This window comes from Acomys minous (assembly GCF_964271855.1).
Source record: "Acomys minous genome assembly, chromosome: 5".
NCBI classification, from domain to species: domain Eukaryota; kingdom Metazoa; phylum Chordata; class Mammalia; order Rodentia; family Muridae; genus Acomys; species Acomys minous.
Genome location: NC_140494.1, coordinates 113,770,678 through 114,057,959, shown reverse-complemented (window position 1 = coordinate 114,057,959; position 287,282 = coordinate 113,770,678). Strand labels below are relative to the sequence as shown.

Genomic DNA, 287,282 nt, shown 5'->3' with positions numbered 1-287,282 from the left:
GGTAAAGAAAAGCTTAGGTCTAGGTGTGGTGTTTAATCCCAAACAATGGAGGTAAAGTTAGTTGAAGGAAGCACCTATGTTTGAAAGTGATGTCTAACTGAGTGGCAGAAAAGCTAACGAATCAGAGAAGATTTGACAGAATAGGATACGCCCAACTCTTACCAGAAGAAAGAGGAAAGGGAAGCTACTTAAGAGGCAGTCTAAAGAGAGAGAGGAAGCAGTTTTCACCAGGGCAGCAATAAAGAGGTGGGTTTCAGAGAGAAAACTCAGGTGAAGACAGAACAGGCCAGAAAATGAGAAGAAGCCAGAAGATTAGAGCAGACTGCTGAGTTAGTTTGAGACCAAGCAGAGCAATTCTGGGCCAAGAGAGAAGCCACATTGAATAAGTCAGCTGGGAGAAGAGTTTGAGCCAGAAGAGCTGTGTTGAACCAGCGATCCTAGAGCTCAGAAAGAACAAGGGTGAGCTTAGTAAGCAGTAAGTCTTGGAGGCTGAAAACATTCTAGGCCTACATTAGATTGTATGGAGGCTAGGCCAGCAGAAATAGCCTCCCAGATAACAACTGAGCCAGGAGAATGAAATTACTTTTACAGGCTGGGCATGGTGGAGCACACCTTTAATCCCTGCACTCGGGAGGCAAAGGCAGGCAGATCACTGTGAGTTCGAGGCCAGCCTGATCCACAAAGCTAGTCCAGGACAGCCAAGGCTACACAGAGAAACTCTGTTTCAGAAAACTTTTGCACCCAGGGCCAGAGAATTATACACCTTAAATAGTAAAAATGTTAACTGTTATGCCGTATTTATTTTACTACAATAAAAATGGCTTTTAATGTTAATTTTTAAAAAAAGAAAGAAACAGAGGTAATGTAAGAGAGATCCAACTTACTTTTGGGGATTAAAGAAGATTTTAAATCTGAGACCTGAAAGCTAAGCAGAATTCCATTAGGGGAAAGATCTCTTTAGAAGAGTGGGAAAGACCTTGGTGTTCAAGACCAGTGGGAACAAGGCAGAGCTGGGACTATAATAGCCACAGGAAGTCAAGGTGTTGGTGTCAAGAGTTCCCAAAGGACAGTACCTATCTGGGAAGTCAGAGTTCCTGAGGCAAACTAGGTCTGGTCCCAGAAATATGAAAGCCAATCGGGATGTCTTCAGACTAACCCAGGCCAGTTCTGGGTCCTTTGCAGGCTTGCTGGGTTGTTAGCCAAGGTGCAGCAGAGGCCAAACTGGCTCAAAGTCGGATGCTGGGACCAACGTTAATTACTGTGTCCCTAGGCAAGCCCTTCTGAACAAGAGACGCCTCCCCAGACCCTGGGTTCTTTCAGGTCATGGTCTTACCCGTTCTGTTACAACAGCCACACAGAGCCCTGTCTAACTTGAATACCTCCAGGAAAGAGGGCTACTTAATGCCATCATCTGTGTGAGGACAGTGGTGGTCGGAGAAAAGTTCCGTTTCACACTGAGTCCTTTGATACACCCGTGTGGTGCAGAAGGGAAGGACCAAGCAATGAGAAGGGAGCTGTGGAACGCTGTCTTTGGGCACTAAGTGTCTGTCACACTATGAACTCAAAGCAGCTGGGGTCAGTTTGCATAGGACTAGACCCATCCACACTCAGTGATGGATGACAGAGGGGCTCGTGGGGCCTGGCCCCTCCTCCAGCTGCAGTGGGTGCTCATATGTACAGCCCTGCTTAACCCAGTGACCACAAGCACACATACACACACACACACACACACACACACACACACACACACACACACACACACACGATGGTAGGGGGCTAGAGAAATGGCTCAGTGGTTAAAAGCACACAACTGTTTTTACAAAAGTCCCAGGCCCAGTTCCCCATACCCACTGTAAATAATAAAAATTTTTAAATGATAGTGGGAGGGCACTTGTTAAGAAGAGAGGCTTGGGGCAAGGGATGGTGATAAGACATGGTAGGTGGTGAATGTGACCAGAATATATCTATATATATATATATATGTGTACATATATGTATGTTTATGTATGTATATGTGTGTGTTCATGCCTGCATGTGTGCATGTGTGTGTAGTATGTATGAAATTTCTAAGTAATAAATTAATTTAAAAATTAACAATTAGGGGGCTGCAGAGATGGCTCAGAGGTTAAGAGCACTGCCTGCTCTTCCAGAGGTCCTGAGTTCAATTCCCAGCAACCACATGGTGGCTCACAACCATCTATAATGTGATCTGATGCCCTCTTCCGGCCTGCAGAGCACTGTATATATAATAATAAATAAATCTTTTTAAAAAATTAACAATTAGGGGCTGGAGAGATGGCTCAAAGGTTAAGAGGACAGTCTGCTCTTCCAGAGGTCCTGAGTTCAATTCCCAGCAACCACATGATGGCTCACAACCATCTATCATGAGATCTGCTTCCTTCCTCTGGCATGTAGGCCTACATGCAGGCAGAACACTATATACATAATAAATAAATAATTTTTTTTTTTAGAAATTAACAATTAAACTAACTAATTAAAGGAAAAAATAGTCTCCTTGATCCCTGGCTGTGGCCCCTGACAGTGGCATGTATGGAAAACACTTAAGAACAGCGCCAAGGGTATGCTGAGGAAATACAAAGGTCATGATCACAGGAAGGCCATTTGGGCCTCACTCCCCGAACTTCTACTTCCAAAATACCGTCTAAAGAGTTGAGTGGGTGGGCGGGGCCTTACTAATGGAGGCAGATGTTTCATACGGGGCAATACACTGACGCATAGAGTGATGACTTGAATGTGCACATCGTGTGATCAAAACCCAACTGGAAAACAGAAAATGTTCATCGTTCCAGAAAAGTCCTCCTGTCCACGCACTGCTCCACACGTTCTTGAACACCATGTGGGCAAGCCAACACACACTGAATGTTCCCTTCCCCACCTGGCTCTTGTCATACCTTATGCCTGAGATGTCATCCATGCCGTTAAGTGTTTCAGTAGCGCATTCTTTGCTCTGAGTGGTCAGGAGCATTTCTGCTTCTTTGTGTGTGCCACAGGGTGTTCATTTTTTATTCCGCCAAGGGTCCTTTGAGTTTCCCAATTTATTTGGTGTATGTCACACCATCGCCACCGTCCTGAACTGCTGCCTGCTACCTTCTTCAGAGCATGTGTGATTGTACTTAGGGTCCTCTACATAATACAAGATAACCTTCCAGTCCTGAGGTCCTTAATCACATCCATAAAACCCATCCCTCCAATGACGTCATATGCACAAGTTGCCAGGTGATTAACATGTGGATCGTTTGAGAGACATTTCAATTACTATACTGCCCTTGACTGGAGACCTCCAGCCAGTGGTCCTCTCTATGAGTTACTCAAGTGTCCTCACAACAGGATTCCGTGCTGGGAACACTCTGCTGAGAAGTGACCTTCTATGTGCCTTCCCTGCATGATGTCACTGTCATGCCTTCCAAGTAGGTAGATCCATGACATAATAGGCCAGGGATCCAAAGTCACCTATTTTGAGAGAGTGGGGTGGAAACGGTTGCTTTTTCTGACCCAGCCTTGGAAGCTAGGCACTTCCCTTCAGTGCTTGTTAAAAGCGAGGCGTCAGGCTAGCATTTATTAAGGGGTGTAAAGCAGTATTAATTAGATGTCACACACTGATGGAAGCAGTGTTAAAAAAATTTACAGGATGGCCAGGCACGGTGGCACATGCTTGTAATTCTAGCACTCAGGAGGCTGAGGCAGGAGGATTGTAAGCTCAAGCCAGGCTGGGATACCTAGGAAGACCCTATTTCAAGAAAGAATTCGCAGACGTGATTTCAATCTATCACAGCAGGTTTTGTGACAAATCCTCCCATCTTTCATTTGTAGGAAGATGTCGTTGTTTAGCCTTACAGATGTCTCTGGTCTCTATGGTTTCCTATGACATGTGACCAGTCACTTCTGCCTTTGTCTCCTTTATGTAATGCGTGCTTTCTCCCTGTCCTCCACTCCTTTTAGAATAATATCTTTGCCCCTTGTTTTGTTTGTTGGTTTGTTTGTTTTGTTCCAAGGAGTTTGACCATGATGGCTTTAGGTATGATTTTCTTTCCTTTTTTGTGAAAGTCCAGGTGAAGTTCAGCGACATGAAAGTTCTAGATTTTCTTGTGTAATTTGTAGGTTATTTATTTATTTATTTATTTATTTATTTATTTTAACCAAACTTAAAAAAATATAGACATGGTTTCTTCAACTCTCTCTCTCCCTCTCTCTCTCTCTCTCTCTCTCTCTCTCTCTCTCTCTCTCTCTTGGCTCCATTCTCCCTTTCTTCTTCTGAGGAATTACAGGGGGAAAAATGCATCTAGGAGCATTAAATATGTATGATTTATAAATGAATGTTAAAGTGTTTAATAGGCCACTACGAATCTCTTTTTATTTCTAAAAAGATTAGGCTTCATTGAAATACAGTCACATACATAAAATTCACTCATTTAAAGTGTAAAGTTTACTTGGTGGTGTACTCACAGTGATGTGTAGCCATCACCGCAACAGATTTTAGAACATTGTTTCACCTGCACACATCAGCCCTCTGATGCCTTTAATCTGAGGAAGCCATCATTTTGTTTCTTTAGAGATATTATATAAAAATGAGCGGATTAGCCAGACGTAGTGGCACAAGCCTTTAATCCCAGCACTCAGGGAGGCAGAGGTAGGCAGATCTCTGTGAGTTCGAGGCCAGCTTCATCCTCAAATGGAATCCAGGGCAGCCAAGGCTACACAGAAAAACCCTGTCTTAAAAAACATAAAACAAAAACAAAGAACCAAGCTGATATATGACCTATTGCAGTTGACCTTTCATTCATTGTTAATGTTTTCATGAGTCAGTCATGATGTAGGATTTTATTATCTCCTTCCCTTTGTGTGTGGGAAGGTTGTTGAGACAGGGTCTCATTGTGTCAATCAGGCTGACCTTGAACTCAAAGCAGTTCACTTGCCACAGCCTCCCATGTGCCAAGAATAAAGGCGCAATAGGTTTGTTTTTTTAAAAATGTCTTTTATGTCTAAATAATATTTATTTATTTATTTATTTTTCAGACAGGATTTCTCTGTGTAGCTTTGACTGTCCTGGACTCACTTTGTAGACCAGGCTGTCCTCGAACTCACAGCGATCTGCCTGCCTCTGCCTCCCAAGTGCCGGGATTAAAGGCATGCCCAACTTAAATAATATTTCTTTATGTCAACTTGTTTATCCCTTCATCCGCTGGTGGACATCTGGGTGTTATAATTACCAGGCTATTCTAAATATTCATATCCAAGTTTGGGTGTCAACACCTATTTTCACTTGTCCTGGGTATATACCCATGAGGGAGTTGCTAGGTCAGATGAAACTCAATGCCTAACCTTTAAAATGTTTGTTTTCCTTCTTGGGACAGGGTGTCACTTATGTACTCTTGGCTAGTCTAGAATGTTCTATGTTGACTCAGAGCTCTGCCTGCCTCAGCCTCCCAAGGTTTGAGGTTAAGTTAAAGGCGTGCATCCCACACCCAGCTCAACACATAGCCATTTGAGAAGTGGGAGGACTGAGAAGGTTCCAGCGTTTCCACACCTTTGCCAACACACTTGCTCTCTTTGTTTACTGCAATCTGGCAGGTGTGTGCTGTGACCTCACGTGGCTCTGAGTTTGGTGTCCTGATAGCTGAAGACGTTGAACAACCTTTAAAGAACTTGTCCAAAAAAAAAAAAAAAAAAAAACCAGAACTTGTCTGTATTTATGTCTTTTTCGGAGAGATGTCTTTTCAAATCTACTGCGTTTGTTGTTTATTATGTTTATTATTGAGTGGCAAGAGTGTTTGTTTGTTTTCAAGACGGGGTTTCTCTCTGTGGCCTTGGCTGACCTGGAACTCACTCTATAGACCAGGCTGGCCTCGAACTCAGATATCCACTTGCCTCTGCCTTGAGTGCTGGGATCAAAGGTGTGTGACAACACCAGCTGGTATGAGGGTTCTTTACATATTCCAGACACAAGCCTCTTTACCACATATCTGATTTGGACAATATTTCCTTTCAGTTTTCTGGGTTAGGTTTTCAGGTTCTTGATAGTGTCCCTTGACGTTCAAATAGTTCTAATTTTGATTACATCCAATTATCCGGTTTGCTTCTGTTGCTTGTATTTTTAGTGGCAAGTATAGGGAATCTTTGCCTAATTCACAGTTATAAGAGTCACTTCTTTCAATGCTTTTACAGCTTTAGCTTTTGCCTTAGATAATTGGATTCACACTGAATACTTAGATTAAATAATTTGTATTAGTTTGTTCTATCTTAAGTTAGTTTTTTTTGTGACTGGCAGGGAGGAGCTTTGTCTTCGTTCTTTCTCAGCCATCTCAGCATGTTGGAAAAACACTTATTTCTCTGCTCAGTTCTGTTCTCATCTTGGTGAAAATCTGTTCACTGTAGACTCACAAGAAACTTGAACTAATTTCTGAGTTTTGGGCCACCACACTTGTCCATGTGTCTACCCTGTGCTGGTGTCTCATTGTTTTGATTACAGCAAGTATTCAAAATGCTTTGGAACCAGAAAATGTAAATTCTCCAACTTTGTTCTATTCTGGATCTTGAATTTTCTTTTTTAAAACATTATTATTATTATTATTATTATTATTATTATTATTATTATTATTATTATTATTAATGTGTATGGATATCTTGATATGTGCCTGGTGCTCCCTGAGGTCATTGGATCTCCTGGAGCTGGAGTTATGGTTGTGAGCTGCTATACGGATCCTGGGAATTGAACTCTGGTCTTTTGGGAAAGTAGCCAGTTCTCTTCATTGCTGAGCCCCTGGGTGTTTTTTATTTTTTTAATTTTTGCAAGGATACTACCCAGGATTTTTTATAGAGATTATTGACTTTTGGCCAATTTGGCCAATATTGTATCAATTAATCCATCCCGCCCATCCCCCCCACCCCCACCCGCTCTCTGTCTCATTTTATTTATTTTGGAGCCAGGGTCTCACTATGTAGCCCAGGCTGACCTCTCCATCCTGCCAAAGCCCGAGTGCTGGCCTGCAGGTCCACAGGATGGATCATGAAGGCTGCAACAATGTTTTCTCACTCCTAAGGCATCTACTTAGTTAGTTACCCAACTTCTCTCAGTAATGTTTTCTCCTATTGAATTTAGACTTTCTTTTCTCTCTGTTCCCTGGATTGAATACTTTCTATTATTTTTCTTCAAGTTCACTAACACTTTTTGTCAATTTGAAACTGAGGCCATTTGGTAAACCTTTCTCTTCAGAGGCTGTACCCACCTTACACTTTGCTGTTTTGTGGTGATTTCCTCCCTGGGGGCTAGAGAGAAGGCCCAGTCAGTGAGGAACTTGCCATGCAAGTGAGAGGACCTGAGATCTCCAGGTGCCCATGTAAATCTGGGTGGATATGGTGGGTGGATGTGGCATGTGGCGACCTCTTGTCTTATTAGCATTCAGGAGGTAGAAAGAGGGAATCCTGGGACAAGCTGGCTGGCTAGACTCACCTACTTGGTGTGCTCTGGGTTCATGTGACAGACCTGACTCAAAGACCAGGTGTGATGGGAGAACACACCCAGTGCTGATCTCTGACCTCCACGTGCACCCACACACATTCAAGCACACAAATATCCAGACAGACAGACAGAGAGGTAGGCAGCACATACTTGTATAGACACATACACACACACACACACACACACACACACACACACACACACACACACACAGGAGGGGGCAATGGGGGAGGTGCATACTTTTCCCCCTTTAATTTTCTCATTTGTCTTAATGACCGCTATAAAGTTCTGGTATCTTCTCTTCCATATCTGTGTCAATATCAGGGTTTGTTTCTGTTATTGCTGTTCCCCTTTGCTTGTACCTAATTTCAGCCGCCTAGTAACCCTTGACTGGATGGTTGATATCATGAATTGTCTGTTGGAAGGAATAAGACTATGCTAGTTTGAAGGCTTTACAAGCACAAACATATTAAACCGGAACTTTAGCCACCACATCTGCTTTTCTGGGTCAGTTGTTTCTAGGAAATCACATGCTGCTAAGACATATGGAGTAGAGTTGGGGCCTTCATAGAGCTGGGCTCAGGCGCAGAGGTTAGTCAGCAAGCACGAATAAATTATTCAACTTTATTCTATTCCCCACAACCAGAAAACAAAATGTAAAACAAAAACAAAAACAAAAACCCACCATAAAACTCTGGAGTCTGCTAGCCTGGGTTTCAGCTACCCCGGTCACTAGCTGTGTGGCCCCTCAGCAATCTACTTCATCTCCTTGCACTTCCATTTCCTCATAAAATGTGGGTCGCAGTCAGTTATGACCGCTAAATGAACCAGTCCGGGGAAGTAACTGGAACATCATCTACCTCGGAAATGCTAGAGTTTGGAGTCCTCTGTGCTGCTCGGTGGCACTCCAGCCACCCCACAGCCAAACCCCTTGCCTGCCAAGGTCCGAGAAGTACAGATTATGCTCACATGTCACTTTTTTCTCTTCTTTGGCTGGTGTGTTCCTCAAGGCAGGGACTGACGATGCTGAGAGCCAACATCAGCACACAGCTGGGTGCACTGACGGAAGGCTTCTCTCCGCAGTGATGTTCACCTAGAGCTAGAGGAACAGGCAGTGTGCGTCCCTTCCCCCATCTCCCTGGGAGAGAAGCAGCAAATCATCTTTCATGAGAGCGGGGCTTGCCAGCCTACCCATGTACCTATTCTGTAGATGGAGCAGCGGAGGCCCTGCGGAGTAAAGGAGCACACATCCGGCGAGTCAAATAAAAAATGGCAGTCGGTGGAAAACGGGTGATTTTCAAGTCCTCTCTGAGCTAAAATTATTGAGCTTCACACTGCCTCCCCTAGGGTCACCAAGCCCCTCTCTGGTCATCAAGCCCACCAGTTGTATTATCGTTGGTGCCATGTAAGAGATATAGCTCAGGGGGTAAGGCATGCGCAGCCAAACCTGAAAACCTAAGTTTGATCCCTTGAGCCCACATCGTAGAAAAAGAGAAGTTGTTCTCTGACTTCCACATGTGTGCAAATATGCCCATGTATACACACACACACACACACACACACACACACACACACACACACGGGGGTGGGGGGAGAGAGAGAGAGAGAGAGAAGGAAAGAAAGAACACTTTGGAGTTAAAAGAAAAAGATGGCTTCATTAGGATTTTGGAACTTGAGCTCCGACCTTTCTTATTATCCATACCGTTAGTTACAACACTGGATATCGGATACGAAGTCAGGAACCGATGCAGAAGATCATGAGATCCCCCTTCTCTGCTGGCTTCTTGTCCCTGCTCTGTCCAGTTCCAATCACCTGAGGGGCTTGAGATGTCCAGGATGTCGGGCTGGCTAAGGACCTGAGTTCTGGAGCCCACCTTCCCGAGTCTGTGTCTGAGTGTGCTTCTTCATCTATAAAGTGCAGACAGCAGCAAAATTTCTCTGGGCTGTTGTGAGGGCAGATGTGTCCACAGATGTAAAACGCAGAGAGCATTGCACAACAGCCAGTAAGCGCTTGTCACAGTAAAGTTATGAGCACAAGCCATTCGTATTCCCTGGTGCTTCCCCCTGCCCTCTCAGGCTTGGGATCCTGGCATCGGGCAGACTGTAGCCTTCTATCTTAGTACAGGAGAACTCTATCCCAGGCCTTTGGTTGTCAATCATGGTGAAGAAAGAAACTGGGAGGCCCTTTATCAGTGACATCTCAGAATATGGAGTCCCAGGGGGAAAGCCAGGAGTTGTCTGAGGTCACATGGTCAAGGCAAAGCCTGGGCCAAAATCCAAAGGTTAGTGTCCAGAGAAGTCTGTCTTGGGTTTGACCAACGTGCTAGCCAATTCCATTTGTAGTAGACCTTGATAGTTGAAGTACTTATCTCTTTACCCAGACAATGGGATTTGGCTTAAGCAGGTTGAACACTCAGTCTAGCTATTGCCAGCTGGGTGAAAAGTGAACTGACTAGATGGCTGCCCCACCCATCAAGATGGGAACCAAGGTTTAGGAAGGATGAATGCGGCAGGGCGAGGCCTCTCGGTAAACAACACACTCCTGCTAGGACTCATTCGGTTAAGGGCCCCAGGACCCTGTTCCAATATGAACCCTTCTGGTGGCTCTGGGCATATGTTAAATCATGGATGTCTTACCCTAATCCTTTCCCAGAGACTACACATACCTGACAGATCGTTTACGTTGGCCCCAAGGCCCTGCCCATGAGCTGAGAACCAAGACTGGATGGTTCACCACCTGGTGATACCTATACTGGCTTGCCCTGTCCTATCCCTAGTGTTTCACATGAAGTTGTCCTACTGCCAGCCCCACTCAGCGTCCCCTCTTTGCCCTCTCCAGGGCTGTCTCTGATGACCACCCCTTCTCCCAGGAGCCTTGAACACATCATGCTTATTACCCATCAAACCCGTATCGCTAAAGCCACATGCAGTTTGCTTGCCTCTGCCCCAATGGCCCACATGCCATCTGGCTCACAGAAGGTATTAAGTCAATACCCAGGGTAGGAGGGAGGACCCCCACCACCCCCTTCCCCGGGAAGCTGTCGGTCACTGGGGCTGAGAGAGGTTATCCCCATCTCTGGGAATAAGGGCTGAGTTAAAATTTGGTTTCCTAGCAGTTTCTAGTCCCTAATTGCTAAATGCCTTGGACTAGCCACCCAGCTCCAGAAAGAGGTGTGACAACAGGGGACCCCTCTCAGAGTGATTCTTGGTGCTTGGAGAAGTGGGACTCAGCCGGAGGAGGCCCACTGATGGGTTTTTCAAAGGGTTTCCCAAGCTCCCTGAACTTCATCAATCTGGAAACTATGTCCAGCCATCCAAGGGGACTGAAAATTCAGGTGTGAGGCTACCTTTGCCTTCAGGTTAGACTTTGCCATCTGTCCCCCACCGTGAGACCCAGAACTGATCCTAACCATTATGCCACTACCGGGCCAGCACTGGGGGGAGGGGTTGGAGCAGAGGGAGGAAAAGGGGAACCCCATCATTAGCTCTCCAGGTGGGAGGAAAGTCTGAAGGCCTTTCATATGTCTGGGTTGTCCACAGGGCCTGGACTCCTCAGGTCCCTTCCACAGGTGCCTGAAATAGAAAGAACATTTCTGAGTGCAGAAGCCTATGGGTGGGATTCCAAGTGGGCTTCTAGAAAAGTCTCAAAATGGCTCATTACCACATTTCAGAGCAAAGAGTGGTGAAAATGTTCTAGGTGCCGAGGTGACGCAGTGGGCAGGGGCTGCTTGAGAAAGGAGCCGTTTAAGGAGTTAAAACTGGATGAAGGCAGAATTAATTATCTTGAAAACAGGGCGCTGGTACTTATCTGCCACCCAAGGCAGCAGAGGGCCTTCCAACCATCTCCTGGCCCCATTGATGTCCCTGTGTCCTGCGTTCGTGGGTAAAATTCAGGTTTGAACTCTCCCCCTTGTGCTGGCTGGGGAGCCTCTAGGCTCTCATCTCAGCCGGAAGTGCTTTGGGTTCAGATTTGAGCTCCCAGGGGATACTTAAAGATGAAGTTATGATTGAACTTCTCAAAGGGGGAAAAAGGGGATACAGATTTAAAGAGAAACCAGAAGGGGGTGGGAAGGCCTCTCCTGGCAGCAAGGCTCTTGTTTTAAAGGAGCCACAGCAGCTGCAAACCTACCAGTGTCTGGTGCAGTGGGAAGCTGATGGCAAAGTCCATGGGTGAGGGCTTCTCTGAGGTAGGGTGGGTAGAACGGTTCAGTTGGTGGTGCAAGCGCCAGATAAACCTGTGTCCTGGCACCCTGGCATCAGAGCTAGCTGTGGAGAGCCAGCTTAAACATGCTGGCTCCGCCTCTTGCTGGCTGCGTAACATGGGCCTCCAGTCACTCATCTGGAAAATGGGGCTATTAATAACACTGACGTTACAAAATTGAGCAGGGGATACAGGAAACCAGTCCAGCCCATTTGACAAGGTATATGTACTTAGGAACCATAAATCCACACCCCCTCCCAAAAAAATCAAATTGAACAAACAAGTCAATCTTCTGGCATAACTCCAGAGGTCCCAGGATGGGCTCTCTCCCCACCAAGTGTATGGCCCAGTAACAGAAGCAGTTTCTCCAAGGCTCTGTCAGGGATCGCAGCCAACAAGCTGTCTCTAGCACTGTGCTGACAGGTTCCTGTCCTGCTTTCCGCCCCACTTATGTAAGAAGCACATAGGTGGGCAGCTGGGTCCTGTGCCATGTGGGTCAGAGGTGTCTGGGGCCACACCTTGTCAGGAGCCCCAAGGCGGGCTGGGGCGGGTCCCCATTCATGCCCAGCCCTCGTGGCTCATCACCCGGAACCTGGGCCACTGCGGCAGCCAGTTCTCAGATTCACCATGCCTTAGCTGCAGGAGCAAGGGGTATGCAGCCCTGAGTCTGCTGCCACAAGAAAGAAGAAGGTGAGAGGGGTGTTTGGGGCAGAGCCTGCTAGGCAGGCCCTCTGCCGTGAGACTTCTGTGAGGGGTGGGGCAGGGTCTGTGGGATGGGAGTGAGGACTGGAGAGAGTTTTCAGAGGCCTTATCTTTGAGACAAGGCAGTCCATATAGACCAAAAGGAAGCTGGGATGTAAGGTCTAGTGTACAAGGTAAACAGGATTGCGAAGTGTGGACCCAGCCTTCTTTGGGGGAGCCTCAGCATGTGTCTGAAGAAACCATCTTCTTCTCGTTGGGGCTTTTAGGACTCAGGGTGGCACTGAGGTAACACCTCCATTAAGAGCATTCTCAGGCTTGCCGGATGTTGATTGTCTTTTGTCTTTGAGGAGAGAGAGAGATGAACAGTTCACGTAGCAGAGAGGCTAGTGACTAGTGGTCAGAAGTCTTTGCAGAGCAAGAGTCCCGGACATCTAAGTGAATTGCTTTTGCAGGTGAGCAATTGGCAGTAGGGAATCTTGAGCCAGCCAGGTGCCTCAAGGCAGCCACCTCCTGTGAGTCTGTGTTGTTCCCAGATTGAAGGAACGTGTGGGTTTAGGAGGCAGTAAATTGCAGTCAGGTGCCCAGCCCCAGGAGTGGTGAGTCATGCCTCAAAAGAGGGCAACGACGGCCCCTCGCCCTGCTAGGCCTGGGCAGTGACTCATGCTGTGTCTCTGTTGCAGGGCGGTCTGGTCGAGTTGGTCCTCTCTGGGGCTGCGGTGGCTTTCCCCGGGGGACGCTGTGACACACCCTCTGAGGTTCTCCCTCTCTCCCGGGTGAGCTCGAGGGGTGCAGCCACCCCACAGGGACCATGCCAGAGGTGCTTCTTCTCAGGTCTGCCAGCTCCATCTTGAAGACCGTGTAAGGAACCAGGGTCCCACCATCTTCCTGCCTCCCCACCGTCTCTTATGGGGCAGTATTTAGCACAGTACCCGAGTCCCAGGCCTGGGTTTAAGGCTCTTCACCGCACTCACTCACCCTCCCCATCTCACTGTCCAGTCTTCTTCTCAAGAGATCCGTGACAGTTCACCAGGAATAAAGATGACGGATGACCACACTGAGCACTTTTCCTAAATTGTCCTCCAGCAGAGGACGTGTGTTAGGAAATGGCTCGGATTCACAGGGTGATCTGAGCATAGCATGCAGCTTGCGAAGCCAGTCGTGCCCTAGCAGATGGACAGACTCAATGCTAGGTTGTTTCAGGAAGACATTTATCGAGCACCTGTGGCATTACTGCGGGGGGATAACTGGGAAGAATGGGGTGACAAGAATGTGTCGGAAATGGATCGTTGTGAGGTTCACACAGGAGGCAAGGGCTCCCCTTAACTTATATGTCACCCTCAGTGACGGTTTGATGATCGTTTACGGGGCTCCCACAGTGATTACTCATAGCCGAGAGCAGAGGTAAATTGGGAATGGCCCTTACTTTCCAGGAACTCTCTGTGTGTGACCTTCAAAGACCAAGCTAGAGGGTATTGGGGGAATCTAGGAAGGCTTCCTGAAGAGTTAAGGAAGCCAGGGAGCTCTGTGCCCAGATGGTCCCCACTAGTTCTCCTGTGGCAAGCCTGGACGACTGGATGAGGTGGAATTGATGGGATGGTAAGAGGGAGGTGGTGAGCAGGTCCTGCCACACGCCTCTGCTCTGTATGCATCTTATCAAGCTCCTCAGACACACCTTGGTTTTCTTGTTCCTTGCACACCTGGGGAGGTGGCATAGAACCCTGGGTTTGCTTTTGTGAGGAGAATGCTGGGTGAAAGCAGCCAGCCTCCCGCCATCTTGGAATTCTTCCTCCTTGGAATTCAAAACACAGGCAAGTCAGCTCAGGCGCTTCTCCCACCGCCATTGTCATTTTATTACTCGAGGTGACTTCCTCCTTCCTGGAAACCTGCCAGCTCCCAGAGCACTGGTTCCGGGACAAGTCTACTCATCCAGAGTGACAGGCACAAATGACAGGCTCATTACCTCGTTACAATCTGTAGTGTCATCTTACCTGCTAGGCTCAGTCACTGGTCACCTGCCCTTCTGGAACAAGCAGAGGGCCTAAAGGAGAGAACTCATTTTTTTTTTCCCCTTAACACTGAGGATTGACCATGGAGCCCCACACATGCTAGGCAAGTGTTCTACTGCCCCAGGACTCCAAACTGCTTCTGAAGAGTCTAAGAGTAGGGTTTTGAGGAAGCCATGGGCTATTCCATTTGGGGATCTCCCTTCTGGTCTAACTTATAGTTTGAACCCATTTGTTTCCTATTCTGCTCTTAAAAAAAAAACAAAAACAAAAACCAACAACAACAACAACAAAAAGATACCTTGCTAGAAATCAGTGTCAACAGTGGCAAAACGATGTAGGACAGAGTTAAAAACACACAAAACCTGAGCTTCCTCCAGCAACGACAAAGAAGAGAAGCTTGTGAGGCTTGTGGTTCATCCACGGGGAAGGATCTTGCTATCATGCAGCGGAACCCACTTCTGCCACTAGCTAGAACCCTGAGTGAGCAGGAGGGACGTTAACTCAGGTTTTTAACTTAGGTGATCGTCCCTTGAAGGGCCTCAGCTTCCAAGGCCCTCTCCAGGGGAGATCAGCTAATTTGTCTGGAAAATTCCTTTTTGACTTTTTTCTTAACCCAGGTACCCCAAATTCTTTAAGCCCAGGACATGAGGGTTGAATATGACCCTTTGTGGGCCAGCTGCAAGGGTAAGTGAGGTGTCCCCTGGAGGAAGAACAGGGTCCACATAAAGGGAGGGAGAGTAGGCTTGTTAAGTTGGAGGGTTCTCCTGTCCTCGGTGCCAGACCCAAGGAAAAGCTTGTTCTAGGAAGATGGCCTTCCCCTCACTCTGTTACCAGAAGGCTCTCATCCATCAGGACAAGGAGCTTAGCCCTCTGGCTTCTCCAGGTGGCTGTCTCTTAATTTCCTTTGTCTAGCTTTATGAAAGCCAGAACCAGTTTGCCCAAATGTAATTGGGAAGTGCACCTGTACGTTTAATGATGGAGACTTAAAAACAGACCTGTTTGCAGGAGCCTGTTAAGATGGTGGGAGATTATAAGTAATTTTGTGGAGGCTCTCCACTCACTCTGTGACTTCAAAGATGGATCAGTTCTGAGCACAGGGTTTGGCCCTGTTGTCCATGCCCTATTTATTTATTTATTTATTTATTTATTTATTTATTTATTTATTTTTGAGGCTATGGCTCACTATGGGAGCTCATGGGTTTGGTTGGTGGCATTAGTCTTTGTTCCCATTGTGGGATAGCTCCCACCCAGCAGCCCTAGAGGACAGTGGTGTAACAGATACACAAGTCAGTAAATGCATAGTGCTCAGAGACCTCAGCTTCGTCATCCTTTCTATCCTCCCTGGAGCAGATGTGCACAAGAAGGAGCCAATTCAGTCCTTCCCTTCTGTGCCAGGTCGTCATAGCAACAGAGGGGATGCTCCAGCCCTGTGGTCCATGCCTTACTCACAGTGTGCCCATAAAAAGGACCAACTCAGTTCTCTCCTTCTTCCTTGTCCCATCCCTCTCCCTCCATAACTTCCTATGTCTTTTGCTTTAAAACATACCTCAGGTTCTTAAGCAGACTGCTGCCAGGTGGGCCTGGGTGTGTTCGAAAACTTAGTTTGAACCTGCAGTGCCAGCAAGGAATAAGGCCGAATGTACGAAGCAGGTAATTGGCCTGGCTTCCTGGGAACTGGGCAGGGACCGGGCGAACACCACCCTGACAAATAGATGGGACTCCCTGGAGCCAGGGTCATACCCTCAGGGCATCTATGACCAGCTATACAGGTTACCTGCTACACACTTCCCGTAGGTTCTGTTTACATAGCTATGACGATGTTGTGTCCCTGGTGTTGTACAATCTTGCAGCCCCGTGTAGTCCTGAGGGTGTGTATCGAAATCGCTCTGCTCATCTACTCAGGAAGGTGATGTGTGGCCAGGCAAACCCTGGGGAGGAGTGCTGATGAGGGGCTGAGGGACCGTGAGGCTGAGATGATGACAGAAACCCAGCTGATATCTGACACTCAGAGCCACCCTGCCTGGGAGACTAGAGGGAGCTAGGACAAGCAGAGTCCCAGGCCTCCCTGGCCCATGTCCTCTCCATGGGGCACTCCGTCGGCATTGCAGGCAGACACACCGTGGCGGAAGGAGCCTCTTAGGATTCTAAGAGTCCTAGGAGCATCCACTCTGAGCATCTCCTGAACCTGTAGGTGCAAAGGATGATGGGGAGGGAGCTTCTCCCTTAAAGCCTTTCCTCTCTTAGAATGAAAGCTCAGAGTCTCCCAAAGCCAGAGCCCAACCCTTTCTTGTCTGGATGGGGACACCGAGGCTCAGAGGGAGACATGAACCCGTGCACAGAGACACAAAGCAAATGAGAGCACAGCAGGATTTGATTTCTTCTCCTACAGAGGGCAAGGGAGGGGCTGGAGGAAGTGAGACAGAACCCAGGACATGCTAACCAATGTTACCCATCCTCCCCACCAGCTCCTTAATCGATGGTCGGACACTCTCCAAAGAGTCCCCAAGTCATTGTCTTGAGCTCTCAGCTCCAGAGAAGGCCAGGGCTGCCCCGCTGGATGCGGCAGGTGAGTTTGCGCGAATGGAGTGTTTCTGGGGGTGGGGTAGTCGAAGGGGCTGCTGGGAGCCACGAGCAGGGTGTTGGGGAAGAGTACTCAGAAATCTAACTATGTCCGTGTTCTGGGGGGAGGGGGCGGCATCTAGCTCTTCACTCGTGGCTGCCATGGCTGCTATCAGGACCAGGCATGATGGCAGATTGAAGGGGCTGATTTCTTCCTCAGTAAGGTAGGGAAGGAGGCTGACAATGGGAAGACCCTAGCAGGCAATGCCCTGCTTACTTAGGCTGCTGAAGGGAGCGAAGGGGCCAAGCCAGCTAAGCAACATCTTGGGAGTTTGGAGCTAGTTACTGGGGCATGGGGCAGGCAGACGGGTGCAAGCTAGCACGGTTTGTTTTGGAAGCTGGATGGTCACATGCTCTCTTAGCGACCTTCCCCTCAGATAAATGTGCCTCAAGGTAGAGGCAGTTATCATTTACCTTGAAAATTTATCCGGGTGATAATTCCCCCGTTGCAGCATTTGTTCCCGTTTATCAAAGCCAGTGCGGAACAATATTGTAACAAAAGCAGCGTTTCAAAATCAAAAAAAGAAACAATAAGGCTACTCAGCTGAGAGGCTCCCACTTCTCCCACTACCTGTGCTGTCCTTGGACCTAACTAGCCCTGGCCCAGGTCCCTTTCTAGGGCTGAGCACTGTGTTGCTGGTTTTTCCAGCAGAGATTTTGTTGGCTGTACATTCCTCCTAGAGTAGACAGACTGACAGACAGACAGCCTTTGGTGGCCATCCTACTCTGTGCGCCTCTGAGAGGGAGCTGGTTGGAATGGAAGGCAAGTTGCTGTCAGTGTCTCTGTTTTGTCTCGTGGCCTTCCATTTGCGCATGCCTGTTTTCCTTGTGGCTAAAGTGTCTACAGGTTTGGGAGGATGGGTGGCAGTGTGTGAAATGAGACAAGGCAAAGAAGAAGGAGCCACTTCTAAGTCTCTGAACCACAGAGTAATGTTAGAACAAGGGGCCGAGGAAAGAATAAGAGGCCCCTGGCCCCTGTCTCAAATCCTATTTCCTTGTATTTCTGCTGACCGCATTTTGCTGAGACCCCAGAGTGGCTAAAAGACAACAGGGCCCAGGTTTTCCTGCTGTGTTGCAAGTATTGTCATAGGTTAGTCAGGAACTAGGAAGTAACTAAAGCCAGTTTCCTCAGGGAAACTGAGGCATAAAGAGATATTTATTTTAGGCATAATAGCACATACCTTTAGTCTCAACCCTTAGAAGACCAAGGCAGGAAAATCGCTCCAGGTTTAATGCTAGCCAGGGATGTATGGCAAGTTCCCAGAATATAAAATAAAATAAAATATCTGAAAACAGCAACCAAAGGAGTGTATAGCAGAGAGGCCCTAGACCAGGGCTCCTGGGCACTTTGCTCTCCGGTCCCTTCATGGAGTGAGCTTGCAGTTAGCATGTAATAAGCTGCCTCTGGCTGCCTTGGCAAGAGTCTAGCCGGAGGCCTAAGCACGTCTTGTGTGTCTAAGCCTCTTACATGTGTGTGTCTCCCCCACCCCACCCCCACCCATCAGAGGTAGAGGAGAAGAAGCCAGACTGTGCCCTGCCTTCAGAGAATGGTTTGCTAGGCTCCAGAAGAGGCAAAAAGCAGAGCTAACAAGAGACTCAGGCAGCTTTCCCTGCCGTGTGCTGCGTGCTGGGGAAGCCCAGGCACCTCACTGACCTGCTGTCCTCCCTCCAGTGCCCTCTTCCTGAACAAACAGCAAGAAGGTTAATTGCTGCCTGAGGCGCTTGAAGGGCAGGTGTCAGAACCAGTATCTTAGGCCGGGGAAGCCTGAAAGGCTCAGAGGTCTGGGAGGTGGGTGGTAACGCTGGCGCTCTTACAGCTGAAAGAGAAGGAAGGGAGCTAATTTGGGAGAGCCCGAGGGCATCTGGCTCCCCTAGCAAGCACAGGTGATTCTAGCCTGTGGGGCCTCGGTTGCTCAGCTGGAATACAACCATCCTCATGCCTGCACTGCTGGTACAGGAAAAGGCAGGTCTGAACAAGGTGGGCATGGACACCCAGTGAAGGCCCTGTCTGCAGTGCCATCTGATATACGGGGACAGAAAGGATAAGAAGAGGACACTGAAGCTAGTGTAGGGTGGGCACAAAGCCACCACAACTAGTTTACCAGGACTGTGGGGATCTGTCAGGGACAGGCCAGCGGGCCCTGTCTTGACTCTACCTTGTGTCCCTGCCTATGGGGCTCCTGAACTGAGTGAGTGCCGTAACGTTCCAAAGGCCTGGGAGGAGCATCTGTGGGATCCAGACAGGATAGAAAGTCCCATAATCCTCTCCAGCAGCCACATGGGTACGGCTGCCTCTTGTTGAGCAGTTGCTGCGGTTGGACTCCTGCTAAAGTGCTTTTTCATTTTCTTCTTCCTAGCAGCAGACGGGAAAGGCGCATTAATCACTTCCAGTTGAGAATAGAAACCTCACAGAGAGCTTTAGTGATTCCCAAACTGCCTTCTCTCTGTTTCCCTTTGTCTGCTTCTCTCTGCGTGTCTGTCTGTCTCTCTTGCATCTCACTCTGTTGCCCAGTGGTCCTTGAACTTGCCGTTATCCTGCCTCAGCCTCCTGGGTGCTGGGATGAAAGACGTGGGTCTCTACAACCAGAAGTGATTTTCTCTGAGCCCAACAGCTTACTAGAGGTAGAATTCCTAACGGCCCATCCTGTATCTTTGGGCCCTAGACTCCATTGCATACAGGAGTCAGGCCAGCTCCAGTCTCCGTCCACCTAGCTATTACAGAGCTCCCGGATTCTCCCCTGCTGGAGTCAGGGTTCACCAGGGGTCCCTCAGAGGTTCCTTGGTCTCCTTGGGTTCCCAAGAGGTTTGAGGGTCCTAAACTCCAGGCCCCAGGCTGAGCTCCCAGGGAACAGTGGTGCCAAGCCAATTGCTGGAATCTGACCTCCACACAAAGGCAGCCTTGTGCCAGGGCCTGAGACACATTTCTTTCTAGCCCTTTCTAGGTTAAACATGAACCCCAGCTGAAGAAGAGGGGGGAGGGGACCCAGGGAGAACAGCTGCCAGGGACACAGCTGATAGAGGTGCTGACTCGGGTAACTTTCCACCCCCTCCAGCCCACCCGCTTGCCCTCCCGGGGAAGTTCCAAGTTCTACTGGAGGAGCTCCAAGCTGAGGGTTTGGGAAGTGGGCATTGACCCCACTTTGGTCCCTAGGCCAGGGAGGACCTTTGCGGCTCAAGGGTCCCTACCACTCCCTGGTCCCTTACTCTTATCCCGGGGACACATGTGAAGGCCCAGGCTGGAGCAGTAAACTGGAGAGACAGAAGGGAACAATTCTCTTCCTTATCTCAAGGAGCTCAGAGCCTGAAGCTGGGGGCCGGGCAGAGGCCTAGATATCACCTTAGCCTTTGTGGAAATAGGATTGGGTGAAGTGGGAAGGGCTTCCCGGAGGCCCAAAGAGATGGTGGCAGTGCTTCCTCATCTATGAAATGCAAACAGGAAGTAATCCCAGCCCTGTCAGCCAAAGATGCATCTGAACGGTCCTTGGAGAGACCTTTCTAGGGGTCAGGTACTTGGCGCCTCCTAGACATTCTTCAGACACTGATTTCTGTCCCGAGCCTCTGCCCTCTCCTGGGGACTTTCCTTTCAGGGCAGGTAGGAGGGTTCCAGACTTCATTCCTCCCCAGCAGGTACCTACCCCAGGATCTCCTGTGTGTCATCCAAGCTGACTAGAAACCCTAGAGCAACAATTGGGAGAGGCTCATAGGAGTTATGTGTCTCCTTGTTAACATTCAGACAGGAAAACCAAGGCTCAGGGATGGCAGACATCTGCCTAGGGTCACTTTACCCTTGACTCATCACTTGGCAAGCCTAGCAGGGGCTGCCAGCTCCAGGGCTTCTCCTACCAAGTACAGAGAAACAAAATAACTCGTTGGTTTGTTGTTTTGTTTTTGTTTTTGTTTTATAGCAGAATAGTCTACACCGTACCACCAAGGTCTGAACAGGCCACTCTGAATTTCGTGCCTTGTCCTTATCCTTCCTCCTGTTTTGAGGCCAAGGTGATCTCTGCACCTTCTATATCCTTAAGAGTGCTCCCCCATGAGGCCCATAGGGCACCTAGAGGCCCTCTTCATGGGATCCCTGTGTGAGAAGACTTCCTGGGGCTGGTTCTCCACAGGTCACCAGGGGCGGGAGTGTGGGCGCCATGTCTGATATCACTCACTCGGTCTTGGAGAGAACTCTGCCACTGGCCTGAGAGCCCCTTGTCCTCAGGCCCAGTGTGTGTCCTTCCCCTCTTCCCCCTCCTCCCCTCCCTGCTTCTGAGGTTGCCTATTCCCACAGACTACAGAAAACACCCCTATCCCTCACCCCTGCCCCTCACCCCTGCCCCTCACCCCTGCCCTCCACCCCTCACCTTCCACCCCTGTGCTGGTATTTTTCTCCTTCTCAGTCTGCTGTTTAGAAGCCTTTGTTCGGGGGGGGGGGGGGACACGAAAAATCTAGAACACACACCTCCCTCCCTGCCCTAGCACCCTTTAGCACAATGGGTGGATTGATAAGCGCCCTGCCAGGGTCAGGCCAAGATGACGGGCAACATGAAAGGTAATAGAAGAGAAGGGAGGCAACAGGCAGTGTGAGTGGGTCAGGAAAAGCCCACCCCACATGCCCAGGCAGCCTGGCTCTGCAGTAGGCAGTACCCAGCTAGCTGCGGGGCTGTGGCTTCTGGCACAGGCTTCTGTTGGCTTGCCTCCGATTGCGTGGCAGAGTGAGCTGTAGTAGTCACTGTCTGGAGTCTTCCCCTGGCTGCTTTGCTGGGTGATGGTGGTTTCAACTGGCCGCTAGCTGAAAATCATGGCTGTTATGCCAGCGTGAACATTAGCTTAAGGATAGCAAAGAGGCAATGGTTGTGACCCTGTTGAATTTTTGAGGGGTCTTGGAAGTCCCTCATTCTCTAAGTCTTTCTGGTCCCGAGCACCCCAGCCAGAGAGACAGATTACTCAGCCTCTATTAGAATGAGGAGGAGGCCAATGTAATCTCTTCTAGATGCCTAAAGGGCCTGCTCGGTACCTGGCTGCTGATACCCAGGACCCAAAGGGGAGGTCACCTGTACTGGCAAGCAGGGGAGGCAGGTGCAGCTGCGGCTCAGTTCCCACTTAGCTTAGGGATGGTGACTCTCAGCCAAAGGTACCACGTGGGTCTTGACGTGACAGAGAATATGTCCTTATAGCCAAGCGAAGGGTCTTCCTGCTAGAGTCAAAACATGCACAAAGGTATGGAGAGAGGAGGCAAAGGAGACCAGGAACATCTCAGGAAGTGAGGATGGGGTCGCTGAGAAAGAGAGCCTGGCAGACAACAAGGGAGTGGTCAGAGTCCCAGGAGCTTGAAGAAAGGTTTTTGAGCAGATCTGATTTGGGTTTAGAAAAGACACTTTGGAAGCGAGAAGAATATGGGACACGTTATCAGCCAGAAGTCCAAGGTTACCAAGACAGGATTTGGGCAAGAGTCACTGTCTTTTCCCAGAGGAGATATGGGAACACGCTTTACAGTGAAGGCCGCTGTGAGGGATGGCACCTCAGAAGAGAACAGTGTGAGTGTCAGGCAGCGTGGTTCTGGATCCCAGGTCTGTCACTCAGCTCTGCCACCACTTGCCTCCCTGGGACCTATAGCTTTAGCTAGGTGACAGAAGGTTGAGGGCATACAGATAGCGCTCAACTCATGTGATCCTGAGAGAGGATAACTGGGTCTCGGGGAGGGGAGGGGCTAGCCCTTTCCCCAGGTTTTCTTTTCTGGCCTAGCTGGGCCTGAGGACAGGAAGGCCAGGAGATTCGAGCTGCTGGGAAACCCTGTTCTTGCGGCATGGCTCCCCAAGGCCAGGGCTCTGGCCTGTTTCATGAATCAGCTGGACTAGGAGGGGCCTGAGTTGCAGACCAACCAACTTCGCCTCTCACTCCACCTGTCTTTCCTCCTCTCAGGCAGAGGGTAAGCCGAGCACACAAAAGCAAAAGTATAGGCTCCCCGGGCTAAAGCAGGGCCAAGATATAAAAACATTAGATGAATAACTCTGTCCAAAAATGTGCAATGAACATGGCTTAGTGGTTAAGAGCAAATGGCTGCTTTTCCAAAGGACCCAGGTTCAATTCCCACCATCCACATGGCAGCTCACAACTCTCTGTAACTCCTTTCCCAAGGGGATCTGACAACTTCACACCAATTCACACAAAGTTTTAAAAATTAAATAAATTATTAAAAAAAAAATTTAAAAACATGGCTGGGGCTGGAGCCCAGGGGCAGGAACACATTGTTAGAATGTGATCGGGTTCAATCTAAAGTATCAGATTCCCTAGGACCAAAACAAAAATTTAAAAGCACTTTTATTTTTCTGAGCCAGTAATTCTGCCTCTAGAAATCTGTCCTCTAGAGAGGCTGGGATGGGCGATTTGGTTAATGACTACATTTGATCTGCCCACATAATTTTTAAAATAAATAAATAAATAAATAAATAAAATTTAAATGTCCAAAAAAATATAGGTTATATATAGTACATATAGTAAATCTGAATATACACATGTATACAAATTTCTGGTAACTCTGGCTCTTCATTTGTCTTAGTTATTTTTCTATTGCTGAGATAAGACAGCACAACCAAAGTGACTTATAAAAGAGAGCATTTCATTTTGAGCTCATGGCTCTGTAGGGTTAGAGTGTATGATCATCACGGCATCAGGGACATGGAAAGAGGCAGGCAGGTGTGGTGCTGAAGCAGCAGCTGCAAGCTCACCTCTCAATCCACAAGCACAAAAGAAAAAACCAAAAAAACCAAACCAAACCAAACCAAAACCTGAGAGCTAGCTAATTGGGAATGGTGAAGCCTTTTTGAAACCTCCAAACCCACCTCCAGTGACACGCCTCCTCCATCCAGGCCACGCCTCCTAGTCCTTCCCACACAGTTCTACCAACTAGGGAACAAGTATTCAAACACATGAGTCTGAGGGCCATTCTCAGCCAACACACCGCACCTACTGGGCACCAGACCCCGCCGCTGAGGCGTTCTGCCCTCTTTTGTGTGGCATACCCTCTTCCATCTCCTCAGGAGTCCCTGATCCCTGTTACCTCTCTGACACAGAGGCTTTGGGGCATAATTATTGTGCTTGCATTTCTGATTTCCACCTTAAATTTTTTTAATCGACAAATTCAAAACCATGTATTTGCCGGGCGTAGTGGCGCACGCCTGTAATCCCAGCACTCAGGGAGGCAGAGGCAGGTGGATCGCTGTGAGTTTGATTGAGACCGCCCTGGTCTACAAGGCGAGTCCAGGATAGCCAAGGCTACAACAGAGAAACTCTGTCTCGAAAAACAAAAACCCAAAACAAACAAACCCCATGTGTTTATGGCAGACTATTTTAAGACATGTATTTAACGTGGAATGGCTAACATATGCACTACATCACAGACTGAATTTTTTTTTGTGCGGAGAGCACAGTCTACTCAGCCATTTCACAAAGACATGTTGTTAGGAACTGTACTCTCTCCAAGCTTGTGGCTTTCCTCAGAATAGAGATCTATCACATTGTCCAGGGTCTCCATCAAAGGCGAAGAGACTGATGGTACAAGTAGAGGCTCCACATCTGAAAGAAAGCAAGAGGCCCTTCTTTCTCTGTGGGAGTGAAAACTGTGCTGTGGGTTCCATGGCAAGTCGCCAGGCTCTCATCCATTTATTATTTATTACGATGCATTATTTATTATGATGCTGACACATGAGCCACAGAAGTCTCGTGGGCATTTTGAGTTTTCCCTCTGTGGTTATTACTCAAGTGCCATGATCGGTCCCTCTCCTGCCCCACTACTTTTTGAATAAACACCAACCGCACCGCTGAGCTGTGTTTGTGGCTTAGTGTAGGCTATCGTATAGATTGTAGCCCCAGCCGCACACAAAACCAAAAAAAAAAAAAAACCAAAAAAAAAAAAAAAACTGTCTGCAACAGCAGCCAAATAAAAAGCAACTCCTTTCTGCTGCCTTTGAGTAAGGAGGCCCACCCGTTCTTACAGCACAGGCTTCGGAGCCATTACATCTTTCTTAGAGGAAGTGTTGCGATTTTCCTATCAAAACAAGGGATTATACCTGCTTAACGCTAAGCCTGTTGCTTTGGCCAGAGATGCAGGATCGCAGTGGAGCACTCGCCCTGCATGTGCAAGGCCTTGGCAAGGCCCAGTCTGTGTGGAAAAAGAGGAAAGAAAGCGCTTGGCTTGAGGGAGGCTTTAGCAGTGGATCACAAGACTGAAGCTTACCTCTGCTCAGCTTGGCAGCTAGGGGACAGGTGCAGCGAGGTGTGGGCTTCTGGAAGAGATCATAGGAGGAGGCCACTTTTTCTGGTCCAAGCAGTCAGAAGACTCTGTCGGAAAAGGACTGTGAATAAGACAGTGCCCAGCTCCACACATACTAAACACACTGGTTTCTGGGTCCTTGCTCTATTTGGAAGAGCAACATTCTTCTTTTTTGTTTTTTATTTGGTTGGGTTTTGGTTTGGTTTTTCTTTTTCTTTTTCTTTTTGGTTTTTCGAGACAGGATTTCTCTGTGTAGCCTTGGCTGTCCTGGACCCGCTTTGTAGACCAGGCTGGCCTCAAACTCACAGCAATCTGCCTGCCTCTGCCTCCCAAGTGCTGGGATTAAAGGCGTGTGGCACCACCACCCAGCTTACTTTGTTTTTTCAAGACAGGGTTTCTCTGTGTAGCCTTGGCTGTTCTGGACTCTCTTTGTAGACCAGGCCAGCCTCGAACTCACAGAGCTCCACCTGCTTCTGCCTCCCAGAGTTCTGCGATTTAAAGGCATGCTCCACCCCACCTGGCTTTTGTTCTGTTCTGTTTTGTTTTGTTTTGTTTGAGACAGAGTCTCATGTAGCCCAAGCTACCATCAAACTTACTATGTAGCTCAGGATGGCCTTGAACTTCTGACCCTGCTGGCTCCACTTTGTTCGGGTTGGTTTTATAGGTATGTAGTACACACATAGTTTATCCAGGGCTTTGTGCACGATGGATAAGCACCCGCCCACTCGCCACATCCCCAGGCCTCCTCGTATTCATTTCTCTCCTTTAGAAGCTACCTCACTAAGGTATAGTTTATATGAGTATGCAATCCAAAGATTTCTTTTAAGCTTATTTATTTATTACGTGTTTGTAGGTTGAGGATGTGAAGGTACCATGTTATGCAGGTGGAGGGCAACTTGCAGGGGTCAGTTCTTTGTTTCCACTGTGTAGGCCCTAGGAATTGAACTCAGATCCTTAGGAAAGTGTCTGTGTCTGCTGAACCATCTGGCCAAGCCCAATCCAACAATTGTTTGTTTGTTTGTTTTTTTAGAAATTTACAGAGTTGAATAGACTTGACCATAATTCACTTTTAGAATATTTTCATCAACTCCAGAGGATGTTTTATGTCCTTCTTATGGCCCTTCCCAGTCCTACCTTAGGAGGCCAGCCAGTCTTTCTCTAGATTCTTCTTATACTTGGGATCACGAGATTCATCGTCTTTTGCATCTGGCTTCTTTGACGGAACATAGTTTGAGCTGTCTCCACATCAGAATCAGTTCTTGCTCCTTCTTAGAATGGAGATGTATCCTGTCACATGGATCACCCACATTGTGCCTTTAGTCACCTGTCTGTGGACATCTGAGTTCTTTCCCCTCTTGGGTTGGTAAATAATATTCCTATAAGCATCCATGTATACGTTTGTGGCGACACACTTTTTTTTTTTTTTTTGTCTTGGATAGATCCTAGGAGCCACAATGCCGGGTGCTGTAGTGAGTGTGGGAAACTGTTAAGCTGTCTCCCAGTAGGGCCGTCCACTGCCTTCATTCCCCACAGTACTGCCTGAGCACCCAGCTTCTCTGCCCTCACTAACCCCTCCTACCTTCCATGGTCACAGTACAGCCAAGAGGAAGATAACTTACTAGGGTCACGTCAGGGAGTGACAGGGTCAAGGTTTGGAAGCCAAGTTACCCTGACTCTTTACAGTCCGTCCTTCTTCAGCCTTCTAGTTAGTGGACCGAGTATGCAAAAGGCAGAGTTGGAGGCTGGGGCTGCTGGCCTGGGGCTGCAGGATAGGGCTCATTCCTGCACCCTAAGGGCAGTGAGCTCCAGCAATAGCTGCAAGGGATGCTCAGTTGGAAAAGGTGAATGGATGCCAGCCAACTGGGTCTGGCCTCTGCCAGTGCAGGTCCACAGTCAGACCCTTGTTCTGGTGCCTTCCCCTGGCCCAACCTCTATTTCTCACGGGCAGCCATGTCCCTGGCCTCATATTTCCTTTTGACTGCGCCTGGATATGTTGTCCTGTCTCCGGCCTAGGAGCTTTAACTTCTTTTCTGCCAACCTCAAACTCTATTTGCAGCCGAAGACTGTATCTCAGAAAGACAAGGGCATCTCGTCTGTTTTTTTTTTTTTTTAAATCATACAGGATCAGAGGCAAGATACCCTTTTGGTACCAGCCTTGAGGCAAGCAGAAGTTGGCTTCCTGTTGGGGGGGGGAGGGCGAGGGGGGTTACAATTGATGGGGTGTGTCTGGTCAGTAGACAGCAGTGAAGCTTCAGGGATCCTGGACAGCTCACTCTCTACCCACATTGTGCTTCCTCACCCCACCCCACCCTTTTTTTTTTTTTTTTTTAGAATAATCCTCCTTGTCCCAGGGAAGGGAGGCCCAGCCATATATGGTGGCACATACCTAGAATCCAAGTACTCCGAAGGCAGAGTCAGGAAGATTGTAAACTTGAGAGCCTGTAAACAAACAAACAAGACAAAAAAAACCAACCAACCAAACAAACAAAAAGGTCTAAAAGAGTTTCAGATCGCCCAAGCAAACTTCCCATACAGATAGGAAAATGGAGGAGGGTGTGCATTTAGTGAGTATCCAAGTCTCCTTCACATGCATCATTTCTTCCAGTCCCCATCCTCAACGGCAAACGCCTTGCCTTTCCCTCTGAGGAAACAGATGCAAGCTGTAGTGTTTGCCTCAACCCCAGCACGTTAAGTAGCTCAGCCAAGAGGAAGATGCCTTCTTCTGGGCTCTGTTCACCACACACGGTGTCCCAAACTGTGGGGTGAAACCTCAGGCACATGTGAGTTCAAGCCTTGACGCTGCCTCTTCCTTGCTATGTGACATGGAGAAAGTAGCTGAACCTTGTCTGGGTCACAGCTGCCCATCTGTGACATAAGGCTGCCCCGATCCATACCACGAGAATGCAATGAGAAGATCCTGGCAGAGTTTAGCGTCTCGATGGTCTGCTAGCAGTCCTCCACACTGCAGGCTCCAGCGGCTAGGGGTCTAGGCCTGTTGGTTTTCGGTCCCCTCCAAAATTTCTCTCTAAAGCCTTGGCTTTCTGTCCAACTGGATCTGTCCCTACCTGTCCCCAGCAGGATCCAGGGAAGCTCTGAGCCCAGAGACAATCTTACTCTTGTGAGCAGGCGCTAGCTTTGCTTCTGCCCAACCCAACTTTGACAGTGAAGCTCCAACTGGATAAAAGCAGAAAAAGGCCCAGAAGTTTCCATCTCCCCAGATTCCGTCTCACTGTTTTCTCTTCTCTTTCCTGCTGTATCCCTAAGCTTTGCTCCTCTTCCAAAGCCAGCCCAGAGGTGCTCCATCAAGCTGCCTTCCAGCCCACCCCAGGCTGGCCTTGCCTGTTGGCTCCCAAGGTCCTGTCCTGGAGGTGGCAGCGGCAGTGACAGCGGCAGTGGCAGCAGCTGCAGAGAGGGAGGGTCTCTACCCAGGTCAGAACTGCATCCCTTGCAGACAACTCAGGTAGGCTTGACCGGACTGTGGCCATCTTGCCCCCTGCAGAGGAAGCACTATGGACCACTCGGGCCGACGGGAGAGTGCGCCTACGCCTGGAGCCCTTCTGCACCCAGCTGCCCTATACTGTGCACCGGATGTTCTACGAGGCCCTGGATAAGTATGGGAACCTCAGTGCTCTGGGCTTCAAGCACAAGAATAAGTGGGAACGCATCTCTTACTACCAATACTACCTGATTGCCCGCAAAGTAGCCAAAGGCTTCTTGAAGGTAGGAGCCTCACATTGCACATCCTTTCTTCCCCGTCCCCCCCCACCCCCCCCCACCTCCTTTCTGGCATGAGTTCTTATAGGCCTCCTCCCCAACTCTCCACCAGGCAAGGTCCCTAGAAACCATCCCTGTAAAGCCTGACACCATCAGTTGGGCTAATACCATATTCTGGGCCCTGTGCTAAGAATTTTACATTTATGGAGCATTTACTGCAGGTCACCTTCAAGGAGGGCTGGGAAACCAGTAGCCTAGGCTCCCCCAGAAAGCCATAGGAAGGGTCCACAGGGATGCCAGAAACTGATTCCCCAGGAGGTTCTCTGACCCTGAGATGGGACTGGAGGGGTCTCTGCAGTCCACTGGAGAACAGCAGGAGCAGGAAAGGCCCCTTCTGTGTAACTGACCTGCCTATCTTCCTTTGGCCTGGAGCTCGGCCTGGAGCGTGCCCACAGTGTGGCGATCCTCGGCTTCAACTCTCCAGAGTGGTTCTTCTCTGCAGTGGGGACGGTGTTTGCAGGGTGAGTAGCTAACCAGGGCTTCTGTGGGCAGGAGATGGCTTTCTCTCTCTCTCTCTCTCTCTCTCTCTCTCTCTCTCTCTCTCTCTGATTTTAAGTGTGTGTGTGTGTGTGTGTGTGTGTGTGTGTGTGTGTGTGTTGGTTTTGGTTTGGTTTGAGTTGGTTTGTTTTTTTGAGACAGGCTTTCCTGGACTCGCTTTGTAGACTAGGCTAGCTTCCAACGCACAGCAATCTGCCCACCTCTGCCTCCCAAGTGCTGGGATTCAAGGTGTGCACCACCACATCTGGCTTTTGGGGTTATCTCTTTAAAGGGCCTTTTTACCACTCCCCAACTTCCCATATCTCCCCTAGGGCCTTCCAGGCCTACTTTTTCCCATCCCTGCCTGCTGAGATGACTAGGGGCCCCACCTTAAGGCTTTTGGGAGTCCCTGGGGATGGAGGCGGTGGGGAGGGGATGCTTCCACTGAACCTGATATGAATCTTCCTGGACCTCCCACAGGGGCATTGTCACTGGCATCTACACCACCAGCTCCCCTGAGGCCTGCCAGTACATCGCCCATGACTGCCGTGCCAACGTCATCGTGGTTGACACACAGAAGCAGCTGGGAAAGATCCTGAAGGTTTGGTGGGAAGGAGCAGTGGACATGTGGTTAAAGGCTCACACCTACTCTAGTGTAGCACGGATACTTTTACCTCCCATCTAGCATTCGTATCTCCCATATGAGCATACAACACACATGTATACACACATGTATGGTGGGGGGCCGGGTCGGGGTGGGGTAGTGAGCATCTTTCACTCACACTGCTGGCCAGCCCATTGTCTACCATAGCTTTCCCTCTGGACAGGGTCTTACCTAAAGGAAGGGCTGTGGACACTGGGCCCCTCTTTGGCTTGGTTTGTTCTCTAGAAATGTTCCTTGGGCCATAGGCACTCATCTGCTCCTGAGGGCCAACTGGTCAACCTTCCAGAACCATGGAACCTGGGTTTCCAGAGAGACCACAGTAGATGCCTCCCCTCATCTCTGCTGGAAAAGTCTCTTAAGCCAAGATGAAACGAGATGGGGCTTGTAGTTCTCACTTGGCTGCAGAAATCCTCCCTAGGGCAGGCCCAGGCTGTGGGCGAGACACCTAGCACAAGCTCCTGGAGACAGTCCTCTCATGATTTAACATAGCCTCCCTCAGGTGAAGCTGTGAGCAGCCCTGACTGAGAATCACTAGCTCACAGCAAAGTGAGGGGACCTCCAGGAAGTTCCCAGAGTCCGGGCCTACTCAGGTAACACTAGCACAGCAAGGAAGCTAAGCATGGCTCCTCCTTGAGAGAGAGGCCAGGGAGCCACTCAGAGCTGGGAGGCAGAAAAGCTGTGGGAGGGGAGGGCAGGGGGACCGGGACCTCCAACAAGGTCTGAGAAGGGACCTAAATCATCAACTTAAGAGACAACTTCTCAAACAACAGCGTTGGCCTGGCAGGCTGTGACAACACAAGCCCTGTTGAACTTGTCAGTGAAGCTGGCTAAGGGACCCACCTTTGCATCTTATACTTGGCGACCCTATACTCAGGCTCTTCAGACTCCATGGGAGTTTGCTTAGTCTAAGACGTGTAAGTGCAGTCTTTTATACCAGTTTAGAGTGATGTGGAAACTCCATTTCCCAGCCCTTCTGCTTCACTATGAAGGGTTTTTCCAGTGGCTCCCTTGGCTAGTGAGGGATTGTCCTGACTCTTTATGGGACCTTTTTTTTTTTAAGCCTTGTTTTCAGTATATCATTCTGAGCATCCCCCTTTGTCTGGCCTGGATCAGTGTGTAGGATCAGGAGTGGACAGATAGGTTGAGAGTGTGTGGCCTCAACCAATCCTCTGAAACAAGGAGGGCTGAGCTCACTTCAAGCCTCTTTATCCCCTTTTCCAAACTCTTGGTCTGAGGGCCAACTGGTCAACCTTCTAGAACCATGAGATCTGGGTTTCCGGCAAGGCCATGGAAGGTGTCTTCCCATGCCTCTGCTGGAGTAGTCATCAGAGATATTCGTCTATTCCTGGCCTTTCCAAAGCACCTTGGGACTTAGTATTACCCAGAAGTCTTCAGATAGCCCAGGGGCCTCAGAAGCACCTAGGTCGTTAGGTCATTTTCTGAGCCTTACTCATCACAGTCTAATCCAGAACAGTGTCAGGCTCCCCCAGGACCGCTTAAGCCTGAAGGCTTGATGGTTAGGAATCAGTCTAGCATAGGGCTGAGGCCTCATGAGCTCTCCTCACCGTCCATGTTAGCATGTCCACTGGTGGTGTCCTTGGGAACAAGGCCATGTTTGGGCTGTCCTGTTGGTGAGACTTCATAGGTAGAGCTTCTGGCATTCCTAGGAGACACAGTCTCATGACAAACACCCTGATCCTCTGGATCTGAAATCTTTCCAGTACCAAGAACTATGAGCAAACCAGGGAATGCTGGGAGCAGGAGAAATAATCCTCCCCAGGGACAAGCATACCATCTGGTTATCCAATACCAACTGCTCAGCCTTCAAAGCATAATATACAAGTAACTTTGTACAGACTGAACAGGCTGTATATATGTATTTAAGGGTGTGTGTGTATGGCAACAATTAGTGAAAAAAAGAATTCATGAATTTGAAAGAGAGCTAGAAAGGGTCTATGGGAGGGTTTGGCGAGAGGAAAGGGAAAGGGGAAATGATGTAATTATAATCTCAAAAAAAGAAAAGAAAGAAAACAATTTTTAAAAAGAATCAATCTAGCTTGGCCAGGGAGATTGCTTAGTGACTAAAGTGCCTATCAGGTATGGTTGTGAAACCTGAGCTTGGATCAGCAGCACACACATGAAAAGCCAGAACCGTAGCAAGTGCCTGTAACACAGGTGCAAGAGGAGAAAGGAGACAGGTGGATCCAGAAGCTCATTGGCTAAGCTCACTGAAAGACCTCAGAAAATAAGGCTGAGAGTGATTGAGGAAAGACATCTGCTGTCAGCCTGTGGCATGGCACACACATGCACAGAGGGCGGGGGGAAGAACTGTTAGGTCCCAAGCCCCAAAATGGCAGCGCCACTGACAACATCCTAAATGACATCTGGACTCAGCTCAGGCTAGACTCAGATGCATTGCTGGCAGATAGAAACTTACACCCAGTATTCCTCAGGAGTCTGTGAAATGGTTCTCTGTGTGCCAGGAAGAACCACTTCCCTTATCTCCCCTACTGCTACCTCCCTATTAGCACAAACACGTAACATACCAAAGCTCCAAGCTAACCTCTGGGCTCTTTCCTCCTTCCTCACGTTAGCATCTACCTGTAATGCATGTGAAAGCCACATAGGTCTTCCGGCCTGCGCACTTCGTCTTCCCTCTACCCCACACTTCTAGGCCATTTCAGCTTCCACTCCCTCTCTTCCACTGTTCCATTGTTTTCCTTAAAACTGGCAAACATGCCTGGCTCCCCAATTCTCTCTCCCTGCCACCCTGAGGTAGCCATGGCAGCTTTGGACTCCTCCAGATGCCTCCGGTTACTGTCTCTACCACCTGATAGCCAGGGGGCAGTTTTATATTTACAATAAACATTCTTCCCACCCATGCACTGGCCTAGTTCAGTGGTTTCACTGAGCCTTTGCTTACAAGAAGGAAAACCAACTCGACAGGCCCTGTAGCCAATTGGATGCTCTCTCTTAAACCCTCCCATGTTTACATCTGGATCCTGGGTGCGGGAGGGATGGACAGCGTAAAAAGCTGCCTACTAGATTCTGCCAGGGAGACAAACCATCCCTAGCTTATAGCTGAAGAAGGCGAGGTCCAGATCCGGAATCTCGGTTAAACGTCTGCTTTAGGTTTAAGACAAAATTTGTATTAAATAATTTCTTAAATAATAACAGAGGCACTTCCCTGCATTATCGGGTTTCATACTTATCAGTGTGCTCTCACATGCTTCTTACTAAATTTAAAGCAACTCTTCTGACACCATGCTATTTCATTCCCCAAATACTTCATCATGCATCCTTGGCAGATGTGACGTCTTGATGTTTGTTTGTTTGTTTGTTTGTTTTTGAGACAGAGTTTCTCTTCTATTCCTGGCTGTCCTGGACTCACTTTGTAGAGCAGGCTGGCCTCGAACCCACAGCGATCTGCCTGCCTCTGTCTCCCGAGTACTGGGGTTAAAGGTGTGCGCCACCACATCTTCCTTAAATAATCTTTGGTGGCGAAGCCGTTATTAGAACGCTTACAGGAAGCCTTGGTTCCCCCCCAGCACCATATAATGCTGGTGTGTGGAGGTACATGACTGTAGTCTTCACACTCAGAAGATAGAAGCAGGAAGAGCAGAAGTTCAAAATCATTCTCTCACTGCACAGAACATTAGAGGCCAGCCTGGGATACGTGAGAACCTGTCTAAAAAAACAAAACAAAACAAAACAAAAAACTCAGCTGGCAAAACGGCTCAGTAGGTAAAGATGCTTGCTGCCAAGCCTGGTGACCTGAATTTGAGTTCCAGAAGCCACGTGGTAAAAGGAAAGAATCAGTTCCCCCAAGTCATCGTCCGACCTTCACACATGCACATACAGACAGACGTAAATAAGTAATGTAACTTTGTGTCTTTAAATTTAAATGAGTAATTTGCCCCCCGCACCCCACTATCATCAGCCAACATGTGGGTACATGTTCTTTGCCCCTTTCTGACTCCTACATTTGGCCTGTGCTGTGTTTTGGCATCCATTCTCACCCCAGGGTTTGCTCTAGACCCGGCAGTACGCATCTTGAACATATCACATGCATCTTCATCCAGCATACAAGCTCATATGTAACGGGAACCCGGAGTAGCAGCAGGCAAGTAGACCCACAAATCAGTGAGCTTCACAGGAACCACCCAATCTCAGAAGAATAGAGTGAGGGCTCTACATTTGTGTTGAATACGTACAGTGGTGTGTGTGTGTGTGTGTGTGTGTGTGTGTGTGTGTGTGTGTGTGCGCGCGCGCGCGCGTTTGCCTAGACAATACAGTGAACTTAAGCATCCTCAGACCTTGGTACTTTCTGAGTGTGCCGGAGCCAATGCCCCTCAGACGCTGACACTGACTGTACTTCCGTTCCCTACCCACGCTGCCATCTATTCTACTCCTATTTAGGTTATAGATACCATAATACATTGTTGTTGTTCTTGCCGTTAGCAGTTGGGTATCTTTCAAGGAGATTTTAAAAGCATGGCTCCTTTTTCCTTTCCTTTTCTGAGGCAGGGTCTCACGCTATAGCCCAGACTAGCCTCCACCTCCCTGCAGTCTTCCTGGCTTGGCCTCCTGGCTGCCGTGAGTGTAGGTGTGAAAAGTGTCCTGCTCCTTCTGACACTGAAGTCCTTTATATAAATCAAGGTCTCCTCTGGTGTCAGGTCCCTTCTGCCTTAAGTGGCTTCCTCGGCCCCTTTTCTCTTTTACATTTTCTTACGTTATGTGGGGGGCGGGGGGTGGCAGGTGACACATGTATGTGTGCCTCAGTACACATAGGGACATCAGAGGACAGCTTTCAGGAACTGGGTCTCTCCTAAATTCAAGCTTCACAGCAGGCGTTTACTCTTGGGGCCATCTTGCTGGCTCATTCATTCCTCAGCATTTCCTAGGCTTCTGTGGCAATACGTCCTTTAAGCTTCTCTCTTCCTCAAAGGAAAAAAATTACATTTGACTTTATTTGTTAAAAGATTACTTTCAGCTGGGTGCTGTAGCACATGCCCTTAATGCTAGCACTTGGGGAACCACAGGCAGGCAGATCTCTGAGATCAAGGCTAGCCTGGTCTACAGGGTAAGTTCCAGGACAGCCAGGGCTACACAGAGAAACAAACAAACAAAGATCAATTTGTTTGTCTTGAAAAAACAAAACAATCAAAGATTAATTTCATCTGATTTTGAACTCTTGATTGACCTTCCTTCCTTATCCTTAAAGATTCATCCGAATGTTTTCTCTGTGTTGCTCCTAACAGAAGTCTACGGTTACTCTGTTCCTCGTTATGATATATTTATTTTTCTGGCTGCTTTGAATATTTGTTCTTGTTTTCTTTGCTTTTTTTGAGGCTAGCCTTGAATTCCTAATCCTCCTTTCGGGTGCTGTATTATCTTGCCTGACTCAAGATGTCTGCTGTATCACTGATTTTAGCACTTGGCTCAGGCTGTATCTTGGAGAGGTTTTTAAAAATCTATTTGTGTGTGTGTTTATGTGTTTTATCTTGCTTTGAATTCATTAAGATTATTAACCTGGTGGAATTATAGTTGTAATCTAACTTGAATTTTTTCTATCTATCATCTATCTATCTATCTATCTATCTATCTATCTATCTATTTTTTGGTTTTTTGAGTCAGAGTTTATTTGTGTAGCTCTAGCTGTCCTGGACTTGCTTTGTAAACCAGGCTGGCGTCAAACTAACAGAGATGCCCCTGTCTCTGCCTTCCAAGTACTGGGATTAAAGGTGTGTGCCACTATCACCCAGCTCTCAACTATTTTAAAAAAAATACTTAGGGATTTCAATTACACATAAATTACATTTACTTATATTGTGCCGCAACTCATATTTTGTCTGCTCTAAACTTTTTTGAGGGTGGTTTTGGATAGCTTTTATTGGAAACAAATTCAACACTCCTAAGACCTGGCTTTCTGGGTCTCTGCTTCGTGGCCTCCAAGACACCTGTTGAGGCCTGTTTCCTCTGGCTCAGACATTGCTCCATATCAAGTTTCCTGCGCTTTCTTTCATCAGTGAGATGCCTGTCAGCATGGATGAGTTCAACCAGTGAGTCACTGACCCTGTGAGAATGTCTGGAGCTCTGGTTCTGTAGCTCTCCTGCTCCGTTCATCTGAACCACCTTGACCCTCCCCACCCCCCCCATCCTCCAACCCCCCACCCCAACTCATCTCTCTTTCCCTCTTTCTCTTTTTCCCTCTCCTTTTTCTTCTCCATCTTTCCTGCACTCCCTCCCTCCTGCCCTCTCACCTCCCTCCTGCCCCCTCTCCCTTCCCTCTTCACGCATCCCTTTCTCCCTTACCTTTATCCTCCCTGCTCTTTTTCCCTCTCCCCTCACATCTTCAGAAAGAACCCTGAGTTCGTAGAAGCCTACTTCACTCATGTCTCTTCTCCCAGGAGTGTGTGTGTGTGTGTGTGTGTGCACATTTAAACCATGAGTCACAGTGATAGCTCTGATTCAGACATTACACGACGGGGATTAACTTAACTGGTTTTATGTTTGAATTTCTCTTATCTGATCTTAAAAACACTGTAGCAGCTAACATTAATTTAACCCTCTACTACCTATCAAATAATTTCAAAATAATAGCATGGATTTATAGCCAGAATAAGACTGATGAAGAAGCCAGGCATGGTAGCACATACATGGAATCCCAGCATTTAGGAAGTAGAGGGAGAATGTTTAGAAGTTCAAGGTCAGCCAAGGCTACAAGTTTGAAGGTATCCTGGATTACATATCCTGTCTCAAAAAGCACACACATGCTCACACATACACACACACACACACACACACACACACACACACACACACACGCCCACATACATACACATGTACACATAATACACATACACATGTACACACATAGTACACACATGCACACACACATGTACACACATGTGCACACATACACATGTACACACACACACACTACATACACATATACACACAGAGGCAGGGGGAGGGGGCTTGCTAGATGGATCAGCAGATAAAGCACTTATTATATGAGTCTGATGACCTGAGTCCAATCCCTAGAGCTCACATAAATGTGGAACTAGCTCAGCAAGGTCATCTGACCTTCACACATGTGTACCATGACATGCACATATACATACAATAATAATAAATAAAAACATTTAAAGGCAAAATAAAGTGGCAGGGGGCTAGGAAGTGACTCGGTGGGCAACACACTTGCTGTATAAGCATGAGGACCTGAGTGAGCCTAGATATAAAAGTTGATAGATAGATAGATAGATAGATAGATAGATAGATAGATAGATAAAGCTAAGCATGGCAAAGTGTACATATACATGAACACACACAGGATTAAAATAAAGAAAACTGCTGGATGAAGTTTGAAATTCCTTTTAACTCTTCCCCTAAGAGTGAAGAATCAAAATGCAGGTATAAAAGTCCTTGATGAGGCCAGTGGCATATTCCTCTACTCCAAGCACTTGGGAAACAGAGCCAGGCAGATCTATGAGTTCGAGGCTGGCCTGGTCCACATAGTGAATTCCAAGCCCGTCAGGGCTACATAGAGAGAGCTTGTCTTTAAGGAAAAACACCAAACCATGCAAACAAGTAATAAAACAAAACAAAACAAAAAAAAAGCTTTGATGCAATTGAGTGTGCTGATGTGTGTTTCACAGCTTGACACTTAGGTTTCATTTGCATTTGTATTGGTGGGGGTTGGTTGGTTGAAACAGAGTCTTGCTACATAACTCAGGCTAACTTCGTGATCCCCCTGCCTCAACCTCCCTGGTTCTGAGATTCCAGGCAATGCTACCACACATGACTCTTACATTCATTTCTGTCAGGTTGCTGTCAGTACTGAAGAGTCAGCTTTTCTCTTTCGCATACAAATGAGTTTGTTAAATAATTGCAACATGCACATGATCCCAGGATCAAAATGATATGTTCTATTTAAAGAGCTTTCCCCTCCCCTTTCTCCTTTTGCACTTTCTCTCTCTCTCTCTCTCTCTCTCTCTCTCTCTCTCTCTCTCTCTCTCTCTCTCTCTCTCTCTCTCTCTCTCTCTGTAGAGAGTCCAGGGTCCCTGCGGCAAACTGAAGCAGATGCCTCTTGCTTGTGTGTGTATGCATTATTCATGTGTGTTCACACTATAGTCCTTTCTCGGGTGATGACATCATGCTATAGGCACACTACCTTTCTCACCTAGTAGTATCTCCCAGGAGCCACTCTGTATTAAAGCTTAGAGTTCCCTTCGTACCTCCGTCTGCTCGTCATCTGCACTAACCTAATATTCCATTGTGTGACTTGTTCAGACCCCGTTGTCATTGCCCTCCAAGTTTCCATAATGGAGGGCCCTGGGAAGAGATGTCCCACTGGAGACAAGGGTCAGAAAGGGGAGAATTTTATCAGAGACTAACACAGGCTGATGAGGCTCTTCCTAAGATGTGTGACCATTTTCTCGCTGAAACCCAACTTGCCTTCCTGTCAATGCAGATCTGGAAAGACTTGCCACATCTAAAGGCAGTGGTGATCTACCAAGAACCCCCTCCAAAGAAGATGGCCAACGTGTACACGGTATGAGTAGCGGGCCTGGGTGACGAGTGGGGCCTGTCTCTGCCTGCCCAGATGACCCAGACTGACTTCTCTGCCCTACCTTGCCACATAGATGGAAGAACTCATAGAACTGGGACAAGAAGTGCCTGAGGAGGCCTTGGACACCATCATTGATGCCCAGCAGCCCAACCAGTGCTGCGTACTTGTCTACACATCCGGCACCACTGGGAACCCCAAGGGCGTGATGCTGAGTCAAGACAACGTAGGACAGATGCCCAGATGGATGATGGGTGGGATGGGGGCTGACTCTGGGTTGTGGTCCTTCCTCAACAGCATCTTGGGGAAACCTCTCTGGCTACTCCGCTTGGATGAGCTAGATGAATTGGAATGTCCATCCACTCATAGTGCAGACAGAGCTGGGCAGAGGGGAAGCAAAGGGAGCATACGGGAGCCCTGTCCCTATAGGTCTCCAGAGCCTGTAGAAATGCCTAAGAGGACACCTACCCACTCTCGGAAGCTCTCAAGAGGTAGCCAAAGTCCCCAAGGTGACCTCACTTTAAGTACTGCGAGGACTCGGTGTGGACCTGTGGGGCCATTTTCCTTCCCCTCAGATCACCTGGACAGCACGGTATGGCAGTCAGGCTGGGGACATCCAGCCAGCAGAAGTCCAGCAGGAGGTGGTGGTCAGCTACCTGCCTCTCAGCCACATCGCTGCCCAGATCTACGACCTATGGACAGGCATCCAGTGGGGGGCTCAGGTCTGCTTTGCAGATCCAGATGCCCTAAAGGTCAGTCTGTCTTCCTGACTTCCTGCCCTGTATGGGTGTCCAATGTGTGAGCAAGGGCACACCCACGTGTCTGTTCACATCTATGGGCCCTGCCCTGTATGCATCCAGATGTTGCTGGCTCCCGGGGCACATAGCACTCAGATTTCTTTCAGAAGCTACTTTCCCAGCCTTACTCAAATGAACAAACAATTAGGGACACTAATGACATTATACCAAGTCATAGAAACTGTCTCCTTCAATCTCAAACACCATCAAGCCACAGCTTCCTCAGAGTGTGACCACAAGATAGTCAGAGGTAACCACAGCTCAGCTCCCTGCACCCCAATCTCATAAAATACACCTATTCTTTGCATCTTTAGTTTTTTAACCATGAGGAAAATTCCCAGAAGCCCCCTAGCTGGTTTCCCCAACCTGGTAGCCTGGACAGTGTCACATGCCTGTTCTTAAAACAAACACTACTAGGGGAATGTGTCAGCAAGTGCTTGTTTGGTTATTGGGGTGTGTGTGTGTGTGTGTGTGTGTGTTTTATGTGCTCATGTGCTCACCTGTGTGCATGCGTATAAAAGCTAGAAGTCAAAATAAGCTGCTTTCTTCTATAAATTTATTTTAAATTAGATTCTTTAATTTAAATTCATCTTTAAATTTTAAAAAAGTAAAGATTTTTAAAAATTGTTTAATTTATGTATGTTTGTCACATAAATGGAGACCAGAGAGGGCATAAGATCCCTGGAGCTGGGCTGTCAGGGAGTTGTGAGCTCTCTGGTGTTGGTGCTGGGAACTGAATTCTGGTCTCTGATGAAACATCTCTCCAACGTTTTTTTTGAGACAGGCTCCCCTTCTCTGTAATAAATCAAGTGAAATTAGTTTTAATGATATGGAATTTTAATCTACAATTGATATGCTTTTAACATATTTATCTTATTTTGTATGTGTGAATGTTTTACCTGCATACATGTATGTGTATACCTGTGTGCCTGGTGCCCTCAGAGGTCAGAAGATAGGAGAGGCCATTGGATCTACTAGAAGTAGAGCCATGGCTAGAACTTATGAGCCAGCGTGTTAGTGCTGAGAATTGAACCCGGTCCCTTTGCAAGAGCAACAGTGCCCCAAACCATGGAGCCATCTTTCCAGACCTTACAATTAATATTTTTAAGTGGGGGTTTTTACTTTTTTTTTTTTTTGAGTCAGGGTCTCACTATGTAGCCCTGCCTCCCACGTGCTGAGATTAAAGGCATGTCCCTAGTTTATTTCTTAATTTTTGAGATTATAAAATCATCATAATATTTCTCCTTCCCTTTTCCTCCCTCCAAGCCCTTCCTTATAAACCTCCCTGCCCTCCTTCAAATTCATGGCCTATTTTTTTTACTAACTCTTATTGCATGTATATAATTTAAGAATATACATACATATTCCTACTCATAGCCTGCTCAGTCTGTGTAAAGTTATTGTATGTATGTTTTCAGCCCTGACCACTTGGTCCTGGCAAATTATCAGGGTGCTCTTCCCTGGGGAGGGCCACTTCTCCAACCCCCAGATTTCCTCAGTTGCCTGTGGTACTTTGGGTAGGGTTGCAACCTCGCGGGCTTTCCCTGTATGCTTTGGCACGTCTGTTGGTCTCCTCCTAGTTCAGCTCACGGGTGGGCGGTCTTGCTGGTGAGACTTTGTGGATGCAGCTTCTGACACGTCTGGGGGACACAACCTCTCCGAAGCTCCGGGACCCTCTGGCTCTGACCATCTTTCCACCCGCTCTTCCACAGTGTCCCCTGAGCCTTGGGTCGGGGAGTGGTTTGTAGATGTATCCGTTGGGACTGGGCTCCACCGCTCAGCATTTTGATTGCTGGGTTTTCTGTAGTGGTCTCTTCTCTGTCACAAAGAGAAGTTTCCTTGGTGAGGGGTGAGGACTGCACTAATCTCTGGGCATAAGGACAGATGTTAGGAGTTGTGCCGCGTCAGTAAATCGGAGGTGGAAGCTCCTCCTCTAATAGACTTGACTTCACTCACACTGAGCAGTCAGCTAGGTCCCTGTACCAGGCATGGCTCAACCCTGCAGAGCGGTCTTAAGTCCAGCTAGCGAGCCGTTGGCGACTGGCAAGTTATACAAGCCGCTACTGATTATAATGCCTTGCTGGTTGCTGACATGGTGCATTGGTGTCGGAGCTGTAGGGGACAGTTGGTTGCTTCCCTCCTTTGGGAGCCTGCATGGAGCCTTTTGACACCATGAAAGCTAGTGGGAGATGGGGTGGGGGGTGGGCATCCAGGTCAGTTCAGCTCAGAGGTTTCTGAACCCTGTTTCTGAAGTGTGTGGTGTCTTCAGCAATAGGGATCTACTTTCTATCTCCAATGTGTAACCAAGAGCAACCAATAGGGTGTGTTTTTGGGAGTCTACTAGACAGCCCTGGCCAACAACTCAAAAGATGGGGTTTTTGTTAGGTGGCCTTTGGCTCTTAGAAGGAGCGCTGCCGATCCAGATGAGAAAGTTCATTAAAACTATACATGTTTATTTATACATGGAATTGTGTATTCTTGGTTTTTTTAAAAAGATGAATACTTAATAGTATGCTTCCGTGTGGCTTTTTCAAGCATCCTTTTTGTTGTTTTACTCATTTTCTTCTGTATGTACCTCCCTTCCTCCTCCCTAAAGAGCCCTCCCCTCCCGCTTCCCCATCAGACAACTTGTACCCTGCCATTCCCCTCTGTCTTGTCCTCCATGCCCATATCCCAGCAATGGCCCCATTGTACTTTCTGGTTGCTGTAGTAACTACAGGTGATGTGCTCCCATCAGAAAGTTCGGAGCCAGGAGCCTCCAATGAGAGAGGACAAGTGACCTTTGTCTTTCCGGGTCAATCAATATGATTTTTTTTCTAGTTCCATCCATTTTACCCTTCAAAGTTCACGGTTTTACTTTTCTTGACAACTGAATAATAGTGTATATGTACCGCATTTTCATTATCCAAACATAGGACATTTACATGAGACAAGGCCCCTTTCTGTGCCTGGAATTCCCCATTTTGGCTGGGTTTTTCAGTCACTGAGTCTCTGGGGTCGGTTCTCCCAACATGGAGTTTCGGGCGCATGTGCAATGACATTTTTTTTAGATGAGTGCTGAATTCAGATACCCATCCTGCCATGACTGAACCATCTCCCTAGCCCCTTTGTTTTGTTTTTAATTAATTTTAAAAATATTTTTATTTATGTATTTTTTTTTTCAAATGTAGGAGTGCTCTGTCTGCATGTACACCTACATGCCAGAAGAGGGCATCAGATCCTTTTATGTCGTTGCTGGAAATTGAAGAAGAGCAGCCTGTGTTAACTGCTGAGCCATCTAACCAGTCCTTAATTAATTTTAAAATTACACTTATTTGTTTGTTTTTGAGACAAGTGTGTGTGTGTGTGTGTGTGTGTGTGTGTGTGTGTGTGTGTGTGTGTGTGTAAAGAGAGAGAGAGAGGAGATCTGACTGTCCTAGATCTTGCTATGTAGACCAGGCTGACCTCGAACTCATAGATATCCACCTGCCTCTGTCTCCCAAGTGCTGGGATTAGAAGCATGTACCACCACATGCTATATTTATGTGTTTATTTTCCTAACTGTAGGGAGTATAGCAGGAGCCTTCGGTGTCTACAGTGTGCAGGGTGGAGGTCAGAGGACAACTTCCTGGGGCCCATTGTGTCCTTTCGCCGTGTGCGTTCGGAGAATGAACCTGTGTCTGTCAGGCTCAGCCACAGGCCCCTTCACCCACCAAACCGTTTCGCTGGCCCTTGGTTTTGTTTTGTTTTATATGCCTACTTATCTTGAGATAGCCTCTCATTAGGTAGCTCAGGCTGGCTTTGAACTTGCTATGTGCCCAGCCTAGGCCTCAAACTCAGCATCCTCCTGCTACAGCCTCCTGAGAGCTGGGATTACAAACATGCACCCCTTGCACCTGGTGAGATGAGGTTAGCATGCTTGAGTTAGACAGATACAGAAAGATCAGAGGGATCAAGCTACTCCCAAGCATCTGGCTACAGTGGTTGGCAAACGACACCAAAGTTCCATGAGAAGGCGTGCGTGGGGATGCCACTTTTGAACCGTAGCCACCAGCATGTGCCCAAGCTGGGTCCAAGTATGTACACATCCATGGGTGCATCCTCGGATCAGCATTAGCATTTATACTGTGAGGCTGTGTTTGAAAGGCCTGGTACCACCTCTGTTTCTTCCTGGCCTTGAGCAGGGGAGCCTGGTGAACACGCTGCGGGAGGTGGAGCCCACATCCCACATGGGGGTGCCCCGTGTGTGGGAGAAGATCATGGAACGGATCCAGGAGGTGGCCGCCCAGTCTGGCTTCATCCGGCGCAAGATGCTGCTGTGGGCCATGTCAGTCACCTTGGAACAGAACCTCACCTGCCCTAGCGAGTAAGCTGGGGGTGGGGGGTGGGGGGGAAGAGGCCTGGGGAGGCACAGGGCTGGCTCACACAAGCAAGAATCTGATAGGCTACCCTGGTTCCAGAGGACTTCAGTTTGGGGACAACTTGTATAGTAGCCTGTGTACAACTGAGCTTGCACTCTGATACCCACCGCAGAGCTGATGGGGACAGTTGGCGTTTGGGGGCTTTGGCTGGGAGGACTGACTTGTTTCTGCTGAAAAATTCACCTTCCCAGGGATAGATGGCTCTTGCCAGCTACTTGCCTTCAGTAGTTGGCTTTATAAGGAATATCTTAGTTAGGGTCTGTGTTGCTGTGAAGAGACCCTTAAAAAGGGAAACACTGGGGCTGGAGAGATGGCTCAGTGGATAAAAGCACTGTCTGCTCCTCCAGAGGTCCTGAGTTCAATTCCCAGCAAGTACACGGTGGCTCACAACCATCTATATTGGGATCCAATGCTCTCTTCTGGCCTGCAGGTGTACATGCAGATAGAGCACTCATACCTAAAATAAATAAATCTTTAAAAAATAAGTTATTACAAAAAGGAAAAGCTAGGTGAGGTGGTACATGCCTTTAATCCCAGCACTTGGGAGGCAGAGGCAGGTGGATCTCTGTGCGTTCGAGGCCAACCTGGTCTACAAAGTGAGTCCAGGACAGCCAAGGCTACACAGAGAAACCCTGTCTCCAAAAACAACAACAACAACAACAACAACAATGGAAAACATTTAATTGGGGCTGGCTTACAGTGTCAGAGGTTTAGTCCCTCTCATCATGGCAGGAAGCATGGCAGCGTGCAGGCCAACGCGGTGCTGGAGAAGGGGCTGAGAGCTCGACACCTGCATCTGCAGGCAGCAGCAGGAGACTGCCACGCTAGGCCTAGCTTGAGCATATGAGCCTCAAAGCCCGCCTCCACAGTGACACACTTCCTCCAACAAGGCCACAGCTCCGGATAGTGTCACTGCCTATGGGCCAACCAAGCATTCAAACACATGAGTCAGTGGGGGCCATTTCTACTCAAATCACCATGGAGGCTTCAGTGATCCTGTTTTCCCAGCAGCCCGGTTGACCACTCAGATCTCTCCCAAACTTTTTGGTTTTTGAGATGAAGGTTTTTTTGTTTGTTTGTTTGGGGTTTTTGGCTTTTGGGTTTTTTGTTTGTTTTTGTTTTTATTTTTTTTCCCAGACAGGGTTTCTCTGTGTAGCCTTGGCTGTCCTATACTCGCTTTGTAGGCCAGGCTGGCCTCCAACTCAAAGCAATCCGTCTGCCTCTGCCTCCCGAGTGCTGGGATTAAAGGTATGCACTACCACGCCCAGCTCTGTGACTAAGTCTTAATAGGTAGCCCAGGCTAGCCTAAAGTTCAGGATTCTCCTTTCTTGGCCCTCCAAGTGTTGAGACTGTAGGTGTAGACCATCACATCTGGCACCTCTGAATCATGACTGCTTTTCAAGTTCCCACACTATGCACGATCCACAGTAGAGATCTGGCCTTGTTTCAACATTAAAATACTTTTCAAACTGAGGAGCTAGCTCAGTGTTGGAGTGCTTACCCGGCAAGCACAAAGCTCAAGGCTCAGATCCTTTGACCTAAAGAGGGAGGGGAAGGGTAGAGGCAGGGGGTTCCAGCACAGCAGTGTCAGCTCTGTGAGAGATGTGGGCACATCTGTCCACCCACAGCATTAACACACACGATGGAAGGTGACTATGCAGCCAGGCCTGTGATCCCAACACTCAGGAGGCTGAGGCTGGAGGGTCAAGAGTTAAGGTCTGCGCCTGCCACAGAGCGAGTTCAAGGCCAGAGTAAATTCATGAGGCTGTCTCAAAAGGAAAAAAGAAAAAAAAAAGAAAGAAAGAAAGAAAGAAAAGGCAGGGGGCTGGAGCGATGGCTCAGCTTGCTTGACTTCATGAGTCACGACATGCAACCAGGAGCACCCACACCTACATTTGCATACCAAGTCACGTTGCATACAAGGCCGGTAGCCAACATGTTTACAAAGGGGTCAGCGTGGCCACAGCTCATGAGAACGGGGCAGCTTCAGTGGCCATGCTGGCATGCATTCATGAGTGTGTTGGTTTTTGTTTTTTGTTTTTTCCTTCCTCCTGTGGACTATTCCTCCCCCCCAACCCTCTCCCAGCGACCTGAAGCCCTTCACAAGCAGACTGGCGGATTACCTTGTATTAGCTAGGGTCCGTCAGGCTCTGGGCTTTGCCAAGTGTCAGAAAAACTTCTATGGAGCAGCTCCCATGACTGCGGAGACACAGCGTTTCTTCCTGGGCCTCAACATCCGCCTGTACGCGGGCTATGGCCTCAGCGAGAGCACAGGCCCCCACTTCATGTCCAGTCCCTACAACTATCGGCTTTACAGGTAAGGTCTGAAGTTGGGACACTGTCCTTGATGACACCCTTTGGCGCCTTGGGGGAACTGTTCCTCTCGCTCTCCATCCCACACTGGAGCAGTGACCTTGTGTCAGAGACACCATCTTTGGCCAAGCCCCTTGCCTGCCCTGGTGCCTCTAGAGGGGCAGTCTTGGCCACCATGACATGTGTCCTGTGGCTGAAGACATGTTAGATGGCCAGACTAGAACTTCCTGGTGAAGAAATTTCTTCCTTCTATCTCCTCCAGTAGGGCAGGGAATGCTGGACTGTGTCCCAGGAGAGCGGATGGACAGGCTCCTACTGGGGCGGGACCAAGGTCAGGGCCAGGCTGCTGCAGGGCAGGGAGGATAGTCAGTTCCGGGGAGTGATCTGAAGAGTGCTCTGTCGCGCTTTGGCACCTCCCCCTGTATCTGGTATGACAGTGCCCCAGTTTCCCCTACTAGCATTTAGGTCCTTCGTCCATTCATCCCTTTATTCATTCAATAAATAAAAAGTATCATGGCTCATGCCTAAACCTAGTGCTGGAGATATGGAGACAACAAAAATCTCTGGCTAGCCATTCTCACCAAACTGGTGAGCGTCCCAGTTTCATTCAAAGATCCTGACACACACACACACACACACACACACACACACACACACACACACACACAAAGGAAAGAAAAAAAGAAAAAGAAAAGAGAAGAAAATCAAAAGTGATAGAAGACACCTAACATTGACCTCTGGCCTACAGACACACACACACACACACACACACACACACACACACACACACACATAATTATTTCAAGTCTTAAACAGCAATCCTGAGAGGGGACCCCTACCACCAGGGAATACTGAGAGACCCGAGGCCCTGAGCACCCCGCAGGGGGCTGACTCAGCACTTTCTCTGGCTTGTCTTTTATCACCAGCTCCGGCAGGGTGGTACCTGGCTGCCGGGTGAAGCTGGTGAACCAGGATGCAGATGGCATCGGTGAGATCTGCCTGTGGGGCCGCACCATCTTCATGGGCTATCTGAACATGGAGGACAAGACATGTGAGGCCATTGATCCTGAAGGCTGGCTACACACAGGTGACATGGGCCGGCTGGATGCCGACGGCTTCCTCTACATCACCGGGCGCCTCAAAGGTGAGCATCCCTGTCCTGGGGCACATGGGTATCGGAAGACAACCAAAGGACATTTAAAACCTTGAGCTTGTGACTGTGATAACACTACAGTGTTTTGCCAGAGCTAGGTCAATAGCTTACCATAGCTCCACTGATTAACGTTAAAATCCTTAACTTTTGAAGCCTTAATATAACAATAGCATAGGGAGGGAAAGAAATCAGAAACATTTTTACAATCTTAAATCATTTTCTTAGACTTTTATAATTTCCATAAACTTTAAACTTTTTTCTTTTTTTTTTTTAATTTTTTTTAACTTTAAACATTTTTTTTTAAATCCAATTATTTACCATGAGACACAAGCAGTTGGTACCTGAGAACAGTCACTGTGAAGCAAGCTCCTTTAAATAAGGAAATAGTAAAAAGTTACTTTGAAACCTGTTTTATTTCTTTCTTTTTGAGTCTGGTAGGGAGGTACATTGCTATTTTCTCAGCTGGAGGCCTAGGAAAGTGAGGCTTGAAGCCTGATCTTCATCTAGAAAGGAACTGAGAAGGCAGCTGAAGCCTTGAGGGAGGAACTGATGCTTGCTGGTCTTAAAGCTACAGTTTCAACATTGTCAAAGATCGGAGAAGGATACATTCTAGCTGGAAGTATAATCCAAATGGTCCATGTATGCACTGAAATGCCAAAGACTTACCTAGTACCTAAGGCCTTAGGCTCCGGTGGTCGGTCTTCACAGTTTTGTTGGGGGCACTAGGTCATCACCATCATCTGTGATACAGCATAACATTTGTTCAATCTTCAGCGGTTACAGAAGCACCACAGGCCTCTGCCTGTGAACCCCAGGCCTGAGATTTTTCCTGTAGAGGAACTTGGGAAAACTGACGTTACCTTAGTCAGGCCAAGTAGGACAGTCAACCCCAAAGTGTCCCGCAGTTTGAGCAGCGCCCTGGCAGCAAGTGAGGCATGGGGCGGTCTTTCCCAGTGGCTAGTGTTACCGCAATCCAGGTGGAGTCCTCTTTGAGCCAATCTGTTGGCTTTGGAGACCACGGGGCTTCCGTTAGGAAGGGGCATGTCTGTGATGGGAAAACTTACACGTTTTAAATGCCCCAATCAGCAGATCTCTGAATTGTTTAAGGACCATTTATCTATTAAGTGTATTTGATTTTAGGCTTAACCTTGAACGCACACACAGGCTAAATAAAGCTTGTCATTAAATGAGCATTTACAAGTTAGTACCTTAACAAAGTTAGCAAAGGCAAAGAAGCTAGAAAATTACTATGACCCTGGGGAATTGATAAATCATCTTTATTAAACAGACCTTATCAAACATGTTATTTAAATTCTTAGAAGCCTGCTGTTGAACAGTTAGCGAAGACATAAGTAGTTAGACATAGATATTAAATCAGCCTTTGTTAATCTGAGTAGACCTTTATAACCTTGAATATAGTATATTCTAACCAGATGTGAATCATATATTTAGTATGTTGTAACAAATGACATTAAATTTTTATCGTTATCCATAACAATCTAAAATATTGGAGACTTGCTGTTGCTTCCTTATTCTAAAAGCAAGATACAATAACAAGGAGAAGGCTCAGTAGGACTAACAAGTTTTTATAATTGTTGCCTTATACCATGTGGTCACCTTAAAATGGTGAGTTCATGTGGCATATACCCTTTAATCTTAGTAAAGATGGCTGCCAACCATATGGTTGGTGTTTAAAAATATCTATTATTTAGCCAGGTGTGATGGCACACACCTTTAATCCCAGCATTCGGGAGGCAGAGGCAGGCAGATCTCTGTGAGTTCAAGAACAGTCTGGTCTACAAAGTGAGTCCAGGACAGCCAGGGCTACACAGAAAAACTCTGTCTTGAAAAACATTATATATATATATGATGTTATAATACATTAAAATCAATTATGTATAGGTTTTATCTATAAGCCTTTTGTTATAACTTTTTTAAAATTTTTATTTATTGAATATGACTACTTTATCAGCAGATCACATTATAGATGGTTGTGAACCATCATGTGGTTGCTGAGAATTGAACTCAGGACCTCTGGAAGAGCAGATGGTACTCTTAACCACTGAGCCATCTCTCCAGCCCCTTGTTATAACTTTTAAGTCAAATTTTGTTACAGATTTTATATATTTTTAACCATAGCCAACGATTTTATAAATCCTCAGATAGAGTTACAGCATAGTCTTAAGAGATTTTTTTTCTTGACAACAGAGTAATTATAGAGATAAAAGATATAAGAATAGAAAATCATAAACCCCAGAAATAAGAGAATTTGGGATCATTTGCTTCTAGCAGTTGTTATAATCTGCGAGAATTTGCGAATCAAGTGTGCCAAATTTTGGCCACCGATCTGTACTGAGGCCAAGCTGTGGTAATAAAGCTGAGTCTGTGGAGGAGGAGAGAGAAGATTGCAAAATGGAATACCATGTAAGAGGGAGCTGAGAGCCGAAAGTATGGAACTGCAGGCTAGGGTGAGTGACAGCGTCATGGAACTGCAGGCAGGCTGTATTTCCTACAGGAAGGCAAGAGAAAGCTAGATGAGAGAGTAGGGGGACAGAGAACCAGGAAGTGTTTTTAGTAGAGACCCAGACAGATGTAGAAAGTTGTCTGTGTGATGGGTGGCCCAAAAGGGCATAGCAGCAGGGCTGCAGGAGTCAGAGAGACACTTACGGAGCGCCAAGTGGGAAGAAGCAAGGAAGAGTCCCAGGCTGGCATGTGGGGGGTAGGGTGGGGGGTGGGAACTGCAGCTCCTGAGAGAGACCTAGATGGGTGTAGCAGGAGGGGAAAGAACAGGAGAAAAGGGAGGTGTCCATATGGATGTAGAGGCCATAGGGCTAGCAGTTTACAGGAGCCAGAGAGGTGCCCACCTGGAGGGCATAAATACCAGAGCCCAGAGTGGCGAGAACAGTAGTTAGAAAGCAGGTAGAGAGGGCTGGAGAGATGGCTCAGTGGTTAAGAGCACTGACTGCTCTTCCAGACGTCCTGAGTTCAATTCCCAGCAACCATATGGTGGCTCATAACCATCTAATCTGTGATCTGCTGCCCTCTTCTGGCATGCAGACAGTACTGTATACATAATAAATAAATCTTCTAAAAAAAAGAAAGAAAGAAAGAAGGAAAGAAAGCAGGTAGAGGGAGACAGCAGCTAAAGATACAGTCTCTAAAACTTGGAATCAAATTTTGGGGGTAGAAGAAGCCAGCAGAAACAAATGATTCGTACATACCTTAGGAGAGTCAGATGAGCAACTTGGTTCAGAACAGCCCAGTTCCCTAGAAGGGAGTTTATTTATACCATTCCCAGGTTTCTGTACCATATGAATGAAAAATAAATAATAATAAAAGGAAAGAAATGAAAGTAAATGATGGATCCCAGGTTTTAGCACCAAATGACCAAGAAAGAAGAAAAAAAAAAAAAAAGGAAAGGAAAGAAGACTGCTCCTAGGTGTAGTTAGAAGAGTTTATTATAGATATGTGGGAGAGCATATGCTCTGGGGGAGTCCAGACACAACCAAACTGAACTGTACCATGTGAGGAGAGGGGGAGGGGAAGGGAGAGGGGAGAGAGCTAAACCAGATACAGCAGCCAGGAGGCCAAATGTAGAGAGAAAACAGGTAACAAAGGTGTCTGGATTATATAGGAAGGGCAGCCCGGCACTCTGGCCTGGAGAGTTCAGGGTAGAGAGCAAAGCATGCCCACCAGGAGGGCCCTATAACAGCCAGGGAACTGAGGGATGCTGGGAGAACCTGGAGGCCAGGTCCACTTGGATATGTTAAACAGGCACCTCAGCTGTCTGTCCCACTTGGAAACCTACCATTAGGGTTTCCGGATGCTCTCACACCCAGCACAGGATTCACTGGAAATGTTATTGAGTTTCTTGCTACCTAGCCTGGAAATCTATCATAACTCAGAGGACTGTAATCTTGAATGGTGTGCCTTGGCCTTCCCACAGAGACACGATAAATGGTGAATGAGACACGTGCCCTGGGTAGGTAAAGAGATACCTGAGGGCAGCTCAGAGAAGGAACCGGTCAAGGTGGGCTGGGAGGAAGGTGCTGGCCACACGGAAAGGAGAGAATAGGTCTGCCAGAGGGCGTGGCATGAGCGTCGAGGGGCCTCATGGCAGGGGAGGAGGTTGTTACCGGCAGGGGCCCAGAACTGACCTGAACTGGTGTAAACCTTAGGTTTTTACTCAGTACATGCAGCAGAGGACAAGCTCCTAAGCCTCTGGCCTCAGTTTCTCCGTCTGCAAATGGTGATGTGAGAACCCATCATTAGGGGCTCATGGTGAGAGCTGAGTAAACTGCTGGGTGTAAAGTGTTGGTCTGGGCAGCACATGGGCATGACAACTGCCTTAAAGGTGCCAGGCAGTTAGTGAGTAAAAGCTGGGAGGGTACATGTTGCCTGCTGAACAGGGGCAGAGTAAGATGCTAATGAGCATCGTGGCATGCGCTCGCTGAGCAGGGGAGGGACTCAGATAAGAGCCTGAGGAATGGGAAACCCAGTAAGCCCTTGTCCTAAGAGCTGCCAGAAGGCCAGGCCCTGCTTCTTGGCTGCCAACAGGTCATCTCCAGCACCGTGCTTACTGCTCAGGCCTCTCCAGCTGTGGCCTAGGAGTGTGGTTCAGCCAGGGCCTGTCTTTGCCTCCCCAGAATTAATCATCACTGCGGGTGGGGAGAATGTACCCCCAGTGCCCATCGAGGAGGCCGTGAAGACGGAGCTGCCCATCGTTAGCAGTGCCATGTTGATTGGGGACCAGAGGAAGTTCCTGTCCATGCTGCTAACCCTGAAGGTGTGTGTGTCCTGGGCTCTGGCTCTGGGGGGTGTAGCAAGAGGATCACCTGTGGCATAGCCCGAGGTGCACCTGGCATTCACAGCTTTACTCTGGCATCACACAAGCCGCACTGTGCACTCAGAGGGTAGGTGGGCCCCTGAAATGATCCTTTCCACCTGCCAGTACATTCCGGTTTGCAAAGGTCTGGCTGCCCATCCCCATGATCAGGCCCCCAGCATCCCAGCCAATAGGAGTATGGCCCCCGTTGAACAGGTACTGACATCGCCAACTAAGGTCCGACTCAGTCCACTCTTCTGCTACTTCTTGGGGCTCAACACAGCATCTTGCCCCCTTTAGAAGCTCCGCTCTGAAACCGAGTCCACAGGAACTTCCACCTTGTTGCCTATGACATTCTCCCAAACCAGAGTGTGGCTCTGCAGAGCAGGGGCGGGTCCTCATCTGGTCCTCTTTTCAGTGCACGCTGGACCCAGAAACATCTGAGCCAACTGACAATCTGACGGAGCAAGCTGTGGAGTTCTGCCAGAGGGTGGGCAGCAAGGCCAGCACCGTGTCCCAGATTGTGGGCCAGAGAGACGAGGCTGTGTACCAGGCCATCCATGAGGGGATCCAGAGGGTGAACGCGAACGCGGCAGCCCGCCCCTACCACATCCAGAAGTGGGCCATTCTCAAACGTGACTTCTCCATTTCGGGTGGAGAACTAGGTACGTTTTTCTTTTTCACCATTCCTGGGGCTGTATGGGAGGACAAAGGCCATGACAGTGGCAGGGAGGATCCCAGAAGGAGGTAGCTGTGTCAGCAGAAGTTGTCAGGCCTTTGGGCAGCATCTGTGCTGGGCGCACAAGCCTCTGATTCTATTTAGGCTGAAAAATAAGCAGTCACTTCCAGATCCATTGGATGCAACCACGTTGGATTAGAAATATCCTCCCTCAGTCTTTATAGTATTTTTTTAAAAATAATTATTTATATTTACAGTATTCTGCCTGTATGTGAGCCAGCAGACCAGAAGAGGGCACCAGATCTCATTATAGATGGTTATGAGCCACTATGTGGTTGCTGGGAATTGAACTCAGGACCTTTGGAAGAACAACCAGTGCTCTTAACCTCTGAGCCATCTCTCCAGGCCCCCCCCCCTCATCCTTTAAATAATAGAGTGTAACTCCTCACAAAGTATTTACAGTGTCTTTGGTATCAAACACTATCTAGAGATGACTTAGAGCACACAGGAGGACATGTGCAAATACATGCCATTTCACATACAGGGCTAGCTCACTGTTGGGGGAGGGAGCTCCTAAAACTTGTGAACACAGAATGAGTGCATCACACATGTGCCAGAACTTATTGATATGATCATGGGAGGCTTAGTTTTGCCCTGACAATGACACTCTATTCTCTGGTAACTTGTAGTGCACCCATCAGGTACACATCACAAGCCTGCTGGCACTGGGGCTGCACTCATCTAGAGACTACTGCAGTCTGTGATGTCAGCCACATAGCTGTTAAAAAGACAGACCTATCTGGACCACAGTCCAAGCCCAGAACAGCCTGTGGTACATCTTTACCTGGCCAGAAGAGTCTTCTGGCTGTGGCATCTCAGAGTGCTCATGGCACAGAACACTGAATACAGCTCCCTGGTGAGACTCTCAAATCCACTCCCCCTGGGAGTAGTCACACCATCTGCAATAATGCTTTGCTGTATCAGAGATGCTGAGAATATAGAACCAGATTTGTTCACATTAAATACAAGGGCAACCAAATGAAAGATGTCTTCTCCAGGCAATTTATAAAGAACATTCTAATCTTGATGTTTCTAGTTAGGGGTTATATGCAAAAAGACCTTTAAGTTGCCCAGGAAGCCCTTTCAACCTTGTATTAAATGGGAGAAACAAAGGCTAAGGAAAGTGGTTTAAGGAAGATGGTTTAGATATTAGGATGTGGTCCTGACCCATCGAAGCTAAGTCCACAATTATGAACTGTCCCTAAAACAGGACAGGCGTTGTGCATAATCAGTTGCTATGAGACAGCTACTCCCAAGTGGAGGAACTTAATAGGCATGGAACCTATTGTAGGACGTGTCTGTCACCCCAGCACTCAAGAGGTGAAGGCAGGAAGATCAGGACTTTAAGGCTAGTCTCTGCTACACAGTGAGTTTAAGGCCAGCCTATGCTACACAAGACCCTGTCTCAAACAAACAAACAAACAAACAAACAAACAATAAACATTATCTTCATTTTGGTGGGCCAAGAATCAGGGGCAGCTTCTCTGAGCGGCCAGACTGGGAGTTACCCATGATGCTAGTCAGAGCAGGCTGGGTGGCAGGGACCGGGAGCCCTGGGTGCACTTGTTTGCATACTCATGTAATTCATCTGAGAGGGCCTGAGACAGAGGCGGTATCTGATTCTTACAATCATTTACAGTTGATACGCTGCATGCACAGGTCCCACATCTGTGGATCTAATCAACATCAGATCCAAAAATTAAATAATTCATATGAATATATAGATCTCCCTCTCAATTTCTCTACAGTGCTGGGTTGGCTCTAGGACCTCCACCACTGAGCAATCTCCCTGGCTCTCTTTTCAAATTTTGAGACAAGATCTCACTAAATTGCCCAGGTTGGCCTTGAACTCACTGTAACTCAGATAGGCCTTGAACTGTGATCCTCCTGTCTCAGCTTCTCCCTGCAACACCCACTCCCACCCCTGAGTACCTGGGATTACAGGCCACAAAGGCCTGACTACACATTTTTTATTATTACATAAACACTGGTTTATTTACATAGCATTTGTACTGTATTTCATATTCTCAGCAGTCTGGGCTTAAAATAGATGTATTTTCATGGGCTTTGTGCAAATACTACACAATTTTATAAAAGAAATTGAGCGTTTTCTAGCTTAGGTATCTGTGGTGGTTTGAACAGGAGTGTTTTAATTCTTGGTTCATGGGGAGTGGCACCATTAGGAAGTGAGTGTGTCACTGTTGGGGGCGGGCGGGCTTTGAGGTCTCCCATGTTCAAGCCTACCCAGTGTAGCACACAGCCTCCTTACGTTGCCTGCAGATCCAAGATGTAGAACTCTCAGCTCTTTTTTTTATTTCCACCCCGAGACAGGGTCTCTCTGTGTAGCCTTGGCTGTCTTAGACTCACTTTGTAGACCAGGCTGGCCTTGAACTCACAGGGATCCACCTGCCTCTGCCTCCCGAGTGCTGGGATTAAAGGCGTGCGCCACCACGGCCGGCCCTCAGCTCCTTCTCCAGCATCATGTCTGCCTGCACGCTGCCATGCTTCCCATCATGATGATAGTGGACTAAACCTCGGAACTGTAAGCCAGCCCCAACTAAATGTTTTCCTTTATGAGTTGCCATGGTCATGGTGTCTCTCCACAGCAATAAAACCCTAAGACAGTATCTGAAAAGGTTTCTGGACCCATACCCCTGTATTCTGAGAGACAGGGGATGTTCATTCAAGGGAGAATCAGTTGAGGATCATGACCAGGGTCAGGTCAAGGGGAAAGTGAGAACGGCTGTACTTTTATTATGTACTGGGAAGAAATAGGTCACTTGTGCTCCTGGAAGTGACTCCCCACCATCTCCTCTATAACCTATTGGCTGCAGACCAACCTTAGTTCACTGTGACAAGGGGAGGCTCCAGGGGATAATGCTACGGACTCTTGCCTTAGAGGCTGGCTGACAGTGCATCCTGGGGATAATGCTACGGACTCTTGCCTTAGAGGCTGGCTGGCCACGCATCCTGCTTCTCTGGCTTGATTCCTGACTTCCTGACTTTTCTGTTCCTGTGATAAACATCATGACCACGGCAACTTATAAGTGTTCAATGGGCTTATAGTTCCAGACAGTTAGTCCATAGTAGCAGAGACAGACAGCTGGTAACTGGAAAATGGCAGAAACCTTTGGAAACTTCAAGTCCACACCCAGGGACGCACCACCTCCAAGGTGGGCATCCCAATCCTTCCCAAACAGCTCCACCAACTGGGGAGCAAGAGTTCGAACACATGAGCCTGCAGGAGTCCTTCTCACTCAAACCATGCCTTCTTAAGAGGCAAACCTAGGCCTCACTCATCTCTCCCAATGCTTCTTTTAGGACCCACCATGAAACTGAAACGACTCACAGTTCTGGAGAGGTACAAAGATGTCATCGATTCCTTTTATCGGGAGTAAAACTAGTAGCCGCGAGCCGTGCTGCAGCACAGCATGCCAGACATCTTCCTGACGTGTCAGGTGTCTCCCTCTGGGGACCAGAACCTCTGACAAGCTGCTTTCACCCTTAGTTCAGGGCCCAGCATTGACATCTCCAATGTGCAAATAGTCTAGATTCTAACCACTGCTCCTATTCAGGTGTCAAACGAGATAATTCTCCTTCCCAGAGGGAGGGACTGCTCATTTTGGCCTCAAGTCCAGGCAGATTTACAAAGTTCTACCACAGGCCTACCAGGGCTGGCTGTGGGAGGGGAGGGGAAAGGGCTGACAGTCCCATTACTAATGTGTGCTGCAGGCAGCAGTCACAGCTCGCCTAATGGCCTGACTTAGCTCTGTCTTCTTCTTGGAAACTCTACCAACTCCGCCACCTCACGAATAGGCTTGATGCTTAATAAACTGCCGCTGCCTATGTGACTGTATTTAATGTGTAATTTTGACTATTAAACCTTTTAACAGACCTGCAACAAGTACCTGATGTTTTCTGTCAGTTGGGCAGGTGGGACAGAGCGTGTACAGTTGACTCACAGAACCGTGAGTCGCCATTAGCACATCATTAGTGGCCTACAATAAACAAGGGTTCAGGATGGGGTCAGGTGGAACACTCTAGTTACAGCAGCCGAGACTCTATTACTACCTGGTATGACAAGCTAAGCCAAAATGCCCAAGGCACTTGACCAGGAAACTGGCAGAGAATGCAAATATCTCAGTCAGTTTTTAAGTTCTTTATTATAGTGTGAACTCAAAGCCACTGGTAAGGGGAACAATGCAGTAAGACAGAGAAAGCAGCTGTTTAAAGTAGAATACACAGAAGATTGTAAGTCTGAATAAAGGCTTTAAAAAGTGACCCAGACAGGGGTACTTGTTGTTAAGAAATCCCCTTGTGACCTGGGCATGTTACGCAAAGCCACGGGTTTGCAAACTGGCACAAGGCCTAAGGGAAGACAGCTTGACTGTGGTGTGGGCCGAAGGGTAGCTTCATGCTGTGGTGCAGAGGCTGTGGGAGAGGTGGGGGACAGAACCTGGTGGTCAGAAACTGGTAACACAGGCCCCATTGGGCTCAGTTAGTTTCGCCTCTGCAATGAAGTCTGTAACGGGTGCTACCGGGGCACAGGGCGGTGAGTGGGTGCCTTAGGCAAAGTGAAAGGGTAGAAATATAAATCAACAGACAGCATCCTGGATTGCTCAACTGCAGTCGAGCCTTTCCAATGTCACCTGCAGCACTGGCTGGAGTGTCACCCCCTTCAGGGTCACATAGGAGTCAGTCTGCAGTGACTGGCTCCCTGACTGGGAGGGTCAACTCAGGGGTTCAGACAGCTCACGATGCTGACAACATGTCTAATGAAGAGGCATCACCTCCCTTAACTGAGAGTTCAACTCCCCAAAATAGTAAATCTCAAGGTAACAAAATAATAGAAAACACAGCATCTGGAGCTTTGACAAGGATTGCCTATATGCTATTAACAAAATTACATCATTCATTATGTATTTCTTGGAGCTTACATTTTTATTAATAGTAATTCATGTACAGGACAAATATCTTTATGTCCATATTGCTAAGAAATATGTCAGTTTTGCTTTGAACTTTCCCAGTAAATTTTTTTGTGCCCATTTAGTCTTAGAATAATGTTATCTTGTGCAATTGTTAAAACCCTGTTTTATTCTCAGTATGTTTTTCATAAACCAAAAAAAAAAAAAACCAGGGCTTTCATTAAAAAGTTAAATATTTTCTCTTATTAATTCTGTATCAGAATATTTACAGTTGAGGAAAACTTACTTTGCCTGAAGTGTAAAATGGAGAACAATGGTAAATGATTCAGTTCACTCACAGTTTACAAAAGAGGCTTACCAGACAGACAATAAATAATAAGCACTTGGGAAAATCCTTTGAATGAAGGCCTGGGGCCATCACGTGCATCCGTTGCAAGGGTTTTGTTAAGAAAAGGCCAGATTTAAAAATGTACTCTGTCAAGAAGCAAGCAAACCAATGGCGGGCGCTCTCAAGGAGGATCACGGGGCATCCTTCCGGAGTGACTGAGTGCAGCAAATCCACCGGCAGAAGCACTAATCTAAGTCTTTTACTCGGCGACAGATTTCTTCTGTGAAGTCAGAGCACTTTGCATTGCCTCCTAGATCTTTTGTTAAGCTCTGAGAAGAGGAAAAAGCAAAAATAAATATCCATCACCACACTAAATTAAGGCAAAGATATTTTTACTTAAAGCACTGAGTGAAGTAGGAACTGAGCAAGATACCTGCGTACTGACTTCAGTATGAGAGTCCATCACACACTATCTACCTACCCTAGGAGGCCTGGGAAATCCCACGAGGGGAAAACAGGAGAAAGGAAGCCTGGGGCGGAGAGAAGGGCCAGGACGCTAGAGTGAGGGCTTTGAAATGTGTAGCAAGTGCTTATGAGCAGGGACTGAGGGATTTTGATGTGTAACTACAGGAGCATATCACTGGAGAGCCATAAGTCTATTCTGCTGGAGGAAAGAGAAATGACTTTTCTTTCCTTTGGGGAAAGAAAAGTTTCACAATTGGACGTGATGGCACACGCCTTTAATGCCAGCACTCAAGGAGGCAGAAGCAGGCATATCTATGAGGCCAGCCTGGTCTACAAAGCAAGCCCAGGATAGCCAAGACTACAGAGAGAAACTCTGTCTCAGGAAAAAAATAAAGTTTCACAAACTATGGAGGAATGCTGGCTTTTATCTAACCATCAAAAATCCTTCTACAGTCCAACTTGGGACCATTTCTGTATATATATTGACTGCCTGGCATGTAACAATCACCTCTCAAAGAATAAGGCTTATCTAAATAGCAGGGAGGTTTTCCAAAATGTCCCCTTTTCTCAAACTATTGACTAAGAAAATACTGGTTGGTGGGGATAGTTAAGTGAAAGCAAATCTAAGCATAAAGTCTGTGGGGAAATTGTAAAGCTAAAAAAAAAAAAAAAGATCGTAAGACATGTTTTGATCTATTTTGGTATTTGGAGGCAAATAGCATGAAAACATTTACACAGCTAACTCCTAACTTTCCTCTTTAGGAGAAGTCTCTAGTACGACCAATCTGTTTTCTACCAACTCATTTTCTCTTTACTGCAAACAGACATCAATATGTTGATTCTGGAGCTGGAGAGATGGCTCAGTGGGTAAGAGCACTGGCTGCTCTTCCAGAGGACCTGGGTTCAATCCCCAGCAGCCACATGGCAGCTTGGATCATTTGTAGCTCCAGTTCCCGGGGACCTAACACCCTTATACAGATATACATGCAGGCAAAACACCAATACATATAAAATTTAAAAATAAATTATTTAAAAAATATGTTGAATTCTTCTTGCAACTATGTCCTACAAAGCTAAGATCCTGTGTAAGTCAGGCATGCTTCTGCTCAGCTCTAGATGATTGCTCCCCAAATATGGGCTCTGTATAAGTAACAAACAGATGTTAAGCTGCTAAAAACATGTTTTCACTTCTTCTATTTTGGCCACAAGAAGTAATCCCATGCTGTAACTTTCAGAAGGGGCCAGCTTTTGGACACTTGGTTAAGACTACTTGACCAGACCGCACGGCCAACACCTGTCCAGCCGGGCAGGCCTATGCCTGCCTCTGGCTCTCATGCTCCTTTGGTGGCATACTGATGCCCACAAGTGCCTCTGACTCACTCTACCAGAGGATCTTCCCCTAGGACACTGCACGCATGGACACATGCCTTCCTTGAGTTCAACCAAGGGTCCACATTAACAATCTGTTTCAGTCTGGGTGGTGGCAGCAGCAGCAAGCCTTTTTAATCCCAGCACTCAGGGAGGCAGAGCCAGGCAGACCTCTGTGAGTTCAAGACCAGCCTGGTCTACAGAGCGAGTTACAGGACAGACAGGGTTACACAGAGAAACCCTGTCTCAAAACCAAACCAAAACAAAACAAAACAAAAATCTGTTTAAAATCAAACCTTTCAAGGCTCTATTCCCTTTCCACACAAACACATTTCAACCAGTTTGCAGTTGTGTAGATTCACAGATACCTTTCCATCCTTAATTGTAGCAAAACACGCAGACTCGATTTTTGCAGCATGGTCAAAAAGCCCCATGTGGCGCAGCATCATCACAGCACTCAGCAGGAGGGCTGTGGGATTGGCCATGTCCTTGCCTGCAATGTCCGGGGCCGTTCCATGAACCTATGACAGCATGGGGAGACAGCATCAGCAGGAGGGATGGGAACAGGCAGCCCCTGCCAGGTCTTGGCATTTGCTCAATCCCCAACACCAACAACAATGAAAAGACAAAGCAGCCTTCTGGGGAAGCTGATGTCTCTATCCTTTTTCTTGGCCAATAAAAAGATATTTATTGAAAGCTGCAGTATGCAATTCATTAACACAGATCTTAGAAATAAATAAAGATGAGAAGAAACGAAGTGCTAATTATTAAGTGCGAAAACATGGGCCCAAGGCCGGGCATGGTGATGCATGCCTGTAATCCCAGCACTCGGGAAGCAGAGGCAGGTGGATCTCTGAGTTCGAGGCCAGCCTGGTCTACAGAGTGAGGAGTCCGGGACAGCCAGGGCTACACAGAGAAACCTTATCTGGGAAAACCAAAGGAAAACAAAAAACAAAACAAAACAAAACCATGGGCCCAAACTAGGGAGATGGCTGGGTGAGGAAAAGCACTCGCTGCACAAGTGGCAGAAGCGTCTGGAATCCCAGTGCTCCAACGGGGCCGAGCGGAGATGGTTGAATCCTAGAGAGCCTTGTGGGCTAACGAGCTGATGCTTGCAGCAGAAAAACAAGATATCGTGTCTCAAGGTGGGAAGCAAGAACTAACACTCTGGCCTCCACATACACAAGCATGGCACACGCACGCACGCATGCATGCACGCACTCACACATTCATCATACACATACACAAAAAATTGTGAGTCAATAATATTTTTCAGTAAATTTTGGTCAAACTTTTGTTTGTTTGTTTGTTTGTTTGAGACGGGGTTTCTCTGTGTAGCCTTGACTGTCCTGGACTTCCTTTGTAGACCAGGCTGGCCTCAAACTCACAATGATCCGCCTGCCTCTGCCTCCTGAGTGCTGGGATTAAAGGCGTGCGCCACTACCACCCGGCCTTGGCCAAACATTTTAAAGTGAAGGAAGGCATATAAAAAATAATATATATATACACATACATATATCTAGACATGAAGGCAGAGGCTCTCCAGTTTGAGGCCAGCCTGAGATGCATAACAAATCTCTTTCTCAAAGTATATAACAAACAAGTATCTGGAGAGAAATAAACAAGCCAAAGGCTAAAAAAAAAAAAAAAAAAAAAAAAAAAGCTGGGTTTGGCAACACATGACTTCAACGCTAGCACTCAAGGAAGCAGAGGTAGGTGGATCTCTGAATTTGAGGCCAGCCTAGTCTACTTAGCAAATTCTATGCCACGCTTAGAATTTTGGAGTTTTGGAGACCCTGTCGCAAAAATTAAAACAAATGCAACCAAAAAAGTCTAACTTCCCAGACAATGTGCAAAGCTGCAGAGTTAACCAACGATGAGGCTGAGTGCTCAGCTGACAAGGTGTAGTATGGGCAGAAAGCTCGTGAAGCCAAGGGCTTTACAGGGCGGGTTGTAAACTGGCTGAGGAGAAGACAGGGAAAGGGAGAGTGCCGAACAGCGAGCGAGGGCAGGATCTGGTGGAGGAAGGTTCTAGTGGGCCAGGAACTCTAGGAAGCAGGCTCCTAGAGAGACAAGATGGACTGACAGGAAGTGGTGGCCTGAGGTGGCACACCTGAAAAACTGAAAGCCAAGAATGATGGCACACACCCATAATCTCAGTTCCAGAGGCTAATGTGGGAGGAACATGAGTGTGATGCAGCCCAGGCTACATAATGAGACATGAACTCTGTGTCAGTGTCAGCGTCCTTACCGATTCAAAGATGGCGACACCATTGGCTCCAATGTTGCCACTTGGAGTCACACCAAGACCTCCGATCAGTCCTGCGCACAGATCACTGAGGACAGAAAAGGACATTTTGAGAAAGAAAGCAATTCACCTAGCAATGACATTTTAGTGTCTAAATACTGCACTGCACCCAGCTTAGCTCAGCTTTTGTAGCAGATACAATAGCTTACAATATGTTACTAATAACATAAAGCCACAATTCACTTTAGGATGTTTATATATATATATATAAACTATAGGTCAAAGATAAAAAGGGCACAGTCAACTCACCTAAGGATGTCTCCATATAGATTTGGCATGACAAGAACATCAAACTGGGATGGGTCTTGTACCATCTACAAAGAGTAACAGTTGCACACTTAGCAACCTTAATCCGCACACCATGGAAACACAGTGTGTGTCATGAAAACAACCAGGAATATTGATGTGCACTTACATTTAAACACACGGTATCAAGGTACATCTCATTAAATTTAATATCTTTACAGTTCTCTGCAACTTCCCTGCATTTTTGCAGAAAAAGTCCATCTGACATCCGCCTGTATTTAATAAAATAAATAGATGAATTGTTAAAAATGAAGACTTAAGCAAGCAAAGAATCAAAGAAAATTAAGTCCAAGAAAGTTAAGTTCCAAGCGGTTGAAAGATGGTACAGTCAGTGAAGTGCTTAAAGGATGGGGTTCAGATCCATAGCACCCCAGAAAACGGAAGTACCAGCGCTGAGGACCCACTGGACAGCCAGTTTAACCAAGCAGTGAGCTCCAGGCCAATGAGACCCTGTCTCACGAAAGGCAGACATTGTTCCTAAGGGTGATACCTGTGGTTGTCCACCTCACACATGAACACATGCTTACACACAAACCTGCATACACACACACACACACACACATGTGTGTGCATGCATATATATGTATACATATATGTGTACATACATGCACATGTTTGTTTATTGCTATTTGGTTTTTTATGGGTTTTTTTCTTTTTTTTTTTTTGGTTTTTCAAGACAGGATTTCTCTGTGTAGCCTTGACTGTCCTGGATTCACATTGTAGACCAGGCTGGCCTCGAACTTATATCGATCTGCCTACCTCTGCCTCCTGAGTGCTGGGATTAAAGGCGTGCACCACCACCACCCGGCCCTATTGTTATTTGTTTAAAGAAAGAAAAGCCCAGTGTGGTAGCACCGTAGCACACACCTTTAATCCCAGCATTAGTAGACAGAGGCAGGTGGATATCTATGAGTTCCAAGCCAGACAGAGCTACAAAGTGAGACTTTATCTCAAAACAAAACAAAGAAACAACTTCCAGAATATAAAGCGTCTGATTCCAATCACAGTACAGTTATTTCTTGGGCAGCTAACAAACTGGGAGTTGAAAAGTTTTCAGATCGTTATGGATGTGCAAAAGTGTAAAAATATGCCAGGCAGTGGTTCCGCACACCTTTAGTCCCAGCACTCAGGAGGTAGTGGCAGAGGATCTCTGAGTTCAAGGCCAGCCTGGTTTTCAGAGTAAGTTTCAGGACAAAACTACTATCTACCAAGAACTAAGAAATACTTTTTTTTTTTTTTGGAGACTGGGTCTCATGTAGCTAAGGCTGGCCTTGAACACTAAGCACTGGGAGTGGAGGTCCCATGCCCTGGCTCATAGGAAGGTTACTTTAGGAGGGTGCTGGTTAAGTTGTTTACTCTTGTGCAGGTTCAGTCCTTTCTTAGGTTAGGAAAGCCGTGTCTCTGTCCAGTCAGAGGAGCCCTTTATAGCCTGGGCTTGAGAACCTGAGATGTCAGAGGAACACTTCTGACAGTATATGCTCTATTTTAAGCCCCGAGAACATGGCGCTTCAGAAAACACCCCACTCTTCCAATTGGGAAACATGAACCATGTGGCCTCTGCTAACCCAGACATCTCCTCCAGCTCCCTTGACACCTCCTCCTCCTCCTAACTCCCAGGGCCGAATCCCTGCCCTCTTCACTTGTTCCTGTCATTTCCCCAGTGACAACCCAAGGACAAACCACCCTCTCGTTGGTACAAGGTTCTTTCCCAAAATCTGAGTACAAACTGGACACTAAGTCCTGGAAGCCCCATCCCCACAGCAAAGCAAGTCAGCCTGGGCCTCTTGGGCACTCACATGATGTTGGCTTTGTGCACAGCTGTGACATTGCTCCGGTGGTTGTTCCGAGCATACTCAAAGGCAAACTCAGCAATGCGCTTGCTTGCTTCTTCCGTGATGAGCTTGATGCTCTGCACAACACCATCAACGATCTGAAAGAGAGGAGGCCCTGCTTCATTGGAAGAGGAGTGGCAATACTTTGGTACCAGCCAGGTGCATTGTATAGACCACATTATTGTGGCTGGCTGCAGTCAATGTTAATAACTCCAGCCCCATGAGCTAGGCCTAACAAGCCTTGCTGTACAGTGACCAACAGAGATGGTCACCAGGCAAGGACACGCCTGTGGAGGGGGAGTTCGAACTGGGGAGGGCAGGTTTCCAAGCCTGAACCAGGCCTATACCCTAACTATACCAGGCCTATACCCTAACTATACCAGGCCTATACCCTAACTATACCAGGCCAGGATCTTTCTCCCATTTATTTGAGTAGTCAGCCAGAGGCCCACAGCACAAAAACAAACATCCACCAACTCCTTGTGAGGGGACAGTGAGCTGTTGAGATATTTTTCAACTGAGAATTTGAACAACTGTCTCAAATGCGCAGAACATCCCACAGGGGACAAAAACCTCTCTCAACCAGGTGTGGTGGCACATGTCTTTAATCCCAGCACCAGGGGGCAGAGCAGACAGATCCCTGTGAGTTTTGAGACCACCTTGCTCTACATAGTAAGTTCCAGGACACCCAGAGCTGAGAGACCCTGTCTCAAAACACAAAAAATAAAAAAAGCACCTCCCAAAACACCATCAACAACAAAACTCCCCCCCCAAAAAAAAACAAACCAAACCAAAACTCTGAGATGAACATACCACATGCTCAATTCCACTGTATTCTCCCTCCGTGTTCTCTCGGATGGTGACAATATTTACATCTGTGTAAGGGGTTTTATAACCTTCAATTGAGACACATGGCCGGACATTGGCATAAAGGTCAAATGTCTTACGGAGCAATAGGTTCATGGATGGATGGCCAGCTGCTATTGGGGTCTTTAGGGGGCCTGTAAAAAAAAAAAAAAAAAAAAAAGAACAATCAGATGGCACCAGGATACACTTGGTCTCACAGGGAACCCACTAACCCACCTGGCTCCTGTAATATGTGTTCTGCCTTCAATGTTACCTCTTCCCTCAGACCCAAGAGGAGGAACATCTCATCCAGGGAGGTTTCAGGAACATGAGCTGCATTTCCTGTCTGGAGAACCTCTGAGGACTGAGCACTGCATCAGGTGCTTGGCATCTTCTAACCCTCATTACCCACAAGGGACATTTACAAATGAGGGAAAGAAAACAAAACAATCCCAGAGTAAGAACTCGGCCTAAGCTTACCAGCCAGTGGCCTACAAAAGAAGATTCAAATTTGGATCTGAACATGGTTTTAAAGCCTTCGCCAAATGCTAAGTATTCCGAATCATGGCCTTAAGCATGTATTAAAATAACAAAAACATTGAAAATTTGATGAGAGGGTAAATGGAGTTGAAAATAAGAGACAGAGTAAAGTTGGTATCAGAAGGCTAAGGTACGAAGAATCAAGTTTAAAGCGAGTTCTAGGCCAGCAGCTGGGTTATTCTGGGAGACCCAGTCTCAAAAATACAAAGCATTCAATGAATAAATACATAAAGTTCCATAACACATAAAAGGAGGTCTTTACCGTTGACAGACTGTGTGATGCCTGGAAGCATCCACAGCCTCCTCCCTCTGCACTGTACCTTTCAAGCCCATCTTGTTCTTATCCATGGACTCTTTGGCTTCTGGAGGGATCATCCACTTTCCTCCTGGTCCTTGAATGGCTGTGACATTCCGCTCCTCCCACTGAATAGGCGCCTAGAAGCCACACAACAGCACAGTGAACTGGACAGACTTAAAACTACTCTGGCATTCAGACTACAGCGACAGTTCATCAGGACTGGACGCAACTAGTAAAAATATGCCCCGTAAGGTCACGAAAGTTCCTGACACGCTGTAAGTGATACTCACTAGTGTGCCCCAAGGGATTTTCTCTGCGTTACCCTGGCCCAGTCATCACGGCCAGCTGCCACCTGCTCACTTATTTTCTTCACAAGGACTCTTTAGGTGGCCATTAACTCTTAAGGTTAGTGTAAGAAGTGAAGATAGGAGGGTTCACAGAAACGATGCATGGCACTGGCCCGTGGGTGAGCCTTGAAAGCACAATACTAACAGCAAAAATCCACCAGAAATGACCAAATAGAGTCTATTGATATGAACAAGCCGGCAAATCTATAAAGAGAAAGCACAAGACTGCCTGGGGTGGGAAGGAGAAAAACCTGGAGTGACTGTTATGGGTTAGGGGCTGTCTTTTTTTGGCAATAACATTGTTTTGAATTAGACTGTATGGGTGGCTGCACAACTCTGAATAGTCTAAAAATCACTGGACTGGATTGTATGCTTACTTTCAGTGTTACAATGAATGTGCAGGGGTTAGAGGTCAACTTTGGTGTTGGTTCTCACCTTCTACTTTGTTAGACAGGGTCTCTTGCTGTTTGCTGCTGTGCATGCCTCTACAAATTATGTAGAAACTTAATTCATCGTGGCTAATAAAGTCTCTGTAGAGTATCCTTAAGAGAATTTTAAGATCACTTACTTTGGCAGCATCAAAAATCTTCATTACTGAGGCTGAAATTTCTGGGCCAATTCCATCTCCAGGAATTAAAGTTACTGTCTGAACCTGAATATGAGAAATCATTGAAGAAAACAATAAGAACTGGTTTTTAATGAGAGCATCCCTCACAGAGAGACTCCCTTCCCTGAGCATGTCTGAAAGACCCAAATGCTTTAAAGAAACAAACCTCCCACTGCCACCACGACAGAAGCAAAAGCCAGCTCATGATTCTCCCTGTCTCTACTCTCAACTGAGCTTAGCAATTTAAACAGCAACGCAAATGATGCTCTTCAGTAAAACAAAAACCAGCTGCCGACTGCACTTCCTGACTTGTATTTCTTTTCAAGACAAACTTCAACAACTAGCTAACATTCAAGTCTGTAAATCCCAAAACAGCAAAACATTTTCTGCACTGTTCTCACCTACAGCTCAGGGGCCTGCACGACAGCCCCAGCCTCTGGTCCGTGGAGCCCTAGGGAGTTCTTAGAAAACAGACAGGCTCATAAAACTCCAACATACTTCCAGAATCTTAGACCCTCCGAGAAAAACCGCACTGCTTGTCTGGAGGGCTTCTACTTTCCTTAGTTCCTCTATAAAACTGGCTCCACCCTGTGATCCAAGTGAGCATGGGGCGTCAACAACAACCAATAACATGATCAGACCCGCAAGGCCCCAGTCAGAATGACAGTGAATGTGTCTACAGTGTGACATCAATTACGTGTTCCAAATGATCTGGGCAACAAACAGCAAGCAGGCACTTCAAACCCTGAGGAAGTTAAATATGTCAGAAGAAAAGATAAGAGGTCCTGAAGACTCACTCTTCATGAGGAACTGCATTCTACCTGGCTTCAACTATAAATGTTTTAAACTTCACTAACTGAAGGGAAAGAGTGAGGTAAATATAATTAAAATACATTGTGCACATACATGAAATTCTCAAAGAATAAATGAAAATATTCCATATATATTTTAAATCATACATTCATTTGTTTTCATCACTAATTCAACTTTCCCTGGTCCTCTGATACCTGGACAGTTTGACTGATTATTTCTCAAGTTTTATATACAGCTGAATATATATATTGTCCTCTTTCTTTTGAAAATAACCTCGTTGACCAAGCTACTATATTTTTAAAAATCGGTGGCCAAAGATCAAATACCAGCAGGGAATCATGGTTGTCTCAGCCACATCAGAATGCATGGCCTTTTCTTGTTCTTCTGGTCACTGTGGTGCTGAGGGTGGAACTTGGGGCCATGTACACACAAGCCAAGTACTCCGAGCAGAGCCGCAGCCCCAGCTCTTCTTACTTTATATTTTGAGGCAAGTTCTGTTTCCCAAGCTGGCCTTCCACTCTCTCTGGAGCCCAGCAGGCCCTGTACTTTTTTTTGATTCTCCTGCCTCAGCCTCCTGAGCAGCAGAGGTCACACCCCTGCACCATCAGGTCCAGCTTGAGAATGGGTCTGAAGTGCTGGCTTAGTTATCATTTTTTAAAAATATTCATTTATTTACTATGTATACAGTGTTCTGCCTGCATGTATGCCTGCATACCAGAAGAGAGCCCAGATCTCATTATAGGTGGTTGTGAGCCACCATGTGATTGCTGGGAATTGAACTCAAGACCTTTGGAAGAGTAGCCAGTGCTCCTAACCGCTAAGCCAGTTCTCTAGCCCCTGGCTGAGCTAGTCTTGAGCTTGTAGTGCGAGCCTTGGTGTATATTCTTTAAAAAAGATTTTACTAGTTCTTTGAGAATCTCATACAATGTGTTTTCATCATATCCACCTCCTTCCAATTCTCCCCAGACTCACGCCTGCCTTCCCCACCCACCTCTGTGTTCTTTTTCACTCATCAGAACCAATTTGTAATGCTCAGATATTCTTGAACACTGGGCTTCCAGCGGAGCCTGGTCATTTGACCAGGGTCTACACTCTAATTAGAGAAAACTGACTCTCCCTCTCCCAGCAGCTAACACCTGCCAATCACTCCACAGCTAGAGGTGGCATTTTGAGTTCCACACCTCCCTTCCACACTGGGATTTGGTCTGGTTTGGGCTTGCACAGGTCTTGTGCATGCGTTAAGCTGCTCTGAGTTCATAGCTGCATTTCTGGCATAAGCAGGGCCAAGGCTTCCTCCTTCCTGCTCTCCCACATGCAATGTCACCTGGGCAGCTACTTTTCTTCTCCAGTACAGACAGCAAATAGAGGGAGAAACGTACTACAGTCTCATCAGTTCCTCATGGCATAAACTATGATGTGGGAGTACAGGAATGAAGGAATTATGAAATCCAAATCAGATTCTATAAAAGGGGGATAAAATAATAAATAGGAACTCACTGACGCGCAGCCTTGGAATGCTCCAGAAATGTGGCATCAGCTTCTCAAGCACAGAATTCTAAAGCTGGGAGTTCCAAAAGCAGCAGATTTAAGGAGCAGTTGGTGACCCACCAACACAAGGTCTACAGACTGCACAGGGAACCTGCAAGCCCGCAGGGCCCACAAATGCACAAGATGCTCAGACTGGAGACCGAGCTACTGCTTTTTAGGGAAGCTCAGAAAATAAAAGTGCAAAGCAGTTTTTGAAGCTTCTCAACAATTTCCTCTCAACTTGTACTTGTTTTTGAAAAAAACAAAAACCCTAAGTGTCTTAAGACACTAATGAGATTACAAAATAAAGTAACAGGGCTCAGGGTAACTTCTATTTTTATCATAGCTCCTTGAAGATATTAATGGGACAGGTTTACATAGCCAGATGTAACAGACTTCTCTTAGACAGGAAAATGACAAGAGATTTGTGTTGTCGGCCAGTAATTTAAATATATATTAGCAGTAAGGCCAACTCCCTTTAGTTTTAGATAAATGAAGATGGAGTGCTACATAATAAACATATTTGAGCATTGCTTGAGAAACTTCTAAAAGGAAAAATGAAAAGACATAATTATACTCACACCACCAGCAAAACCTCTTGTCACCTGTTTTGTCGTGTGGACCGCACCCAGCAGCCGGGAGACCTACATCGACATCAAGAGAAATATTATGCGCGGAATTAAAACAGATGAACACTTGAGTCGTTTGATAGTTTTTCTTGGGGGAGTTGGAAAAACTGCTTTGTTTTGTTTGTTTTTCTTTTTTAAGCTTGGAGCCTTTCCAGAAATATTTCCTCAAATATTATTAGCTCAATGTAGCTGACCTGCTCAGACTTGAAACCCTAGAATCGAAGTTCTGTACTTTTTCTTTCTTTGGGGGTTTGTGTGGTAATTAGTGTGTATACGCACACACCTGCAGGCATGGAAAGTCAGAGGTGCTCACCAGGTCACTCCTCTTATCATAGTTTTTGTAATAGGGTGAGCTCATTGGCCAGGGAGCCGCAGGGATGCTCCTGTCTCGGCCTTAAGGCTGGAACTGCAGGCATGTGCCACCACCCAGCCTTTTTTTTCTTTCTTTTTAAAAATGTAGGTGCAGGAAATCTAAATTCAGGCCATCATGCTGCAGGACAAGTAATTTAAAGACAGGGCCAACTCCCCAATCTTAGCACTGAACTTTTTGGAAATGGAGTTTCTAAATATAAATCCTCAAAAGACCTGGAAGATGGAATGGAATTACTCTTTCCTGCCTCAAGCCTCTAATGCTCTGGTTAGTTTGGTTCATACTCTTGACCACCAGAGGATGCCATATGCTCTAAGAAAACTGTCACGAGATTGAAAGCAAGTGGGGTCCTTAAGAAACCCAGAACAGGACTCCTCCTTCCTCAACTTATTCTGTAGACAAAGGGGCAAATCCCAAGGATTTGTCTAAGATCAAAGTGACCAATCAGCAAACTTACTGAGTTCTAAAAATTATACACACACACACACACACACACACACACACACACACACACACACACACGTGTGTGTGTGCCTGTTGCCCAGGGAGGCCAAAGAGGGAGCCATATCTTCTAGAGCTAGGGTTATAGATGGTTTTGCGTTATCCTTCCTGTTGGAAACTGAACCCAGGCCCTCTAGAAGAGCAGCCAGTGCGCTTAACCATCAAGCCATCTCTCCAGCATCCAATCAGAAAATTAGAAACAATTTTTGCCTGGCTAGTGGAAGACCTGTGATCCCAGCTACTCAGTAAATGAGGCAAGAGGTTTTGGGTTCAAGACCTGTCTGGGCCATAGGGAATCTTCAAGACCAGCAAGACTATTTAATGAGACCCTATCTCAAAAAATAAGACGGGTTGGGAAGAGCTCAGTAGCAAACCACCTCTCTAGCATGTACAAGCCCCAGAACTGCTGAAGGAAAAACAATCCAGGGCTTCTATCTAGTGAGTGCTAGGCTATATAGTGAGACACTGGCTATAAGGTCTTATAATAAAACTAAAACAAATAATAGAGTACACAAACCAAAGGCACTCAAATTCGCTGAAACTTTTTTTTTTCCAAGACAGGGTTTCTCTGTGTAGCCTTGGCTGTGCTGGAACTCACTCTGTAAACTAGGCTGGCCTTGAACTCAAAAGATTGGCCTGCCTCTGCCTCCCGAGCGCTGTGCCACCGCCACCACCAGGTCTCACTAAAACTTTTTCATGTTAGGCACATGAGCAAGGAGACATTTGTTACATACTATCTTATTTTTGCCCAGGCTAAAGCTTATAAACCCAGGTACTCAGGAGGCTAAAGCAAGAGGATTGAAAAATGCAAAGCCAGCCAGGCGGTGGTGGTGCACATCTTTAATCCCAGCACTCAGGAGGCAGAAGTTAGGGAAAGAGCCATGCATAGATCTGGAAGAGTATTCTATGCAGAGATTCTGTGCACAGAAAAGGTAAAGGCCCCGAGAAAAACGCATGCTCCATGTCTGTGGCCTAACGAAAAGGCCCCAATGGGGAGTGGAAATGAACGCAGACCACATGGGACCTGTAGACCACCGAATAGTCCCTAAAGTTCCAGGAAGCCGCTGTGTTGACTGAACAGAGAAGAGCCAGACATAGTAGCACACTGCGGGCAATTCTCTGTGAGTTCAAGGCCAGCCAGGTCTCAAAAAACAAAAAAGCAACAACAAATAGTTCAGGCCCACCTGCCCTGGGCTATAGAGTGAGTTGAAGGCCAGCCTTACAATTAGAAATGGAGACGGAAAGAGAGGTGCAGAGGACACAGGCCATTGGTAGAGCGCCCCATCTCCAGGCTCAAGGCCCAGCACCACAGCAATAAACACACATCCCAACACATGCAAGATCTTATGATTCGTCTGCTACTGTATCTACTGTGCCTTGTCAACTGCCTGCCTCACAGTAGATAATCAATAAATGCCTTTGTAAAACAAGCCAGGTCACTCTCCATCCTATGTGTGGCTGAGGCTTCCGCTGCCAGCTTCGGTGCCTGCAGTAACCTTCATCTAACAGCAGTGTTTCCCATTTTCATCTCTCCTCTATGACCCTGGACTAAAGTAACACATTGACACGGTCCATTCAAACAGAACTTCACACCAATTTTTAGGACACGCCGCCTTTATAATATACTCATGTGCCATTTTACCTCCATAAAACCTAAGGAGATAAGTTTTCAGGCGAGAGGACCTAGCCTTGGCTTCCTGAGCTTGATTTTAGGCCCTAGGGGGCCCTAAACCCTGTGACTCCTCATCTCCTTTTTACCTTCATATTCCAACCTAAAAAAACAAAATATATAGTGTAGGAAGTTAAGGCAGGTCTCACTCAATAAGTGCCTGTGGATAGGAAACTGGCTCATTATGGTCTTTGGAGCCTAAAAGGCCTTTAAAACCTTGATTTTCTCGGTGGGAAAAATCTAGATCTGCAGATGACCCTTTTTTAAAAGAAAGAAACAAAGCCTTAAATGGAAACTGGGTACGGTGGCTCACACCTATGATCCCCAACACTCAAGGATGAAGCAGGCGGATCAGGAGTTCAAGGTCAGCCTTACCTAAGCCTCAGCTGGACTAGTTGAGGCACAAAGCCCTTAAATGGAAGCCCAGTAAAGTAGCTGTTCTGACGGAAACCCAAATGCCATTCGGCACTTCACCACCAGTCAGCCCCTGCTGAGGCCCTAGTCCCTTGAGAGGAGGGACTGACCCAAACACTGGGCCACTCTGCCAAAGGTCGCACCGGGGAACACCTTCTGACCCTACAGCCAAAACTCTGTGAGTTTTTCTTTACAGCGCTTAAGGCAGAACCAACTTCCCAGCACACTCTCCTGAAGGCCGACCGTACCTACCAGGATCAGGTAGGAGTGTAGGCCCAGACATTATAAAGGATTGACTTGTTGCTACTACACCTTTAAAAACCAATGTGACCTAACAGCATCCCAAGCAAATGTGGGTCTGAAGAGAATGACCAAGTAGACTCTAGTTACTGCTATCCAAGAACCACTGCTTGACAATTGCCAAGTCAAATATATTGATAGCTAGGAAAGCTTCGGGTTCTCGCGTCCTTCTTTGTGAGGTAGGCGGTTTCAAGCACAAAGAACTCTGCGAAACAAGTGCAGATATCTTACAGGTGGGCTCACTGACTTTAAGTAATTTGCTCAGAGCGCGCACAGCTGGCCAGTGGCATTGTCAGGATTTAAAACTAAGATCCCTAAGTTGAATTATTAGTAAATAATAGTGCATTTCTGAAGTTCTCTTTAAATTTTATTCAAAGGGGGGGGGAGCGATACCAAATTTTATTTTAAAAAATTTGCATTGCTTATAGAAGATTTCTAGGGAAACGCCTGCTATAGCTTCAGATGACCTAAGGCTTGGTCAGTACCATACCCATAATTAGCTAAGTGGCCTTGGCCACTGGACAGGCAGAAGGGAGCTGAAAATCAAAATACTTGGGTTCCTCGTCCAGATGGCAATGACCTCCTTTATGACCTTGAGCAAGTTTGTCTTCGGGGACAGGTCAGCTCCACCAGAAAACCAAAAGATTTCATATGTAACCTGAAGCGCCTTCCAGCTCTAGTACCTGAGCTATCAAGGAAAGCTAGAGCATCCCAGATCTCAGGGTTTCCAACAACGGAAGGTGAAGGCCGACGCTGCAGTCCCCCTGAGTGTAATCCCAAGGAGGAGGATGCCCGGTGTCCTCTGAAGTGGCAATACCTACTGGGCACCAGGCATCTGACAAGGAAGACTTCCAAGACTTCCAAAATCTGGCTGGCTAGCCGGCTCCGGAATTCCCTCACCTGGGAAAACCTCTCGCGCCCATAGTTTACCCGGTCAAAGGCTCAGGGACCAGGGAGGGGCGACCTGGGCCATGAAGCAGGCTGCCCGGAGACCCGCAGGTAACAGGGCCGCGGGGCCTGGGCGGCCGCTCAGTGACCCTCCGGCGCTCCCAGAGAGGCTGTGCTCCAATCCTGGAGGAGGCTGGTGGGGACACCGGGAGCAGTGCTGGCTGCCTTGACCTTGACGCCGTCCCCGCCGGGCGCGGCTGTCCCGGATCAGGGCTATCCACGCTGGGCGTGCTGGCCTCCCTCCCGCAACTCTTCCCCGCCGGCCGTGCGCCGCCTCCGCGCTCTCGCCTCCGCCATACATGAGGCGGGATCACTGCCTGCCCTCGCTGCCTGCCCGCGAGCTTGCAACCCTGTGGCGCTCACCTTGGACACCCACGCGGACCCGGCCATCGCTTCTACTTCCCTCACCGCGGCGACAGCGGCAACAGAAGGGCGCATGCGCATAGCCGGCGCCCCCTAAGCCCATCCCGCACGGCCCCGCCCCGAGGGCCCGCGTGGCCCCGCCCCTAACTCGGGTCTTCTTGCCGCTGGTCGCCAGCTCCTGACCCTAGTGCACAGCTGCCGCTGTCTGACCAATCACCGCCCTCATCTTTTGATGACGCGGAGCGGGACCAGCTGCCACCCGGAAGCCTCCCCTCCTTCCCGGCTTCATTCATTGAGTAGCTGTTCCGATGATGTATTTGTTTCCTACCTATCAGGGGCCAATCAGCCTTCTTTATTTGGGGGATAATGCGCCCCCTTAAAACTGCAATCCCACTGCGACAGATATTTTACTTATTTCCAAACGTTGGTTCGTTTTGTTTCGTTTCTTAGAGACAAACTCATGGAGTCTCAAACTCACTATGTAGCAGAGGCTGGGTTTGAACTACTGATCCTCTGTTCTTGCCTCTACCTCTCAAGTGCAGGGACTATAGGCATGCACCACCATACCTACCTTGATTTTGTATTTTTAATAGCCTTACTGAAATATAATTTGAATATTAAATATACTTAGTGTGGTTCAGAGGTTAAGAGTATTTGTTGTTCTTGAAGAGGATCTGGCTGGCCTCCCTCCCGCAACTCTTCCCCGCACCTGGCACCTACATGGTGGCTTACAATCGTCTGTAACTACAGGCCTAGGTGACCCAGCACCTTCTTCTGGCAAACTGGGAGTGGTTGTGTACGCCTTTAATCCCAGCTCTCAGGAGGCAGAGACAGTTGGATCTGAGTTTGAGGCCAACCTGGTCTACAAAACGAGTTTCAGGACAGCCAGGACTACACAGAGAAATCTTATCTGGAAAAAAAAAAACCAAAGAAACAGCTGGGTATGAGACAGCCAAGCTCACCAGATAAGAGAAGAGTTAGTTTCAGTCTTAGCAGGCTCTGAGCACCCACAAAGCAGTTCCTGGGGCAAAAGACTAAACCAAGTAAGATCGGCTTCTGGGAAATGGAGAGCTGACCCAGCAGTTATGAGCTTAAGAGCTCTTCTTACTCTTCCAGACGACTGAAGTTTGTTCTCAGCACCCAATGCAGAAGGCTCATAACCACCTGTGCCTCTAGCTCCAGGCAGTTATACTCTCCTCTGGCCTCCCTAGGCACCAACATACGTGTAGCATATACTCACAAAGACATAAACACATAAATAAAAATAAAACCACTTTTTTAAAGAAGAGAAGTTTGTAAGAAAGCATCTCTGGGAAGGAGACCCTGTCCCCTCCCTGCTCCCATCATGGGCATATCTAAATCGGAGGTGGTCAAGGAAAATTGCAGTTACATCTTGGTAACCATGCCTGCGGACAATCAGAAAGCCCTTCTGGGGTTAAACATCCTTGGATCAGCAGTTCTACTATTTCCACTATATCAGACACTTAAGCACCAGGACATTTGCCTACTCATGTGCACTAACAAAGGGTTTGCATCCTCAAGAGATGTGGCACCATTACACTATCACTGATTCTATAGGTGTGTCAAACCTCTTCCCTTTTGCTGGCGGCATGGAAAGAAATATGCAAAAAGGAAGACCCTGCTCACAATTTCAGATGGAAAAATTGTCACCTTATCTCATGAATATGTTACTCCCCTCATAAATATTCATAGAAGCCATTCGGTCTCTCTGGAGAGTCTGCTTTACCCACTGAGCTGCTGCCCCAACCTGGGCCAGTGCATTCAACTCTCTGGGGCATGCCCTACTCAGCTTTACTGACTAGACTGCTGCTCTGTTAAGCAAACTGCTGGTCAAACTATCCATGTCTCCTGCCTGACTTCCTTCCTTCAAGAAGAAAGGAACTGAGAGGTACCCAACACACATACATCATCCACCCCGGCAACAGTTTCGTGAACGGTAGTAGAACAAGAAAAATCATCATTTCTCAAATACATTGGGAACATCAGGTTAGCAGCTTATAGCAAAGCAAAGAAACCCTGCCTATAGGCCTGAGATATTATCTGATTCTCAGCCTTGGGGTTAGGAAAAGGTAGGAGCAAGTGCCTTCTAAAAAGATTTACTTAATAGTTCCAAGGGCAGTGGGGCACACACGGGGATGGACAACAGATGCCTATTTAGGGGATAAGATAGCAAGATAATTTGGGTCTGGACTTGCAACACCCTAGCTCTCTGCATTCAGCCAGTCGGCCTTGTGGAATATTTAACATCCATGTGGCTTTTTTTGGGATGTGCGTGTGTGTGTGTGTGTGTGTGTGTGTGTGTGTGTGTGTGTGTGTGTGTGTATGTGTATGTGTGCACGCATGTATGGTTTGTTTGTTTGGTTTTGGTTTTTCAAGACAGGGTTTCTCTGTATAGGTCTGGCTATCCTGGAACTCATTCCGTAGACCAGGCTGGTCTCGAACTCACAGAGATCTGCCTCCCTCTGCCTCCCAAATGCTGGGACTGAAGGTGTGTGCTGCCACCACGACGCAGTTCATGATCTAGTTCTTAACATACAGATTTGTTCCTCAGGCTGTTTACAGTCCATTCCTGTTCCTGACCTGCATCCTGGGCAACTGTTGATCATCTTTCTTTTTTCCCCGCATTTATTTTTGCAGCAGGTGGTAGGGCAGAGCACAGATGTACTACAGCACATGTGTGGCAGGTGGTGGGGCAGAGCATACATGTTCCATGCACATGTGTGGCTGAGCACAAGGCTTGGTAACAAGTGCCTTTACGCAGAGACATCTACTCTTGATCTGTCTTTTTATCTTTACATCTCCATAAACTTTCTTTTTTAGTTCTGGGGAAACTAGGCTCTGGCACATGCTAAGCATGAATGCTACCAATGAGCTATATCACCAGCCCTCTTTATTTAACTTTTTTTTTTTTGAGACAGAGTCTCACTAAGTTACCCATACTGTCCTTAACCTCACTTTATAGTCCAGGCAGGCCTTGAACTATCCTCCTGCCTCAGCCTTTAGAGAAGCTAGGATTAAAGGCCCAAGCCACTAGGTATAGCGTTTACAAACATTGTTTAATGTCACTTACATGTCAGGGCCCCACTTCTAGCTGGGCATCTTGTAGGTACACCTTGGTAACTGTGCCTGCTGGTGATCAGAGGCACCCAGGACTAGAGCTTACATGCCAGGTGGGAAAGGCAGGCATCAATCAAGTCTAAGTGGCAAGAAGTAAGAGGGTTGCAGGTGAAGAATGCTGTGACAGTCTCAGAGATAGACCATCTAGAGACATCTATCCAGGGTTACCCTTAGAGCAAACCTTGAGAGGAGATAAAAAGTAAGAAATTAGGGGAAAGTTTCATGGCAGATCAAAAGCCCACACTCAAGAGGGAGATCTGGTTTCTCCGAGGCACCTTTCCAGGATTTTCTTGGTGGGCATAAAACTTACATAAAGCTTACTTACATAGGTTGGTTTTAACAAAGGTTACTGTATAGGTTATGGTCTTTTTGCTATAATAACTCACCCTGACAAAAGCAAATGAAGGAAGGGAGATTTAGCCTGACGAAGAGGAGTTCCAGGGTCAGGATGTCATGATGACATGAGCTGGAGGCAGCTGGTCACACTGCGTCTGTCCGCAGTCAGAAAGCAGCTGGGATGGATGCTGGCGCTCAGCTCGCTTTCTCCTTTTCACTTAGTCCAGCGGTTAGGATGGGCCTTTTCATGGCAGTTAACCTGACCTACATAACCCCTCACTGGCTGACCCAGAACCTGGTTTCCAAGGTAATTACAGCTCCTGTCAATCATCATAGTGATTTGAAAAGAAAGGAAGATTGATTGGTTCCAGTTGGGAGGTGACTCATGATGTCTGCAGATGATTTTATTTTATTTTTTTTCTTTCAGCACAAAGCCCAGTTTGATGATTATTGACCCATTCCTAGAAAATATACAGTTTAAAGAGTTTAAGCCCCTGGGGGTTGTTTGCTTGTTTGCTTGATTGATCTTTGTTTTGCTTTTTTGTTTTGCTTTTTTGTTTTTGTTTTTGGAGACAAGGTTTCTCTGTGTAGCCTTGGCTGTCCTGGACTCCCTTTGTAGACCAGGCTGGCCTCGAACTCACAGCCATCTGCCTGCCTCTGCCACCCAAGTGCTGGGATTAAAGGCGCTGATTGATAGACTTTTTTAGCATTCTTTCTTGACTGTATTTCTAAGGCTTCTCCTTGGCCTCTTTCTGTTCCCTGGTCAGTCCTGATTTCAAAAGGTTCTTGATAAAATCAGGTAAGTCAGACCTACGACTCAACCCAGCAGGGCTTCTTTGAGGAAATAATATCCACACTCCTTTTTCCCAGGGTTCCTAGCTGGAAGCCAGGGGAGGTAGGGCAATTTAATCCAGACCTCCCCAGAGCCCATCCCGGAAAGGGTTCTGGCCCCACAGAAGCTATCCACCACTAGCCGGAAGGACAATGAACCCAGACGGAGAAGGGAAACCAGAGACTGCTCTGAGAGGAAGTGCACTCCAGCTAAACCTGTGGTCTTGTCAGGGAGCGGGGTAGGGAGGGGAGTCTCATCAACACCATCCCCTGTGCCCTTCCCTGCAGTCGGGCTTCCCACAGCAGCTCTCTCACAGCTGCTCTCATGCCTGACGGCCTGTGCCCAGACGGTTCCCTTCTAGTACTTTCCTCCAGCACTATTTGTGCTCATAAGTATACATTGTGTGTGCATGCATGCATGTGTATGTGTGTGTGTGTGTGTGTGTGTGTGTGTGTGTGTGTGTGTGTGTGTGTGTGCGTGTGTGGGTGTGTGTGTACACATGTGGAGGCCAGAAAACAACCTCACATGTAATTCCTTAAGCACAACTGTCTTAGTTACTGTTCTACTGCTGTGATGAAACACCATGACCATAGCAACTGATTAAAAGGGGGGGAAAAGCATTTAATTGGGAGCTTACTTACAGTTTCCAAAGGTTAGGCTATTATTATGGCGGGGAGCGTGGCTGCAGGCAAGCTAGGCAGAGTGCTGGAGAAGTAGCTCAGAGCTTACATCCCGAACTAAAGACACAAGGCAGAGAGAAAGCTCAAAGCTTCTGAAACCTCGAAGCCCACCCAAGTGACACACCTCCTCCAAAAAGGCCATACTTTCTAATCCTTTCTAAACAGGCCACCAACTGGAAACCAGACATTCAAATATATCAGCCTATTTATAATTTAAACCACCACAGCTGCCCACATCTCCTCCTCCCTCCGCCTCTGTGTGTGTGTGTGTGTGTGTGTGTGTGTGTGTGTGTGTGTGTGTGTGTGTTTAGGCAGGTTTCCCAACAGACGTGGAACTCAGCAAGTAGGCTAAAGTGGTTGGTTGGTCAGCAAGCCTCAAAGATATTTGTCTGCTCCTGGCTCTTCAGCTGGGATTACAAGCGCTCACTATGCTGCAGCACCACGCCCAACATTTTTGTTTCATTTTAGAGTTTCAATATGTAGCCCTGGGACTACTTATGTAGACCGGACTGGGTTTGAACTCATAGAGATCTACCTGCCTCTGCTTCCCAAGTGCTGCCATGCCCAGCTTTACAAAATTAATTTATTGTTATCGTGTGGGGGAGGGGTGCATATGTGAGGCCAGAGAACAACTTTGTGAGCTCCATCCATAGAATTATCAATCTCGGGAGATCAGATTTACACAACAGGATCTTTATCCTGGTTTCTGGCCTGGTTTGTTTTTGTTCTGTTTTTTTTTTTTCAGCTTTATTCTTTTTCTATGCACTAATTAGTTTATTTAGTTGTTTTCTTTTTTAAAAGCTATGTATTTATGTGTATGGGTATTTTCCCTATACATATGTCTGTGTACCATGTACATGCCTAGTGTCCGTGGAAGGCCAGAAGAGGACCTTTGGTTCCTGGGATGGGATTTACTCAGCGTTGTCAGGTACCATGTGAGTGCTGGGAACTGAACCCTGGACCTCTAAAAGATCAACCCGTGCTGTTAACCACCGAGTCATCTCTGTCCAACTTCCTTCCTTCCATTTTGGGCTTGAACTCATATCCTCGTGGTTATAAGGCGAGCACTTTACCTACTGAGCTAGCTCTTCAGCATTCCCACCCCAGCTATACTCTTTAAGCAAGGCTCTGACTGGAGTTCCCAATGCTTTTCAAGAGCGACTCTCCCTTACTTCCTCCTGTCATCCGTGTATTTTGTTAGCTAATTTCCCCTCACCCACTCCAAGGTCAAAGACCAGAGGTGCCAGCCAAGTAGGCATGCTGGCTGCTCTCTAAATGTCTCCCATGTGCCACCCTCCACACTTAGGCTCTTGAGATTCTGTCCCCTGTGCCCTTGTGCCCTTCTGCCTCATTCTTGACTGCTGAAGTCCCAGCCACTTGTCGAAACTCAGCTCTGATGTTGGTTTCTCTGGGAAGTCACCAACATCTGTCCAAGTCTCCCTTCTACTCAGATCAAAGGCATGACTCCCAGCCTGAGAAACTTATGGCATTCTTTCCCACTATATACCGTCAAACCCCAAGACCATCTCTGACACGCTTTGTCTCTGGAGCACAGACATTCATGCACCAAGGTACTTGGTGCCCATTGATTGGCCAGAAGCTCTTATATTCCGATGCTTAGTCACCAGGCAGTGGAACTCTTTGATAGGGTTTAGAAGGACTAGGAGGTGTGGCCTTGTTGGAGGAAAGCCTGTTACAGAGGGTGGGTGTTTAGGTTATTGCTCCAGTGTCATGCATGTTGCCACACTCCCCACCATGATGATCGTGGGCTAATCCTCTGAAACTGTAAGCCAGTCCCAGTTAAATGCTTTCTTTTATTTTTCAGAGTGGCCTTGGTCATCCTGTCTCTTCTCAGCGATAGAACAGTGACTGAGACAGTGAGTGATCCTGTCTCAAGAAATAACGTGAAGAATGATTGAAGAGAGTACTTGTCATTGACCTCTGACCTTTACATGGGGCCCAGGCACTGAACCAGTTATCAAGCTTGCACGGCAAGCCCTTTCCCTACTGCCCCAATTCATTGCTCCCCTTTTTTTCAGAAGAAGCATACAAACTCATCAACAAAAATTTCCTAGTTTATTTTAAATGTCTTCACTAAAGTATGACGTGGTGACTTGTGTTTGTAATCCCGATATTAAGGAGGCTGGGACAGGAGGATCACCATGAGTTTGAAGCCAGCTTTGCCTACAGAACAAGACTCTTGTCTCAGAAACAAAAACGGGCCTGGAGAAAATGGCTCAGTAGTCAAAGCACCTGCTGCTCTGCCAGAGGCCTACAGTTCAGTTCCTAGCACCCACATGGCAGCTGTCAATCATCTATCCGCCAGTTTCAGGGAATCTGACTCCCTCTTCTGACCTCTGTAGGGACACATGCTGTATATACACACGTGTGAGCAAAACACTCATGCATAAAATGAAAATTATAAATCTAAAACACATTTTTAAAGGGAGGCTGCAGACAAGGCTCGGGGTTAAGAGTATTGGCAGAGTGCAGAGGGCCAGAATGTGATTCACAGCACCCACATGTGCTATAAATCCAGTCCTAGGGGAACCAATGCCCCTGGAAAGCACCAGGTGCACAGACAAACATGCATGTAAAGCATCCATACACATAAAATAAAATAAGAATAAGAATGTTGCCAGGTGTGGTGACGTACGCCTTTAATCCCAGCACTTGGGAGGCAGAGGCAGGTGGATCACTGTGAGTTTGAGGCAGCTGGTCTACAAAGTGACTCCAGGACAGCCAAGATAACATAGGGAGAAACCCTGTCTTGAACCCCCCGCCCCCAAAAAGAAAAAATGAATAAGAATGCCATCAGTGAATCATGCATCCTTGTCTTAGTGAGGGTTTCTATTGCTGGGCTAAAATTCCATGACCAAAAGCACTGTGAAGGAAAAGGGTTTATTCAGCTTACACTTCCATATCACTGTTTATCATAAAAAGAAGTCAGGGCCAGAATTCAAACAGGGCAGGAACCTGGGTGCAGGAGCACCGCTCACTGGCTTGCTTCCCATGGCTTTTCTCAGCCTGCTTTCTTATAGAAGCCAGGACCACCAGCGCTGGGGTGGCCCCGCCCACAGTGGGCTGGACCCTCCTCCATCAATCACCACTTAAGGAAATGCTCTGTGGGTTTGCCTACAGCCCAGTCTTATGGAGGCAATTTCTCCATTTAGGGTCTCTCCTCTCAGATAATTCTAACTCGGGTTAAGTTGACATAAAACTAGCCAGCACAATCCCTATCTCAGTTTCAGGGGAAATGCTAACAAATCTGAAGACGTTAAATACAGCAATAAATATGCAGACAAAGGATCAGAACAATCAGCTCACAGCCAAAACTGCGCACGGAAGCTTAAACCAAGAGCACACGCATATTGGGGAAATAGTGGAAATGTTTAACCTCTTTATTCCTCGGGGTAAACCAAGACTCTAGGGTCATACACTGTTGCAGCTGATGGTGAAACCGAGACACCCAAAGTTGTGGCTGACCTTGAAGATTTGCCCCACGCCTGTTTTTAGAGAACAGTTTAGCAATATGTCTCAGGAGTCAATAGGCTTTCTCACTCTCTCGCCCAGTTAGGTCCATTCCTGAGCTTTCATCTCTTGCAAAACTTTAGAAAGAGAAGCTGGCAAAGGCAGACTGAATCTGTTACTTGAGACAAAATATCTGAGAAAAGCAGCTTAAGAAAAAAAAAGGTTTGGGGCTGGGGAGATGGCTCAGAGGTTAAGAGCACTGTCTGTTCTTCTAGAGGTCCTGAGTTCAATTCCCAGAAACCACAGGGTGGCTCGCAACCATCTAGAGTGAGATCTGGTGCCCTCTTCTGGCATGCAGGGGAACAGGCAGGTAAAAACACTATAAAAAATAAACAAATATCAAAAAAAAAAAAAAAGAGAAAGAAAAGAAAAAGAAAAGAGAGAGAGAGAGAAAGAAAAAAAAGAAAAGAAAGATTTGTTTTGACTTGAACTTTGAGGGTATAATCCATCATTAAAGGGTAGTCATGGCAACAGGACCTGGAGGAAGCAGGTCACATTGTGTCCATTGGGAGAGGGAAGGTGCTTGGCTGGAGAGATGGCTTGGTGTCCAAGAGCCACTGGCTGCTCTTCCAGAGGACTCAAGTTCTGTTCTCAGTACCTACATGGTGACTCACAATCATCTGTAACTCCAGTGTCAGTAGATCTGATGCCCTTTTCTAGCCTCCCTGGGCACACATGCAGAACACATACACACATACAATAAAAGTAAATGAGTAAAATAAATTTTTATTTATTTTATTTATTTTGGTTTTTCGAGATAGGGTTTCTTTGTGTAGTCCTGGCTATCCTGGACTCATTTTGTAGACCAGCCTGGCCTTGAATTCACAGTGATCTGCCTGCCTCTGCCTCCTGAGTGCTGGGATTAAAGGTGTTTGCCACCACACCCGGCCAAAATAAATAATTTTAAAAGGGAAGAAGCAGAGAGTAATGAGTATGTGTGTTCAGCTAGCTTTCTCTCTCTCTCTCTCTCTCTCTCTCTCTCTCCCTCAAGATTTATTTATTTATTGTATATGTACGAGTGCTCTATTCATGTATACCTGCACGCCAGAAGAAGGCATCGGATCCCAGTATAGATGGTTGTGAGCCACCATGTGGTTGCTGGGAATTGAGCTCAGGACCTCTGGAAGAGCAGATAGTGCTCTTAACAACTGAGCCATCTGCCCAGCCCCATAGCTTTCTCTCTCTTTTTTTTAATGTAGTCTAAGATCCCAGCCTAGTTTACATAGCAAGTTACAGCCACATAGTGAAACCCTGCTTCAAAAAAAAGGTCCAGTGCCTAAAGCATTGAGGTTGGGAAGACATGGCAGTGGGTGTTACTGTGTTGCCAGGAACAGGTAGCAGCTGGCTACACGCATCACTAGTCAAGGAGCAGAGAGGTGATGACTGCCTGGTTCTTTCTTTCTCCCTGCTTATCCCATCTGAGCCCCACCCAGGGGACAGCAGCACTCATTTTCATGGGTGGGTCGCTCTTGGGTAGCACGAGCAAAGATACAGAAGTGAAGGACAGTGAGATGGTATCTGGGGAAAGAAAGGGCTGCAGAGCACAAGGCCTGGTGGGAAGAGCAGGAAGGGGAAAGCAGAGTCCAAATCCTCACATGTATGTTGTAGGAAGTGGTGTGGACTCTGTCCTGGGGGAGTAATGAGGCATCATCTGACAAATCACATGTTTTCCTTATGAATCCGTTGTTTGGCTTAATGAATCCTGGCCAAACGATTTGCCCTGTGAGGTATTTGGGGGAGCAGTATCTCTGGGGTTGCCCTGTAATAAATCTGGAGTTGCCCAGTAATAAGGAAAGACTTGGAAATGCAATTCACGGGAGTTGTTCAACTTGCACTGATCTCAACTGTCTCTCATATTTGCTTGCACTGTGGAGCCTGACTTTGTTCTGTCTGCCAAGTCCACGGGTCAAGGGCTTAGGATGATATGCAAACAACAGTAAAACTTACTCCAAAGCAGATAACGAGTCCCAGGTCTTGATTCTCCCTAGAGTTGCTGAGTCCAAGGCATCACGTGTAATGCAGTGAGCCTGGCTTGATGTGTTAGGCGTATGATCCCCATTACTTGGAAGACCGAGGCAGGCAGATCAAAGGTTTAGATCCTTCCTGGACTATATAGTTTCCTTAAGGCAAGCCTGGGGAAGTTAGTGAGAGTCCGTTTCAAAAGTATGGGACTGGGTAGATGGTTACACAGTTAAGAAGCACTGGCTGCCATTTTAGAGGGACCTGCATCTAATTCCCAGCAACACGTGGCATCTTCCAACCATCTGTAACCCCAGTTCCAGAGGACCTGACACCCTCATCTGGCCTCCATGGCACTAGGCAGAAGACATATGCTAAGCACATACAAGCAAAGCACCTATACTCATAAAGAATAAAACTAATTTTTAAAACAAAAAGTAAGCCGGGCGTGGTGGCACACACCTTTAAGCCCAGCACTTGAGAGGCAGAAGCAGAGGCAGAGACGAGTGGATCGCTGTGAGTTCGAGACCACCTTAGTGTACAAAGCGAGTCTAGGCCAGTCAAGGCTACACAGAGAAACGCTGTCTCGAAAACCAAAACAAAACAAAACAGAAAAAGCAAGTGTGTAGGGGCAGGATGGGGCTTGGAATACGGCTCAGTGGCAGAGTATTTGTCTAGGCTGTGCGAAGCTCTAGGCTCTGTTCTCAGTGCAACTGACTGCATAAAGTAATGAGATGAACATTTGAAAGTCCATTTCCTGTTTCCACAGCAGCTAGGGGAGACAGAACCTGTTGCAGATCTCAAAGATATGGCATTTATTTTCAGTGATGCTGTCACAGCAATAGTGCACCATCCCCGGGGCAAATATGGGATCTAATTTTTACAGATATTCTTTAGGTTGGTGAATTTGAATTTCTACTTTCTTACCCATAAAACTGAGCTATCACACCCACAAAAAGTCCTGCAGAGCTCAGTGGTTAGATGGAAATGGTCCTGTATGATGTCTCAGGATTTTTGGAACCAGGTGTGGGGCCACGCACTTTAAATCCAAGCATGTGGAAGGTAGAGACCAGAGAACAGGAGCTTAGCAACATCGGGAGTTCAAATCCAGCCTGGGCCATGAGACCTGGCTCAGATCATTTTACTTTAGCCATAGCTAAGCACGGCACAATTTTGGGAAAAAGTATTCAGGTAACAATTAACTCAGCCCTATGGCACGCTTACATGAAGTTCTTAGCGAAGGGCATAGGGCTGCATCCGTAAGATGAAGCTAAGTACGTGTGGCTTTGTCTGTAGGATGATGCCATTCCTGTTGACTTCGAAGCAATGCTCAAGATGAGGGTCTGGGGAGAATGACTGAGGTAGATATAATAATGCCTGTGTTGGACCCTAGAGTCCACTCGGGTAGGGGAATCGTCGCGAGAGACCACTCGAGGACCACAGTGTTGATGCAAAAGCACAAGGTTTATTGCTGACGCGTGTCAGGGGGCCTCAGCACTCACTCGGGAGGGAGGGAGGCACACCGAGTCACTGTTACAGACTATTTTTAAAGGCTAAACCCGCAAAGGTTAGGAGGGGCTGCGTGCCCTATGTTAGGATTGGCTCTGGTGGTCGCTAGGGGTGCTTGTCTAATTATTATTGGCTATTGCAGGGGTCGTTGGCCTCGGGAGCTGTTCTTGGCAAAGAGGGGTGTTGGGGAGTTTCCAGAGAATTTCTAGATGGTAATTGTTTACCTTAGTTGAAATTGTTTATCTCGGCTGGCCACCTTGATCTCAGAAACTGAAGCTGAGCTGGCCTTCAATTCTTTCTGGTCATTTTCCCAAGCTTGTCTGGGTCACGTTCCCAGGCTGGCTGAGAGAGAGGACCTTACACCTGTGGGAGCCAGGATTGGCTTGCCCCCTAAGGTAACATAGAAGTCACTTAGGCTGTGGTAAAATACAAATGACATTACTCCTCATAAAATGGATTTATGGTCTAAAAGTAAAGCTCAAGACTTAGGAGGGTTGGGCATGTTGGTGGCGCATGCCTTTAATCCTAGCACTTGGGAGGCAGAGGCAGGTGGATCGCTGTGAGTTTGAGGCCAGCCTAGTCTACAAAGTGAGTCCAGGACAGCCAAGGCTACACAGAGAGACCCTGTCTCAGAAAAAAAAAATACTTTCTTTTTTCTTTTTCTTTCTTTCTTTCTTTCTTTCTTTCTTTCTTTCTTTCTTTTAAGGAGGAAAGTGTCTGAGATAAGTAAATAGCAGAGTTCCATCCACATAGGCAATACAGGCAGAGCCAGTCTCATCAGACAGCAAAGGATCACAAGCTGTAAAACATTCCTGGCATTCCAGGAAGAGCAGCCCTGCACCCCATTCCATTGAAAAGGTGAACCATGTGGTTAACTTTCCTGGTGCGTATCTGTGAGCCCCTTTACCCTCTGTGTCGCCCCTCCACCCCTATAAAGGGTTGCAGCCAGATTTTCTCCCTGGCAGACCCCTCGATTTCATTCGGGAGAGAGGCTGCCCCTTGGAATATACAGCCTGTTGTATAATAAACACAGTCTGTTGAAGGTCAGACTCTGGTTTCTTTCTGCCTTATGTCTCTTTCCTCTGGCTCAGAAATCCAACAACTGGGATCCCATTTCAGTAATAGAATACTTGTTCACCCATTTCAGAGGCTCTGGGGTCAATTCTCAGTACCACAGAGCGACAGAAACAAAGAAGCAAGCAAAACCAAACATTAAATTGGAAGGGCTGTGGGACGACAGAAAGAACTTAGTGCTTTATTGTATTTACTCAAATCCTTTGTAATATCCAACATTAACCTGTAAACCCTACACGCCCAGGGACCAGTTAACTTCCTGGAATGCTGGGAGTTGTAGTTCTCGGAAAATAACAAAAGCTTCATGGCAAAGTATGGTGGTCTATGGGTTTGTTTTTAAAAGCCCCCGCAACACAGTGCTTTGGGGCCACTCAGCTGGAAGTTCCAGGGAGTGATCCGAACCAAAGTCCATCTTGGCCAGGATTTAATAAAGCTTGCCTCAACTCTGGCTCAAATGGTGGAATTGGCTTTTCCTCTTGTGAACCTCAGGATTAAAACCGTTTACTTTTTGTCAGATTCACTCCTTGGCTACTTGCTGACACTTACTTGGTTTCCTCCCAAAATTTAAAATTCACTGTGAGAACCAGAAATGAAATAGACAAACGCAAAAAAGCTAACACTTCAAAAGTATTTACAAATCATCAGATACCACTATAGTCTCCCCGAGCCCCACTCCAGGGTCCACCCTCCCACCCCTCCACTCCACTGTCTTCCTGTGTTGTGTATAGCGGGGACAAGACTGCAATTGACTAGGAGTATGGAGCCCTTAAACCGTGGTAGCTAGATGTTCTATTTCCTGCCCTGGACAACGTGATCAGGGAAGGGTGGGGGAGCCCAGGTCTGTTTTTCTGTTTTAGACAGGGTCTCACTCTGTAGCCCAGGCTGGCATGGACTCCACCCCCCGCCCCCACACATCCGCCTGTTGAAGCTTCCTAAATGCCAGGATACAAGGCGTGTATCTTCATGCCCAGCAACGCCCAGATTTAAACACACATTAGCCTGGCGTGGTGGCTTACGCCGGTAATCTCAACACTCAGGAGACTGATGCAGGTCAGTTGCCACAAGTTCCAGGCTGGCCTGGGCTACATAGCTGAGCTTGCGTCTCAAAATCAGTCAGTCTGTTCATCAACATATATGTGGCACTGTGTGCTTTCTGAGACCATTGCTCTGCCCATTAAGTCGGAAGGTAACACCAGACTCTACAGACTGACCCAGTGCTGATGGAGTGAGTGTTTTGAGTTGCTATGAAGTCTGACATGGTCCTACACACCAGGTGTGTACACAATGTTCCTTCTCCTTCTAAGCAACGCCCTGTCTTCCTCAGGGCCTGTCCTGAACATCCGGAACGGCCATGGCATAAGGCGAAGAGAATGAAGTTAGAACTTTCCTTCCCTACTTCCTAGCTGGGTGGCATTGGGCCAGCCACCCTGCCGCTGGCTTGCGGTTTGCCTGCTGCTCAGATTTGCAGCCCTTAGCCTTCCTCACAGTATCAGAGCTAAAGAGAGAGGGCTTCAATTAGGGCAGTGAGAAATAGTCAGCTCCGCTTGGCTTCCTCCATTTCCTGTGAGAGGTTTGTAGAGGTGCAGACTTTTCTACCTAGAATGCGTGCTGTGCAAACAAGAGGCATGTTAGCAATTACACAAGAATGTCCCAGAACAGGATCTGAACACACAGAATTCTGGATTGTTCCTGGGCACTCCAAGGCAGGAAAAGCATTTGTACTAATGACTGTACTTTGGCAAGGTTTCTATTTTCCCTAACGCTAACTTTTGAGAAAGGGACGTTTCTCAAAGGCAGAGAGCCTCTCTTCATGCTGTCTCTGTCTCTGTGTCTCCATCTCTTCCCGCCCCGCCCCCTGTCCTCCCTCCTCTGTCTCTGTCTCTGTGCCCCTCCCTCCCTCCCTCCCCTCTCCCTCTCTCTCTTAAAGGCACCTGTCAGCTTCTGGTTCCCTGCATCTTACAGGACAGACACTGCTTCTTTCTTACAACCAAGGCCCCTGTTGCATGTGTCTGCACTGAGAGGAAGGGGTTAAGATGGCCTTTGAAGGCCACGCATGCATTAGTTCCCTGGGCTGCTTAATAGCTTCCTGACCACCAATTGCAATACCTCCAGGAACACTTGCAATTCCTGTAGGGTGGCCTGTCAGTCTGTTCAGGTGACCTCTGCTGCACTCACTGGGGGCTGACAGAATAAAGCACAATCAGGTGTGAAGGAGAAAACAAAAAACAAAACAAAAAAAAAACCAGGAACCATCACAAAGCTCTCTGACAAGCTTTCACTTGTCCAATTACAAGCCACAGCCTCAGTCTTAGGCATGGGCCCGCAGTAACAAGGATGCCCATAACCTCAGCCACCCCAGCTGGACTAAATCAGAAAGTCTGGGCTACAGCTTCCCTTATGATTTAAAATCAAGAACCTAAGAAACAAGGCACATCTTGAAGGCCCTTCCTGCCTTCAGTACCATCTTTGAGATGAAGGGCTTTTGTGAGCTACTTATGGAGTTACGATGAGACAAGGGCAGGAAGTCTCCAAGCAGTGAAGGGTCTTTCCTGTTCCAACCTTCTCCTCTGCGTCACAGCCAGTGGTGCTTCCTTTTCTTTTTCACCGTGTTTTAAAAATCACATTATAGCCGGGCGTGGTGGCACTCCCCTTTAATCTCAGCACTCGGGAGGCAGAGGCAAGAGGATCACTGTGAGTTCGAGGCCAGTCTGGTCTACAAAACGAGTTCAGGACAGCCAAGGCTACACAAAGAAATCCTGTAGCAAAAATAAATAAATAAATAAATAAATAAATAAGAAAATAAATAAATATCCCATTATTTTGTGTATACAGGCACTCAAGAACACAGAGGGTAGGATGGGGCACGTGCGCCAAGATGAGTACGCAGAGGTCAGAGGGTAACTTTGCAGAGTCCGTTCTCTTCTTCTACCATGTGGGTTCTAGGAGTCCAATTCGGCTCTTCAGGCTTGGCACCAAGCTTCAACTGTTGAGCCGGTTCACTGGCCCCCGGGTTTTGTTTTATGTGTTTTATGATGTAGGGTTTTGCTATTTAAATCCGGCTCACGTTGGCCTTGCAGCAGTCTTCCTGCTGCTGGTTCCTGAGCACTAGGATGACCAGGGTGCGCCACCATGCCTCCCTTGTTTGTTACTGTTTTTTTTTTTGAGGCAGGATCTCATTATGTCACCCAGGCTGACTTTGAACTCAATCCTCAGCTTCATGAGAGCTGAATACAGACATGAAAACCACACATTTGCCTACATTTTATTTTCTTATTTATTTTTTTAAACATTATAAGTTCTTATATTCTTTGTGTTTAATTTTCTTCAGTAGCTTTAATCATTTATTAAATAATTTATTGTTTATGCATGTGTGTGTATGTATGTGTCTCTATGTAACATGGCATTCGTGGAGGTCAGAAAATAGCTTTCAGGAGTTGGTGTTCTTCCACCACTTGGGGGGCCTGGGGATGAAGCTTGAGTCATCCGCCCAGCACCTTTACCCACGGAGCCATGCTGCGGGCCCTCTTCTTATATTTTCACTCGCTACTACTGTGCGTGTGTCATGTGTGGAGGTCAGAGGCCAACTTTGGGGGATTGTTCTCTCCTTCTGCCGTGATGATCAGGAGACCAAACTCGGGCTGTCATGCTCGTGGCAAGAACTTTTTTTTTTTTTTACCCACTGAGCCATCTCCCTGCCTGGAATGTTCTCTCTAGCCAAGCCTGTCCACAGAAACACAAGGAGAGGAAAGAAGCAGTGCAGAAAAAAAACCATATGAAACGGATGGGTCTTGAAAGACAGAGGCGACAGTAGGGCAGGGCAGGCGAAGGGAACCGCTTAGAGAGGAAAGATTAGGAGGAGAGGTAGAAAGCAAAGTTCCGGCTTCACCACGACTCTATCCTAAGTCTCCTTAATAAGTTTGTGACAGGGGGTGGGGGTGGGGGTGGGGGTGGGGGAGGGCATTTCCCTATACTTTCACACTAGAAATATGGTTTCTGCTATATGTTTGCATTCCCAACCATCAAGCCTTTACTCTATCTCCACAGGCCGCAGGGCAGGTATGTCTAATATGCTGCTCCCTATGAGCATCATACAGCTGGAGATTTGGGGAACAGACGGTCCTGACAGGCTGAGCCGCGGAAGGTCTAGGCAGGTTCTGAAGTTAGGGTCAGAAGCATCTTCCAGTGGGCAACTAGGGCCCACACAAGCCTTCTCTTCACCAAGTGACAGCAGAGAGCGAAGGGGAAGGGGGGAAATCTGAGTGAACACAGTGATAATGTCTTCCTTGTCCATTCCTCAGGTTTGAGGGGTTTTCCAGGCTGTGTCCTCTGGCTGTCCACCTGCCAATAGACTGGTGCATGTCTTCTGTCAAGGGCACTACATGCCCAGTTGATTGTACAGTAAATAAACCTGTACGTTTGTCTGTCCTAAACCTGTTTTACAGCAAACTAGTGTTCCGGTTCAGACTAAGGCTCTCTAACAATACATTTAAGTAAAATCCCAAGAAAACATCCTGGGTTTTGCCACACATCTCTAGAAGTAGTAAGTTCTTTGGATTTTCTCAAGTAGCAAAAAAAAAAAGCCAGTTACACCCTGTTCTCCTTCTGAGATGCCTCCACCCTCTGGGTCAAAGGCCAGGTGCTCGACCAGCTTGAGGTCCTTACACACACACACACACACACACACACACACACACACACACACACACTTCCTTCTCTTCCCTGCTGGGGATGGAACCCAGGCTCTCGTGAATGGTTTTGCAAGCGTTCTAGAGCTCAGCTACATCTCCTGCCGTCCAAGAGGATTTCAGAGGTCAGTGTCTCAGACCTGCTCCTCTGCAAAAGGGCTGGCAAAGGAGAAAGGCTTGCCCAGGGTCAGCACGGGTGGCAGGAGCAGGCCCCACCTAGATCTTCTTCTTACCAGCCGGGAAGAAAGGAAGACATTCTAGAGAGACACCTGTGCCTCTCAGTCTCATTATCAGAATGCTGAAACAATGAACCTCGAAGAAACAGCAATTTCCACAGAAATTTCCTTCTTTCATCCTGAGAGAAGGAAAATGCACAAGAGGGGGAACTTGTCTCCCAGAAAGAGATTTTTTCTTTTCTTTTCTTTCTTTCTTTCTTTCTTTCTTTCTTTCTTTCTTTTTTTTTTTAAGATTTCTTTATTTATTATTATGTATACATTGCTCTGTCCACATCTGCACCTGCAGGCCAGAAGAGAGTATCTGATCACATTATAGATGGTTGTGAGCCACCATGTGCTTTCTGGGAATTGAACCCAGGACCTCTGGAAGAACAGACAGTGCTCTTAACCTCTGAGCCATCGCTCCAGGCCCCGCCCCCCTTCTTAAATGCAGTCCAGGTCCTTTATTCCTTTTTGTACACTGGGCCATGAATTCGTACAGAACGGCCTCCAGCAGCGCAGGCTCCTTCCCATTAGCCCTCAAGAAGTGAGCTTCTCTGGGTGGCGCAGGCTGGCGCTTCAGCTGGACCCAGGTGCCCTTCTCCTTGGCCTCCTTCTTCTTCTGGCCGTTCGCCTTCATGCACTTCAGGAAGCGGTCCCTGCTCTCAGAGTGCTCGATGTGCTCAATGCGCGCACTGATGCTCTTGGCGAGACTCTTGCCCTTAACCTGCTTGTTCACAGTGATGCCCACAGCATGCTGGGTGATGTTGTAGACTCTTCCGGTTTTGCCGTGGTAACACTTATGGGGCATTCCTTTATGAACAGTACCCATCCCCTTGATGTCTACAATATCATCCTTTTTGTAGATTCGCATGTATGTGGCCAAAGGAAAAACTTCATGCTCCCTAAAAGGCCTGGAGAACACACAGCGAGTGTCCCTTCTCTTTCCCTCCGTGTTTGTCATTTTGGTGAGTTACTGCAAGATGGCTGCCGTGGCCGTTTCTTTTCTTTTTACTTGAGTTGATGTCTTTTGTTTGTTTGTTTGTTTGTTTGTTTGTTTTTGTTTTTCGAGACAGTGTCCCTCTGTGTTAGCCTTGGATGTCTTAGACTCGCTTTCTAGACCAGGCTGTACTTGAACTCACAGCGATCCGCCTGCCTCTGCCTCCCGAGTGCTGGGATTAAGGGCTTGCGCCACCACGCCCGGATTGAATCGATGTCTTACTATGTAGACCTGGCTAGTTTAGAACTCAGCATGTAGACTAGGCTGGCCTCAATTTCAGAGAACCGCCTACCTCTGACTCTCAGAAAGAGATTTCAAACAGTGCTGGGGCAGTTGTGGGCATGACATACACCTTGACCAGGACTGCTTAGATGTGTATATCCTTGCCCTCTGTTTAAACTTTGATCTCAGCCAGGCGTGGTTGCGTAGACCTTTAATCCCAGCACTCAAGAGGTAGAGGCAGGCGGATCGCTGTGAGTTCGAGGCCAGCCTGGTCTACAAGGGGAGTGCAGGACAGCCAAGGCTACACAGAGAAACCCTGTCTCGAAAAACCAAAAATCAAAAAACAAAACAATATACTTAGATCTCAGTTTAGGACCTCAAAGACCAATGTCATCACATTGAATAAAATTTCTTTTACTGCTTTCAACTTTTAATTTGGCTTTTTAAATCGGCTTATTGAGGACAGACCTGACTTGGGACGTAGGCTATGACCCTGCCAAACTAAGTAACACTCTCACTTTCAATCTAGGACCACGTGTCTCATCAGAGGCTGGAGAATCGTGCCTGTTCTACCACACTACTCCATGGGATTTTCGGGACCACTGTCACCGGGCATAACCCAGGCGCTGCAGGTCAGAGTGCTAGGTGGAACGGGAGAGGCACAGACAGTAACCAGGAGTCAGGCGGCCCTCCGAGGCCACCGCTAGGCCATCTCAGAGCGCTGCAGGCTGCAGCGTAGACTGAGCAGGCCTCTGTCCCCCTGGGAGAAGTCACCTCCCGGCTCAATCTAGACAGGTCTAAGGCCCCGCCTCCTTCCCCCAGGCCGCGCCTCCCCAGGCCCCGCCTTTGGCCCCTCCCCCGCCTTAGGCCCGCCTCCGCCTCCGGCCCCGCCTTCACCCCCCAACCCTTGCTTCCCTCCCACTGAACTGCGGGACCCAGCGGAGCGGGCCAGGCTAGGCTGGCGACGCTGCCCGCCTCCGGGCTGGCAAGGGCCACGGGCGCCGGGCTCGGGGCTCCAGAATCTGCCGATGGGAAGCGGCTCTCCGAAGGGTGAGAGACGACGCCGCGGCCACCCATAACGCCGCGGTCACCATGGGGAACAAGCAGACCATCTTCACTGAAGAGCAGCTGGATAACTACCAGGTGAACCAGGCGTGCCGCGGCCCCTGTAGTCAGTCCTCCCCTCGGTCCTTTCCCGAGGCCTCTCCAAAGCGGGAGGCACTGAGGTACAAACCGTGCTGCTGCCTTCAGCGCGCAACGGTACCTTGGGTGGATGTCATCCCCCCTCGATGAGCCTCAGTTTCCCAGGCCAGGGAATGAGAAGAGCATTCCAGTCAGAGTATTCTGTCAGATGCGCCGTGCCAACACCCCTTTGCTTCCTTATTCACCTTCTTCCTGCCCGCCCAGGCTGGACCCCAGCCATTTCTCCCAGCTCATTGGGTATGACCCCCAGCCCAGAAAGGTCTTGGAGTAGGAGGAGGACAAGAGGCCCCAAATGCAGTTCAGGTTGGGGTGTGTTGTTTATCTGTTGGGGTTTCTCTAGGGACATAACTGGAGGAAGGAGGCATCTCCCAACTTACTTTGTGTTCCCAGTAGCCCCTTTCACCTTGATTCTTCCAAGTTCAGAGCTAGCTGTCCAGAACAGTGATCTCAAAGCCCCAAGCCCTGTGAAAACTTCTGGAAGTATGGGGGGGGGGGGGGGAACCTTATCTCCTGGCTGGTCCCGAGCCTGGCTCAGCTGGGTAGCTCACCACTGCTGCCTTACTCTCCCCAGCTGTCTATATCCTGTACCCTGTATTCCACCTGCCTTACTTAGTTTCCCCACTGGCCAGGCTCAGGTAGTTTCCTGGGCATGAAATGTCTTCCTCTTGTTTTCCATCTTTCAAAGCCCAACTGTGGAGTCTCTTCTAAACAGCTTTAATGTCATGTGTATTCCTACCTTAGATGTGTGTAAAGCCCTCATGACTATTCAGTTGGCATCCAGAGGGGCCCAAGTGACAGGAAGTTACTTGAGGACAGCCCTAGTGGGCAAGGGAGGGCAATAGCGAGGCAGCCCTTGCTTTGAGGAAGGAGGCTACGTATCTGCACGGGAGGTTCAGAAACAGCGCAGAGCTTGCACGGGGCCTTGGGAAATCAGGATTTTTGCTTGTTTGTTTGTTTTTTGGTTCTTCGAGATAAGCTTTCTCTGTGTAGCCTTGGCTGTCCTAGACTTGCTTTGTAGACCAGGCTGGCCTCGAATTTACAGACCAGGCTGGCCTGCCTCTGCCTCCCGAGTACTGGGATTAAAGGCGTGCGCCACCACGCCAGGCGGAAATCAGGATTATTTCCCCCTCAGCAAGTTCTGGAAAGGAGGCATTCTAAGTGGAGGTAGATACAGGCAACCCAGGAGAGAAGAGTGGCCCGCTGAAGGTGGGGAGCCTGCTAGACCAGCCTGGCATTGGGTTACTAGTCAGACCCAGTCCAGTGTTGAGTTCTGATCCTTTGCCAGGGCCCAGCTAGACCCTGCCAGGGAAATGAGAGCCATGAAACGCGAGAGCACCACATCCCCATCCCTCTGCCTCTCTGTGGTGGCCAACCAGGGCTGGGTGCGGGGGACCAGAGTTACAGTCCCTTTTCCAAGCAACACTGTGTTTCACAGCCTGACAGTCTTCCCTCCCCAGGACAAGATGCTCCATTTCCTGCTCTCCAGATGCCACTGTGGATGCCCCAAAGTTTAGGCTACTGTCCCGGCCACTTACGCGTGTGGCCCACCCGTTCCCCCAGCCCTTCACGTGCCTACACAGGGCCCACTGCCCTCCCCAGAACCTGCTGCACTCCTCCAGCCAGCCTAGCTCTTTGCTTCAGCCCGTATTTTCATTTATGAATAAACCCTATGACCCAGCCTGCTTTGCAGCTCACCTTGAGATCTGCTCTTCCATCCCAAGAACATGACCCTGGTCAGCCCTCCAGCATCTCCTAGGGACAGGGGGCTACCTGGAGCTTCCTCCCCTCCATCGTGGTCCTCGTAGTCTTATCTCTTCCCTCTTCTTTCTCTCCTTCCACTCCTCCTCTCCTCTTCCCTCCTTCCTTTATCTTTCTATTAGGAGGCAGCATGGGCCTCTGTATAGTTGGGTTGACTAAGCTGTAGTCAGACCCCTGTAGGAACCCTGAGAAGCCAGCCACTGAATGAACGGACATAAATACCATGCCCATCTCTAGCAGGGAGCTTTCTAAAACGGGCATGGTCGCCTTCTCTCCAGATACTTCTGGGGTCTTGGGATGACTGTTTGAGAGGTCAGAACGGGGCCTTATCCTAGGCTGGTCTAGGTTCAGCTGGCCTCCAATTGATTTCTTTTTCAAATTATTCATTTTATTTCGTGTGTGAGTGTTCTCTCTGCATGTATGTGACACGTGTATGCTTGTGGTCGGTCCATGGGGGTCAGAAGAGGGCATCGGATCCCTGGGACTTGAGTTATAGATGTTTGTAAACCACCACGTGGGTGCTGGTGCAGGGGAATGGAATCTGGGTCCTGTGCAAGAGCAACGGCTGCTCTTAGCCATTGAGCTGTCTCTTCAGCCCCCAGAGTCATTTCTTGCTCCAAGGCCTCGGGCACCCTGCGGGCCTTCCCGTCAAGCTGTTGCTTTGCCTTAGCTCCTCACTAACAGTCTGTTTAGGCCTCACATCTTCAGGAAACGTTCCTGGACCTCGCCCTGGTTCATTCACCTGAGAGTGCGCAGCGAGCCTGTGATTTGTAGACCTCTCCAGTCCTTCCCCGGGCCAGTGAATGGCTCATATTGGGTCATGTTGCTGTCTGTACTCCTCTCTTCCTGGGAAAACTTTTCTAGGCATAGAAGAGACTTCTGAGGAAGCAAAGAAGGAAGGAACAAACACAAACCTAGCATATAGTTCTGAGAGGGCAAAGAACTCGTATATAGGGATTCCAGCTGTAGTTGGGCAGTTGATGCTATGGAAGTTACCGAGTTGGTGTCTCTTCTGGGTCCAGGTTCCTCCTCCTCCTCCTCTTCTTCTTTTTGTTTGGTTTTTGTTTGTTTGTTTGTTTTTTCTCTGTGTAGCCTTGGCTGTCCTGGACTCACTTTGTAGACCAGGCTGTCCTCGAACTCACAGAGATCCGCCTGCCTCCGCCTCCCGAGTGCTGGGATTAAAGGCGTGCGCCAACACGCCTGGCCCAGGTTCCACTTCTACAGTCGGAATTCTTACTCATCCAGCTATGCTTACGTCACAGGTCTGTCATGGGGATCAACTAAGGTCATTCTGGAGCCTGACCTCCAGCCATTTGTTGGTTGGTAAGGCCATTCCCAGGCTGGGCTGCAGAGCCAGAGAGGAGCCCCTCCCCCCTTCAGATGGCACCAATAGTGGCTTGGCTCCAGACCACGGCTGTAGGCAGGCCAGGTGGATAGGAAGCCGATGCCACAAGGAGCTCTTGAGTTGAGGGGCGGGAAAGGGATTGGAAGCGCTGGAGAAGGAGGTGGGATTGGTGGCACATCCGTCGAGAGGCAGAAGGAAGTCTTGATGAAGATGGTCTCCAGGCTTCTAGTAGTGACCAGAAGAACCCAGCCTGGCCTGTTTGGTGCTTCCCGAATCCTGACCCCGATTCTCCCGGCCCAGGGCCCCCTGAGACACAGTTTTCCCATCTGTAAAGTAGGGAGATAATGGTTGTCCCGGCGCGTAGTGCTGAAGATGAAATGAGGCTGGCAATTGAGAGTCCCTCATGCACGGTGCATGGTGATTGTGTACTGGCTATGAATTGGTTCTCAGCCTGGGCAGCACTTTAAAATTCACTGAGCAACTAGGGGTCAAGTGGGAGCCCCAAGGGGGATTGAACCTAAAGCTTTCTGGATACTAGACACTCTATGACCATGACCATGGATCAATATCCTGGCCCCTCATCTGCTGTTCACTTTTAACGTTTTTTAAGACAGTACTTCACTAATTGCCCCATGCTGGCCTTGGCTACTAAGCACTCAGTAGTCCAGGAAGGACTGCTCAGGACCCTCCTTCCGTAGCCTTCTAAGTAGCTGTGAGTACAGGCCTGTTTGGAAGGACTGAGTGGCTCTGAAGGCCACGGATGCCTGGGAGGACCCCCAGACTTCCCCTCTCATTGGTCTGAGGGGTAGCAAGATCCAGGCCTTTAAAACTGCCTCCCAGCTGGCACTGGCCTGGAGGTGGTCTTTTCTGGTCTCTTGCTAGTAAGAGTTAGCTCCACCCAGAGTTTCTGACTCAGGAGCCTGGCACGAGAGCCTACATCTCTACCATCTCCCCGGGGAGGCTGCTGCTATGGCGTGGGCGCCATTCTTTAAAGAGCAGCGTGAGGTGAGTCTACTGTACTAGGGTGGCCAGGATAGGTGGGAACCGTTCCCGCCGTCTGCAAGCAGTACTCCTGAGGGGTCTGTGTGCTTTCTTTCTGACTCGGGGTATATGTAAGAGGGACAGACGGACACTGGCGCCATCAGGACTCCCTCTTCCGTCTTCCGGTCCTGTGACAGCCCTTTCCACGTGGTCCCTTTGGAGCTATCCCTCCACATAGGGAGAGTGCTCCTGGGAGGCGTGGGCTCCTGGCTCACATGCTCTCAGCGCGTCTGAGTCTTAGCCCTGCTAGACAGGGAGTTTTCTGTCTGCACTAACTAGGTCAGGATGGGGCTGCTGCTTCCCAGCTTGAGCTTTAAGTTGAGCCCTCCAAGAGAAGCCCCCGAGTTTCCAAGATGGGTGCAGCCCAATGGAGTCCTTCGTCTGTCTCCCAGTAGACCGCAGGTAGCTTAGAAAGACAGATTCGCTGCGCGTCGTGGGAACCTGGAAATTCCGCCCACCTTCCTCTCTGCCTATCCAGGGGCAGCAAGGAAAGCCCTAGCTGTTGTGCGTACGCTGTGGGTATCCTCTTTGGCACACCTCAGTGCCCAGTCCAGCCGGCCTGGTGTCTAGCAGCTCCAGGTCCTCTGGAGCCAGCCTGGCTGCTGGGTGCGCCTGGCCTGTGTCCATTCGCCCCCTCATTAGAGACAGCTCTGCTTAGCATAAGGCCCCAGGAGGCCCCGTGGGCTCTGCAGAGTCTGAGGCCTTCGTTCTTCATGCTACAAAAGTGGGCAAAGGCAGAAGAGCTAGACAGCAGGAGATAAACGGAAAAGACCCACATCGGTAGGCATTTTACGTCCTGTTGGATTGCTTTTACCTCCTCTCGCCTAGGCCTGGCGTAGTAACCGTTATCTATGACTCCAGGCCATGAAGAGATGTATCTCCTCCAGACAGACAGGTCCTTAAAGAGCCCAGATGCTACCTGTCCACTCCCTTCTTCTGGGGTCTGCCCCTCCTACCTCAGGCCCTCCATCCTTCCACCGCCTCCTCGGTATGATAGCCCTTGTCCCTGCAGCCTGAGACCACAGAGTGCATATGCCTGCAAGTGTACATTTCCAAACTCAGGGCTGCTGCTCACGGCTACTCAGGACGTCTTCTTTAGACTCCCTACCCGTACGCCGTCCTGTTCTCAGTGCCTATGGTGATATGCTGGGGGACCCTGTTGATTCTCTCTTGAGTGGTCTGTAGAACTGTCTCATAGCTACTCCCCTGCTCTCCCACAATGTATCCCCACCCCCCCCCCCGCCTTCAAATCTACTGTTGCCATTTGTGTTCCTCTTTGCTAAGTACCCCCCGAGTGTATCACCCAGACCCACCCCACCTATGCATCAGTATCCTGGGCCCAGTTGGCAGGGGGCAAGGATCAAAAGCTTCTGGAGGCATCTTCTGAACCTACTAGAATTGGCTGTCTTCCCCTCTGCAGGTGAACGGGGAGGGGCAGTAGGCACGTTCCCGCCTTGGGCCCAGGGCTGTGGGTGGGGCTCCATAGCTGTAAGGGTTCTAAAGGTCCACCATGTGTGTTTTCCCTCCACAGGACTGCACGTTCTTCAATAAGAAGGACATCCTCAAGTAAGTGTGGTTTCTCTGGGGGTAGGGGTGGGGTCTTTGGAGACCTGCAACCATAGGGAATCCCCCTTCTTTTAAGCCAGCAGCTCTAAGAATCCTCTGGCTTCCATGTCTGTCACTCCAGGGATGTCCAAGGGCCAAAGTGCCCACCACTCCTGAGCTGTTTACTAGGGGTGTCCAGGACAGCCCTTCTCATTATGGGCTAAAGATGGGGTCCTGAGCAGGAGACATTGCAGTGTTGTCAGTCTCAGGCCAGAGAGCGGCCATTACAGGATGCTAGGAAACCTGCAGCCATTGCTGCCCCCCTCTACTTAGGCTATCTGGTGTCACTAAAAGCCAGCAAAGTCTCAGGATCAGTTTCCCTAGAGATCGATGCTGAGGCTGGGGCTATAGCCTGGTGCAGCCTCCCCGGAGAGCTGTACTGATGCTCGTCCCTACCCTGACCACTCTGTGGGGACAGTGTTCCCCTTCCAGCCTACCATTCGACCTTGTCACTTGGGTGGGGGAGAGGATACCCCACTTTTATCTCTTAGAGGGTCACATCCTCCCAGGCTTGGCCTGAGGCCTGGGCTCTCTTCCCATAGCCACAACACTGGAGTTCTATGGCATTGGCGAGGTTAGACCCTCTGGAACCTCGCTTTCTGAGGCTGCTGTCACCACTAACAAGAAACAGTAATCAAAAAGGAGTGGCACCTGACCACTGGGATGGCCTATCCTGAATGATGTGTCCCCGGTGAGGATTTCCGGTGCTGACTCTGACCTTCCAGAGGTCTTGGGACAAGCCGTCCTTTGAGTTTTACCATCCTGACACCTCTATAGAGGTGTGCTTTTGGCCTCCTTAGCCCCCCCTCACCCCCGCCCCCGCTTTGTGCATACTGCGTGGCTGCTTGCGCTCAGAGGTTCACAGCAATCCTATCCTGATTCAATTCCTTGCCACTTACAGTGCTCCTAAAGCTAGCCAGAGCTCTCTAGAGTCATAGGCTCAGTAACCAGCTCCCCCGGGAGCCGGATTCAGGCGTCCCTACCCCTGCCTGGCACCTGGGCAATGCCTCTTAGCCTCCATTGACTGTGTAAAGAGTGTGATAAGGGTTAGGAGCACTGGCCACAGGAGGATGTTCCAAGCTGGCAAAATGCAGAGACAAAGGCCCGTGTCTCCTCCTCACCCCGCTATGTACTAATCCTATTGACATCAGCCAGGTTGCCCTTGGGGAAGAATGGCTCAAGACCAAGCCAAGAGATGGATGGAGCTGGTCTGACAGGCCTTTGGGGGTGTCTCTGGCAAATGAAGGGTTCTTGGGCAAAGGCCCCTGGGTCCCTACAGCACCCCTCCCCCATAGGTGAAGGAACCTCCTGAGGAAGGCACCCTGCCTGAGCTGTTAACCTATCTTGTTTCTGGATGTCACTCCCAGGAGAGAGGCCCATGTCACTGGCCCCTGCAGCCCTGCCAGGCCCGCCCCTCTCCACTGCTCATGTCTCAGTGAGGCCTAGAGAGGGTAAGGAACAAAGACCACCCAGTGACAGATGTACAGCAGCAGGTCAGTGGCAGAGGCCGGCTGGCCAGGCCTTGTGTCCGTCCGCTGGGCTGTGTTCCTCCCAGGACCTTGATGCAGCCCCCTCCTTCCCTAGCTCCCAGCTGCCTGTTTCCTTGGTAGGCTGCACCCTGAGTACTGACCAGATGGCAGGGCGGGGAAACTTGAGCAGGAGGATCATCTGTCAGTGATTCGGATCACAGATAATCCCCTGCTCAGCTGCTCCCCCTACCATCAGCCCCTGTAGATCCCATTACTCTCCAGCCTAGCCCACCCATCCTCCAATTTCTCTCAGCTTCCCGGCTTCTTGCGGATAAGAGCTTGGTCCTTCAGCTCTCTCATCCCCAGTGACACTTGGTTCCTGAATAAGTGGGTGGTCTGTCCCCTCCAGCCAAAGGCAAGCTTGTCCTCTTGACACCCCCAGGGAATCTGCTAAGAGATTACTATGTTATTTTCTTATCATTTAAAACATTTATGTAATCTATTTTAGTTACTTTTTATTTGTTTTTATTAGACATGAGGAGTCTGAGACTTAACTGCCTGCAGGGGCCAATCTGCACCCGGATACAGGTCGTGGGCCGGTCCCTGCATCATTTCTGCAGAAATAGCTGCTTCCAGCAGCAGCAGCAGGATCAGCAAACAGATGCACAGTGTAAAAGTCTTTCAGTCTGTAAATGCTCGCAAATAAATTTGAAATTTTAATTTAATTCTTTCTTTTCTAAAAATGTAATATATTAAAAACCCCATGTGAAAGCCCGGCATTAATTGGGGTTATGAGTTTTCTGGCTTCTCAGAGCAATCTATCTTTACCCCAAATGATTTCAAATGCTGCTTATCATAGATTACATCTTATTAATATTCAGGTTCAGCTCCTCTGAGTCTGATGCCAGTGTCTATTTTTTTTTGTCCCCCCCCCTTGGGGGAAGGGTGCAGGCGGCAGGAAGTTAAGTCAAGTCCTTGCTAGACAGTTGGCTGGTTGACCTTTTGCAGGTTCCATTGTTTCATTCTGAATGCGTCCTTTGGCCTCTGGAATGAGGGCTTGGTTTGTCTCTCCCCCCCTCTCTCTTTATCCCTCCCTCCCACCTTTCTCTCTTCCTTTCTCTATCGATTTATTTATTTATTGTTTTGGGTTTTGACGGTTTTTGCTTGGTTGGCCTCCCTGCTGGTAGGAAGGGCTCCGCTAACTTCCTGGAATCATCCAGGTGACTTCCACACTTGGTTTCATGCAGCTAGAGTAGCATAGTTGTCATTTTCTTCTTTTGAGGGCTAGGATGGGACCAGTGCCCTTTATTGAGGGAAGGAGTTACAGAGGTGTAGATGCACTTTCTTTCTTTCTTTCTTTCCTTCCTTCCTTCCTTCCTTCTTTCTTTCCTCCGCCTCTTCTTTTTGATGATTTTTCCCACAGTGATTTGGGTTTTCAAATTATCTGTGGAGTTCCTTAAAAATTTCCAGTATCACCAGGTGTGGTGGCACATGCCTTTAATCCCAAGAACTTGGAAGGCAGAGGCAGGTGGATTTCTGTGAATTCAAGGCCAGCCTGGTCTACAAAGTGAGTTCAGGACAGCCAAGGGTACACAGAGAAACCCTGTCTCAAAAAAAAAGAAAAGAAAAGAAACAAATTCCCAGCATCATTCTAGTTGTTTTACTTTTTAATATTTTTTAAAATATTTTTATTTTATTTTATTTATTATTTATATAGTATTCTGCCCACATGTGTGCCCACATGCCAGAAAAGGGCTCCAGATCTCATTGTAGATGGTTGTGAGCTACCATGTGGTTGCTGGGAATTGAACTCAGGACCTTTGGAAGAACAGACAGTGCTCCTAACCTCTGAGCCATATCTCCAGCCCCCCTATTTTTGAATATTTTTAAAGATTTATTTTATATGCACTGATTGTTTTGCCTGCACGTATGCATGAGCGACACGTATGTGCCTGGTGCCTGCAGACATCAGAAAAAGGGATCAGAAGAGGATATATGCATCTGTGTACATGGGTGCACATTTTACTTACTTGGGAGACAACGTGTGTGTGTGTATGTGTGTGTGTGTGTGTGTGTGTGTGTGTGTGTGTGTGTGTGTGTAGCCCTAGCTGTCCTGGAACTCACTCTTCAGACCAAGTTGGTCTCGACCTCTGAGATCCACTTGCTTCTGCCTCCTGAGTGCTAGGATTAAAGGTGTGTATCACCACCACCTGGCTGCAAGGGTACACATGTGTATAGGGGTGCATCTGTGTGTGCATGCATGTGAAGGCCAGGAAGTAACCTCAGATGTTGTTTAAGCACCTTCCCCTTTTGTTCTGAGACAGAGTTTCTCATTGGCCTGGAGCTTTCCAAGTAGGGTCGGCTGGCCAGTCCTCAGGGATCTGCCTGTCTCCTGGGATTAAAGGTGTGTACCACCACGCCCGGCACGTTTTGTTGCTGTTTTTGTTTTTGTTTTTTCAAAACAGGGTTTCTCTGTGTAGCCTTGGCTGTCCTGGACTCACTTTGTAGATCAGGCTAGCTCAGTTTTGGCTTTTCAAGACAGGGTTTCCCTATTTAGCATTGGCTGTCCTGGCCTTACTTTTGTAGATCAGGCTGGCCTTGAACTCACAGAGATCCACCTGCCTCTCTGCCTCCCGAGTGCTGGGATTAAAGACGTGAGCCACCACACCCAGCTTCATCAAGATTTTTAAAAACAAAAAACCCCAAGCATATATGTCATCGTGCCTGGCGTTTTTTCTTTCTTCTTTAACATAGGTTCTGGGAATTGAACTCAGGTCCTTCCCTCCCTTTGCTGACTGAGCTGTCCTCTCGGCCTGCCGCAGTTCTATGGACATTGCCCTATTTAATCCGCACAAGTGGGGAAAATGATAGCCTGGTTCCCATTTCTGACTGAAAATTACTCTCTGCGGATACTCCCTTTACCCAAGGTTGCCCCACTAGCTAGTGAGTGGTTTAGGTGCCTTTCCAACCTCAGCCTGGCTTGAAGCTATAGCTACAGCAACCCCCACAACTTTGAGGGCACATGCCAATGCCCAGAGCCACCCAGCATCGCCCTTAGCACAGGTGGAGGGGAGTAGATGTTAAGGTCTAGTCCTGAATATGACTAGAAACACAATGGACCTGATAAAAGTGGACAAATTAGGCAGGAATGGCAAGCTCAGCATTGGGAAGCTGCAGGCTGCTGTCGTGAGAGGTTTACAAGGCTACATGGTGAGACCCCGTCAAACCCTGCCTCCTCCAAAGAGCACGTGAAGTGCAAAATAGAAATTTTGGTGCAAGGACTGTTATAAAAAGGGCAACACTCCTCAATGTGGGAGATAACAGGCCATCTGAACGTCCTCTTGCGGACAGTCCCAGCTTTTATCTGGCCACTCTGGTGTCTGCTGACCCCATCTAACACCGAGGCTAGGATTTGGGGGTTTTCCCCTTCTGCTCTGTCCCTTGTGACCTCAGGTCCTTTGATGGAGATGTGTTCCTGGTGTGTGAGCTGTGGCATTGAGCTTTCTGTTTACCCAGGACATGCTCTGCTCTCGGAGAGTCAGTGTTTTCCAGGGTGGCTTGTGTGTGTGTGTGTGTGTGTGTGTGTGTGTGTGTGTGTGTGTGTGACAACACTGGGTTCAAATCTCATCCTCACTGCTCATTCACTAGCCTTATACAAGTGCCAGTAGGCACTTAATCATTTGGGCTTCAGTTTTCCCATCTGAAAAGTGGGAGGCTAATATCTACTTCTCAGGGATGCCTGGCAATTAAAGGGAACAAGAATGTCACACAGTCCTAGTCTGGAGGCATGGGACTTGATAGATGGCAGCTTCATGTGAGCTGAGGAAGTAGCCAAATGGTCTGTTAAATACCAGGGGTCAGATGGGACCCAGGTGAGCCTTGGTCGTACCGAGGGACTTACTAAGGGAGGACCTGGACATTTTAGGTCACTTAGAGGATCTATTCTGATCCGATTTTGAGGTAGACGTGCAGGTCCAGTCCAGGATGTGAGGTCATACATGATCCAGTCCACTGTAGTCTGGGGCCTCACCTTGGGCAAATGCCTACCTTGGCCCCAGTACATCACAGATGCTATCTCATATGAGTGTAATTTGAGTCTGTTTTGGGATGGAGGGATGACCTCTGGGATGTAAGAGACCCAGACACACAGGACAAAAGAGGACTGGATGACAGGGACTTCCAGGTGACATGGTGTCAGGAGGCCTCACATCCTACGGGTGATGAGCAGCTGACTGAGGCGGGTATGCATTCCAGGAAGACACAGCCTTCGGAGTACAGGGCAGGAGTGGGGGATGGGAGCTGGGGCCCTGAGCCGTCAGCTAGGGTGGGTTAGCTCAGTTGGAAGGCTTGGTCCTACTGACTGCAGTTGGAGGAAGGCTGTAAAGATCCATTTTGGGGGGTTCCTGGAGGATGTGAAGGCTGCTGAGTGCTCTTAGCACCTGAACTTCAGGACAGAAACTGGGCTGGGGCCCTGGAGGACCTCTGATTGTGACAGGTACAGGAGTGTGTCTATGCTTTGGACTTGCCAGTCTCAGGTTCCAGCCAGGGCCCTGGAAGTTCTATTTCTGTGGCCTTAGACAGATCTCCCAGACCTCAGCTTGCTTAGCTGCAAACTGAGGTCATGATGTATTGCTTGCACGGTGATGAGCAGGGGATTAAGGTGACAAATGTCAAGCACAGCACCTGAAACATACAAAAAACTCCTTTTAGAAAAAAAAAATGTATTTAAGCCGGGCGTTGGTGGTGCACGCCTTTAATCCCAGCACTTGAGAGGCAGATGCAGGTGGATCTCTGTGAGTTCGAGGCCAGCCTGGTCTACAAAGTGAGTCCAGGACAGTCAAGGCTACACAGAGAGACCCTATCTCGAAAAACCATTTATCCGTGTGTGTGTGTGTGTGTGTGTGTGTGTGTGAGAGAGAGAGAGAGAGAGAGAGAGACAGGGAGAGACAGACAGACAGAGACAGAGAGAGAGACAGGGAGAGACACACACACAGAGAGAGAGAGAGAGAGAGAGAGAGAGAGAGAGAGAGAGAGAGAGAGAGAGAGAGAATGTGGAGGTTATAGGATAGCTGTGGGGGTTGGTTCTCTCCTTCCACCATGTGGGTCTCAGGGTGTTTGTTGACAGAAAGCATCTTCACCCAATAAGCCATCTTGCCAGCACAGTATAGAAGACTCAAGAGAGACCAAATCAGGTCAGGGTGTGGGGAGAGGGAGAGGAAGGGGAGATAGGATGAGAGAGACAGAGAAGGAGGGTGGTGGGAGATAGTCGCCCAGCTGGAGACCGGGGAGGAAGTAGAGGGGAGGTCAGTGGTGCTGGTGCATGTATGGGTGTGTCGGAAGCAAGGAGGGCCTGGGCGGTTGGGTCATCAGCCCAGGGGTTTGGGCAGAACCTGCTCCCCCTTTAAGTTATGACCACTGTGGACAGAGCAGACAACCCCCGCCCCGTACTATCCCCTTACTAGATCCTGGATAAGGACTGTTTTTCTGAGCCCAGACAGGGCGGCACTGGATCATGGGTACTGGCAGCCTTTAAGTGCTTCTCCTTTGCTTCTCCTAAAGGCTCCATGCGCGGTTCTATGAGCTGGCCCCCAACCTGGTTCCGATGGACTACAGGAAGAGTCCCATCGTCCACGTGCCCATGAGCCTCATCATACAGATGCCAGAGCTCCGGGTACGTGAGAGGCCGCTGCTGGGGGGGCTGGGATTCCACATCCAGGCATGGAGCAGAGGCCCAGACCCAGACTGAAGTCTGCCTCTACCCACTGGGAATGTGTTGCCCTGACCGCAGAAGTGCTCTGTGCCTCAGTTTCCCAAAGTGTACTGTGCATCTGTGGCTTCCCACTGCCCAGCCATTGGCCTGTGCCCACCTGTATGTGCCTATGTGGAGTTGCCCGGGCCGTACACAGCAGCCTTTGGTTCTCTCAGACCATTTTTCTCTCTTCCCCACGTCTGGTCATGGATTCTTGGTCATCTCTAGTGACATATCTCAGACTCAAACTTGCTGGGAATCTTTTTAGAATGCTCGTTTGGGTTTGGGCTTTGTGCGGTAGGCTCTGCCAACTCCCAGGGAGGCCGCCTACAGAGAGGCCTCTCCCACAGTAAGAGAGCATTGGGCACGATTCCACAGTGCAGTGGGACTTGGCAGGCCTGGGATGTGTGGACTACAGTCGGGTTAGAGAGCCACATGGCATCCCCCTTGGGCCTGGGTCCTGACTCTCTCCTGAGGGGTGGTGAGCACGGGGCTGGCCCTGGAGAGCACTGCCTGTCCTCAAGGGAGTGGGGGACTAGGCTGAGTGTCGTGGAGAATGTGAGGCACTGCAGAGACTTTGTCTCCAGGGCCCCCGGGGCTGATCCAGCCTGAGCAGCTGTGATGGAAGCACTGTGGGCCCTAGACAATTCGGCCTCACCGGAAGGAGCAGAGGCAGTGCTGGAAATGAGAACAAACGGGCTGTGGGGCTGAGGAGGCATCAGGACTACCTCTTGCTGGCTTGTGCTGGTTCCAATCATCTGACATGCTGTGGCCTGACCTCCATTTCTCACCTGTCGGGCCTGAATTAGCCTGGAGCGAGGGCTTCATGGAGCAGTTGTCCATGGACCAGTTCCTTTGCTGGGGGCACTGCCCAGTAGGTGGAGGAAGGAGCCTGTGTGCGTGCCTCTGAAAAATGAGACAGTTGGCACGCTCAGCTTGCTGTGCACATGTATGTACCCTGTGTGGCATGAGAACGTGCTTGCTGAGCCAGGTCCTGGATCAATGCCTTGTGCACTCCGACTTGGCAACTCCTCCAATGACCCCATTAAGTAAGTAGCTGTGGTTATTGCCTTACTCCAGAGGCCATGCCTGCCAGCTGTCACAGGCTGCCCTCAGACTGGCCTGAGGGCCCTGCCTGCCTCACCTACCCCCAGTGATGGCTGTGCTTATCTTCAGGAGAATCCCTTCAAGGAGAGGATTGTGGAGGCCTTCTCTGAGGACGGCGAGGGGAACCTCACCTTCAATGACTTTGTGGATATGTTCTCTGTGCTCTGCGAGTCAGCACCCCGAGAGCTCAAGGCAAACTATGCCTTCAAGATCTATGGTAAGGAAGGGCTGGCAGCGGGGTGGAGCTGTAGAGCTGAAGGGAGCATCACATGAGCCATTGGACCATCCAGTTATTGATGGGTACACTAAGGCTATCCTTTGATGAATGCCTGCCTTGAGGGCATAAATCGTGCCTGAGACACATCTTCAGAAGGAAAGAGAGGCTTGCTTGAACTAGAGGACGGGGGGGGGGGGGGGGAGGGATGGGCAGTTAGTCCCCTGGAGACAAGAGGACAGACACCCCAACAGAGTAGACAGCATGGCTTGCCAAGATGTGGAAGGTTTGGGATGTGGTGCAAGGAGAGATACGAGAAGGTATAAAGAAGTAAACTAGGCTGTGAGGAGTTTGGGCCTAGTGCTCAGCACCAGGACACTGCGAGGCTCAGGCAAGGGCAGGCAGGAAAGGAAGGGCAGTTAGTTGTGTTCTAGAAAGATCACTGGGGAGATAGGGGCATCCCATTTCCCCAGTTTGTTGACCCACTGGCCACTAGAGGGCGCCAGGCACACACACTTCTCCCATAGCTGACTGGAGGTTAGCACACAGCTCACCCACTGTGCCTTGAACTTTTACTGGACCAGAGGAAAAGACCACAAGCCTTCTCACACCTTTAGAAGCTGGTGGATGTCAAAGCAGGGGGCCCATCCAGGGCTGTCTGTTAATTTTGTGATCTCACATTTACTTCAAAGGACTTTGGTTTAGATACACTGTGCAATACATCATGTTTGCGTATAAGAAAGCAGACCCTCCCTGTCCACTCCACAAATGTAGATTCTAAAACCACACCCTTCATCCTTCAGTCTAGGACCCCACAGTGCTGCCCCTGGGAAAGGCCGTTGTCGTCCTACAAGCAGGAAGTGCAGAACATGCAGAGCTCTCCGTTTCTTACTGCTAAATGGGCCTAGGAATCTATCCAACCCACTAGCCGGATAGCAGGTCTTTCCACACATCCTTCTGCAGGTCTTTCAGGAGCATGCCCACTGTGGAGGCCTTCACAGGCAAGGCCAGGGGTGGGCAGCCAGTCCTCCCCACTTCTGCTTCTTCACCTGCGATGTTCAGACATGGCTTAGCTAAAGGAGGAAAGTGGCTTTGGTCCTCATCTTTGCCATTTATGCCAGCCTAGTGGGCAACAGGCATTCAGATGGAGGGACCCTCTCTCTCAAAAGTGATGCCTAAGGAAAGGTGAAGGCCAATGGGGTATCTCCTAGGAAGGCATCAGAGGCATTAGGAGCCAAGTGTACAGAGCTGGCCGCTGTGTTGAAAGAGTAGGCAGGCATGAGGAGCCTGCACATTGCTCAGCCCACAGAACCACCCGGCCGGGCTCCAGAGATAGTGGTAGTGCCCAGAAGACCCAGCAATGCCCCCTACTCTGTACATAAAGGCCATCCCTGCACTGGCCTCCCTCTAGGGGGGGTCTTGTATCTCCTGACTTGACTTGAATTTTTTTTAATTGACAGATTAAGTTGTACATACTGACTGCATACAACATATGTGTTAGTCATGTGTGTCTGGAGGCCTGGGGTCATTTAGAGGTGGCGAGGTGTCATTTAGAAAGTGTGGGTCTTAGAGTCAGAAAGCCCTAGTCAGAATCCTTGCTCCACCTCTGACTGGATCTCCAACTTGGACTCAGGCACTTGGCCTTTCTGGGTCCTGGCTTCCTTGGCTGTACGAGTCCACTGTGGGCTGAGGCCAGGAAGGGTGCTTGGCTTGTGTGGGAAGCTCCCAGAGAGCTTTATATTTGGAACTGCTCGAGCTGTGGCTGTATACGCCTTCACTGTGGGGGTGTGTGGGTTCCCCCAAATGTTTGTTCACTGTGGTTGTTTAAGCTATACCTTGTGTATGAGCCTCCTGGTTTCCGTCATTGGGTCTAAGGACCCCAGTGTCTTCTGAGTTCATAGAGATACCCTGGGGACTCCAGAGGCTGGTGGAGAGATGGGTGTGGCCATCTGTGAGGAAGGGCTCCCCCACCCCCCCACAGGGCCCCCCTCCCTCCTCAAAGGCCCTGGAGGGACTCAGGCCTCTCTGGACCATCTCCCACCTGACCTTGCAGACTTCAACACCGACAATTTCATCTGTAAGGAAGACCTAGAGCTGACGCTGGCCCGACTCACTAAGTCAGAGCTGGATGAGGATGAGGTGGTGCTGGTGTGCGACAAAGTCATCGAGGAAGCTGACCTGGATGGTGATGGCAAGCTGGGCTTTGCCGACTTTGAGGACATGATCGCCAAGGCCCCTGATTTTCTCAGGTGCTGTTCCCCCGGGGACTGGGCTTGGGTGGGATAGGCCAGAACATGCGAGTCACAACTGGCTGCCTGGTCTCATGGCACCTCCAGTAGGCAATGATGCATTGCAGGCCTGAAGTAGTTGGTCAAGGCCCAGCTGCCCAGGTGCGTGCCTGGCTCTTACATGACTAATCCTATCACGGGAGGGCTGAGACCTTCTAGGTGCACAGGAGGGTTCAAGACCAGGGGGAGGGGTGTAGCTCTTCAGCTTGGGAGGCTGAAAACCAGACAGCTGCCCCTTCTGAGTCTCCTGTGGCTACCTATGTGCAGCGTTCCTTAAGGAAATGACCAGGGCCAGGTCAGCTTTTCTCTGCAGAGCCTCCTGCCCAGCACACACCCTCTCACCCTCTCTGTGCTTTCTCTCTTTACAGCACTTTCCACATCCGAATCTGAGGACACTTGCCAAGGCTGTGGGGGCCCTAGAACGCCATCCTCTGGCCTGCTGTCTGTGCGGGTATGGTTTCCAAGTGCTCCAGGAAGGGACCTGTGGCCTCTGGGACTCTCACCCATGGACATTTCCTGTGGCCCTTTTAGCAGCAAAAAAACAAAAAACAAAAAAAAAACAAAACAAAAAACTGAATAGCATCAGGGTTGTGAAGAACAGGACCCTGGCCAGCCAGGGGCCCCAGGGGTCCACCCTCAAGACCTGCAGTTCCCTGTGGGCTCTCTTAGCCACCTCCTTGCCCTGTCCTTTTCTCACACAGGCGTGTCCTCCTAGGAGGAGAAGGTGGAAAACCTAGCAGGATGCAGGGCGCACACCCCAGCCACCCAGGGCTAAGTGCAAAAAACAAAAAACAAAAAACAAAAAAATCAAAAAACCCAAACCAACCAACCAACCAAAAGACAAACAAAACAGAGACTGGGGTTTTAACAAGCTATGCAATCTTTTACCAAAGCCAAGGCTGGGCTGTACCCACCCGACCCCCATACGTTATACGTTCCCAATGTGAAGCTGTGTAAGCAATGGGTGCAAAGGGCTCCGCCCCTGTGTCTTGAACCCCACCCCACCCCACCCACCCTCTCTGAGGACATGGTGTCAACTGGTGTGTGCTGACCTCAGATTTGTGAATCCCTAGGAATAAAACACTTTGATGTCCTGCACTCTCTATGTCTGTCAGCATTAGGCATGCTCAGGGGTACCTTTTCAGTCCTTGGCCTGGGTGAAGCATTGGTGTTGGATGCTAACTTCATTGCCAGGATGTTGCGTGAGGATTGTTCCTGTTGCCGTTGTTAGGGTATCCGACTACTCTCAGGCCTTTCACCTCCCCGCCCCCCCCCCAGCAGGATGAGACTTCAAGAGGGAAAAGAACATTAACCAAATGTCTAGCAAGGAATGGCTTTCCCCACAACTGTGCAGCGAGCCAGGGCGGAGGCAGGTGGGGAGGAGGCCTGTGGTCTTAGCTCCTGCCTCCTGAGTGTAGGGGCAGGGTAGAGAGAGGATGGCAGACCAGTTGCTCACCCTCTGGGTGTGGGGACACATGGATGAAGGAGAGTGGTACAAAACAGGAAAGACCCCTGGAAAAGCCAGCTTGGTCAATGTGCTGGGCGCACACCCCATGTGCGTGCCTCATGGACGAGCTGGAGCAAGAGGCCTGAGTGCCCTACTCCCTCCCAAAGAGGTGACTGAGCAAAGCCCTGGGAACTCTCTGGAGGTAAAACCACCAGGCTGATGGCAGGTTGTGTGGGAGGAATCTGCCTTGATCCAAAGGTCTGGACAGGCTGGAGGCCGAGAGCAGGTAGGAGTGCCCAGCTCACACAGGCATGGCATCAGGTGTCAACTGCCTGGCTCAAGCTTCAGTGTGCCTTACCGAGGGGGCGGGGTGTGTGTCTCTGCTCAGGCCCTCACCAGCTATGCCCTCTAACAGATCGCTGTAGCACAAGCTCGGAGTTTGCATGGTGAAGCTAGGATAAAGATGGTGACGTGAGGCAGAAAGGGCGGGGGGCTGTTGCCAGGAGCCTCAGCAGCTGTTGGGGTCAGAGCCATGGCTTTTGACCCTGGACCTTAACAGATTCTTGCTGTCATCCTCTTGGGACAGGGGCAGAGGATGTTGCTCCTGGCCTTCCCCCTCCTATCTTCCGGCAAAGCCATGAGGAAGGGAATTGGTTTTGTTCTTAGAAGTAACAGCATGATGTCATTTGGTCTGTTGGGGAAAGGTTTGTCTTGGCAAGGGGCCTGCCACATACTTGTTAAGTCTCTGAGGTGTGAGGCCAGCTTGGTCAGTCAGCCCAGGCATCTCCATGTTCACCCAACCCTTCCCTTAGTTAGTCCCCACTCTTGCTGGCCTCATTTCCTTCATTGTGTGCATGGACCGCATTGAGAACATTCCAGAAGTTGCAGGCTGCTGCGAGGTCTCTCCCATGCCTTCCCAGACAGGTCCCCAGGCTGCATCACAGAGCCTGGTTCCACAGTAGCTGGCTGGGTTACACCTTCATGTGAGCTGAGGGCAGCCAGTAATCCCCAGTGTAGTGTGGGTACCAGGAGACCCGCTGGATGCCAGGCCTTCCTCAGAATTTGTGCTTCTTGTCTGTGAAGAAGAGCCTCCGAAACTTGTCGGGCTGGAAGGAGGGAAAAGATGTTAGAGTCTGGGCTCCCCACCAGAGAGGGAAAGAGGCTGTTAGCTTGGGCCTGGGGTGAGGGTCCAAGCTGGAAAGATGATACCACAATACAGCGTGCTGTTATGGTTCCTACATGCAGGGGACCATAGCTCCCAGGGCCCCCCAAACTCCACTTTCAGCCTTCAAGGTTAAGATGAGGATTTGCCTGTCTGGCTAAGGAAGGGTGGTGGGGAAGGGAGGAATGTAAAAAGAGGTGGAAGATACTGCAGAGCATCGTCTTTCCTCCTGGGTATGTGCTGGTCTTCCTGCTGCCTCCTGCCCACCTGGGCAGCCTTGCTGTGCCCTGGTGGGCAAAGGGGGGGGGGGAGAAGCATCACACACAGCACTGCCAGGGTTAGAGGAAGACACAGGACACCCATCTAGGGGAAGTTCAGACATGGATTCTGAGGTCCTTAAAGGACTGTCTACTGTCTAAATCCTAGAGGATCGACCTCAGAAAATGATGGGGGTAGAAGGGCACAGCCCCGCCCTGAGGGAGGAGCTGGCTCCCCTCGAGGCCTTTTGGGCTGAAGCTCAGGATGTTCCTGTTCAGGCCAGGAAAAGGGAGGTTCCACATTTCCCTGGACTTAAAGGCTGAGTCTACAGGGAGGGACTTGTCCATTCCTATCATCTGCAAGTGTAGGCAGCTGAGGCATGGGGAGGGGGCTGTGGGCTCACGTGCCACCCTGGGGACCCAGGTCCATCCATATGCCAACTGTCTCCCTCTGATGGCATTCTTACCCTCCATGTTCTCCTCTTCCTCCTCCCCCCCATCTCTCTTTTGTTTTGTTTTTGTTTTTGTTGTTTTTTTCAAGACAGGGTTTCTCTGTGTAGCCTTGGCTGTTCTGGATTCACTTTGTAGACCAGGCTAGCCTTGAACTCACAGAGATCTGCCTGCCTCTGTCTCCCAGAGTTCTGGGATTACAGCCCTCTTCCCTATCATGAAATAGTCACCCTGCTCACCAAGAACCACCTCTGACAGTGTGTTGTCCAGAGAGGATGTGGGGTGCTTTTTCCTGGCCAGCTACCATGAGCACAACCATGTGGTCAGCCCATTTTATAGACAAGGAAGAGAGTCTGACTGGATAGGGTTACCAAGTAAAAACACAATCTGCCAGGTTAAATTTGAATTCTAGGAAAATAAGAAACCATCTCGGTTTTGTGTTATTTTGTGTTGTTGGTATTTTTTTTAACTTTAAAAAAAATCTATTTATTTTTGTTTCCTGTGTTTTGCCTGCATGTATGGCTTGTGTGTCTGTGTGAGGGTGTTGGATACCCTGGAACTGAGTTGTAGACAGTTGTGAGCTGCCATATGGATGGCAGGAATTGAACGCAGGCCTTCTGGAAGAGTATCCAGTGCTCCTAGACACCGAGCCATCTCTCCAGCCCCCATCATGACTTCTGAGACATATGAAAACTACTGGTTTATATACAATTCAAATGTAACCAGATGCCTTGTATTTTATCTTGCTAAATTGGTAGCTGTAGTCATCAGGGACATCATCCACCAGAACTTTTCCACCTGCTTATTTAAGGGTGGGAGAAACTAGAGAGCTGCTTATTCATGACTAGGGCCAAGGACCTCCTTCTTTTCACCCCCTAAGTGGTTCCGACAGCCCCTCACTGGGCCCCAAGAAAAGCAGGGGGTCCTCTGCCATAGAGGAAGCTCTAAGGTGATTTAACCCTGAAATCTAGCAGCTGGAGGAAAAGTTCTGGGCACTTCTGAGCATTGGCAGTAACCTGGGCATGATTGAGGGCCACACACAGGTTCTCTCTTTGTAGTCCTGGTGTCCTAGAGCTCACTATGTAAGCCAGGCTGGCCTCGAACTCACAGAGACCCTCCAGATGCTGCTACCCTAGTGTTGGGATTAAAGGTGTGCACCACCACCCAACCACCTCAGGAACTTACCTTGTTCACCCGTCCACTGTCCTTGTTCCTGGAGGCTGGGATTTGCTCATAGGTGTTCCCTGGCTGTGGGGGCTGAGAGGTCCTTGAGATCTTCTCATAGCCACAGTCCATTGGCCCCGAGAGTTGACTGTACGTGGGACTGACTCCAGGGTTTGGCAGCTTGGCAGCTCCATGCCAGCAGTTTGGAATCTGCTCGTAAGTACTGCCTCCTTGGTCTGGTCTGCCTCTACCCTCCTGTTGTAGGCCTGCTGTTCCAACAAGCTGGTAGACATCTGTAGAGCTGGCCTCAGAGGAGGACTGTGCCTCGTGGCTCAGCTTTAAAAAGCCCTGTCTCCAAGTAGTAGCCTGTGACCCCAGGGCCTCAGAATTGGGGAGCAGGGGAAGGCCTAAGGAAGTGTAAGGCATTGTAGAACCCTGGTCTGGCTTCACCCCAGATGAGGCAGGCCCTGGGCTACTGGGCCTGTTCTGATCTTCATCTGAGAGTTTCTTTGAGGGTTCCCTGCCTGGGGAAGAAGCCAGGCTGCCAGCAGGTACTGGCCTGTGCTTGCCAGATACCTCTGTGCCCAGGCCTAGCTGTGGCCGGTTCATCTTCTTCAGGTCAGCGTAGATGATGTCACTGGTGCCTGCAGAAGGCTCATCCAGAAGAGAGGGACTCCTCTGAGGGATGGGGGGTACCCTAGTGGGTGCCTGGGAGAGAGGGACAGAGGATGTTTTAAAAGCACCCCCTTGCTACCACGACCTCAGACCCCTTGAGCTATGGTAATAGCTTGCGCCTCCCGTCTTCTGCCTCAGTTTGCCTATCACTTGCAAGGTTTGGTTCATAACCTTTGGGTTTCCTGGCTCCATGACCCTTAAGTAGTCTTTACCTTGACATCCAAGACCTTAGGCCACCAGCTCATCAGCCATCCCAAGCTTATCCTGCCTGGCCCTCCTGCTCCTGCATGGTCCACTGGTGCCCCCTACAGGACTCCAGGAGTCCATCCACTCAGTGCTATGCACCCCTTCAGCATAGCTTACTCCCAACCCAACTCTCGGATCCTTTCAACAAATATTTGCTGAGTACCAACTACATGACAGGCAGTCTAAGTCCTGAGGCCAGCTTGAGTTTGCATTCTAACCTGGAAACTAGCACTGTGGGGCTGTGGTACAGTGTCCACAGATTTGATGTAGTATACAGTATACAAATGCGTCATAGGTAACGTCATGTCAGGTCAAAGCAGGTAACAGAGAAGAGAAAATAGTAGGTGGCCAAGGCAACATGTTCCATAGGTCAGGTGGGAAAGATGACATGCCCATTAGCTCAGGTAACCTTTCTGAGGAGAGACAGAATACAGCATGAGTGTGAGTGACATCACTCTCTGGTAAGAAGAGCAGCCTGGCAGAGCATGCTGCAAGTTAAAAGCCTCATGGGTTTAAGAAGGATCTAGAAGGCCAATGGGGGGGGCACAGTGATGACAGAAAAGAGGTGCGAGATACTGGAGAGGCTCTTGTAGACCTTGAGGAGTTTAGGTTTTATTCTGAGTGTAAGAAGCCCTTGGCACACTGTGGTCTATGTGTCAAGGATATTCTCTGAGCCTAGCCCATCATAAAGACACCCCACTTTGCAGTTTGCTAAGTGATTTCCAGGGATCTCATGACCCCTCTCATTGGGACCTCGCAGGAACCTCAGGAATGGTAAATTGATTCAGAGAGAGCACACCAAGCCCCACAGTGAGAAAATGGAAAACTCTGGTCTAGACTTGAGGGCAATCCAGGGGACCAGGACAGGGCATAGCATTGGTGGGTCACTGGGGACCGGCTCTACGTTGCTCATCCTCTATGTCTGAAGATACTGCCCTGCTGGCTTCCAGCAACTTCCTGGCTGTGGTATGACCCCCACACCCTGGACTGGCAGTCATCAGCTTCTGTAGCACAGAACCCTCACCTCTGCACTTTCTTCATTCGAAACAGTCCGGGGACTTGCATCTAGAGCTTTCTTGGTGTGCAGGAAGGAGACCTGGGGCTTTGCAGGAAGGCGGGGGCTGGCGGCCTTGTCCCGGACCATGCTGGGGAATTCCGTGGCTGGAATATCCAGGCCTAGATTAGCCTGCTGGAGGCCTGTGTTGACAGCGTCGTACAGGTCATTTTCTTCTAGCTGGGGCAGTGGGAATATAACAGGATTATGGTCATACAGTGGCAGTCTTCAACTGCCTGCGAGGGGCTGTGGAGAAGGGATGGACACGTCCTACCAGGTTTCTGACCTTGGGTAAGAGTCTCTTTAAAATGAGGGGCCATGACTCCCCTAAGTTCCCTTGATAGCATGCACCTGTGTGATTGCTATCCCAAGGCCGGACACCCCATCCTACCACCCTCACCCCTGGGAAGAAGAGTGCCTACCCGTGGGCAAGCAGAAGCAAGGGTCTCCCCAAAAGGCTCAAGCTGCACCTCCTGGTAATGGCGTAGGAGCTCATCCAGGGTGCTGTGGCTGAGGGTGTCTCCTGAGACAAGGTAACGCCGATTTCGGAGCTGGTTGATGACAAAATGACGACAGCGGTCACTACCCCTGTAACACAGTTACACATAGGCTGGGTTGGGCTGCTGGCTGCAGGAGGGCCAGCTTTACACCTGAGTATTGGAGAGGATCATCTCTCCAGTCAGCACAGACTCAGCTGGCCAAGGGCTGCCTCCCCATGGGCATCTGTGGTGTTCCTTGGGGCAGCAGGGGGGGTACTTCAAATGTCTGGGCCCCTGGGAAGAAGCTGAGCCTGTCCTTGGGCAGGCCAGGGCTAGAACTAGAGAGATTTAGACACTCATTGAGATGAAATTTAAAAGGTACCCCAAATATCACTCATTGGATTTACTAATGCAATAATCGATCTGTTAGTTGTTTTTTTGTGGTCTGAGCATCAAACCTAGGGCCTCCCTAGGGCTGTGCAAGTGCTGTGACCCCGAGCCACGCCCCCTCAGCCTTATTTACTTATTTATTTTCACTTTAAATCCTTTAATTCTTTACTCATTTATTTTTGAGAGAAGATCTTACTTTATAGCCCAGGCTAGCCTCACAGTCAAGTGGGTCCTCCTGCCTCAGCTTTTTCCAGCGCTGGGACTATAGATATGAGCTGCCATGCTTGACTAATACAGTATTTAGAGGATTAAAATGAAAGAAAAACAAAACAAGACCCAAAAACAAAACACAAAAACAAAGAGGAAGAAAACATCAAAGCTTCCAGCAAAAACGAGATCCAGCCCTGCACGGTTGTTACCACTTTACCCACTCCCCACCCTCTGGAACAACGGAACCCCGCCCTCCTCATCCCCCCTTTTAATGGAAGAATGGCTTAAACACAGAGCACACATCATGGGTGTGCAGCAAGATGGATTTGTACACATAAAAATGACCGCGTAACCACATGCAGATCAGGATATAAAACCTTGCCTAGCCCCTCCCTGCCCGTATCCCACAGGTGGCCTCCTTCTGACCGCTGTGCCGCAAGTTTCTTTCTTCCTTTATGGAATTCCAAATAAATGAGACTTATGCAAAAAAAAATCCTTATTTGTGTCTTACTTCCTTCACTCAATGTACTTTTCAGGTTCACTTAGGTCAAAGTAGATTTAGGGTTTTGTTTTTTTTTCCTTCAAAAGTCACATGTAGTGTCTCGTTTGATAGAAAACCTACAGCCTATTGGGTGTTTAGACTATTTCCTTCTTAAGGTTGTTAGAGATATGCTGCTATGCTTGTCTTTTTTGGAGGGGGGATTTGAGACAGGGTTTCTCCGTGTAGCCCTGGCTATCTTGGACTCACTCCAGGCTGGCCTTGAATTCACAGAGATCCGCCTGTCTCTGCCTCTGCCTCCTAGAGTGCTGGGATTACAGGTGTGTGCCACCCTGCCCGGCTTGTTATACTTGTCTTTTGGTGAATGCATTTATTCATTTCTACTGAGATTATGCCAAAGAGTAACCGGGGCAAGGTGGAGCAAAAGACACACATGCACACAACGCACAGACATAATACTAAGGAAATCAAATGTATCAGTCTTTTGAGAGCTTGTTTAGGGATTCTAGACCAAAGATGGCTCCTTCTTTATTTTGGGGAGGTTGTCCTCTTCAGCAAAGTCTGCCTCAGGGCAGAGTCACAGGATGCGTCAAGGGCTGACTGCGTCAAGGAGACACTGGAGCCAGCGGGCTCAGCTGAATCAATGCTGGCCAGCAGTGGGGTAACAGGTGTTGCAGCCACATAGCCTTCACATCCAAATTTATCATTTATAGTGAGTGATTTTTTGTATCTAGGTAATTTTTCTTCATCCCATTTTCATAGGCACTCTGTTTACTTATGGAAATCTATTCCTGTTTCTTTTTAGAATGGTTATTGTTTTCTATTTTGGATTTATGATCCGTTAGAATGACTAATTTGTGTGCCTTATATGAGGCAGTGACCGTATTTTCTTCATTTGGCTATCCAAGTGCTTGGTGCCAATCACAGGGAAACCAGGAATGGCAGTGACGCCTCCGATGTGAGTCAACAAGCTGACTCTGCTCTGGGCTCTCTTATTCCTTTTCACTTGTGTATTTCTTTGAGCACTTCCTCTTGCTGTCTTTTACTTATTTTTACTTTTTAAAGATTTATTTATTTATTATTATGCATAGTGTTCTGCCTGCATGTACACCTGCAGGCTAGAAGAGGGCACCAGATCACATCACAGATGCTTATGAACCACCATGTGGTTGCTGGGAATTGAACTCAGGACCTTTGGAAGAGCAGGCGGCACTCTTAACCACTGAGCCATCTCTCCAGCCCCGCTATCTTTTATAAGGTGGCATTCGACCTAAGGTCTCACGAGGAAGAGAGAAGCTCAATGGAACACAAGGTAAAGGAAAACCAAAACTGAAAAGAGATTTGGAAAGTCCTTATGTGTTATATTTCAGATTGCCCAAAATAGTGTCAGGAGGGGAAAAAAATGAGAATTGAACAAAGGTGAACATCCCTTCCGTGTTTTGTTCACAGTGCCAGGTACTTTCAAATGCGTCACCTTATTGAGCACTTGCAACAAGTCTGACAGTTAACTAGAGTGCTCCTGTTTTGCATATCAGATGGCAGAGGCACAGAGAGGCAAAGGCGCTTCCTCCAGGTTAAGATCTGAACAAGGAGAGTCTGTGCACATAATTTGCATCACAATCTGAGGACTTGGAAGCTTGCTCTGCCAGGCTGGCTTCCTTCCAGGTTTCCAGTGGGAGCCCTTCTACCTTCCCAACCCAGCCTGATTTCAGGGTTCACAGGCATCACCTCTGACTTTGTACTAGGTGCATGTCTCTTTCTCTTTAGTCTCAGCCTTACACTAGTAAGACCCAGGATCTTCATATCCAAACAATGGCATGCTCCGCCTCCCCCCCTCCCCCCCCACATGGTGTTCACGCCCCAGACTATCCCCAGCTGTCCCTCCTTATGTAGTTAGAAGGGCCCTGGTCAAGTGGCAGTTTGCCTGGATCCCTTCCTTGTGGTAGGACTTCTTATCTGAGGCTATTCTGTTCCCAGAGACTTTGTGTCCTGCTGTACCCAAGGATCTGTGACTCTCAAAATCTTCCACTTCTGCACATGCCAGTCCATCTACTAGAAAGACTTTCTTATACCCAGCCATGCCACTAGCAAATACTATTCCTCCTCTCCTGGGCTCAGAGTTTATCTGTGTCCACCAGGAAGATGTCCCGCCCCCCCCCCCCCACCGGCTTCCCTCACCCCTTTGAAGGCTGCAGCACCATCCCTAGTATGTGGCCAGTGCTGTTGCCCTAAAATGGTTGGCCAAGTATGGATGGATGAATCATTAGGTCAGGGCCCAGGGAAAACCAGACAGTGGGTTTCTGAACCTCCGTGTTCCACAGCAGGTTCTGGGTTATGGACCCTTCAGGCTTCCTGTCCCTTCACGGATGGCTTCCCACTTACCTGTAAGACAAGATGTAGCCGGTGGCCCGGTCACTGAGGCGGATGAGGAAGGAACCGAGAGCTTTGTCCCTGAGTAGCTGCTCTGTCTGCCTGGACAGAGGACATGCCATTAACTGGGGGTCTGTACCCTCACAGTAACCAAGCAGCCTGAATTAGATCTGCCTCAGGATCCTTGCAGACCATGGCCTTAGGTCCTTGATAGACAACCCCCTCAGACCTCTGACTGACTCTCAGGCCTCTCAAGGTGCAGTCTGTGCTTGGTCCTGGCTCAAGTGAGCAAACTAAAGGCTCCGTCTGGAGTTGGATGTGAGTCCTATGGCCTCTGGCACCTTCCACTCCCCACTGCAGCCTTGCCAGCAGGCGCAGCAGACACTACCTGCAGCTCCCTGCTCTCTACCTGGATAGCTATACAGGAAGAACAATGCCACACAGATGGGGACTTCTTCCTCTGTCAGGAATCCCTCTCTTGGGACTAAGCTGTGCAAGGTGCACACTACAGAAGAGTTTCCAAAGCAAAGAACCTCTGTTGGGTGCCAAGCTTGATTTCAAGAGACGCTTACAGGAATTCACCCCACAACCTGATGCCTAGTGTTTGGGAGGCATGGTGGAAGCTTCTAGCTTGTGTGTGGGTGTGGGGGAGGGAGTCTTGGCAGAACATGGACTATATTTTTCCTGATCCACTCACTCACCAGATACTTCCTGAGAGTCTACTCTAGTCAGATCTACTGTCATACTTTTCAGGGATCAGTGCCAAATGAGGATGTGGGGCCTCTTATTTCCAAATCAATAATGTTAAGACAGTGACCACAGAGCATGAAACAGGTGCAGGTCCCCCCTGAACACACAACCTCATGTGGTCCACAAAGCTGTCTCTGGGGCTGTTAGGCACTGGGCCCAGGACCTGGTGGGCTTTGGTTCTCACACCTTCCTCCATCTGGTACGTGGGAAGCTTGGCAATCTAGCTCCACCACAATGCCAAATCCCATGTGTTCGCCCTATGCCAGGACAACCGTGTGTCTAGGTTTCCTGCACAGTTTTCTAGCTCAATTACCGTAGCATTCCAGGGCTGGTACATGGCACAGCCTTCTAGCTTTGGCCAAGATACTCAGAAATCCCATGCAGTCCATGTTCTGACCTTCCCGCAGCTACAGCTACCAAAGACCCCACTAGGGAAATGCCCTCAGCACCTGCCTTCGGAAGCTACTTTAGTCTGTGCCCTCTATCCCCAGAGTCCTGCCTAGTGAGGGAAAGGTCAGAAGCCCAGAGTTCCAGAGTCCTTGAGCCATATTCTCAGCCTTGAGGAGCTGTAAAGCGATGCTAGCGACGCGGTCAGGGGCAGCCTTACTTGCGGGTGATGAATCCATGAAACCAGGGGGGCAGGGCTCCATTCTGCAGGATAGAGGGGGCCTGTGTCTCCATGAACCACTTCAGGGCCAGCTCCTGGATTTCAGCCAAGGCCCGCCCATCCCCTGTCTCCTCCAGTGCTTTGCCCTGATGGAACTGCTGTGGGCTGCCCTCCATCCTGGTGAGCACTTGTGGGACCTGAGTACGGATGACTGCCGTCCTTTATATCTGTGTGTGATGCAGCTCATTTGCCTGTACCCACACACCCTCCTCAACGCCTGCAGCACACAGGAGGCCTGTTGCCTCTGGACTGATAGATGATTCTCCTCTGTGAAGCTTTGGGACCAGGCACTTTGGTTGGCCAGAGTCACTAGCAGGAGGCTACCACAGCAGTCTGGCGAGGAGGGTCAGGCAGGATTTCCATGCTCTCTGGGCCAGCAAACGAGCTGCTGACTTTGATCTCTTTTCTCCCAACCTCCAGTCTTTGTCTCAGCGGAGAAGCAGACACCAACACGGCCTCTGTGAGCAGAGCCCTTGGACTGAAATTCGGTATATCCAGCCCTCACTGGGGCTTCTGTGCTTTGGTGGGGAAATTTCCTTGCTGATTAATTTTTCCTTCCACCTCAGATCTGAAGTACCTTCTGTATATGATATAAACCTGAGAATAAGGCCACAACATGTGGGAAAACATTTTTTTGTATGTGTGCAATGTGCATGTGTGTGTGGGGGGGGGCGGTGTTTAATGACTTTTGGGAAGGAGTGAGGAGCCGTCAAGTGCTGGTGGGTTTCTATTTTTTGATTGAGGTGATGTGCTCACTAGGAACATCCATGGGGCAGAGTTTATCATCTTGGCTAATTACATGTTCTACTTCAATATAAACCTTTTACTGTCCCAGCATTCGGGAGGCAGAGGCAGGCGGATCGCTGTGAGTTCGAGGCCAGCCTGGTCTACAAAGCGAGTCCAGGACAGCCAGGGCTGCACAGAGAAACCCTGTCTTGAAAAACCTAAACACCGCCTGCCCCTGAAAATGAAGGAGAAGATGCCACAGTCCATATTTCTATGACTCAGCTTCCTGCTTGATAGCTGTGTGGCCCTTAATCAAATGCTTTAAACTTTCTAACTTTGAGATCTTCATCTTTGAAATGAGGACAATAACATGACCTGTGTATTAGCTCATTTCCTATTGCTACAATGAAATACCTGAGGCTGGGCACTTTGTAAAGAAAAGAGATTTGTTTAATTTGATAATTTTGGAGGCTAGAAGGCCAAGATTGGGTAGCTCCACCTACTTAAGTTCTGGCAGATGTCTCTTTAGCTATATTACAGGGTGGGGAAAACCCATCATGGAGACATAGTTGACAAGGAACAATCACATGACCAGACAGGACCAGGTTAGTTCTTTTAAAATAATCCACTCTTTTTGGCTTGTTTAGGTACTTGCACTCATGTGCACAACACCCCCCCCCATATACATAATTAAATATGGAATCAAATATTTTTTTAGATAGGGTCTCTCTATGTAGCTCTGGCTGGCCTGGAACTCACTGTATAGACCAGGTTGGCCTCATATTCACCGAGATCTACCAGCCTCTGCTTTCCCAGTGCTGGGATTAATGGTGTATAACATTACACTTGGCTTTGAAATAAAATCTTTTGGGAAAAAAATGTGTCTGAGCATGTATGGGGTGTGTTTGGTTTAGTGGAAAGGCAGGGGCATGAAGCAAGCCTGCAACCTGGACCTGGGAGCTCTTTCTTTGCCACTCAGCCTCGCCTTTCTCATTTGCACAAAGAGTAACAGTGCTTACCTCTCACAGGCACAGCTCAGCACAAAGACAGGCACATGGCTACATAGCAAGTGTTCTTGGAGAGTCAGCTACCCAGAACACTGATTTTATAAATTATTAATATCGAGCCTTGACAATGGGAGTGTCAAAAGGGCCAACCAGTTATGTCGTCCTTTCTGAAGCTGTTCTGTGGTCTCCTCACCACAGATAAGCTAGGGATATCATGTGCTCTGGAGTCCCAAGCCTAAATTGGCAAGGATTAGAATTCTCTAGATTGTGAAGTCAGGGAGGAAAAGAGTTTCTGCGTTTATTTTCCCTATTTCCATTGAAACTCAGTATCTCCTTCCTGGTGACTGCAGGCCGTAAACCCCATTAACATTAAAAGCACCTGTTACTTTATCACCAACTGAAGCCACAGATGTTTCCTACCTCACAGCAGCTGCAGACACATGCAAGACCTCTTTTCTCCTCGTATCAGAATTATAAACATTCGACCCAATGCTGGATCCTGCTCTTTAGCACAGTGTAAGCACACAGTGCTACTGCACCAATATTTTACGGGGACCCTACTTCCACATAATTTCAAGCCCTTCTTCTTCTATAGGTCTGATTTTGTGCATTAAAAAAAAGTATCTAAGGCCAGGTGTGGTGGCGCACACCTTTAATCCCAGCACTCCGGAGGAAGAAGCATGCGGATCACTGTGAGTTCGAGACCAGCCTGGTCTACATAGTGAGTCCAGGACAGCCAAGGCTACACAGAGAGACCCTGTCTCAAAACAAAAATTATCCAAGAGGCACACAAGACTCAACAGATTTCCTAGAGGCCCATGGCACCACAGAGAGCGAGAATTTTGAGGTTCAACCCAGTGCTGGTTTGCTGCCAAGGTAAGAAGGTCCTGGAAGTATTCAAATGCAAAGAAATGCCCTGCTCTCTTTTTTCCATGAGGCATCTCCCTCCACTGCCTTTTACGCTGGATACATTTACAGGCAGAACCTGATCATTTTCCTAAGAAGACAAAGGCTTTTTGTACAAAGAGGGACATAACGCAGATGGCTCTGGACCAGGGGTGGACAATTCTGAAAGTTAGGCAAATAAGGAGTGCTCTATATTTATACTCAAAGGAAATGTGGGACTGAGGGGGGGGCAAAGCCCAGGTTTGGAGAGAACTGGGTGTGCTATGTAAAGGATTATGGGTAGGAAAGAACTGCCTCCTATTGTTCAGTTCCCTACATGTAGGGATGCTGGGCTCTGGGTAGGGAGCAAATTATGGAGTAGTTCCCTCTCCTGTTGTACCCTGGGCTCCAGAGGTGTAGTGAGGGAGCTTAGGGGGCAATAGGCTCTTGAGTTAGACTAAATGGCTCAGAGTGCCATCTCCCACTGACCGGCTCTGTGATATCACTGGGCCTCGGCTTCCTAGTCTATAAAAACGGGATGGAGTGGTCAAGGGCTTGCGGCACAACACAAGGACTTGAGTCTGAGTCCCTCCCATCATGTAAAGAGCCTGATGTAGTGCTGGAGAGATGGTTCAGAGGGTAAGAGCTCTGGCTGCTCTTCCAAAGGTCCTGAGTTCAATTCCCAGCAACCACATGGTGGCTCCTAACCATCTATAATGAGATCTGGTGCCCTCTTCTGGTGTGCAGGTGTACATGTACCCTGAATACTGTGTACATAGTAAATAAATAATTTTTTTGAAAAAAAAGCTGGATGTAGTGGCTTGTACTTGTAAGCCTAGCTTTAGGGAAGGGAGTCAAGAGGATCTCTGGCAACCGCTAGCCAACTAGTCTTGCTGAACTGATGAACTCCCAGTTCAATGTGAGACCTTGCCTCAAAAAAATAAGGTGGAGGGGCTGGATAGATGACTTCAAGATTAAGAGTGTTTTCTGCTCTTGCAGAGGGCTACGGTCCAGTTTCCAGCTTCCACACGGTGTTTCATAACCACTGTAATTCTATCTCCAAGGAATCTACCATCCTCATTTGGCCTCTGTGTGTACAAGGCATGCACACAGTACATATACAGACATGCAGGTCAACACTCATACACATATAGTTAAAAACAAACAAATATATATATATTTTACAAAACATAGTGGAGCAAATAGAAGGGAGGCATGATGTGAAGGTGTCCACCACAGGGTGCTCCTGGTCACCAGACTCTTGGGGAAAATGCCAGAGGGGACTTGCCATGTGTCTGTCTGAAGTACAGGTGTCACATTTCATACCCCTGGAAGTTCTGAGGATAGGGCATGATTTCGCTTCATGAGCTTGAGGACTAGAAAGAGAACAACCTGTTCTCTCTCTCTCTCTCTCTCTCTCTCTCTCTCTCTCTCTCTCTCTCTCTCTCTCTCTCTCGGGTCTGCCATTCTCTGCACTGTACTGTACTGTGCCCATAACAGTGCTTGGCACATGTTAAATTATTATTTGAAGAAATTGCTATTTAATATGCTTTTTAAGGTTCTACATATTTTACTATTTTTTTTTTTAAGATTTGTTTATTTGTTATGTATACTAATTTGCCTGCATGTACACCTGCACTCCAAAAGAGGGCACCAGATCTCATTAGATGGCTGTGAGCCACTACGTGGTTTCTGGGAATTGAACTCAGGACCTTTGGAAGAGCAGCCAATGCTCTTAACCTCTGAGCCATCTCTCCCTCCAGCCCCCTACATATTTTATTATTGAACAAACCCATAAGCTCATGTAGAACAGATAAAAGTAAATCAACGTGCCCCGCCCCTCTCAATTAAAATCCAGCCAAGTCTCCATAGGCTTCATGCTCATCTCCATCTGGTTGGGTTGAGGGATGGCCATGACCCACCAGAAGCCCCAAGGCACACCATGCTATGCGAATCCGTGCACACCAGGCTCCGCTCTCCTCCCGGGCCTTCTCTGGGAGTTGTACCTGCCTTTGATACCAGTTTCATGCCAAGCCACTGGGAAATAGAACAGTTTTGCTTCTGTTTCTTGGCCAGGAATCTCATGATTCTGAAAGTCTAGTGAGAAGCTATGGAGGGAAGCCAAGCCAGGTGAACGGCACATGACGGCGGAGGGAACAGAGAACTCATTTAGGCTTATTTTTTTTTCCAATTTATTCTTTTCTCATAGATTACATCTTGATTATAGTTTCTTTCCCCCTCCTCTCCTCCCAGTCTCTTCCCCTCTCTGCCTCCCCGGTATCCACTCCTCCTCCTCCCCCTTCAGAAACCGGCAGGCCTCCCAAGGATGTCAACCAAACATTATATGTCAAGTTGCAGTAAAACTAGGTGCCTCCCCTCATATTAAGGCTGGAGGAAGCAACCCAGGAGGAGTAAAAGTGTCCCAAAAGAAGAAAAAAGAGGGCTGGACAGATGGCTCAGAGCTTAAGAGCACTGTCTACTCTTCCAGAGGGTCCTGAGTTCAATTCCCAGCAGCCACGTGGTGGCTCACAACCATCTGGAATGAGAACGGTGCCCTCTTCTGGCGGGCAGGCATACATGCAGGCAGAATATTGTATACTAAATAAATAAATAAATAAGGCAAAAGAATCAGAGACAGCCCCGTTCGCGCACACTGTTAGGAGTCGCACAAAAAGACATGACATATATGTGGAGGTCCTAGGTCAGACCCATTCAGGTCTCTGGTTGTCAGTTCAGTCTTCGTGAGTCCTAATGGACCCAGGCTAGCTGATCCTGTGGGTTTTCCGGTGATGTCCTTGACCCCTCTAGCTCCTGCAATCCTTCCTCCCCCTCCCCCACAGGATTTCCCTAGTGATCCCACCCCACCCCCAATGTTTGTCTGTGGGTCTCTGCATCTGTTTCCACCTGTTGCTGGATGAAACCTCTCTGATGATTGTTATGATAGGCTCTGGTCTACAAGTCTAGCAGAATATCATTAGGAATCATCTGATTGATTTTGTTTGGTTTTGGTTTTGTTGGTTGTGTTTGGTTCTATCCTGGGTCTCTGGGCTATGCAGCCTCTGGTTCCTGACCCTCCAGGCAGTGTCAGGGGTGGGCTCCCTCAATGGAATATTACTCAGCTGTTAAAATAACATCATGAAGTTTGAAGGCAAATGGACATTAAAAAAAATCATCCTGAGTGAGGCAACACAGACCCAGAAAAACATAGTATATACTCACTTAGTGGATATTAGCCGTAAAGTAAAGGATAATCATGCTGTTTTGTTTTCTTTCTTTCTTTCTTTTTTTAGGTTTTGCGAGACAGGGTCTTTCTGTGTAACAGTCCTTGGCTATACTGGACTCACTTTATAGGCTAGGCTGGGCTCGAACTTAACAGTGATACATCTGTCTCTGCCTCCTGAGTGCTGGGCTTAAAGAAAAACACCACCATGTCCGGCCTGCGCTGTTTTCATTTTTAAAACATACAACAAGGAAAGGCCTGGGAGTGCACGCCAGTACTCTAGCTGCTCAGGAAGCTGAGGCAGGAAGCTGGAACGCTCAAGGTCTTTGCAACCAGTGAGCCCTTGTTTGTTTTTGTTTGTTTGCTTGTTTTATGTTGCATGAAGGCCAGAGGTCCAGTGCTTATCTTACGTGTGAGCTGCCCTGGACTCAATCCCCGGTACTGAATAAAGAAAACAAACTGTGAAGGAGGGGACAGGGAGAAGGAGTGAGGCGAAGGGGAGGGGAGGAGAGATGAGCAGAGGGGAGAAGGAAAATGAAAAGGAGATGGTTAATATTGGTTGTCCATTTGATAGGACCTAAAATTACTTACGAGACAAATCTCTGGACAAGCCTATGAGCGAATTTCTAGATCGCATTACCTGCGGTGGAAAGGTCCACCCTAGCTGTGAGCAACACCATTCTGTGGACTTGGATCTGAGCCAACATACAGAAGGAAAAACGACCCGAGGCCCCGCACTCCAGACTGTCAATGTGGTGCAAGCAGCCGTGTTGCGTGCCCTATGCTGTCTATACCTTCCACGATGGACCGCTGCTTCGAGCACCACAAGCCCAAAGAAAGCTTTCCTTCCTTTAGCTGCTTTTGTCCAGTATCTCGTCACAGCCACAAGAAAACAAGGAATTCCAGAAATTTGTGGACAAATTGATTGAACTAGAAATGATCATAATGAGTGAGTTAACCCAGAACCAGAAAGACTCAAATGGTATATACTCACTTATACTTGGACACTAGCCCAAGGGGCATGTCCTATGAAAGTCTTTACTTACCAGGAGATTGGGATAGTTGTGAGGACTTCCTATTGGGACTCTAGGTGAGAGAAGCAAGGGAGAATGGGGAAATAGAAGGATCCAGAGGGTCCTAGAAGCCTACAAGAAGAACATTGTGATAGGCGGATTTTGGCCAAGGGGTTCTGCTCAAACTATGGCACCAACCAAGGACAATATGTGCAGTAAACATCGAACCATTACCCAGATCTAGCCAAGGGACAGGACGTTCTTCACAGTTGAGTGGAGAGTGGGGACTGACTTTCACATGAACTCTGGTGCCCCATATTTGACCACGTCCCATTGATGGGGAGGCCCAGTGGCACTCAGAGGAAGGATACCAAGAAGAGACTTGATACCCTATGAGCATATATCAGGGGGAGGAGGTTTCCCCCCTCAGTCACAGTCTTTTTTTTTTTTTTTCTGAGACAGGGTCTCTCTGTGTACCCTTGGCTGTCCTGGACTTGCTTTGTAGACCAGGCTGGCCTCGAACTCACAGCGATCCGCCTGCCTTTGCCTCCTGAGTGCTGGGATTAAAGGCATGCGCCACCACCGCCCGGCTTCAGTCACAGTCTTAGTGGAGAGAAGTGAGGGGAAAATGGGAGGGAGGGAGGACTGGGAGGATACAAGGGATGGGATAACCATTGAGATGTAATATGAATAAATTAATAAAAAAAGAAAAAAGAAAATAACTAAGAGAAAGGGAGAGAAGGGCAGGAGGGAGGGCAGAAAGGAGAAGGAAGCGGAAAGTTACCAGTTATTGAGGCATCAGGGTGCACCCCCTTATTCCCAGCCTTTGGAAAGCAAAAAGGTTTGGGAGGGTCACAGGCTTGACACCAGCCTAGGCTGCACAGTGAGGCATTGTCTTACCCAAAATTAGCAGCTTTAACCCTCAGTCACCCAGTTCCTGACCTTACCTTGCCCCCACAGGTGGCCACTGTTATTCATTTCACGAATGCCCTTTCTGGGTTACTGACTGTACGCATTAACAGGCACGCATGTGTGCACGTACTCCCCTCCCCCACCTGCCCCCTTTTTGAGACAGGTGTTTCTATGCAGCCCTGGTTATTCTGGGACTTACTATGTAGACCAGGCTGATCTCCACCTCACGGAGATCTTCCTGCCTCTTCTTCCTGAGTGCTGGGGTTAAAGGCATGCAGCACCACTACCTCTGGCTCACGCTCCCTTTTTTTGGAGAAGATATCTCACTACATTTCCCAGACTTCTGGAATCAAATGATCTTTCCTCTTTAGTGTGCAGAGTATCTGGGGCTGCTGGTATGCTTTTACTTTTTCCCTTGCTTATATAACAGGTAGCCAACAGTATAGCGTCCTATTTCTTGTCTTATGAAACATTCAGTGATGTAATGGAGCTCCTTCCACAAGGGTTCACAGAGGTGACACTCTTATTTTTATTTATTTATTTATTTATTTGGAGCTTCATAGTTATTTCATTATCACTCTACCCATACTCCATATGACCAGAATGGAAAATAGCATGTGGGACTGCCCCGCCCCCCTTATGACAAGGCTTAGACATGGCATGTGGGTCCCCAACCCATGCTACCAGGCTTGGAAATGTCATATGTACCAACATGTCCCTATAACCCTCCCCCCATGGAACAGGACTCAAAAAAGACATGTGTGCTGGCATGCCCACTCTGCCTCTCCATATGACTTAGGTCAGAAATGGGATGTGGTCCAATATGCTCCTGTGCCGCCCCCCCCCCCATATGATCTGACTTGGAAATGGCATGTGAACCTAACTGACCATACCCCTCCAATGTGCCTGGGCTTGGGAAAGGCTTGTGGTCCAGTATGCCCATATATGCTTTTATATGGCCCGACTGTGAAATGCATATGGTGAATGGCCCAATAAGCCCAATCACCCTCTAAAATGACCTGGCTTGCAAAAAGAGCATGAGCCAACACATCCATATACTTTCTAATGTCACTGGACTTGGGAATGTCGTGTGGGTCAGCATGGTCACACACAGTCTCCCAATATGACCGGCCTTGGAAAATGGCATGTGGACTGGCATACCCACAGGCACCCTTATGTGACCAGGTTCAGATATAGCATGTGGGCCAATGTACTCACCTACCTCCCCATGTGACCCGCCTTGGAAATAGCACGTGGGTGAAAACGCCCATATATCTCAAGCTTTATCTGAGCTCTTTATATTTGGGGGCGGGTCAATACAAGGTCTCTCTGTGTAGTTCTGGCTGTCCTGGACTTGCACTGTAGACCAGGGTGGCCTCGAACTCACAGAGATTCCCCTGCCCCTGCCTCTCGATTAAAGTCATTACTCGGTATTAAAGGCATGCACTACCATGTCTGGCTACATCTGAGCTCTTAAATGGCTACTGGGTCAACATTGTCATATACCCCTCTTCATGATGGAGCTCAGAAACACCATGTAGGCCTGCATGCCCTGACACCCCACTCCGCAGTGTGACTGTGCTTAGAAGTGGCATGTGGGCCAACATGCACTTACAGTACCCAATGTGACCTGGTTCAGAAAGGCTTATGGACCAACAAGTTATCTTTTACATGACTGGTCAATCTAAGCAACAGAGTGAGGACCAGGGTGCCCATTCGCTCTCCTATGTGAACTGGCACAAAATGGCACATGAGCTAACATTCTCATGTAGCACTCCCATATTACCATGGTTGGAAATGGCGTGTGGAAAATATGTCCATAATACCCTACGATATAAGCAATCTCAGAAGTTACATGTAGGCCAAAATGCCTACACACCACCCCAGATGACCAGGCTATGAAATGGCTTATGTGTCAACAATCCCATACATGTACAATGTGATTGAGCTTGACATAGCATGTAGGTGAGCAGGCCCATACACCCCTACATACGACTGGTATCAGACTATGCATGCAGCCAAAATGCCCATTAAGCCTCCCCATACGACCAGAGTCAAAATAGCATATGTCCAACATGCACATACCCCTCCGTGTGACCAGGCTCAGATATGCGATGTGGGCCAATGTGCCTATATACACCCCAACATGGCCAGGCTTAGAAAAGGCTTGGGGTCCAGATGTCCATTATAGCTCCTCACATGACCGAGCTAAGAAATGCCATCTGGGCCAACATGTCAATTTCCTCCCCATATGATCTGGCTTGGAAATGACATACGAAAAACCCTATATTACTGGGGTCATAAATGTCACGTGGGCCAACATGTCCATATAATGCCCCATATGACCTTGCCCTGAAAGGAACATATGTCCCTGACATGTGACCTGGTCCATACATCCCAACACATGACCAGGTTTGAAAATGACATGTGAGCCAACGTGTCCACTGACCTCAAGATACAATAGGGTCCAGATACAGATCAGGTTTGGAAAACAATATGTGAGCCCATATGATCATGAGCCTTACCATATGACTAGCTCAGACATGATGTGTGGGCCAACATGCCCCTATACTACCCTTGTGGCAGGGTTTGAAAGTGGCGTGTGAGCAAACACACCCACATGCTCCTTCAATGTGACCAGGCTCAGAAATGGCACGTGACCATGTCGTATGGTGGCTTAAAAGGAGGTGATATAGCCACATTCCATTTCCAAGGTTGGTGTTGGCCTAGGCGATATTTCTAAGCTATGCTGTACCTGCAGGTGTATGGATGTGTTTACTCACATGATGTTTCTGAGCCTGATCACGTGGTGCTGGGTTGTATGAGCATGCTGTCCCACACGCCACTTCTTAGCCTGGTCACAATGGGAAAGTATGAGTATGTTGTATCATGTAGGACACTGGAGTACTGCATGGGAATGTTGGCCCACATGCTATTTCCAAGCCCAGTCAGTCACATGTGGTATGTATGTACATGTTAACCTACATGCTATATCTGAATCAAACGTCATGGGGCACATGTATGGGTGTGTTGGATAACAAACCTTTTCTGAGCCCTGTCACATTGGGGCGCCGTATGGGACTATTGGCCCACATGCCCTCTGTAAGCTCTGTCACATGGGGAATATGTATTTGCATGTTGACCCACATGTCTCATGAGGGACAGTTGTCATGTTTGTCCTTAGGCCATTTCTGAACACAGTCAAATGGGGATGTATGACCATGTTGGGTCACATGCCATCTCTGATCCCGGTCACATGAGGGGTTGTGTCGGTGAGCTGAGCAACCTGCTGCTTCTTTACGCAGTTCTAGGGGTGTATGAGGCATGCTGACTCATGTTCTACATGTATGTCTGGTCACACATGGGTGGATGTATGGGCTTGCTAGCCCACGTGACGTTCCTGAGCTCTATCTTACGGGGGTGAGGGGGGTGTTAGGGGGGTGTTCGCATGTTGGCCCATAGGTCAACTTTGATGACTGTCACAAGGAGAAGTGTATGTATGGACATTGTCGGCCCAAATGCCATTTTGAGTGCAGTGACATGGGCACCATGAACACTCTGGCAGGCAGAGCTCTTGTGAGTTCCAGGCCATCGTGGCCTGCATATTGAGTACCAACCAGGTACATTGTCTCAGAAACAAACAAACAAACAAACAAAAACAAAAAATACCCCCCCCCCAAAAATTCAAACCAACCAAATTGCGTAGAGCACACAATGGAATCACACCTGGGTGTGGTGTGAGGATGCCTGCAATGCTGGCCCTTGAGAGGAGGAGGGTGACAGTGAGTTCAAAGCCAGACAGGTAAATCTTGCCTTAAAGGAATGAAGAAAGATCAGAAAGGAATACAGGCTGATCATATTTTAGTGAGAAAAACAGTATAGTGAGAAAAACAGTATAGCCCTCAAAGAAAAGATCTAGAATCAGCCAGGTATGGTGGCTCACACCTTTATTCCCAGCACTCAGGAGGAGGAGGCAGGTAGATTTCTGTGAGTTCGAGGCTAACCTGGTCTACAAAGCAAGTTCAGGACAGCCAAGGCTACACAGAGAAACCCTGTGCCAAAAACAAAAACAAAAACAAAAAGCTAGGAGGTGGTGGCACACGCCTTTAATCCCAGCACTTGGGAGACAGAGGCAGGTGGATCTTTGTGAGTTCAAGTCCAGCCTGGTCTACAGAGCAAGTTCTAGGACAGCTAAAGCTGTTACGCAGAGAAACCCTGTCTCGAAAAACAAAAAACCAAGCCCTAACCCTAACCCAAAAACCCAAAAACAACAACAACAAAACAAAAAACAAAAAAACGACAACAAAAAGAAAGAAAAAAGAGAGAAAGAGCTCTAGAATCAGCCAATGGCTGTACTGACCTGGTATTCCCCAGGGCAAGCCTACTTATTTTCATTCATGTGACACTGGACATCACTTTAGAAGAGGACTGGATTTGCATAGAAAGTTCTCTTGAAATTTTCCTGGATATTCAGGAAGTACTAGGAAATACTGCCCCCAAGTGGACGGTTTCATTTTGGTCCAGTTGTAGACTGTAAACGCTCTGGGGCACTATCATACTGACCAGGGCATGAGACTAAATATCCCTCACCAGTATGATAGCTCCTGCACAGAGTAGATGTGCTCATATTTATGGGATGAAAAAGCTAGTGATATCATGAGTATAGTAACAAATATAGCAGAATATGCCTGAGGTTGTGCTGGCCAGAAGTGAAAATTATTAGCCAGGAACTTAAAATTAGTTTACAATAAAAACCAATAGCTAAAGTAGTTCTTCTGGCTGGGTGTGGTAGCACATGCCTATAATCCTAGCACTCGGGAGGCAGAGGCAGGTGGATCACTGTGAGTTTGAGGCCAGCCTGGTCTACAAAGTGAGTCCAGGACAGCCAAGGCTACACAGAGAAATCCTGCTGTTTCAAAAAAGCAAAAAGTAAAAAAATAAATAAACACATAAAATAGTTCTCCTGTTTTGGATATAAATAATTATTTTAGTCAACCAGATTATTCCAAAGCCATTTTTTTTTAAAAGGCAGGGTCTCATGGAGCCCAGACTGGTCTAGAATTTGCTATGTACTTGAGCCTTGAACTCTGGGTCTTCCTGCCTCTACCTCTTGAGTTCTGGGTTGCCAGGCAGCATCACTGGCCCCAGTTTGTCAGGTGCAGTGTTTAGAACACAGGGCTTCACACATGCAGGACAAATACTCTAGTGCCTGAACTCTATCCTCAGCCCTGAGCTTCACTTTTGATTAATTTTTAAAAATATTTATTTACTTTATGTATATGAGTGCTCCATCTGTGTATACCTGCACACCAGAAGAGGGCATCAGATCACATTATAGATGGTTGTGAACCACCATGTGGTTGCTGGGACCTGAACTCAGGACCTCTGGAAGGGCAGACAGTGCTCTTAACCACTGAGCCATCTCTCCAGCCCCTCACTTTTCATTAATTTTTAAGTTATTTCACGCAGTCTTTTATATCTTGGTTTGCTTTTGTGCTTTAGTTTGTCCAAATTACTTTGACTTGGCTATCTGCTACATCAACTATTTTGACTACAGACTTTAGGATTAGAACCCTGGGTCTTTGCCCAGATCTTTAAGACTGAAGCATAGGGCTGGAGAAATGGCTCAGAGGTTAAGAGCACTGTCTGCTCTTCCTGAGGTCCTGAGTTCAATTCCCAGCAACCCCATGGTGGCTCACGACCATCGGTAATGTTATCTGGTGCCCTCTTCTGACCTGCAGGCGCACATGCAGGCAGAATACTGTGTACATGATAAATAAATAAATCTTAAAAAAAAAAAATACTCAAGCACAAATGGGGACTGACTCCTGGAGCTCTCTTCCAAGTAGCTAGCCTGTCTCAAGCAGACAAACAAAAAGATCTGGGAATAGAAGGAAGGATGGGGGGGGAACTCAAATAATTTAACCAAACCGGAAGCTGCCATATGCAGAGCATCGTGCATCGTGGGAAGAGAGAAATGCCCAAATGCTACGATTACCATGGGGTCAAGGATGTCCAAGTTCCAGGCTACTAAATGTAACTGTCCTTGATTGAAAACAATTCCCAAAAGAAAACGTCAGTCTCACCTGACCAAAGTCAAGTTTCCTGACAGAGCACCTCGGTTAAGAGTTGGATAGTCACATCATCTGACAGACTCCTTTTGTTCAGATTCCAGACTCTTTCTGAAAAGCCAGGCTCTCTGTGTAATGAACATCTAGGAGAGAACAGACTGGCCAGATTGAAGCCAGTCTCTGGGCCACCAGCTTGCTGTATTTCTCATGGAAAATTAACAACATGGTGTTTTGTTCCTACGTCCATCAAATATATAGGGTACTACAAATACACAAAGGAGTATTGCTTAGCAGTTTTTAAAAGCCCTTCTAATAGATGCAAATAATATGAATGGGCCACGTGGTATAGAGGGATTTTCATCCGGCAACATGGCTACTCGGGCTAGAATACAGACACTTCCTTCGCACACACCTATAATCCCTCTGGATGGAACACAGACACGCCTTTACTACACACCTTTAATCCAGAAACAATGGAGCTAAAATTAGTTGGGAGAAGGAAGCAGCCATGTTTGAAAAGGATGTCTAATTGAGAAGTAGACAAAGTGAGGAATCAGAGAAAGATTTGATAGAATAGGATACGGCCAACTCTCACGAGAACAGGAAAAAAAGAGGCAGTTTAAGAGAGCAGTGCAGAAAGAGTGGGGGAGGAGACAGTTTTATGGGGAGAGTTGTATAGAGGCAGGTTGTGAAGAGAGAACAATCTAGACACAGGTGAAGAGAGAACAATCTAGAAGAAGTCAGAGAACGAGAAGGAGCCAGAAGACTAGAACAGATTGCCAGAGTTAGTATGAGGCCAAGCAGAGCAATTCAGTCAGAGGCCGAGAGAGAAGCCAGATTGAATCAATCATCTTGGAGAGGAGTTTGAGGCAGAACAGCTGAGTCAAACCAGCTGGTGGCGAGAGTTCAGAAAGAGCTAGAAAGGGTGAGCTTATTCAGCAGAAAGTCCCAGAGGCTGAAAACATTCTAGCCCTGGATAATATTGTACAGAGGCTAGAAGCTTCCAGGATTAAACCTAGGCTTGCAGAGGAAGGCAGGAAGCCTCTGAGGCAGCAATTACGTTAGGGAAATAAAAGATACTTTAACAATGTGGATCTGGTCGTAAGGTAATGTGTAATCTCACCTAATGAAAGTCAAGCTTAGGTAAAGCTGATCCAAAGGTGGTAGAAAGCAGCACAGAGGCTGTGTCTGGGGTGTGGAGGGGTTGACTGGAGAAGGGTGAGGAAGGTTTATGGACCTAAGGGAATGATCCGTATTGATATTATATCAGCAGATTCACACACGAAAAATTTACAGGCTGGGCTGGAAGGTACATGCCTTTAATCCTAGCACTCAGGAGGCAGAGGCAGGCAGAAGTCTGTGAAGCTGGAATTATTTAACACACAAAACTAATCATTAGCTTGTGAACTTCGTGAGCATGAGAGGAAGTTCCTGGTTGGGTAGGCTACAGTGAGTTTTCCATCAATACTGCTTCTATTAAGAGACCTGAGGTTTTTGTAGTGGATCAGGCAGTGTGTATGTGTTGGGGTACTAATCTTGTAGGAATTCTTGTCAAATTTCTCACTGAAGAGAAGTAAATGCTGTTTATGGTATTATTTTATGTTCTTGAATTTGACATTTGTTTTCAGCGAATTCTTGTTAGATATATATTGTTATATCTTGTTAGATAGATATATTCCTTTTTGTTGTTGTTGTTTTATTTTAAAGACAGAGTTTCTTTGTGTAGCCCTGGCTATCCTGGACTCACTTTGTAGCCCAGGCTGGCCTTAAACTCACAGAGATCCACTTGCCTCAGCCTCCCAAAGTGCTGGGATTAAAGGTGTGAAGCACCATGCCCAGCTAGCATATTCCTTTTTAATTAACACAAAGTGTACTCCAGTCTCTACTAAACATTTCCCCCCAGTTTTATTAGTTTGTAGGCTTTGGTGTCCTCACTAATTTTAGAAATTTAAGGTATTTTCCAGAGTCCAACCAGCACTTTTACTAAGAGGCAAGTTAAAAATCACATAATATATTCATTCTTTTACTGAATTAGAGAGATATTCTTTAGTTGGAAAGGTTCTTGAAGCATCTGCAGGAGACAGACATGGTGGAGGACATTTGTGAGAGCAGCACTTGGGAACTAGAGGCAGAAAAACTAGAAGTTCAAGGCCACCCTCAGTGATCTCTGTCAGCTCCTGGGATCAAGCAGTTTTCCCTCTAAGTTAGGTGTAGCTGATCTGTTATGGTACCTGGCACAGAGTAACAACAGCATTGTCATTACCGTAAAATCACCACCACCATCATCACCTTCATCAAGAGTTTCAGCTAGCCCCATGCACTGGTTTCCCAGGGAACACCTTGTGAACTGCCACACAATACTTCATAGGCCAAAAGGTCGATTGCTTTCTGCCAACAGCCTGATTGAGCTCAAAAGGAGAAAATCCACACCCAAACCATAAGAAACTGTGTTTGTTTGTTTGTTTATTTGAGACAATGTTTCACTATGTTGCTGTAGCTGGCCTAAATAGATCAGCCTGGCTTCTAACTCATAGTCTCTTGCCTCAACACCTAAGGCCTGAGGTTAAAGGTGTGTACCCCCATACCTGGCTTTCTTCATTTACTTATAATGACAAAATTAGGTGCAGCAGTATGATTTTCCTTCCACATAAAAATCAGAAGATAGTTCCCTTAAAGATAGTTCAACTAATCCAGGATCATTGTCCCCTCCCATTCTTAAGTGGGCGACCGCTTTAGACATGCCAATCAAGGCTTACTTGCCAGGGACCACAAAATAAGCCAGATTCAAAAAGAGACACTCACAGGGTTTCTGTATCAGTGAAAATGACAACAAAAGATGAAGGGAAAGTAAGAGGTGAGCTGTTAGGGAAAGGGAAGGGGACTCAGAGGACAGGAGAAAGCAAGGAAGGCATGACAGGGCAGAAAAGGGGGACATGATTGGAACACAACATGTGTGCATGCGTGGAGACATTACAGTGAAACCCATTAGTTTCTATAATTAGTATGTGTTAATAATTGTAATAACAACTTCCCAGTTTTTTATAAGAGGGATGCTGGCAAATAGGCAAAAATGGCTATTTTGTTGTGTGACTGTTGTGTCGTAGACCATAAATGGGCATATGTTATTACTGCTAATCTTTACAGGTGCATTATTTAGAATTGTAGTTTTATTCTTATTATTTGGGTAAAACCACTGAAGGCCAGAGAAGAAAACTGCTCCAGGTGCCACGTGAGTGGCTGGCAGAGACCCCACGTGCACATGTTTTTACACGTCCTTGACAGCCCATGCTTTTCCTAAAAGGCTCTGTCCAGTTTTCAAGGTTATTGCTTCCTCAGCACCTGAGCCTTGAATGTCAGGGCAGCACAGCATCAGAAAGCATTTTGACAGGAGAGGTCAGTTGTTGGGCAGAAGATCTGATCTTACTTTGGGAGGTTTGTAAATAGTTATCACAGCAGTCTGGCAAAGTTCAACCCAGAGAGGTCCTTTAGTAAATGAATAAGACAAAGTCATCAAAGACTCAAACTCTTTTGAATGTCACTTTGTAGAAACCTCCAGAAGTCTGGATTTCAGAAATATAATTGGAAACATAAGTCGATAAATTAATAGAAAGAGTAAAGAGAAAAAGAGAGTTGCTAACTTCTAATTTGCCCAGAAAGAATGTTACAAAAATTACTATTACCCTTGTTGCCATGGTTACATTTTCCTTCCTGCAAGTTGGAACACCATTTAAAAATGAAGAATGGCTCTTCCAAAGAAAGAGTAGCCAACTCTGAGAGCATGTTCTACATTACTGTCCTTTTTGTCTCAGATGAGATGACCCTGCCTGACAGACGCTCTACTTCTGCCTATGGAGTTCTCAGAAGCAGTCTTTTATAACTGTATGAGGAACGGCACGTTTAGTGACAATCTATTAAATGAATAGCTCGTGCTTGGCACTTAGGCCTTTAACTTAGATTGTGTGTGTGTATGTGTGTGTGTGTGTTCATGTGCACAGCTCACATGTGTGCACACCTGTTCCCATGTATGTGAATGCTAGGCAATCTAGGGTGTCACTACCCAGGAGTCACCTATCTTTTTGAGACGTGGTCTTTCATGGGCCTGGAACTCACCAAGAAGAATAGACTGGCTGGCCGGTGAGCCCCAGATACCCTCTGTCACTGCCTCTCCAGGGCTGAAATTACAAATGGAGGCTGCCATGCCTGGCTTTTAAAAACAAAACAAAACATGGATTCTGGGGCTCGAACCCAGATCCTCACACTTGGGCATGCATTTTTATCAATGGAGCTGTCGCCTCAGTTCCTTAAATTTGATTCTTAAAAAGTTGCTAATTAGCATTTCTGTTTCTGACATTTATTTAGAAAGTCATAGCAGGAAGTAGAGAGCTACAGTCTGTCAATGATTTGTGTAAGGCGGTGACTGACCTTTGAGGTTTCTATGCCCCATTTGTTAGTGTTTGGACATTGGCCTGGACCAGGAGTAGCTCAGGGCCTCACGGTCTAGAAAACTTCAAGAAGAAAACAAGGAAGTCCCATTGTTTCAACCAAATATGTTCATTGAGGGCTTATTTTGGTCTTAGACATAGACACACATAATTAGATTCTGACTGAGTAAGGGGAGAGACCCAGTGTGGTCCTGGCTGCTCACAAAGTCCCAGACCAAGGGCTGGAGAGATGGCTCAGTGGTTAAGAGCACCACCTGTTCTTCCAGAGGTCCTGAGTTCAATTCCCAGCAACTACATGGTGGCTCACAGCTATCTATAACGTGATCTGATGCCCTCTTCTGCAGATAAAGAACTCATATACAATAAATAAATAAATAAAGTCCCAGCCCAAGCAAGGAATCTGAATGAATGAAAGATAGATAAGAGGCAAAACTTGCCACAAAGTCAGATGAACCTGTTTATAAGTGGTAATAAGCTATAATCAGCGGACAGTGCTTGACATTTATGGGCGTAAATCTAGGAATAAATAGAGAAAATATGAGACAAAATGAAAATAAAGTAAAAACAAAATGAACACCAGCAACAACAATAACAAAACCAATCCCAGTCCCAAACCTAAACCAAATCCCTGGACTTAACTACTGTTGTCCAGTACTGAACATCAACCTTGTTAAAGCGAAGCAAAATTGGAACTCTGGGGAGGTGAGGCTGGAAGATTGGGAGTTGGAATCAAGCTCCCATTGCACAGTGAAGCCTTATCTCAAAAAAACAAAACCAAAACCAAAACAAAAACAAAAAATGATTATGGGAGGTGACTGTGCTTATTCACCCGAAACAAAGGAGCAAACGCCTTTTCTGCTGGTGCCATTAGCGTCAGAGACAGGCTCATTCCACTGCCAATGTCTGTGAGTTCTCTACCACACAAAAGAGAGGTGCCACATTTTTAGCTTCTGAACTGTAGTAAAGTGAGATAATTGGCCTTTTGATGATTTCTCCCCAGTTCTCGTAATTATCCCTCATGGTCTCCTTAATGATACTGACTTTGTGTGAGTGTTAAGCTGGACCGGAAACACATGCAGAACCTGTATTCTATGCCAAGCAGCATGTTTATTTAATTATTATAAACCCTATGAGGTGAGGGATCTTATAACTCTCATTTTATAGATTAAGATACTGGGACGTGGCAGGGTTAATTTGCCAAGATTACACCATCAGCAAGTGGTAGCTCTAGATTTTGAACTCAGCACGTTTCCCTGGTTTTTCTGCTAAGCTAATGGCCTCCCACTAGATATAGCTCATTAGAAATAGCCACACTTCCTGGTGAGTTATAAAAAATGTCTAGGAACAGGTCCCGGAATCTTGGATTTTAAATGGGCTCTTTAGATGATGTTTCAACCTCACCTCAAACCAGAGAAAAAGTCACTCACGCAGCCTGAAATAGAGGCATGTGGGAGTGCAGAGGCTGGCTTCATATCTGAGAACACAGAGAGGCAGGAAGAAATTGCTAGCAAGTTTAAGCAAACTGATTGAACCAAGCAGCTGTCTGCGTGCCTGCGGAAGCCACGATCTCTTCAGAGCCTATAAGGTGATTGGCCTTTTTCGAGTGTGCCATGTCCTTTCCTGCCTTCCTTTTTGCATATCTTCTTTACTTTGCCTAGAGAATACTTTAAAACCAACTAGGGATTGAGTAAAATGGAAGTCAAGAGAGGATTTATATTAAGGGCACATAGGATACAGTTCAGAGCTAAAGCCTCTGAGGACATAAAAAACAAACAAACAAACAAACAAACATAGCAGGCATTGTCAGCCATCCAGGAAAGAAAAGGCAGCTGTGTTGCTCTGAATCTGTTCCCGAGAAGCACCATCAGGTCCTGATCTCTGGTTCCTAGTGGGCTCAGTTTCATTTCTGGTTTCTCTCTGCAGCCCAGCCCACTTAGGCTCCTCTGCTGTGTCATTTGGTCAGCCCTTGTGCTCATTTCTGCCTACAAGTCATTTAGTCTTTTATACACCATTGTTCAAGCCAAGATCTCTGTGTCCCAGTTTCACATGCCCAGCTCAGAGAATCTGATTGGCTCAGCCCAGTCTGTGTGTTGCTTCTCATTTGAACAGGCTCTAGTTAGCACATTCTAGACTTCATGGAAACCAGAGAAAATAGGGCCAGTGGGATCACCTTTTCAACAGTATGACAGGTAGAGGAAATCTCAAAGAACACATTTATATCAGTAAGTCCAAATATGCCCAATATATTTGACATAATTCATGATTACACTGTAGTTCCTAGTACTGTTATTGCCTTATATGTCACTCATAGTTTTTGTATTTTTCCTAGTTAAATAGACTTTAGCATGATTTAGTATCATATGATTCAGTATACCCTTGCCTATAAAAAGGAATTCATGCAAATATCCATATATAGAAAGTAATACATTAGTAGAAAGCAATACATATTATCATCAGTATAATGTCATTTTTTAGCTTCTCTCAAAACGTTTTTATGTGTGCAGTCATACTGAATTCTCAATAGGGAAGTCATAGGTGGGATTTCACAGAATGATGTGTGGAATTAATTTTTTACTAAGGCTAATACCCAGGCCACACACTTTGTGGAGTGTGAGTGTGTGTGTGTATGTGTGTGTGTGACTATCTGTGTGCATCTGTGTATGCATGTGTGTATGTGTGTACATGTTTGTGTGTACATATGTATGTGTGTGTTTGTATGCATATGTGTGAATGTATACACATATGTCTGCACATCCATGTTTATTTTCATGAGATGTACATGAGTGAGCACATATGTGCATGTATGCCAAAGAAGAACTCACCTTAAAGGGGGAAAAGATAATCTATTCTGGAACCAAATATGAGTGACTACAATGCAGGAGCACAAATTCAGGTTACTACAAATTCCATGTTCCAATGCAGAAGCAATTCCATGAACTTTTTTGTTTGTTTGTTTTTTGAGACAGTGTTTCTACGTGTAACAGCCCTAGCTGTCCTGAACTCACTTTGTAGACCAGGCTGGCCTGGAACTCACAGAGATCACTTGCCTCCCAAGTGCTGGGATTAAAGGCGTGCGCCACCACTGCCCAGCCCATGAACTTTTTATAGTAACAGAACAAGAAGACCATAGATCAGAACCCCTTTAAAAAGCTTTGGTGTAAACATTAGAGAGGCAGGCTATAAGCTCAGCTATTGGCCTCCATGTCGCCCAAGAGCAATCTTAGCCTAAGATTAACCTTAGACTAAGGTTCATTGATACATTTTTGTCACAGGGTTAGGTCTGACACAGGGGTGGCCAAAGAATGGCTACATGGGGAGCTAGGAATGGCTCAAGGTAAGCTTTACCTAGATAAACCCAGGCTCTATCTACCACAGAAGCTCACCAGCCAGTCAGCATTTGCAGACACCGCTTTTCCCCAGGGAGTTTGATTACAGTCTTGTGGAATCCTGGAATCAAATTCAGGTCAAACTTTTGTGCACAAGAGCCCCTACCCACTGAGCCATCTCGTCTTTGTTTTTCGAGACAGAGTCTCTCACCCACACATGCTTTTTGGCTAGGATGACAAGCAAGCCACAGGGCTCCTCCTGTTTCTGTCTCCTCCGTGTTGGGATTATAGGAGAGTGCTGCCATGTCTGACTTTTCGCGTCAGTGCTGGGAATCTGAGCTCAGGCCTTGAAGATTATGTGACAAAGGCTTTATTTTCTGGGCCATATCTCCAGCCCTGGACTTATCTTCTAAAAGCACACTTCTGATACATTGTTATTATATATGTTTTTTTATGTGTTTTTTTAAATAGTTTTTTTTTTTTCGGAAGCCCCGATTGGCCTAAAACTCCTGTGGCTCAGGCTACACAATGAATCTTTGGCAATTCTCCTGCCTCAGCTTCCTGAGTTCTGGCGTTATTGAAGTGACCCAAGTGTCTGGCTAGGTGTTTTTAATATGCACTGAAGTAGGCTCTTAAAGTCAGAGGAAGATATTTGCTTTCTGCTTTTCACATGTGTTTACATCCTAAAGTCTTGTTTGGTGTGTGGCATGAAGGAGCTTGGAGTGTTTGACCCACATCTGACGTTCCAGCTTTGGGCTCATGTGCTAGCAGATCTGCAGGCCAAGCTCTAAGCCATCAGGTATCAGCAAGATGAACCAAGACTTGGAAATAAACTATAAAGATGAGCCAGGGTGTCCCAGTTAATTTAGGGTGTCTGTTTCCATTTGATTGATTTGTTGTCGATCAGGATGTTTTGAAACACTGCAAGAATTAAAAAAAATGTTTGAAAACTAATAGGGACACAAATAATTTATTTAAAAATTAATGTTTAATTAGCTTACAGAGTAGCAGGTTTCCTGTGGTATTTTGATAGCTGCTGAGTTTTGATTAACCCTCCCTTACTCTCATAATTCATTTTCATAAGCAATACAACTGACCTTTGTTAGCTGGAGAAAACAAATCAGTGTAATCCAGATGTTCACATAAACTAGTTTAATAGCCTTCTAGATACTCATTAACAATGAAATTGAGTAAAAATAGTTTCATTTTATATATGCACAGGAGGTGTGCTTTAAGGAAATAATGTAGACCCTGCAGCAGAGGCACAAAGATTTGTGGGAGCACAGAGTGACACCAATGTGTTTGATGTCACAAGAAGAAATGAGTTTACATCAAAGGTGATTATTTTATTTTCTTTTTAAAAAAGAAATTAGATTTGAAGAAGTTGATGGTGGTTGGGGAGAAAAAAGAAGAGAAAGACTTTTAGGCAAAAGTAATGGCAGATCCTGTGGCTTTTGGTAGTTTCATTGCTTGTAAATACACACATTGGAAGGACCATCGCCTCCTTACCAAGCACTTCTCCGAGGTGATGAAGCTGAGGGTTGTAGGGTTTGGAATCAGTCACCAGAGCCAAGATCAAAGACTCAGTGGGGACATCCGATACTTTGGGGATCTGAGCATTTGAACTTTGACATATACAATATATTATACTTTTGTTTTTGTTTGTTTTTCGAGACAAAGTTTCTCTGTGTCGCCCTGGCTGTCCTGGACTCACTTTGTAGACCAGACTGGCCTGGAACTCACAATGATCCACCTGCCTCTGTCTCCCAAGTGCTGGGATTAAAGGCGTGCGCCACCACTGGCCGGCTGCAGCTTCATATTTAAAATGTAATTCTACAACAGGAAAACTGGCACAGAATCTATACTGTTTATCTGGTTATGGTTTCCTAGACACTTGTTCTCTCTTCTGAGACATGGTCTTAGAAAATGTAGCTCAGGCTGGCCTTAAGATCCTCCTGCTCAGCATGCTTAGGGCTGCAGTCCTAGTTTCTTTTAAAAAAAAAAAGAAATTATATCACTTTTACTTTGTGTGTGTGTATGTGTGTGTGTATGGATGTGTGTATGGGTGTGTGAGTGCGTTTCTATATGAGTTCATGTACACATGTGTGAGTGTGTGAGTGTGCATGTGTTTGTGTGCATGGGTGCACATGCATGTGCGGTTTCCTGCTTGTGACGATCAAAGGACAACTTGCAGAAGCCAGTTCTTTCCTTTTGTCATCAAGATCCTGGGGAAATGAACTCAGGTTGTCAATGTGAGTGGCGAGCTCCTCTATCTGCCCAGTCACAGGGCAGTCACTTACTTTCTTAGGCTTCTTTGTGGAGGAGTTATTTGTTTAAAATTTGAACTTCTTTTTTTCAAAAGAGGGTTTCACTGTATAGCCCTGGCTTGTCCTGGTACTCTCTCTGTAGACCAGGCTGGCCTCTAACTCTAAGCTTTGCCTGCCTCTGTCACCCAAGTCCTGGAATTAAAGTTGTGTACACTATACCCAACCGTTCACGTGTTTTCTTAATATATACTTGTAGAAAATTCAGAAACAGGTTGGGTGTGGTGGTGCATGCCTTTAATCCGAGCACTCAGGAGGCCGAGACTGGCAGATGGTTGTACATTCAAGGCCAGCCTGGTCTATATTATTGTTTTAAATTTAATATCTAAAAAATCTTTATTTGAAACAACATAAGGGAATAAGACTCCATGGGATCACACATTCATTTTTGAAGGATGACTGGCAGTGTGACTAGCTTATTTATAAGAGGCCAGCATCCCAACCACATCTCAGAGGCCACGCCCAGGCTAATAAAGGCAGCCGGCTGGAGCCAGGAAAGCAGCTCAGGAGAGGCTGGTGGAGGAAGGAAGGGCATGAGCACTGAGAGATAGGGAACTAAGGCTAATTCAGAATCTGTCTGTCCTGCTGGGCTTTCCTACCTGGAGATAAATGAGGAAACGGAATCCCACATTCAAATAAAGCCCAGCTTCCTGGGATTGGCAATGTGGCCCCATTGTAAAAGGATTTCTTAGCATTCATGAGAACTTAAATTTGATCACCAGCACTATAAAACCAAAAGTTCAAGTGGTGTTTTTTTGGTGTTGGTGGTGGAGGTTTTGTTTGTCTTTTGTTTGGGGTTTGTTTTTTGTTTGTTTGTTTTTTTCCCCCCTGAGACAGGGTTTCTCTGTGTAGCCTGGCTGTCCTGGACTTGCTTTGTAGACCAGGTTGGCCTCAAACTCAGAGATCCAACTGTCTCTGCCTCCAGAGTGTTGGGATTACAGGCATGCGCCACCACGCCCAGCACCTGTTCTTATAAGAGACAGAAAGGGAGTAGATATGGATGGGACCAGGAGTTGAGGAGGAGCTGGAAGTTATACAGGGAGGGGAAACTGTAATCAGGATATATTGCATAAGAAAATAATCTTTTCTTATTTATTATTATTATTATTATTATTTGGTTTTTTTGAGACAGAGTTTCTCTGTGTAGCCTTGCCTGTCCTGGACTCCCTTTGTAGACTAGACTGGCCTCAGTCTCACAGAGATCCACCTGCCTCTGCCTCCTGAGTGCTGGAATTAAAGGTGTGTGCCACCACGCCTGGCATCTTTTCATATCTTATCCCCCTTTAATGAAAGGAGGAAAGCTTAATAAAAAAGACCTTTCATATATCCTATTAAATGATCTTGCATCAAAGGTGAAAGTGTTAATGATCATAGGATGTCTATACAAACAAGCTTGCAGAATTGACAACAAGGATTGAAGGAAGGAGAGTTGCCAGCGTCGGGCATCGGGCTTTGTTTGTTTGTTGAATTATTTATTGTTAACCTATAATGAAGGTGCATACACATTCTGCCAGAAAGCAACCCCTAGATCCAGACCTTTTCATACTATGTTTCTGCTACAAATTCGTCCATGCAAGAGAGAACACGGTTTCTTCACGTCTCACTTCCCTTTATCCATGTGCTGTTAGGATGTCCAGCCTCTGATCATCCTGAAGAGTGTGGCTCCTTGGAGATCTCAATAACACATAATTCCACATCGCTTGTTCATTGCGCGAATACTTTTTCCTCAGCAGCCAGAAAAACATAGCAAGGTCTTTTTGCTCTCTAAACCTATTGACCTCTCTAAGCCAAATTAGCCTGTTCTCTTCCATTTAAAATTATATCCTGCTTAATGTTCATATTTCTAAGTGATTAATATTTTATGAGATGGTTCATATTTTATTTTGGTTACTCACCAATATGTAAGTAGTTTGTTTGTTCATATTTTAAAAGTAATGGTTTTATTACATTTATTTGTTAATCAAATGCAGTTGACTATAGTGTAAGACAATGTAGAATATACGTCGCATCAATTTGTAGTGTTTTTTTTTCATAAGTGTTTAATTATTCTTGCCTTTTTTATTCTACATACCAGTTTGGTCAAGCAGCACAGAGATGTTGTTAAGTTAGTGTTGTCTTAAATAAATGAGCATATTACACACACACACACACACACACACACACACACACACACACACACACACACAAATTATATCCTGCTTAAGCTCCGCTCCAGCAAAACCAGTTTGTTTCTCTAGAGGCTTAACATGGCCTGATGTCTAGTCATCACACCAAGACTAATTCAGGGACTGATTCCAACTTTTGTTCAATCCTCCTCCATCATCAACACTTCCTACCTTTTTTTTTTTTCTTGAGACAGGGTTTCTCTGTGCAACAGCTCTAGCTGTCCTGGAACTCGCTCCGTAGACCAGGCTGGCCTCAAACTCTCAGCGATCCGCCTGCCTCTGCCTACTGTGTGCTGGGATTAAAGATGTGTGCTACCACGCCCAGCACTTTCCACCTTCTAATTCCGTAACTGCTATCTGCCCTTCCCCACAGGATAGAATATTTTGTTCCTGATGCTTCAGGAAGGTATGTGAATCCTGTGATACCTTTCACGAATGTGATTTACATAATATATCCCCAATACAATTAATAAGTACTTGGATTAATACACTTTTTTTTCTTTTGAGACAGAATCTCACTATGTAGCTCTGCATGGCTTGGGACTTGCTTTGTAGATCAGGCTGGCTTCAAATTCCTAGAGATCCACCTGCTTCTGTGTCCCCAGTGCTGAGCTTAAAGGTGTGTGCGCGCACACACACACACACACACACACAGGGTAAATAAATAAATAAACATAACAAGAACAATCCAGTTGTAGCAGGCTAGTACTGGTTAGAGTGCCCCATAGTCACCTGGGACTCAGTTGAAACTTTGGCTTTTCTGCTCTGTTGCTCCTAAGGTTGGCGCTTCATCCTCATATTCCAAAGTGGAGCTCAATCATCCCATCTGTGTCTGAAGGAAACTCGATAGGACAAGGAAGAATACAGCGATGGAAGGAGTGATAACCGCTGTCTTGACTTGGGTTTCTATTACTGTTGTAAAACACCATGACCAAAAGCAACTTGAGACCTGGCGGTGATGGCGGCTGTGGCTGCGGCAGTGCACGCCTTTAATCCCAGCACTTGGGAGGCAGAGGCAGGTGGATCGATGTGAGTTCAAGGCTAGCCTTGTCTACAAGAGCGTTCAGACTAGCCAAAGCTACACAGAGAAACCCTGTCTCAAAAAACAAAAGCAAAAACAAATAAACAAACAAACAGAAAGAAAGGTGACCAGAAGGTTTTCTTTCTTTTCTTCTTTCTTTCTTTCTTTCTTTCTTTCTTTCTTTCTGTCTGTCTGTCTGTTTTAGTTTATTATTTTTGTTTGTTTGCTTGCTTTGAGACAGGGTTTCTATTGTAGTCTTGGCTGTCCTGGACTCACTTTGTAGATCAGGCTGGCCTTGAACTCACAGAGATCTGCCTGCCTCTGCCTCCTGAGTGCTGGGATTAAAAGCGTGCACCATCACACCTGGTGAGAAAGTACTTTATTTTGGCTCATTTATTATTACAATTTAGGCACAGGCCTAAACAGCAACAAGCTGGGTTGGGGAGCATAATTCCTCTCTCTCATTCTTTCTCAGTCTAGTTTTCACATAAAAACTGGCTCCTGCTGAGGAGAAAGCAAACAACAGAGAAGGCGACCGGCAACGGCCATGATGAAGGCAGCCTCCTCCCTCCAGACAGAGAGGGAAGGGGTGCATAGTGAAGGCTTTTAAATCACACGGGATGGAATTTTACAGAGATGGTTGCGTCTGGTCTGATTCAGAACACTGTTGAAGGAAGAGTAGAAAGCAGTAGAGATAGTGATGAGGGATCCTGTAGAGAGGGAAGTAGCCCGAGGCTTGAACATCCAGAGGCTTGAAAGATGAAGGGAATTTCCACCCCAGTGTGCTGGGACTGTCTGTGTAGCGATCAAAGATATTGAAAGAGAAAGTTGGTTTTATTTTGTTTTACTTTGCTTTAATTTTCTTTTTTTTTTAAAAAAAATTATTTATTTATTATGTATACAGTATTCTGCCTACACATATGTCTTCACACCAGAAGAGGGCACCAGATCACATTATAGATGGTTGTGAGGCACCATGTGGTTGCTGAGAATTGAACTCAGGACCTCTGGAAGAGCAGCCAGTGCTCTTAACCTCTGAGCCATCTCTCTAGCTCTGCTTTAATTTTCAAGACAGAGTTTCTCTTTGTAGTTCTGGCTGTCCTGGAATTCACTCTGTAGACCAGGCTGTCCTCGAACTCAGAGATCCACCTGTCTCTACCTCCCAAGTCCTGGGATTAAAGGCCTGTGCCACCAAGCCTGGAGAAAGATGAAGTTGGAGAGATAATTATTCCCTACATAGTAACTATTAAATGACAAAATATTTTAAAAATTAGTTCCCACTTTAGTGCCAATTTAAAATGAATCCATGTGTCTGGAATAGCAGCCCATGAGTTAAATCCCAACACACAGGCTGCAGAGGCAGGCTGATCCTGCATCAGCAGGCTGCAGAGGCAGGCTGATCCTGCATCCACAGTCAGTATGGTCTACGTGTAGAGTTTTAGGACAGCCAGGATGAGGCAGAGAGAGACACTGTCTTGAAAGAAAGAAAGAAGAAAGAAAGAAAAAAAGAAGGAAGAAGGAAAGAAAAAAGAAAGAAAGAATTTAGAGTAAACCAGAACATTCTCTTTACTTTTTAAAAAAGTTTTTTAGAGACAGGTTTTCTCTGTGTAGCCTTGGCTGTCCGGGACTCACATTGTAGACCAGGCTGGCCTCGAACTCACAGGGAGCCACCTGCCTCTGCCTCCCAAGTGCTGGGATTAAAGGCGTGCACCACCACTGCCCGGCTTGGTGCTCCTTCTTAAGATCGCTTTATCAAGATTAGAATTTATTTGTCATAAAATCCACTAATTCCAACTATATAGTTCACTATTTCTGGTAAATTTGCTGAAGTACATAACCACAATTTTATTTTAAAACATTTATTTGTATCATGCCAAAAAGCAACCCCATGCCCATTAAAAGTTATTTTCTGCTCCACATCTGCCCAAGGAAACCACATCAATATACTGTAAGATTTTATAGAAAAGGAAATCAAGCAACATGCAGGCTTTTGTATCAAGCTTCTTTTATTTCATCTGAGGCTGTCATTTTGGCCGCATTTGAGCCGGAACCTTCCACCTAAGCTAGTACTGAATTCTTTACCCACAGTCACTGAGATACTGTTTATTGTTATTCTTGGCCACTAAATTTTGGGCGTGGGTTTTGTGACTACTGCTTGAAAGCTAAGGGCCTCTGACATTTACTGCGTCACTAAACATAACCCTCAGGTATCCACTGTTAAAAAACCTGTGGAGCTGGTAGTGGCAGTAGGTGGTGCATGTCCGTAATCCCAATACTAGAGAGAAGCAAGGGGGAGAGTTAGCAGTCAGATTCAGCTCAAGGTCCACCCTGCATTGGAGGCCAGCATGGGCTACCTGAGACTCTCTGCCTCAAAAACGAAACAAAACCTGAGGACATGAGGCGTTTGCCTTACAATTGTGTTGGCCTGTTTCGATAATTTATTTCACTCGTATGGGTGTTTTGCTTGCAATGTATGCACCACCCGCATTTCTGGTGCCTACAGAAGCCAGAAGAGGGCATCACTGGAGCCCTCTGGAGCGGAAGCTACAGACTGTTGTGAGCTGCCATTGTGGTGCTGGGAATCAAACTCAAGTCCTCTGGATGAGCAGCCAGGGCTCTTACCCACTGAGCCATCTCTCGAGGCACATGTTTTGTTAATTAATAACTTGTTAATTAATCTCAGTGTTCTCAGGTGGCTCTCTGCTAGTTTGAGGACAGCCTATTCTCCCTAGCACGTTTCAGGCCAGACAGCCACTTCCAAATCAGAAGAAAGAGATGTCTCTAATGGTCCAGGCAGAAGAAAAGATGGGTAAAGAAGAAATGAAATCGTGGGCTAAAAGAAACTATTGATTGCGAGTGAGTTTCAGGGTGGACAGATTGGACAATAAGAGGGTTGGTTATCATCAGGAGCCTTAAGTTGCCATTTGTTCTCCTGAGACACAGTCACTTGAGGACTCCAGAGGAAAGAAGGGAAGAGGTAGAAGCCAGCTTTAGGTGTTTGAGTTGACACAGAGGGAAGGAGGAGGAAGAGGAGGAGCTCCGCTTCACAGTTGTGTGAATGGATCAAAATGTCACCGAATGCTACAAAACAAGAACCAGCTGTTTAGTCAGTTTTAGGCTGATGCATCTGATAGTGGTTTTGTCTCAGTGAAGGTTCATCCGGAGTCTAGTATTAACAATGGGTCTCCCCCTCCCTCCCATGCCCCCCCCAGAACCCCCTTTCTCCACAAAAGTCCACCTTGATGCTTTTCCTTAGGAGCCTGCATTTGTTTTTTGTTTTTGTTTTTGACAAGTTCTCTCACTGGTTGGACTGTGAGTTTCAGGGATCTGCCCAGTTCTAAGTCCTCTCCAGTGCTGGAATTTTTTTCCCCGTAGTTTCTATTGACTCTAAGACAGAGAGAATCTCTGTGTAGCCTTGGCTGTTCTGGACTCACTTTGTAGACCAGACTGTCCTTGAACTCACAGAGATCCACCTGCCTCTGCCCCCCATTGCCTCCCGGCTGCGCCACCATGCTCGGCTTTATCTTCAACTCTTATATGTCTGTAAATAAAGTATTACAGTTCCAGTACTAGGGAAAATTAAATATTGGCTTTAACTTGAAATGTCTATGGAATCTAGTAAACAAGCATACAGCATAAACAAACATACTTCTGGTGTGTGTGTGTGTGTGTGTGTGTGTGTGTGTGTGTGTGTGTTATATGTGACACAGAGGAGGAAGCCTTAAGGTATGTGGTAGGTAGGCAAAGTGACCTTTAAGTTACAAGAGGGTTGTCAGGCCAACAAGGGGAGGAAGGCATTCCAGAGAGCACAAAGCATAGTAAAGTCAAGAAAGCAGGTGGGGGCGGGGGACAAGGAAGGAAGAAAGAGAGAAAGAGAAAGAAAGAAACCCCCACACTGCTCTGGAGAGAGCCTTCATTCGGAGGGGCTGGAGACTAGTGGGGTGTAGAGCAGCCTGAGCTAAAACGGGAAGATTAGGCAGAAGCCAGGTAGAATGGGATTGTCAGACAAGCTGAGGAATGTGGACTTTTAACTCACAACAGGGAGCGGGCGCTACAACAGATTTTAAGCAGAATAAACTTTCTTTTAGAATAATTGTTTCTCTAGGATGGCGGAGCAGCTCAATGACAGAGTGTTTCCCTAGCTGCTGCCTGGTCCTGGGTTCGCTTCCCAGCACTTCTCAAACAAAACCAAACAGAAAACAAGATTTCTCTGCATGGATTGGAGAGCGAAGGTACTGCCCAGGGCACGTGGAGGCAACTATGGTTGTTAGGTGAGGAGTGAAGGCAGAACCGTGGGAGCGGGCTGTGGAGCTGATGAGGGGCTTGGATTGTGAACTTCAAAAAGACTCGGATGGGCGGAGGTGGGGAATGAGATTTTAGCCTGGGGGTTTATGGCGCTAGATGCCTTAGATCTTTGGGAATTAGTTGATTACTTCAGCTTTCCACGGAACAGTCAACAACTGTGCCAAATCTGCCGCCGCCGTTCTCTCCACCCTCGGCTTAACGCTCGGATGCGCTGCACAGTCACCTTCTCAAAGCAGCTCTGATTTCAGCTCAGAGGCAGCGGATAGCTTTCAGGACAGGCAGAACGAAATCTGGGCTTCTCAGTGGACTCAGCGTCTGGCAAACTGAGAGACTCAGACCCCCTGGGTGCGTTTATTTCTTGTTAACTATTGTATTCGTTCCCTAACTGGTGTACAGTATCACCCACCTAGAGCATTAAACTTAGTGCCTCTAAAACACCCCCGCCCCCAGCCATTTTACTTTCTAGCTCCCGCTAGTTTCTCCATTGTAATGCCGCAATTTCTAGTTGCCCGTAGCTGTCAAAATCGGATCTAGGGTCTAGTCTATGTCCTTAAAAAGGGCTCCTTCTAGCCCGTTAGTGAAATATTGTTTTTCATCTTTTGTGGCCTCATCGATTTTTTTTTTTTTTAGATTTTTATCTGTCGTAACACTTTTGGTGCTTGGTCTTAAAAATTTCCCTGTAAATCCTTGCTCCATGCCGCGCAGTTTCTTCTCTACAACCTGTGCTAAAAATTTGCAATGAATTGACCCGGAGCAGGGATCTAATTTCAATTTAGCAGACAGTCTGGAAAAGCAGGCAATTCTGCGCCTTCATGACATCATTCACGGGGGAAAATATCTAGACAGAGGAATCACCAGTCTCTAGGGGGATGGGAGAGAAAAAGTGTGAGCAAAACAATTTGCTGTCGGGGGAGTACAGCTTTCCCCAAAGGCTGTTAGATGCTGGGTACTTTAAAACAGACAGAAAGGCTGCAAGATCATGGGATTTCCCAGTGATGGTAGTGTCCTTCCCCTAAGGTCAGCGGTGCTGACCATCACGCACTGTCCTCGAGGGAGAAGCTTTAAACGCGCAGCTAAACAGGACGGCCCTCTTGGCCCCGCCCCCGGAGGTCTGGGCCCCAGGATCAGAGGGAACTCCCGCACGTCTGCGCGCGCAACCAGCACAGAGGGTCCACGCGACGCGGCGCGCGCCGTTGCCTCGGAGACGGCGGCGCGCGCGCGTCTCCGGGAGCGCGGGGCTGGGAGCTAGGGAGCGTTCTTTTCCCTCCGCGTCGCGTCCCCGCGCCGGGCGTGCGCCAGCCTCTCCCTCGCGCGCGGCGTGACGGCCCGCACGCGCCCCGGTTGCGCGCACCCCGGCGTCGCCCCCGCCTCGCACGCGCCCCGGCTCTGCGCCCGCACTGTGCGCCGGTGCGGCAGGCCGTGGGAGCATCCGGGCATTTCCGCAGCCGAGCGGCGGTCGGGCGGCGGCGGCAGCGGCGGCGGCAGCGGCAGCAGCGGCGGCGGCCGGAGCCTCTCATGGCCGGGCGGCGGCCGGCAGGAGACAAGCGAGCGGGGCGCTGAGTCCGGAGGACGCACGGGAAGCGGCTGCGACAGGGCGCGGGGCTTGTCCTTCTCTGGCGCAGAGCTCGGTCCAGCTGGAATCCGGAGATGCATCTGCATCAGGTCCTCACCGGGGCTGTCAACCCTGGAGACAACTGCTATTCCGTGGGCAGCGTCGGGGACCTCCCCTTCACGGTGAGCAGCAGAGCTGGGGCCTCCCGTAGGGCCGCGAGCGACGGGCCCACCCACGCCCCCCTCGGCTCTGGGCTTGGGCGGCGGCGGGGGGCGGAGGGAGGCGAGAGGGGGAGCAGGATGATGGAGGAATCGCCGCCCTCGTCTGCCCGGTGAACGAGCCGGCGGCGGAGCTGGAAGGTGGAAGGTTAGGGCAGCCCCGGGGTCTGCGGTGCTGGGAGCTGGTTGCAGCAGCCAAAGCCTGGGGCGGTTTCCACCTGCTCCTGGCTAGTAGTTTTTTACCCTCTTGGTCTCCCGGCTTGGAGGCGCTGCTGCTCCCTGGCTTCCTGACCAGCCTGCGGCTTTAAATGAGCCCTCTGTATCTCCCAAGGCAGAATCTTAGCACAAGGGAGTAGAAAAATTTGCTATATCCCTGAAAGAGTTAGAATGGAAGTCACCTTTTCTCAAGTGGCCTTTTTTTCTCTCTGTTGTTTGTTTTTTGTTTTCCCTGAAGCAATGTGTGCATTTTATGACTTTCCTTGCGTACTTTCCTTGGGTGATAAAGATGTATGTAAACATAACGCTTTGGAAACTAGTACTTGCTTCTCAACAAGATAGGATTCATCAGTCCCTTTTTTGAGAATAGGCTGTTAAAATCAAACTCTCCTAGAGATTGTTTTATAAGACTCACATGGATTAATAAGAGGTTTTTTTTTAATATACACGGTCCTTCTTAGAAGGAATTATGTTAGTGAGATCACTATTTAGTACATATTGATAACCATATGCTTAATAAAATTGGATATTGCTTAGTAATATGCTTTTTGGACAACGGTAACCATTTGATGTCTACTTTATAGCAGCGTGTTTTTAAAACTGCAGAAAAAAATTACAGCAAAACTGCAGAATCATTATGTAGCAGTGCGTTCTGGAACGCTTTATCTGTTTTTAGTGTTTTGTCATTCATTAAAAATAACCCAACAAGGTCGCTTCTGGGCCTTATTATTTTTTAAATGGAGACAGATCAGCTTTGTCCTAGTTTTGAAAGAATCCTTTAAAAACAGGGCTATTTGACATATTGTTCTGTCGCTATCAGTGGTTTGGTGGTGCTGGGTTTGGTGCACACGTGACTTAGAACATCAGTATAGGGCCCTGTGAGATGGCTCGCTTGCTACCAACCTGGGTTTAGCCCCCCTTGTGGCTCACATGGTGGAAGGAGAGAACAGACTCACAGCAGGTTGCCCTCTGACCTCCATATGCTTACCCACAACAAAAATTCTTAAAAAAAAAACCCAATAATATTTGCATAGACTGGAGCTTGCTTGTTAAGTGCAGAGACTGGAGGAGAGAGAGAGAGAGAGAGAGAGAGAGAGAGGGAGAGAGAGAGAACACACACCTTTGTGTCTTTCAGTGTGCAGAGGAGGAGGAAAATCCCCTTGGATCAGAAGTGTGTGTGTCCTTCAATAAATCTGGACTTTGCTAATGATATTTCCTCTCTATGGGGTGATGGTAGTTTTACTGTGTCTATCCAGAGTGAAGCCTTAGCTGGGTGGTAGAGGTATGAGACCATGCCCCAAACAAAACAAAATAAAAGTAGTGTTCCTGCTACCTCTCAGCAGAGCTGGTTTAGAGTTAAACTCGGCTCTGCCTGGAAAGGCCAGCGTGAGCGCTATCAGTGCTCTGCAGGTGTGCTTATGCCCAGGCCGGCTATGGCTGCAGTTCCCACAATCTAACGGATTGTGTAATGCTGGTCAGACTTGCCCCTCTGAATGTCTGGAGTCACCTTTTTGTCAGAGAACCATGTGTTAATACGAAAGATTCCAAATGGGCTTGCTTTTACTCACCCCGGCGTTTCAGCTCTTCCCATGGCTGCTAGGGTAATTATTTTGAGTACCATTTCATCGCGCACGCCCCTCTTCTTTGAGGATGTGCTCCTAGAAGCCACATTAAGGAAACGTTGCCGCACGTCCACTGGCCCCTCTGTGGCATAGTGATCTTACCGTAGCCTATCTTTAAGTTATGTGTCTGTGTGTGTGTTAGCGGGTGGGCCTGTGCAGGTGAGTACAGCTGCCTTTAGAGGCTAGAGGTGTCCGATCCCTCGAAGTTATAGGGAGCTGTGGGCCACCTGGCATGAGGGTTGATAACAGGATTCAAGCCCTCTGCTCTTGACCACTGTCTCTACCGCCCTGGAGACTGCGGAGTTAGGTTCACCAGGACAGCCTTGCTTATTATCTACTCAGCTACCATTGGAAAATCTGTTTGGTTTAGAATGGTTGCCTGTGCTGATTTGTTATTTTGACCCTCTGGCAAGCGCAAATACAGATCTGTTTGCACACATTTCATTTTGATATCTTAATTATGAGTGTGGTGCTCACTTATCTTGCTGTGAACTAGAAATGATCTTTTGAACATTATGATAACATGTTTGCTTAAAGATACAATAATAAGTTGTTTTCAAGCAACTAACAAATACCTTAAAAACAGCAGATAGAGTAAAAAGATTACAGAAAATGAAGTCTCTTTACATAGAGCATGTCAGCTGACTTTATAATAGTTTGATTAAAAAAAGCCTTCAGTTCTGCATCAGGTGACTAAAGTTCTAGGCATGGCTGGAATGAGTCTTGTGACTTCATTTGATGGCTTTTCTCAGATGATTCCTTCTTAACAGAGAGCCTACTCTGTACGGGTTGTGTGTGTGTGTGTGTGTGTGTGTGTGTGTGTGTGTGTGTGTGTGTGTTTGTGTGTGTGGTTGGTATAGAAGGAGAGCCTGTTTTGCAGCTGGCTAGTGGCTCTTAGTTGATATGTTGCCTAATATCTTCAGGACTTTTTCAAAATACTTGGAATCTGTAAACTGAAAAAAAAAATTTGAAGAGTAGAACTGTTACAAGAAGCTTTTCAATGCTTATGACATTGTAGTAATGGAAAAATAACGTGCTGTGGATCTCACTGCATGTAGTGGGGGCTTGGTTGGCTTGGATGTGAGAGGTTGCTTGGTGATGTCATGATGTCCCGGCTTATGCTGTGTGGATACTGGCCCGGTTTGTAGTGGGTGTTCCAGTGATGCATGTCATTTCATAGGTGATGTGTGAGCTGTGGCAGTTTTATTTGTGTTCTGTCAGTAGACAGCAGCTTTTTTTTTCTTTCATCATTCAATTGTGACTTTGTAAATATATATATATTTTTTCGAGACAAGGTTTCTCTGTGTTAGCCTTGTTTGTTCTGTACTCGCTTTGTAGACCAGGCTAACCTTGAACTCACAGAGGTCCACTTGGCCTCTGCCTCCTCCTCCCAAGTGCTGGGATTAAAGGCATGCCCCACTACACTGGGCTATAAACATCGTATTTTAAATGACATTTTTTGTATGTGTCATTCTTAAAGCATCACCTTTTTATCAGTCTTCTTTTTCTTTTTTCTCAGACAGGATTTCTCTTGTAGTCCTGGCTGTCCTGGACTCACTTTGTAGACCACGCTGACCTTGAACTGAGCAATCCACCTGCCTCTGCCTCCTGAGTGCTGGGACTACAGGCATGTGCCACTGCACCCAGCTTTTCTTTTTGTTTTTGTTTTTTGAGACAGGGTTTCTCTGTGTAGTCTTGGCTGTCTTGGACTCACTTTGTAGACCAGGCTGGCCTCGAACTCACAGAGATCCGTCTGCCTCTGCCTCCCGAGTGCTGGGATTTCAGGGATGAGCCACTGTCCTGGCTTACCAGTTTTTTGTTTTTTGTTTTTGTATTTTTGAAACAGGGTCTCTCTGTGTAGCCTTGGCTGTTCTGGACTCACTTTGTAGACCAGGCTGGCCTCAAACTCACAGCGATCTGCCTGCCTCTGCTGGGATTAAGGTGTGTGTCACCACACCTTGCATACCGGGTGCTGCAATTTAAGGAGTGTATCACAACACTGGACCCTGTGTAGATCTCACTTAGCTTTTCTGCTGATGGTGGGAAGATTAGCAGCTTCCCAGGAACTCCGGTGTGGTCCTGATGCCTTCTTCCACAGTGGGGGCTTGGTGACTAAGTACTTGTGTGATCTTGATAAAAAAATCACCTAGTCATTTTTATGTTTTTCATCTGTAAACAGAAGAAGTTTTTAAATTAGATGCTCTCTCTGTGTTTAGTAAATTTCTTTAGAAATTCCTGGGGGCCAGAGTTAAAAATGGAACAGTACTATAAAATGGTTGTAGTGAAGTTCTGGGTCTTAGTTGACTGTTGCCCAACGCATGAGGCACCATAGTCTGCTGTTCTAAAGTTTTGCGCTTCGTTAAAAGCCTGTTCAGAGAACTAATGTCACAGCTGACAAGGAGCTCCCTCCCGTTCCTTTAAAAATGTTAACTAATTAATTTATTAATGTGTATGTGTGCCCACATGTAGGTATGTGGGCATGCATATGGAGGTCAAAGGACAATTTGTAGGTTCCTTTCTGCCATGTGGGTCCCAGGGATTGAACTCAGGTCATCGGACCTGGTGGTACAGGCCTTTACCTGCTGAACCATTTCACCTCCCCACCTCCCCCCTCCTCTTTCTCTTCCTCCTCTTCCTCCTCCTCTCCCCTTCTCCTCATCCTCCTCTTCTCCTATTCCTCTTCCTCCTCTCTTCTTTGTTTTTCTTTTGCTTCTTGGTCCTGTTCCTCCTCCTTCCTCTTCCCTGCTGTGTTGCTCAGGCTGCTCTCCAGTCGGCAGTTTTCCCACTTCAGCCTCCCAAATCCTGGGGTTACAGCTGTGGTCCACAAGTCATTCTTGGGAAAATTTAGAGCAGTGCTTCTCAACCTCTGGGTCGAAACCTTTTGGGGGTTAATGACCCTTATCAGGTGTCACATATCAGACATTTTATATATCAGATATTTATATTACAATTCATAGTAGCAAAATTACAGTTAGGAAGTAGCAAGGAAAATATTTTTGTGGCCGGGGCCACCACAACATGAGGAGCTGTGCTAAAGGGTCTCAGATTAGGAAGGTTGAGAAGCACTGTGGTAGAACAAACCAGAGCCTTGATATGTAATCATCAAAAGGAGCCCGGAATGCTGGTTAACAGCCCGGGACACAGAGGGAGAACAAGGAATGTTTGGTCAGTTGAAGTTCTCCAGGTGATAAAGCAACACATTATGTGTCTATTTTAACCTGTCTGTCTGGTTTTTCGAGATAGAGTTTCTTTATGTAGCCTTGGCTGTCCTGGACCCTCTTTATGGACCGGGCTGGCCTTGAACTCACAGAGATATACTTGCCTCTGCTTCCCTGAGTGCTGGGATTACAGCTGCGTGCCACCGTGCCTGACTTTATTTGTCCATTTTTAATTAAAATATTATTTTATGTGTGTGAATGTTTGCTTGCATGTATGTATATTCACTACATGCATGCTTAGTACCCAAGGAGGTTAGCAAGGGTGCTGGATCCCTTGGATCTGATGAGTTAGGATCACTCAGTTCATCTCTAACTCATTTATGTGAGCATCCACCTGGATACTAGGAATGGAATGTGGATCACTCAGTTCATCTCTAACTCATCCATGTGAGCATCCACATGGGTACTAGGGAATGGAATCTGGGTCTTCTGGAAGAGTGGTCAGTTCCTTTAATGGCTGAGTCATCTCCATAGCCCTATGTCTAGCTAAGTTTTTTTTTTTTTTTTTTTTTGTTTAACGCAAGTTTCTAAGGTAGATATTTTAGTATAACTTTTAGGGTTTTCAATTTTAGAGTTTGTGGAATTCATTTGCATTAGAGTTTTGATCTGGAAGGCTTTAATTTGTACTTTGAATTTATAAACTTGCTACCAAGGAACAAATATAACTTGTACAGGTTGTAATGGCCTTTTTAAAAAACATTGTTTTAGAGATAGCTCATGGTAATCCTAGGAGTTTGATGTATGAGTACATGTAAGACCAGTTTCCTGCCCTTCTGATCCCTTTCTTATATGACTGCTTAGGTTTCCTTAATGTCCCTAATCCTACACATCTGACAGTTAACCTTCTCCTGACAGGGAAGTTAGTGGTAGAAAGGGGTTTTCTGAATACAATCTGATACTCATTGAATATGCTAATTTGTGAGGTGACTTAAAGGACAAATGATATCTTAGATGAGGAGGAGCAGGAGCAGGAGGAGAAACAGCAGCAGCAGCAGCTCTTCCTCTTCCTGCTGCTGCTCCTTCTGTTCCTCCTTCCTTTTTCTTATACAAATAGATGCATTCTTTTCTTGTCCTCTAGACATTGATTCTTCCCAGATATAATAATAATAATTAATTATACTAATTCATAGTGATGCTTTTCTCCTATGACTTTAGGAAAACCCCAGGAAATATGAGGTATTTAGCAAGTGGGTGGCGCTTGCACAGGTACACACAGTGCCCTACCCCTAAACAAGATGAAAACAACAAAACCAAAACCAAAAGAAACCAACACATGAAAAGTTTGGTTTATGCTCAATTATAGATATATATAGCTTATATAATAGCTGTTATTCAAGAATAAAATAATTACTGGTTCTGGTGGTACAGAGCTATAATTTAGGATAAGAGACTCTTGGGAGGCTGAGGCAGGAGGACCACAGGGTTAAGGGCAACTTGGGCTGCAGAGTGAGTTCAGGGCTGGCCTGGGGAACTTAGCGAGCCTCTGTCTGTAAAGAAGGCTGGCAGCTGGGCTCATTCTTATGGCTAATCAAGTGCATTACCATGTGCAGTTTTTTCAGAATATATCTTTTATAAGTGTGTAACAAAATGGTATGCACATGCATGTAAGTATGTACCTAAGGATGTGTTTTAATTAGGATCCCAGCTAAAACGGTTTGCTTCATAGAACATCATTTTTATTTGGAAGACTACTTGATAAACCAAAGCTATTCAGAATTAGATATTTAGCAATCATTTTCTCAAAAATGAATGAAGCTAAGATGCTCCTTCAGAGATGTAACATTATTTGCGAGCAGTGATAACAATCAAGCTACAGTTATAAATTTGGAAAACTGGACTTGGATATTGAGTTTTATTGTTTCCCAATATAAAGACGTTCCTTTTGAGATCAATGACGCTATAAAAGTGTACAGCTGTTTTGGCTGCCTGAAACTTGCAATGATCTTCTCATCTCTGCTTCCCTCATAATAGAATTACAGATGTGTGTCTCTATGCCTGGGCTATAAAGCACAATATTTTGATATTATGTATTAAAATAGATTAATATTTAGAAGTTCTTCACAAGCTGACATAGTAACATAAACATCACAAATGGGCAACAGCTATACAAGGTTCAAAACAGATACATGGATTCCAGCAGCAGAAAACAGGAGAAGGCAGTTACCGTAGATAACCTTTTGTGTGACGAGCTCTATGAATCTGTGTACTGGAATAGTCTTTTTTTAAAATTTCTTTTTGAGGCGGGGTTTCTCTGTGTAGCCTTGGCTGACCCAGACTCGCTTTGTAGACCAGGCTGGCCTCAAACTCACAACAATCCACCTGCCTCTGCCTCTTGAGTGCTGGGATTAAAGGAGTGTACCACCATGCCTGGCTGGAATAGTCTTATTATTGATAAATTTAGTCTGGTGCCCAGGGTCCTGAATACTTACTCTGTCTAGATTGTTGGAACAATGTGATTTATAATTTATACACTTCTGTTTCCCTTCTGGGATGCTTCAGGTATTGTGACTATTTGTACATGGGCACAGTGTTGGTATAACAGCCCGTAAGTGCACTTTCCTTGGCAAAAACACCTCACATATGTTGTGGAGGAAGACGTGTGCTGTGTGTAACTCTGATGAGGAGACCCTTGGAGGCCCACATTCTTCTCCAGGTTCTGCCTGTGTATTTTCCTGTTGTTGATACAGTATTTCTTTATTTTAACAAACCATAACCATAAGTATAACTTTTGTGACCTGGAATTCCTAGTTCATCTTCATCCATGTAGGTGGTCAGTTCCAAAATGATATGAAAAACTTCCTGATGACTTTATGGTATGGTGATGTGTGCCTATAAAATTCTAACACTCGGACAAAAAGTTGACTAATGTTTTTTTTTTTTTGTTGTTCTTGTTTTCCTTTTTTTTTTTTTTTTTTTTTTGAGATGAATTTTCTCTGTGTATCCTTGGCTGTCCTGGACTCACTTTGTAGGTCAGAGCTCCACCTGCCTCTGCCTCCTGAGTTCTGGGATTACAAGTGTGTGCCACTGTGCACAGCTTGATGTTTTCTTATCTACATCTCAGTTTTGTTTGTTTGTTTTTGTTTTTTTTCCTTTTTTTTCCCTCCGAGACAGGGTTTCTCTGTGTAGCCTTGGCTGTCCTAGACTCGCTTTGAAGACTAGGCTGGCCTCGAACTCACAGTGATCCACCTGCCTCTGTCTCCTGAGTGCTGGGATTAAAGGTGTGTGCCACCACGCCTGGCAACATCTCAGTTTTAAGATACTACCATTTATCAATTGGGCATGGTACCATGCACACACGATCCCTGCACGGGGGAGGCAGAGGTCAGCTTGTCTACAGGATGAACGGCCAGCCAGAGTATTCAGGGCTACCGAGTTGGCTCCATGGGCACTTGCTGCCAAGCCCAGCTACCTGAGTTTCCTTCCCAGGACCCTTATGGTGAAAAGAGAGAACTGAAACCCACACGTTGCTATCTTATCTTTATAAAGGTAGTATCATACACACACTAAAAGATAAGTACATAAAATAAAAAGATACAAAAACCATTAGAAAAGTCTGTTAAAATATTTACCTATTTCCACCCAGAATCTGTGATACCAGTTAAATCATTGCAAATAGAATGTGAAAGCAGACATGGGAACTCCGCTGTTTCTTCATGTCTGCTGTTGCTTTCTGTTAGGCATGTGCGGGCTTATTTGGGGAGTGCCTCAGATCACTATGAAGGAAGGAGTTGCCAGGGAGATGGCTGTAATGCAAATGGAGATGAAGACTGTACGTCCACTCTCATTAGACTGTGCTAGTCCAGCTGAGGTCTTTGAGAACTGAGACTCCGAAGCCTTGGAGACCAATGCCCTCCTTTCTGTTTACTCATCACAGGCCCTCTGCATTGACAGTGCATTCTGGCCCTTGAGTTCTTCAGAAGTTGAGAACCACTCACCAGAGGGAGCTTTAAGTTGAACCCCTGGTGGAAGAGGTCAGTATGCTGCTGACTAAAAACCTCTCCTACTCGCTCCCCTGGGGATGCCCACTTTGTTTGTGCTTCATAGCCCAGGCTGGCCTTGACTTGCTCTGTTACTCAGGCCTGTATCAGTGGTGATCCTCCTGCCTTAGCGTCTCTAGTGTTGGCGTACATGTATCTTTTTTTTTGACCCTGGCTGGCCCGGAATTCACTGTGTAACCAGGTTGGCCAGAACCTAAGGTAGGCCTCCCATTTCTGTCTCCTGAGTGCTGGGATTACAGGCATGCACCAGCAGCCCTAATCTCCTTAGCTACATAGTTTACTCTCGAGGGATCATGGGGGATTGTGGTAGGAACTGTATCATTACTCCACTTTCTGTTTTTCCAGGCTGGTATCCGAATGCATTCCCTGCTACAATTCCACGTTTTCTTTAAAGCTCTGTTCTGAATATCTTTAATCTTTCTTTTAGCTTTTGTTTTTCTTAGGACAAGACATATAAGTAAAAACAAAAAGCCTAGGAGAGCAAACTTGAGGCCAAAAGATGGCGCCTGCTTTTTTTTTTTTTGTGCTGGCCTGTCCCTGGGGCTGATATTTTGCTAATTTCATTTTTCTTAACTAGTACTTTGAGTAGCTTATTCTTAGAGCTGACATGCAAAGTAGTTATTTACATTTTGTTTTCTACTGTCCCACTTTCTAGTGAGAGTGCAGACAAGCTGGAGACAGCTGGTTTTGTAATGCTTGATTAGAACAAATTAATTAATTATTACATATTTGCTTTTCAAAGTCTCATGTTTCCTTCAGCTAATACTAGCATCAGTAAACATGTTTTCTTTGTACAGAAGAATTCTTAGTTTGGGCTGTGTGTGTGTTTGTTTAACTTTTTTTTTTTAAATTTAGTTTAGCCCAGGCTAATGGAAAGACCGTCTTAGCCTTCCACTGCTGAGATTATAGATTTGTACCACGATACTTGGCTTACCTGCTTAACTCAATATTTAGAAATTTGTTAGAGCTCCATCTGTTTCATTGTTAATATGAAATTGGCTAGTTTTTGACTAATGTTAAAAATTATAAAGCTAAAAATATTTTAAAAATTATTTATGAAAGAAAGCATTTCTTTTGAGGGGAAGTCCTGTGATGGAACCCAGTTCGTAGGAAACATGTGCTCTGTCACTTAAACCCAAGAGGGTTTTTTTTTTTTATTGCTACTTAATAAAATACATCTTCTTTAAAATGTCCTACCCATCTTTTTCTGGAAGTAGGTTTTATCTTTATAGATCTCAAGTTTTGCTGTTCTGCTGTTTTCAAGTATTCTGTTATTTTGTGTTCCTCATATATTTTTTTTAAGGAAGGGTTCCTTTGGTTGCCACACAAACAGCTACGATGAAATAATTTGCCACACCGCTTTCCTCATTTTTGACTTAAGATAATTTTTTCCTAATATATAAGTTGTTTTGCCCAGTTAGCATTCTTGAATGGACTTTCAGCCATTGGAGCAATTCCTATACACATTAGAACTAAAGTATGTTTGTAGGCATGTGGAAAGAACTTTTAGGTTTTTGGAGACAGGATCTTGCTATGTAGCTCTGGCTGGCCTAGGATTTTTGGTGTGTAGTCAAAACTGCTCTTGAACGCACAGAGATTTGCCTGCTGCTGCTGCTGCTGCTGCTTCTCCTTCTCCTCCGTCTCCTCCTCTTCCTCCTCCTTCTTCTTCTTCTTCTTCTTTTTTTTCCGAGACAGAGTCTTGGCTGTCCTGGGCTAGCCTTGTAGATCAGGCTGGCCTCGAACTCACAGCGATCTGCCTGCCTCTGCCTCTCAAGTGCCCGGCTGCTTCTGCTTCTTGAGTGCTGGGATTAAAGTCATGTGCCATAATGCCTGGTTACTATTCTCGTGTGTATGCGTGTATGTGTGTGTTTAATGGATGTGTGTGTGCTTGTGAGTACAGGTGCTCAATAGCCTAGAAATCCTGGACTGCTGGAGCTGGAAGTACAGTTAGTTGTGAGTTCCTGTGGATGCTGCCTAGTTATGGACAGGAAAAAGGTGGTTCTGAGCTGCTGCATCTTCTTAACCCCTAGATCCTTCAGCCTCCTTAATGCAGAGGGCATATGCCACATGACAGCCACAGCCACTTAGAATCTTATTAATGTTTGCAGCAGCAAAAGATAGGAAACCTAGAACAGTTATCACAGAACTACAAAATGGGGTAGTATGCGTTTAGTAAGAATAAGGTTGACCAAGGGAGAGGCTGGTAGACACACTAATGTGGAAGGGGGCCGTTCAGGAGGCCTCGGTCCTGTGTAAAGAACCACAGGCACTGAGGCGTGCTCAGGGGGACACATGGTCTCCCCAGGGAGGAGCACACCAATTGGCTGTGCAGTGCCATCAAGTGGTCAACCCTTAAAACATAGGTAACATTATATGGACTGAACTTGTTATACCTACATACTTAGAAAGATTTATTTACACACTTAGAAAGATATTTATATACTTAGAAATATATGCACATGCACACATATATCTATATATCAATAATTAAGGGAATAAAAGCCCATGAATTTGAATGAGAGCGAGGGAGGGCACATGGGAGGAGTGAGGAAAGGTAAGAGGAAAATGATGTAATTATATTATAATCTTAAAAATTATAAATGAGGGTGGAGAGATGGCTCAGCGGGTTAAGAGCACCACCTTCTCTTCCCGAGGTCCTGAGTTCAATTCCCAGCAACCACATGGTGGCTCACAACCATCTATAATGTGATCTGATGTCCTCTTATGGCATGTAGGCACACATGCAGATAAAGTAATGATGCACATAAATAAATAAATCTTAAAAAATTATAAATGAAAGGTAATTCTTTCAGAGATAGTATGGAAAATTCTTCAAGATGTGTTAAATGAAAAGAAGTTTTAGAATTGTGTACAGTACAGTCCTATTTTTTTTCTAAGACAGGGTTTCTCTGTGTATCCTTGGCTGTCCTGGACTTGCACTGTAGACCAGACTGGCCTCGAACTCACAGCGATCCACCTGCCTCTGCCTCCCGAGTGCTGGGATTAGAGGCGTGTGCCACCATGCCCGGGGCACTCAGCAAATTAGATGACTGAAATGAAGAGAGGGACAGGATGTTTTCTTTGTGACGTCAGTTCTCCCTTTCCTTTCCTTCCTTCAAACCTGCCTGTGTGCCCTTCCTTGCTCTTGTTCTGATTCATAGCCTGCTTTTTTCAATAATTGTTATTGCATGCATATATGTATATCTCTAAATACAACATGCTCAGTCTGTATAATGTTAGTTGCATGTATAGGATTTCAGGGCTGACCACTTGGATGACAGTTGGTGTGTTCTTCCTACAAAGACCCACAGGCAGCTAAGCAATGCTAAGAGTGCAAGGAGGGCATTTTCCTCTCAGCATTTCTTACTCGCCTGCAGTTCTTGGCATAGGGTTGAGGCCTTAGGGACTTTCTTCTCTGCTCTTTGGTGTTGTCCTTGTTCGGCTTATGTTTGGGTAGTCATGTTGGCGAGACTTCATGGATGCAGCTTCTGACATGACTAGGAGGGATACAGTCTCACAGCAAGCTCCCTGATCCTTTGTCTCTTATGTCTCTTTGCCCCCTCTTCTGCAATGCTCCCTGGACCTTAGATTCTGGAGTTGTTTTGTAGATGTTTTAATCGGGACTGGGACTCACAACTCTGCATTTTGATTGGGTATTATTTTCTTTATTTTCTTCATCTGTTGCGAAGAGGAATTTCCTTGAGGGGTGTATACTTAAACTGTGGGTACAGGACAAATATTTATAAAGTGTACTTAGGGAGTCTACTGGCTTAGTAAAGTAATGGTTGAAGGTTCTCCAAGAGCCATGACCTCACTAGCCTTGGTTTCCAGTACCAGGCACTGTTTCCTTCTTGTTGAGCCGGTCTTGAGTCCAGTTGGAGAGCTGTTGTTACTGCCAAGGTGGATGAGCCACTGCTGCACCCTCAGGGTTATGATGCCATGCTGGTCATTGTTTTGGGTTAGAGGTATTTATAGCTGGGTAGGACTGTTGGTTTCTTTCCTGCTTTGGAAGCTTGCATAGTGTGTTTGGTACCATGAAAGCTAGTCCTCAGGGAGGGCACATTCAGACTTGTTCCAGCTCAGGGTCTCCGGATCCTGGTTCTGAAGCACATGGTGTCCTTAGCTGTAGGGACTTAGCTTCCACCTTTCGGGGGGATCAAGGGGGATAACAATAGGCTGTGTGTTTTGAGTGTCTCTTGGATAGTCCTGACCAGCAACTCAAAGCGGCCTTGTCATGCCCGGTATTTATGTTTTTGGTAGATGGTCATTAGTTTTAGGAAGGAGCATTGTCAGTCTAGATGAGAAAAGCTCATTTTATTTTATTTTAATTTTTGACACAGGGTTTCTCCATGTTAGCCTTAGTTGTCCTGGGCTTGCTTTGTAGACCAGGCTGGCCTTGCACTCACAGCAGTCCACCTGCCTCTGCCTCTCAAGTGCTGGGATTTAAGGTGTGTGCCATCATGCCTGGTTAAAGGCTCATTTTAATTCTGTGTATTGATACACATAAGTTTATTATGGGTTTGTTTTTATGTATGTAGTTAAAAAATATGATTCCTTATGACTTTTTCAGGCACCCTTATTGTTATTTTATCTTCCTTCCTTCTGTATTTAATTTCCTACCTCTTTTTTTTCTTGGTGGAGGTAGAGTCTTTCTGTATCACCCAGGCTGGTGGGTTGTAAGTCCTTTCCTTTCTCAGCTCTAATAGGCTGGGACTATAGGAGTGTGGCGCTGCATATGGACTATAGGAGTGTGACACTGCATATGGACTATAGGAGTGTGGCGCTGCATATGGACTATAGGAGTGTGGCGCTGCATATGGACTATAGGAGCGTGACGCTGCATATGGACTATAGGAGTGTGACACTGCATATGGACTATAGGAGTGTGGCGCTGCATATGGACTATAGGAGTGTGGCGCTGCATATGGACTATAGGAGTGTGACACTGCATATGGACTATAGGAGTGTGACAGGGCATATGGACTATAGGAGTGTGGCGCTGCATATGGACTATGGGAGTGTGGCGCTGCATATGGACTATAGGAGTGTGGCGCTGCATATGGACTATGGGAGTGTGGCGCTGCATATGGACTATGGGAGTGTGGCGCTGCATATGGACTATGGGAGTGTGACGCTGCATATGGACTATGGGAGTGTGGCGCTGCATATGGACTATGGGAGTGTGACGCTGCATATGGACTATAGGAGTGTGACACTGCATATGGACTATGGGAGTGTGGCGCTGCATATGGACTATGGGAGTGTGGCGCTGCATATGGACTATGGGAGTGTGACGCTGCATATGGACTATAGGAGTGTGACACTGCATATGGACTATGGGAGTGTGACGCTGCATATGGACTATGGGAGTGTGGCGCTGCATATGGACTATGGGAGTGTGACGCTGCATATGGACTATGGGAGTGTGGCGCTGCATATGGACTATGGGAGTGTGACGCTGCATATGGACTATAGGAGTGTGACGCTGCATATGGACTATAGGAGTGTGACGCTGCATATGGACTATGGGAGTGTGGCGCTGCATATGGACTATGGGAGTGTGGCGCTGCATATGGACTATAGGAGTGTGACACTGCATATGGACTATAGGAGTGTGACAGGGCATATGGACTATAGGAGTGTGGCGCTGCATATGGACTATGGGAGTGTGGCGCTGCATATGGACTATAGGAGTGTGGCGCTGCATATGGACTATGGGAGTGTGGCGCTGCATATGGACTATGGGAGTGTGGCGCTGCATATGGACTATGGGAGTGTGACGCTGCATATGGACTATGGGAGTGTGGCGCTGCATATGGACTATGGGAGTGTGACGCTGCATATGGACTATGGGAGTGTGGCGCTGCATATGGACTATAGGAGTGTGGCGCTGCATATGGACTACAGGAGTGTGGCGCTGCATATGGACTACAGGAGTGTGACGCTGCATATGGACTATAGGAGTGTGATGCTGCCTATGGACTATAGGAGTGTGACGCTGCCTATGGACTATAGGAGTGTGACGCTGCCTATGGACTATAGGAGTGTGACGCTGCCTATGGACTATAGGAGTGTGACGCTGCCTATGGACTATAGGAGTGTGGCGCTGCCTATGGACTATAGGAGTGTGGCGCTGCCTATGGACTATAGGAGTGTGACGCTGCATATGGACTATAGGAGTGTGGCGCTGCATATGGACTATAGGAGTGTGGCGCTGCATATGGACTATAGGAGTGTGGCGCTGCATATGGACTACAGGAGTGTGACGCTGCATATGGACTATAGGAGTGTGACGCTGCATATGGAGTATAGGAGTGTGACGCTGCCTATGGACTATAGGAGTGTGACGCTGCCTATGGACTATAGGAGTGTGACGCTGCCTATGGACTATAGGAGTGTGACGCTGCCTATGGACTATAGGAGTGTGGCGCTGCCTATGGACTATAGGAGTGTGGCGCTGCATATGGACTATAGGAGTGTGACGCTGCATATGGACTACAGGAGTGTGACGCTGCATATGGACTATAGGAGTGTGGCGCTGCACATGGACTATAGGAGTGTGGCACTGCATATGGACTATAGGAGTGTGGCGCTGCGTATGGACTATAGGAGTGTGACACTGCATATGGACTATAGGAGTGTGACACTGCATATGGACTATAGGAGTGTGACACTGCATATGGACTATCATGCCTGGTTTGGTTGTTGTTATTTTGTTTTTGGATGTAGAAATACTTTCATTTGACCCATAGTTCTAGAGGCTACAAACCCAAGAACATGGTGTATACCCTGGCAGTGGCTGGTGGCTGGGCAGGGTGTGGCAGCTCTCTTCACACCCATGCACAGACAGGCAGCACTAAGTCCGTGCAGTGTTTCTCCTTTTAAAACGTGAGTCTCGGGACCAAACTCTTCACGCTTCCCCGCCCTTGCATCTGCCGAGCTGGCTTTCTTCCTTCCTTTCTTTTTTCTTTTGGGTTTTCGGCACAGGCTTTTCTCTGTATAACCTTAGCTGTCCTGGATTTGTGTGGACCAGGCTGGCCTTGAACTCACCGAGATGTGCCTGCCTCTGCCTCCCTGAGTGCTGGGATTACACGTGTGTGGCACCACTCCTGACTAGACTTTACTATTTTCAAGTGGGGGTTTTATTGTTTCCTTTAGGACTTTCAGAGATGAGGGCTAGAGGGAACCTCTAAGCAGTAATTGTGCTGCTGCAGAGACCGAAGCTGCAGTGCACAAAACTGTAAGACCCTTTGCTTGTTGAAGGCAGTCTTGGATGGTAATACATGGAATGCCATTGGCTTAGTTTTTGTTAATGATTTTAAAATTTTGTTTTGTTTTTTTGAAAAAGGATTCCTTTGTGTATTTCTGGCTATCCTAGAACTTATTCTGAAGACCAGGCTGCGCTTGAATTTATAGAGATCTGCCTGCCTCTGCATCCCGAGTGCTGGGATTAATTTAAAGGTGTGTGTTTCCACCACTGCCTGGCTTTTTGATATGATTTGTAGTGCTCTTATTTGTGTATTACTATTTCATAAGATATATCAAGGCATACCTTTATATTAGTAACAGAATCCAAGATAAAATAATATGTAATAATAATTCAAAATTACATATTTTACATGTCATAAACCTTTTCCTTTTTAGGCATATGGATCAGGCTGTGACATTGTTATTCTGGCCAGTGACTTTGAATGTGTGCAGATCATCCCTGGTGCTAAGCATGGAAACATCCAAGTCAGTTGTGTGGAATGCTCTAACCAACATGGGAGAGTAAGAGATTTAACTACTTAATTAAATGCCATTTAAATGTATGTAACTCTTAGAGTATTTGTATATGAATTGTGAAGAGCTGTAAGCTGCTGCTGATAATAGTTTTACACTCTGTTGAAAGATCAGTAGTCCTCACAGTCTTAAGCATATTGCTCTTCTGTTTATTTTGTAACCTTTAAGCTTACCAGGAATCAATTCCCGCCAAATTCCAATCACAGCGTTGTTTGTTTTTGAGATGAAGTCTCACTGTGGTGTGCAGGCTGGTCTTCACTTCTGGACACAAGTGAGCTTCCTGCTCAGCATTGCTGAGAGCTGGTGCAGCAGACCTGCGCCTTGCATCTGCAGTGGCAGGGACTGTTTATCAGGACTCTTAGTGAGTTGTGTCTACTGTAGTCCACCTCACACAGGTGCTTTGTCAGTCCGTTACTTTAGTGAAAGCGTACTTGTTGAGTGAATATTTAAGAATTCATTCCAACTTAGGAACAGAGGATTTATGTTGAAACAGTTAAAGCTTCATCTAAAGACTTCTTTCTTAGATTTTCTTTTTTCCTCTCTCAGTTTTCAAACAATATACACTAAATATTAATGTAAATATAGCATATTTGGTGTATATATATATTCTATGAATTCAGTAAGAGCAATATTATATGACAGTTGTATGTCACTACAAGATTATAAAAAGGGAGTTAAAATTATGATAGATATTTACAGTAATTTAAACATTCTTAGTGTTCTAGAAGTTGTTCTTTATTGGATAACAAGAATATGTTAAATCACTTGATGGTAAGCAGGCAAATTCTGCTGAATAATAAATTATGATTACTTTATTATTCCATTTTTCCTGTCTCATTCAACCATTTGTATCAGGTTTAATTGTTATATAAATGTACCATTATTTGGTAGTAATACACTTGAGACACTATGTTTTCTTGTGGTCTCTGATACTTGCTTCTTGCTTTTCTGACTTGTAATTTTCCTGTAAGCATTGCTTGCATTAATTTAGAGAACACCAAGGGCCATCTTTCTTTCTTTCTTTCTTTTTTTTTTTTTTTTTTTGGTCACTCTTCTCTTTAGGCCAAGCAATGTAGCTTTTTTTTTTTTTTTTTGAAACAGGGTCTCTCTATGTAGCCTTGGCTGTCCTGGACTCTCTTTGTAGACCAGGCTGGCCTTGAACTCACAAAGATCCACCTGCCTCTGCCTCATGAGTGCTGGGATTAAAGGCGTGCACCACCATACCTGGCCCAAGCAAGGTAGTTTTAAGCTTGCCTTGGGTTGAATGATAATTGCCAGCGATCAATTTTATTTTTCATTTTTTTATTTTTGGTTTTCTTGAGACAGAGTTTCTCTGTGTAGCCTTGACTGTCCTGGACTCACTTTGTAGATCAGGCTGGCCTCAAACTAAGAGAGATCGGCCTACCTCTGCCTCCCAAGTGCTGGGATTAAAGGTGTGCGCCACCATGCCTGGTTGCAGAGATCAATATTAATAAATTACCTAAATGTTCATGATAATCACAATTAATTTCATGGAAGCAAAGATTTAAAAGTATATACAATAGAACTGGCTGACACGAAATTTTTTATTTTTATTTTTTGTTGTTTTTTAAGACAGGGTCTCTCTGTGCAGCCTTGGCTGTCTTGGACTCCCTTTGTAGACCAGGCTGGCCTTGAACTCACAGCAATCCATCTGCCTCTGCTTCCTGAGTGCTGGGATTAAAGGCATGTGCCACCACACCCGGTGTAAAAACATTTTTTTTAATAGGATAACTTTGTAATTTTAAAATAAGCCTACTGAGTGTTTTGGTAACAGATATTAGTTTTGGTTTTTTTTCTTTTTGGTTTTGAGACAGGGTTTCTCTGTGTAATAATAGTCCTGGCTGCCTTGACTCACTCTGTAGATCAGGCTAGCCTTGAACTCATAGAGATCCTTTGCCTCCTGAATGCTGGGATTTAAAGAGATTTAAAGAGATTGTTAAATCTGCTATGCTGCCAGGCTTATTTGTAGGAATAAACCATGGAGATATATTGGAATTGGATTATATAAAATTAGTTTATACATTGTTGTGCAAACAAGGTTATATAGTTTACTCTCTTGTAAGTACTGTAACGTTGTGTTTGCTCTTCTTTAGGTTGCAGCCTCATACGGGAATGCTGTTTGTATTTTTGAGCCCCTGGGTGTAAATTCTCATAAGCGAAACAGTGTAAGTATTAATTGTTAATAGAATATTTTAAAACTTCATTTGAATTTATTATTATTGTTGTTGTTTTTGTTTTGGTTAACTTGAATCTAGTTAGTTTTCTTGTTTCCTTAGACTCTGTTTACAACAGCAATACAGGTGCTTAGGAAGCCGCGCAAATAGTGGTAGGAAGGAAATATCTGTGAGGTTTAGTAAAGGCCTGTAGAAACCTAAGCTTTTAGAGTAGTGCTAATTGTCGTTCCTGTCTTGAGATCTACCCTAGTCTGAACTGCTCTTTCTTTTTCTTGGGTTCTACTAGTGTCTGGTACTAGTTGCCTAATCTAATTAATGTTTCTTTCTTCTTTCTTCTTTGTAGAGAGGGTGTGTGCTTCTCTTCTTAAAACTGTGCAAGGGTGCCGTAGTTCTTGGAGGTTGTAGACATGCAAATAGACTACACCCTCCCATCTTCTGCCCAGCACCACACTGTTCTCCTTCAGCCCTCCCTCTTTCCCGTGTGCAGCTACACTTGGGCTTCTGCTGTTTTCAGCCGCCCTCCCTTTAGGGCGCTGGCTGTTCTGTGGATGCTGACCTTTCTGCGCAGTTGCAGGACTACCTTCCACAGACTCCAAGTGTCTGTAATAATACCTCCTCAGACACCTCTATCTGTATTATATACATTGTAAATTCTCCTTCGAATATTCGTCCCCCTCTTGCTGCAGTCTTCGCAGTGACGTGGTGACAGGCACGAGCCACCATGCCCTGATATGCTTATCTATTTTAAACTCTTTGCCAGAGTGCTGCTTTGTTATTTACAGTGTAGCACATATGGTCCCCTCAGAAGTAGGTGGCTTGCTTCTTTTGGTTATTGTTATGTCCAATTATTTAAAGTATTATCTAGTGTATTCAGACCACCCTAAATGCATGTTTAGTGGAGTTACGCACTTAATATAAGTTCACCGGCCAGCTAAGCAGTTAGGACATCACATTAAGAACCATTCACATATATTCTGAATGCTGTAGTTTATATTACTTACTGTTAAGAAAATCCTATATGGTTAGAGTCATCAACCAGTTAAGAGACTTTACAAGTAGGCTGGAGAATTGAACAAGTGTGAGGACCTGAGTTTGAATATCCTGAACCATGGGCTGGAGAGATGGCTCAGAGGTTAAGAGCACTGACTGCTCTTCCAGAGGTCCTGAGTTCAATTCCCAGCACACACATGGTGGCTGGTAACCATCTATAATGTGATCTAATGTCCTCTTCTGTCATGGAGGCAGAACACTGTATACATAATAAATAAATACATCTTAAAAAAAAAGAATATCCTGAACCATGTAAGGTTGGGAGCAGTTGTGAGATATGAGATTGCATGGTAAACTTACTGGCAAATAACAACAACAAAAACAAACAAACAAGAAAAAGGAGAACTGGACAGTCAGGGTTGTCCTCTGATGTCCACATGCATGCTTTGGCAAGTGTGCACCTGCACTCACACAAATATGCACATTTATACATAGACTTACATCATGTACACAACAATTAAAAAGGATTCCAAACTGAATTCCTTTAGAAATCTACCATCACTTAAAATAATTAAAATTGTGAACCTAAATCTCAATGTCAAATTATATATTTATAAGTACTTTTTGGATTTCAGGTATTCCAGGTTGGCCTTGAACTTACTATTTACCAGGTGGTGATCTTGACCTTATGATCCTCCTCCTACACCTGAATGCTTATAGAGTGGGTGTGCATCAGCACTCTAGTGTGTGCTGTATTGAGGATCATCTAGGGCTGTGTGGATGCTGGGCAAACACTCTACCAGCAGAGCCACATCGCTAGCCCTGTAAGAAGTTTAAGATTTCTTTTATTTGATTTACTTATATGCTGAGATGATGTCTTGCTATGTGGCCTAGGATGGCTTCAAATGCCTGTGCTCAAGCCTTTCTTTTAGCCTCAGCCTCCGATGGTAGTTGGAACTACAGATGTGAGCTAGTTTACTCATCTCTACATGTTTTTTTAGAAACCAGTTCTAATTGAAATCTTATGCTTGTTTTTATATATCTAAACTAAACTAAAATATCTTTTTTCATTATAAATAGCCATTAAATTGTACAGTGGCTAAGAGGTAAGGATCAGTGACTGAGCTCTTGCTTAGTGTGCACCAGGCCCTGGATTTGATCTCTCTCACCCCAAATAAAGACTTACCAGGAACACAGTAAAGAAAACTCAGATTCAGAGGCTAGAGAGATGTTACTGGTTAAGAGCACTTCCTGCCTTGTTGAGCATGTGAGTTAGGGTCCCAGGACCCTCATAGTGTCTCACAGCTTTGTATAACTCCCATTCCAGGGGATCTGACCCCACTCCGACCTCTGTATGTCACATGCATGATGCGACTATGTTGTACTCTGTGTGTGTGTGTGTGTGTGTGTGTGTTTTACAAAAGGGCATTTTCTACTTACGTCAAAAAAAAAAAAAAAAAAGAAGTACGTAGTTTTATTTTTTAGAATACTGTATTCTACGCCAAAAGCTTTTGGCTTTTAAGCTACCCCTACCCCCTGTCCCCGACAGGGTCTCTCTGTGTAGCCTTGGCTGTCCTGGACTCGCTTTGTAGACCAGGCTGTCCTCAAACTCACAGAGATCCACCTGCCTCTGCTTTCCTGAGTGCTAGGATTACAAGCGTGCACCACCGCACCTGGCTGGCTTTTAAACTTTTAATTACCTTGTAGAATGAAAGGAATAGATAGAAATAACTCAAATAAAATAGATGCATGATTGTGAATTACATATATATTTCAAATCTTTAGACAGTGAGCCCATTTCTCTGCATGAATAAACATTTCAAAATGATTTATTTTTATTCTCTGTGTGCGTGCATGCGTGCGTGTGCAGGGGCTCATGGAGGCCAGAAGAGAGTGTCAGATCCCTTGTAGCTAACGTAACAAGAAGTTGTGAGGCTCCTGAGGTAGGTGTTAGGAACGGGACTCGGGTCTTCTGCTGAGCCATCTCCAACTCTAATAAAGAGAATCTAGCATCTTTGTAATAGCTGCAGCATGTGCTGAAGGTAATCGATTAGAGCAGCGACTCCTGCTTGGAGGCAGCAGAAGAATCACTGCACACAGGACTAGGCTACGTGGCTAGACCCATCTCAGAGAAACCTCAGACTGAGCAAAAGACCAAAAATAACATGAGAGCTTTTCACCTAAACCCTTCCCAACCCTACTCCTAACAACCCTATATACTGGTCATGCTAGTAATTGCCTCTAACTCCGAACTTGGGAGATGGAGGCAGGAGAATAAGGAGTTCTATGTCATCCTTTGCTACATGGCAAGTTCAGGCCAGCTGGGACTACTTGAGATCAGACCCTGGTTTAAAAAAAAAAAAAAAAAAAGAACAAAAATCAGGCAAGCACAAAATGTTAAACACCAGCGCCAAATCCCCCCAAATTATTATGACATCCTTTCTTCCTTTAAAGGGTTGCTGTCTGGTAGGAAAGTCAGACACATAAACTAACTGTGTGTAGTCAGGGCCGTGGTGACGGAATGTGGAAGTGTTCTGGGTGTGGGTACAATGTTAGAGCTGAAGGCTGATGGTGTAGGCAAGCCATTGTGAAACACGGGGCTTTCAGATGGAGAAGTGGAGGGCAGGGCGCTCACACACGCAGAGTGTGTGTGGAGAAAGAAGGAAGCTTGACCTGTAAGCGGGCTACTGCAAGTCACTTTAAACGTAGTAGTGAAGTATTTATATCTTTACTTTATAAGTTTAACTTGAATAAAATGATAAAAATTGGAATTTGGAAACATTTTTAAAACATTCTTTTTTTTTCTTTCTTTCTACATGTTTCAGCAACTCAAGTGTCAGTGGCTTAAAACTGGGCAGTTCTTTTTGAGTTCTGTGACATACAACTTAGCATGGGACCCTCAAGGTATTTAGCAACTATATTTAGAAATTGTTAAAATGAATCATTTTATTTAAAGGCATAATTAAAATGTCATAATCTTTGATGAGAAAAAAGTTACAAGTGTGTTTTTGTTGATGAATGAATTTGATATACATTTTTTTTCTTGGTATACATTGCTTTGCACAGAGCTTAACTTTCTTCCCTCTGCTTTTCAGCCTTTGCTTTCTCCTGTTTTATTTCAAGAACCAGTGATTTGGTTTTTTTGTTTCCGTTTTGTTTTTAGTTAACAGGTGATATGCCTTAGTCTTATTTCATCTACAGAGTCATAAACAAGTCAGGGATGGAAACATCCTCTACTTTATGTTGTTACTGTATATTTCAGGAAATAAGTCTTTAATGTGCAAAGATTGGAAACCTATAATGATAAATAGGGTTATCTCCTTTTATAGTCACAGTTAATAAGGGTTGTTTTATATTCCATGTAGAAAACTTTACTTTTAGTTTCGATCACATCTTGAGAATACTCCCGCTGTGGAGGGCGCCTGAGCCGCGGCACTCCCTTTCAGCCGCTCTCACGCTTGCTAGAGGACGCCCTTGGCAGTTAAGTGTTTGTTTTTCTCAAGTCTTCCCTGATAATGATTCTTTCTTAGGTTCTTTTTCTTCCTTTTCCTCCTCCTGGGAGGTTTCTTCTGAACTGGCCCCATGTGTTTTTCATAGCTGTATTGTATATTTGCATTTGATAATGTACAGACCTAACAGACCCCATGTGTGCAGTTCTTGTCTTAGGTAGTCCTTGGTTGTTCATCAGAGCATTTTTTAATTTTCAGATAACAGATTGTTAACAGCAACTGATTCGATTCAGCTGTGGGCTCCTCCAGGAAATGATATTCTAGAAGAAGAGGAAGAAATTGATAATAAAATCCCTCCTGTTTTAAGTGATTGGAAGTGCATCTGGCAGTGCAAGTTAGTGTCTAAGTGTTGTGAAATTCATTCCCTAAAAATGCGTCCTAGACTGTGCTCTTTCTTACAAAGGTCTTACTTTTTGGTGGTATTATATTTTAGAAATCTAAAGTAACCTTTTTTTAAATGCAAAATTTATTATAATATTATTTAATCTATGCTTTAGTTGTTTCCACAAAAGTGAAAAAATTTCATGTTCACAGTTCAGTACTTGATCTGACAGAATTGACACATAGGAATTGCTCCGTAATGTGTTGAAATGAGAGTGACAATGGGAAGTCGTGGACGTCCAGCCCCCAGTTAACCAGGGAAGGTGGAAGCTGTCTTTAACTTGTTATACTGAAGATTGTGGTTGGGGCGGATGTAGCAATATCATGTACAGCTATCACGTGTATTCTTTGTTTTTGAAAATATACTTTGGATCAGTTTTATTATGGTTTTAGGAAGGAGGAATACTTTGTATTGTTATGAGGGCAGAAACTCCTGATGAGTGTGACATTTGTTTGTTCCTAGAACCTCGGTGTCTGTACATTTGATGGAATGGTCTCCTGATGGTGAATATTTTGCTACTGCTGGAAAGGTAAGGGAGCAAGCCAAAAAACCCCAAAGCTCTCAAACAAAACAACTGAAAATACTGCTTGTGTTCATTTCCAGTTGTCTTCTATACATTGGGATAATTCTCCTGCAAAGCGTACTTGAAGTAGAGTGAAACTGTTGTGAGCTGGAGATACAGCTCAGTGATGGCGAGCAGTGGCCTCCATTGCTGAAGTACTGAGCTCAGTTCTCAGCTCTGTAAAATGGGGAAATGTTTCTAAAAGATCTGGTATGATCTTTACAGACAGTAAACACTTGGGAAATAATGTCTATTATTATTCCTGTTTTACTTTAGTGCAATTATATGCAGTTTTTTACATCTAGTATGTATGTGGCGGGAGGGAGGGGGATAGAGACTGAATGGGAGTGAGTGATGTATGGAAGTCAACTTAGAAGAATCAGTTCTCTCCTTCTACATGTGGGTTCACCGTGCATTTACATTTAAAGTTTTAAAATTAATTTTTGAGAATTCCATACATTGCATTTTGATGATACTCAACTCTTGCCAGACTCACATCCCATTCCATGCTCATTCAACTTGGTGTACTTATTTTTTTTTTAACTCAATGAGCCCAAAGCTTGACATAGTGGCTCATGCCTTTAATCCCAGTGCTTGGGAGTCAGGGAGGTAGGTGCATCTCTGTGAGTTTGAGGCTATCCTGGTCTACACAGTGAGTTCCAAGACAGCCAGAGCTATATAGTGACACCTGTCTTGGAAAGAAAAACAAAGACAAAGATCCAGTGAGTCCAATTTATGCTAATAAACTTTTGGATGTATGGCCATCCATTGGATTACGGTCAACGTTAAAATCAAGTTTTCTATTTAATTAGTTTTTATATTAAAAATATAAGTAATTTTATTTAAAAAGTAGAATTGAGCTGGGCAGGATGGCACACTCCTATAGTCGCAGAACTTGGGGAGGTAGAGGCAGGAAGCCTGTGAGTTGGAGATCAGGCAGAGCTTCCGGTGAGACCTCGTCTACAGAGGACAAGAAACAACGCCGACAATAGACTCGTGCTACTGGAGTCACAGGGGCACACGCTCTGCCTCATTCACCTCACTCCCTTCCCCTCTCCATTCTTCTTTCCATCCTTCCTTTCTTTTTCTTTTTTCTTTTGTTTTTTCGAGACAGGGTTTCTCTGTGTAGCCTTGGCTGTCCTGGACTCACTCTGTAGACCAGGCTGGCCTCGAACTCAGGTCGATCCACCTGCCTCTGCCTCCTGAGTGCTGGGATTAAAGGCGTGCGCCACCACGCCCGGCACCCGTCCTTCCTTTCCTTACAGTGTGTTGCCATGTGCATTAGTCAGGGTTCTCTAGAGGAACAGAACCGAATGAAAAAATATAGAGGCAATTTATTAGAGTGTTTTGGAGGCTGTGATTTGAGAAATCTAAAACTTAAACAAAAATGAACCTCACAATTAAGTCCTTAATTCATCTGGATGTTGTTGAATTCTGCTTACTTACACCTTCATTCCTTTCCACCAACCTGCCCTGCCCTTTCCGGTGCGTATTTAGTAAAGCTGCAGCGAGGACTTGCACGTGTGTATGGGCATGTGTACGGGTTTGTCTTGAGCTACACGGGAGTAGAGCTGGCTGGGTCCTAGGTTACTTGAATCTTTAGCCTTCACAGACGGTGCCAGCTAGTTCTCCAAAGCTGCTGTTCCTAATTAATGTCCTCACCAGCATTACTTTTGCCCCTTGCCCAGACCTATTGATATTACTAGACTTTACGTTTCCAAATTTGGCTTTTGGACTTTGTTTTTGTATAGTCAGCCATTATTATTCCAGTTCTGTGAGAATTTGGAAATTCAGAGACTTTTGATTCACTGAGTGGTCTCAAGTGACCTTTTTATCCCAGAAACCCATTGGGGTGTCTAGGCCCACTTGGAGGAACTGTATCCACCTGCTATAGAGCAACAGCCAGGCTCTGTGGCTCTTCCAAGATGTTTTGAGTTTTCCTAAACTCTATTTAAAACCTAGGGTTTTCCTTGTAGTCACTTGCTGTCTAAACTCAGTGGAATGCTAGTGTTAAGAATTAGATAATTATGTTCCTTTTTCTAGAGTTTTAAAAATCAATACTGAGGCCGGGCGTGGTGACGCACACCTTTAATCCCAGCACTTGGGTGGCAGAGGCAGGCAGATTACTGAGTTTGAGGCCAGCCTGGTCTACAAAGTGAGTCCAGGACAGCCAAGGCTACACAGAGAAACCCTGTCTCGAAAAAACAAAAAACAAAATCAATACTGAATTTTGCCATTTCATAAACTAGGGAAAGAAATTGTGTATTTACTCTTATGAGAGATAAAGACTGTAAGTATTCCACAGAGTGCACCCTGGGCTGATTCTCAAGTGTATTTCCTGGGTGACTAAATTCTGAGCCCTAGGGCCTCCTTCAGGTCTTGGTCATGGTGGATAGTGCTAAGGTAAACACGGAGTGCAGGTGTCTTTCTGTTGTATGCTGACTTAGATTCCTTTGGGTATCTCTAGTTGTGAAACCATCAGCTTTATGTCTTGTGGCCAAGTAACTGCTTGGCACAGAGGTGGTTGCTCAAGAGCTGCAAGAAGACAATAGGAAAACTGTACCGCACTGTAGACAGGAAGATTACAGTCCTGTGCTGGTCAGCAGTGCCTCCCATCACTAAACATTTCTAAGCACAACGTGTGAAAGTATTTTGAGATGTCTAGCAACTGTCAGTGTGTATCAAATATTTGTGATCTCCAGGACATCTCATGGATTGCTAACACTGCTTTGCTTTGTTGAAGCATTTCCGTGAAGCAGCAGTTACGGAAGGAGAGAGATGATAGTTCTTCAGGTTTGTGGAGCTCTGGGTCGTAGTTTCTATGCCTCTCTAGACTCCCACGTTGATATAAGGATACGTAGAGTTGGGAGCAGTCTTAGCCTCTTTCCTGCTACTGTGATAAAAACTTCTGACCAAACAACTTTAAGGGAGGAAAATTCGTTTTGGCTGCAGTTCTGAGTTACAGATTGTCACTGTGGGGAAGCCATAGTGGCAGAAGCTTGCAGCGCGGGTCATATTGCATCCATGGTCAAGAAGCAGAGAGACAAATGCATGGTGCTTCTCAGCTCCTTTTTCTCCATTTAATGTAATCCAGGCTTCTAGCCAGGGGATGCTTCTACCCCCAGCGGGCAGAGGGTAGCCCTCCACAGGCGTGCCCCGAAGCCTGTCTTCCAGGTTACTCTAGATTTCTTCTGTCTTGACTGTTAACAACTCATCACACTGGAAATGATCAGACAAAATTGACTGCATTGAGGTGTATACTTAAGGAACATGGCAATATGTTTTTATATGCCCTTCTTCCTTCTTCTTTTCTTTCTTTCTTTCTTTCTTTTTTTTTTTTTTTGTTGTTGCTTGGTTCAGGTTTCTCTGTGTAGCCTTGGCTGTCCTGCCTGGATCAGACTGGCCTTGAACTCACAGCAATTACCCTGACTCTGCCTCTCAAAGTACTAGGAGTATAGGCGTGTGCCATTGTGCCTGGCTAATACACCTTTTCTTAAATGAATCAACTGACTTAAATGTGAGAGCCAGCCTTACTCAGATACATTGTAGTCCTTATACATAGTCTTCAAATTTGTTTATATTTTTTCATACAGTGTATTTTGACCATACACCTCCTCCTCCCCGTCTCCTCCCAGGTCCTTTCCACCTCCCTACCCACCCAAATTCATGTCTTACATACATATTCTTTACACGCCAGTAACTGGCCGAGGACTGAGATTAGGGTTGAGAAACTTCAGTAGATGCTTTCAGTTGAAAACTGACACACCAGATTGCTAAGGCCTGTTAGGGACAGGCATTGGGCAAAAGCATCTGTTACCTTGAGAACCCTTGCTTCAGAAGCTGGGTACTTTGTTTTTGACATTTAGTAATTTTCATGATTTTGGGGAAATGCTAGACAAAGATAGTTTATTTTTTCTATATATCTGTCTATATATCCAGGGGTCTGAAATAATTTATTGAAAAGCTTCTCTTTCCTTGCTCTCTGGAGCTACTTTTGTCATAAAATCAAGTGTCTACATGTCTTTGTATCAGTTTCTGGGCTCTTCTCTGCAGTGTGTTTATTCCTTGACTTGTACCACTGTCTGAACCAGTATGCCTTTAAAATAAGTCTTGGGGGTGCACGCCGTTCACATCTTGGCACTCATGAGTGGAGGTGGGCTGGTCTACCTGCTGAGTTCTACCTGAGGCTGGTCAGGGTTGCACAGTGAGAGCCTGTGCAACAAGACAAGACCAGCTTATTTAAGCCAGGCATGGCGGTGCCAGCTAGTGGTAGTCCTAATGGTGGGGAGCCTGAGCCAGGAGGGTGCTTCTTCCAAATACAAACCTGTGTCATTTTACTGCAGTTGTCAGGAGAATGGCTTAGCGTCTGCTTCAACAAGTGGGAATAACAGGAACACTGCTCAGTTTCTGCCATGTTTCTCTGCCTTCCTTGTGAAACCAAAAAGGGTGGTTTCTGCTTATTGTCTGCATGGGTTTTTCCTCATTTTCAGTTGAGCCCACCTACCAGCAGTCCTCTAATTGTCATCAGACTTCCTGTTACTGAATCTTGTGGTTAATTCTTACTTAACCTATAAGTATGAATCAACCCAATTAGTTACTTCTTTCTTTTAAGCCCTATTTTTTTTTAAAGAGTACTTTGGATTCACAGGAAAACTGAGGAAGGTACAGAGAAATCTCAGGTGCTAATTGGCCTCTAAACATGCACATCTTCCGTTGTTGTCCATTCTCCTACAGGGTGGTGCATTTATTTCAGCTGATGAACTCTTATCAGCAACTGTTGGCACCCAGAGTCAGTGTTGTATCTTAAGACTCAATTTTGTGTTCATCAGCAGACATGGCTAAGTTTATAAGCACATAGATCTGACATTAAAATGTTGTGTTGAGCATTTTCACTGTCCTAGAGTAACCGTCCTCTGCCAGTTTGTAATTCTCACTGTCCTTTATAATTACCTCCCCCCCCCCCCCCCAGGGAGAACAGGGTCCTGTGGCTCTCGGTTGGTTTCCAGCTCATGGTGTGGCTGAGGATGGCCTTCTAGTCCTTTTGCCTGTACCTCTCACGTCCTGGGATTATGGGTGTTTGCCACAGCCAGCTGCCTACTTTTAGTATTGGAGTACTCAGGTTTAGTTTTTGGACCTTTTCTCTGACTATGTGCATTCTCTTAGTTTTTGAGTGCGCTCTGACAGGTTCGTGTCTGGTGCTTGCCCCTTTCCCTGGTCTGTGCCCACGGACTGTCCTTGTGGCCTCTCCCTTAGGACATACTCATAATCTGCTCACGAGCTGTGTAAAGCTGTCATGAGTGAGCCTGCCTAGACAGACCCTGTGCTCTTCTCGATTCCCTCCATGTTATGTTCAGACACAAGCTGTATAATGATTCTGAAATACTAAAATTATGTAACAACTGAATCAAGAAGTACACATTTGAGCTGGGGTGTCACTCAGTGGTAGAGAACTTGTCTGAGTGTATGAGGGCCTCTGAGTCCCATAGGATGTATTTTTAAGTCAATTATTAAGAATGCTGGCTCTAACTTACAAAGATCCCTTTGCTTCTATGTGTTAGATGCTGAGACGAAAGATGTGCATGATTATGCCTGGTGATACGCTTTTATTTTTTGAGACAAGGTCTCATATAGCTCAGACAGGCCTGAAGCTAACTAGGGATGACCTTCATCCGGGTCCTTCCACCGCCTCCCCTGTGCTGTCATGCCAGGTTTGGGGGTATGGTCTTTTGACAGAATCATTGTCACTTTATTTTATTAGTGTTATGGGACATTGAGTCTAGGACTTTGAACATACAGGGTAAATTTGCCAGTGAGCTATATTCTTATCCCCTTCCCCATTTACAATATTTTTTTTGGGGTCAGAGAGATGGCTCAGCATTTGCCACCTGGACTAACAGCCTGAACTTGATTTCCAGGCTCTGTGTGGTTGAAGGGAAGAACTGACTACTGCAGGTTGTCCTCTGTCTTCCACTTGAACGGCATGGCATGTGTGTGTGCCCACTCACAGACACACTTTGGACACACACACACACACACACACACACACACACACACACACACACACTAAGATGTAATCAACAGTTAAATTGTTGTCTTGAGACAAGGTCTTAGTTGCCAAAGATGGCTTTGAACTTGTGATCTTCCTGCCTCATCTTCCTCTGAAGGTGGGTTGTCAGGGCTTTGCCTTCTGGCTTGCCCATTTGGCACTGTAAAGCTTGGTAAAGACCTGTGTATAATAATCAGATTCATTGTATGCCCATCTTTATTAGGATTCTTATCATTAATGAATCTGAAAGATGCTTTTGTACTATGTGTAGGGATAAGACACCAGACTAAAGCCTGTTTCCCTTCAGTAGGTAACTATATGTGGAGCTCCTCAAGGCCCTCCACTTTGGCTATATAATCAGGAACCAAATATCTCTGTCTTTGAATTATATCACCTACAGCCATAGCAGATTACTGAGAATTTTTACTTGTTTAATTTTATTTCCCTAAGCTTGTATTCAGTTTTCCAGAAAGCTGTTTAATAATTCTTATGAACGATAAGAATATTTTAATGGTAAGAATCCTTTGAGGGTTAGTTAGCAATTGCGTTGGATCTAAGAAGATTATTTCCTCAGGTTTTTGAGAGATAGAATATTAATTTAGATTCTCTTGAGAAAAGGACAGAAGCTGACTTTGGAATGCCGGGCAGTTTTTGTCCCCACGGCCCCATCTGTTGTGCAGATAAAGCTGAGTTGCTGTGGTCTGGTGAAGCAGATGGGTGCTGTGTGCTCTCCCAGGGAGCACCTCCCACTCCTCCTCAGCGCAGCTGACAGACTTCAGTTGAGCTGTTAGGAGACACCAGTCCAATTTCTTTCAGGATTTTGAATGTTATCGGGTAGTTTTGTTGATAAGATTCATTTTTTTTATAAGTGCAGAATTACATTTTTCTTGGCTTAAGGGTATTTGGAATTTTTATCTGAGCTTTAAATAAAATTTTACTTATAATGAGCCATCTTTACTAACAAAGTACTTGATTAAATCTTTTATTTTTAATAGTCTCTCTGCTCAAGTTAGTCTGTAATTCATCCTGGCTCAGCATTCCCAGTCCAGTGCTGGAATCTTGTGTGTGTGTGTGTGTGTGCGCGCGCGCGCGCACACACACGTATGTACCATGCTTGGCTATAACGTCTTTTTAAGGGCCCTGCCATTTTTCATCGTGTGAGTAAATGTACTACAATTTAGCATAGCCACACAACTTTTAAAATAATACAGATTTATTATTACTATTATTGTTATTATTGTTGTTGTTGTTGTTAGTGCTTGGGATGGAATCCAAGGCCTCATGCACGTAAGGCAAATGCTGTATCACAGAGCTATACTCCTAGCCTCAGACGACTTTTTTTTCTTTTCTTTCTTTTTTTTTTTTTTTGATTTTTTTCTGTTTCCTTGAGACAGGCTTTCTGTGTGTAGCCTTGGCTGTTCTGGGCTTTGTAGCCAGGCTGCCCTCAGACCCATGAGATCCACCTGCCTCTGCCATGCTCCACCTCGCCCAGCTTCAGACAACTCTTAATGAACATCAAGTAGTTGTCATTTTTTTCCTGTTGTTAAAATAAATACATGAATCTTGTTATCTTTTTTCCTTTTCAAATTAACTTACTCAGATAATTTATATAAAAGTGTGTATTTAAGTGCATCTTTCAATGAATTTTGACAAATGTAAAGACCCATAAATTCATCACCACTGTGTTACAGAACATTGCTGTCATCTCAGAATATAGTTGCCTTTTGACAGTAGGAACAATCTTCTCATTGTTTCCTGTTGAGTGTGTGTGTGTGTGTGTGTGTGTGTGTGTGTGTGTGTAAGGGGGGATTATATGGGTGTGTAAGCCACCTTTCATCTTGTTTACTTGTTTATTACATTTTAAGACAGGACCTCTTAGTTAACCTGAACTACATAAAAACATGGGCATGGTTGTATACGCCTGTGATTTCAGCGTTTTAAGAGAGGAGATAGGTGGTTCCCAAGGGCATGCTGGCTAGCCGTACCAGCCAAGATGGTGAGCTTCCCGTTTAACGGGAGGCCCTGCTTCAAGGCAGTAAAGCACAGAGTGTTATAGGAAAGCACCTGGGGTCCTCTTCTGCCTCCACATGTGTGTGCATAGGTGCGTGCACCTGCATACTCAGCATGGATATTAACACACTGACATATCACTTGATGAGTCAGTGCTGTTGTCATACCTGTAAGTACTTTAGGAATAGAAATGGTTTCACTGGCTAGCTAAATGCCTTCTTTTTAAAATCACTTATAGGAGGCATCAGAATATTATTAGCCAAGTGCTAAAAAATAATTTTTAATTTTTTCTTAATTTATTGCTTGTTTGTGTTCTTTACATTGTTGTTTTTAATTTAAACATAAGTGTAAAAGTGTTTGCCTGAATGTATGTGTCTGCACGCACTGCCTGCATGCTTGGTGCCTGTAGAGGTCAGAAGGTGCAGGACTCCTGAACCCTGCATTGTGAACCACCATGCAGATACTGGGACTGAAGCCAGGTCCTCTGCAAGAGCAACAGGTGCTCTTCACCGCTGAGCAAGCTCTCCAGCCCCTGTCTTTAACCTTTAGTTTCCTTACTTTTTATCTTACGTGTATGTGCTGTGTGTGCAGTGCTCAGGTAGGGTGAAGCAAGCATCAAATCCTCAGAACTGGGGTTACAGGTAGTTGTGAGCCGCCATGTGGATCCTGGGAATTGAACCTGGGTCCTATGGAAGGGTAGGCAGTATTCCTTCCTAATCACTGAGCAATCTTCCCAGCTCTCCTACCTTAAATCATTTTTAAAGGGTTTCAAAAAGTAAAGTAAAACAAAACAAAACAAAACACAAGAAATAATCTGTGCCACAGACCTATGAAACCTGGCATGTTTTCTGTCATTTATTTTGCTCTGTAGAAAAAGTTTTGCTAATTCTTAACGTAGAGCAAGAACTAGCCTATATTTAAGATGGTTTCATCCTTGTAGATGCCTTAAAACAGGAGAGGTTGATAGCAGTGGTTGATAGATAACACATCCGTGGGACTAGTATCCTCCCTCCAGCTACGAGCAGGACTTTATGCACATCAGTCTCTGTTTGAAAAATACTAGTACACAGGGAAGGCCGGTAATGAATAAATTGCCCATTTTTTTTACAGTAATAAAATATCATTGTAGGTTTGGTTTCATAGTACGTTGGTTACATATTGTGTTTTTAAAATATATCTTGTTTTTAAAGCTTACACTACCACAGTTTTAATTGCATATATACAATTAGTTTTATATGAACTTATATCTTTTGCAGGATGACTGTCTTCTGAAAGTGTGGTACCCTATGACTGGCTGGAAGTCTTCAATCATACCTCAGGATAACCATGAAGTGAAAAGGAGACAGGCTTCTACTCAGTTTTCCTTTGTTTACTTGGCACATCCTCGAGCAGTGACAGGTTTCTCATGGCGTAAAACTAGCAAGTATATGCCCAGGTTGGATACATGTTTCATACTACATTAATTTAAAAAAAAAAGACTTATTTATTAATTATGTATATAGTGTTCTGCCTGCATGTATGCCTGCCTGCCAGAAGAGGGCACCAGATCTCATTATAGATGGTTATGAGCCACCATGTGGTTGCTGGGAATTGGACTCAGGACCTCTGGAAGAGCAGAGGGTTGGTGCTCTTAAACACACACACACACACACACACACACACACACACACACACACACACACACAGTAGTTTTTTGAGACAGGGTTTCCCTGGCTGTCTTGGAATCATTCTGTAGACCAGGCTGACCTGGAGCTCACAGAGATCCACCTGCCTCTGCCTCCCAAGTGCTGGGATTAAAGGCGCGCACCATTGCCTCCCAGCTCTAATTTATATTCTTAAATGTTTATAAAAAGAATGGAAATGGAATTTTCCCTGAACTGATATGTACTGACTAACAGAATAGACTGGAATGAAGCTGTCTGAACTCAGGCTCTCCTTCTGTCGTTAGCCCTGTGAGCTTGTGAATAGATGTCTTAAGCTTTCCTTCTCAGTTTTCCTCTCTCTTGAATGAGGGTAATAATAAGTTCCGTTTCAGAGTGGTGAGGCAGATGTGCTTGTGTGGGTGAAGTATTTAGTACAGGCCACAGCACATACTGCTTCCCAGACAACATTAGCTGGTGTTGTGAGAGGCATTAGAAGTGTAAGATCCCAGAAAGGATAGTTTAGCTAGTAAATAGGAAAGTGCAGATTGAGGAAAAGTAACAAACTATTAATAATGTACACGGTGGTAAGAATATAATTTACAGTGAGTAAACTGGCTAGGTTGTGCCTTTTTGATGCTAGGATTACCAGTAGGATCTCAAAGCATTTTACAAGAGTTTCTTAATCATAATATATAATAAGTAATCATTTTCCATAATGTTAACATTACATGCATGTGCAGTCGTGTGTATGTTGAGATGGTGCCATGTTACCTAGAGCTGGGACATATGTGGCTAAAGTATTAATTAGTCATTTCTTTATACCTTTGAGATATTGGCTCTGAGACTTCCCAAAATCTGCAAATGTTCAAGTCCTCTATAGAAAGTGGTACATTATTTACATGTAATGTACAGGTATATTCCCATATATTTTAAGTTGTCTCTAGGTTATTTATGATAACAACTACAGAATAGGTATTACATAATTTTGTAGTTTCTTTTTTTTTTTTTTTACTTTTATTGGTAGAGGAAAATATCATGAAAAAGTGTAAATTTTCAGTATAGATGCACTTTTTCCCCCCAAAAAATATTTTTGATGTGCAATTGGTTGAATTCACAGATTTGGAACCATCTGTTTAGAGGATCAATTATATAAAATTTTCTCATTGTTGTGATATCTCTTAAAAGTACTCAGAATATCAAATAACGTCCAAAAGTACATTCAGATGATTCCTGTATTGTACGTACAGATTTAAGGACACCGTTGGATGCTCAGAAGCTTGCTTAGAAAGGCTTATTCATCTGCTAAAGCATCTTAGAGCAGTTTATACATGACAGAAACGGTACATAATAGGGAGATAATGTAGCAAATTTATCTGTCTCTGGAGTCCAAATTAAAGATTTATTTGATCCATTCAAAAAGAGAGAGTGAATCCTGAATTCCAAATGCCAGAGACTGCGGGCAGTGGTGGCACATACTTGTAATTCCAGCAGGCTAGCCTCGAACTCACAGAGATCCTCTTACCTCTACTGGAATTACAGGCGTGTGCCACCACTCTTGGCTATTTACTTATATGTTTATTTTATATGTAAGATTGTTTTACCTGCATGCATGTCTGTGCATCATATGCTTGCAGTGCCTACAGAGACCAGAAGAGGGCATCGGTTTCCCCTGGAATTAAGTTACACATAGTTTTGAGCCAGTATGTGGGTGCTGGGACTGAGCCCTCGTTTTGTGGAAGAGCAGCAAGTGCTCTTAGCCACTAAGCCATCTTTTTAGTTCCAAGATTTATTTCCTTTTGTCTTATATGTATATGCATTTGCCTGAATATATGCATGTGTACCACATCTTTGCCTGATGTCCATAGATGCCAGCAGAAGGCATTGGGTCTCCTGGGAATGACTTAAGGAGGTTGTGAGCTGCCATGTGGGTGTTGGCAGGGAACCCTTGTCCTCTTCAAGAGTAGCAAGTACTCTTTAACCACCAAATCATCTTCCTATGAGCAATTTTTAAAAAGGAAGAATAATATTTGGAGCCTATAGCTTAGTTGGTAGAGCACTTGCCTGGTGTGTACAAGGCTCTGAATCCAGCCAACCAACCCCTAACCTCCCCCCACCACACACATGGGGGGAGGAGTTCTTTGTTCTTTTATAATAAGCAGTCAATGTATTCAGCTGCTTGGTGTTACAAGAACCTTTTAACTTCCTTTAACTTAATGACATTGATTTACAGTTTGTAATAATACTCTTCTTACAGTCATATTATGAAGATAGATTTTTTTGTTTGTCTATTTACAACTCTTTGGACTGTCAAGATATCATAAATGATAGAACTACTGCCATAAACTAGTTATATTTAATGATTTTTTATTAAGATCACCCTCTAACTTATAGCAGTTAGGCTTCCTTCTGCTCTTTAGTTGTTTAGAAGATTCTAGTGTTCCTTAGAGCCTGGTTTGAAATAGCACATGTACAATTAAGCATTAACTCCTGTAGCTATTGTTTAGACCATTTCCCAGTTCTTATGGTGTCCCAGAGAGCGATTTCAAGCCTTTGGATGAGTTCCTTTTTCTGTATAGTGTTTTATATTAATACTGTCTTAATACACGAAGAGCCACTACAAACAGCTTTAGTTCGTGAATGGCATTGATACTCATAGCGTTATGTTTCTCTTTGCTGCTAGAGGCTCTGTCTGTAATGTCTTACTGACTTCATGCCATGATGGTGTGTGTCGGCTCTGGGCAGAAACACTGTTACCAGAAGACTGCCTCTTGGGGGAGCAGATCTGTGAGACCACTACCTCCAGCACTGCCAGCAACCTTTCTTCTGCTGGAAAACACAAAGACAGAATCCAGCATGCTCTTGAGGTACTATGTGGTCTAAAGTGTAAACTGATTTTCAAGATTTGCCGGATATGGTGCATATGAATATGTGTTGAAGTTAAAACTGGTTTTTTGTTTTTGTTTTTTTCAAGACAGGGTTTCCCTGTGTAACCTTGGCTGTCCTGTACTAGCTTTGTAGACCAGGCTGGCCTCCAACTCACAGAGATCTGCCTGCCTCTGCCTCCCGAGTGCTGGGATTACAGGAGTGCACAACCTTGCCCGGATGTGAATTCTTACTTCATGCTTGTGAAACTACTCAGTGTGTGCTGTTATGAAGCTAAATGTAGTGATTATTTTAGGCATAGAGTCTAGATAAGTAACAAACTTGGTGTTTTAATTTGTAGGTCAAATGTCAAAATCTTATCTGTAGGAGTACTTAGTTTTAACTAGTAAAATATATAAAAGTCCATTGAAATTAATTCTAAATGCTTTGTTTTTATATCATTTTGTTCCTGAAGAATAAAGATGATTGTGTATTAAGATGTCAGGCAGAGAAGCTCTGTGTGGTTGAGCTGGATTTGATACTGCATGCCTGTGATTCAACGACCTGAGAGGCAGAGACAGGAGGATTGAGAACTTGAGGCCAGCCAGGGCTGCAGAGTAATACTCCATCTGAAAACAAAACACCAGGAGCACAGCAAGAACAGAAAGCAACTAACAAAAAATATGCTAGAGGCTGGGCATGCAGTGCACATCTGTAGTTGTAGCACTCAGGAGAATTCCGAGGACACACTTAGCTACATAGGGAGTTGAGAGTCTACCTGGGCTTAGGAAACTGTCTAAAAGCAAACAGCTATTAGACACTTGTGAACTCACATCAGTGCTATACAGTGACTCTGTCTGAACATTTTGAAAGTGAAATAATTTTTCCATTTAAAAAATATAGTATGAGAAGGCTGGATAGATGGTTCAGCCATTAAGAGCATTGTTCTTGCAGAGGACACAGGTTGGATTCCCAGCACTGCACAGGGGCTCACATACATCCTTAACTCCAGCGCCAGGCGATCTCTTCTGATCTCTGTGTGCACAAAGCACTCACATGGTACACAGACATACATATGAGCAAAACACTCATGTACATAAAATAATTGTGTGTGTGTGTGTGTGTGTGTCTTGTGTGGTATACATACTTGTAATCCTAGTACTTGGGAGGTAGAAGCAAGATTATGGAGTTCAAAGTCAATCTTAAAACCAAACAGCAAGCTGGAAGCCAGCCTGGGGCACATGAGACTCTGTCTCAGAATAGTATAGAAAAAACACAATGCAGCAACAGAATAGAAATAAAATAAAAATGAATTGGCATCTAAGATTGTATAAATTATTGTGTATAAAATGATTAGAAATAAAATGAGGCCTACAGAGTATTCAAAGCAAAAGGTATTTTATATAGTAAATATGCTTTAACATGTATATCTGGTGCCCACAGATTTCAGAAGAGGAGGCCCTCGGATCTGTTGAAACTGGAGTCATATGGTTGTGGGCTACCATGTTGGTGCTGGGAATTAAACCTAGACCCTCTGGAAGAGCAGCCAGGGTTTTTAACTATTGAGCCATTTCTCCAGTTGAAAATAGCTTTGTTCTAAAACTATGTTAAGAAAAATGTGTGTTTTGGGTGGAGAGGGGATAATGGAATTTAATCTAACCTGTACAGTCATGTGTGTTTGTATACATCTTCTTTATACAATTAAGATAACTAATGAAATGTTTCATAACTGTTTTCATGCTTAACATGTTACACACATTTTTTATTACTAGTTATACTTGTATTTTATGTACTTAAATAGTTTAGTGACTGTATGGTTAAAGTGGCTTTGTTTTGTCAAGCACAAATATTTTAAGTTTGATAATTTAAGATTGGTGCTCAATATGAGTTTTATATGAAGCAAGCAGGCTCTAGTGGTTGTTTATTCTCTATCATTGGCCACTAATAACACATTTTAAAAAATAGCCAAAACTTAAATGAATTAAAAGTAAGTCAAACCAGTTCAAATATCTTTTTTTTGTTTTTATATGGACATTTAATAGGACAAAGTACTGAAATATTAACTGGGTGCTTACTATTATTTTTTATATTTATACAGCAGGCTTTATTTTCAAGTTATGCTTAAGTGTCTGATGACTAAGCCTTTGTGTCTGTTCTGATGCCTGATACACTTCTTTTTAGCACAGCATGGACGCCAGCAATTTGACAAGCTTTTGCCATCTTTTAGCAATGTTATTAATAATGCTTGAAAAAGTTTTAAAAGGAAAAACCTAGTTACAGACCTACTATGTAGGGCCCATCTCAATGTGAATCCCATAGGTCAGGGCTTAGGGCATAATTGAGTGGTAGAATTTGTCTCACATACTGTGCTTTCTGATACCATCTCCTATGAAACTCCTCATTGCTAGGTTTGTGTAATTGTGCATAGTTTAAAATTATGTTTTGTTCTAAGAGAAAAATAAATCGCATTATGTTTTTATTGAGTGTCAAGTATCTATTGGAAAAAATTTACAGGCAGTTTGGGCCAGGAGGCCTAAGAAACCAGCAGCTCCGTAGCAGGGAGACAGCAGAAAGCATACATTGAAATGATGCTATCTTCTGCAGGACAAGGGGGTGATAGAAAGGAGGACCAGATACATTACGTTAGGAGAAAAGAATTGCTAGCGTAGCGCCGACTACTTACTGACCATGCGAACAAAGGGAAGAAATGGGAAGTTGTGGTATTCGGGCGTGAGCTGTAGACTGAAGAGTGAGGTTGTGATATGCCGAGGAGATTCTAAGAGTGATCAGGGCCCCATGCGAGCAGCCATGCTGGGAAGAGTTTGATCTTAATTTAAACTTTATTTCTTAATTTAAATAAGTCGTACATGCCAGGGGCTTGGGAGATAGATAGTTCAGTGCTAGACCACTGGCCTAGAGGGGTGATGCTTGGGCCCTGTCCCCAGGTGGTGCACATAGATCAGCACTTCAATGACGGCATTTCTGTCTGCTGCAAGTAGGTCCTATTCTGTTTTGCATCCTGTCTTCCTCTTTATAGTGGGGATAATGCATCTTGTAGTTTAGATCAGCATCTAATTCTAAGTGAGTTTTGGGAGGCATTGTTCCTTGGGAAGAAGATTCAGGGACTTTATTTTTGTGGTTCTGAGTAGTAAATCTCTTGAATATGGAATACCTAAAGCACCTCCCTCACTTTCCCATGCCACAAAAGTACTCAGCCTTTGGACCTTCTAAACCTTAACCAGGAGCCTGTGTTCATAGTTTGTAGATACCATGAGTAAGTACTTTTGAGCACCTGCTTTTTGCCTTAAAATATAAAACTTTTTAACAACCATGAAGCATATCAAAAATTGTTCTGGGGGGGGGGAATTGTTCTACTGTAATTAAGAAAGTTTATCTTAAAACCCTGAGTTCCACAGGAAGCCAGTCTTAAAATTCTGAGTAATAGAAAGACTGCTCTGGCTGGCATTTGTTAGAGCTGTCAGAGCTGGGCTTAGGACATCACTTTTCTGTTTTAGACAATACACCATTTGAAGAATTTAAGGAAAGGACAGAGGAGGTCGTCTGTTCTCGTGACTCACACTGACCTGATGCCCGACAAGACCGCAACCCATGAAGTTCAGAGACACATCTCTCACCATGCCAACGCACTGTGCCATTTTCACATCGCGGCCAGCATCAATCCTGCCACAGGTAAAGGATAAGAGTTTTATTTTTAATAAAGGTATTGAAATAAGGCAAATAAATTGAAAAATAGCATTACTTTTGTAACCTTGTTTTTATTTTATGTTGCCCTTTAAAATAATTCTTACAGTGGGACTCTAATAGAAGGTCAGTCTACAGTTGGTTCTGTGTGACGTTAGGGTATAGTTTCCGTAAGTATTTTGAATATTTTTGTCCAGAATATAACAAAGTAAATTAGAACTTTACTTGAGCCTGGGAACACAAATGATCTTAGCTCGGGTGTGGTTAGGATACTCTCTCCATATTTTAACTCTTCGTTTAGCTCTCATTTATAAGCTTATCTAAGTAATTTATATCTTCTATAGCTTATTTTCTATCTAGACTTTCTTGACTTACGCTTAGGTAGAAAGATATTTTTTCTTTCAGCCCTGGCATTGTCATCTAGTTTGTCAGACCTGGATAGAAATTAACAGAAGCAGATTTTATGTTGGCAAAGCATATTTGAAAGCTTCTATTTAAGGACACTCACTGTGTTTTCTTCTGGTCTAAATATATATATAGAGAGAAATGCTATACATTTCCTACCGCATTGATGATAGAACTGTCTTTATATAAATGTAGTCCTACTTTATCAGCTGGAGGTCTGTTGCTTCAGGGTGAAAGAGTTTCATTTTAAATGCTTGTCTATATACTGATGCCACTCACTGAACACAGTCCCTAAAATCTGACCTTTAACAGTGACTGTAGGTGTGTGCTGCCCAGTGACCTTGAAATGTGACTGTTCTGAATTGAGTACTGTACACATTGGATTTTCTAAAACTACAAAAGATAAAATGTGAAATTTCTTGCTAATAATTTTATTTCTGTTGATTACTTGTTAAAATTACATTTTCCATATCTTTGGGAGAAATAAAATATATTACTAAGTTAAATTTGTTTCTTTTAGACTTAAATAGTTACTAAGATTTTCTTCAGTTTATTTATTCACTTTACATCCGAACACAGCCCCTTTCCTCCTCTCCTCCCAGTTCCAGGCTCCCCTCCTTTTCCCTCTTCCTCTCTCCCTTTCTACTCCCCTCCCCCATCAACCCACCCCAGCACCATATCAAGTCACATTAGGACTGAGCTCATTCTCTTCCACTGAGCCTGGCAAGGCAGCCTGCCTAGGGGGAAGTGATCCAAGGCAGGCAACAGAGTTCATGTCAGAGACAGTCCCTGCTCCACTTGCTAGGGGACTCACATAAAGACCAAGATGCATATATTACATCTGTGTCAGGGGCCTAGGTCCAGACCATGCATGCTCTTTGGTTGGCTTCCATCTCTGTAAGCCCTCATGGGGCTAGGTTAGTTGACTCTCTTGGTCATCTTGTAGAGTTCTTGTTCCCTCCGTGTCCCTCTGTCCTTCCCCTCCACTCATCCACAGGACACCTCGGGCTCTGCCTCATGTTTGGCTGTGGGTCTCATCATCTGTTTCAGTCCACTGCTGGGTGGAGTCTCTCTAGGACAGCCATGTTAGGCTCCTGTCTGCAAGTGTAGCAGCGTATCATTAATAGTGTGAGGGATTTGCTCGGTTCCATGGGGTTGGGCTAGTCATTGGTTGGACGTTCCCTCAATCTCTGCTCCATCTTTATCCCTACACTTGTAGGCAGGGTAAATTTGGGTTTAAAGGTTGTGTGGGTGGGTTGGTGTTCCCCTCCCTCCACTAGGAGTCTTGCCTGGCTAGAGGGTGGCCACTTCAGTCTCCATTTCGAATCTCGCTGGTAGGAATTTCAGCTAGAGCTACCTCCGCCCTGTATCCTTCTTGAGCCTACCCTGTCACCGGTCCCCAGCTTGCCTCAGTGTGCCTCGCCCCTCAGCTTCCCTTCTCTCTCCCAGACTTTTCACCTCCTGCCCCCCACTTGCCCACATCTTATCCCCACCCTCATTTCTGTCCTCACACCTTCTCCTACCCAGTTCCCTCTCTCCATCCACTTCCACTGTCTGTTCTGTTTACTCTTCTGAGTGAGATTCAAGCGTCCTCCCCTGGCCCTCCATGTTACTTCTTTGTGGATTGTAGAATAGTTATCCCGTACTATATGGCGATTATCCACTTATTTATGAGTGCATACCATGTGTGTCTTTCTGGGTCTGGGTTACCTCACTCAGGATGATATTTTCTATTGCCATCCATTTGCAAATTTCAAGATTTCCTTGTTTTTAAACTGAGTAGTTTTTCATTGTGTACATGGACCACCATTTCTTTACTCATTCTTTAGTTGAAGGACATCTGGGTTGTTTCCAGGTTCTGGCTGTTTATGAGTTAAAGCTGCTATGAACATAGTTGAGCAAGTGTTCTTGTGGTATGGTGGAGCATCTTTGGGTATATGCCTGGGAGTGGTATGGCTGGGCCTTGAGGTAGAGCTGTTCCCAGTTTTCCTGAGAAAGCGCCAGATTGATTGCCAAAGTGGTTGTACAAGTTTGTACCCCCACCAGCAATGAAGGAGTGCTCCCCCTTTTCCACATTCTCACCAGCATGTGATGTCGCTTGAGTTTTTGATCTTAGCTATGCTGACAGGTGTAAGATGAAATCTCAAGAGTTTGATTTGCATTTCCCTGCTGACTAAAGACACTGTACATTTCTTTAAATGCTTCTTGGTGTTTCGAGATTCCTGTTGAGAATTCTATTTAGCTCTGTACCCCATTTTTTATTTGGATTATTTTGTTTGTTGGTGTTTAATTTTTTGAGTCCTTTATATATTTTGGATATTATCCCTCTGTTGGATGTAGGGTTGATGAAGATCTTTTCCCAGTCTGTTGGCTGCTGTTTTGTCCTATTGACAGTGTTCTTTGCCTTGCAGAAGATTTTCAGTTTCATGAGGTCCCAGTTATTAATTGTTGAGCTTAGTGCCTGAGCTGTTGGTGTTCTGTTCAGGAAGTTGTCTCCTGTACCAATGAGTTCAAGGCTAATCCTCAGTTTCTCTTTTAATAGATTTAGTGTATCTGGTTTTATGTTGAGGTCTTTGATCCACTTGGACTTGAATTTTGTGCAAGGTGATAAGTATAGATCTGTTTGTGTCCTTCTATATACTGATGTCCAGTTAGACCTGCACCATTTGTTGAAGATGCCTTCTTTTTTTCCATTGTATATTTCTGACTTTTATAAAATAAAAAATTAGGTGTCCATAGGTGTGTGGACTTATATCTGGGTCTTTGATTCAATTCATTGATGAACTTGTCTATTTTTTTTTTTTTTACCAATACCTTTTGAGTTTTAGTACTATGTCTCTGTAGTACAGCTTGAAATCAGGGATGGTGATACCTCTAGAAATTCTTTTATTGTACAGGATTGTTGTAGCTATTCCGTTTTTGTTTTTCCATATGAAGTTGAGAAAAAATTTTTAAGCTCAGTAAAGAATTGTGTTGAATTTTGATAAGAATGGCATTGAATCTGTAGATTGCTTTTGGTAACATGGACAATTTTACTATATTAATCCTACTGGTCCATGAGCATAGGAGATCTTTCCATCTCTGATATCTTCTTTATTTTCTTTCTTCAGAGACTTGAAGTTCTGGTCATATAGGTCTTTCACTTGCTTAGTTAGAGTCACACCGTGATACTTTATATTATTTGTGGCTATTGTGAAGGGTGTTGTTTCCCTAATTTATCTTTTTTTTTTTTTTTTTTTTGGTTTTTCGAGACAGGGTCTCTCTGTGTTAGCCTTGGCCGTCCTGGACTCACTTTGTAGACCAGGCTGGCCTCGAACTCACAGCGATCTGCCTGCCTCTGCCTCCCGAGTGCTGGGATTAAAGGCGTGCGCCACCACGCCCGGCTTCCTAATTTATCTTTTAAGCTGTTTGTTGTCTGTGTACAGGAGGGCTAATGGTTCTTCTTCTTTTTTTTAAAAGTTAATTTTGTATCCAGTCACTTCACTGAAGGTGTTTGTTTATCAGATATCTCCCCCCTCCTCTAAATGTAGATACAGGGTGTTATGAACTTACATCTTAGAGTGGCCTTTATTTTGTTCCATAGGTCTGGATATGAGTGCTATGAACTAGCCTTTTTAGAACTGCCTTTCTTATGTCCCATAGTTTTGGATATGTTGCATTTTAATTTTGATTTAATTTTAAAACTATTTTAAGCCAAGCATGGTGGCACATACCTGTAATGCCAGCACTCAAGGAGGCAGAGGCAGGTGGATCTCTGTATGTTCTTAGCCAGCCTGGTGGTCTACAAAGCAAGTCCAAGACAGCCAGGGCTACACAGAACACTATCTCGAAAAATGAAAAGGAAAAAAAAATATTTTAGTTTCCATCTTGAACCATTTTTTTCATTCAGTAGTGAGTTCAGTTTTCCTGAATTTGTATAATTTTGTTGTTGATATACAACAGCCCGTGTTGGTCAGATAGGATATACTGTGTTTATTCAGTTTTTTTTGTGTGTGTATTTGTTTTTGGTGAGACTTGTTTGTGTACAAGTATATGGCCAGTTTTGGAGAAAGTTCTATGAGCTGCTGAGAAAAAAAGTATATATATATATATATTTTTTGTGTTTGAGTGAAATGTTCTGTAAATACCTGCCAGGTCCATTTGATTTATGATATTATTTAACTTTAGCATTTATCTGTGTAGTTTTGTGTGGATAACCTGTCTGATGGCAAGTGTGCGGTATTGAATTCACTCACTATCATTGTGTGAGGTCAATATGTGATTTTTAGCAGTAGTGTTTCTTTTATGAACATTGAGTGCCCTTATGTCTTGTGCACAAATGTTTAGAATTTCAATATATTCTAGGTAGTTTTTTTCCTATGATGTGTATGTAGTGTCCTTCCCTACCTCTTTTAATTAGTTTTAGTCTAATGTTTATTTTGTCAGGTACTAAAATGCCTACACACACTTGCTTCCTAGGTTCGTTAGCTTGGAATACCTTTTGTATCCTTTTCCCCTGTGGTGGTGTCTATTCTTGATGGTAAAGTATGTTTCTTAGATGCAGCAGAAAGATGGATCCTGTTTTCTAAGCCAATCTGTTAGTCTGTGTCTCTTTATTAGGGATTTGAGTATTGAGTATTGAGTATTATCAATGAGAAGTATTTATTGATTCCTATTATTTTGTTGTTAAGATATATGGGCCCCCTCCCTTTTGATTTACTGGTCTGAGATTGTTTCTTGTGTTTTCTTGGGTGAGATAACCTCTTCAGGTTGAAGTTTTCCTTCTAGGCTTTCAGTAGAGCTTTATTTGCTTAAATTTGATTTTATTGTGGAATGTTTTTCTTTCTTTGTCTATTGTAATTGATAGATTTGCTGAGTATAGTAGTCTTAAGTTGGCACCTGTGGTCTCTTAGAGTCTGTAGCACATCTGGCCAGACCTTCTGGCTTTAGAGTCTCCACTGAGAAGTTGAGTGTTATTCTGGTGGGTCCACCTGTATGTTACTTGGTCTCTTTTCCCCTTGTAGCTTTTATTATTATGTTTTCTCTGTGTTCATCATTTTGATTATTATGTACTGTGAGGAATTTCTTTTCTATTTCCATCTATTTGCTGTTCTGTATGCTTCTTGCACCTCCTACTTTAGGGAAATCTTTTGTAATTTTGTTGAAATATTTTCTTTGCCTTTGAGCTGAGGTTCTTCTTTTACTCCTTTTATTCTTTTATTCATAGATTTGGCCTTTTTATTGTGCCCCAGGTTTCTTGGACATTTGTAGCTGGATTATTTTAGATTCAACATATCTTTGATTGGGAAATACGTTTTTTTCTGCCTTGTCTTCAATGCCTGAAACTCTGTCTCTGAGCCTTGTGCTCTGTTGGTAAGGCTTACCTCTGAAATTTTTGTTGTACTTCCTAAATTTTCAATTCTCAGTTGAGGTTTCTTTAGTGATTTCATGTCTTGAACTGTTTACATTATTTCATCCCACTGTTTGTGTTTTCATAGACTTCATTAAGGGACTTACTCATATTCCCTTTAAGGTCCTTGAACATAATCATAATTGATATTTTGATGTTCTTATCTTGCCCTGGTCTTCAGATATATTGCGTTTCTCAGGGCCTACTCTAATTCACTATTACTGGGCTCTGGTGGAGGGATAATGTCTTGGCTGTTAATATTTTCTTTTTGTGTGGGTGCAGTAATGTTATTTATGGTATTCAGCAGAGTAGGGCTCTAGGCCTCTCCTGTTATTCTGGGGGGTTTGAGATGGAAACTGTGAGGGAGATGCTCAGTGTTGGGGGCTGAGTTGAAACAGGGACTCCTCAGCATCCGAGGGCCTCTCTCTTGCTCTGCTGTCCTTGCTGGGGTAGGTGTCCAGGGCTTCTTACTCCTTGGAAGCCATGTAGGCCATGAGATCCACAACCCTGTTCTTGTGAGTTGTCATACTTCTGATTCAAGAACATGGAGTCTTCATCAGAAGAGGTGGAGATGATAACCCTTTTGGTCTCACCTTAAGTGGGCCCTAGCCCTTTCCATGGTGCTGAAGACACAAGTAGACGCCACAACATTCTCAGCACCAGCATCTTCCCATTGTTGACAAGGTTCCTATTCTCAGCCTTGACCATGCTGTTGAACTTGGCCATAGGTAGAGTTGTACTGGAACACATAGACCATGTAGTTGAGGTCAATGAAGGGGTCATTGATGGCAACAGTATCTACATTACTAGACAAGCAGGCAGTCCTGGTAACCAGGCACCCAATACGGCCAAATCCATTCATTCCCTTACCATCGTGTCTAAGGGATGAGAGGCTGGCACCACACAAGGAGATGTGGCTGTCTCTGGATCAAGGATGAGCAGAGAGTCTGTTGTTTGTATTTTAGTGATGGTGCCTAGGCATCTGGGGTTAAGATGACTGAGATGGTCTAGGTGCTTATGTCTGGGCCTGCCTTTGTTGGGTGGGTGTTCCAGTCTTTGGTGTCTGTTGCCCTCTCTGGATCTTAGAAAAGTGTGCTGGCTCTGGTGCCTGGTGGAGAGTGCTCCTGCAGGTTGGTGCCTGGTGGAGAGTGCTCCTGCAGGTTGGTGCGTGGTAGAGAGTGCTCCTGCAGGTTGGTGCGTGGTAGAGAGTGCTCCTGCAGGTTGGTGCGTGGTAGAGAGTGCTCCTGCAGGTTGGTGCGTGGTAGAGAGTGCTCCTGCAGGTTGGTGTGTGGTAGAGAGTGCTCCTGCAGGTTGGTGCGTGGTAGAGAGTGCTCCTGCAGGTTGGTGTGTGGTAGAGAGTGCTCCTGCAGGTTGGTGCGTGGTAGAGGGGATACAGGTGGCCTAGCTGAAAAGACTGAAAGGAGCGAAGGTGGATCCATACCAATATAACAGGTCCCCAGAGACTTGGAGGTATGGTGGACGAGGGGACCCTGCACATAGGTTACAGTAAAGCAAAGCATGATCTGGGGAGACAGGGTGAACGGGCTGGGGGTCCCTGGGTCTGAACTAAGAGCTGGAGTTGAGGTGGGAGGAGGGGCTGTGGCCAGGCTGAGGGTGGCACTGGAGAAACTGTATTGGAGGACAAGGACGGAGGATAAAAATTGCCTACCTGAATCTAGGTCAGAGGTGGCCACGTGTGGGAGGGGTTCAGGGAGAAAGAAAGTATTGTAGGTATTGGCACCTGACAAAGGAATCAGAATGGAGGCTTGAGAGAGTCCACAAAAAGAAGGGAGCTGGGTTTGAAGCAAGGTTCAGCATAGTCAGCTACTGAGATGCTTAACATTATCCTTTACATGCCTACATTGTTGTTTTTGTTATTGTTCACTTTGCTAATGCTACAATGGGGATTGTTATTTTGCTTATATTACCCTTTTGATCTTTTTGACATGTCTTGAGTTTTTGAGGCAAGATCTCTGTTTGTACCCCAGGCTGATCTTGAGTCTGTAACCATTAGCCTTCAGAGGCCTAGGCATATAGGTGTGTGTCATCATGCTCAGTTTGTCCTTAAACTTCTATTATATTCTAAGAATGCCCTGTAACTTAAATTTTAAATGTTGGTGGCTTTAGATCTTTATGAAATTTTTAATCTTTCCAAAGAAGCTTTTCCTGAGTTGTTGACTGTGATAAATACATAACTTTTAAAAATGCATCCTTGTTAGTCTACAATAAATTCCACTTACTTTAGAAAGCTTGGCTTTTAACTGTTTATACTGTGGAACCAGGTGGGCTGGGAATGCACATTGCTTCACAGTGGATAAACATAGAGGATATATGTTCTTGTAGCTATTGAGCCTTGCTTTCCAGCATTATTTTGTTTCATTTTGGTTTTGAAAATCAATCCCACTATAAAGTCCTGGAATTCAGTATGTAGACTAGGCTGGCCTAAAATCCACAGAGATCCACTTGCCTTTGCCTCCTGAGTACAAGGATTAAAGGCATGTGTAATATGCTTGATTCACTTGCATAATGTTTTAAATATGATTTTTAAGTCATTTGGCTTGATGTATTATAGGTACTGTTGCAAATACAATTTGTAGATTGACCAAATGAATTGTTAAATGCAAATAATTTTGTGCTGTTAGGCGTTTTTCCTCATATTTTTCAGGAAAAAAATTAAATTTATGATTAAGCCAAAAGACAAAATTTTTAACTTAAAATTAATAAATTAAATTATTTTATGTGTAGGAGTGTTTTTGCCTGTCTGCATGTGTATTCACCAAAGCATGCTTGGTGTGTAAGGAGATCAGAAGAGGGCATTTGCCTGGGCCTGGAGTTATAGATAGTTGTGAGCCGCCATGTGAGTGCTGGGAACCAATCCAGGCCTCTATAGAAGCAAAAAGTACTCTTGACCACTGAGCCAGCTCCCCAGCCCTAGGCAAATGTCATGCTGTTTATATTATTTATTGCATGTTAATATCCTATTCATTTGTTCCCCCCTTTTTTAAGTTTAATTTTATTTTTGGTTTTTCGAGACAGGGTTTCTCTGTGTAGCCTTGGCTGTCCTGGACTAACTTTGTAGACCAGGCTGGCCTTGAACTCACAGTGATCCACCTGTCTCTGCCTCCTGAGTGCTGGGATTAAAGGCGTGCACCACCACACCTGGTTCATTTGTCCCCTTAAGATACATGTGTATGCATATGGTTTTGTTCTTTCTGTCATATGTGTGTAGTGTACGTGTATATATTCACATGCTTGCATATGTGTAGGGGTGTGTGTGAGTGTGTGCATATGCATGCATATATGCACTCATGAATGTGTATGTCTATAGAAAGGTCCATAAGTGAACTTAGGAGTCTTTTTTTTTTTTTAAAGTTTTTAGAGACAGGATTTCTCTGTGTTTAGCCCTGGCTGTCTGGAATCACTCTTACATTGGGAGTCTATCTTAGTCACCACCCCACATATTTATCGAGGCAGGATTTCTCAATTGAACCCAGAGCATACCAGTGTAGGTAGTCTGGCTCGGCAGCTTCAGGTACCCTGTCTCAGCCATCTGCTGCTGGAACTTCAGGTGGGCATCATGCCCACCTTTACATAGCTTCCGGGGTCCGCACTCTGTAATGCCCGCCTTTACATGGCTTCCGGGGTCCACACTCTGTGATGCCCGCCTTTACATGGCTTCCGGGGTCCGCACTCTGTAATGCCCGGCTTTACATGGCTTCCGGGGTCTGCACCTGTAATGCCCGCCTTTACATGGCTTCTGGGGTCTGCACGCTGCTGCTTTTGCTTATCCGGTAAGCAGTGTAACCGCTGACCACTGACCTGGTTCTTTCCTGTGTTCTTACGCTCATTCCCCTCAACAGTTAGGAAAGCTTTAGACATTCAGCAAAATTACAGGAGTAGGACAGTGAACACTTTGATAGCTGTCACTTATGTTTACCATTAACGTGTGTGTGAGTAGATGTGCTCATGTGTGCGTATGTGTAAGTGAGGTTCTTTCCCTTCATCTTTTCAACGTGAGCTGCAAATGTCATGGGATCTTATCCTTAGGAACTTCAAGTACCTCCTTAGGAGTGCGGAAACTCCCTCACATAATACAGCATCATTACCAGGCGGAGGAACTGTTGAGTCATTCCTTAGTATGTAACATACAATTCATATTTAAAATTCTTGTTATCTCTTACAGCTGTGTCCACCCCCTTTTCTCAAAAACTAAGATTCAATTATGATGTGCTACTGTATTTGGTTTTGAAATTAGTCCTGCAATTTAGTTTCATGTAGGAGTATGTTGTTAGTTCCAAATATTTACATTCACCATTAAATTCAGTTAAAGTTGTTACAAATCCTGGCAGAGTCATGCTGACTTGTTTAGCAACTTTTCTGTGTAAATATGTGGTTAGTCATGTTAAACAGTCGTCAAACTAGTAAAGAAATTAGAGCACCATATTAAAAGTTTAATCTTTTTTTGTTTCCACAGATATTCCAAACGTCCTGGTTGGCACTGCATTTAATATTGATGATGTCAATGGGGGATTTGTAGTTCATTGGTTAAATAACAAGGAATTTCATTTTACATCATCGACTGAAGTATTTATGCACCAATTACGAAAACTTTCTGAGAAACAGTTAGATCATGAAAGCGATGATGCAGACAGAGAAGACGATGAGCGCTCGCAGGAGGAAAGAGAGAGGGGCTTACGCATGAAGCTAGATCATGGTTTGTATCCCTGGCCACGGTCCCCACACGGGGCCCAGCCTTTCTGTGGCCACGGTCCCCACACGGGGCACAGCCTTCCTGTGGCCACGGTCCCCACACGGGGCACAGCCTTCCTGTGGCCACGGTCCCCACACAGGGGGACAGCCTTCCTGTGGCCACGGTCCCCACACAGGGGGACAGCCTTCCTGTGGCCACGGTCCCCACACAGGGGGACAGCCTTCCTGTGGCCACGGTCCCCACACAGGGGGACAGCCTTCCTGTGGCCACGGTCCCCACACAGGGGGACAGCCTTCCTGTGGCCACGGTCCCCACACAGGGGGACAGCCTTCCTGTGGCCACGGTCCCCACACAGGGGGACAGCCTTCCTGTGGCCACGGTCCCCACACGGGGCACAGCCTTCCTGTGGCCACGGTCCCCACACGGGGCACAGCCTTCCTGTGGCCACGGTCCCCACACAGGGGGACAGCCTTCCTGTGGCCACGGTCCCCACACAGGGGGACAGCCTTCCTGTGGCCACGGTCCCCACACAGGGGGACAGCCTTCCTGTGGCCACGGTCCCCACACAGGGGGACAGCCTTCCTGTGGCCCCGGTCCCCACACAGGGCACAGCCTTCCTGTGGCCACGGTCCCCACACGGGGAACAGCCTTTCTGTGGCCACTGTCCCCACACAGGGGGACAGCCTTCCTGTGGCCCCGGTCCCCACACAGGGGGACAGCCTTCCTGTGGCCACGGTCCCCACACAGGGGCACAGCCTTTCTGTGGCCACAGTCCTCACATGGGGAACAGCCTTCCTGTGGCCCTGGTCCCCACACAGGGCACAGCCTTCCTGTGGCCACGGTCCCCACACGGGGAACAGCCTTCCTGTGGCCACGGTCCCCACACAGGGGAACAGCCTTTCTGTGGCCACGGTCCCCACACAGGGGGACAGCCTTCCTGTGGCCACGGTCCCCACATAGGGGACAGCCTTCCTGTGGCCACGGTCCCCACACAGGGGGACAGCCTTTCTGTGGCCACGGTCCCCACACAGGGGCACAGCCTTTCTGTGGCCACAGTCCTCACATGGGGAACAGCCTTCCTGTGGCCCTGGTCCCCACACAGGGCACAGCCTTCCTGTGGCCACGGTCCCCACACGGGGAACAGCCTTCCTGTGGCCACGGTCCCCACACAGGGGAACAGCCTTTCTGTGGCCACGGTCCCCACACAGGGGGACAGCCTTTCTGTGGCCACGGTCCCCACACAGGGGGACAGCCTTTCTGTGGCCACGGTCCCCACACAGGGCATAGCCTTTCTGTGGCCACGGTCCCCACACGGGGCACAGTCTTTCTGTGGCCACGGTCCTCACATGGGGAACAGCCTTCCTGTGGCCCTGGTCCCCACACAGGGCACAGCCTTCCTGTGGCCACGGTCCCCACACGGGGAACAGCCTTCCTGTGGCCACGGTCCCCACACAGGGGAACAGCCTTTCTGTGGCCACGGTCCCCACACAGGGGGACAGCCTTTCTGTGGCCACGGTCCCCACACAGGGGGACAGCCTTTCTGTGGCCACGGTCCCCACACAGGGCATAGCCTTTCTGTGGCCACGGTCCCCACACGGGGCACAGTCTTTCTGTGGCCACGGTCCCCACACAGGGGGACAGCCTTTCTGTGGTGCCTCTTCAAGTTCGAATTCTTCCTTCTTTTCTTTCCCGTTTTGCTTTTCTCTTCCGTACATACCGGTCACTTCTCACAGATCAGGCACTGTGTTCTTGGACACATTACGTAACTCTAGCTGAGGTTTTGTTCTGTTTATGACGTGGACTTGAGCCATGGCCTCACGCATGCCAGGAGCCACTGTGACCTCTGTGACCTCTGTGACCTCTGTGACCGAGCCACTCCCTCGGCCCTTTTAATTTTAGTCTGAGACACAGCGTTCATAAATTGCCAGGCTGGCCCTGAGCTTGAATTCTTTCTGCCTCAGTCTCCTGAGTAGTTAGAATTACAAACTTGTGCCTCAATGCCAGGCAAACTTGTCTGTCTGCATATCATGTTTTATTTGTTTTATTATAGTACCTTAAGTAATGTAGTACTTTGGAAATATGTTTTGTTAATTTTAATAATGAAAATGTGGTGAAATTTTCATTTGTCTAAAAGTAAGAAATATAGTAATTTCAATTCAGTCAAGAAAATACTTTTCCTGACCATAAATTGGAAAGGTAATTTTTTAACTTCTAAAAGGAAGTTTTTTAACTTCTAAATAAATTTTATAGCATTATGTAGTATATATTCTGATAAATATGTTTTCTGATTTAGAATTATCTCTGGATAGAGAATCTGAGACAGGCACAGGATCATCAGAACATGAAGATGGGGAAAGAGAGGGAAGTCCCAGAAGCCACCCACACCTCAGGACCCCAGTGCCCCTGCCAACGGTGCTGCTGGATCGCAAGATGGAAACGCTGCTCACAGAGTGGAATAAGAACCCCGACATGCTGTTCACAATACACCCTGTCGACGGGACCTTCCTGGTGTGGCATGTAAAATATCTGGATGAATATAACCCTGGAATATTCAGACAAGTCCAGGTACAGTTCCCCGATGACGACATTATTGTAGTTTTACAATAACAAGATGCTATATAGACTTCACAGATTCTCAGAATTACTTTAAAAAAATAGTTCTTGTAAGCAACTAGGAAAATACAGATTCTTGTTTTCAAAGGAGATTTGCACATTTAGTTAATTCAAAGGAAAGTTTTTTCTCTTTTGAAACACCGAGTATTTAAATGACTACTCGTGTTTTCTGAGAATTACAGTATTTTTAGTACAATTAAGGTAACTATTTTGAAAATAAGATGTACCACTTCTTCCTCCTTCTCCTCCTGTCTTTAGAGACAGGGTCTCATGGATCCAGGCTGGTCTGAACTAGCCCTGTGGGCAAGGATGACCCTCAGTCCCCTATCTCCCTCTACCTCCCAAGTGTTGGCGTTACTGCCATGTGTTCCCCTTCAGTTTTATAAGCTTTTGTGTGTGTGTGTGTGTGTGTGTGTGTGTGTGTGTGTGTGTACAGTTCTTAGTTTTATTATAATTTAAGTATGATTGTGATTATTTTGTTACATAAGCTATTCAGCAATGTATTTGAGACTTTATTATTCAGCTTGTATTAGGATATTACTAGTGATTTATTAAATAAATAGAAAGGAATTAAACTGTGTAGAAGTTAAACATTTTAGGGGCGGCTAAGAAGTTGGAATTTGGCATTTTGAAAATAGTGTGTTTGGAAAAGTAAGCTCCTTATAGTGAATCATAATTTTATGTTTTTCAGGTTTCTTTTTCTTCTCGGATTCCTGTTGCATTTCCCTCTGGGGATGCCAACTCTCTTAGTAAAAACATCATGATGTATGCCTGTGTACATGCTACAAAAGACTCATGCCATACTCCATTACACCAAGAGCTGCTGTCTGTAGACAGTTCTCATGGATCACAGCCGCATTCTGCATCACACAGTACAGATATGAACATTTTAGCGCCTACAGTAATGATGGTTTCTAAACATATAGACGGGTCTTTGAATCAGTGGGCCGTCACTTTTGCTGATAAGTCAGCCTTCACCACTGTTCTGACCGTGTCCCACAAATTCCGATACTGCGGTCACCGATTCCACCTCAATGACTTGGCGTGCCATTCCGTTCTACCGCTCTTGCTGACGTCCTCCCATCATAATGCTCTGCTGACTCCTGAGTCAGACTGTCAGTGGGACTTAGACAGTAAATTAAATAGATTAATAGATCCTGTAAAACACACAAAAGACTCATCGAAACAGCCTCTTAGAAATGCAGCAACTCGTACATTTCATGACCCCAATGCAATCTACAGTGAACTTATTCTGTGGCGTGTAGACCCCATAGGACCTTTGTCATACACTGGAGGAGTATCAGAATTGGCTCGAATTAACTCTTTACATACTTCAGCCTTCTCTAATGTGGCGTGGCTTCCAACTCTTATTCCTAGTTACTGTCTTGGTAAGTGTTTACTTATTTAACTGTAAAGTGAATAAAAACTTTTATTTATTTTAATTAATTAATTTTTTTAAAGACAGGTTTTTCTGTGTAGCCATTTTGGAATATACTCTGTAGATCACTCTTGAACTCAGTGATCTTCCTGCCTCTGCCTTCTGAGTGCTGGGATTAAAGGCATGCACTACCATCATGAATAAAAGCTTTTAAGTTACCATTTTTTATGAACAAAATATTTTTTCTTCTTTATTTTTCTTTTGAGATATCAAAGTTTGCAACATGCTTTGTAGATCACGCTGGCCTCAGACATTGAAATCCTGCTGTCTCCCATGTGCTGATATTACCACTGTGTTTGGTTCACAAAGTGATTTATGTTTATCATAGTTAAGCTCTTTTTAAAAATTTATTTATCTTTGACGTGTATGAGGGTTTTGCCTACATATGTTTGCCACGTGCCTGCTTGGTGCCATCAAGGCCAGAAGAAGGTATCAGGCCTTGGGACTGGAGTTAGACACAGTTGTGAGGCACCGTGAAGATGCTGGCTATCAAACCCAGGTCCTCTAAGGACAGCCAGCTTCTGACTGCTGAGCTGTCTCTCCAGGCGTTAGATTTTGTTTTAATAGGTTATCAAAATGTTGGCACAGGCTTAGCTTTAGAATTTTAAAGTTTTTATATTTTTCCTACTGACTTTTTGTTAATGAACTTGTATATTTTTTGTTAATAAGCTTATTGTAGCCATTTAATTATGATTCTGGATGATAGAAAGAAAGCTAGAAAGAAAGAAAGCTAGAAAGAAAGCTATAATTATTTGTTTCTTAATCTTCAGTCAATAATAAAAGTAAATTAAACACTGTAACCCAAAGACTTTTTTTTCTTTTTTCAGGGACATACTGCAATTCTGCAAGTGCTTGCTTTGTTGCATCTGATGGTAAAAATCTGAGACTCTATCAAGCTGTGGTAGATGCAAGAAAATTATTAGATGAACTATCAGACCCAGAAGCCTCAGTAAGACTTTTCAAGTCTTTTTCTACGCTAATAAAAAATTCCCTTTTTACTTCATTTAAGACCATGGTTTGTCAGTTGGTATTTGGGGGGAATGGGAATATGTTTTTGGCTGTGTAGGACAGACAGACACACAGACACACACAAATACACAAATTAAAACTTAAATAACATGCTACATCCCAATGCAATTCACATAAAAAGAAAACATATATCTTATTTTCCTAAAATACTAACTTTCTAGTTTGATTTCCTAAAAAGATTTTTAAAACAAAGTTTTTAAAAATGTATATTTATGGGTATTTGTGTGTTTTCGTGTGTGTATAATATGTGTGCAGGTGTCCAGAGACGATGTCAGAATCCCCTGGAGCTGAAGTTGTAAGCCATCCAGGATGGGTGCTGGGAACTAAATTTGGGGTTCTCTGGAAGAGTAGTCCATACTCTTTGACTGTTGAGCCACCTCCCCAGCCCTAGTTTGGGTATCTAAATCTTACTTTGCTCAAAAATGTTTTTTTAAGTATCCTTTCCTAACTGTTCATATTAGACAATTTGAGTATTTCCAAGCCTGACTTACTTAAGAATATTCCGTGGCTGTAATATCTCAGTGGCTGCACGACCTTGTTCTACTGTTACACAGGGGACTAGAAGCCTTAAATTTTGTTTAAAATTTAGGTTTGAACATTGAATTGTCCATTTACTGCAAAAGACATCTCTTTATAAAATACAGGTTCTAAAATGTCTCCAGTATTGAATACCAGGTACTAGGCTGAGGAGATATCCCAGGAGGTAAAAGTGCTAGCCCTGTAAGCTGTCAACCTGAGTTTGAGCCCAGATGCCATGAGAGCCGTGTGTGGACGCTCAGCTCTGCAGCCCTTGCATTTCTGTGGTGGGACAGGAGAATCAGCTAGAAGCTTGCTTAAGCAACACAACAGCAGAAGCAACAGGCCTTGCCTCAGAAGCAAAATGGAAGGAGAGAGCTTCTGGCCCCAAACTGTCCTCCACATATGCACTGCAGTGTGCTACTGGGCCCTGTCCCCAAGTACATAAGTGAGTAGTAAGTGAAGTTTTGAACACCAGATGCTATTTTGAGTGTCTGTGTACCTCTTGATGTGTAGAGGACACAAAGTATAGTTACTATGTTTTCCCTTAATAAAATTTTAATTTATTTGAAAAAGAGGAATTATTAATATCTAGGTGTGGTGGCACAAGATTGTAATTTTAGCGCTTGGGCAGTGGAGGCAAGAGGATCAGGACATTTGAAGTCGTCATTGGTTCCATAGTGAGTTCTGGGGTAACCTGAGCCACATGCAAATGTCTCAGAAAATGAAAGAGAATTATTAATAAATGATCAGCAATTTTAAGAGTGACGAGGAGGTATTTAGGAGCGTTCAGTTAGTTGCTAAATCTATGGCACTAGAAATGTTTTTACCAGCAGAGATTAGATTAGGATCAATATGGAAATTTCTATTGAAGACAGGGTTTTGCTTTGCTTTGGATGAATAGGTAAGATTTGGAAAGATGATATCTTTATTTTTGCCTGAGTGAAAATAAATGTGCATATAGGAAAATCTACATATTAAGCTTGTTCTAGAGATAGCAGGAGAAACATTTGGATGCTTGGTGTTAGAGCAAGTCTCAGCTCTGTTATACCGTCCTGAATCCATCTTGTTTTGAGTGGTAGTGGGGGCTAAATAAGGTCAGACCGGCTTAGTATCTGGATGGGAGAAAGTCTGCAGAATTAGCAAAGTAGAATTGTCTCCCAGCCCTTTCAAGAAAGGTCTTGCTAAATTGTTTCAGCAGGGCTTGAACTGTTACTGTCCTATCTTAGCCTCCAGGGCAGTTGGGACTACATAGGCTTTTGCCATCAGCAGCCTGCTTTTGTTTTTAACAATTAGACATCAGTCTGTTTTTTAGTTTGGTTACCTGTGGTGTTTCTCCTGCCGACACAATTTAGCAAGACCTTTCCTGAAGTAAAATAAAAGGGCTGGGAGACCATTCAGTGGTGGTGGTCTGCCTAGGGTTGACTGTGGGTCTTTGTGTCTGCTCCCATCAGTTGCTGGATGAAGCCCCTTAGGCTGCGATCTGCAAGTTTAGCAGAATATCGTTAGCAATCATTTCAGTGCCTTTTCCCTCCCCTCCTCCTCTTCCTCCTTTTCTTCTTCCTCTTCTTCTTCCTCCTCCTCCTCCTCTTTCTCCTTTTTTTTCCTGGGCATTTTTGGTTCTATCCCAGGTCTCTAGGCTATGCACCGTCTGGTCCCTAGCCCTCCAGGCAGGTCAGACATGAACTCCCTCTCCTGGCATGAGTCTCAAGCTAGATTGGTCGTTGGTTGGCCACTCCCACAAGTTCTCTGCCACCCTTACCCCAGCACATCTTGCTGGCAGGACAAATTACAGGTTGAAGGTTTTGTGGTTGAGTTGGTGTCCCAATCCCTCCACTGGAAGCCTTGCCTGGTTACAGGAGATGGTTGGTTCAGGCTCCGCATTCCCCTTTATCTTCAGTTTCCTAACTTTTGCTTGCCTTGGGCTTTCTTTCTTTCTTTTCTTCCTTTTTAACATTTATGGAAAGAGGCACTTAGATTATTAATGTGAAGTTTATTTTCTAAGTTAAATTTTTTTGAGATTTATTTATTTTTATTTTGTACGTATGGATGTTTTGCTTGCTTGTATGTCTGTAGATCATAAGCATTCCTGGTGTCTGAGGAGGCCAGAGAGGCTGTCAGATCCCCTGGAACTAGAGCTGCACATGTTTGTGAGGTGTTGCCTGGTGCTGGGGATTGAACCTGAGTCCTGGATGAACATTCATCGCTCTTAACCACTGAGCCATCTCTCCCAGCACGCTAAATTTATTTATTTATTTTATATATGTATGCAGTGGGTGCATATGGGTTTGCACACAGGTGTGTGTTCAGGTGCTCACAAAAGCTGCCACTGTGGAGCTCTGTGCATTCCCTGCAGCTCCAGCTGGTCCAAGTTGTTAACTGCTGCAGTAGAGCAGGAAGGGCCTTCCAAATCTGGTAGGCTCAGCTTCTTCAGACGTGGGACTGTTTGCTTATCTCTCAAATCTGTAAACTTGAGGAAACTTTCTACTGCCAGGTCCTATTTGAGTGGTACTGCACTGAGTTCATGTGTTCTGTCAAATGTTCGGAGAGGATGTTAAAGTCTCTTAACTGGACTTGAGAGTTTGTATATTTTTCCTTACAATTTCTAAAAAATTTACTTCATGTATTTAAAAATGTCTGTTTTTTATTTGTTTTTGGCACATATATATCTTATCCTGACATCCAGGTGTCAAAGGTCAGGCCTTCTCAGGCGCTGGGGAAGACCCTTGCTTGCCCATCCTAGCTCCTGGTGACTCAGGGAGGACTGGCTTCTGCTGATGGGTCTCATCTCTGCCTTTACCTCCCCCTGCCAGTTACATCTATTGCACTGCCAGGAGCTGGTCAAGTCCTTTGCGTCTTTAGACTCTTGAGCCATTTGAGTTTCAGCGCTGCATGATTCAAGGATTCTGGGATTTGCTTTTCTAAAACAGACTGCAGAGATTGGCATTTATTTCTGTCTAAACTAAGTGTGGCTGTTCTGTAAAACTCCCGTTATTTCTGCTTATCCTTCCCTTTTTCCTTTTTGCAAGTTCCCCTAGTTACTTCCCCTACTAACCCTGAGTCCAAATAGCAAGAAGTTGGCATATGCTTCCTTATTCCTCAAAATTAGATTTTTAGCAGATGCCAAGTAAAGGCCAGCTTACCCTTCCCCCACCGCCCACCATGACATTCAGTGAAAATATTTGAAGGTTTTTTAGTAGGTAGAGAAGTAGATCTAGGAGATGTTGAAAGTATTGAGCAGGGAAGCAAAGTGATGAGTTTGTGTGATGATTTATAGTGAGTGTGCGCTGGAAATTTGGGAGCAAGGAGTCTACTGAGGTCAACCAAATGTGGTTAAACAGACTGGAGCTAGAGGTAGGATTTGGTTAAACCAGGAAAGAACAGACCTAGTTGGTTGAATGTGGATACAAAGAGATGACGCTGAGCTTTCTAATGTGATTATGGTTCTGGTGTGCCAAGATACTTGGAAGGTATTTATGATTTAATTTGGGGATATACTGAGTGTGAGGTGAATATAATTTTAGGTTTCCAAGTGTGGCTTACATCATTGCCCTGGGGGTGGGGGTGGTGACAGACGCCTTTAATCCCAGTACTTGGGAAGCAGAGGCAGGTGGATCTTTTTACGTTTTAGGCCAGCCTGCTGGTGCATATAGTGAGTTCGAGGACAGTCAGGGCTATGTAGAGAGACCCTATCACAATACCACTCCTCCCAAAATAGCAGTGTTCCACATTATATAGCAATGGATATTTGGAATTAATTATTATAAAGACATTACTGCACATTACTAGATTTGTGCAGGCATTGGTAAATGTCCATATGTGTACTCTTAATTATCAAGAAAAGATTGTGTTCAGCTTCTTAGAAAGACATTTTAAGATGCTTTATATATATTTTAATATTAAGTTATAATTTTATTTGAATATTGGTTATTTTAGTACTTAAAACATAAGCTTTTGAATATTGTTACCAGTGATGTTAGATTTATTCATTTATCAAGTATGTAGGCTTACTTAAGGATGACTGTGACTGAGTGTGTGAGAGGAGTCTGGGGTTGAAAATGGTGGCGCAGGCCTTTAATCCCAACACTGGGGAGGCAGAGGCAGGTGGATTGATGTCAGTTTGAGGCCAGCCTGGTCTACAAAGCAAGTCCAGGACAGCCAGGGCTACACAGAGAGACCCTGTCTCAAAAAAAAAAAAAAAAAAAAAGAAATACTAATAGTATTTTTACTACTAAAAATAAGCTTTCAGAGTAGTAACTATGTAACATGTAATTTGTTTTCACTTAATTCATTGATTCATTAATCTACCAATATTTAATTTTTATCAGTGATCCACTATGGGTAGATATGACCCAATGGAAGAGTAGATGTGCACATTGTATTCAATGATAAGAGTATTAAAATGAATAGAAATAGTTTCAATCCTGAGTGAGGCAACCCAAAAAACCAAACATGCTGTAAAGTAAAGGATAATCATGCTACAATCCACAGACCCAGAGAGGCTAAGTAGCAAGGAGGGCTCAGGCAAAGAGTGGGGGTGTGCCTGGATCTTTCTGGGAAGGGGAAATAGAATAGATTTCACCAGTGGACTAGGAGCAGATAGGGTTGGGAAGAGGAGGGATCTGATGTGGGCAAGGGAGAGGGAGAAGATACTGAGAGAAACAACCGGAAATGGGGGGCATTTCAGTGTGAGGTAGAAAAATAGTGCAGTGGAAACTCCATGGACTGTACAAGAGTAGCCCTAGCAAAAACTCCTACTAGTGGGGGACACGGAGCCTGAACCATCTTCTGTAACCAAGCAAGGCCTCAAGTGGAGGGATTGGGACACCAGGCTAGACACAAACCCTGCAACCTACAGTTTGTCCTGCCTGCAGAGTGTTCTGGGACTGGAGCCTAGCATAATGGGCCCTCAGCGACCAGAGAGACTTCATGCAGCAACTGGTGGGAGCAGCTGCAGAGTCCCACTGACAAACACTAGGTGGAGCTCAGGGAGCCCTGCAGAGGAGGGACGACAAAGATCAGAGGAAACAGAGGGGCCAGGGATGCCATTGGAGCATAGCCCACAGAATCAACGGACAGGGACTTGTGGGGAGTTAGTAGGGTCTGACCTAGGTCCTTTGCACATAGGTTATGGCTAAGGAGCTTGTGTTCTTGTGGGATTCCTGACAGTGGGAGTGGGGGCTGTCTCTCTCTCTTGCTTTTGGGACTCTTCTCCTCCTACTGGGTTGCCTCATCCAGCCTTGATGTGATGGTTTGTGCCTGGTCTTAGTGTAGCTTGTTATGCCATGTTTGGTTAATGTCCCTGGGAGGCCTGCTTTTTCTTAGGGGAGGTGGAAGGGCCATGGATCTGGGGGCCAGGGGAGGTGGGGAGGTTGAGAGATGGGGAGGGAAGGGAAACTGTAGTTGGGATGCAATATATGATAAAAGATTTTAAGAAAGAAAACATTTTTAATACCATATAGTCTGACTATGTTTTTTTCTTCCTCCAACACCCCTCTCCCCTGCCAGACCTTCTCTGCTTCTCCAACCATCGAAATCTACTTTTCTTTCTCTCTCTGAATAAGATATAAACAGGCATCTAAAAAATAGTAATAAAGTAAATATGAACAAACATCAGAACAGGACAAAATAAACAGAAGAAAAAGCACAAGGAACACATGTAGATGCAGGGACACACACATTTGCACACAGAAATCCCATAAAAACAAAACCAGAAACCTTAATATATATGCAGAGGACTTGTGAAGAAGAAAAAGAGTCCTTGACAATGTGTTAGGAGACAAAGAGCCTCCAAAAGTATCATTGAGTTTGTTTTGCATTGACCATCTACTGCTGGGCGTGAGGCCAGGCCTTGAGAGTGGTTTGTATTCTCAATTGGTGAGAACTAATTTTTCCTTTGTGGGCGGTTATTGATTGCAGATAGCCTCTGGGTTAGGGCTGAGGGTTTGTGTCCACGTTCTCTCTCAGCACTGGACCCTCATCGGGCCCAGCCCTGTGCAGGCCCTGGGCTTCTGCCACAGCCCTGTGAGTTCCTAAGTGTCTGGAAGGCCTTGTTTCCTTGGTGTCTTCTGTCTCCTCTGTCTCTTACAACCTTTCTGTCTTATCTTACACATGATTCCCTGAGCTCTGAGGGGAGGGATTTGATGGAGACATCTCAGTTAGGAGTGAGTGTTCCTAGGTCTCTCACTCTCTGTCTAGCTGTGGGTCTCTTTATCTATTCCCATGTCTTGCAAGAGGAAGCCTCTGACGATAGATGAGCAAGTTACAGATCTACGAGTACAGAAGAATGTCATTAGGAGCCATTTTATTGCTCTGTTCCTTTTGCAGAACAGTAGGATTTGGTTTTCTCATAGGTCCCTGGATGTCATAGTTTCAGGTTCTTGGTCACCTGTGTAGTGTCAGGAATGGGTTCAATCTCATGGAGTGATAATGCTTGGCTACAATTGAGCCAGTGTGTCTTGCATGCAGACCACCATTATAGATGGAAGGGTTTGTAGCTGGGTTGGTGATTATCTTTCTCCTTTGGTAGCATGCAGAGTACCTTCCAGTACTATGATTTGAACACTAGTTGGTAGGGATGAAGGCTCTAGGAGGGCACCAGCTTGACTTCTCTGCATTCAGTGAGTTGTGTAGGTGTTATTTTCAGCAACTGGGCCTTATTGTCTGTCTGTGGAGAACAACTGGTAAGTCCTTATAGCAGTTTCATTAGAAGTAGGAGTAAGTGGAATGCGGTGTTATAAGTCTGCAACATCTGTAAAACATCTTGTGTTTGGATCTTCTGAAATTGATTCACAATTTTTTTTTTAGTGGTGTCTTACTCATTTTTCTCCTTTAAGGAAAGATTTATTAGCCGGGTGTAGTGGCACAGCCCTTTAACCCCAGCACTCAGGAGGCAGAGGCAGGCAGATCTCTCTGAGTTTGAGGCCAGCCTGGTCTGCAAAAGCAAGTCTGGGCAGCCAGGACTATAAGAGGATCCCTGTCTCAAAAAAAAAAAAAAAAAAAAAAAAAAAAAAAAAGTCCAGAGATACTGTTAAAGTGTAGATGCACAATACACTTTTAAAAAGTACTATCTTGTTGCTACTGATCTGTTGATACACTTTGAGTAGCAGTCTGTGTGTGTGTGTGTGTGTGTGTGTGTGTGTGCGCGCGCACGCACACACACACTAGGAAAAGCCTGACACTTTAGCCTTACAGGGTGTTGATCATAGCTGAGCCCAGGTTTGTTTGCTTGTTTTGTTTTTTGAGACAAGGTTTCTCTGTGTAGCCTTGGCTGTCCTGGACTCACTTTGTTGACCAGGCTGACTTTGAACTCAAAGCAATCCTCCTGCCTCTGCCTCCCTGAGTGCTGAGATCAAAGACAAGCCCCAGAGCCCAGGTTTCATTGAGGAAAACCAATAGAATGTCAAAACCATTTGTAGGTATTTGAGCTAACACTTTAAATCCCAACTCAAGAGTGAGTGTATTCATACCAATAAATTCAGCACTACTTAATTAGTTATTTTATCTCACGTTTATTAAGCCCAGACTCTATCCCAGTCCGTATTTTCTGGAATTCTACTGATATAAATCTGAAAGATCCTATACATCCAGTATGGATGCTCTTTTCTCTTAGAGCTGAGCTTAGGCTAAACTGAGGTGGGGAAAGACATTGGGCATTGGAGATGGGTCCTAAGACAGTTAGGTGTTGAAAGGCTTTTATTTAAAAGAGATGGCTTCTTGGTGGAGGTGGGGGGAAGACCCTTCCCTGTATGAAGTTTGGGGAGCTTTAAGAGATCAGAAGCTAGCTTCATGTTTTCATTGAAACAATGTCATCTCAAGAGACAAAGGCCCACTGGTCAGTTGTGATCTCTGCATTTCATTTGGAGAGTTGTATTTTGAAAAATGGCACTAAACATCCATAAGCCATATATTCCAGCACTGGACTAGGTCCTTAGACACATTTGTCTTGATGAAGATATTGAAATAGCTAAATGCTTTGAAGTTACAGTATTTGTGTTAATATTGTCAGTTTTCTAATGTCTTAACTTTAAAAAAACAGAAATGAGAATGGAAATTTGATGTATTTCCTTGAATCTATTAATTGTTGTTGTCAGTGATATTTGGGTGGGCTTTAGTGCCTATGATACTATCTCATTTTGACAGAATGGTAATTTTATTAATCATTGACATTTTGCATTTGTTGTTTACAGAAACTTATTGGAGAAGTGTTTAACATTGTGAGCCAGCAGTCCACTGCTCGACCAGGCTGCATTATTGAACTTGATGCAATCACTGACCAAGTAAAACCATGCTTTCAAATTGGTGATGTTATATGCTGTATTTAATTTCAGTGTTTTCTGTGTATATTTTTTTGTTTTAGAGTAATTTTCATTTGGTAAAACATCCAATGTCTAGTGATCCCCAAAATGAGAGGGGAAATCTACTGATGACTTAGGAGTTACTGCTCTCTAATTGACTTGTATCTGTGTCTTTATCTCTTTTTTAAACATTTATTATAATTTATTATTATAATTTATTCTGTTTACATCCCGATTGTTATCCCCTTGCTTGTATCTTCCTGTTCCCACCCTCTCTCCCTCCCTCTTCTGCCCTGCTTCCCACCCCTAGACCTTTGACAGAAGGCGCCCTTCTCCCCTACCATATGACACAGCCTGTCAGGTGGATAGCCTGCTTCCCTTTCCTCTGTGTGCCTGCCAGGCCTCCCCACCAAGGGGAAGTGATCAAATCTTATTTAAAGGAAGTTTGAAACTATAACCCTAGTGTCTACATGCTGAAGGTAGATACAGTACAGCTGTGCACAGACTCCAGATGTGCCTTCTCCTTCCATGTTAGCTTTCATTTCAGCATTTACTTGCTTGGGCCTCAGATTGTTTTTTAATTGGGTACATTAAAATGCAGATGAATGAAGTCTCTGCATATATTTTTACTTTGTATTCACAAGGCTTTGTGTGGTCAGGTTTTTTCCTCTGCCTCCTACTGGGAGAAGAGGAAAGCCCTTCTCCCACTAAGGTTCATTTATCCCTGTAATCTTTATTTCTTTAAGGTCATGTTCATGGACTGAGAGAGAAAGCACAGCCATTTAAACAAAAAAGATTACTTTGAAGAAGTAACCACATCTTTACAACAAAACAAAATGAAGAATAAGTCAAGTATTGAGTTACTCATAATTTTTCCATGGTGCTTGCATTCTTTTTTTTTTTTTTAATTGGTTTTTTTTTTGAGACAGGGTTTCTCTGTGTAGCTTTGGCTGTCCTGGACTAACTTTATAGACCAGGCTGGCCTCGAACTCACAGCGATCCGCCTGCCTCTGCCTCCCAAGTGCTGGGATTAAAGGTGTACTCCACCACTGCCCGGCTTGGTGCTTGGATTCTTAAGAGAAATGAAGATGTTTCTAAATTTGGAGAAATTACCATATCAGCTTTTGGTACCCAAAATGGGGCTGCCAGACTCAAGTTACTAAAGATGCCTCCAAGGAAATTGTAACTTTTCTGTCCTCAAGCTGCATTATTGGGCTGTACATTCTACTAGTTATTTCCAGAGAAATCTAGAAGAGTGGATTCCCTTACTTGCACCTCTTTGCTCTCTTTACCATGGGACATCGATGTAGTCCACTTTCACATAGTTTTGTTTGTTTGTCTTCACTTTACATTTACATTTTCAGTAGCACAAGGATGGTAAAAACCTAACAACCAATAAATGACTGGCAAATAAATCTCAGAGTTTATTAAAAAAAACTCAGGGTAGTTTGTTTCCAGTGTGTTTTCTGATCTGTCTCTGTCTCTCCCTCCATCCCCTTCCCCCTTCCTCCCTTGTTTTCTCTCCCCTCCATCAATGTTGACTGCCTTCCCTGAGTCAGTTCTCTTTTGTTTGTTTTGAGGCAGCCGGCTGTGTGGCTCAGCCTGGAACTCACAGCCGCCTCAACCTCCTGAGTACTGAGATTATAGGCTTGCATTGCCACGACTGTGGTCTCTGACTTCTGTACCCATGAAGGCATTGCCCTTTTCATTTGTTCTCTTTTCCCTTGGGAAGGTGGCCTTATTTTTTAAAGAGATTTTACACTATTATACTTAAAGAGACCCCCCCCCCCCAAAAAAAGTCCGGAACTTTGACTTTGATACATACAGTTTCTATGGCTTAATCTAATATTATAGTCCTTCACTTCATTCTGTGTAAGGAGATCAGTTTTCCTGAACTTTTCAGATTGCACCCTGTTCTTTCAGTGCCAAGTTAATCAAAGCTACTCTCTGAAGTTCTCAGTGATCTCAGCTCTCTTTCTTTGTATTCCCTGGCTTGACTCGAGCCATCTCCTTGGATTTCACTTCACCAGTTGGTTCCAGATAGCTGTTTGTGATCGCCTCTATTGCCTGTGATCTGGAACCATGACCATCAGCTTATCTCCAGTGCATTTCATGGGTCCTTCCAACAACCCTCTACACGTTCTCGTAAATGTATTCTGCAGACTGTATCTGCTCTAACCAGGCTTCCATGGGCCCCACTACATGGTCTACAGGAGTGATTTTTGTCTCAGGCTTTAATGTTTGTTGCTGGTGCTCTCAGGCAGACTTGGAAAATCTGCTGGTTGTCTGTTAGTCTAGTGAGCATAGCCCTCCCCAGCAGTCATCTCTGCTGAAAATGGTTCAGGCCATTTAACTACCTTTTATTTTTGAGTACTTTTAAAAGATTTGTTCTTATTATTTTTAATTATGTGTAGATGTATCTGATTCTGGGTAAGTACACATGAGTGTTGGGGCTCCAGGAGACCACAGACATTGATTGATTCCCCTGGAGCTGGAGTTGTGGTTGTGAGCCATATGACCTGGGTCCTGGAAACTGAATGTGGCTCTTATGCTCTGAGCCAGCTCTTCAGTGCCAGTGGTTTTATTGGTTTGAGGCACACATTATGTTCTGTTTTGAGGTTAGCTGTGCTATCTTTGAAAGTACTTTTTAAAATTCAAGAACATCTTAGTAATGTTTTTTCTGCTACTATTTTTCTAGTTAGATTAAGAATAGATGTTGTAGAAAGATTTTCTTTTTTCTTTTCTGTATTAGTGGTGAGGAGGTAGGGAATGGGAAATAAAGAATTCCAAAGATGAAAAACTCACTTATCTTGTTTGTAGTGTGGCTCAAATACACAGCTACTGCATGTGTTCCAAGAAGATTTTATTATTGGATATAGACCACATAAGGAAGATACTGAGAAAAAGGAAAAGGAAACAGAAGTGTTTTTTCAGCCATCACAAGGTATGTTTTGATGAAGTGGACTGACTCACTGTCATTCCAAAACTGCCTAAGATAATGAAACCTCATCTGGAAAAACAAAAAAGTGACTTGCTTAATTATTGAAAAGCCCTCCAAATTCATCACGGTGTGTGTGTATTAGGTGGTCACTCTCAAGCTTTGGATTTTTGGTTTTTTGTTTTTGTTTTTGTTTTTGTTTTTTTGAGACAGAATTTCTCTGTGTAGCCTTGGCTGTCCTAGACTTGTTTGGTAGACTAGGCTGGCCTCGAACTCACTGCGATCCGCCTGCCTGTGCCTTCCGAGTACTAGGATTAAAGGCGTGCGCCACCACGCTTGGCCACTCTCAAGCTTTGGGCACATAGGTCAGACACCTGGAGAGATGGCATATTGGTTAAGAGTGCTTGCTACTCTTCCAAAGGACCTGTGTTTGGTTGTCAGCAACCTTTTTGAAAGAAAATAGCTTTTCTATATGATCTTTCAAAAACAAAGAGTATACTGTTTAGTTTCAACTTCAGAATTTAGCATCAAGTATTTCTTTTAGAAGTTATGATTTGTGTTTATAAAGGTTATGATGTACTAAGACGAAAAGGTACGCCCTGCTCTAAAGATTCATTCTCTATAATGAGCACCGCTTTAGTTTAAAAAGGGTTTCTACACTCCTTGGGTGTATCTCTTAGTCCTCTATCAAATTAAACAAAAAATTTTTTCTTAATATTTCTTAGAGTCTCTCCCCCCCTTCTCTCTCTCCCCCCCCCTCTCTCTCTCTTTCTCTGTCTGTGTGTATGGGGGGGGTTGGCTTTTCTCTCAACTTTATAAGTTTTCTTTAAAGACTTCATATGCATATTTCTACTCATCCATTCCTCTTCCTTATTTTTTTGTATTTTCTAGCTTTAAAAAAATAAAAAACAACAACTTTATTTTATGTATTGGGTGGTTTGCCTGTATGTATTTTGCATCAACTGAGTTCCTAGTGCCTGTGGAGGTGATAAGGGTAGTTGTAAATTGCCATGTGGGTGCTGATAGCTGAACCAGGCTCTTCTTGGAAAGCAGCTGTCATAACTAGGGTTTCTGTTACTGCGATGAAACACCATGACCAAAAACAAGCTGAGGAGGAAAGATTTATTCAGCTTACACTTCCACATCACAATTCATCACCAAAGGAAGTCAGGAAAGGAACTCAAACAGGGCAGGAACTTGGAGGTAGGAGCTGATGCAGAGGCCAAGGGGGAGAGCTGCTTACTGGGTTGATCAGCGTGGCTTGCTTTCCTAGCCTCATTCTTACAGAAGCCAGGACCACCAGCCCAGGGATGGAACAGCTCGGAATGGCCTGGGCCCTCCCCATCAATCACTGAATAAGAAAATGCCCTGTGCTGGCTCTTATGGGGGCGTTTTCTCCAATGAGACTCCCTCTTCTGTGACTCTAGCTTATGTCAGACTTAGATAAAACTGTCCGTCAGGGCAGCCAAAGCTCTCAGTCACTGGCCCTCTCTAAAGCCTTCTCTCACTTCTGAAGAAGATATTGTTGCTTACATTATCAAGCTAGTGAAATTTAAAAAAAAAAAGCCCTCAGAATCACGTAGTAAGTAGTTTGTGTGTTATATGCCTAAAATACTGGGTTTTTTTTTTAATTTGTTTGACTCCATATCCAAGCTAGGTCCACATATTTTTATGTGCATATGCATACCGGGGACTAAACTCTGCTACTCATATGACAAGCACTTACCAACTGAGCCAGCTCTCCATGCTCAAGTTTTCATTGTAAAAGAAGTTTGTGTTGTTTAATGTAGATCTCATTTTCACTTTTAAACAGTTCAGTTGTTAACAGGAAAAATATACTCAAACATGAAATTTGTACAAGTTTCTTTATGTCTTTACCACTGCCTCAATTACTTACAGTTTTTTAAAAAGTGTTATTTCATATTAGAAAAGCAGTATAATAGGATGAAAACGTTCTGTTATTTTATTTATTATTTATTATGTGTATGTGTGTACATGGGCCTGTGCACCATGGTGCACATGTGGAGCTCAGAGAACAACTTGAGTTCTGGTGATTAAAGATTGCTCCTCAGGCTTGGCAGCAAGCTCCTTTACCCCGATCCATCTCACTGGCTTTCATGTTTAGTTTTTACTGCCTGATTGTTAATTCATCTTCGGATTCCTTTTGTGTAGGCCTTTATGTGTTTTTAAATTTAAAATTTTCTTTCCTGAGGTATTATGAGAGCATGATGTGAGCGTGTAGCTGTGCACGTGAAGGCGTTTAACTGTGGGTACTTCCCTCCTCCCACCTTTTCATGGGTTCTGGGAATTGAACTCAGGAAGCCAGGCTTGTGTGGCACGCTCCTTTACCCACTGAGCCAACTCACTACCCTCTTTGTATAATTCAACAAAGCCAGATTAGTTTTGGTTGTGCTGTAACTTTTGACACAACAGTTATATTTAAAAAATATTTAAAATTATTTTTTCCTACACTAGTCTGTTCTCTGATGTATTTCAGTAGTTCAGTACCATAGACCATATAAATGAAAAAGAAGAGAGATTTTTGGTGAATTTTGCTCCAAGGTTGAAAGACTGTATTTGAAGATATCAGAGCCCTAGGGGCATCTCAGAATATCACACAGGAAGAGAGGGGAAACAAACCTCTTCTTTCTCCCTCTTAGAAATCTACCGGTATAAAGAGTCTGAGTGTGGTGGCGCACGCCTTTAATCCCAGCACTCAGGAGGCAGAGGCAGGTGGATCTCTATGAGTTCGAGGCCAACCTGGTACAGAGTGAGTCCAGGACAGCCAAGGCTACACAGAGAAACCCTGTCTCGAAAAACAGAACAAAAAAACCAAACTATAAGAAATCCACCAGTCAGTATGCAACCATTGTGGCTTCACTCTGATGCCCTTGTCTAACCCTGCTGCCTTTTAAAGGCCCCACCTCTAAACATTACAGTCAGATTAGGGTTTTACCTTCCTGATGCCTTCACACAGTGGGAAGAGTTAAGTCAATAAGAGTTTTAGAAAGGACAAATCCGATTCAAGTCATCAGTATTTTGCTTTCTTTCCAACTTCTGTGCATTCAAGAGATTTTTTTCTTTATTTTTTACCATTAAATTTTTTTCTAGCCCTGTAGAAAAAATTAATTATTCTTTTCCTTTTGAACAATAGGATATCGCCCACCACCATTTTCAGAAAAATTCTTTTTAGTAGTCATTGAGAAGGACAGCAATAACAACTCTGTTCTCCATATGTGGCACCTTCATCTTAAATCTATACAAGCATGTTTAGGTAAGTCGTTAAATTACTATTTTATACAGAGGTGATATGAAAGATGTAGAAAATGCTTTAGGTTGTTTGATTCTTTAAAATGAAGGGATGAATTATAAATTGAGTTAGTAAATGAAAATAAGAGTTTTTCCAAGCTTTACTTACTTAAATATATATTATTTGATTTTATGTTTTGAGACAGGGGTCTCATGATCCACCCTAAGCTGTTACAAAGCCCAGCCCAAGATCCTCAGTCTCCTGAGTGTTAGGTTTGGAAGATACATGCAGCTATGCTGAGCTTCTGAGACAGACTGATCCTAAAAATAACCCTGTCTAGGGTACAGTAGACATACTGGAAATAAAGTAAAATAAAATAAATTAAAAAGGTGATGAGTTATTTTTAGTTAACATTATCGAGTACCTGTCACCTGTTTGTGGCTGCCATGTCCCTAAGTCAGCCCTGCTGTAGAATCAGTGGACCTGTTTGTGGCTGCCATGTCCCTAAGTCAGCCCTGCTGTAGAATCAGTGAGACATTTTGTAGGTCTCACATTGCTCTCTGATAGGTGCTCAGCTTAGCACAGTGAGAAACAGTTGTGGCAAAATATGCTTGAGTACTGAAGGTTAACAGTAAGAATAGTGTGGATGATAAATTATTTCTCACATGTTTTACTATACACATTTGGATGAATTATGAGGCAAAGAAATTGAATGGGAGGATAGTGCTGCATTTGTCATTCAGTTTCTTTTACCTGGGCAAGGACTTTATCAGTGAGCTATGTGCTTGGGCCAGTGTTCTTTTCTTTTTTTTTCTTTTTTGAGGCACAATCACATTAAATAGCCTAGGCTAGCCATGAGCTCACTCTGTAAGCTATATTGACAGTTGTTTTAATTTTAATTTTTAAACTTTGCTTTCTGAGAGATCATTGCTAACTAAAGAATCACTTGGATAGCCGTACCATGCTGAATCCACTGTTTTTGTATAATGAGTTATATATTTTTTCTAATTTACATATTATAATTAGATATTTGTATGGATTTCAGTGATATTTTAATACACAGTTGTATGTAGTCTTGGATTCAGGGTAACTGGTTTATCCTCTCAGACACTTGTCATTTAGTTTTCAGGGTGAACCTACTTTAATCTAGTTAGCATAAAGTACTAAGAGCTGTCAAAAGAGTGTATTATTTCTGGTAGTTATGTTACTAATCAGTTTTATGAACACAAACTTATTTAAGTTCCTTTACAACCAAACAATCTTACTAGCCTACCAGACTGGTTATTAAAATACAGATTACTGAGATCTGTCCCAAGTCGATGTAATCAGTGTCTCTGGTGTTAGACATGGGAGTTTGTGTGTTAACGCATTTCTTGGGCCTTTAGTGTGCTAAGGTTTAGGGATGCTCTGCTGTGCAAGTTAAGGTTTCACATCTCACATGCTGTGGTTCTCCCCTGCCATATCCATGTGAAGTTGTTCACGGCGAGAAAGAACCAAATATTTGAAAAGTGTGTATTTTTCAAGATTACCAGAAAGGAGCCTGAAAATTGTCTCCCAAGAAATGGGAATACTTGTAAGAAGCATTTCTTAGAAAATAATAAAGTGTTTCCTCTCATATGTGTAGTGGTGATAATGATCTCACATTTATTTGCAAAGCCAAAGCTGCAGAAGGCATCTCGTCTGACAGTCTGCTGTCAGTACCTGGGCAGGTGAAGGTGGACTCCTCCGCAGAAGCCTCCCCTAGCGTGAGCTCCATGCCACACTCTTCATCTATTGCCAATCTTCAAACTGCTAGCAAACTCATTCTGAGCTCCAGACTGGTGTACAGCCAGCCCCTAGACCTGCCTCCGGCTGTTGAAGTAATACGAGCAACACCTTCAGCAGGTACAGTGTTCTTGACACTGAACAATAGTGGTGGCTCTGAGTGTTACCTTCTGAGTGTGTGACACAGTGGCATTGGGGTACTTATTGCTTGTAGTGATCTACCCATTTAGAAGCATGTTTATGTTAATAACTTATTATGATAAATTCAATTTGCTGGTTCTCTCCTGACCATGTCCATGTGAAAGAGTGAGAAGGAACCAAACAGTTTAAAAGCATATTTCTCAAAATAACCAAGGAGTCTGAAACTATCTCCTAAGAAGCTGCATTTATTCCCCCTTTGGTTTTTCTCCTTATGTATCTCATGCTAGCCTTGAACTCATGGTCATCTTCCTGTCTTAGCCTCCTGGATGTTGGGATTAAATTTTTTTCCTTCAAAAGTATCTGTCAGCATAATAAAGTTAAAATGTGATTGGCACAGAGTGAAGTCTTAAATTAAAATATTCTACATTTATAAGTTTAGGTGTTTATTGGGCAGGAACATGGTATAGCACACATGTGGAAGTCAGAGCATCTTGTAGAGGAGCCAGCTCCAGTAGTGTTAGAGATCACACGGACTGAGTCACTAGGCTGGGGCAAGCACCTTTACCGACTAAGCCATGTAGTTGTGAATACAACACTGAAATGGGCCTCAGTGATTTGCATACAAATAAATTTCTTCTCTGAAGTTTTGCCATCATAGTATTCCAAAATGTAAACAGGATACCTTATGTTAAAATATGTATTTCAAGACATTGAAATGGCCCTGCTGGTGGAGACAGTTTGTATAGGCTTAATGATCTGAGTGCAATCTCAGGTCCTATACAGTGTCAGGCGGCCTCCATGTATAAACCATGACGTAGTCAGTCAGTCAGTCAGTCAGTCAGTCAGTCAGTCAGTTTGTCTCTCTCTCTCTGTCTGTCTGTCTCTCTCTGCCTGTCTCTGTCTCTCCCTCCCCCCCCTCTGTCATTTATCCAGTTAGACTGGAGGCTACATTTGAAATGACCTGCCACCTGTGGAATTCTAATTGGAGAGTTCTAGAATAATGATATTGACACACCAAAGTGGAGGGTCAATCTTTTTTTTTTGTTTTTTGTTTTGTTTTGTTTTCTGGTTTTTTCGAGACAGGGTTTCTCTGTGTAGTCTTGGCTGTCTTGGACTCACTTTGTAGACCAGGCTGGCCTTGAACTCACAGCGATCCGCCTGCCTCTGCCTCCCATTTGCTGGGATTAAAGGCGTGCGTCACTACTGCCCGGCTGTGGAGGTTCAATCTTGTTTGAGTTTCTGGCGGATGATATTGAATATAGTGTATTTTTAAAAATTTTTTCCCTAAGACAGATCTGTATTCACAATTGAAAGATTACCTTGAGAAGACTTTTATTATTGTGTTTGATGAAGATCTCGACAAATCGTTTTGGTTTTGTTTTGTTGGTTTTTTGCAGTCTTACTTTGTATCTGAAGCTGGTCTGGAATTCATCAATGTATGTAGGAAAGTCTTGAACTTTTAATCCTTTTGCCTCTGCCTTCCAAGTACTTGGATGGCAAGTATATTTCCCAAATAAAGAAGGTTTTTAGTTTTTCAAAAATGTGGAGGTTAGTTGGATGGCTGGGTGGTTTAGAGCATTTGCCATTCTTCCAGAAACCTACATTAAAGTGCCCACACCAGGCAGCTTCTAACCTCTTCTAACTACAGCTTTGGGAATCTGTCACCTTCTGGCCTCCAAGCTCACCTAAATTCATGTGCACATACACATAACTAACTAATAAATATTTTAAATATATTTTTATTTAATTTTAATTTATGTACATTGGTGTGAGGGTATCAGATCTTGGAGCTACAGACAGTTGTGAGCTGCCTTGTGGGTGCTGGGAATTGAACCCGGGTTCTGTGGAAGAGCAGTCAGTGCTCTTAAGCACTGAACCAACTCTTCAGCCCCTTAATAAATATTTTTAAAATATTTGAAAAGTTTGTAATGTACTTTTTTGTTTATTGAAGCTCACAAATAAATTATATTTACAGGGGTTCTATGAAATGCCTTCAAATGTCTCATAGATTGTAGCATCCCAAGTCAAGTAATATTTCTCCCTGATATTTAGATGGAACAAACTTTAATGGTTTAAATGGTTGGAACAGACTTAAATGTTTAAATGGTTTTCCTGCTCTTCCAACGGTATTGATGGGTTGGAACTTGAACCCAGATCTTTTGACCCCAAATCTTAGTCATTATCGTATAGTTGGCAATAGATGGAAGTGTCAGTGACTGTAGACAGGATGATACGCGAGGGCTCTGGTTCAACAATAAGAGAGGGTGAATTAAACAAGTAAAGAGTTTGAGATCCATTGATACCACATTGTGTGGTTCTCTTGATTATGACTATTTTCTTCCTTTTTATAAAGGTCACCTGAGTTCCTCCTCGATTTATCCAGTGTGCCTTGCACCTTATCTAGTGGTTACGACCTGCTCAGACAATAAAGTACGCTTCTGGAAATGTTGTATGGAAACTAACTCATTGAGCGGTACAAGTGATGAGGAGGAAACCTATCACTGGAGGAGATGGCCCTTGATGAACGATCAAGGAGAAGATAATAGCAGTACTGTGAGCATTGTGGGAAGGCCCGTCGCTGTTAGTTGCTCATACACAGGCCGTCTTGCTGTGGCTTACAAGCAGCCTATCCATCACAATGGTTTTATTTCTAAAGAGTTTTCTATGCATGTCTGTATATTCGAATGCGAATCTACAGGAGGGTCAGAATGGGTTTTAGAACAGACCATCCATCTTGATGATTTGGTTAAGGTTGGGAGTGTTCTTGATTCAAGGGTCAGTGTTGACAGTAATTTGTTTGTATATAGCAAATCAGATGCATTTTTAAGTAAGGATAGATACCTTATTCCAAATATCAAGCATTTAGTACATTTGGACTGGGTGTCAAAAGAAGATGGCTCTCACATCCTCACAGTGGGGGTTGGTGCTAATATCTTCATGTATGGGAGACTTTCAGGAATTGTAACCGATCAAACGAACAGTAAGGACGGAGTGGCTGTCATTACTTTACCACTGGGTGGTAGTATCAAGCAAGGAGTTAGGTCAAGATGGGTCCTTCTGAGGTCTATAGACTTGGTATCCTCTGTGGACGGCACCCCTTCACTGCCTGTTTCTCTCTCTTGGGTAAGGGATGGGATATTGGTGGTGGGGATGGATTGTGAAATGCATGTGTATGCCCAGTGGAAGCACTCTGTCAAATTTGGAGACATCGAGGTTGATAGTCCTGGTGAAGAGACAGCAATACAAGATCATCCTGCCTTTAAATCCGCTATGTTGTCAAGAAAAAGTATTGTTGAAGGAACAGCTGTCACTGATGATGTTTTTTGTTCACCAACTGTGGTTCAAGATGGTGGCTTATTTGAGGCTGCACATGCACTCTCTCCGACTCTGCCACAGTATCATCCAACTCAGCTGTTAGAACTGATGGACTTAGGGAAAGTGAGAAGAGCTAAAGCCATTCTCTCCCACTTAGTCAAGTGCATTGCAGGGGAAGTTGCAATAGTTCGGGATCCTGACGCTGGAGAAGGAACCAAGCGGCACCTCTCTCGGACCATTAGCGTGAGCGGCAGTACAGCCAAGGATACAGTCACCATTGGGAAGGATGGCACGCGGGATTATACCGAGATCGATTCCATCCCTCCTCTACCACTGCACGCTTTGCTTGCTGCGGATCAGGACGCGTCCTACAGAATTTCAGAAGAGAGCACGAAAAAGCCACAGAGCTATGAGGACCATATTGAAAGCCAACCAGAGGATCAGTATTCCGAGTTGTTCCAAGTCCAGGAGATAACCACAGATGATATCGATTTAGAGCCAGAAAAGAGAGAGAACAAATCCAAAGTAATAAACCTGTCACAGTATGGACCAGCATACTTTGGCCAGGAACATGCGAGAGTTCTTTCAAGTCATCTGATGCACTCAAGCCTGCCAGGCCTTACTCGCCTGGAGCAGATGTTCCTTGTGGCCTTGGCTGATACTGTGGCTACCACCAGTACTGAGCTTGATGAGACCAGGGATAAGAACTGCTCAGGTAAGTCGCCTCACCGTAAGTTTAAGTTTATAGTTACCACAAGTATTGTGTTACCTGTGCAGTGAATTGTTTTTTTCTTTCAACCCTTGTAGGGAAAACAGATCTATGGATAATTATTGGAGAATATGATTCTTTATAAAAGAAAAGACAGTAGTCACTTGTATGTATGACAGATTTGTGATGTCTGTGTGCTCAGTGATGTCAGTAAGTGTCTCACTGAACACTTACACTGAAACATTTGTCTTAGTATTTCAAACAGATTGACTCTAATGGTGTTGCTTTTCTTTGAGTGATAAAAATGACTTCTGTTTTCTTGTATCATGAAGCTTAGAGGGACCTCATGGGTTAGCTTGCTTATCTTTCCATTTGAGGCATAGATAATGTTTGAAAAGATTTATTTTATTTGATGGATTTTTTTTTTTACATATGTGTATGTGCTGTCTATGCATGCCTGGTTCCTGTATTAGATCTCCTGAAACTGGAGTTGCAGATCTTTGTGTGCACTAGAAACTGAACCCAGGCCCTCTACAGGAGCATGAAGTGTTCTTAACTGCTGAACTATCTCTCCAGCCACATGAATAATTTTTTTACAGTTAGATGTTTGTCCAAAATTTTCAGACATTTATTGTAATAATGTATCTGCCATTTGAAACTGGATCTCATTCTTTCCTGCCCAGCTAATTGAAGGTAATAGACATAAGCAGTGACTTTAGCAAAGAGAACAAAATTATTGATCATTCATTCATGCATGCAATAAAGATTATAGAGAAGTGAAGGATTACTATATGCCATGTACTTTATCCCATTTAATTATTATAATCTTCTATGGATAGGTGACTATTTCTCTCTGTGTGTGTGTGTAATAGTATATATATGTGTATATATATATATTAGTTTTATGCATGAAGATAATCTTAGAAAATTTAAGGAACTCATACTATCATATAGGTATTAAATGATGTAGTGTATATAGATGGAAAGGTGTTGCTTTCAAGACTGTATTTTAAACATTTCTTAAAACTTAAACTGGGAGGGGGAAATGTTTCCCATAGCCAGTTAGAAAATTTTCACAGGTTTAAATTCTTATAGTGTAGCCCCACAATTTTCTTTCTGTAGATTAAAATAACAAGAAACCTGGAAAGGTTTGTCTGTGACCCACTTCCCAGTTGTTTTGAGAAGGAACAGAAGGTCCTAACTGCTTCTAGAGCAAAACTACCCCCCAGAACAACCAGAAACCTTCTTGTACAACTGTTATTGTTACAATTGATGTTGTAACAATTTATATTGTTAATTGTTTTTTCTCTGGGGAATTAAGAAAGTAGGCTTTGGGGCTGAAGAGATGGCTGGGCCTTTCAGAATGCCTGCAACTCTTGCAGAGGACCCAAATTTGATTTCCAGCATCCACATTGAGCAGCTTAGAACAGTCTCTAACTCCAGCTCAGACCTCCATGAGTACTTCACTCATGTGCACCTACCCATGCAGACACACGAGGGAGAGGGAGGGGGATTAAAAAATATATAAAGATAAATCTTTTAAAAATGAAATACTTGTCACAATCCATGAAAAATAGTTTAAACTTTCTGATAGAAAGCTTTATCATTGACTAACACATATGGTAACAACAAATGGTTATAATTTAGTTATACAATTCCTGCAGAAAAATCTACCAAGAGTCACAAACTTAATGTCTTAGGTGCTTTTCTGTTGCTGTGAAGAGACACCAAGACCAAGGCAACTTACAGAAGGAAATGTTTATTGGGGCTCAGTTTCAGAGGGTGAGTCCATGGCCATCCTGGTGGGAAACATGGGAGCAGACAGACAAACAGGCACATATGGAGCTGGAGCAGAGGCTGAGAGCTTACATCTACTCCACCAGCAGAGAAAGAGAACAAAGTGGGAGCGCTGTGGACTTTTGAAATCTCAAAATCTGCCCCCAGTGACACACCTTCTGCAAGGACACACCCTCAATCCTTCCCAGATCGTCCCACCAACAGGGGACCAGTATATGAGCCTTGGGGCTCAAGAGGTGGCTCAGAGGTTAGGAGCACTGACTTGCTCTTCCAGAGGTCCTGAGTTCAACTCCTAGCAACCACATGGTGGCTCACAACCATCTATAATGAAATATGATGCCCTCTTCTGGCCTGCAGGCATACATGCAGGCAGAGCATTGTAAACATAATAATAAAGAAATCTTTAAAAAAAAAAAAAAAGTATAGCTGGGTCTTTAGGAAGCCCTATTCCCATTTTTCTGAGAAAATGCCAGATAGCTTTCCAAAGTGGTTGTACTAGTTTGCATTCCCACCAGCAATGAAGGAGTGTTCCTCTCTCTCCACATCCTCGCCAACATGTGGTGGCATTTGAGTTTTTGATCTTAGCCATTCTGATGGGTGTAAGGTGGAATCTCAGAGTTGTTTTGATTTGCATTTCTCTGATGACTAACGAGGATGAGCATTTCTTTAAGTGTTTCTCGGCCATTTGATATTCCTCTGTTGAGAATTCTCTGTTAAGTTCCAAGCCCCATTTTGCAATTGGGTTGTTTGGTTTTGTGGTGTTTAATTTCTTGAGTTCTTTATATATTTTGGATATTAAACCTTTGTCAGATGAAGGGCTGGTGAAGATCTTTTCCCAGTCTGTAGGCTGTGGCTTTGTTCTCTTGACAGTGTCTCCTGCCTTACAGAAGCTTCTCAGCCTCATGAGATCCCATTTATTAATTGTTGACATTAAGGCCTGGGATGTTGGTGTACTGTTCAGGAAGTTGTTTCCTGTGCCTTTGTGTCCCAGGCTCTTCCCCACTTTTTCCTCTAACTGAATTAATGTCTCTGGTTTTAAGTTGAGGTCTTTATACCCAGAAAATGCCCTAACACACAACAGGGACATATGCTCAACCATGTTCATAGCTGCTTTATACATAATAGCCAGAACATGGAAACAGCCTAAGTGTCCCTCAGTAGAAGAATGGACTAAGAAACTGTGGTACATTTACACTATGGAGTACTACTCAGCTATTAAAAACAAGGAATTCCCGAAATTTGTGGACAAATGGATTGATCTAGAAATTATCATAATGAGTGAGTTCACCCAGAAGCAAAAAGAGACAAATGGTATATACTCACTTATATCAAAACACTAGTCCAAGGGATATGTCCCATGAAAAACTTTACTTACCAAGAAAGTGGGTCAGGGGAGAGGACATTCTATTGAGACTTTAGGTGAGAGTAGCATGGAAGAATGGGGAAGCAGTAGGACCCACAGGGTCCTGGAAACCTACAAGAAGAACTTTATGACAGGCAGATCTGGGTCCTGGGGTCCTCCTCAAACTAAGGCACCAGCCAAGGAGAACATAGGCAGTAAACTTCGAACCCCTACCAAGACCTAGCCGACGAACATGATATTCTCCACCTTTGAGTGGAGAGTGAGATCTGACTCTCACACGAACTCTGGTGCCCCTTTTCTGACCATGTCCCCTGGATGGGAAGGCCTGGCGGCACTCAGAGGAAGGATAGCAAGTTACCAAGAAGAGACTCGATAATCTTAGAGCATATATAGGGGGAGGAGGTCTCCCTCAATCACAGACATAGGGGAGGGGAGAAGGGGGGAAGTGGGAGGGAGGGAAGAATGGGAGGAAACAGGAGAAGGGCTAACAATCAAGATGTAATATGAACAAATTAATAAAAAATATATAAAAAAAGAAATAAGAATTTTTAATTATTAAAAAAAAAAGTATATTAGCCTTAGCCCAGCACTTGGGAGGCCAAAGCAGGCAGATCTCTGTGAGTTTGAGGCCAGCCTGGTCTAACGAGTCAGTTCCAGGACAGCCAGGGCTGCTACACAGAGAAACCCTGTCTCGGGGTGGGGCATGGGGGGGGGGAGGGGGAGAGAAGCAAAGAAAAAAGTAAAAAAAAAACTATCTGAGCCTTTGGAGGCTATTCTCAGTCAATCTACTACACTTACTTGGTATACGTTTCACTAGATTTCAAGGTTTCTTTAATTTATTATTAGGGTAAGTACTACTGTTATTTGTACTAGTAGATAACTATTTTCCCAAGTAATTTTTTACTTAGGAGTTTTAATATTTGTTTTTCATAAGGTTACATATTTTGTAAAGATACTAACTTATTTACAAGAGAGTATGTTAAAATGTATATTGTACAGATTGTTAGAGAGTTTAATGTTCAGCTCATCTGAATCTGTTTGTGGCTGTTTGATCCTGTTGGATCCCTTCTTCTTACAACATTTTCTTTTTACACTTACAGGAAGAGACACCTTAGATGAGTGCGGTTTGAGATACTTGTTAGCGATGCGCTTGCACACGTGTCTGTTAACATCGCTGCCGCCTTTGTACCGAGTGCAGCTCCTTCACCAAGGTATTCTGCTTACTGTTCAGATCTTTGTGCTCCTGGAGTGTGTGGCAGTGCGTGTGGGGGAGCTTGTGTCTTAGCGGCAGGTGGCTCATGCACACACACCTGTCAGTAGCCTTAGGTCTTCATGCTGCATGGTACCCACTCAGCTTCTGAGACTACATGGTAAATTGTAGTAGAAAACAAAGGCCTAAAGTTGTGATAACTCAGAACATCTCCAGCCCAGGTCTGAACTTCTCTGGTGCCTTCCCTTTACAACCATATAAGCTCCATTCTTCCTGTTGTCATCTCGGCCCCCTCTCTTCATCCTCCTCTTTCTTTGTGTGCTTCCCCTGTGCGCTGCTTCCTTCCTTTTCACAGCGTCTCCCTGTGTGGCCTGGCTGCACTTGAACTCGTGGTTATCCTCCTGCCTGAGCTTCCAGGCATGAGCTTAGAGGCAGGCCCCGCTTTCCTGATTTTTATTCAGGCTTATGTTCTTAGTTGCTATCGAGGGAAGTTGATGTTTTAAAAGATTCCCATAATGACAGCATATTGCCACATCCCTGACTTGACAGATTAGATCACCGGCTTGCTCATAGAAACTACAGTTTTAGCGTGACTGTCCTAGAAACAGCATTCTTTCTTTGTAAACGTTTAGACTGTATGCCTTTTGGAACCCCACGCCCCATATGGAGTTTAGAATGTGGCCATTAGGATCTCAAGCTTCCTGGACTCTTGTCATTACTCCTTTACCTTCTAAAATAGTCTTTGAAAACAAGAGATAGTATAGATAGTATTTATTTAAATTTTTTGGTGTTTTTAAATTTAAGGTGTGTGTGTGTGTGTGTGTGTGTGTGCGCGCGCACGTGTTCGTGCGTGTGTTTGTGTGCGTGTGTGTATGTGTGTGTGCATGTGTGTATGTGTGTGCGTGTGTGTGTGTGTGTGTGCATGTGTGTGTATGTGTGTGCGCGCGCGCACGTGTGTGTGCGTGTGTGTGTGTGTGTGTGTGTTGTATGTGTGTGTGTGGTGTGTGTGGTGTGTGTACGTGTGCGCGCGCGCTGCCGACATGCCTGTCTGTGACTGCTCTAAGAGCAGCCAGTGTTCTAGCCAACCATCCATCGTTCTAGCCACACATGGCCACGTAGCCCACGCTGACGCAGAACTGTGGCAGTTCTTGCTCCACCTCACAAGTGCCGGGGTGACAGGTGTGTTGCCATGGCTGGTTAAAAACAAGATTCTACTAAGCATCAAAAATGTGCTTCATATATTAAATCCTTACTTTCAAGATAAGATTTTTCTGACTTTTAAATTTTTTTGAATGATCATTGCAATGAACTATATTACAGTGTTACATATAAATACTTAATTTGATTATTTTGCTTGTGTTATTTTTCTTTATATTTATCTTATCTGTATGTCATTCTGATTCTTTCCTATTGTTGTTTTACTAATTAAGCTCTTTTTGTACAGGCACACATTTTTTGTTGGTTCCCGGCAGTTGAGATACTGAGTCAGAGTGAAAATCCTTGCTTCTTGTTTAGCATTGGCGGCTGTCCTTCAGAGAGGTTACTTACTTACACTATCAGAAGTAGTGTTTGCTAGTGTCAAAACTCAGCCTCCATCCACCATTGATAGATTTTACTCTACTCTCCTTCCCCTTCCTCTTTTTCCCTCCCTCTCTCCCTCCTTCCCTTCCCTCTAAGATGAGAGATGAGCTCACGGCTCTTGTGTATTCCTTACACTCAGTGATACTGAAGCCAGTGTAAAGCTTACTTTAGGTGGTCTTTGGCTCTCTGGTTAGAACAAAGGATGCATTCTCAGGTAAATGCAGTGTAAATAGTAAGGCTTCTAGGCCAACGGTTTTGACTTGACCAAGGTTCTGATTTTAAGTATGCTTGTGAGTAGCCTGGTACTCAGTTATTTTTATTTTTCATTGATTAACCTTCACTGTTAGTCTCCGTTTGTTTCAACTTCTCGTGTAGGCCAGGATGAACTCAAATTGAAGATGACTTTGAACCTCCTGAGTGCTGGGATTACATGCATGTGACACTTTGTCATACCATTTTGTAATAAAAAAATTTTTTTATTTTTGTGTTTTAAAAAGGAATTATATGTGGAAGAAAAGTTAAGAGATTGGGACATTATGTGTCCTGTCACTGATCTTGAATTCAGAGGCATATAGAATAAAATCCTGAATGATGATAGAGGTCTCTTTCTTTCTGCTTGAAAATGTTTTTTAGAATCAAGGGATACGTATATATGTCACTAAGCGGTGTTTTATTGTTACTGATCTGGTTCCTAAGGTGGCTGTTTCATGTTTCCAATTTTAGGTGTGTCTACCTGCCATTTTGCCTGGGCCTTTCATTCTGAAGCTGAGGAAGAACTGATCAATATGATCCCAGCAATTCAAAGAGGCGACCCTCAGTGGTCTGAGTTGAGAGCTATGGGAATAGGCTGGTGGGTGAGGAATGTTAACACACTTCGAAGATGCATTGAAAAGGTAACTCTCCTTCATTGGATGGATGGATACATACACACATACATATTTTTCCCATCATTTCCCCCTTTTTTCCCTTCCTTTCACTCTTTCTTAAACCCATGGTCCCTGTTTGTTTGCTTAATTACACACACACATCATACATACATACATACATACATACATACATACATACATATTCCTAAATATATAATATAACCTGCTCGGTCTGTGTAGTGTTAGTAGTATGGACTAAACATAGAATTACAACCTGCTCATTTTGTATGATCTTACTTGTTTGTATGTGATTTCAGGGCCGGCCACTTGGTATTGGATAATCAGTTGGGAGGATCTTTCCTGGAGAGGACTGCTTCTCCACCTCTCAGCATTTCTTAGTTGACTGTAGTTCTTTGTCTAGGCTTAAGGCCCCATAAAACTTCCCCCTTCTACGTTAGCATGTCTGTGGTGCCCTTCCTGTTTGGGTCTTATTTAGGCAGCCATGTTGATGAGACTTCATGGGTGGAACTTTGGCATTTCTAGAAGACAAAGTCTCATAGCAAACTTCCTGTTTCTCTGGCTCTAGGAAGCATTCCAATACCTGTTCTGAAATGATGGCCGAGCCTTAGGTGCAGGAATTGTGTTGTAGATGTATCATTGGGGGCTCATCACCATATAGTCGTTTGTTTTGTGCATTTTGATTATTGTGGTTGTTTGTAGTGACCTTTGTCTCAAGGTGTCATTTCTCTGATGAGGATGAGACTATACTTATCTGTGGGTATAAGGATAAATATTTAGTATATAGTTATGGATATGAATCTCACTCAAGATTCATGATTTTGCTAGCCTGGGTAGTTGGCAGGTTTCCAGTACCAGCCATTACTGCCCCTCACCCCTTTTAAGAGGCCTTAAGTCCAATTAGAGATGCATGGGTTACTGCCAAACTTTGAGTACCACTGTTGCACCAGTAGAGATATGGTGTTATCCCAATCATTGTAGTTGATAGGCATTGTAGCTGGGTAGGGTTATTGGTTGCTTTTCTCCCTTGGAAGATTGCATGATGCCTTCTGGTACCATGAAAACAAGCCTTTGGGGAGGAGACTTTCAGGTCACAATAGCTCCGGGTCCTGTGTCTATAAAGACACTGTTGCATGGTGTCTTCAGCAATAGGGACTCACCTTTCACCACAGGCGGCACCAAGGGCAAGAATAAACAGCCTGTGATGTGCAGGTCCTTGGACAGTGCTGACTAATAACTCAAAAGTGGACTTGTAAAGCCTGGAGACTTTTGTTAGATAGTCTATGGCTCTTGCAGGGAGCATTGTCAGCCCAGATGGGGAAATTTAACTTAAATTATGTGATGTGTGTGCATGCCTGCGTGTGTGTACAGATTTAAATACATTATATGTAATCTTAGGTAGATAAATGATTCTGTCTTAGGATTACTATTGCTGCAATAAGACACCATGACCACAGCAAGTTGGGGAGGAAAGGGTTTATTTGACTTACACTTCCAGATCATAGTCCATCACTGAAGGAAGTCGGGACAGGGAGTCAAGCAGGGCAGGAACCTGGAGGCAGGAGCTGATGCAGAGGCCATGGAGGAGTCCTGCTTACTGGCTTGCTCCTCTGGCTTGCACAGTGTTTTCTTATAGAACCCAGGACTCCCAGCCCAGGGATGGTACCACCCACAATGGGTTGGACCCTCTCCCATCAAATGCCCTACAGGCCTACCTACAGCCCGACTTTATGGAGACATTTTCTCCTCTTAGATAACTTTAGATTGTGTTAAGTTGACTCAAAAATATCCTGCACAGATTCCTTATGACATTTTCAGCCATCCTTGTTATTTTACCATCCTTTCTTCTCTTCTGTATTTATCTTCTTCCTTAATTAAAGCCCTCATCCCCGTTTTTCTCTTTCCTCCTTCAGATCACTTATACCCTTCTAACCCTCTCTCTATAACTCTATAACCACCTCCATTGTTCCTTAAGCATATATATATATATATATATATATATATATATATATATATATATATATATATATATATATCATGTACACAGCATTCTGCCTGCACTCCAGTCGCAATTTAGATGGTTGTGAGCCACCATGTGGTTGCTGGGAATTGAACTCAGGACCTCTGGAAGAGCGGACAGTGCTCTTAACCTCTGAGCCATCTCTCCAGCCCAGCATTTATTTCTTGTGTGTGTTTGCATATGTGTATGTATGTGTATGGCTGCACATTTGCACATAAAGGTTTCAAACTTGACCTTTATAAAGTTTCTATGCAGTATACTATCAGGTTTTGTTGTTGTTGTTGTTGTTTTTTGTTCGTTTGCTATGTATAATATTTATCAGTTTTGAAACAGGGTCCCACTGTATAGCTTTGGCTATTCTTAAACTCACTATGTCGACCAGTCTGGCTTTGAACTCACAGAGATCTGCCTGCCTCTGTCTCCTGAGTGCTGGGATTAAAGGCGTGGGCCACTAAGTCTAGATAATGGAATAGATGAATTTTTTAAACATTATTGTTTGAACTGTGAAAACAAGCAAACAAAACTCTAAGGCCTGCTCCTGCAACCTAGTATTTTAGAAGCTCAGGGCAGGGTCAGGAGTTAGAAGGCAGCCTGGGTTACAGAGCACATTCAGGCTAGTTTAGGCTTCATCGTAAGGTCCTTCCTGTTTCAAAGACACAAGCTAGGCATAGGGGCGAGTGCATATAGTACTCACACTCAGGAGGACCAGGCAGGAGGGTTGCTCTAAATTTGAGGCCACCCTGGGCCACATAGTGAGTTCAAGGCAGCAAATAGCAGCAGTCAAACTCAGACTGTCAGGCTCGGCAGCATGTTTCTTTATCCTTGGAGAGCCACACCTTAAGAAATGTAATGTGTTGAAGTTTCAAAAGATTATCACATCTATTGAGTCTTCTGTTGTCATTATTGTATTCTATGTTTATTGCTTCCTAGGTTTTCCTTTCCTGCCATTACCATGTGAATTTAAGGTGTTTACTTAAAGCCTTTGGCTCAGTTTCCTCCTCTTACCATGAGGACAATAGTAGTACTTGATAGCAGGTAGTATTCATTAAGATTAGTGAAAGGGGGCTGGAGAGATGGCTCAGTGGTTAAGAGCAGTGCCTGCTCTTCCAAAGGCCCCGGGTTCAATTCCCAGCACCCACATGACAGCTCACAGCTGTCTGTAACTCCAAGATCTGACACCCTCACAACAATACACATAAATTAAAAATTAAATAAAATATTAAAAAATATTAGTGAAAGGTACCTACTCTGGTGCTAAGCATATGGTAAATAGTAAGTATAGCTGCTGTGCTAGTTTTATTATGATTACTGGCACGCAGATACTGTTTCCTAGGAAGATGCTGTCATGGACTACTGGGCCTTCATATTCTCATCTCCATAGTTTGTATGAGCTAAGAAAGAAACAAGGGAGCGTTAGTTGTTGGAGTAATTAATTGTAGTTTTTTTGCCAAGTAGTTACATGTTACTTTACTTACTTTTAGGTTGCCAAGGCTTCTTTTCAAAGGAACAACGATGCCTTAGATGCTGCTTTATTCTACCTTTCAATGAAGAAGAAAGCGGTAGTGTGGGGTCTGTTCAGGTAGTGTGCCTCACCCCTTACGTGATTTCATGGAATGAGATTGTGTTTTGGATCTAAATTCTATTGCTTTTGAAAAGAATTCAGTGCTGGAGCTCTATCAGATCAGCAGACTTATTTATGCCTTGGTTCTTTTATTTAGAGCAAATGGGCAAAGATATTTTAGTTTAAAAACTGAGATCTTATAAAATGTTGACAAAAACATATTGGAAGATAAAAGCTAGTTTCACTTTCTGTGTGAGTATGTGAGACATATCACCTTAAAAAAGATGCTAATAACTTTCAGACCATGTATATCACTGTTTTGCCTGTGTGCGTATTGTCTGCATTTGTTTGTGTACCACATGTGTGCCGTGCCCACAGAGACCAATGAGAGCACTGCAGCTCCTGGAACTGAAGTTACTGAGAGTTAGGAGCACCATGTGGGTGCTGGGAACTGAACCTGGGTCCACACTACAAGAGCAGCCGGTGCTCTTAACCACTGAGCTTCCTCGCCAGCTCCACCTGTTGGCCTTCTTTAAGTTGAATGGTTGAGTGGTTTTTACCCTCTCTCCTCATGCATTCTGTAAAGAATTAAAATCTATTCAGTGTGATGGTGTCACTAGTGTTTTTGTGTTCTCAATCCTAGGTCACAACATGATGAAAAAATGACAACATTTTTCAGCCACAACTTTAATGAAGATAGATGGCGGAAAGCTGCGTTGAAAAATGCCTTTTCTTTGCTTGGAAAACAACGCTTTGAACAATCTGCTGCTTTTTTCTTGTTAGCTGGTTCATTGAAAGATGCTATAGAGGTATAAATAAGCAGTTATTCTGTGAGGCCGTAGAGCGGGTTATCCTTTCCATTACACGCTTGTAAGAATAGGGTTAGCAGGGCTGGAGAAATGGTTCAGAGGTTAAAAACACTTCTTCCAGAGGTCCTGAGTTCAATTCCCAGAAACCACATGGTGGCTCACAACCATCTATAATGAGATCTGGTGCCCTCTTCTGGTCTGCAGATATACATGCAGGCAGAGCAATGTATAAATAATAATAAATAAGTCTTTTAAAAAGTAATATATCAGGCGTGGTGGCGCATATCCTTAATCCCATCACTCAGGAGGCAGGCGGATTGATGGGAGTTCGAGGACAGCTTGATGTACAAAGCAAGTCTAGGACAGCTAAGGCTACACAGAGAAAACCTGTCTCTGGGGAAAAAGAAAGGAAAAAAGAAGAAGAACAGGGTAGCCACAAAGCTTGCTGAACTCAGAGTCTCTGGGCAGCTTAAGGGGAATTATGACTTCATGTCTGGCTTAGTACATCTTAGGGAAAATGTCAAAAATGATCATAAATGTCTTCTTACTGTCCATCTCATGATTCTGAGCCATTTAAATAGTGCACGGTCACAACCTCCTTGTCTTGGGGCGGGGGGGGGGGGGGGGGGGGGGGGACCAAAACAAAACTGGTTTTAAGTCCTTGGAGCTAAGATGGCAGTGTGTATTGTTGTACAGGGTATCTGCCTTAAGTGTTGTCAGAGTGTATGAAGGGGTGAAACATGGCCTCTTTCATTACATTGTCCTGCCAGGTGATTTAAAAATTTATTAATATTTCTGTTTCCCAATGGCTCTTTTTGTAGATTAGTTATTACCTTTATGAACTACCTGGACTCAAACAGAAGTAAAAATAGAATTGAAAATAATCTTCCTACTTGTAGACTCACACTGGAAGATCAGTGCAAGTTTGAAGCCAGTCTGGGCTACTCAGAGACCCTGTCTCAAAAAATATATATAGAAGTTAATATATAATGTAATATAACATAACATAAAATAATATAATATAATATAATATATAATAGTTATGTAATCTTAGGGTCTGGCTAGTTTTGTGTAATTTTTTTCTTTTAACTTATAAAAATAATAATATTTAAAAACAACAATTTAAAATACTCCAAAAACATGATAGAAGAAATAGACAAATTTCTAACAAGATGAATATACTATAAATTTTAAAAAAGCACTTTTTACACATAAGCATATTTGTAACATTTTATCACTACAAATACCTGTAACTTTGAAGTAGTTAGCTTAGAAGATGCTCAAAAGGGAGGTTGCTCATATTGCAGAAGTGACCTTAGAGTCTTAGGGTCAGCAGTTACATTTGAATTGAGTTCCCCCAAATAGGTCAGAAATTGGTTATTTTCTTAGTGAATAGAAGATTCTTCTAAAACAGTACAAATTTATATAAAATGTATTTGGAAATTAAGAGGAATTGATATATAAATCTAAACATTTTCAGTAGTGTTTAAAAATGAATGCTGTTTAAATTGACCCAAGACTGAGTTGATACTGACATACTTGGTTTAATGTCCATTTCATGAACAGTCACTCTAGTCTCAGGTTGCTATGTCATGGTGTCTTCTCTGTCTCTTCTACCAAACAGCCCTCCAGCCGCACCTCACTGTCTCAGCCTCAAGATCCCCATCTCAACCATGGGAATATAAATAGACAATTCATGATCAGTGGGCTACTGTGTCTCTAAATTAATTCTCACTAAGATAAATGTTCTTAATTAAATTTGCAGGTGTGTCTTGAAAAAATGGAAGATATTCAACTAGCCATGGTCATTGCTCGTTTATTTGAATCTGAATTTGAGACTTCGTCTACTTACATATCCATCTTGAATCAGAAAGTTTTGGGCTGTCAAAAGGATGGGTCAGGATTCAATTGCAAAAGATTACATCCTGACCCTTTTTTGCGTAGTCTTGCCTATTGGGTAATGAAAGATTACACCCGAGCCTTGGATACATTACTGGAACAGACACCAAAGGAAGATGATGAGCAACAAGGTAAATCTTGTGGTTCCCAAGTGTCTTTTAAAGAGTAAGACAACTTTTAGAAGGCAGAGGCTCACTCACCCCACCCCCAGCTGAATGTCTCTGGTCAGTTGGTGGCTTCTAGGGGAAGGGGGGTCATTTCTCTGAGGTATCAGCCTTGGCAGGTCAGCTGTGCTGCAGCGAGTGGTCCACACCTGGAAGGATGTAGGCACCATCAGTTACTTTAAAGATGGGAGTAAAAAGAGGACGTGAGGTTAGGAGAGAGCAGAGGTAGGCTTTCCTGGGAGGAGGGAGCGAGTGTGATCAAATGCATGTGTGCATGTAAATTCTCACTAATATATTACTTCTATTTTACAAGATGATTGCCATACTGTTTTCCTGGAAGTGTGCGCGCACGCGCGTGCGTGCGTCTCAGTATAGTCTTGTTAGCTTGTAACCTTGTATTTTAGGGTAGCCTGGAACTCAGTATGTTGCTCAGGCTATTCTCTTTTTTAAAGATTGATTTATTTATTATATATACAACATTCTACCTGCATATGTGCCTGCCAACCAGAAGAGGGCATTAGATCCCTGTAGGTGGCTGTAAGCCACATGTGGTGCTGGGAATTGAACTCAGGACCTGGAAGAGCAGGCAGTGCTCTTAACCTCCAAGCCATCTCTCCAGCCCAGCTCAGGCTATTCTTTGACTCTTGCTCCTTCTGTCTTGGCCTCCTAGTGTTGGGCTTGTGGATGTACACCACCATGCCCCAGACTTGACAAGTTATGTGATTAAAAACATTGTAATTTAATATTTGTAAGAAAGTCTGTATTTAACTGTACTCTGAACAGTCCTAAGATGATCACACATATTTTAATTTTCATAGTTATATTGTCTTTGCTTTTATTTCAATTTAAATGTTTTTTCAAAAAGCACCTTAAGTTATAAGACATTTTCAAAAAAGAGGGGTCAGGGAGGAGAGGACACTGTTTGTTTGTTTGGGTTTTTTCTTGCCTGCATGTATACATGTGCATCACGTGCTTGACTGTCGGCCTAAGAGGTCAGAAGAAGGTGCCGCATCCCCTGGAACTGGACGTAGACAGTTAGGAGCTGCCATGTAGATGTTGGTAATTGAACCTGGGTCCTTGGAAGAACAGCTCAGTTTGCCTGCAAGCTTTCAGGGCTTCTCATGTCTCCCCATCTCCTGACTCCTTACCATTCTACAAAGATGGCCAGTTAGTCCTTTTTTTGTTTTGTTTTGTTTTTTGTTTTTTGAGATAGGGTTTCTCTATGTTACAGCTCTGGCTGTCCTGGAACTCTCTCTGTAGGCCAGGCTGGCCTTGAACTCACAGAGATCTGCCTGCCTCTGCCTCCCAACTGCTGGAATTAAAAGTGTGTGCCACCACTGCCCGGCTCCTTTTCTTTTCTTTTAAAAGATTTATTTATTTATTATTTTTACTGTGTTCTGCCCACTTGTACACCTTCAGGCCAGAAGAGGGCACCAGATCTCATTATAGATGGTTTTGAGCCACCATGTGGTTTCTGAGAATTGAACTCAGGACCTCGGGAAGAACAGCCAGTGCGCTTAACCTCTGAGCCATCTCTCCAGCCCCTCCTTTTATTTTCTTAAAGATTACTTTCAGCTTGCAGGTTTTAAGGATTTGCATTCAGACATTAGCATTTGTTTTTGTGGATGCTCAGATTGCCTCATCTTTAACCATTGCAGAGCTTGACAAGCTTCTGAGTTCTTTTTGGTATTATTTCTTAATAATTTCCTTGATTTCTGGTATGGCAGAATAATTCAGGTTCTTCTTGTGTATTTTCTGCCTCAGACCCAAAAATGACCATTCTTTCAAGGAATTTGACTTCTGTTGGTGGGAAATAATGTTTAGAGGTTGCAATCTAGTTATCACTGCTTCTAAGCTGTTGGCTGAATGTGGCTAGGACTTCTCTCTCCCCTAAGAATCCAAGAGATATGCTTTCTTTCCAGTTCATATGGAAATGAGATTCTTCTTAGGCTTCATGCTTGTGTTTTATAGTGAAAGGCGTAGGATTTCATGGCGTTAACAGAGCTACTTACTATTCTGTATGCATGGAATAGTTTCACAATAAGAATATAAATATCTGATCCACAACAAAGTGGTGACTGAGAAAACCTAAATCTTCTTACATTATTATTGTTAGTGGCATAGCTTACTGAAGATACACAGCCAAGCACCTTATTTTGAAGTCACTTCATAACTTATCTCTTTGTAGCTGTACTACCAAGTTGAAATATAATTCATTTGTTTAGTTTTGCAGTGGTTTTTATTTTTGTGAACTACATCTTAAAATCTTATTTCTTTTTTAAGTCATATAGGATGTTGACAGTAATTTGAAAAGTAAAGTTTCTGGGTATGATGGTAGATGCCTTAATTCCAGCACTGGGGTAGCAGAGGCAGGTGACTCTGAGTTCAAGGACAATCTGATCTACATAGACAGCTACATAACGAGCCTGTCTCAGTGTGTGCGCGTGCGTGTGTGTTTCTGGAAGGTGTTTTCAGAGAATTCAGGCTTCTTTCCCCATTCCTTCCCGCCTTTATGAAGGAAATCAGTTGTTTGTGCTTTACTTCCATTTAGAATATAAGTAAACAAGCATGTGTGTCTCTCTCCCTGCTCCACTTTCTTACATAGGTTACTGTGTGCACCTCTTTTCCTCTTCCTTTGACATCACGTGCTTTGGACATTACTCTAGTGTTTGTTTCAGTCATATAGATATAATAGTTACATGAATGAGTGCTGGGTTAATAATTTATTTATAATAATATTTAATGGTTTTTTATTTTTAGGAAATACTAATTTATTTTAATTTTTCAGTAGAAGTTTAAATTAACACAGCAATTTGCGACATTTATCTGTTTGTTTTCTGCAGTCATCATCAAATCGTGTAACCCTGTGGTGTTCAGTTTTTACAACTACCTTCGAACACATCCTTTACTTATTCGGAGAAATCTTGCTTCCCCTGAAGGAACCTTGGCAACTTTAGGTCTCAAAACTGAGAAAAGCATTGCTGATAAGATTAACCTCATAGAAAGAAAATTATTTTTCACTACTGCTAATGCTCATTTTAAAGTTGGATGCCCTGTTTTAGCCCTTGAAGTACTTTCTAAAATTCCTAAAGTAACAAAAATATCTTCCTTAACTGCAAGAAAAGATCAGCTTGACTTAGGTTCCGAAAGGATGGGGAATGGGCTGTCGGAAGCAAAACCAGTGAGCAGTGGCAGTGGCAGTTCTGGTGTGGACTGGTCAGCCGTAACTTCCTCCCAGTTCGATTGGAGTCAGCCAATGGTTACAGTTGATGAGGAGCCTCTTCAGCTCGATTGGGGTGACGATCGTGATGTCGCCTTAGAAGAGGATGATGCGGGTGGCTTAGTAATGAAGAGTACAGATGCCAGGAAGGCCGAGCAGGACCAGAGGGCCTCAGACTCTAGTGCATTACTGACCCCTCAGGAAGAGGGTTGTGAAGGTGATATCGAGGTCGATGTGATTGCTGAACAACTGAAGTTCCGAGCTTGTTTGAAGATCCTCATGACTGAGTTAAGAACTCTGGCTACAGGTTACGAAGTCGATGGAGGAAAGCTCAGGTTCCAGCTCTATAACTGGCTCGAAAAGGAAATTGCTGCCTTGCATGAGATATGCAATCATGAATCAGTTATTAAAGAATATTCCAGTAAAGCATATTCGAAAGTAGAGAGTGAACTTCTGGGTCAGGAAGAAATGGTGGACAAGCCGGACATTGGTTCTTATGAGCGCCACCAAATAGAAAGAAGAAGACTGCAGGCTAAACGGGAACATGCGGAAAGGCGAAAGCTGTGGTTGCAGAAAAACCAGGATCTCCTAAGAGTGTTTCTCAGTTACTGCAGCCTTCACGGAGCCCAGGGTGGTGGTCTGGCCTCAGTGAGAATGGAACTCAAATTTTTGCTGCAAGAGTCACAGCAGGTATGAGCATCACTTGTTGTTACTCCCAGCTCCTTGAATGATTTCAGTAGCTCTTCCAGCTGAAGCTGTGAACTTTTTCTCTTAAACAAACGAATGTAAACATTTTCAGCTCCTGTAGTCCTAGGAGGCTGATACTTGTTTCCAGTGTGGCTGGCTTAGGAGAAGGCTTGAGTGACTGGAACTTGGTTTGGTTTGCTTTATCAGTTGCTGTGATAAACACTGATCAAACCAACTTGTGGAGGAGAGGGTTTATTTGGCTTGCAGGATTTAGTCCATTATCAGGAGGCGTCAGGACAGGAAGGAACTCAAGGCAGGAGCTGAGGTGGACACCATGGAGGAGTGCTGCTTTCTGATTTGCTCTTCATGGTTTGCTCAGCCTGCTTTCTCTCTTTTTTTTTCTTTCTTTTTTTGTTTGTTTTTTGAAACAGGGTTTCTCTGTGTAGCCTTGGCTGTCCTAGACTTGTTTTGTAGACCAGGCTGGCCTGGAACTCACAATGAACTGCCTGCCTCTGCCTCTTGAGTGCTGGGATTAAAAGGCGAGCGCCACCACTCCCGGCTCAGCCTGTTTTCTTACACCATCTAGGACTACCTACCCATTGGAGGCACTGCCCATTGTGAGCTAGGACCTCCCGCATCAGTCCATTATACAGAAAATGCCCACAGACTTGCCTACAGGCCACCTAACTATAGTTCAAGTTGACAAAACTGACCAGCACAGAAATAACCTTTGTTTTGTTTTGTTTTATTTTGTTTTGTTTTGTTTTTTGAGACAAGGTTTCTCTGTGTAACAGCCCTGGCTACCCCGGACTCACTTTGTAGACCAGGCTGGCCTCAAACTCACAGAGATCTGCCTGCCTCTGGAATGAAAGGCGTGCACCACCATGCATGGCCTGCAGAAACACACTTTAAAAATCTTTATAGTATGGGACTATATAATAATGTAGTATGGGACAGATGAGATTCTCAGAGTGAATAAGTACAGGATCACGCTGTTCTTAGTCAGGTGCTTACCACCTGCGTTTCATCAGGCAACTGTTGTTGTTTTTTTTTTTTTCTTCTTCATTTTAACAATTTTGGAAAAAAAATAATCATTGTCATCTACAGGAAACTACAGTAAAGCAGCTCCAGTCTCCGCTGCCACTACCTACCACCCTGCCGCTGCTTTCAGCAAGTATAGCATCGACAAAAACAGTCATAGCCAATCCTGTATTGTACTTAAATAATCACATCCATGATATACTTTACACTATTGTGCAGATGAAAGCACCACCTCACCCCAGTGTTGAAGACGTGAAGGTAATGTGAAGTTTGTATTTGATGCTGTATCCACGGGGAAGGTAATGATCCTTGTGTGTGCGCCAGTTTAGGACTAGAGAGAATCTTTTCAGGTGTGGCTTTTTCACTTTTAATGAGTTCAAGACTGCAATGAATGCAGTTTAAGAGTATGCATTCCTTTTGTTGTTGTTTTAGTTTTTTGGTTTTTTGAGACAGGGTCTCGCTATGTAACCCTGGCTGTCCTGGAGCTTGCTGTGTGGAGCAGGCTGGCCTTGATCTCAAAGAGATCCATCTACTTGCCTCTGCCTGCCAAGTGCTGGGGACTAAAGGTGTGCGCTATCACGCCCAGTCTTGACATTGCTATTTCTGGAAAAGGCTCTACAGTCTTCCTTTAAGACAGGTAAATGTTTTTTATAGTAAAACTAATTTTCTAGACAGTATTCTTGCTACTGAATATTCATTTAGATTTTCTATTCCTTCACATGAGCTACTAATCTGAAAATATTAACAAGTTTTTGTTTATATATTATTAAAATGTGAAAAATTCGGTTAGGGAAGGGTACTTGAGATAACCATTTAATTAAGTATCTCCAGAGATAATATCCTTGTCCCTTGTTTGCTGGAGGCTGTCAGTAAGCTAGAGGCAGTCAGAATTGGGAGGCCCCACCCTAAATGAACCCCATACCATGTTCTGAACACTTACCTAGTGAATTCCAAGAAGCCCCACAGGAGCTTGGCGGGGTGTGGCATCTGACTGACACACTGGCCTGTGTGCCCCAGCAGGATCTGACTGACACACTGGCCGGGTGTGCCGCAGCAGGATCTAACTGACACACTGGCCGGGTGTGCCCCAGCAGGATCTGACTGACACACTGGCCGGGTGTGCCCCAGCAGGATCTGACTGACACACTGGCCGGGTGTGCCCCAGCAGGATCTGACTGACACACTGGCCGGGTGTGCCCCAGCAGGATCTGACTGACACACTGGCCGGTGTGTCCCAGCAGGATCTGACTGACACACTGGCCGGGTGTGCCGCAGCAGGATCTGACTGACACACTGGCCGGGTGTGCCGCAGCGACTCGCGCAGTCCAGCTCCTGTTGCTTTCACTCCTCCCTCTTCTTTTACAAGCGAGTTTGATCTCTGTTGAGACATTCTTCAGAGACACAGGATTATCCAATCATGTCAGCTTATTACAGATTTCTAGCCTGTAGTGTTAGGTTAAGAAATAGAAAAGATAAAACCACGTTGGAAAATGTTCATTCCTTGTACTTTGGATGAGGCTTTTAAAGGGCATCTATCTCGAATTTTAAGAAATTTATGTGTCTGAAAGTGTAGATTCAAGTGGAATTTCAGATGTGAATTTTAAAATATTATATGTTAGAATTTTTAAGCTTTCTAACCACAAATTTTAATGTTTCTCCATTTCCTGTGAATACTAACTAAATTATTTGCTTTCTGAAAAATGAACCACTTGACACAGTGCTTGATTTACTTAGTAAACGGTCATTGTTATTTAAGAAAAGGCTGAGTCTTGTATAATCTCATAAGGCAAAACTCAAAAGAAAGCTCTGAAAATTCTGTGCTTAGTTGGCTTCAATTTTCCTTTTTATATTACTATATAAGTCACTTGTTGTAGCTTAGGACAAGCCCCAGTTACATTAGCACTAGTCTGTTCTCAGGGTCTGGTAAATGTCAGGCTTGTAGCAAGTATATATTTGATAATTATGTCTGAATCAGTCACCTTTGTTATTGGGCATGCCTATAGAGATAAGTGAGTTACTCTAAACGTGTAAAGGCAGGGATATCTTCTGTAGGATCCAGTTTTATTCATGCTGTTACTAGTTTCCTCAGTATTTTCTTACTTTTAAGATATTGCTGTTGTGTAGAAATGTTAGTCCAAACTGTAATTGTGGCTGTTTTGGTTTTAGGTGCACACACTTCATTCATTAGCAGCATCCCTTTCTGCATCAATTTACCAAGCATTATGTGACAGTCATAGCTACAGGTAAAAAAAAAAAAATCACCCAAAATATTTAATACAGTAAAACATTCAACTGTTCCAGCACTTGATTAGGATTCTATTTCTTAGGGTTGAAAATAAGTCCCCAGTATAAATGGCATGTGTACTTTAATGGATAAAATAGCCCAGAAAGGGAATAGTTATTTGATTAATTTAGTTGTTACCCAATAACAGAAGAGAAATATAGACTATGACAAGCAGTAATGTGAGTGATCCTAATTACTCTTTCATTTCCTTGAAAGAAAATTTTATTGCCCCAAATATTTTACACTACAAACTTTCTAGTCCTTCTTCCATCAGAAATTACTTTTTAAAAAATAGATTATCTTTTACTTATTTAACTTATTTTCGGTTGATATTTAAAAAAAAACTTGAAAACTGGACATATATTCTTGAAAAAATGCTTAAGTTATTAATGTAACTAGTACTTTTATGTGTGGTGTAGAAGTCACTTGATGATACCATTTTTGTTTTTTATACAGTACTGGGATGAATTGTAGGTCGTTTTACCTGGTGTGCAGACATGTTTTACCCCTGAGCTGTGCATCTCTAGACCTGCTTTTTGAGACAAGGTCTCAGCAAGTTGCCCATGCTGGCTGGAACTTACTCACTCTGCAGCTCAGGCAGGCCTTGAACTTGTGATCCTCCTGTCTCAGCTTCCTGAGTAGCTGGGATTACAGGTCTGCGTTACTATACTAGCTAATTGATATCAATTAAAAATAATGCCTTGAGTATTTCTAAATATCAAATTGCGTACACCTGTTTATATTTTGCATTTTAATTCTAGGATAGTGTAAGTTGTAAAAAATGGAACCACTTGGTAGGATGTTCTAGATTGAAATGAAGTATATTTTAAAAATTAATAGAAATATATCTACATCAATATATGTCTAGGCTTTTTCTTGCCAAGTGAGCTGCCCTTTATGGGAACATTTGATACTAAAACGAGGAGTTGCTCTCTCAAAATGGTCTGCACTCTGTTTTTATCCTAATTAATCCATACTTAAATGACTCTAAAGATGTAAAATTGTAAGGAAGAAAAAATTGATTTAGTTGACACGGTCATCAGTGGCCATAGATAAATTGTTTCCTGGTTAAAATGCATGTTTTGGCTAGGCGTGGTGGCACATGCCTTTAATCTCAGCACTTGGGAGGCAGAAGCAGGTGGATTGCTGTGAGTTCAAGGCCAGCCTGGTCTACAAAGCGAGTCCAGGACAGTCAAGGCTACACAGAGAAACTCTGTCTCGAAAAGAAAAAAAAAAACAAAAAACAGTGCGTGTTTCTAGGCTCAGCCAGGACCTACTCCCTGCAGCCAGCTCTGCCTTTTGCTTTTCTATTTCCTCCATTTGCACAAAGCTCTTTAGAGAAGAGAGTCTGTTTTGAGGAGCAGTGGTCTAAAATTTAGATAATCCTCAGATACAATCCCCCAGCTTCTAGCTCACATTCAGAATGTATGGCTAAGCTCAAGCAGTTTTGCAGAGCTAAGAATTACAATAAACCAGTGTTTTGTCTGCTGGGCCCTTTGCTAACATAAACCTCCAAGTTTTAAAAGTGAGCTCAGGTTGAAAGTATTTTAAAATATTAAGAAGCTTCTGAAATAAAATCATCTGCCTAACATAGTAAAAGCTGATATTTTGCTTTAAAAGACTATTAATAAACATTTGTAACTAATTCCAAGAACATTGTAAAATAAGTTCTTATTGCAAGAGTGAATTCGGTCCTTAAAACTATTTATTTATTTATTTATTTATTTATTTATTTATTTATTTATTTGCCATCTGAAATAGATTTGTGTAAAGTGCTGTCTCTCCCAGGGCAGTAATTACACCTGTTTGTTTTAGCAGTCAGACAGAGGGGAACCAGCTCACAGCAATGGCTTACCAAGGGCTTCTCCTAAGTGACCGACGACGACTCAGGACAGAGAGCATCGAAGAACACGCAACACCAAGCTCAGCTCCTGCCCAGTGGCCTGGTGAGCTTCAGTAATGGTTGTGTTGTAGTGGGGTTGGTTTTCTTCCAAATCCTGTGTGTGTGTGTGTGTGTGTGTGTGTGTGTGTCTGTCTGTCTGTCTGTCTGTCTGTCTGTCTGTCTCTATAAAAGAGCATGCTGGTCTTGATTGTCTACCTTCTTTGAGACAGGCTTTCTTTGCTGTTCATTGCTGTGTCCCAGGCTACTCTAGAGCTGTTAGGGGGTTTCCTGTGTCATCCTCTCATTATTGCTAGAGCATTGGTGTTATAGATAGGTGACCCTAGCTGAGATTCCAAGTAATGAATGGGTGTTAAGGAGCATAAAGTCTGCACCTCCTGGAGCAAGGTGGGACAAGAAGCACAGGGCAGACATGGGACAGAGATTGAGAGAATGGCAAACCAATGACTGGCCCAGCTTGAGATCCACTCCACAGGAGAGGGCGGACCACTGTCACTGTTACTGATGCTTACTGTCTTGTAGTTGAGACTGCACTGCGTGACATGACATCTTGCTGAGATAATCCCATCAGTCTCCTTGAATGACAGCTAAAGTTTCTTCTTTTCATGCCACTTGCTCTGCCCCCTTCCTTTTGTCCTCCCCTTCCTTTCTCCCTCACTTCTACTTTGCTTGGTTCCTTTTTTCTATTTTGAGGGTTTTGATACAGCCTTGCTAGGCATCGTAGCTCAGGCTGGCCTCTGCTTCCTCAGTGTCAGACTCAGGTGGACACCACTACCGGGTCTGGCTCTCCTGTGTTGTCTTCCCAACCTTGGCACTTCTGAAGATTATGTACTTGCTGGTCAGTTGGAAAGAATGCTCCTATATTTGGAACTTTCTAAATTTTTTCTTAATGTTAGGTTCAGGTTATGTATTTTTGACTGAGAAATAATGGGGGAAAAAGTGCTCTTTTCATTGTAAATTATCTGGAGACAGCTGCTGTCAGCTGTCGTTAGTAGTTTGATCTCTTGGTAAGGTGTTTCTGTTGGCGTTTCCTTCATAAAGTTATGCTTTTTTTTTCTTAATTAGTAATACTTGAAGTAACATCTCCATTTTTAGCAGGCAGTGCTGATTCCTGTCTGAGTCAGGTTTGACTGTGGAGTGGCTGTAAGGGAGTTTCTAACTCTTCTTCACCACTGCCTTAGGGCTTATTGCTGTGAAGAGACAGTGACCGCAGCAACTCTTACAAAAGAAAACATTTCATTGGTCTGCTTGTAGCTCAGAGGTTTAGTCCATTATGGTCATGACAGCATGCACGCACACATGGTGCTGGAGAGGTAGAGGAAAGGTCTGCATCCAGATTGGTAGGCAGTGGGAGGAGAAAGACACACTGGGCCTGGCTTGGGCTTCCGAAACCCCAGCCCCTACCCTGAGTGACACACTTCCTCCAACAAAGCCACACCTCCTAATAGTGCCACTCCCTGTGAGCCTGTGGAGGCCATTTTCATTTAGACTGCCACAGCCTTGACGTTGGAATGCTACTGGAAGGAAGAGCTTTTCCTTCTCCTCTTAGCCTATACCTGACCTGCTCTACTGCTATAGATGGCTCTTACTCCATCCTATAAATTATAATCCGTTCCCCTAATTATGTTGATACTTACACTATGAGAATGCTGTCTTATAGGGAATAGGCACTTAGTTTAGTTAAACTGTATGTATATATAATGCATATATATGTATATATATGTATGTATATGCCTTTATATATATGCACATATGTATACGTATGTGTGTGTGTGTGTGTGTGTGTGTGTGCTGTGCTTGATACTGACATTTTGTGATATTCTATGCTGTTACAGGTGTGAGCTCACTTATTAATCTCTTGAGCTCTGCCCAAGATGAAGACCAGCCAAAATTGAATGTTCTGTTGTGTGAAGCTGTTGTTGCTGTTTACTTAAGTTTACTGATACATGCTCTGGCCACAAATTCCTCCAATGAACTGTTTCGGCTTGCAGCCCACCCATTAAATCATCGAATGTGGGCTGCTGTTTTTGGAGGGGGTGTGAAACTTGTTGTGAAGCCTCGGAGACAATCAGAAAGTATTGCAGGTAAGATAAATCTGATACAAATATTGTATATAAATGCTGATAACTTTCAAAGTTAAAATAAGATTTTTAATGTCTTAGTTGTTTATCTTAAGACTATAGTAATTCTTTTTAAGGTAATAAATAGCTAAACACATATTAGAATAAAACTAGAATTTTTTTACTTTTTATAGAAGCAGTTGGTAAATCAGAACAAGTATGAAGAAAATAAAAAAAGAAATTACAGAAGAGATAACAGTAACAGGGGCAGTGTAGAGGTAATGACATTATCAAAGATTTGGCACTGGCCCCGCCCATTCCTCATCACTCTGCTACTGCCCTGCTGTCTTGTTTTTCCCACTCCCAAAGGCTAGGACGTTGCCCAGCAGGGAGCAGATTTAGGGGCATTCTCAAAAGTTTGTCATAGCAGATGGCCTCAGATTAAGCTGTGATAATGTAAATGATAACTGCTTCAGCCATAAATAGTGTTAAAAATTCCGTGTGTGTGTGTGTTCATTATTGGCAAGAATATATTTTTCATCTGGCTTTTTAAACTTGTGTAGTAAGAGAAGGGTTTTTTCCCCTTAAAACATAGAAAGAACTTTAATTCATCTGCAGAAAAGAAATAGTCATATTACACATAAGGAATAAGTGACAGAAAGTTTAAATAACACATTTCTACCTCTGTCTCAATGTCTGTGGTTGAGTTAAACTAGGCTCCTGTATAAGGTACCATAAGCGGTGTGATCTCACCAACTCCTGCTGTCTTTGCCCTCCATTAGCCCAGCCTACCTGGAGTACATTTCGAATTAGAAGTTTTTTCCCAAGTTACATTTTTTGTTGGTGATAATTCTGAAATCTTTTTCTTTGGTGCTGAGGATGAAGCCCTGCTCTCTGTGCACATTAGGCAGGTGTTCTTCCGCTGAGCTGCGTCCCCTCTTACTTGTGGGAATGCTCTCCATTAAGTCATCTGTGTCCCTGAAAATGCTCTCTGCCAGGCAGTGTCCTAGACTGTGGTGTGTGGGAAGACACGCAGGGCAGTAGAAGGACAGATGAGGAATGGGCGGGGCCAGTTCAGGGAGAAAGACGAGAAGATGTGTTTCTGATGAGGTTGGACTTTGAGCCGATCCTTAGGGAGGTCTACGATTCCACCATGCAGGGTCCATAATTGGAGCATTCTAGGCAGATGGAAGAACAGTTAGGAAATGGAATACTGTATTTCTTTTTTAGGAAGCCATCAGACTTATCATAAACAGGGAGAGTGGTACTGATGGGAGTTAGCAGACTAGCTGGGATAAGGCCATGTTGGATTGTGTGGATGATAGCATAGACATTAGCTGTGGCTCTAAGGAAAGAGGAAATGATGGAGGATATTAAGTAGTGAAAATCTTAGGTTTTCTAAAGATCCACCCTAGCTACTTTAGTGGAGAATCAGCTATGTAATAGAAGAAAAGTAAACCAGGCTGATATTGAACTTAGATCTACCTCTATTTATGTTATAAGTGCTGGCCAAAGTTAGATCCATCCGCCTCTGGCTGCCAGAAGCTGGGACTAAGGTGTGCTTCACTGCACCAAGTCTTCACCCATAGTCTGAAACAGTCAGTCGCTCTTTGTAAATACTTACAGAGTATACCAGTTATTCAGTGCATCTGTAGGAATAAGAGAGTGTGTACACACACACGTACACACACATATGAGTACAGGTGCCCTTAGAGTCCAGAAATGTAGAAATGGGTTTCAGATTCCCCAGGAACTGGACAATGTGAGCTGCCTGATGTTGGTTCTAGGAACCAAATTTGTTGTCTCTGTGATAAGTACTCTTAACTGCTGAGCCATCTCCCCAGCACCTCTTAATGCATCTTACAGAAATGATTTTAACCCATAGTGTGGTTAGTACGTGGCTTCATGGGATGATGTCACCTGCTGCTTTGTCATGACTCTCTGCCATGGAATATTGACTGAATCACAGTAACCAGGAAAGTTCAGATGCCCTGATGTAAAAAATTAGTCTAGAACATATGGCAAGAGCAGGATCAAAAGAAAGCTTAAGAACATAAACTAATGCTGACTTTTGCGTCTTATTTAGCACCTCCTGTTGCTTCTGAAGACATAGATAAACACCGGAGGAGATTTAATATGAGAATGCTGGTGCCTGGAAGGCCTGTAAAAGATGCCACCCCACCACCAGTGCCTGCAGAAAGACCGTCTTACAAAGAAAAGTTTATTCCTCCTGAACTTAGTATGTGGGATTATTTTGTTGCAAAGGTAAGGGGTGTGCAGTGTACGGGTGTTAAATGGGTCTGTTTTATTGACTTTTGTGGATGTGTCACATCCAAATGATGGAACAGATTTTGGTTCAGTCTCCTCAGTTTAGATATTTAACTTTCAAAGTCCAGAAACTGAATTGACTGGTAAACGTTAGTAATTATCAAATGATAATAGATGAGAAAAACTAAAATCCTGTGAGACTTGAGTATAAACCGGAAGTCAGTTTATTAACATATCACCAGCCTCATCTTTGCCGTGATGGCAATACTCGTGTGTAGTCTGTAGCCGTCTCCTGTTAGCGACAGTTATCTTGATCAGCATGGGTTTAGAGGATTTGTCAGGCTGTGGTAAGGTGTCATGACCTCTGTTTCTCCAAAGCAGAGAAAATTTGTCTGAGGATCATCGCATGCTCTTGGTGGTTCCTACCCTGATGGGTCTGTCTCATGCAGTATTGGTGCATGTAGGTATGACATTCGAATCCTACACTGTTCAGGAGAGTCAGTTGCCTGCTGTTGTTGTATTCATTCTCTCTCTCTCTCTCTCTCTCTCTCTCTCTCTCTCCTTTCTTTCTTTCTTTCCTTTTCTTTCTTTCTTTCTTTCTTTCTTTCTTTCTTTCTTTTTTTTTGAGACAGGTTTCTCTGTGTAGCCTTGTTTGTCCTGGACTCACTTTGTAGAGCAGGCTGGCCTCGAACTCACAGAGATCCGCCTGCCTCTGCCTCCCGAGTGCTGGGATTAAAGAAGTTTGCTACCACACCCCGTTCTTCTTAGAGATATTGAGGCATTAAACCTACTCTCTTTTCTTTGTAGACTCTGCTGTTCTTTGAAATAGTTTTTGAGGCATTGCTTTTTAAAATATTTGGTTATTTAGTGATCTGCAAAGTATATCACAGGATGGTAGTGTCCGCATCACTTAGGAACTTGGGAGGAATGCAGACTCTGGAGCCCCACCTTTCTAATTAAAGATTTCTCCTTGCCGTTTGAAAATGACAATTGATGCCTATTGCATCATTAATATAAATGATGGCAATATTAAGATTTACAAATGGTAATATGCCAACTTATTTTCATTTTAGAATGTTTTTATAGCTAATATAAAATTATGAAAATTTAGAAAATGCAAAAACATTTTTTTTTAAAAAGTGGCACGTGTCTGTATTCCCAGTACTCAAAAAGTGGAGGCAGGAAAATTATAAGTTTTGGACCATCTTATGTTAAGAAGAAGAGTAAGATTATATTTATAGTATATATAATTGTATTATTACATGGAGTTTTACATTTTGCTTTTTAAAATGAAGATTATAAGGCAAGCAATTTTTATAATATTAAAAACAGAGCTAGTTGGGCATGGTAGCACATACCTTTAATACCAGCACTCAGAAGCAGAGACAGGCAGATCTCTGTGAGTTTGAGGACAGCCTGATCTGCATAGCTGGTCCTTGGCTTGTCAGGGACACATAGTGAGACTCTTTCTCAAAAACAAAGCAAAACAAATATATAGTTATCATTAAATTTTTTCTGTTATGGAAAACTTCAAATATATACAAAAGGAAAAATAAGTTCTAAATCCTTATCTACCATCTAGTTTCAAAATTGTTAACTCAGTGGATATTTATTTCATTTTACCTTTTATTTACCGTTGAGGTACCATTGAGGGGTTAGAAGCAAATGTGAACCTCATGAGCGGTTATTCATTAACAGTTACTGGCTTTGGAGACAGGATCTTGCTGTGTAGCCTTGTGTAGACTGGCTTGAACTTGTCTCAGTGTCCCTGTCCCCACCTCATAAATGCTGAGATAAAAGCATGTGTCCTTGTACTTGACAGTATTTAAGTTTTACAAGGAGTTTTGGAGCTGTCAAGACGGCTCGGAGACTAAAAGTGCTTTCTGTGTGTGCAAACTGAGAGACCTGAGTTCCCTTCCTAGAGGCCACATAGAGAGGAAGGAAGACACAACTCCACTTGTTCTCCGACCATGACACGCACGCACACACATGATAATTTTTTTAAAGCTTCTTGAAAAACAGTTGGCAGGGAGGGCAGCACGATGATTCATTGGGAAAAGGCACTTGGACTAAGCCTGATAATCTAAATTCAATCCTCAGTACCAACACACTGAAAGAGGAGAGCGTCTTTGGGTTATCCTTTGTCTTCCACCTGTGTGGCATAGCACAAGTGTGTGTGTGTGTGCGCACACACGCGCACACACACACACACACACACACACACGCATACACCCATGTGAAGTAAATAAATGAAAAATAATTTTAGTGTTTTTAAAGCTAGATTTGGTGGCACACAGCTGTAATCCTACACTGGTACTAGGGATGTGGGCATAGGAGGGTACCAGTTTGAGGCCAACGTGTGCTGTCCTCAACAAACAGCAGCAACAATTGAACAGGCTTTTAAAGGTGTGTACCACCATACTCAGCTTTTAAAACAAATTGTGTGTATAGGTGTTTTGTCTGCATGTATGCCTGTGTACCACATAAGTCTAGTGTAGTGTCCAAGAGGCCACAAAGGGGCATTAGGTCTACTAGAGATGGCATTGCAGGCAGCTGTGTGACATCCTGTGGGTACCAGGAATCAAACCCAGCTCTTCTGGAAGAGTAGCTTATATTCTTAACTACTGAGCCATCTCTCCAGACTCCAACAAAAGAGTAGGTTTTGAAAAGAACCACACTCACATTAACTTATTTTAAATGCCATCAAGTGGCCATTGTTTATACTTTTCCTTTGTATTTTAAATGTTTTTATTTAGTTGTATTTGCAAATTAGGATCCAAAAATAAGGCTCATACATCTTAATTAGCTGCTATATCATGGTCTCTTGTCTTTGGTGGGGGAGTTGGGGGAAGGGTCTTACAAAATCTATCTAGTCTTTTTGAGCTGAGTGGGTCATAAGATGTGGCAGTTGGGGTACTTTTCCAGTGACACTCTCTAAAGGATGCTAGAAGTATTCCAGTTAGGTCTTTGACTGGTGCCTAGATAAAGGTGTGATGGAGAAATAAGACAAGAGAGGAAACAGAGAAGTGAAATCGGAGCCTTTCAAACAGAGGGAATGACTCCATCCTCCCAGGAGCACACACAAGTTACTAGATGGCTTAACTTTATAAAACCTTTGTAGAAAACCAGGAAGATACAGAACTAAGGACATTTTACAGTGTCTGGACCAAAGCCCGTTGAATTTTTTGATATGCTCATAGGAGAAACTATTCTTTGGGATTTCTCAGTTTTGTTTGCTTGTTTGTGTGTTTTGTAGTAGTAGTTGTTCTCTGTGGCTGGACTGGAAGGTAGTTGACCCAAGCTTCACTCGCAGGCCTTTGGTGGCCATCAGAGTGTCAGGAGTCACAGTATGAGGCCTCAGTCAGATGGCTGCTAACGCCCTGGAGTTTGGTCACCTGTTCTGTCCTCAGAGAACCTGCTTTGGAATCCCTGCATGATCACTTCATTCTATTAAAAATGCTGGAGTTTCCCATCTGAGCCACCACATGTTACTGGGGAAATCAGAGGATCCTCTGGAGCTTCTTAATCTTAAGTGAAGAATTTAAGAACAGACTCAAAAAGAAGGTGAAGGTCAAATTTTGTTAGAGTTTAGAAGAAAAGCTTCAGGACAGACTAGTTATAACTCTTGGCAGCTGTTTTCAGGAAGGAGTTAGAAGAGAGAAAGCCATGCTGTTTGAGATAAGCATGGAGTTTCAGAAAATTGGGAATAGTGCTCCCTCAAGACCCAGCTATTCTACTGTTGGAATATACCCAGAAGATGCTCCAGCACACAACAAGGACATATGCTCAACCATGTTCATAGCAGACTTACTCCTAATAGCCAGAACCTGGAAACAACCTAAATGACCCTCAGTCAAAGAATGGATAAAGAAACTATGATACATTTCCACTATGGGATACTACTCAGCTATTAAAAACAAGGAAATCCTGATATTTGCAGGCAAATGGATGGAACTAAAAATGATCATCCTGAGTGAGTTAACCCAGACCCAGAAAGACTCACATGGTATATACTCACTTATAACTGGACACTAGCCCAAAAGGGATGTCCCATGAAAGTCTTCACTAGCCAGGAGATTGGGATAGATGTGAGGACATCCTATTGGGACTCTAGGTGAGAGAAGTATGGGAGAATGGGGAAATAGAAGGATCCAGAGGGTCCTAGAAACCTATGAGTAGAGCATCATGATGGGCAGATCTGGGCCCAGGGAGTTCTGCTCAAACTGCTATACCACCAAGGATAATACATGCAGTAAATATTGAACCACTATCAGATCTAGCCAATGGACAGAACATTCTCCACAGTTGTGTGGAGAGCAGGGACTGACTCTGACATGAACTCTGGTGCCCCATATTTGACTACTTCCCCTTGGTGGGGAGGCCTTGTGACACTCAGAGAAAGGATAAGCAGGCTACCAATATGAGACTTGATAGAAGGTCCCCTTCTGTCAGAGACCTAGGGGAGGGGAATAGGGTGAAAAAGGGAGGAAGAGAGGGCCGGGAGGATACAAGTGATGGGATAACAATTGTGTTGTAATCGAATAATTTAATTAAAAAAAAGAGAGAGAGAGACATGGAGGTCAGCCATATAGCTCCTTGTCTGCCACAGGGAGGCAGGGAGTTTCAGAGAAAGAAGAAGGAGGCCCAGAGTACCAGAGAAAGCGTTCTTGGGCTCTGGCCTGCGTGTGGAGGAAAGAGACACAGAGAAAACAGAACAGGAAAAGGTCTAACTCTCTACCTTCCCTTAGGGTGTAAGTCTTTTGTTTGTATAGGGTAGAGTGAGGGTCAGACTTCAGCGTCCTCCACAAATTCTTCTGTTGAACTGAAGACACTTTCTCTTGTAATTTTCACTTTTGTAAATCTAGAGCCTACAAAGGAAAGCTTTGCTTAGATTAATTGACGCAGTTTAATTGTATTCACTATTAAATTGAATAAAACTGTATGTTGAAATAATTTATTAATGTTTACAACTACTTTAAGACTACATATAATCTATATTTAATGTATTATGAAATTACATATTTACCGATGGCTTTGCCTTTTATTCCAGCCATTTCTTCCTTTATCTGATAGTGGTGTCATATACGATTCTGATGAAAGTGTTCATAGTGACGATGAAGAAGATGATGCCTTTTTTTCAGACATACAAATACAGGAGCACCAAGATCCTAATTCTTACAGGTAAGTAAGACCTCTATCCCCTTTCGACTTCTTTTGCAGAAAAACTTACATTTATATCAAGTTGGATGTTCTAACTCACACCTTTCATCCCAGCAGAGGTAGGCAGAGAACTCTCTGTGAATTCTAGGTCAGCTTGGTCTACAAAACGAACAGACAGACAAACAAACAAAAAACCTCCAAATTAAAAATAGAGACAGAGTTTTGTTATGTATTCCTGGCTGGCCTAGAACTTGCAATATAGACCAGGCTGGTCTCAAACTCCACCAGTGTTTGCCTCCCAAGTGCTGGTACTGTCACCATGCTGGCTTTCATATTTTTTAATAAATAAACAGTATTACTATAAATTTATCTAAAATGTGATATATTTTCAAGTTAGGAATTCTTTACCTTTCAGATAAGTTTCTAGATAGCTTCTATACGAATTATAAAACTAAGAGTTTATTGAGGAACTTAGCGCATCAATAAAGGACATGCTTTAGACTCTGTATGGCAGTATGAGGATTTTTTCCTACTAGATACTTCTCCACTATTCTAAATGTGATACATTATTAAAGTTTCCTTCCTTCCTCCCCCCTCCCCCCTTGAGACTGGTCTCTATACATAGCCCTGGCTGTCCTGGAACTCACTATGTAGACCAAGGAGGCCTTGAACTCATAGAGATCCACCTGTCTCTTGTCTCTGCCTCTCAAGCACTGGGATTAAAGGTGTGCGCCATTTAAGGCCAGATGTGCGCCTGGCCTTTAATGACTATAAAGAAACCTTTTTGTGAAGTACAAGTCAGAGGCAGCTTTTCTGGGTTGGAAATTAAGATAACCAATTGTTAGGGGGTATGACTACTCTTATCTTGTGATTATTTTTCTATATTAGTAAGTGGGCTTTTTGTTTTTGATTTTTCTCCTCCCAAACAGCTGGGCGCTTCTGCATTTGACAATGGTTAAGCTAGCACTTCACAATATCAAGAATTTCTTTCCTATCGCTGGGCTGGAATTCTCTGGTAAGTTTGGAATTTGAAAAGCAATGCCATTAAATATATAAATTCCTATCACGTAAATATTCAAAATCTATGTAGAAGGCCATTTAATAGTTTTTAAATGCTACATTAGATATTTTGCAAAGTCTTCTCTACAGCCTGCCCAGAAGACTAGAAGAGTAAGGCTGGAGCAGGACAGCTGCACGGTTCTCTCTGCTCATTTTAGTGCTCTCGGTTTTGTTGAAAGTTTTAAGCCTAAGATTGAGAATAGTCTGACAAGACTGAAGTGTTGAGATCCGTCTGTTTTTAGAAGGCTTGGCTCTCGCTGTTTGGATTTTACAGGTAGTGACCTGATTTTCTTGCCTTCTAGAGCTCCCTGTGACATCACCATTAGGAATTGCTGTCATTAAAAACTTGGAGAACTGGGAACAGATTCTGCAGGAGAAAATGGATCACTTTGAAGGTCCACCTCCTAACTATGTTAACACATACCCAACTGACCTCTCAGTGGGTGCTGGGCCAGCTCTCCTCCGAAATAAAGCCATGTTAGAGCCTGAAAATACTCCATTCAAGTAAGAAAGCCAGAATCCTGATGATGCTATAGTTGGCTTAACTTTTCTAGGAAACAGCTTGACAGAGTATGCCAGTAGCCTTAAGAATAGTCCTAACTCTAAAACAACAGAACTCTGGACAGAAAATTCTCCTACCCAAATTATCTGTAATTCAATAGATATATTATTTTTATAATTGGGGGAAATGTCCTTTGTTTTCTTCTGTGTTTCTTACTCTTGGGAGGAGATTTAATAGTAATCTACATATGCAGTCAGTATTACTAACTTGTGGATAATTTTAATAAAGGATAAATGAAAGTTTTATTGTTTTTGTTGCTCTACCTACCCACCTCAGCTCTTTTGATAAGCAACATACTTTTAAAAGTATTTAACTAGTAAATAAAAACATAAAAATGACTGTTCTTGGGTTGGTATGTGTATATCTTGATATACACAGTGTATAATGTTGAAATTATATTAAACATCCCTGGCTGCATGCTTTTGTTTTGAAGGAACCAGCCATGTTTAGATCTAGTGTTCACAAGCTTGAAGGACCAAACTGATCACCTTAAGAAGTTAGAAATACTGTCTGTTACTTTATATTCATCAATGTGCATTTACTATCTGGAAAGTCTAACATGTAATTTAAAGAGTCACCTGATAGTTCTCTTCCCCAGCTTATTTAATGTCATTGGAATATTGATTACTAGGTCAAGCAGTTATTTTCAGGAAAACTAAAATTAAGAGTGAAATAAATACTGAGGTTTGTTGAGCTTACGGCTGTGTTCCTTGAATGAATTTGGAGGAGGTAAAGCAAGCACCTGCAGATGCTGTATTGACTGGGAGCTGATTGGTTGTCAACATCCATTTGATAGATCCCGGGACTCGTCTGCACTTCCAGTCAAACGACTCTGGCATTTCCTTGTCAAACAAGAAGTTCTTCAAGAGACGTTCATTAGATACATTTTCACTAAGAAGAGAAAGCAGAGTGAGGTATTTTGAGATTATTTTTTTTCTCTTGTAATTTTTCTTTAGTCTCTTTTTTCTTAACATATCGATTTTCAGTACTTGACCTATTTTGAAATCTTAGTTTTGGATGGGACTTCTCTGTTACTGTTTACACAGCCTGATTAGTAGCCAAAGCTTACTGCCTGTGGTGAGCTTTTATAAAACCTCATGTTTCTATTTAATAGCGATGAAATGGTGTAAGTTCCATGATAAATCCAAGTGACATTGGTAATTCTGTTAAATAATTGCCGTTGGACTGTCCCAATAATAACTTTGCAGTAAATGGTTTCAGGAGCCTAAAATATAAATGACTGCATCTGTGGCGTAATCCTCTAAATATATAATTTAAAACACAACATAGCTTTTAAAGCACTTTATTTATTTTTAATTTATAAAAGTACAGGGTTTTTGTTTGTTAATTGAAGAGGGCTTCTGGTCCCCTAGAACCTGGAGTTAAGGTGGTTCAAAACCTCCTGACATGGGTGCTGAGAAGTGAATTTGGATCTCCTCCAGCAGCACTGTGTACTTTTAGCTGCTGAGCCATCCCTCCAACGGGTGCTGAAACAACACATCTAAGAAAACTTTGTGAGAGCATAAACTACAGAAATACCAAAAGCAAGATAAATGATAGATATACTCTAAAACCTTAAGGCACAGGTTTAGTCTTGTGTGGTGATTCAGTAGCCAGGATTAGTAATGTATGCGTGAGTCAAGAAGAATCAGGAATTTAGGTGCTGGCAAAGGGTCTCTTAGAAGGCATTTGATTCAGCATTTCAGTGAGGCAGTGCACAGACTGCAGAACATGCAGAACAGTGTCAGACACAATTAAAGGCTTGGCAGGCACAGTCTGAAAAGAGAAAAATGAATTGTATTTCACTTAGAAAGGTGAAAATGGAGAGGGACAGTGTATATGGGGCAACTTCCCAAGGTCAAGTGCAGAACTGCCAAGCCTTTCCCCATGCCTAGGGCAGCAGCACTCCAGCCCTCACTCAGTGGGTTCTGTGTACATGGATGGTAGCTATGGCTCGTCCTTAAGAAGAGTGTGTTTTACCTGTGTCTTTGAGATAGAAAGAAGGAGCTGTAGTTAGTCCTTGAGTCCTGATAAGACCAAAGACTCCATGGCATTGAAATTCCTTGTACAGAGCCGGGGGTGGTGGTGCACAACTTTAATCCCAGCACTTGGGAGGCAGATGCAGGTGGATCATTATGAGTTCAAGACCAGCCTGGTCTACACAGCGAGTCCTGGACAGCCAAGGCTACACGGAGAAACCCTGTCTCGAAAAAAGAAAAAAAGAAAAAGAGAGATAACTGGTAGCGTATTTGTTAGGGAACTCACAGAGGTACACTGTTTGCCTCTGGCTGTTAACATTTCAGCGGTGACTAGTGCTGACTCTGTACTCCACAGGGTGGGACTCTAAGAAGTGACTGTAAAATGAAAGATGCTTGCTCAATTATGAGTTATTCACAAAGGCCAAATCTTTGAAGGACTGTATTTTCTGAATGTTTAGTGTTTTAAATGTTACAAACTTAACAGTTTGTAAAAACAGTGTTTTAATTCTTGGTAAGGTTTGTAGTGTACGGATCCAGTGGACTTGTAGAACCTAGAGCATTGTGGGAAGCAGTTATGCCAGGTTTCGTGCGTCTGTATAATGTGCACCCCTCCCTCCCTCTGCCATTAGTCTCCCTTCCGTTATGCCCTGCAGGCTGTGTGGTCCTGGAGTCAGCAGGCCAAGCTGTGCGGTCCAGCAAGGGTCCCTGTGAGCACTGCAGTGGGCAGAGATAGAGCAGGCACTTCCTATCTTACTGTATGAGCATTACAGGTTTCGGGGAAGGAAGTACAAAACTTGGAGTTGGGATAAGCGGATTTTCACCAGTTTTCCTTTTGACTTTTGTATATCGGTGGAGTGACTCTCTGACTCTCTTGTCTAGTGTTACGTGGTCTCTGCATCTGTACCTGCGGGGTAGTCACCAGTTACATGTGACTGAGCATTGAAATGTGGCCCATATGACTGAACTTCCAGTTTTGTTTAATTTTGAGTAGCTGCATGGTTAGTGGGTACTATATCAAAAAGTACAGATCAGTTGAAAATTTGTTTTCTTTAAGAAAATAATTTTGGCTGGGCATGGTGCCGCATGCCTTTAATCCCAGCACTCCAGAGGCAAAGGCAAGTGAATCTCTGAGGCCAGCCTGGTCTACAAAGTCAGTGCAGGACAGCTAGGGCTGCACAGAGAAACCCTGTCTCAAAAAACAAAAAACAAAAAAAACAAAAAAAAAAAAAGAAAAAAAGGAAAAAGAAAAAGAAAGAAAGAAAAGTAAAGTAAAGAATTTTGGAAAATATTTACACTTTAAGATAAAAACTGATCACTAGGCTCAGAGATGAAATCTCCCAACAGGTGTGCTTTATCTTTTTGGGTTTAAGGTAGGATTTTTGTGATCATCTGATAAGTTGATTAGTAAAATCCTTAAAACACACACACACACACACACACACACACACACACACACACACACGTTAAAAAACAAACAAAACAAAACAAAAACCAAAAACCCAAACCTTAGAGATGTCAACAGTTACAAGTACTTGCTGCTCTCTCAGAGCACCTGAGTTCCATTCCTCGCTCCTGTGTCTGGCAACTCACAAGCACTTCCACCTCCAGCTCCAAGGCATCTGACACCCTCTTTAGTCTCCCTGGTCACCCCACACATGTGGCATATGCACACTGAAAAACGCATCCATACATGCACACACATATACACATATAAATAAAATGTTTAAAGAACTAAGAGCAAAAGACAACTGGCATGTTGGTTAATTCATTTGAAATTCTTGATATATTATAAAAAATAACTACTCATCAAATAAGTTAAAGAAAAATAGTCCACAAATCAAGCTTTTGTCAAATTGGTAAATGTGTCAAAGCAGCTAGCCGATTCTTCTGTTCTCTTCTGTTCTGTTCTCAGAGCAGAACAGCCTGTGTGTTTTCCTGGCTGCTTCACTGTCAGTTGCTGCAGCTCCCTGCGGTCCTTAAAGGAGGCTCAGAATTGGAATGGACTGTAGGCTGCAGGTGTCACGTCAAGAACACTGGGGACAGCTTCCGGTTCTGGTCATGCCCTCCGGGGTTAATGCAGTAGCGGAGTGGTATTTCTAGCTGTACCTCCCTAGGACCTGTCAGCCCGGGGGAAGCAGCTAGACTTCTGCCCCGTCCTCTCCAGCATTTATTTACAAGGAGAGTAATCTGATTCTATGATTACTCCGACTTGTTGATGGGGAAGAAGAATGAGGCAGTGACGGGTGCAGAGCTTCGTGGCCCACCACTGACATTCTAGAGTTTGGAAGGTAAAAGCCTAAGGATTCATATTTCAGCCCCAGGCTGTGGAGACCAGGAATCAATAAAACAAAAGGTAGAGAGAGCGCTTTTCTAGCATGAGAGAAGCTATGGGCCCAATGCTCAGAACCTTAAAGAAATGAAACTAAACAGAGGTGGGTGGGAGCTGATGACGTGACAGGGGAAACGGCTCAGGCAGTGAATCGTTTGCTGCTCGAGTGTGAGGAGGTGGTGAGGTCCCCAGCGCCCTTGTAGACATCCAGGAGAGAACTGGGGGGCAGGGACAGGTGGATCTGAGAAGCTCGCTGGCTGCTGTTTGATGAGACCAGACTCAGTGAGAGACCAGAAGGTGAGAGCCACTGAGGAAGAGACTCAGTGTTGAACTCTGGCCTCTACGTGACCACCACCCCCCCCAGCACACACATCTATCAGCATGTACATGTGTACATCACACAATTAAAAGAAGTAGGCTTTACTTCAGAGGTTATAGTTTTAAGAACCGTAAGTTACATAAATAGTATACAAATAGTAAACTTTTATTTTGAAATAGTTATAATATTCATGTGTATATGATAGAATAACTTTAGTTATGCTATTTTTGCCTTATCTAATAGTTTGTTTTATCCAATTTAATGTTTTAAAGTCATGATAACCATTCTAGCTTGAACTTTTTCATTCTCTTTATTATTTCGTTTTGTGCATGTGTTTTGTGTTTGTGGCGGTGTGATGGTATGTAGTCTGTAGAAGAGCATGTGGAGCAGGTCAGACACAACGCCGTAGCAGAGGATTGCCACGTCAAGGTAGTCTCCCACGCGCTCCTCTCCAGCTCTCTCTCCAGAGACCTCGGAGCCAACCCCTCCTCCCTGACGCTAACCACCACTGCCCGGCTGATATGAGAGCTTACTCACTCTGCCTTAAGTGCTGGATAGGAGGGAGACGCCGCCCTGTGTCTGGCTCTGCTCTGCTCAGCTAGGGGTTCTTTCTTCTCTCTACTGCTGTCACGTTTCCCAGGTGGTTTTAAAGCAGACTGGCCTTTCTTGTTCACTCTCCTTCTGTTGTTCTGACTTAGCTCTGACTCCTCAGATGTCTCCCCTGTTCTAACCCTTTATTCTTTTTTTTTCCTGATAGTTTTTTTTAAATTCACTTTACATTCTAGTTGTAGCCCCATCCCTCCTCTCCTCCCAGTTCCACCCTCCCTCCTACCCTCCCTCCTACCCTCCCTCCTACCCTCCCTCCTACCCTCCCTCCTACCCTCCCTCCTACCCTCCCTCTCCTCCATCTTTCTCCCCTATTCCTCAAGAAAGGGGATCCGGACCCTTCCCATCCATCCTAGCTCATGAAGTCGCCTCAGGACTAAGTGGGCCCTCTTCCTCTGTGGCCTGCCATGGCAGTCCCACCAGGGGGAAGTGATCAAAACACTGGCAGCAGAGCGCATGTCAGAGACAGCCCTGCTCCCCTTAGTAGAGGACCCACGTGAAGCCTGAGCTGCCCGTCTGCGACAACTGTGTAAGGGCCGAGGTCCATGCGTTGTCCACCAACCGTTCTCCATTCTTTCTCCCTGATCTTGCCATGTTCTAGCCCTTACTTTATAAAGTGTTTTGTGTCATGTCTCTCTTTGACTTTCTATGACTTTGTCCTTCACTTTGGGCCTCTTCACACCCTCTTTTATTGCAGAATATTTGTGCATTTTTGGAAGAGCTAAAATAAACTTATAAATGTGAAAAAACGTGGCCATCTTTTGTAATTATTACTCTGAAGCCACATTGGGACTCTTCATAATTGGGGTGTTTGACTATGGAGCTTCAGAGCAGGAGAACAGATTTCCAAAACTAATTCCCTACACACTTAATGCTCTCTCCACTCTTCCTGCGGCTGCTACATTCTCTTCTTGCCCAGCTGTCATCCTGTGGGGTGTTCATGTCTGTGGAGACTCAGGCAGCAGCAGCTAACCCTCAGTAATATTTTGTAGGTTGAAGCTGATCTGGGCTATCCAGGAGGGAAGGCAAAGGTCATCCATAAGGAATCAGACATGATCATGGCGTTTTCTATTAATAAGGTAAACATTGTAGTTAATATAAAGTGTTCTGCTTTTTAGTGAAATTGCCTAAATCATTGTTCTGCCTTTGTTTCACAGGCAAACTGTAATGAAATAGTTTTGGCTTCAACACATGATGTTCAAGAACTTGATGTCACTTCTCTTTTGGCCTGTCAATCATATATATGGATTGGAGAAGAATATGATAGAGAATCCAAAAGGTGTGTCCCGTGCCATTGTCAGCTGGGCGTGGCAGCACACGCCTTTAATCCCAGCACTCGGGAGGCAGAGGCAGGTGGATCGCTGTGAGTTCGAGCCCAGCTTGGTCTACACAGTGAGTCCAGGACAGCCAAGGCTACACAGAGAAACCCTGTCTCAAAAAACCAAACCAAACAACAACAATCAATATGTATGTATGTATGTGTGTATGTATGTATGTATGTATGCATGTGTGTATGTATGTATGTGTGTATGTATGCATGTGTGTATGTATGTGTGTGTATGTATGTATGTGTGCATGTGTGTATGTATGTGTGTGTGTGTGTGTGTGTATGTATGTATGTATGTATGTATGTATGTATGTATGTATGTATGTGGGATTCGGGCTTGGTGGCACTCTCAGGAGGTAGAGGCAGGTGGATCTCTGTGAGTTTGAGACCAGCCTAGTCTACAAAGGGAAACAACAACAAGAAACCGGACGGTTCCTGCTCAAGAGCTAAATAAAAAGACCCTGTGTAAATTCTAAAAACAAAAACAAAAAACCCAACAGAAAAATATATATGTATGTATGTATATGTATACATACACACACACACATAAAATTTGGGGTTAGGGTTGCAGCTCAGTTGCATCCGAGGGAAGGGCAGTTGGGCATGGTGGCTCATCTCTGTAATTCTTGTACTTGGGAGAGGCAGATGTAAGAGGATCTCAGGTTCAAGTTCAAGGCCAGTCTGGACTACATAGCAGCGCCTTGTCTGAAGACAAGCAAGGGAAGGGCCTAGAGAGAGCTCCGTTGGGGAAGTCCTTGCTGCATAAGCATGAGGACCTGAGCCTGGGTCCCCTGCACCCACCTAAAGCCTGGGTGCTGGGCCACTGTGTCTGGAACCAGCTCTGCAGGGCCTTGCTAGCCATCCAGCCTAGCAGAAACAGGGAGCTACAGGTTAGGGAGAGACCCTGCCTCAAAAGAGTAAGGTGGAAAGCAATTGATGAAGTCCCCTGACTTCAGCCTTCAGCTTCCATGAGTTCATGTAGCTGAAAAGACATATATCACACAATACACAAAAATAAAAACCAAATAAATAAAGTGTAAAATAAAATAATTTGATATATAGGCTACTTGTATGTAAGATCACTTAATATTTATATTTAATCAAAATGGAATCTGTACAGAGTATGTTTTAAAACATTTTTATTATCATGCATTAATTATACATAAAGGGTTTCATGATGATATTCTAATACATATACATAATATGTTTTGATTACTCCTGATACCCTTTCCTTTTCTCAGCTAGTTCCCCGTCTCCTTCATGTCTTTTGTGTGTGTGTGTGTGTGTGTGTGTGTGTGTGTGTGTGTGTGTGTGTGAGATCCAATGAATTTGATTACAGTTGTTTATAGGAGCATTGGCACCTTGCTGTTGCTGTGCCACTGAAGAAAAGGCCTCATCCTTTCCCATCAATGATTGGCTGCTTATATATCCTCAAAGAGGATTAAAATACTTTAAAGCAGCTGGAGAGATGGCTCAGAGGTTAAGAGTACCATCTATTCTTCCAAAGGTCCCAAGTTCAATTCCCAGCAACCACATGGTGGCTCACAACCACCTGTAATGAGATCTGGTATCTTCTTGTGATCAGCAGGCACATGTGTGGGCAGAATACTGTATAAATAATAAATAAATCTTTTAAAAATACTTTAAAGCAAACATTTGTTCTAATTTTGTAGTATTCAAGCTGCTCACACAGATAATACATTAAGCTAAGTCTATATTTTATTTAATGGAAAAATACTAAAATTGGCTAGATTTAGATTTGTGTCTTAAGTTTTTAGTCAATGGATATTTATTCTATTTTTTAAATAATATTTTAGCTGCCAAATAATACATTTTTAAAAAAGTAAACCTCAGAAATCCTCAGAAAAAGAAAAATTAAAAAGTCTCTTTTATGGCTGTGTAAAATCTCTGTAGTTGGATTTGTGTTAAGAGAGAATAGAACTTTGAAAGTAACATGCAACTGTTGTCCACAGTTCAGATGATATTGATTACCGTGGTTCCACCACGACCCTGTACCAGCCTGGTGCAGCCTCCCATTCCACCACCCAGGTGCACCCGCCTCCATCTCTGCCATGGCTAGGCAGTGGGCAGACCAGCACGGGAGCTACTGTGGTATGTCTTGTTCTAGGCGTGTGTGGTTTCTGGGTACGGGCTCCTTACAACACGCATTGATGTTACTGACATAGAAATTATCCCGAAGGCGAGAATGACTTCTGCCTTGAGTCCCCTCTGCTTGCTTTCCACCTGTCTGCCACAGGTGGGAATGGATGTCTCTGTCTTCCAGTGTTATTTCATAGATGACCAAACTGAGACACAGCATGGTAAAGCAAAGTCAAAGAAGACTTACGTCTATTTAGTGTTTGAGGATTGCCTCAGACTACTGACTGCTAATTCCTCTTGGTCACTAGAGTTGATGAGTCCTATTCTTTGCTATTCTGCCCTGAAGAACTGGAATACTTGCAGGGTACCTGGTGCAGGAGGCTGAGGCATGAAAATTGCTAAAAGAGCTGGGTGTGGTGGCGCACGCCTTTAATCCCAGCAGAGGCAGAGGTGGGCGATCACTGTGAGTTTGAGGCCAGCCTGGTCTACAAATCAAGTCCAGGACAGCCAAGGCTACACAGAGAGACCCTGTCTCAAAAAAAAAAAAAAAAGCAACCTGACTGTTCTCAGGAATGGGCCAAGTGGGAAAGAGTCCCTTTTGTCACTAGATGAGGATGTTTGTGACATCTTCGCAGGTCAGGGTTGTACCAGTAAGTGATTGCTTCTGTTTGCAAAATTGTGTGTTCAGCATTCCCGAGTGCTCAGCAGAGCTTACCTCGTTAAAGCTCCTGAGGATCAATGCATGAGCGATGCTCTGATGCTTCTCCTTCCTCACCCCTTCTGAATGCACAAAGTAAATTCCTTTTCCCTCCTTTTAAAGCTCATGAAAAGGAACCTACATAATGTTAAGAGAATGACATCACACCCTGTCCATCAATACTGTAAGCATTTTATTTGTCATCTAAGGGTCTTAAGTGTCTTTTTGAAGAATGGGAGTTATTGAAACTTCAGTTTCTTACTTCCCACCTTCTCTGTGTAGATCTTACAGGTGCCCAGGATGGCAGTGTGCGGATGTTTGAGTGGACGCGGCCTCAGCAACTTGTCTGTTTCCGTCAAGCTGGCAATGCGAGAGTCACTAGATTGTATTTTAACTCGCAAGGCAACAAGGTTCGTTCCTGGGAGTTGGTGCTGAATGCATCTAAAAATAACCGTGGATCCTGAGGATGAAATACTTCCTAAAACTGTATCAGAAAAATTAGTGACCCTGGGTTTAAGCTGGGCAGGCTATTTGTTGGACTCTGTGTGGCCTCCTTTCTTACAGTATAAACACAACTCTGCAAACTACTTCATCTCGAAGTGCTGGTGCTGCCTGCAGGCTTGCTGGAGTCTCACTGACACCCAGTTTCTCTTTCCTTCTGTTGTGAAGGCTTAGGGGAAGGTAGGGGGTGTGGAAGCACACTCAAAAGGTGACAAGGAAGGCAGTGGGTGTGGAGGCACACTCAGAAGGTGACAGGGAAGGCAGTGGGTGTGGAGGCACACTCAGAAGGTGACAGGGAAGGCAGTGGGTGTGGAGGCACACTCAGAAGGTGACAGGGAAGGCAGTGGGTGTGGAGGCACACTCAGAAGGTGACGTGAAGGCAGTGGGTGTGGAAGCACACTCAGAAGGTGACAGGGAAGGCAGTGGGTGTGGAGGCACACTCAGAAGGTGACAGGGAAGGCAGTGGGTGTGGAGGCACACTCAGAAGGTGACAGGGAAGGCAGTGGGTGTGGAGGCACACTCAGAAGGTGACAGGGAAGGCAGTGGGTGTGGAGGCACACTCAGAAGGTGACAGGGAAGGCAGTGGGTGTGGAGGCACACTCAGAAGGTGACAGGGAAGGCAGTGGGTGTGGAGGCACACTCAGAAGGTGACGTGAAGGCAGTGGGTGTGGAGGCACACTCAGAAGGTGACAGGGAAGGCAGTGGGTGTGGAGGCACACTCAGAAGGTGACAGGGAAGGCAGTGGGTGTGGAGGCACACTCAGAAGGTGACGTGAAGGCAGTGGGTGTGGAAGCACACTCAGAAGGTGACAGGGAAGGCAGTGGGTGTGGAGGCACACTCAGAAGGTGACAGGGAAGGCAGTGGGTGTGGAGGCACACTCAGAAGGTGACAGGGAAGGCAGTGGGTGTGGAGGCACACTCAGAAGGTGACAGGGAAGGCAGTGGGTGTGGAGGCACACTCAGAAGGTGACGTGAAGGCAGTGGGTGTGGAGGCACACTCAGAAGGTGACAGGGAAGGCAGTGGGTGTGGAGGCACACTCAGAAGGTGACAGGGAAGGCAGTGGGTGTGGAGGCACACTCAGAAGGTGACAGGGAAGGCAGTGGGTGTGGAGGCACACTCAGAAGGTGACATGAAGGCAGTGGGTGTGGAAGCACACTCAGAAGGTGACAGGGAAGGCAGTGGGTGTGGAGGCACACTCAGAAGGTGACAGGGAAGGCAGTGGGTGTGGAAGCACACTCAGAAGGTGACGTGAAGGCAGTGGGTGTGGAAGCACACTCAGAAGGTGACAGGGAAGGCAGTGGGTGTGGAGGCACACTCAGAAGGTGACAGGGAAGGCAGTGGGTGTGGAAGCACACTCAGAAGGTGACAGAGAAGGCAGTGGGTGTGGAGGCACACTCAGAAGGTGACGTGAAGGCAGTGGGTGTGGAAGCACACTCAGAAGGTGACAGAGAAGGCAGTGGGTGTGGAAGCACACTCAGAAGGTGACGTGAAGGCAGTGGGTGTGGAAGCACACTCAGAAGGTGACGTGAAGGCAGTGGGTGTGGAAGCACACTCAGAAGGTGACGTGAAGGCAGTGGGTGTGGAAGCACACTCAGAAGGTGACGTGAAGGCAGTGGGTGTGGAAGCACACTCAGAAGGTGACGTGAAGGCAGTGGGTGTGGAGGCACACTCAGAAGGTGACGTGAAGGCAGTGGGTGTGGAAGCACACTCAGAAGATGACAGGGAAGGCAGTGGGCGTGGAGGCACACTCAGAAGGTGACAGGGAAGGCAGTGGGCGTGGAGGCACACTCAGAAGGTGACAGGGAAGGCAGTGGGTGTGGAAGCACACTCAGAAGGTGACGTGAAGGCAGGTACTTGGACTTTGTGGGCAGCTCAGTGGAGGCAGCTGTGGGTTTGTGGAGCGGGCCTTCTGTCTGTAGGTGATTTTCCCTCTGGCAGGGGCCTGTGAATCTGATGTTCGTGCCGTTCTTACAGTGTGGTGTTGCAGACGGCGAGGGTTTTCTGAGTATCTGGCAAGTTAACCAAACTGCATCGAACCCTAAGCCTTACATGGTAAGTCACTCACATTCCCAGAGTGCATGCAGAGAACATAGTGTTGATGAAGGCTCTGCTTTTACCAGTGGATCTTAGCAGTGCTTCTGTGGGAAAATGGCAGTTCTCCCTGCGTGAGGCATCCATCTCTAGCCTCAGACAGACAGAAATTACCAAACAAACAACAACTTTTGCTTTTTACTTAAAGGATTCCCATGGATCCTTCCCTGTGTGTAGTCCAACTCAGGATACCTTTTTAATGGTACTTTTGTCCATTTTGGAAACAATTCCTTTTTTAAAAATAATGTTTTTATTTATAACAACTAGAATTTTATTAAGTACATGATTAAAATTCAAACAGATTCTGAGCACTAATTTCCTTCAGAATTTTTTCTTCTTACCAGATTGTAATCTACCCATAAAAGTTACTCCATACACTTAACCATCTCATGTAACTGTATGATGGGACCATTGTGTCTTCATGTGGCAGACGTGTGACTTCAGGAGAGATGGATGGAGATAGTGTCCTGCGTTGGCCTTACATTTTTTTTATCTTTTTATTTTATTTACATTTTTGTTAGTTATATTCACTTTCTTCTTATATATGGTTTGCCTGAATGTGCACATGTGCACATCCAGAGGCCAGAAGAGGGCATCAGATCTCTTGGAACTGAAGTTAGAGGTGTGGATGCTGAGAAAAGCAATGCATGTTTTTAGCCTCTGAGCTATCTCACTCGTCCTGGGTGGGACATTTGGCATTCTGTAAATAAATGGAAGCTCAAAAAGCTTTGAACCTTCTGGGTCCAGATAGATTTACCCAAATGTTTTAAAATTCTCCTTTCTAGAGTATATAGATTTTTTAAAACTTAAAAAAAAAAAAGATTGATTTATTTTATGTATTTGAGTGCATTATCTACACGTACACCTGCATACCGGAAGAGGACATTGGAGAATATAGTTGGTTGTGAACTATCTTGTAGTTGCTGGGAATTGAACTCAGAACCTCTGAAAGAGCAGACAGCGCTCTTAACCACTGAGCCATCTCTCCAGCTCAAACATTTTTTTATTAAAATTCTTTTTCATACAATATATTTTTATCATGGTTTCCCCTCTCCCAACTCCTCCGGTACATGTAAGAGATGTGGATAGTCCTTTTGGATTAGTGCACTGCAGGCTGCCATGGTGTCTTTGAGGACATGTGAATATGAATACTCTTGAATGGGTGTCTGCCTTCAGTCTGGTCAGCTCATGCAGAGTAACGTCCTATGTATTTTAAATACCCTGTTGTTCTTTTTCCTTTTGGGTCCTTAATTTGAAATTTCTGTTTACATCACCTGAACTAACAAACGAATACTTAATTTCCCACACTGCTGGGCCATCCTTAGGAGCCTTTGAGGGCAGCTTTAGGCTTGTGGATTCTATATAGGACCACATTCAAAAGTGCCTTTGTGGTTGGCAAAGCTCGGGTGAGCACGGCGAGCACAAAGGTGAATGTTTGTGTTTAGACTACAGTGTTCATCTTTTCTCCCTCAACCCAAGGTTATATGAGCAAGTTAGAGTTTTTCTCTTTGGGTTATTGTTGTTCATTGTGATTTATACTATTACTTAAAGTTTATCAAGTTATTCGAATGTCTTTAGTAAGTTCATATATTTAGTTTGAGGTAGGGTCTTGCTGCCGACCTTCCACTCTTGGTTTCAGATGAGCTTCCTGCCTCAGCCTTCCAAGTAGCTGATACTTTAGATGCCCACATTATGTCTGCTAGTTCATGTACGGCAGTGTCCTGTTCTTTTCTTAGAATCCAAGTAATAATTTGGGGGTTTGGGGTTTTTATTTTTGTTTTTTTCAAGAAAGAGTTTCTCTGGACCTTGCTCTATTGACCAGCCTACCTCAAACTCACAGAGATCTTTCTGACTCTTGTCTCCTAAGTATTAAGATTAAAGGTGTACAGTGTTGAGCCGGGCACCGTGGAGCGTGCCTGTAATCCCAGCACTCAAGGAGGCAGAGGCAAGCACATCTCTCTGAGTTCCAGGACAGCCTGGTCTACAAAGCCAGGGCGACACAGAGAAACCTTGTCTTGAAAGACCAAAAAGCCTGATTAAAAAATATAAAGCCCCATTTAAAAAAAATTATATATATATATAATATATATATATATATATATATATATATATATAACCTTTAATTCAATGGATCTATCAACTGTTTCTAATTTTTAAATTATTGGATATAATCAAAGTAAATTTGTGTGTGTGTCTGTGTATCTTGCTATCACTTTTTACTCTAGACTTTAATCTTTACTCTGACTTTAATCTTTATGGTAAACTATTTTAAAATATATTTTATTAATTTATTCATATTACATCTCAATTGTTATCCCATCCCTTTTATCCTCCCATCCCTCCTTCCCTCCCTCCCTCCCTCCCTCCCATTTTCCTCTTACTCCCCTCCCCTATGACTGTGACTGAGGGGGGCCTCCTCACCCTGTATATGCTCATAGGGTAAACTATTTTAATTAAGAGCTTAGAGTTGGCCAGGCGGCGGTGGTGCACGCCTTTAATCCCAGCACTTGGGAGGCAGAAGCAGGCAGATCTCTGTGAGTTCGAGGCCAGCCTGGTCTACAAAGAGAGTTCCAGGACAGCCAGGGCTATTACACAGAAAAACTCTGTCTTGAAAAACCAAAACAAAAAACGTGCTGTTGTTAGGTGTGGTGATACTGCATTTGGGAAATTGAGGATCATGAGTTTGAAGCAGCCTGAGATACAGATCAAGATCCAGTATCAGAAACAACAAAAGTGGAAAATAAAATTTTATAATACATATTCTTACTCAAGAGTCTTGTACATTATTTGAGAAACACTATTTGTATCATTTCAGTTGCTACTGAATTTTTAGATAACATTGGTTTTATTTTGTTTTCTATAGAGTTGGCAGTGCCACAGTAAGGCCACAAGTGACTTTGCGTTTATCACTTCCTCAAGTCTAGTTGCAACATCTGGACAGTCCAATGATAATAGGTAGGTGGATGGAAATAAATAAAAGAATAAGAAAATTTAAGCATCATGCTCATTCCAAGAAAGTAAAGATGTTTTTTTTATTTAGTAGGGTTTTTTTTAATCCAATGAAATTTTTAAATTGTTTTATAATTCTTAACCATGGCTTTCCTTACCAGAGAGAAAAAAAAACATTTTCTTCAGTGTAGTCTGTAGAAGCATGTATCATTTTTATGCTGAAGTGTTCAGTCTCTTAAAGGGCTATTGTAACAAGCTTGGCATGCCGTGGTGCCATTCTCTGTGCCCCCCTCGCACTGTTTGCGTGGCTGCATGCTGTGTGTAGGACACGTTCCCTGCAGTGAGTACTTCCCAGGGATCTGGAGGTACCCTTCTCCTGAGGAAGTGTTTCCCAGCTTCTCCAGAAGGGCGGTAGAGGAGAGCTGGGCTTGGGGTGCAGGGGCGGGACCTTATGAAGCCCCCGACACTGGGTTTTAAGAGGATAAACTCTAAGAAGAGTTAGACCACCCCCACACTAGTTGGAAATCTCAAGTAAGTAAAAATACTTTCTTGACAAACTTTGTCAGTATTGATGATTTAGAATAATTGTTTGTGGTGTGCTTCATTGTTTCTTTACAAGGAATGTATGCCTCTGGGACACATTAATATCACCTGGAAACAGCCTCATCCACGGTGAGTTACAGTGTGATTCTGACACAGGATGCAGCATGCTCTCCAGGTTTGCTTTACTTTGTGAACCTGGTGTTTGCTCAGAGGTTGGTGTGGAGGACTGTGTACGGGAAAGGGGGTTGGTCTTGTCCAGCCCTGGGTGGCTGTCCTTTGAGTCTATGGCCGAGAAGTACTTTATGGAGGAAGCGTGGGGTGAAGGAAGCTGCCCTCCTTGTGACTTCCAAGATGAGGGCCTGTTCTCCTAAGAGCTCTGCTACCACCTAGTGGTGCCTTGGCCAGAACCGGTGTGACTGAAAACAGCTGGGTGCAGGAGGCTGGGCTTTCTTGCTTAGCCAGGGGATCCTAGGCTGAGGGCAGCATCAGGTGGGAAGTGCTGCTGGGGTAGTGAAGAGTGCATGAATGCACCACGGAGAAGCCTGGGCTCCTCTGCGCTTCTGCTCATACAAGCTCTTAAAAACCCTTGAAATTAACTTGTGTGCAGTACGTATTAGTGAGGGTCGGTGTGCTATTTTTATATATGATGCGCTCCATATTTTGTATGAGACACATAACTTAGGACTTGGGTTTAAACACCCTTTTTCTGTTCATGTTTCATGGTGATATAATGGGTAGAAATTATTTTTTAGCATGATTTAGCACTTGACAGGGTTTCAGAAATTCTGTGACATAAAAGCTGGATGTTCTTTAGTCTCTCTGTTTGTCCTTTTGCTGCTGTAACAGAGCGCCTGACAGAAGCAGCTAAAAGGAGGAGTGTTTGTTGTGGTTAAGGCCTTTAGAGACTTCATGCTCTCTGGGCTGGGATGAGGTAGAGCATGAGCAGACCACCTCCCCTCAAGGTGTCAGGAAGCAGAGCTGCAGGGACGGCCGCGGCATGGTGCGGTCCAGAGGGGTGCTTCCTGTGCTCCGCTCCACGGCCCGGTCCACCTTCCGCAGTCTCCCAGCAGTGCCATCAAATCACGAATCTTTCAGTGTAAAATTGAAAGTGGAAGCCAGAACCCTCAGGTTGCCCTTAGTGATTAGGTTAAGTAGCTTGGGACAAATCCTTAACACACAGCCTGTTAGGAGATGCTTTCTAAAGAAATCCTAACACTTGGAATGAAAAAAGTGAACTATTGAGGCCTGTGGTTTTAGATGTGAATTTAAAGATTGGCGCACATGCTAGAAGGTGTTTGGGGAAAGTCTCCCGGTGGTCTTTTTCTTTCAGGCTTCACGTGCCATGACCATGGTGCCACAGTACTTCAGTATGCCCCCAAACAACAGCTCCTGATCTCTGGTGGCAGAAAAGGATACATCTGCATCTTTGACATCAGACAGAGACAGCTAATGCACACCTTCCAGGCACATGACTCGGCTATTAAGGCTTTATCTCTGGATCCCTGTGAGGAATACTTCACTACGGGCTCAGCAGAAGGCAACATAAAAGTAAGTCAGCACAGAGATGAAAATGGCCTCGGGTTAGCCCTTCCTGCTGTCAGGACTGCCAGGAAAGAGAAAACACAGCCATTGCACGCAGGGTTATTACAGTGGAGCCTTGTGAGGTCTGGAGGTCCTTGACATGCCACCCCACCCCCACCCCACCCTTCACTGGATCTCTGGTTACTGTTCCTGTTAACCTGGAGGGGCTGGGGTGCACCTCAGTCATAGTCACACTTAACATGTACAGGGTCCTGGGCCCTGGGTTTTGTGATGATGACCCTATCATCACAGAATATTAATAAAAAGGGACTTTGTTTTGAGTAAAGTGTTTGAGGTTTTGTTTTGTTTTGTGACGATGAAGATTTGAGCTTGAACCCTCTTGATGCTAAGGCAAGCATTTACTAACAAGATATGCCGCTAGTCCGAAGTATGTGAGGTTAATTAACATGTGATACATTTGGCAAAATTAGTCTGGTACCTCGGAATCGTCTTCCTTTTTCCTACCTCTGTCCTCAGTACTCTTAGCTGAAGGGCCGTTTTCAGGTGGGTGAGGTAGTACCATATTTCTTTTATTTTGTATTAGAACCCAGCTATACATGGAAACACATTTTATTGAATTAAAATTTAGTTTAATTAGTAGAGGGATATTTGGAAATATGTGTATGTGTGTGTGCAGAATCTAAAACTATAACAGAACGTGAAAAAAGAAATTTGGAAGAAGCAGCAGCAGTCTAAAGAGAGGATATGAATTATGTGAGTGATGATGCCACTTCCTGTAAGGTAGAGTGTTAGAACAGCAGCAGTCAGCAGGAAGTCGGACTTTGATGTAATTAGCTGGGCCAAGGAACAGAAGCGAGGGCCATACTTTCACTTTGGGTCTCTCACTTTAATGACTGACCATATTTATTTTTTAAACTAGGTGTGGAGATTGACAGGTCACGGTCTGATTCATTCATTTAAGAATGAGCATGCTAAGCAGTCCATATTCCGGAACATCGGCGCTGGAGTCATGCAGATTGATATCAGCCAGGACAGTCGCCTCTTCTCCTGTGGTGCAGACGGCACACTGAAAACCAGGGTTCTGCCCAGTGCATTTAACATCCCTAATAGGATTCTGTAGTTTCAAAGACTGGGGGGTTATTTTTATATACCTTTCAGTTAAAAGATGCAATGCAGGAATTAGGCAGAGTTCTGCTTCCCAAGACACTGTTAACTCCTGGAAAACAGCACAGAGATCTCTGTGGGACCTGAATCTGATGCAGGCTGGGTTGAGTGTTGCCTACCCAGGTTGGTAGAGTGCATGAACCTTGTCAATATACTGACATATTAAAACAAAACAAAAAAACTACCTTGTATTGTATGCAGGGAAGCTATTCTTTACATCATGTAATGAACCCGATTCAGAAGCCTTGAGGTTAGCTAGCAGTCAGTTAAAATAACGAGCAGGGCCTCTCTACCAAACTGAGGAAGAAAACACTGCTGACTCGGGTTTCCTTCCTGCTCTCGTCATGGATGGAGCATGCCTGCTGTCCCTTGGTGGACTGAGGGATAGTGAGGGGCAGATGCTGGAGACCCCCGGACACTTCCTAACCGTGGGGCGGTGCCCACTCCTTCCCATTCCTCCTGCTGAGTGTTCTTCCTGTTAGTGTTTATACTGAGCTAGTACTGTAACTTGCAAATGAGTGCAAATTTAAATGCAATGTTTTCCTCACGATTTGCACATTGACATTTTTTGAACTGCTAGTTTTTCTATTAAAATATTTGCCTTTATGTCAGGAATGTAATATGTTAGACATGGCGTATTTGTAGCTAAGCAAAACATACCTTCTTAGTCTAGTTGAGTACTTTTTATTTTCATGTATTTAAGGTTAATGAGGCACATTTATGGCTATGTTGAAACTTCACCAATAGAACATTTCATATCAATTAAATGAATGTTAGGCTTTTTGTGGCCAGTTGATGAGATTGGTGATATTATTTATTGCCACAGCCTATTGTATAAACTATGCAGAGTTAAATATTATTTGCTTGTAAAAATATTAGCCAGTATCATATTTTGATGTCTTTCCTTCATTATGACCAAAAATATGTTGCAATATTGAAACCAGTGTCTGTGTGTGTTTAAGTGTCTACCAGCAAACTGTCTCATTGTGTAATGAGAGTGTTTAATGCCCATGTGGTGAATAGTGAAGCATAAAGGTATAAAAGCGCCTCCCTCTGAAGGCATTGTGGTACTCATACTGTGAAATACACATGTAGAAGAAAATGTTTGTTAGAGTTTTATTTTAGTTTGGCCTATTTAAGTAGACTGGTCTGGCATTATTTGACACTGTTTTTAAGAGTTAATTTTAATAAAATGATTAACTATTAGAGAAATTTTAAGCCTGTAAGCTGTTTATTCATTCACACACACCTATGGAACATTACGTATACAGGAAGCAATTCTAGTGAGACTGAGACGGAGAGTTGAGCGGGTGCTTGCTTCACTGAGCCTTGTCCGGACAGACGTAGTTTACTGAAGGAAGTGTAGTTGGTGGGGATGCGGGTGAAGGAGCTGTGAGGGAATTGTGCTTCTGTATAGTTCGGAGGAAGAGAATGCTGGACACACAGGAACATTGACTGGACAGAAATACTGGAATAAGCACTGACCTACCACCATGAACCACACTTTAGGATACTGCAGCCTCTGTGTGCTGCATTGCCTTGTGTTCAACAAGAATCTGAAAGGCAATAGATAATGTCTTCAAAATTGAGTGTCAGAGGTTTGATTTGAACTGGTACTTTCTAATAACCCGCCATTGGTCACACTTTTTAAAATTATCAGAATAGACATAAAAGCTGTTTAGTGTTTGTAAAAATTTTTTTTCC

The 287,282-nt window shown here is 45.0% G+C and overlaps 6 protein-coding genes across 15 annotated transcripts in view; 3 read left to right on the top strand and 3 right to left on the bottom strand.

The window, feature by feature from the left end:
- Positions 1-56,883, top strand: part of ACSBG1 (acyl-CoA synthetase bubblegum family member 1) — a 60,399-nt gene extending 3,516 nt beyond the window's left edge. Inside the window, exons 1-16 of one of the 3 annotated variants that reach the window (XM_084782954.1) lie at positions 12,233-12,368; positions 13,061-13,238; positions 15,938-16,036; positions 16,852-16,952; positions 28,765-28,985; positions 29,412-29,500; positions 29,997-30,117; positions 38,657-38,737; positions 38,829-38,978; positions 39,328-39,504; positions 43,713-43,894; positions 46,036-46,266; positions 47,189-47,406; positions 52,062-52,201; positions 52,659-52,905; positions 56,301-56,883. In XM_084782954.1, the coding sequence (XP_084639080.1) occupies positions 13,189-13,238; positions 15,938-16,036; positions 16,852-16,952; positions 28,765-28,985; positions 29,412-29,500; positions 29,997-30,117; positions 38,657-38,737; positions 38,829-38,978; positions 39,328-39,504; positions 43,713-43,894; positions 46,036-46,266; positions 47,189-47,406; positions 52,062-52,201; positions 52,659-52,905; positions 56,301-56,377 (2,184 nt within the window). In that variant the 5' untranslated portion in view covers positions 12,233-12,368; positions 13,061-13,188 and the 3' untranslated portion in view covers positions 56,378-56,883. Of the gene's footprint in view, positions 1-12,232; positions 12,369-13,060; positions 13,239-15,937; positions 16,037-16,851; positions 16,953-28,764; positions 28,986-29,411; positions 29,501-29,996; positions 30,118-38,656; positions 38,738-38,828; positions 38,979-39,327; positions 39,505-43,712; positions 43,895-46,035; positions 46,267-47,188; positions 47,407-52,061; positions 52,202-52,658; positions 52,906-56,300 lie in introns of those variants that run through there. The other 2 variants (XM_084782956.1, XM_084782955.1) reach the window with 2 other exon arrangements.
- A 240-nt stretch (positions 56,884-57,123) lies between these two features.
- IDH3A (isocitrate dehydrogenase (NAD(+)) 3 catalytic subunit alpha) lies at positions 57,124-74,810 on the bottom strand. Of its 2 annotated transcripts, none has more exons than XM_084782964.1 (11): positions 74,684-74,810; positions 70,071-70,133; positions 67,111-67,194; positions 66,218-66,332; positions 65,325-65,512; positions 64,476-64,609; positions 62,789-62,891; positions 62,623-62,687; positions 62,317-62,401; positions 60,434-60,586; positions 57,124-58,561 (listed from the first exon to the last, which is right to left on the bottom strand). In XM_084782964.1, the coding sequence occupies exons 1-11, from the start codon at positions 74,762-74,764 to the stop codon at positions 58,478-58,480; spliced, it is 1,155 nt and encodes a 384-aa protein (XP_084639090.1). In that variant the 5' UTR covers positions 74,765-74,810; the 3' UTR covers positions 57,124-58,477. The 2 variants fall into 2 exon arrangements, with proteins under 2 accessions (XP_084639090.1, XP_084639091.1); XM_084782965.1 differs by having other exon boundaries at positions 70,095-70,133; positions 74,684-74,789.
- Positions 74,811-89,276: 14,466 nt separating this feature from the next.
- LOC311598448 (large ribosomal subunit protein eL21-like) lies at positions 89,277-93,844 on the bottom strand (the record flags this gene model as incomplete). Its single annotated transcript, XM_084783488.1, has 2 exons — positions 93,123-93,844; positions 89,277-89,350 (listed from the first exon to the last, which is right to left on the bottom strand). The coding sequence occupies exons 1-2, from the start codon at positions 93,604-93,606 to the stop codon at positions 89,277-89,279; spliced, it is 558 nt and encodes a 185-aa protein (XP_084639614.1). The 5' UTR covers positions 93,607-93,844.
- A 921-nt stretch (positions 93,845-94,765) lies between these two features.
- On the top strand, positions 94,766-112,741 carry CIB2 (calcium and integrin binding family member 2). Of its 2 annotated transcripts, XM_084781569.1 has the most exons (6): positions 94,766-95,007; positions 100,743-100,777; positions 107,845-107,956; positions 109,211-109,358; positions 111,409-111,604; positions 112,012-112,741. In XM_084781569.1, exons 1-6 carry the CDS (start codon positions 94,957-94,959, stop codon positions 112,031-112,033), a joined length of 564 nt encoding a protein of 187 aa, XP_084637695.1. In that variant the 5' UTR covers positions 94,766-94,956; the 3' UTR covers positions 112,034-112,741. The 2 variants fall into 2 exon arrangements, with proteins under 2 accessions (XP_084637695.1, XP_084637696.1); XM_084781570.1 differs by lacking the exon at positions 100,743-100,777.
- Positions 112,009-123,579, bottom strand: SH2D7 (SH2 domain containing 7; the record flags this gene model as incomplete). Its single annotated transcript, XM_084781568.1, has 6 exons — positions 112,009-114,196; positions 116,145-116,831; positions 118,069-118,278; positions 118,521-118,686; positions 122,059-122,148; positions 123,404-123,579. The coding sequence occupies 6 exons, from the start codon at positions 123,577-123,579 to the stop codon at positions 114,146-114,148; spliced, it is 1,380 nt and encodes a 459-aa protein (XP_084637694.1). The 3' UTR covers positions 112,009-114,145.
- Positions 123,580-154,611: 31,032 nt separating this feature from the next.
- On the top strand, positions 154,612-286,790 carry DMXL2 (Dmx like 2). Of its 6 annotated transcripts, none has more exons than XM_084784308.1 (44): positions 154,612-154,807; positions 173,349-173,474; positions 175,601-175,672; positions 179,497-179,575; positions 180,379-180,514; positions 181,025-181,091; positions 190,437-190,615; positions 193,504-193,687; positions 197,201-197,375; positions 207,656-207,895; positions 210,186-210,457; positions 211,197-211,893; positions 212,771-212,892; positions 221,678-221,767; positions 224,606-224,729; positions 227,878-227,997; positions 229,630-229,857; positions 232,232-233,908; positions 238,163-238,273; positions 240,577-240,746; positions 244,239-244,336; positions 244,962-245,127; positions 246,893-247,157; positions 250,034-251,100; positions 252,205-252,396; positions 254,305-254,381; positions 256,238-256,368; positions 258,158-258,406; positions 260,469-260,647; positions 265,701-265,831; positions 266,740-266,825; positions 267,172-267,373; positions 268,228-268,345; positions 272,425-272,487; positions 273,657-273,743; positions 273,822-273,943; positions 275,965-276,103; positions 276,912-276,972; positions 277,071-277,198; positions 279,264-279,341; positions 282,244-282,335; positions 282,949-283,001; positions 284,203-284,420; positions 285,334-286,790. In XM_084784308.1, exons 1-44 carry the CDS (start codon positions 154,790-154,792, stop codon positions 285,532-285,534), a joined length of 9,090 nt encoding a protein of 3,029 aa, XP_084640434.1. In that variant the 5' UTR covers positions 154,612-154,789; the 3' UTR covers positions 285,535-286,790. The 6 variants fall into 6 exon arrangements, 5 of the variants coding, with proteins under 5 accessions (XP_084640434.1, XP_084640431.1, XP_084640430.1 ...); XM_084784305.1 differs by lacking the exon at positions 154,612-154,807 and adding an exon at positions 156,418-156,614 and having other exon boundaries at positions 256,241-256,368; XM_084784304.1 differs by lacking the exon at positions 154,612-154,807 and adding an exon at positions 156,418-156,614.
- Positions 286,791-287,282: the final 492 nt, after the last annotated feature.

Excerpts from the sequence above, each read along its gene's own strand:
- IDH3A (XM_084782964.1), bottom strand. The coding sequence starts at position 74,764 with ATGCGCATGCGCCCTTCTGTTGCCGCTGTCGCCGCGGTGAGGGAAGTA. Across the intron at positions 66,333-67,110 it reads AGATTTTTGATGCTGCCAAA|GCGCCTATTCAGTGGGAGGA; the intron begins GTAAGTGATCTT and ends TGTGGCTTCTAG. Across the intron at positions 62,688-62,788 it reads TTGATACCGTGTGTTTAAAT|ATGGTACAAGACCCATCCCA; the intron begins GTAAGTGCACAT and ends TACTCTTTGTAG.
- CIB2 (XM_084781569.1), top strand. The coding sequence starts at position 94,957 with ATGGGGAACAAGCAGACCATCTTCACTGAAGAGCAGCTGGATAACTAC. Across the intron at positions 95,008-100,742 it reads AGCAGCTGGATAACTACCAG|GACTGCACGTTCTTCAATAA; the intron begins GTGAACCAGGCG and ends TTCCCTCCACAG. Across the intron at positions 111,605-112,011 it reads AAGGCCCCTGATTTTCTCAG|CACTTTCCACATCCGAATCT; the intron begins GTGCTGTTCCCC and ends CTCTCTTTACAG.
- DMXL2 (XM_084784304.1), top strand. The coding sequence starts at position 156,528 with ATGCATCTGCATCAGGTCCTCACCGGGGCTGTCAACCCTGGAGACAAC. Across the intron at positions 224,730-227,877 it reads GTTTTTTCAGCCATCACAAG|GATATCGCCCACCACCATTT; the intron begins GTATGTTTTGAT and ends TTTGAACAATAG. Across the intron at positions 245,128-246,892 it reads CATTGAAAGATGCTATAGAG|GTGTGTCTTGAAAAAATGGA; the intron begins GTATAAATAAGC and ends TTAAATTTGCAG.